The following is a 258952-nucleotide window of genomic DNA, read 5'->3' as shown; positions in this document are numbered from 1 at the left end:
GGGTCCACTAGCGCTGTGGGGTACGCGCAGCTTTTGATGAAGAATTCAATATTTATTGCATTTCACTTCACGGGTAGAAAATCTGCCAATAAATGGGGATTGCGCTGCCGGAGATGCCACGTTTTATCCAATAAATAATGCAAATACAGCCGTGCCGGCTTATGAGCAGACTTGTAGGAGTTTGACGTTGTAGGGAAGATTTCCGATGCACTGCCGGCGCTAACAATGGTTTGGACATATTGGGCTTATTGGGGGATTGGTTGGCATGTTGCTAAGTGATAAGGAAGTTCAGGCGCTGCAGTTGCGATGGGACACGGGATACACAAAGAAGACTCACGACAGTAGCACCTTCGTTGAACCAAATACCAAAACCACTAAGGAAGTCAGAGACGGACCTCTGTTCAAAGATGAGGGCGGTAAGTATGCAGGGGCCAATCCATGATTATTAAGATTACCACGACGAGCAACGAAGCAATACTTTAATTTCATACCCCCCAGAAGGTAAAGGACTACCAAAGCCGGCCTTGCCCGTTTGAACCGCAGCATAGAAGCTTACGTGTATTCCATCCTTGGAGCTCAGGTAAACACCCGATCGAGTATAGTGGGGAATACCGGCGCCGCAGAAGAGACGCGAGCCGAAGCCTTGATCTTATTCGAAGTTCGATCTTGGAGGGCGACATTAGCAAGGGCGTACAAAGCGTTACCAACTAGCCATACAAAATTCTAAGGCCCGACTGGACTACGCAGTAGCCCGCGGGTTGTTGGTTAATGCCTAGTATTTATCTATAAATACTGGTTCTGTAGTAGGATACAACAACAAACTGCAGCGAGCTACTAAGAATGAAGTTTGGGGTGAACGACGTGAACTCTGACACTCTTAGGAACATTCCTCACTTCGTAGAGAAGCCAAAAAAGTCACACGAAACGAAGCTACCCACAGTTAAGAAACCATCAAAGAAGGTCCTACCTGCGATACCTGAGGAATATGACCATAACTTACTAAAGGCCGGCTTAGCAGCTGCAAGCATTGGTCTGAGTTATTATATATGGCGATGAACAACCCTACGTAGCTGGAGTAGATTGTGTTTATACGACTTACACAGGCGAGAAAAAATATACCCAAGCATCTTGGGTTGATGTCACGGGGATGTCCGTGAATTTGAACTACTCAGGAAAGAAGTTAATCCTTTGTAGTATTTGCATTGGTACGAGCAGCCATGCCAACGTCGGCTTTAGGTTCCTGGATGAGAATGGCGTACTGCAGCCCATGCGTACGAAAACGAACAACAGGGAGCCTGTGCATTTCTCCGTAGAGCCCAACCCAGCCAGCGCCGAAAATCTATCGGTTTGGACTTTCCACATGGTCGCCGATTGCCATGGGAAGGTAAAGCTGCAAATGCGCGTAGATGACACCGGGAGCGTTTGCATAAACAGCATAGAAAATCAGAGAGATACGACTTATAATCACGAGACCATTAGCGCTCTTACGGTGCTTAGTCTTTAAATATATGAATAACCCGTACGTAAAGGAAGATTGGTTCCTTCATTATTTAGGGGAGCAGGAGTATAAGAACGATAATAGTTGGCACGACACTGGATTGTGGGTGCAGGTTGAGGGTTTAGGATTAATTATGTGTACTATTTGCATTGCAGCGTGGCGTTCAGCCAATGTTGGGTTTAGAATTGTTGATGAGAATGACCACCCATTACTACCCTACAGAAAAAAAGATAAGAATAGGAACCCAGTTCATTTCTCATATGAACCCTTCGCAAACAGCGCAGAAGATTTAACTCCAGTATCTTTTCATATAATAGCTAATTGTCGATATGCAAAGCTTCAAATGCGTTCCGATGAGGTACGTAGCAACGACAGCCGCGTTCGGATAAACGTTACTTCGATGAGCACCCCTCCACTGGATGAGACTTGGAATCATAAGCCCATTAGCACCATGAGCGTGCTGCCGCTAGTTCCGCATTATCAGGGCGGCGCGAATACTATCTTTACTTATCCCCAGTCGAGAACACCTCGGGCGCCCGACGACGATAAGCCACCAGTAATACACAAGGATAAAATCAACCCTTCATCTTCTTCAGGAGTACCACTCCAATAGCGACAACCAAGATCCAAATGTTATTCCCCACAAACTTTAGCAGTTCTCCACCGGCCCTAAGTGCCAAGGAAACAACCGAACCCAGCAGCCCAGGCAAGCCGGCTGCCATCTTTTTTCCCAAGTCCGTCAGCCCATTGCCTAATTTCTTTACGCCCGCGCCTGTAGCCTTAAGCGCGGATAGGATAACTCCTACTACGCTTGAAATAGCGACCGCAAACGCCAGCGGAACGCCATACTTCAAAAGGGCTCTTTTTACCTTTTCCTTGGTGGTAAGCCCCAGCTCCTTTTCCAGGTTTTCCTTTTGCGCCTGTAATTCCGCAAGGTGTACCTGAAGGGTTTCTGATTCCCTTTGAGCTGCCTCCCTTTCCTCTTCGGGACGAGTCTGGTCGTTGATTATTTCCTGCTTTTCGGATATGTTTTTTTCCAGGTCTTCGATGGCCTGATCTCTTTGCTGGATTTGCTCTTCTTTAATGTTGATTTCAGCAACTAACTGCCGCCGCTCCACCAAAGAACCCTCTATGGTGGTACGTAAGTCCTTGGCTTCTTCCTTGCTTATATCCAGGTCTTGCAGGGCGAGATTGAATGCCCTTTGGGCGCTGTCTTTTTCGCGAAGAGAAATGTCTCTTTGTTCTCTAAGTTCTAATATGCGTTGATTCTTGTCGTCAAGTTCTCTCTTTTGAGCATCAAGGAGTAGTCGGTTTTGCCGTATGTAATCTGCTTCCCTTTCCTCCATCGCTTGCTTTAGCTCTTCTACTTCCCTTATCGCCTCAAGACCTTTTTGTTGCCGCTGCATTATGGTCTTAACTCTTTCGACGGCTTCGTCAATATTCTCACTATTTTCTCTCATTCTTTCGGGTAAGTTGGGTTCTCCTAATGTCTTTCTAAGGGTTGGAGGAATATTTTTATCTGCGTAGTATTTACCATTTATGTCCCTGATGACATATGGATGAGCATTAGACCTATTTAACCTTGCTACTACGACTTCCCTGCCCCATTCGTTATCCGCGTCAAACATTACTTGGACTTTGTTTGGATCCCAGTTTGGGAATTCTTCCTTGATCCTATCAAAGTCGTCCGGGGTTTCTTCCATGGATTCGTCCATTTGTTCCTGAACCCTACTAAGCCATGCAGCGCCGGGGGCTTCGGGGATGTTGCCGTCCGGACCAAAGCTGCTTTCCGCGGTTTTGCTCCTAGGAGGTTTCATCATCGTGTTACTACCAAAGTCGATGTTATCGAGCTTTATGTATTCTGGTATGGGTTTGCCTGGGTTCTTAGTGCGGTATTTGTCTAGGAAAGCCATCCAGCCGGCGCGGACTCTTTTTCCAAACCGACGCACCATGTTACCTCGGAATTCCGTGGGGGTCGTTGGTTTTAGGTAGTAAAGACTCGTATTCTTCGTCGTTAATGTCTACTTGACCTTCTTCGGTGGTGGGGTCAAAATCCGTTCCTTCTACTTCCATTATATATGATAAGCTCAAAGTTAAACCCCAACGTATTACCTAAGCAGGTTGGCGGACTGAAAGCAGAACGCACCTTTCACCGGGTTACCTTTACCCCCAGCAGCGCTAAGCCAGGGGAAACCCTGTACGTAGGCGTGCCCCGCCTAACGGATAACCTAGTGTTGGTTCCTGGTACCCTGGCGCTAAGGTTTAACCTAGCAATACAGCCAGATACCGCAGACGCGCGTTACGTCGTCAATAATGCGGGTAGAAACCTTGTTTCCAAAATACGCGTAAAGTTCGCCGGGGAATCCCTCTTGGACTTAAACAGGTATGATTTGTATACCACGTACAAAGACTTATGGTTGACCGCATTTGACCGCGCGCAAAGGATAGAGCAGGGAATCGCCAGTGCCGCCATACGCAAGGTAAGGAGCGCAACCTCTGGCGCCTCAGGAGAAGACGAAATAAAGACGGCTTATGGTACTAAATATGTCGTTCCATTAGATTTCGAAATTATCACGAACCACGGTGCATACTACCCAAGGCAGCTAAGCGAGCTGCAGTTCGAAGTGACCCTAGCAGACACTACGAACATCCTGCAAGGAAAAGATGTAAGTTCATCAGCCGTGGATCCTTATTTCATCAAGAACTTGGAGCTGCAGTACGAGACGGTATACAGCGAAGAGCTGGCTCGTAGCGCTGGTATGGAATACAGCGCCGGGAAGGCTTTCCTTTACGATCACGTCGTGATGTACAAGACCTTTAGCTTCACGAACAACGTCGAAGAGGTCATCAACCAAAGCATTAACCTTCCCAGGCGCAGCCTTACAGGGATAATGTTGCTGTTCGCAAAGACATACACGGCAGGATTGCGTGACTCCGAGGCGTTCTTTAATCCTAACATTACCAACGTAGGTGTTAGCATTAACGGAGTACCTAATAAGGTTTACTCACAAGGGATAAAGCCTGAGGACATGTACCGGGAAGTCGCGCGTAAGTTTGGCGATCAAATTAGTCCAAAGGAATTCTTTAAGGATAAGTACGCGCTGTGGATCGACATGCGCACGACAAACGACGAAGACCTACATGGTCAGGGATTGCGGCTGGTAAATACCCAGGACGGCATTACGTTGGAGATCAAGCGCACCAAACATGCCAGCGACACTACTAAGATCAACGCGTATATCTTCGTAGTCTCAGACGCGCAACTGAGTGTAGAAATGAATCAGCTAAAGAGCGTCGCATATTAAGAAAAAAAGGTATATATAATGCTCCGCGTATTCGAAAACAACGAAACTAAACTGCAATGCATAGTGCAAGGCGAAACTTTGTACTTCAAAGCAAAGGAGGTGGCTTTGGCGTTGGGCTATGAGCGCCCTAGAGATGCAATTAGAGCACACGTATCTGAGAAATACCAGAAAAAATGGGTTGATCTACAAGGGGCTGCGAATCACCGCTCCTTTACTACGCAACCACATTCCGTGTTTATATCCGAACCTGGTTTGTACGAACTGATATTTAGTTCCAAACTACCCAAAGCTGTGGAGTTTCGCGATTGGGTCTTTGAGGAAGTCCTACCCGCGCTAAGGAAAACGGGTAAGTATGAGCTGGAGAAGCGCTTCGATGGTCCTAATAAGTTGGTATTCAAGATAGAAAATGAGTTCGATTTACATAAAAAGCTCGTAGATTACATGCGCAGATTTCACCCTCAAATGCTATTTGCTCCAGGTCTAGGAGAATTACAGGATTCCAGTCACAAGCGCATCACTTGCTGGCAGAAAGGTTATCAAGCAGGTCAACCTGACCTTTTAATCTTAAATGCTCATAAGGGATACAATGGACTCTGTCTGGAGTTGAAGACGCCCAAGGGCAATGGCGTGTTGTCAGATAAGCAGAAAGATATGATGGATAGATACCAGGATAATGGATATTTAACCATGGTAAGCAACGATTATGACTTACTCTGTAGGGAAATCAATGAATATGCCCTTGGAATACGCATACCTTGTCCTTGGTGTATTAAGGCTTTCAAGTCACAAGATACTTTACGAACGCACCAAAGAATATTTCATAGATATAATGATAATTAAACAAACACACTGGCGTGATCTGCTGCAAGGAGTCTCATACCGAATAAAAAATTATGTCATGTTCGAAGACATCAACCGTTTGAGGTTAGTCTTGGAACGCGACGGTGAGGAGTACACATTATGGGCACCCGACTGTGTAAGGTATGTACTGCAAGGCGAAGAATACACCAACATACGTAGTCATGGTAAGGTCAATGGTCGATGGAAGTTTGACATCGAACGTAGAACTGAAGCTAATCCATTGTGTGATTAGTCATCCTCATGAGCGGTTAAGTATTGGTCTGCTACGTCGGACCTCATTTTTTCCGTCATTTCATACACCGATACGGTAATAGTTACACCTCCCAAGAACGCTGCAATGTAAGGTAACATTATATACTTATTATTTCGTTAAGTTCCATTCCTTTCTTACCAACAGATAATGATCTAAGGGCTTAGGACCGTCGTAAAGACAGCACCAAATATGCTGATCGCTACGTCTACAACCACAATCTTCACAGATTCCTTCCCAATGTTCCCTATTCTCCCACCTTACACCTTCAACGTCGTTGAAACCCACGAAGGTCTCATCTATTTCTTGCTTTAACTTAGTCAAAGCCCTGGATGTTTCTGTGGGACAACAGCGCTCTGCTAGGTCTCCATGGGCTTCACAGACAATGTCTTCGAGATGATAACGACGGCAGCGATATTTATGCCAGTTCTCCTCGAAGAAGGGTTGATCACAGCGAGTACAGCATCCTTTCAAGCAGACCCTATTTTGACGGTGATATTGTAAGGCCTGTATGGTAGACATTTCCTTGTTACAATCACCACATATGGTACTCTTGGTCTTTCGACAGACTTTCTTGGAAACGTGGTATTGTAGTCGCTGCTTGCTACTAAAAGTTCTATCACATTGCAAACACCTCATTATATACATCTTATTTTTTATTGTTATTTTGTTAAGATGAAAAGATAGACCTTAGGTAGGCCTCATTTTTTATTGTTATTTTGTTAAGATGAAAAGATAGATCTCAGGTACATCTTATTTCTTATCGTTAAAAGGAAGGTATATTAATTTCGAAGATAGTCCTCAACCATTTAACAAAATAACAATAAAAAATGAGGCCTACCTGAGAGTCCCTCGAAATTAGTATGCATTCCTTTTAACAAAATAACAATAAAAAATAAGACCTACCTGAGAGCCTCTTGCAATCGATAGGTCTACTTTGAGCCTCATGATTCACTGATATCATCTAAGGTTCTCTTCGCCTTAGTATCCGCAGGACACCAATGCCCAACGAAGTCTTCTTCGGGAAACTCCTTATTACATTGCTTCTTCTTACATGGTGTCGGTTGCGCGGTAAACAAGCAATCCGCCGGTAACTCACTCGTAATGCAATCCATATATATGATCACAGAGGGTATCGCAGGAAGTCTTTGAAGGACTCCCTAGCCCAACTGATCATCGTCCATAGCGCAGCGATTCTTTCTGTGCGCCTCAAACTACGCATTTCATCGTGTAACTCTTGCACCTGCTCTTTTAATCGATCTATCTCTTCCCTTTGCATCTTGATAGTGTCTACCTTATCTTGCATATAGGTTATAGTCCTTTCCAGAGATTCCATTATATATAAATGGATCCAAGTCATATTCCTTGTAATGCTCTTATCGTAGGACCTACCGGCTGTGGAAAGACTCAGTTCGTCGTGGAGCAGCTATTAGGATCCTTTAGATGTCAATTCGACTATATCGTGCTATTATGTCCTACCTATGTGAATAATCGCACCTGGGAAGGCATAGGTGTGAACGATGATGACTTCTTCGTAGACATCTTAGATCCTAATGAGTTATCCAATCATTTGAAGTTCTGGCGCAAGCAATTCCCCAAGAATACGCAAACCCTCCTTATACTGGACGACATCGCCTGCGGGGACGACGTAAAAAAGCGCACCTCCGAATTAGTGAAGCTCGCTTTCAGCGGTAGGCATGACAATATCAGCGTTTGGTTACTCTCGCAGCAGCTTACCAGTGTCTCTAAGCCCTTCAGGGAAAACATAGGATCGCTTGTCGTATTTTATACTCCGAGCAAGTCAGACCTGGAAACCATCTTGAGCGACTACGGTGGTGAGATATCCAAGGAACAGTTGCATGAATACATGCGGCATTTAAAAACGCACCAACATTCCAAGATGATCTTCTCTTTGAGGTTTCCGTATTCCATAAAGATCTGCGATCTTTAATATATATGGACATTGAGCAGCTCATAGATGAAGTCCCCACGCAGTTAGATGAAAGTAACCTTAAGGAACAACTTAACATCCTTGTGTCTTCGGGGAAGTGCAAAGAAATGATAGGCAAGGAACTTACCCATGAGCAGGTTAATAAGTTGTCAGAAGAGGAGGTTAAGAAGTTCCATAAGAGGTACGAGGCTGCCCTTGCAAGTAAGACCACGGACGCCGTAGCAGACTCCGCTATCCGACTTGCGACTAAATTGCTTGGACTTGCACTGCCCATAGACGACGTGGAGCAACTACAGAAGGACATAAGAGATGACTATGTCATCGCCCAAGAACTTAAGATAACCTGTGGGTGGTTGTCTTTGAAGTGCGGTAAGTTAATGGCAGTCGCCTCTGCGGCTTTGCACGTGGCTCAGCACGTCGACTTGAAGGAAGTACTAGGTTCCTTAGGAACATCTTGGAAGGACTTCAAGAAGGACAGAGAAGTCGAAAAGGTCTTCCAGGCAGCACTTGCTGAGGCACCTGATCAAGTCACCTCAAGTACTTAGTCAAGTCGTTGTCAGGTCACCTCAAGTACTTAGTCAAGTCGTTGTCAAGTCACCTCAAGTACTTAGTCAAGTCGTCCTTAAGTCATTCTCAAGTACTTAGTCAAGTCGTTGTCAAGTCATTGCCAAGTCATTGTCAAGTCGTCATCAAGTTACTTGTCAAGTCCTTCAAGTCCCTTAATATAAGATGAGTGACACCGAAGAACAACCAGAAAAGGCTCCCGTAGAAGATACCAAGATTACCAAGGCTAAATCTCCGGGCAGAGTCGCTGCCGGAAAGAAGCTCGCGGAGATGAATAAAAAGAACAAAGCCAAAAAAGAAGAAAAGGTGGAGGAAGAGGAATCCTTTATCAATCCTGGGTACGTCATTGGCGCGTTAGGAGTCGCTATAGCAGCAGGCAGCCTCTACTTACAATGGCGGGCTACGAAGCCAAAAGTAAAGTGGGAGGCCGCAACATATCACGCACCTGTGGAGGTTAGAAAAAGTAAGATCCCTGAAATGGAATAACCTTCTCGCTTTGTAATATAATGTCGACCGCGTTGTTGAAAACTGTTGAAGAAGCAGCTATCATTACTTCTATTGTTGCGGGTATTGGTTGGGTAGGTAAGAAAGTGCTCAAAGAAGACTTTACTGAAGACCCAAGCAAGAGCTTCGCTAACTTTGCTAAGATGACCGCTGCCGTAGGCGGGGCTATCATGGTAAAGGATTATCTACGGAAGGAAAAGTACCTACCTAATGTATAATGGTTAGCTTAGTCGCAGGTGGAGTCATTGCAGCTTTAGCATTTACAGGGGCTAATTATGGTGGTCAATATTTGGATAGATTAGTTAGAGGCGACAAAAGCGGTGCCGCCGAAAGAAAGAGACACGACTTAGCGCTGGAGAAATATCAAAGGGACGTTGCAGCTTGGAATGAAAAAAGACAAGCTTACAGGGATTGGTTGGATAAGAACTACCAAGACAAAATGCAGGCAGACAAGAACTTCGAAAACACAGACTACGCCTTCAAACTTTATGCGCAAGCACACCCCGCGGCATCGACGGGGTCGGTGCCCCTTAGAATGAAAAAGCCTCAGTTCAAGAATTACTACCAGCCTTCTAAGAAACAAAAAGACAATGAATTGGTCTTTGTAGGAGTCGCAGGGCTGGCCGGAGGCGTGGCTTTGGCGTATCTAATATAATGATCGTCTTTTTGGAAAGCGACAAGAATGACTTTACCACTTATTTGAATCCTCCCATCCGCGCGGAAAGGATTAGGCTGGTTAGTTGCTCTTTGTACAATTCTTGGTATAATTTGATTGGCGGCTTTGTCGTTGTGAATTCCCAAAAGCCAAAAATACCAGATTCCCATTACACCCCAATAACACTGGCTAAGGAGCTAGCGAAGCATGGATACACTCTTACCACAGGATTACCCCATGAAATGAAATTCAAGAAAAATAGTGGAAGCGCTAATTTAAAGGACAGTTCATTGGTAGAACTCCTGGGCCTTACTAGTACCACGATAAATAGCGGCAGTACATATGATGTAAAATGGAAAGTCGCATCCTCTTACGAAGTCTATTGCGACTTGGTTCATAGTTACAACAATGGAGAAAAGTCTTCTCTTATGTCCAAGTTTCTGCCCCAAGGTAATCCATTTGACCCAGTGGAATACACTCCCATTTCTTTGAGCTATGACTTGTCTAATTTGGTAGAAAACGTAAACATCACCATTAAAGTGGACGGAAAGACGGTGGATTTCAACGGACGCAAGATCAATCTTGTTTTATCCTTCGCTTGAATCAAGCGAAGCGCGATTCTATTCATATAATGGGCCGCGTAGAGGACAAACTTAAAAGGATTTACTATGGGCCTGAAGGCTATTGGAAAGGAGCGTCAGCTATCAAGAAACTCGCGACCGCGGCCAGGGTATCAGACGAAACGGCTAAGAACTGGTTGAAAAAACAAACCCTCTGGCAGGTTTATCTTCCCGTGCCCAAGTACATTCCCAGGCCCAGCTTTACCGTAAATACCCCTAATGAAGTTCATCAGGCGGATTTGCTCTTCTTACCACATGACAAGGTTAGAAGAAAGACCTATAGGTACGCTTTGACCGTAGTTGATATCGCAAGCAGATACAAGGACGCCGAACCTATAACCAGCAAGGATTCTGGGGAAGTCGCAGAAGCCCTAGGTAGGGTTTATAAGCGCGTCTTGAAATGGCCTAAGCTGCTGCAAGTGGATGCGGGGACGGAGTTTATGGGCGTGGTTACCAAGACCCTGAAAGACCACGACACTAAAATTAGAAGAGCTAAAGCAGAGTACCACAGGGGCCAGAGCATCGTCGAAAGATTTAATAAAACCCTGGCCGAGCGTCTCTTTGGATACCAGTATTGGAAAGAGCTGGAAGATCCCTCCAAACGCAATAGGGAATGGACTCAGAGGCTCCCCCAGGTCGTCGCAGCTTCGAACAACGAGGCGGCCAGGGCTACGGGAATGAAACCCAGGGATGCCATAAAAAAGAAACACGTGGAACACAAGTCCTTCATCAGAAGTTCGAGGGCGGTCTTCCCCCAGGAAAAGAAATTAGGTAATGTCACGGTTCGATATCTCTATGAGTCGGGTGAATTAGAAGGAGGATCCAAAAGAGCTACGGATCCTAATTGGTCTTTGGAAACTTACCAGATCCGAAGTGCGATAGCTAAGAAGGGTCAGCCCATCTTGTATTATCTTCATGATGGTCCCACGCGTGGGTTCGTCAAAGAAGAACTGCTTATCGTGTGATGTCCGAATGCTATCGTATGCACTCCGTCATCACACATCCATCGCTTACCGTCAAATGCAGACAGTGACACCTTCTCCTGCGTGACGTTATGTATCTGATGACCATAGCTGCGCAGGCTGTTCATCTTATGCCGCTGTTCCTTGCGTGTTCGTAATACGTTGAGGTAGGACTCGTGCGTAATGTCCTTCTTAACCACATACTTTTTTACGCCTTTAGCTTTCTTTTCTACGCCGTCTAACTTTAGCACGCTGTACATCTTTGGTTTCAGACCCACGTATTCCACGATGGGTTTTCCTAACATTTCGTCTTTCATCTTCCCAATTACCTTCTTATTCTTCGCAGAGTAAAGGAAGTGCTCCTTCGGGTAACCGCTGGTGTCGTACTCGTCTATGTCGGGGAGGCAGTCTTTGTAAACGTCTTCCGTTTGCACTTCTAGAATTAGGGAGTCGGTGTCTGTGTACAGGAGGCGACAGCGGTCTCCGTACTTTGGCTTAAGCTTATCGTAGTAGAACTCGTACATAAGCAGCTTCGATAGATCCAGCACCGTAAAGCCCGTGTAAACGGGCTTGTTTAGTAAGAGGTTTGCCTTTTTCATGTGAATCACGTAGAAGTTCAGCATTTCTACGTATCTAACGAAGCCTGGCTGTGACACGTATGCTTCTGCTTCCTCTTTGGTGCTGACTATTTTTACGCTTACGCGCTTGCGGATGTTCTCCATTGTCTTTCCGAACACGCTGTTGTTCATCAGTTTGAAGAGATTTTTCTCGAAGTCATTTTTCGCTGCGGTACGCTTTTGCGTGTTAAAGTCAATGTAGGGGCGCATCCAGGGTTCCTGCGTGAATTTTAGGACTCTGTGGATCTTCTCTACGCGCATTCCGTGTCGCACGTAGAACTGCAGGTTGCGGTAATGTACCACATACTTCTTCTTATCCATCAGGTTCATAGTTAGTTTCCTGTACGGTTTGTAACCAGGGCACATTTGCTTTTGCAGCGGACTTAGCTGCTTAAATGGTATCTCTATCGCTTCTGGTGCTAAGGGGAACTCATTGTGTTCGTCGTGCAGGTGCTCTGGGTACTCCAGATCCACTTCTAAGACGTAACCCTTGTCTTCCTCCTTTCCTACCTGCATGTAGAAGTCTATCGGCTTCACTGGATCCCATTCGAAGTCTCTCACAGGTAGGTACTGTGACATTGCCCAACCATAAAGGTTATTCGCATCCAGGTAGTAAATGTATGTGGTTGGTTTCTCTGGGTCGTGCTCTACTAAGGGGTTGTTTGCGCGGGCGTAACGTCGGCTGGGTCCGCATACGCCGCCACGAATACCGTCTTCCATAAACCGATACATGTCGTACTCCGTTAGGAGATCCAACTGCGCATTTGTCTTCTTTAACAAAGCACTCCAGCTGAGCCCAGGAGCCGTGTAGAAATTAGCGGGATCCAATCCGTAATATTCCATAGCCATCTTTCTGAAGCTTTGGAAAACATCTGCGAGCAGCACTACGTCAGACCTTAGGTAGATGTCGTGGTAGTCACCCATGTTCTCACAGGAGTACTTTTCCCACACGTCTAACGCATGCTGGTACTCCTCATCCTTTATACCAGACTCGTTTAGGGTGCTGTAGAAGCGATCTTTAGGTGGTAGGGGTTCTTTGAATCGATCCCAGGAGTCCATGTATTCGTATGGGTAGACTCCTTTCCTTTCCGCGCCGTATTGACTGGAAATGGGAAAGTTGGTGTTATACTTTACGAGGTTTGCTAAGGAGTCCGCCATAAACTGCTGCGAATCTAAGAACTTTAGCTTACCCACAGTTACGGACATGTAGCGCTCTTTGTTGTTGGGTATGCATTTGACGTCGGAGCCGTCTGTTCCTTGTAGTAGCAAATGGGAGTCGTAACCGCGGAGGTTGTGAAAGAACACCGGAATCTCCATGTCTGGATTTACTTTGAAGTTTATATTGCATTTCCAATGAGCCGCTCCTCTGTATTTACCCGTGATGTGGCAGTGATCCCTAACCTTATCCACATAGAAATCCTCAACAAATGCTTTGTGGCAGTGAATGCAGTGCGTGGAGGGCTTTCCCGGCTTCTCACCTTTCTTAGCATACTTCCCGCATTTAAAATGAGCTTCTCCTAGATACTTTCCATCTTCATCCCACGCTTTCTTGGCTCGTCTTCCAAACTGAAGAAGCGTATGTTGGCAAATGTGGCATTTTTTTGCCTTGTTAAAAGCCTCCTGGTTCTCTTTGGTAAATTCCATCTTCTTTGGACGTCTTAATTGTTCTCTAATCTCCCCCTCCTCTTCTCGCAATGCTTCTAGAAACTCATTAGCTGCGTTCTTACCTCGGTAAATCACAGGAGGGTTTGCTTTACCGTCTGATCTGACCACTATGTAACCAAAGGAGCAGATCTCGTGTAATCCTACCTTATTCGTGGCACCACGTTTCTGCTCTTCCTTAGTTATCAACGCTTCGAAGTCTGCATATATCACGTAAGGCACTTGCATCTGCTTTTGATGGTCTGCGTATGAAAGCTCTTTGTTGGTGGGCATCTGGATCCGTTGCGCCACTTCTTCGACTCCGCGGCAGATCTCATCGTGTTTCTTTAGGGTATTTAAGGATGTAAATGACAGCAAGCAGCAGTCACAGAAGTACTTTTTGCCTTTGTGCTTAGTATGTCTGTAGAATAGTCTGCTAATGTGTTTAACCCATGAGTAGTGTCCGCCGTGGTAGAATAAATGTACGCGCTCTCCTTTACTTTTTGACAGAACTAACGGTACTATCGTCTGCTCTCTGACTCCGTAAACGTTAATTGCTAGATCGTTTATTTCCTCAAATATGGGGATGTCTATCAACTGCATGGGAAATTCCACACCATCCCACTCTAAATCGTCTGTGGGATACTTACTTGTCCTACAGGGATCCTTCTCTGCTGGATACAGTGCAGACCTGATTGCCCACATAAAGCATCGATTGTCTTCATTCTTCACGTTTACAATAGCCTTCTTCCTTTCTACCCACGTTGGTAGCGGTACGTAACTCCCCCCTCGTATGGGTACGTATCTGGCTATACTTATCTCTATTCCTTCAACCTCCTCTACTGTCCAACCCGATCCTTCTTTCGTGTAGTTAGACAGCGACTCCATTATCGCTTCTAAGGCTTCACTGAGTGACCTATCCAGATTCGTGGATTCTAATATCACTAACGACTTTGATCGCAACATTGCTGTCGTCATTACCTCGTCTTTTGATAAACTTACTTCTACCATTATGCTCGCTTTCAGGGCTCCTAATTCTTCTATACCTTTTCGGAGAGTCCTTTTAACCTTCCTTTCTGACTGACGCCAAAACTGTCTAACGTCAATCTCACCGTTACCGGGTATTGACACCGTGCTGAAGTTGCTTTGGGATTCCATCTATATAATAGGAAATATTTTATACCTAATACCAAGCACTTTTTAGGTCGTCGTAGTCGTACTCACAGTCCTGACAATGCCAAAACAATTTAACCTTAGTCTCAAACTTCTTACCACATCCACAATCATAACTGCTCATACACTTCGTCTTCATTTTCAAATGCTTTTTCAAATCCGCTTCTTTCTTAAAAGTTCTCTTACATTCTTCGCACTCCATATATAGACTAACATATTTGCGCTGTTGCCCCCAACCACACTTGGAGTGGGTTGTTTCCGTAGGTGGATTTTTGACACGGGTCTTGCCCGTGTTGAGATTGCGCTGGAACCCCCATTCCCTATACTACTTCATTACGATTTCTAGGTAAAAACAAGCGCACAATTCTATTGAAAAGAATAGTAAGAAGTACGATTTTCCTCACCCCTCATCCTTCATTACACCCTACTACCCATATCCTTAGGTAATTACCCTTTTTTTTCCGTTGCATTCTTATAGGTACCGCTGTTTTGCTCTCTTGTGTGTTGTGCGTCATTGCGTGGGTATGTTGACTCTAGTGTGCTTGGTTTTTTTCTTCCGATACTCACATATCTAAGTAACGTTTTTTATTCCCTAAGGTTTGGGGTTTTTTCTTCATCTATGTAAGCACATTTTTTCCTTCTTGATTCCCTGAGAGACTGTATGAAAAGTACCAACATGTTTTGAGCACTTTTTTTTTCGTATCACAGTGAATTTTCCAACAGCTAGAGTGACATTTTTTTATTAATCCAATCAATGTGTTTGATTTTTTTTTACAATAGGATCAACATTCTTTCGTTGGTATGTTAACAACAGCGATTCAATACTTCAATTCACCCCCCCCCCCCCCCCCCCCAACACGCACACACACACACCATCCTTCCACATGGTTTCAGGATCATGTTACATTTACCGCACCCATCAAGAACACGTGACTTCAATCTTATAAGTACGCGTACTCGCTTTCATTGCCCTCACTCCAACGATTTTCACTCCATCTAGTGTTCACGAATTTTTAAAGCTTCTATCTTTACTTATTCATCAACATGGTGTCTTTGGAAAACTACAAATGTTTTTGCCCTGAGTCCTCTGGCTTGGAATTGTTTACAAGCAGGAAAGGAGAGCAATATATAAAATGTAAAAAAGCTGGTTGTGGATTTTTCACACCTGCACGAGACATGAACGACTACCTCACAAACATAGAAGAAAAGCTACTCGATGAATACAAAATATTACAGATAGTAATATGCGATCATCTCATGCCTGCTACCCTTTGGATCTCGAAGAGTCAAAAGAATCCAGGGAAGCCGTTTTTCAAGTGTGGAGAAAGGGAGAACTGTAGCTTTTTCCAATGGGGCGATCAATCTCCAAGTTTTGCTACATTGCAAAACCTAGAGAAGAGGAAGGCGAAGTGGTCCGTTGCTACTGCAGATAAGGCCACCATGACTGATGATGATGTTGAAGTACTTGAGCCACCAAGACCTAAGAAAACCAAAGTCAGTTTGAATAAGGAATATGTGAAGAAGAAGAAGATGAATCACGACAACGAACCATCACAAAAAATGAACAAATGAACTGCATCTCTAAACTTTCTTATTGATAAGTTTGTAAATTGCATGATTTGTTTACGACTTTGATTTTTTTCAATAAAAAATTTTGTAAGTTCAAACATGTTCTGTATGTATTTTTATTATGAGGATGATAAATTCGAGAAAGATTTGAGCCAATAGATAATACGTTTGAGACGTGGGTAAAGAATGAAATGTGGGAGGGGGATAATGACTCATGAATAATAAGAAAGTGTTTGATGTTTCGCAATTGCTAACACATGACTCGAGTGCTTCGAACCAAGTATAGATTTGTGGCTACACCTTGCTACTACTCACATACGACTAAGATGGGGAAGACTAAACACAGTAATAAGAAACGTCCCATCGATCCTATCACATTAAGAAAAACACAGAAAAAGACTGCAAAATTGTTGAAAAGAACAAATCGAGAGTTAGAAAGGACGAATCCTGATCTCCAGAAGGTCATCCGTCTCCAAAAGAAGACAGCAAAACTGTTAAGCTATGTCGCTGATGGAATCGGTTCCGCAGAACGTTTCCATCCCTCACGCTCCTCTGATGAACACGAAGAAAGACAAACGTATCAAGACTTGCATAATGCTTCATCTCCCGAAGATCAAGTCACTGCCCAAGAAAATAATCAAACGAACAATCTGTCTTACGAACTAAAACTAGTTTTGGAAAAACACGTTAAGAAATATGGTGCCCATGCATGTGCGTATTCCTCTAAGGTCAGTAGTGTAACAAACTCAGATAACCTTTTAAAAGATTGCATGAATGCCTTAGATAACTTGTTTGAAGAAGCAATTTCTGAAGTCAAAACAAAATGTAAGCTCGATGATCCAGTTAGAGATCGAATGCGCGTCATGGTCACTTCATCAGGATTTAAGAAACCTTTGAGCACGCGTCTCGTTAGTCTCAAAGAACAATCCCCTTCTTTGATACTTTCGGAAATTGCAAAAGTGTTGCAGTCGGACGAGGGGTTGAGATTGGATGAGAGTTTTACGATTGACATTGTTGCTCTTAAATCACCAACGGGCCGGGGTAAATCTTACAAGGTACTTAACTATCGGAAACACACAAAATTGAAAAAAAGCATAATAACGATTCGTAACAAAGATCATCTTTGTGCAGCTCGTACCATAGTAACTGGTAAAGCAATGGCTCTCGATGATCATAGAGTGCGTCGGATAAAACAGGGGCGTCCAATTCAGAGGAGGTTAGCTGTAGAACTACACGAGAAAGCAGGAGTACCACTTGCACAATGTGGACTCGAAGAAATTCAAAAATTTCAACAAATCATGCCCGACTTTCAAATAAAGGTTATCAGTTTTCCTTCGAATAATTCTATTATTTTTGAGGGTAAAGAGAGCGACAAGCAAATCGTATTGTATTTTAACGATGGTCATTTCGATCTTATTAACCCAAAGAAACTTCCAGCTTTTTTCGGTAAGCGTTTTTACTGTAAAACCTGTAACAAATATTATACTGATGTGCGAGCACACCCATGTAACGATCCCTGCCGTGTCTGCGAGCGTAAAATTTGTGATAAGTCTTCAAGTATTATAGAATGTAAAGATTGTAATAAGCTTTGTCGTTCTCAAAAGTGCTTCGATGTACACAAAAAAGACAGCACTAAGAATGGAAAGAAATATCGATCAAAGTGTGCGAAGAGTTTCCGTTGCAAAAAATGTAATGCGACAGTTGCATCAGAACGAAAATTCCAACATCGTTGTGGTGAAATCCGGTGTTTTGTGTGTAAGGAGATGGTTTTAACGAGTCACAAATGTTTTATGCAGAGACAAGACCCAAAACAACCGTCTGAGAGACTCTTATTTTTTGATTTCGAAACAGACCAGTCGAGTAATGAGCACGTTGTCAACTTTGCAGTTTCTCAAAATTTCCAAGGCGAAACTTTTGTTTTCGAAGGTTATGATGCACTGGACGGATTTTGTAATTTTCTTTTCGAGGAGAATCACAAAGATTACACAGCTATAGCTCATAATGCAAAGTCCTTTGATAGCATCTTCATACTACGATGGTTATTACAGAATCGACCTACTGCTGATTTAAGTATAATTCGTAACGGACAAAAGATCATGCAACTCCTTGTTCGTGATTACAACATCAGGATTATAGATTCTATCAATTGGTTCGGTATGGGGTTAGATAAGCTAGCTAAGACCTTTGGGTTGGACACGAGTGAGTTTTCCAAGGGTACCTTTCCTCATCTTTTCAATAGAGCTGAGAATTTTGAGTATGTAGGACCCATTCCCAACTTAAAATATTATGCACCGGATACCTTACTCCCTGAGAAGCGTGCGAGACTTATTGATTGGCATAATTCGATGCGTGAAAGTGGTTACGTTTTCGATTTCAAACAAGAAATCTTGAAGTACTGTGAACAAGATGTCAATATTCTGAGAGAAAGTTGCCTTCGTTTTCGTTCCATTTTCCTTGAGGAAACTGAAACGGATCCTTTTCAATATGTCACCATTGCCGCCACCGTCATGGGTGTTTATAGGCATAAGTTCTTAAAACCAAACACGATTGCGATAGTACCAAAACATCTTTATCGAGGAATCAATAAGATGTATTCCAAAGATTCGATTCAATGGTTAGAATTCGTAGCATATGTTACCAACACTGAAATTATCCATGCAGAAAACTCAGGCGAACATGTTATTCATGACGAGGAACAAGGAAAAAAATACTTTGTTGATGGATATGATCCCGTCAGTAAGATTGTATACGAATATTATGGGTGTGTTTACCATTCACACAACAAATGTTGTGATCCTACTTCTCCTAATCCGTTTCGATCCAATGTGACCAATCTAGATATCTATGAACAAACGTTGAAAAGAGAACAGCGTCTCCGTCAATTAGGGTACGAAGTTCGCTTTATTTGGGAGTGTGACTTTAAGACATTAATAAGTCATTCCCATGCCTTTCGAAATTTCATAAGTACACACGAGCTCGTAGGTCACCTTTATCCTAAAGACTCATTTTTCGGTGGTCGTACTAACGGATTCAAATTATTTTATTCGTGTGCTCCGGGTGAAAGAATTCGATATGCGGATGTTACTTCACTTTATCCATTTGTTATGAAGACGAAAAAATTTCCGAGATCTCATCCGATCCTTCTTACCAAAGACTTTCAAAACATCGAATCCTACTTTGGTCTTGTCAAGTGTAAAGTACTAGCTCCTGAAGGACTGTTTTTTCCAGTTTTGCCTGTTAGGATAGACGGAAAGCTATATTTTCCCTTGTGTAAGGAATGTGCCATTGCTCATTTAAACAAGTGTTCGCATTCGAGAGAAGAAAGGAGTTTTTGGGGAACTTGGGCAACTCCAGAGATAAACAAGGCTATCGAGAAAGGATACCAAATCCTTGAGATAAAGGAAATTTGGCATTTTCCTGAATCCTCTTCTGAATTGTTCGCTGACTATGTGAATAGTTTTTTAAGGAGCAAACAAGAAAGCTCCAATTTTCCCTCTTGGGCTACGACGCAAGACGATAAAGATCGTTATATACAAAGTTACTTTGAGCACGAGGGCATACATTTAAGACCAGAGAAAATTCAAACTAACCATGGTTTAAGAGCAATTTCTAAATTATGCCTTAATTCTCTTTGGGGTAGGTTTGGGATGAACACAGATCGTGTACAATCGGAATTAATACACGATCCAAAAAGGTTTTACGATATCCTGAATGCTAGTGACCATGAAGTTCATGACATGCATTTAATTAATGATGAAGTTGTAGAATTAGTCTTTCAGAAAAAGAAAGAATACGAACGTGAAAGTCCAGTAACGAATATTTTTTTAGCAATTTTTACCACATGCTGGGCCAGATTAGAGTTGTACGAACTACTAGATAGATACAAAGAACGAATACTTTATTGCGATACAGATTCGATTATCCTAGTTGAACGACATGGTGACCCCGGCATTGAGCTCAGCGACTATCTTGGTGGTCTGACTGACGAGATAGCAAAAGACCACGGGCCAGAACATTTTATACAAGAATTCATTTGCTGTGGCCCTAAGAATTATGCTTATAAAGTATCAGATGGAACATGCGTAGTCAAGGTGAAAGGATTTTATTTGAATTATGAAAACGCTAGAGAACTCAATATGGACAGTATGAGAACCATGGTGCAGAACATGAACCTAAAAACTGTCATCACTATAGTGAACGAAAATAAAATCACGCGTGAACCGATCACGAGAAGAATCGTAAATAAGAGAGAGGAGAAAAAGTACCAGCTCGTTTACGACAAGAGGATTATCATGAACAATGGTGAATATTCATTACCGTTTGGTTACAATTGGACTCCTCGTGACGATAGCTTCCCCGTCAACAGAGGTCAAATCACGCATGACGGCCTTGATTTCTCTGACGTAAAATTGTACTCTGAACACTACACTGTGCCCGAGAATACTCTAGGGGAACTATTTCCTTACAACAATGGAGAGGAGGATAAAGAGGATGAGAATGATGTTGATACTGATTTGATGGTCACATCCGAGTCAGAAGAAAGCGAAGATGAACTTACCCATGAAGACATAGATTTCATTGCAGATGATGACAATCAACACTTCGAGGATCCTTCCTTTTACAGAGCACTACAAAATGAAATGTAAACTTTATGAACATGATATTCCCTCTTATGGATATGTTATTCATTAATATTCAATCAGTTTTCTTTAGCATTAGTCGTAGTTTATTCGTAGCAGTTGCTCGAATTTAGAGTTTTACAACATATGACGATTATTCATAGCTTGATAAGTTTGATTACAATCAACATTTTACAATCCGAGTGATAAGATGGTTTAAGTCAAGATCATATTACTTTACATCATTTGAATAAGGTTTAGCATGAGTAATAGCTCCTAGTAATTTGGTAGAAATGCCTAGTAATTTGAAATCGAGAGATTTTCTCAACACAACGATATTGACAGATTGCTAATGTCGTGCAACATATTGTTACCAAAACCTTATCACAACATATAACTATATTCATAGGTTGATAGGTTTGATTGCTAAATTTTTCAAATGATAATCATGATAGTTTGAATCAAGTACATATTACTCAACATGATGTGAATAAACGTTTAGTATAAATTATTGTTATTTAGTAGTAATTCATATTAATTTTAAATCAAGAGATTTTCTTAACACAACGTTGACAGTTTCCTAAAATATCCTTCAACATCAGCTTCAACGAAAATAATAAATGTTGTTGTTGTTTCAATCAGAGTGTGATTTTGGTATTCCATATATGATAAAGCATTTTGTGTTGATGGTTCTGGTGAACTCGCATCGGTTAGATTTGCCAGTGCAATAATTACGCAAGTTTTAATCACGATGATACTAGGAGACATGCATACGCAATGCTTGCAGGTTAATGGATTATTTCGAAGATCCATGAACATTATTGAGGGAAGGTCATGTTTACGTTGTGTTCACAAAGCTGATGTTGTTCCGACTTAGAGACAACGATCGGTACTTGACGGCATCGGGTACAGAAAATCTCGGGACAGAATTAAGTTTCATCTTAGAGCAATTAATATAGGATATTTCAGGTACGAAAATACACTTCGGAGTTGTGGTAGCAATGACAAAGCAGTAAGTGACAAGGAGTAATTGTTGAGAACCCATGTTTGCTAGCTGACTCAGAACCCCATGCGATTTTCCCACTCCTCACACTCAAACAATAGATGTAGTAAGTTTCATAAGCACAGATTTTCACACATACCTTAATTTTGATCACCTCTTGTTCATAAATCCTCTTGTTCATAAATTCATGCATTGATAAAAACACTTCTCTGCTCCGGACGTTAAGAGTTTGAGCGCTAGCATTCTCCATGATATATTGTGTTTACTCAAGGATCAAAAAGTAAACCGCCAAGTACACTGTCTTCGAATAAATTACTTTTTGAACGGTCTCCTAGCAACGCAAAACTACAAAACTTACCATCCGGTGTGCATCAGTCTTCATTTCCTTGCGAGCATTGCGAAGAAATGGGGTGTTTTTCTTCATTGCCCTCTATTAAAGTGAGACATTTTCTAAAACAAATCAGATGCGTTGTTGGGTGCTGTCGAAGTACTATTGTCATTACTTCTGTGGATGGCGAAAAGAACGCTTCGAAACTTCCTAAAAAAACTGTATTACGATCCAAAATATCCAGCAAGTTTCACAGGCCCCGAAAACTTTTATCGTGCTGTCAAGGAAGAAAGCAAAGGCAAAATCTCAAGGAAGCATGTGTATGACTGGTTAAATTCACAAGACACTTACACTTTACACAGACGAACCCGGAAAAAGTTTAAGAGAAATCGAATCATTGTGGGGCGAGTCGATGAACAGTGGCAAGCTGACCTTATTGATATTCAGAAAATTAAAATATATAATGGTGGGAACAGATACATATTAGTTGCCATTGATGTCCTATCGAAATTTGCATGGGGGGAACCTCTGAAGGCGAAGACAGGCGAATGTATCATTCAAGGGTTTGAAAAAATATTCAAGAAAGGAAGGAAGCCAGAAAAACTACAGACTGACCATGGAAAAGAATTCTTAAACAAACGCTTTCAGAACTTCTTAGAAAAAAATGACATTCACTTTTTTACTACCGGTAACGAGACGAAAAGTGCTATCGCGGAGCGCGTGATCGAAACTGTGAAAGCAAAATTGTACAAGTATTTCACTCATAAGAATACTTTAAAGTACACTGATGTCTTGCAGGACATTTTTCATAGCTACAACAACACTTATCACACTTCCATTAAGACTAAGCCCAGTCTGGTCTCTCAAGAGAACGAAGATCATATCTGGCACATTCTCTATGATAAGGATCTCATTGATGGTCCAATTAAGTTTAAGTTTCATGTCGGTGATAAGGTTCGGCTTTCTAAACTGAAAGGAACCTTTGAAAAAGGGTACACTACCACATTTACGAAAGAAATTTTTGTCATTTCAAAGCGTATCGCGAGAAATCCCCCCGTTTACAAAATCAAAGATTTAAACGGGGAAGAAATCGAAGGTACTGTGTATGGTAATGAACTTCAACTTGTAAAAGATCAATAAAATTATTTGTGTTTCAAACTTGTTGTCATTTTTCTTTACATCGCTAACATGGATGAACCTCAGTTTTTCTTGCTCTTGCCCTCTAATGCTTCCCTTGATCTCTATAGCGATAATACTTTGACTAGCTATACCGTTCATCTTCCAGAACCTATAATCTTGGAAGGTGATTACGAAGTTGGTTTACAAAGTATCATTTGGCCAAGAACGTTCTACAATATTACAGAAAGTTCGCAGCGTTTATATTACCAATTACCAACAGGGATAGCAGACACCGTAATTCTTTCCAAGGGATATTATGAAACAATAACTAGCCTAATTGATCATATCAACAATCAACTACAAGCAGATGTAAAAGATAATATTCACTTGAAATTCGAACCTCGGTCAGAAAAAGTATTCGTGACCCTTAAAAACAGATATAAGTTGTTGCTATCAAGCAATTTATCCCAAATCCTGGGTTTCGGGAATGAAGAAAATTTAATCTCTCATTCTCAATACGGTGATTTTGTTGGAGATCTCAGCGGAGGCATGCAGTGTTTGTACGTCTATTCTGATATCGTGAGCTATCAAATCGTGGGAGATACGAAAGCAAGGTTGCTGAAAGTCCTTCCTGTAGAAGGAAAGTATGGAGACACCATTTACAAATCCTTCGATGTTCCAACTTACTACCCGGTTGGAACTAAAGAATTCCAAGACATCAAGATCGATATAAGGGATGGATCAGGTCGCAAGATTCAGTTTCAGAGAGGACGCGTAGTCGTGAACTTGCATTTTAGGAAAAGGCAACTATCATACCTTGTATAACAAGAAGAAAATGAATCGGAAACACATTTCACCCCCTGAACTCTACAAAAATTACTATTTGAACCAAGCACAACAAAAAGGGCGCGGTGGATCCTTTTTCGCGGGAAAGCTTTTTCAACGCGGGTATGGTCAACGAGGAGGAGGTATTGGAAATTTTTTCGGAAGCCTGTTTCGAAAAGCTTTACCTTTCTTAGCAAGCGCATCCAAACAGGCTGGAAAGGTTGCGCTAAAAACTGGTGCCAATGTCCTAGCGGATGCAGCTGCGGGTCAGCGCTTTCAAGACTCTCTCCGAAATCGATTGAAAGAATCGGGAATGGAATTAAAACGTGACGTCACAACACAAGTAAAAAATGCAATAAATGGCCAAACTGGTACCGGTAAAAAGCGGAAGCAAGGTCATCAAGAAAGGAGTCGAGTCCCACCGAAAAAGCGGAAACAAACGAAAGCCAAACCGAAACGCATAAAACGCAAGACCAAGTCAAAGAGTCTCACAACTTCGAAAGCTACTAAGCCGAGAACATTTCAAGATATCTTTGGATAAGTCACCACAACATGGCCTTGATTCATCCTCGCTCACAAGAATGCATGGTGGAAGAACTCGATTTATTTTCTGTCAGTCCAACTCAAAATAGTGTAGTGAAAAAGACAGATATCGAATATCAACCCATTTCAGCCCTTAGTAGTTCTTCACCTGTTGAATTTAACATCCCTGGTACTGAAGACTATGTTCATCTCCCCTACACTCAACTCTACGTGTCCGCTCGCATCAAACATAAAGATGGTACTGATCTTGATGCGGACGAAAAAATAGGACCCGTGAACAACCTTCTGCACAGTCTTTGGCGGCAGGTAGATGTCTATTTTGGTTCGACACTGGTATCAAGTTCAACCAACACTTACAGTCCCGAAAGCTATAGTAAGACCCTCCTAAACTTTGGAATGGGTGCTAAAAGGTCTCAACTACAAGCTGCCATGTGGTATGGAGATACGTCTGGTGCATTCGAAGATGCTAGGGTTGGCGCTACAGGAAAAAATGCAGGTTTCAAAAGTCGAAATGCACTCGTCAAGGAGTCCACCGAGTTTGAGTTGATTGGACCTCTGTACTGTGACGTATTCATGATTCAAAAGTATCTCTTGAGCTACGTAGACCTAAAGATCAAACTCGTTCCAAATGAACCTGAGTATTTCCTGATGTCTGCAGAAGCAGGAAAAGAATATAAGATAAGTTTTACTTCCATCAAACTCAAGGTCAGAAAAGTCAAGATTGCTAACCATGTAATCATGGCTCACGAATCAGCTTTGAGTAAAGCTCCTGCTGTTTACGGCGTCCCAAGAACCATGTGCAAGTCCTTTACCGTACCAGGAACAACACCCTCCCTCGTGAAAGATAATGTGTTTAACGGACAAATCCCCAAGCGACTCATTGTATTCATGAACAAGTCTGCCGCTACTAACGGAAGTTACACAACAAATCCCTTCAACATGGATTTATTTTCCATATCGTCCATTGGCGTATATGTTGATGGTGAACAAACTCCATCTAAACCGCTGAAATTGAATTTGACAGGGAGTGACGAAAAGTACCTAGAAAGTTTCCAGACGTTGTTCACAGGGACGGGGAAGTACCATGATGATGCAGGGAACCATATCACCCGTGATGATTACCACAAAGGATACGGATTTTTCGTATTCGATCTACGACCTGATGGATGTGATGCGTCCGAATACTTAGGCCTCAAACAAAGAGGCAATCTCTCACTAGAGATCATCTTCAGTCAGGCTTTGGCAGAAGCTATAAATTTGTTTTGCATTGGGGAATTCGATAACATTGTCGAGATCGATCGAGAGCGAAACGTCCTGTACGATCACACATCATGAACTCTTCACAGTTAACACAAGTCATGGAAAAAGATCCCAAAAGTCGCAATAAGTTTTGTGGAGTGTATGCCTCTGACACACTACCTATTACCATTGAACACTTTCCCTGTGGACTTATCGTCAATACTGACCCTCAAGAAGAAAAAGGATCACACTGGTTGGCAATGTACTTTCCATCTAAAGAAAGGGGAGAATTTTTCGACTCCTACGGAAATCCACCAGACTTTTATCGTGAAAATTTTGAAACTTTTCTAGATAAACAGTCCAAAAGTTGGAAATATAATCATCGTTCTTTACAAAGTCTTAATTCAAGTACATGTGGACAATTTTGTCTTTATTTTATCATGAACAGAAACCGTGGAAAATCATTATCTATGATTGTTAACTCGTTTAGTAAAAACACGTCGATTAACGATCATCGTGTAAGTGAATTTACTCGTAGGTATCTTAGTTCCTTAGGAGCAAGATTCAAACAAACAACACATCAGTTAGCGTTGACTCGTATGCAAAATAGAATCAATAAAAAACGATAGACGTATCATTGTGTAACGCGTTTATTCAATCATTTCACTCGCATACAAATATTTATCTCCTAATACGTAATTCAATTATCGGAAAAGCGCTTGGTCTTGCGTTGTCTGAAAACTGGACTCTTGATCCCCCTTGGCGTAGATGGTGGAGTGGGTGGAAATTGATAACCATCATTGGTCGTAGCTGAAACTGGAGTTTGTTTTCCCTGAAGCTGAGCAATATGGCTTCGACGTCTCTCGTTTCGCATCAGATACTTAGGCATGTTTATCTTGTCCAACGATTGTGTAAACAGTTCCCAACCCTTGGGATCAAAATCTTTCCTAGACCTCAGCTGATCGTTCACCAAGTCAATGATATTTGAACCGGGTATCGGATGGTCATTAATAGAAATTTCGCCTTTTTCGTTCCACGATATGTGTTCCCTGTTAGCTTTCAAACGGTTGATCATTGATCGGGCTAAGGTGCGCGAGTTCTTTGGAACAGATTCCAATATGTCGTTGTCTGATAAATGTCTTTCTCCTACGACTCCTGGTTGATGGGATTCGTCCTTGCTTGGTTCATCTTCTTGAGGGGTGGTTCTAGACGTGTTCTCTTGGTGAATCTTAACAGTAGGAATAAACTGCTTTTTTTTCTCTTGTATGTCAAGAAATCGTTGAAGGTCTTGATGATATTGAGCTATTTTATCGCCTGTGGTCTTTTTTCCATCTTCTAGTATACCATCCATTTCTTTGTCTAATCGAATCAAGGATTTTGTCATGGGTGCAGTCTGAATGTTCTCTTTGCGTTCCAACATGTCCATGAATTCTTCAGGTACTAAAACCATTCGTTTAGAGTACTTCATTTCTTTCGAAAAAACAACTCCTTTAGAACTGAAATGACCGGGGGTAAAAGTGACAACAACAATGATCCTCCAGTCTGTACCATGTAGCGCTTCTTATGCTTCAGTGAAACTTGACGATCTGCGATCGTTCTGAGCTGTTTCCTAAATCTCCCCAATTTCGCCTTCTGAGCCGGTGACAGTCTTACGATTCCCTTTAACACGTTGATTGCAATTTCAGAAATCGTCAACAACAAGTCCTTATCGCAATGTTCAAGTAAAGCCTTTCGCTGCTTCTTATTACACTTTGCTAAAACTGTGAGAAAATCTAGGTTACGTCTTACACGATCCGACATTCTAAATGAAATGAGACAATGGTAATATGTTCACCTTTTTTAAGTTCGCCTTACGTAGGATACGTGCCGTTCGTTGGGGAAAATATTAGTGCGAAGCCTAAAGCTACCGGGCGTGGTTGGATGCATGTCAAATAACAAATAGCCATACAGCTTATCGGTTGCATCTTGGAAACTTTCTAATGCATAAAGACGATCCTGCTTCCCATGAAATGCCTGCTGAATCAAGTTAGAAATACCCAAAGAGTCACGACAATTCTTAAAAGCAAAAATGTAATGGCAGTTGAGGGAAATAGTGCGAGAAAACTTGCCGGGTGGAAACAGATTCTGCAGAATGTAAATCACGGTGATGTTTCTGTGGTGAGAATGTTTCGTCATAAGGTCAGCCATACGCTGATCATTAGAACATGAAGCCATCAGGTCGTCCACGATCAAAATACCCGGTTGGTTTTCAAACAGATCAAGCACATTCTCAGGAAATCCTTCCACGAACACAATACCAGGTACTTGCTCCCTAAATTCCGTAAAACTAGGTTGATAAGCTCCGTAACAATATATTATTTTGGACATTTCGCCTACAAAACTTTCATCTAAATTCTTCAACAATTTCAAAGTTAAGACGGTTTTTCCACATTGAGAAGGACCTGAGATCATGATACTAGAGGGGGTCTTAATTCGAATGTCTGTCATGGTTCAAAGCAGTAACGAAATAAAAAGAACACAAGAATTTACAAGACTTTATATCTTTATTTTCCTCATCGTACAATATCAAACATTCATTCTGAATATTCTCTAAGATCGTCTATGAGAATGTCTTCAAGCTCTTCCCTCCTGCTAGATACGATATCTTCCCTGCTATCTTTACACTGATATTTCAAAAGCTCTAGCGCATTAAGTGGAGGATTTAAAGTTTCAATGTTTTTCATAAAAATCTTCATCACCTTGTCGTCATCCACATCTTTCAAGGCTTCAAAAAAATAACGATACACCTTGATTTCTCTCGAAAGCATTAAACAGTCGTGATGGTCTTGTGACGGGTCATCAATTTCGCAGGCTTCACAATTCTTGTTCACAAGGTGGCATATGTCTCTTTGCAGGACATCAGCATAAGCTCTCAGTAGAATATCTTCGATTTGTTGATTCCTCCCCGTCTTTGGGGGAGGATCTTCAGGTACGTAGGGGCACTCAGCAATGTTGAGGTTCAAAGGCAAGACCTCTTCGTGAAAAACGTCTGAGGGATCAACGTTGGCAAGCATGTCATCCAGCTCTCTTTGCCTCACATGGTCATAGAAGGCTGTATAGGCGTCGTGTGAAAAACTTTCAAATCTTTCTCCTGTCTCAACCAACTCGTAGGTCCAAATCCGTGAATTATCTTCCACGATGGTGGTATAAAATTTCTTCACGATCGTAACAGTGTCCATTTTTGGTTTTCGCTACTTCTTTTTTCAACGTCTGCTTAAACTGATTAATGATAATGCAAGGTAACATGCCTTATGCATTTGCGAAAAGGGATCTGGTGCCGTACACGTGACACAAATGTATGCTGATGTCATACACGTACAAAAAACATATACGTATAGCCATCAACTCTCCATCATTCTTACACAAGCCTCCGTATCGTGACCTAAGAAAAGAACCATGAAGCTGAGAAGTGGGCGAGTTCTCAACCCTGTAGCCACCAAACGCAAAACAGATAGGAAGACAATGAATGATCTCAAGAAGATCATAGAAACCTTCAAGTTCCAGTTAAAACTTCGAAGTGAAGAGTGCGAGATCATGAAGGAAGCAAAAGCATTCTTTCGCTTTTTATTTTATAACTCTTGCAAGTACTTTGGTAACAAAGTAAGATTGGAAGATATCGAAAAATCCAAAGGACGAAGACCATATCTTGACGAACTCTTGAATTGGAAACCAGATGAAGCTTTCTGGAGGGAACATTTTCAAAAAGCTTGGATTCGCATGCGTAGCGAACTTGCTTCCTCAACACTCTTACAAGCCTCTTACTACTTCATGATGCATGAGCACCCCCTTCAGCTAAAAGAACCTGGCGTATTCGCGAGAATAAAATCTGAGATGGTGAGATATCTCGAAGAGCTTTATCATCAAAACAACAGTGCAAGAATGGTGGAACTGATGCGCCAACAAGAACAAGTCAAGACCCGCGCGTTTCCTATTCCAGACAAGAAAGTTTACTTCATCGAGCTAACTGACGACTTGGCGTGCCAAATCGTGAATCCTATAGCGAGAGAACCTCATCCCAACTTTATACCTTGGAATCAGCTCTTCGAATATTCCAAGGCCAGATGTTGCTACATACCTGAATTCGATGGGGGTTGTACAGTAGTAAAAATGCCCTACAGCAATTTTTCTATGTTCCCAAGGTACCAGTTCAAGATCCTCGAGACCAAAGAAACATTCAGTAGTCCAGAAAAGGACTTACGCAAGGCACTCTTACTCCACAAGAAGTGTACCGAGAAACAACCACCGTCTTGCAAATTACAGTTTATCCAAGAACTTAGTGGACAATTTGACTTTTAGAAAGATTAAGGGAAAAAAACTCCAGTAACTTCCATATGATGTTGTATTCTCCTATTTTTATAATTAAACATTTTAAAAAACATATCCTGTGTTCTTACTTTTTCTCGTCTACGGGAAGGGATAAACAGGGAATGAAAAATATCGTTCTTGCATGAATAAAAAAGCCAAAATTTTTTTGCGCGCGAAAACAAGAAATATGAATAAATTAACCTTTTCGATAATTTATACAGAAATTAAAAATTCACCACGAAAGTGATAGGGGAGGGGGGTGGGTCCAAAGCTGTGGGTATAGTAGTGGGAAGGTTAGGGATGGTTAGGGATGGTTAGGGATGGTTAGGGATGGTTAGGGATGGTTAGGGATGGCAAGGGATGGTTAGGGATGGTTAGGGATGGTTAGGGATGGTTAGGGATGGTTAGGGATGGTTAGGGATGGTTAGGGATGGCAAGGGATGGTTAGGGATGGTTAGGGATGGTTAGGGATGGTTAGGGATGGTTAGGGATGGTTAGGGATGGTTAGGGATGGTTAGGGATGGTTAGGGATGGTTAGGGATGGTTAGGGATGGTTAGGGATGGTTAGGGATGGTTAGGGATGGTTAGGGATGGTTAGGGATGGTTAGGGATGGTTAGGGATGGTTAGGGATGGTTAGGGATGGTTAGGGATGGTTAGGGATGGTTAGGGATGGTTAGGGATGGTTAGGGATGGTTAGGGATGGTTAGGGATGGTTAGGGATGGTTAGGGATGGTTAGGGATGGTTAGGGATGGTTAGGGATGGTTAGGGATGGTTAGGGATGGTTAGGGATGGTTAGACATGGTTAGGGATGGTTAGGGATGGTTAGGGATGGTTAGGGATGGTTAGGGATGGTTAGGGATGGTTAGGGATGGTTAGGGATGGTTAGGGATGGTTAGGGATGATTAGGGATGGTTAGGGAGGGATGATAAAGTATGTCGAGTATATGAGATTGCAATACATGTCGTCTATATGGCATTCAGCCATGAAGTACATACCGCGGCTTGACCTTTATTCCCTCTTCTTCGCCGCAACTTCATCGCAGTCTTTGGATTCAAATTAACTTTTCCCTATGGATTATTACCCCAAAGTACGCCGTGATGATACAGCCGTAGACGATTATCATGGTACTAAGATTCCTGAGCCATATTGCTGGCTCGAAGACCCCGATTCCGAGGAAACCGCGGAGTTTGTCCGAGCACAAAATGAGATAACAATGGAGTACTTGTCTGAATGTGACATACGAGAACCATTTAAACAACGGTAAAGCTATGTTTATTTTATTAATATATCATTCATTCATTTAGGTAATTCTTATATTGTTTTGTTTTGTTTCAAGGATGACTGAAATGTGGGATTACCCGAAATATGGATGCCCTTTCAAGGAAGGTTCCAGATATTTTTATTTTTATAACTCTGGCCTTCAAAACCAAAGGTACCTGTCAAGTGCACATGAGTAACAAATCGTCTATAGTTTTACTATTCTTATGAGGCAATATAATTTAAATAAGGAGAAAAATCATGTGGCATCTTGGTGGTGGGAGTAAAATGATGCCATCATCAGGGGCCATGGAGCAGCCTAAGAAATGGGGGAGGGTACTAAGATTGGAAAATATACCCGGGGGGTACTCCCCTATATTCGCTATACGGGTACGTGCCGCCAAACAGGGTATGGTTTTCAGCGATTCTACTCTGGAACAGGGTATATAAAATCGCGCTCGCTCTGGAACAGGGTATATGAAATCACGCTCTCTCCTCTCTGGAACAGGGTTTTCAGCGTTCTTGCTCTGGAACAGGGTATGAATTTCACTAATTTTTACTCTGGAACAGGGTCAGGGTTCAGAGGGCTCAGCTGCACATCCATACCCTAAACGAGCAAGAGTACCCCCCCCCCCTGGAAAAAAACACCTCCCTCTGCCCCACCCCTCCATGGCCCCTAGCTGATCATGTCACCCCATTTTCGCTCTCCAATAATAATATTGAATGATCACATATTAGTATAGCACGTTGACATGCATGGAAATATTGAATGTATTAGTGTTCTTAACCTTTATTAGTGTAATGTATGTGCAAGACACGCTTGAAGCAGAAGAGAAAGTGTTTTTAGACCCAAACAAGCTGTCTGAAGATGGTACCATTGCTCTTGTTGGTCGTGCTTTTTCTGATGATGGAGAATTGTTTGCTTATTCACTAAGTTCACATGGGTCAGATTGGGTCACTATCAAGGTATATCTTAATATTATGCTTCTTTTCAACATTGCTCTTATTAAAAAAAACGTCCTTTTTTCACGAGCCGTGGCTAACAAACCTGTGGTCCTCATTCCATGATCGAATTGGAATTTAGGAGTTGATTTTTGCGGAGGGAGGAAAGCCAGAGAACCTGGAAAACCCTCAAAGCACAGGAGAGAACCAACAAACAACTCTACTCATATACAACACCGAGCCCGACGGGACTCAAACTCAGGTTGTATTGATGAGAGGCAAGCACTCACACCGCTACGCCACCCGTGCTTCCCATAATCTTTTTTTTTAGTAAGGGTTGATCTTAATTGTGCACAAAATAACTGTTTGTTTTGGATAAAATTCATAAAATGATACTTACAAATCATCCAAAAATATTTGAGTGCTCTTATGCATATACATGTACTCTGCTTTCACAAACCTTTATGTGTGTTATGGAATATAATTAAAAAATGTCTCAGCTGTAAGAGCAAGATTGACAGGGGAAACCAGAAGTTAGTAATGGCACAAGCAATGCCCATGAGCAATTGCCCTATTTCACTATGACGTCACATCAAAACAATCTATTGTTTAAACGCAAAGGATCTTGGTTATCGGAGGGGGTCAAATCAATGCAAATTCACCAAAAATTGTTCTAAAACCTGTGTCAATCCATGAAGAGAAGTAGAATAGCCAGCAAACACTCAGAATATTTAGTACATATTAACACATTATATCTAAAAACCAGGCCATCTTAGATTAAACTGTTTCGCTAGGAGCAAATTTTGTTGAATTTTCTATTGGATTTGGCGATTCTATCCCCCACATAAACAAGCAGTGACGTCATAGTGAATTAGGGCAATTGTATATTTGGTATTTATGCAATTAAATAAAGCATCTATCTATCTATTCATATCCTTTTTTTAATTAATTTTTTTTTATTTGCATTATTGTTACATCATACAATGTTCAAATTTGGCTGTAAGAAACTGGCTGTAATACTAATTTAATATGCAGGTGTAGACACCACATGAGAACCTAAAAGTATTAATAATGTGTCTGCTTTTTCAGTTCATGAAAGTTGATGGAGCTGTAGATCTTCCAGACAAGCTAGAAAAAGCCAAGTTTACATGTATGTCCTGGACTCATGACAATAAAGGACTGTTCTACAATGTAAGAGCAATGTTAACATCTAAGCTGAACAAATACCAAGATGTTTACAGTAGAAGTGGGCTATTTTATTGGTGGTATTTGAAGTTAGTACCACTCACTCCTAAATCTACCCATTAATAATTGAAGGGTAAAATTGTTTTATGTTATTTGATGTGATGCATCTGGGAGATATCAAGATTCATTCTTTCAATAATAATGCTACAGTAATGATAAAAAGGTAAATTATACGCCGTGAAAAGATGAAAAAATTTACTGACATTTAGGACGCTAGTCGGAGTAAAGAAACATTAGGAACACCGACGCAGCTCACACTAGTTTTTAGCTAGTTATCTCTTCTCAATAATGATGCTAATGAGTGTGACATTATAGGAAGCATAAATTGAGTTTATTTGTCGTAACTTACTAATTGAAACACTGATAAAAGCGAGAAAAATTTGTAATAAACTGAGTTTCTATAAACCCTAAATAAAACCAAGATGGCTTATACAGGATATTTTACTGCCCTAAAAAAGGTTTTGCATATTGACATCACACTTATTAACATATTAGAAGAATTAGTATAGGAAATCGCACGATCTCAAGTACAATTTGGAAATTAATAGACACTCGTAATGTTTTGAAAGTTCTTGTAATTGCACGAGCCTTTAGGCGAGTACAATTAAAGAACTTTCAAAACATTACGAGTGTCTATTAATTCCAAATTATATGAGAAGATCGTGCGATTTTTTGTTTATAGTTCACTCAACAAAATTTCAGTAAAAAATGCGAAGCGACGCTGTTCATCTTTGTCTATTTTGCGGCCGATTTTCAGTCCATCGCGCAACTGAAATGCATAAAAAAGATTAGTTCTTACGGCTTTAAAATTTTATTTATATGTTTTTTAAGTGCAAAATGATAGAAAATAAATGTTTTGACATTGTTTTGGCCGTGTTGCCATAGCGACTTAATTCGGTACTCCTACGGAGTACAATTAGCGCTATAATTTAGATGAGGTCCTTTTAGATGAGGTCCTTTTTGAAAATCATAATTATGAAAAAGTTATCTCAATAAAGATTATTAATTGTACTCCTTACGACCAATCACAGTCAAGTAATTTTGTCGAGCGTACTATAAATCTTGATATCTCACCTTGATGATACATCACTCAAATCATGAAAAGTATTTTACCATTCAACTATTCACTTCATGTAGAATCAATATTTAAAATATTGAGTTGTAGGTGAGGGGCACTTTAACAAAAAATTCTTATAAATTAGCTTCCATTGTTAACTACACCCAGATGACTGCCATGTTTTTGTCTCTTGACTCTCTTAGGAATGATTGCAAACCCATACTTTTGTTACCCATGCCACAATCCATTTACAGTATATTAAGTCAAATTTGATTATTTTAAATATCTCCTTTTTTTAAGAAATATCCAGCCAACTCTGAAAAATCTGATGGAACCGAGACAGATCAGAACTTGAACCAAAAGGTTAGAGTATTCATTTCCATATCTTCATTACAGAGTGACAGCAAACAAACTCAGATGTTCTATAAATTAAGAGAGAATTCTTTTCGTATTCAAGCGGTGAGCGCCAAAAACTATTTTCTTGAAGAAAGGCTGTGGTACAAGGCTAAAATCCTGTTGTTCAGAAAGTTTAACTTGTTTGGAAGTGGATTGATGAGCGATGAAAATGGAATCAATGCATTAACCCAAAAAAATGAGGAAAATGAAAAATGGAAAATGAGGTTTAGGCCTTCATTTGCTTATTTCCCATACATTTTCTGTTAAAAAGCCTGACAAAGCAACATTCTAACGCAAATGCAACAAGACATCTTCGTACAATTGAAAATACCACTTCAAACAGGCATCTTATCATAGTACATCAGTTTCTAACTGTTAAAAAAAGGTGTTGAGTGTTAAACCCAAAACGAAAATTGGGATCAAAACTCATACGAAAGTCTAGTTTTTGGTGATTTTGCCATCATTGCTCTTTATGGAAAAAAATTTCCTCTTAATGTAAACTAATATTATGTCTGTTATTATTTGAACAGTTGTCTAGAATATAGAGTAAAACAAACTTGCTAAGCCTTATGTTAACTTGTATATATTTAATTTCTAAAATTCAGCTTTACTACCATAAACTTGGAACAGACCAAAGTCAGGATGTTCTTTGCTGTGAATTTCCTGAACACCCAAAGTGGCATATGTAAGTGTTACATGATCGACAAACTGAAATTCACTTTTATTATTTTATAGTACACTCAACAAAATTACTCAACTCTGATTGGTCGAGAGAAGTACAATTATAGCATTAATTGTACTTCGTAGGAGTACCAAATTAAGTCGCTATGGCAACACGGCCAAAACATGTCAAAACATTTATTTTCTATCATTTTGTACTTAAAGGACATATAAATAAAATTTCAAAGGCGTAAGAACTAATCTTTTTTATGCATTTCAGTTGCACGATGGACTGAAAATCGGCCACCAAATAGAAAAAGATGAACAGCGTCGCTTCGCATTTTTTACTGAAATTTTGTTGAGTGAACTATAAACAAAAAATCGCACGATCTTCTCATACAATTTGTCCAAATTGTACTCGAGATCATGCAATTTCCTATGCTAATAATTTTTTATTTTAAAGAACATAATGATATACCTAGTAGTATTTAAAAAAACCGTCCTTATTTTCACGAGGGTAGCACTTAATATCCAGTGGCAAACAAACCTGTGGCCCTCATTCCGTGATCGAATTGGAATTTAGGAGCTGATTTTTGCGGAGGGAGGAAAACCGGAGAACCTGGAAAACCCTCAAAACACAGGAGAGAACCAACAAACAACTCTACTCATATATGACACCGAACCTGGCCGGACTCTGGTCTCATTGATGAGAGGCAAGCTCTCTGACCACTACGCCGCCCATGCTTCCCCAGTATAGTACTGTCAGTATATTTAGTTTAGTACAGTTGATGATATCCTCTCAGGACTCAGATGTATTAATCACAAAAGCAACTTGTTTGTCCACTGGGCAGCACAATGAACCAAGAGGCCATTCAGTTTTTACAGGGGAGGAGACGGGGGGGGGGGGGGGGTCTCAGGGAAGACAACACTAAAGAATCTGAGTTGCACACTGCTTTTACAATGAATAATAATAAATAATAATTATGGAAAACGAGGGAGAGGTCATCATTGTAATATAATAACAAATAGGGGTGGTCAGTTTTCTCATACAGGAAGCTAAGCAAATCCCACCGCCCTCCTTGCCCGATAAAAAATAAATGGTCCCCAAGGTTCTAATATCAATATTTATTTGATTCATGACTAGAGGTGGTGAAGTGAGTGACTGTGGTAAATATGTGATCTTAACCCTCCGTGAGGGCTGTAATCCTGTAAACAGGCTGTATTACTGTGATCTGAACAAGGTAGATGCTATCAAAGGTAAGTATTATTCAATGTATAATTTTTATTAGTTTTTCCAAAGATCAGGGCTCTAGACAGCAGCCTGCTAATAGAGTTACCCAAGTGCTATGTCATGAAAAAAATAGTTTTTTCACAATCCAAACACTTCCAAATGTTTTGAGCAGAGCTAAAATACAGTGTAATTTGTATGGAGAAATCACATATTCAAATGGCCTTATCTCAGGTGCATTTTGAGAGATTCTTGTCAAAAATGGTGTGTAAACGCCTCTTGTTCTTCTTTTGAAATTAGGAATCAAAAATATATGATATAGCAAAAATTATTTTTTTGCGGCATCATCACTTGAGTGCATGTACAGTATGAGTTCTAATATACAAATGGCCAAAATGCAGGTCCAATTATTTTACTACTGGTGGGCTAAAGCAAAATGTTTTTTGAACTGCTTTAGAAATCAAAGTGGAATAGCAGCAAAATATTTGCTTCACCAAAATTATTTGTCTTGCCAAAAAACTACCTGGCCATTATTCACTTTATGTTTTGAGGCATGAAAAGGGTAGCTATGATGTATTACAGTACATGTTTTAACTATCCCTCATTTCAATCCTTGGGTAAGATTGATTTATTTATCAGTTGGTTGTCCGTTGAAATGGTTTATGATAGTCCTGTTTCGAATTTCAAAATACCGCTGTGTTTCTTGTTTATAGACTCATTTACTCAGGCTTAGCGTTGCATCAGTGTCTAATTACTTGCAAATACCAACGGTAAAGTAAAGAATGCACAACTTCAACAATATGAACACCTTGAAGCTTGACGGACTTTGATTGGAACATGTGAATATTCTTCACAAAATCGAGGCTTAGCCTGAGTAAATGAGTCTGTAATCAAGAAACTCAGTGGTAATTTGGAACTTGAAAAGAGTCTATTGCAATTATAGAGGATATTAAACTCAAACAATAAAAACCTTATTCTTGAAAGATCAACTTAATTAAGGAAAATCCTGAAGGCACCAAACATTTTAAATTCTGTTCCTGCTATTTAATTTCCCTGGCATTTGAATATAAGGAATATGTAACCTTGTGTTTGTTTGTGTGTTTGAAAAAGAGAGAGAGAAACAGTAAACTATACTGGGAACAAATACAACATAAGTACGACCCCGGGGGGCTGGGGTTCTCTTGCCAGTTTAGGGTAGGGATGTGCCGCTGAGCCCTCTGAACCCTGACCCTGTTCCAGATTAAAATCGCTGAAATGCATATCCTGTTTCAGAGCAAGATCGCTGATAACCATACTCTGTTCTGGTAGTGCGAAAATAGATACCCTGTTCCAGAGAGGAGAGAGCGTGATTTTATATACCCTGTTACAGAGCGAGCGTGATTTTATATACCCTGTTCCAGAGTAGAATCGCTGAAAACCATACCCTGTTTGGCAGCATGTACCAGTATAGCGAATATAGGGGAGTAACCCCCCCCCCCCCCCCCCCGGGAGTACAATGCACACACTGGAAAAAATTCACTGGAAAAACCTTCAGACAAAGTTTGGTAAAATTCCATATCATTTTGTACTTTTGCTGAATAGTTTCACAAATATTGGTATCCAACATGCAAAATAGTTGGGTATCAAAATATGTCTATGTGTTTCTTATCATTGCATTTCATCATTTCCTGCTTCAGATAAGCTTCCTTACACCAAAATAGTTGATAACTTTGATGCTGAGTATGAGGTTAGTTTGCATATCATATTATATCTAGATATGGGATGATAGCAAATCCAAATTATGTATTATTTAACATTTACTCACCGAAGGTGAAGTGAGGGAATATTTAGCGAGACACGAGCCTTCTAGCGGCGAGGTAAATATTCTCCGATATTCACTGAGGCTGAGGCAAATAATTGTCTTAGTATAAACACACAGGTGATTCTTTCCAAAAAAAGAAAAAAAGAAGATAAAAGACACATGTAAGATAAGGGAAGATTTTAATTGAAGTGACAAATGCGGCTTTCAATTACAACACAGGTGAACTCCGACTTTGCGAATCAAAACAGTTTGTTTGAGCTTATTTGATTGTTTTAAGTCCTTTTTAGTGCAAAATTGTTAGCCTCTTTAGTCCTTTTGTGTAACATTATATGATATTGTGTGACAATGCATCTTTGTTTAACTAGTTACGTTATAGTTAATCACATGATTGTAATCGTATATATATACACATGTACGCCAGATATATATCAGTTCGCGTACTGATCAATACATGTAGTATAGAGTCAAGATAAACAAATAAATCGAGACATAACCAACCGAAGACTATCACATGGATGTCAGAACCGGGATCAGTTAACTTACTTCGAAGAACCTATTTGTAAAGCCAAGTCTTCGAGAGATTACACCCGGGGATTACACAACAATAACACCGAGGTCAATTTTCAAGTCGCCGCCACGCATCATCGTATTCATTAGTATATACATCGTATTGTTCAGCAAATCCAGTACGAGAATGGGAGATCTTTCAGGCTTCGAAGCCCCAAAGATGGATTGGTCGTCTGGACCAGATTTATATAACCGTTTCAAGCGTTTTAAACAGAAATGCGAACTCATGTTTGAAGGGCAAAACTAAAGAGCAAAGGATTAACTACCTACTGTTATGGTCAGGAGACTATGGACTAGATCTATACAACACTTGGACATTGGACGAGGAAGAGCACAAGGACATAAATGGATATTGGAAGAGATTTGAGGATCATGTTAAGCCACAAGCAAACCATATCTTGAACAGATTTAATTTACGTAATGTGAGACAAAACGGCAGACCGCTAGACGTCTTTCTGACAGAAGCACAACTCATCGTACAAAGTTGTGGATTTCCCGTCGAACTACGAGATGAAATGCTGAGAGACACTCTAGTTTTTGGCACTGGCTATGAGACTGTTAGAAAGAAATGCATTGCAGAGGGAAATTCATTGACGTTCCAGAGAGCGAGGGAAATCGCACGAACCGAAGAAGCAACACGTGAACAACTTGTCGCGATGAGCAACGCAAGCCATGAAGTAAATGCTCTAAAGGGTCCACAGCGACAAACGCAAAATCAACGCAAGTATGAACAGTACCCTACCAATAAAGAAACTAAATCGACGACCAAATCCACGTGTTACCTTTGCGGGAATGAACAGCACACAGCAAACCGGAAATGCTCCGCCAGCGGTGTCGAATGTCATTACTGCCACAGACGAGGACATTTCAGTAAGATGTGTAACAAGCGCAGACAAGTACACGAAATAAACGAGGAACCAAGTCCTGAACACTGTGAAGAAGATTTTAAAAGATTCTTTATGGGATCGCTTGAAGTCAACGGGTTACAGAGTTCAAGTCGCAACAAAGTGATTACAACCGTTAACGTCACAACAAGGCCATTCCACAAGAAAATGACAAGGTTATCATGTAAACTTGATACGGGCGCAGAGACCAATGTTATGTCTAAAACAGACTTCGACAAGATAATCGCTTTACCGAAAGATAAAGTACTCGGGCCACCACATATTCTGACCGCGTATGGTGGACAGGAAATCCGTTGTATCGGTACATGTGAACTGTACGTACACTACAATGGGAATACTACGAAGGTACCCTTTACTGTAACAGATGTACAAGGGCCTGCCATGCTTGGATGCAACACGTGCGAACAACTTGGACTCGTTACAATCAACTGCAGCATTGAAACATTCAATAAGCAAAAAGGAAAGTTGCAAGACAACCGTCCTCTAACCAAAGAGAGACTCATACATGAATACAAAAACCGTTTTGAAGGTATTGGTACCTTTGAAATGAAGCCATACCACATCACCTTGGACCCAAGAGCAGAGCCGGTCGTTCACCCTCCTAGAGCAGTACCTATACATTTACGCGAACGTTTCAAAGCCGAACTTGACAACATGGAGGAACTTGGAGTTATAGAAGCAGTAAATGAGCCTACAGACTGGGTCAACAGTGTAGTCCTGAACGAGACAGTCAACGACAAGGGTGAGATAACAAAGCTAAGAGTGTGCCTGGACCCCAGGGACCTCAACAAATGGGTAAAGCGAGAGCACTACCACTCTAGGACGATAGACGATGTAGTAAGCCAACTACATAATGCTAAATTCTTTAGTATTGTTGATGCCACGAAGGGCTACTGGCATGTGCCTCTTGACAAAGAGAGCTCGCTGCTCACCACGTTTAACACCCCATTCGGCCGGTATCGATTCACGCGAATGCCATTTGGACTAAACGTATCGCAAGACATTTTCCAAAAGGAACTCGACTCATCCCTAGAAGGCCTGCAAGGTGTTACAGGCATCGCCGACGACAACTTCGTGTATGGCAAAACAGAGAAAGAACATGACGACAACTTAGCCAAATTAATGTGCCGCGCAAGAGAGAAGGGCATAAAGTTCAATAAAGACAAAGTGCAAGTCAAATGCAAAGAAGTGAGTTTTTTTGGACACACATGGACACCTGAAGGGATTAAGCCAGATACAAAGAAAATATCAGCCATATTGAACATGCAACCACCGCAAAGCGTCAAGGATTTACAGAGTTTCTTGGGCCTTGTTAATTACTTGACAAGGTACTCCAGCCGTCTAGCGACAATCACAGCACCACTAAGAGAACTGACCAAAGCTGAAACAGCTTTTGTTTGGGATACAGAACAGGATAAAGCCTTCCAGGATGTCAAGAAAGAAATCGCATCAGCTCCAATACTCCGGTACTTCGACAAGAATGCTGAGACAACTATTCAAACAGATGCGTCGCAGAAGGGACTAGGCGCAGTCCTCCTACAAAATGGCCAACCAGTATGCTACGCATCGAAAGCACTCACAGATACAGAATCAAACTACAGTAACATTGAGAGAGAGACGCTAGGCGTGGTATGGGGCCTAGAAAGATTTCATTATTTTATATATGGGAAGCACTGCAAGATAGAAACTGACCACAAACCTCTTGAGTCAATCTTCAAAAAGAAACTCGCTAGCTGCCCCCCGAGGCTACAACGATTGGTGCTCCGCGCATTGAAGTATGACGTCACAGTTACATACGTTAAAGGAGCTAATGTCCCCATTGCAGACGCCCTCTCGAGAATCACTCCACAAACAGGGCCAACCATTGGAGAACTACCAAGAATAGATGTCCACTGCATCACAAAGACCCTACCTGCCTCGCCTACAAAACTTAAACAGATCAGAGAAGAGACAGCAAGGGATTCTACCATGTCGCTTCTCAGAGAAACCGTGTTTAGAGGATGGCCTGATCAGAGAGGTAATTGTCCAGCAGCTCTACTAGACTATTGGAATTTTCGAGAAGAGCTTACTATCGAAGATGGTATCCTCCTTAAGCAAGACCGAATCATCGTCCCACCCAAGCTACGTGCTGACATCTTACGCGCCCTCCACCAAGGCCACCTAGGCATCGAAAAGTGTCTTCTCAGAGCACGATCATGTGTATTCTGGCCTGGAATAACGAAAGACATAACGCAAATAGTTGAACAATGTGAACCATGTCAGAGATATCAAAAAAAGAACCAAAGAGAACCAATCTTGCAAGCTGATACACCCAGCCGACCATGGGAAACACTCAGTTCTGACATGTTTGAGTACAAAGGTAAGCACTACCTACTAGTGGCTGACCAATACAGCAAGTTCCCAGTCATACGTTACCTCACAGGTACTACCTCAGCAGCCGTCATCAGCCACCTGAAGAGTATATTCGCAGAGCATGGTATTCCATCACGCCTTATAACTGACAACGGACCGCAGTACAACTGCAGAGAATTCAGTTCGTTTACAGCAACATATGGTATAGATCATGTGACAAGCTCACCTTTGTACCCACAGTCAAACGGTTTTGCTGAGAGAATGGTGCAAACCATAAAAAACATCCTGAAGAAGTGTGACGAGCGAGGTGAGGACCCATACTTGGGGATCCTTTCGTACAGGACAACACCAGTCAACAATAACCTCAAGTCACCAGCAGAACTTCTTAACAGTCGAAAGTTCAAGACCACTTTACCAGCTGCACAAAGAGCATTCCAGACTGGAAATGATAGGGACCAGATCAGAGAGAGTCTACTTGACCGACAAGAACAGCAGAGTAAATACTATAACCGTACCACTGGAAGAGTACAACAACCCTTATATGGTGGGCAACCAGTGAGCATGTATGATCACAGATGGAAGACATGGGAGCCAGCAGTAGTACAGCAACAAGCTAGAGAACCAAGGTCGTACCTTGTGAAAAGGCATGATAATGAAACTGTATATCGCAGAACAAGGTCTGACTTGCGACCGGATACAGCAGTACAAAAGCAAGATACACCACCAAAGCCACCAGCAGATGACCAAGTACCACAAAGTACTAGTGGCATGGACACGCCCTCAAACTACACAACTAGATATGGACGGGTTGTCAAACCAACAACAAAGTTTGACTTGTAGTTCGTTGAGAGGAGGATGTAACATTATATGATATTGTGTGACAATGCATCTTTGTTTAACTAGTTACGTTATAGTTAATCACATGATTGTAATCGTATATATATACACATGTACGCCAGATATATATCAGTTCGCGTACTGATCAATACATGTAGTATAGAGTCAAGATAAACAAATAAATCGAGACATAACCAACCGAAGACTATCACATTTTGGGGACAGCATATTCTTTCATTATTTTATTCCTCTCCGGTAACAGCAACAAAGCGGCTGGCTGCCATGTTGGATTATCGCTGGAGGTGATTATCATGTGATATAGTGTGAGTTTCTCGACCAATCAGTGCGCAAGATTTTCAATAATCACCTGTGTATTTTTACTAATATTATATAAGCAATTCCCTTTGATTGGTTGAGAACTTTGCTGCATATTATAAAATGACTGTCATAAAATAATTTAAAAAAACATGCTTTCCATAACACGTTGTGCTTCTCCTAACACTTTGCCTGTGTTCTGCCAATCTCCGTATGCTTTATAACATGCACCCACATTTTCTGTTTCTTCATAAACTAACAGAGTACTGGATGCTGACTCCATACAACCATATGCACATATAGCCTGTTTTGCTTTTTATTATGATCATTAATAATCATATATTGATAGAACAAATAAAACTGTTTTTTTCTGTGCTTCATTCTGTAAGGGATGGACCATTGAGTGATTGCCTGTGAGAGCCTGTGAAAAACCTGTGAAATTTCTAAAATACAGAGATATTTTTCACAGGTTTTTTACACGATTTTCACAGGTTCTCAGCCAGTAGTGGTGGGAGATAAGGGTTGTAGGAATTTATGTTGCACATTTTTTTTGTGTCAATTCACCCCTGCAATCTTTTTTGGTGTTTGCTCTATATTTCTTTTCTGAAAGGAGAGATAGGGTGATATTTTTTTACATAGGTAAAGTGCTTGCTTGATATTTTTAGGGGATTTATGCTAACCCCCTGGTCTGTCTCTAATACTAATTATTTTGTGCTTGTGCTATTTCATTCTTACATGCTGCATATTCCTGAACAGTACATTTTACTTGTTTATAATTCTAATTTCTGTACAGCAATTTACTGTGCTTTTTATTTGTCCTTTGTACAGTATATAACCAACCAAGGAACATTGTTTACATTCAAGACCAATTTGAACTCTCCTAGATACAAGCTCATCAATATTGACTTCTTGCAGCCTGAACAGGTAAAAACATTTACCTTTTTTCTTTCTCAATTTAATTAAAACCTCAATCAAGTGCTGGTTTGTTGTAGGACAAATGGTCAACATTAGTATCACAAGAGAAAGTGGATGTTCTTGAATGGGCTGCTTGTGTAAGACAGGATTTACTTGTGCTTTGCTACCTTCATGATGTTAAGGTAATTTTGGGTTGATATTATTACAGCTTGTAACTCCTCTGTTAAGCTTTCTGTGTCTAATAAGCCCGCTGCTCTTTAGATAAAGAGCCCCCTACCCTCCCCTCCACTCCTATAAAGAAAAATAGCACTACAAGTGCACTGATTAAAGTACTATTTATCATATGACTATAATATATTCATGTCTTGGATTATACAGTAGGGGGAAGTCATATTTGTGTACTAAGACTTAAAGTTTAATTCTGAGTTAACCATATATAAATAAATAAAATAAATTGGGCACACTTTTCGCTCACACAAACTACCACTACATTAAATGTTCTATGCACACAACGCTCAACTCACATGTTGATTTTTATGGAGGGCAGAAACCGGAGAACCCAGAGAAAACCCTCGTACCATAGGAGAGAACAACACATCAAACAAACTCAATTCGCATTTGGCGACCACAGGGCTCGAACCAATGACCCGACCCGTTGGACTCTATGTTTAAAGAAAGTTAATATATATCATATTATATATATCCCAATAGAGTAATCTTACTGTGTTACACTACATATAATTCAAAATTCCCCTTATCTCTGTAATATTATCCACACTCTATAATAATTAAGTCGGCCTTTCCCGCTTCAACATGCCTTTATAAATAAGCCTGTGGCTTAATTAAGAGGTTTTACTATAATTTATATTTATAACATTATCAAACAAGATCATACTTGTATTGACAACCAATGAGAAGATGCACCATATAAAATGAATGATGTTTGTCTTTCAGAGTGTCTTACATCTGCACAGCCTAGCAAGTGGTGATCGAGTCATGACCTTTCCTCTGGACATTGGATCTATTGTTGGCTATTCTGGTCGTAAACGAGATTCAGAAGTTAGTATGCATTTCAGAAATAAGTATTCTAATTTTGATTTTAATTTTTCAGAGTTGGAGAGGAGTGTTCTTCAATTCACTAGATTCCAATTTGAGACTTAGATCCTTCCAGAGGTTGTTTCAGGGTATTAGAGACCTTTAGCATCAGGTTTAATTGCCAACCATTAGGGATCAGGCCCATGCAAATGTGCCCTCAAACACGGAGAAACACTCAGCATAAATGAAATTCAATATGGCGGCTCTTCCAGCACCAACTTGTTATGACACCTTGGTAATTGATGTCGAAAATTCACCTTTTCAGCGCTAGCTTGGATTGTGTTATGGTCACCAAAAATTTCGGACATCATTCTTGGATTCCCATACAAATTCACTGACTTTAAAGAGAAAATTTAGGTAGATTTCTTTAGTTAGCTATCTTAACAGCAGTAAGAAAAGCTTCAATCAAGCTAGAAAAATGATCATTTACTTATATGTAGAGAACTTTACTTAAAGTGCTACTACGACGAAAATCGCTCAAACTTGGATTCAGCTGAAACTTCCTAAAAATACTCTTTAAAGGTCCAATAATCACTGTATGAAATGTTTTCTCGATATTCAGTACGAAAGTATGATATTTTTACGATTATTTTTTGGAGTCTGTGACGTCATACACTTAACATCAAACATTGCTACATATATTTCTTTGTATATAAATCCTTAATTTATTTTATTCCTATGAAGCCCAAAGGGTGGCTAATGTGCTTATTTCACATTACTTGTGACTATAATTTATATTTTGGGGTGTTTGGGTATTTCTTTCTCCCTTTACTACTGATATTTTGATCATAAACTACAAAGAAATATATGGAGCGATGTTCGATGTTGAGTGTATGACGTCACAGACTCCAAAAAATAATCGTAAAAATATCATACTTTCGTACTGAATATCGAGAAAACACTTCATACAGTGATTATTGGACCTTTAAAGAGTATTCTTAGGAAGTTTCAGCTGAATCCAAGTTTGAGTGATTTTCGTCGTAGTAGCACTTTAACATTAACCAAGTAAATAGTTCATTTAGAGTCAGTACATTTGTACGGGAATTCGAGATTAATGTCTGAACTTTTTGGTGACCGTAACACAATCTAAGACAATTTATACCTCTTGACGCGTATGGCTAGCGCCGAAAAGGGGAATTTAAAGGAAAACACCTGGCGTCAAACTGCAACTTGAGGTTTGCGGTAACCTAGCAAGACTGTTGTGCTAAAGGTCTCTATTAATTTATTTGAAATTTAAGTGTTTTAATATTAACTTTGTGAGTCATTTACATCCAAAATAATGGTCATTCTAGATAATTTATTAATATCGATTTCACTTTAGAAAATAAGCTTTCTCTGTTTGCAACGATAAACAAATGGGTATAAAAACTACCAGTAGAACACTGACTCGTAGAAGTGTCAAGAAACACTCAAATATGTATAATTGTGCTTCTCCTGACAGGGCAGAAAAACAGTTTTTGGCCTTTCGCCATAAGGATAGCTTTACATATTTAAGCTCAATATTTTGTAAACACGTCCTTTTGGAGCCAAATAGCAAAATATCAAATGCGACCAAAATTTATGGAATGCGTATTTGAGAATAGCCTTGTACTTTGGGAGAGGTGATATTTTTGATCAGCAGAAAAACTGACATTTTCGTGATTACTAATAAGTAGATTTATTCCAATTCGACAAACTTTCATGACAAGTTTTGAGCAGCAGTGACACAAATGAAACGCTTTAAAATTTAGAGTGATAAACTCAGTTAAATAAAAAATCGTGAAAGTGGCGGGCTTTTCGTTTTTCTGCCCTGTCGCTTCTCCTACTTTTCTCAGGTTCTACCTGTAGCTACAAATCCCCACATGTGGGTTGTCTCTTTGTTTTGAAGAAACAGACAGACCAACATAGTTGACAGTATGATGAACCAATGCTATGTTTTTATTTTCATTAACAGATATTTTATAAATTTGAATCCTTCCTCACACCTGGAGTAATTTATCATTGTGACTTGTCTGAGAAAGAACTGACACCAAAGGTACACATTAATATTATTAATAACATTATTATTACATATTAAGAGAAATATTTTTTTAATAATGAGCAATAATGGCAAAAAGCGCCAAAAACTAGACTTTCGTATGAGTTTTAATCCCGATTTTCGTTTTGGGTTAACACTCAACACCTTTTTTTAACAGTTAGAAACTGATGTACTATGATAAAATACCTGTTTGAAGCGGTATTTTCATACAAAGATGTTTTGTTGCATTTGTGTTAGAATGTTGCTTTGTCAGGCTTTTTTTATTGAAAATATATGAGAAATAAGCAAATGAAGGCCTAAACCTCATTTTCAAGTAAAATTTAAATTGCTTTGCATAAACACATGGATTCCACTTTCATCGGTCATCTTCACTGCCAAACAATTCAAACTTTCTGAATAACGAGATTTTAGCCTTGTACAACAGCCTTTCTTCAAGAAAATTGTTTTTGGCGCTTACTGCTTGAAAAGAATTCTCTCTTAATACAACTATTTTAATTGACATAATAAGCTAGATTATTTATTTGCCTGTATAATTATCATACATAGGCAAATAAACAATCTAGCTTATTACAATTTAAATATTTGTATATAGTAATACTACAGTTATTATTCACCAATAATCACTGAGGCTATTAATTGTTTTAGTATCATTACACACAGCTGATTATTGCAAGAAAAAAGACAACATCGGTGCTATTTCTAGAATTTATATTAATTTTGGATTTTGAAAGAGTATCAGTAGGGTGTTGGTAGGGTATCAGTAGGGTGTTGTCAGGGTATCAGTAGGGTGTTGGTAGGGTATCAGTAGGGTGTTGTCAGGGTATCAGTAGGGTGTTGGTAGGGTATCAGTAGGGTGTTGGTAGGGTATCAGTAGGGTGTTGTCAGGGTATCAGTAGGGTGTTGGTAGGGTATCAGTAGGGTGTTGTCAGGGTATCAGTAGGGTGTTGGTAGGGCATCAGTAGGGTGTTGGTAGGGCATCAGTAGGGTGTTGGTAGGGCATCAGTAGGGTATTGGTAGGGCAGCAGAAGGGTGTTGGTAGAGTATCAGTAGGGTGTTGGTAGAGTATCAGTAGGGTGTTGGTAGGATATCAGTAGGGTGTTAGTAGGATATCAGTAGGGTGTTGGTAGGATATCAGTAGGGTGTTGGTAGAGTATCAGTAGGGTGTTGGTAGAGTATCAGTAGGGTGTTGGTAGGGTATCAGTAGGGTGTTGTAGCTCAACCGTGACATCATAAAAACGAAGACAAAGGCAAAATTCAGACAAACAAACTTACAAGTTTACTTTCAGCAGATACTTTTCACAGCCGATCGCAGTTGATCTTAGTTTACATGGGTTATTATTGTAACTTTAAGTAAAAATAATAAAATCGGTTCGTATAATCCTCGTAGTGGTTAAACGGAATGCAATGTTTGTCCGAATCTTTAAGCTATTTTTAGAATCAGTGAGCTGCGCTATTGGGAATTGTATTCTATACTATTATGTATTTATCTTTTCCACATGAACTCAAATGGTTACTTGGTTTGTCAGGTTTTCCGTGAAACTAAAGTCAATGGATTTGACCCTAGTCTGTATGAAACCAACCAAGTGTTTTACAACAGCAAAGATGGTACACAAATACCTATGTTTATTGTCCACAAAAAGGTAATGCATACGTAAAGAAGTACTTACCGGCGTTTGCATTTCTACGCGGCCACCCCAGACAAAAATCGTGACGTGCAATTTGCAATAGACTGCTGTCAATCAAACATGATGACGCCATTTACACGCGTGTGTGATCCAAAAGGCGCCAAAACTTGTCGATTGTTTACAAGTATTACATGAGCCACACTCACCGGGCCTATTCGGGCCGATTCAAACACCTGTAAATGACGTCAACTTGTTTGATTGACGGCAATCTATTGCAAAGTGCACATCTTGATTTTTTTCTGGGGTGGCAGCATAGCAATGCAAACGGCAGTAAAGGGGCACTTGGATAAAAATGGATAAAAATTGGAAATGACTTTAAACTTAGTTAAACGTATCCATATGGCCCCAATAGTAGCCAGGCAACATATTTTCTTCACAGTAAAATGTGTTGGATAAGAATTATCAATTTTATTTAGCATATAAATTGTGAGTAAATGACGTCATTTACTCAACCCTATTGTTCATTTCTCTTTTAACCCAAAATATCTCAATAGCAAGTGGCTCAGCTCCCAGGCTAAATTTTCACTAATTTGGTTTACATAATCATAATTGGGTCAAATTATCCTCAAATACTTCAATTATTCGGACTTTGAAAAATTGGGGCGTTTTCATCCAAGTGCCCCTTTAAGCAAAAGATACATGCCAAAGGTATGTTATACATTGTCCTGGGGGGGGGGGGGGGGGGTACTCCACTATATTGGCTATATGGGTATGTGCCGCCAAACAGGATATGGTTTTCAGCGATTCTACTCTGGAACAGGGTATATAAAATCGCACTTGCCTCTCTGGAACAGGGTTTTCAGCAATCTTGCTCTGGAACAGGGTATGAATTTCAGCAATTTTTACTCTGGAACAGGGTCAGAGTTCAGAGGGCTTAGCGGCACATCCATACCCTAAATGGGCAAGAGTACCCCCCCGGTACATTATCATGGCAATGTGTCCAAGGGTGATAGGACAGACGGATTGGGTAATAAATATGTGTATTTGTTTAAATACTAAATAAATATAGTTTCGATGTAGTAATGTATTTCAGGCCCTATGGGACGATTTCATTCTTTCCTTGAATAGAAAGACCAAACTGACAGATCCCTCTTAATGATTTTACTTTAAATTGTTTTAACGATACATGTTTTATATTGATTTATAAAAATATTTGAGAAATAACATCCTTGGTCTTGATAATTTACAATATCATGCTATTACCTCATAGACACAAGCACTCATGTTTTATATACTTATTTCAATAAAGTTAGTCATCAAAAACCTAGAAAGCTGTGATCGCTGAGAATCATGGGAAATATTTTATATCCAACAAGTAAAGCTTTTGACACAAACTGCAGCAGTGAGGATGCTCAGAGGAGGTTAACTTGTAACTGGTAGAAGATCTCAAGTCCATCAACAGTTATATAGCAGTTAAAACATGTAAAATATATCTACCCATAATCCTTGTTGGTCTCAGCTTTGTAGCTTTTCAGGTGACTAACTTTATTGAAATAAGTGTATATTCCTTAATGCTTACTTGTGTAAAACTGTTTTTAGGGCATAACAATGGACTCAAATAATGCTGTTTTTCTGTATGGCTATGGGGGATTTAATATCTCCATTACACCTTCATTCAGTGTGACACGAATTATGTTTATCCATCACCTTGGTGGTATTCTCGCCATTGCAAACATCAGAGGAGGAGGGTAAGTAAGAATAATAATAAGAATAATGATAAGAATAATAATGATGATGATGATGATGATGATGATTATAACAATAATAATAATAATAAACAATATTTATTCAGGAATGCTTAAGTCACATACTTGTTTTAAATTAGGATACTGTAAATAACGTAAAAGACTAAAAATAATAAATAAGAACTATAAATACAAAAATATAATATATAATAATACTAAAAATATAATATACACAAAAATACTAAGACAAAACTAAGACAAAGACCTTCCTCTAGCCATCCTGGGACAAAGAATTAAACGTTTCTAATTAGCTTAGAATAGCTATCTACACACATTTTTACATCAAGAAACTACATAGTGAACAGTGAAAGTACATATTACACTGATTCAGAATGCAATATTGGCCACCAATTCATTGTATTTTTATTATCAAACACTACTGACATTACAATATTATAGATTAGGTGAGAATGATAATAACAAAGCTAGAAAAGGTAGAAAATGTATTTAAGGTTAGCGTAGGAATATTACATTCTAAAGAAGTCATGAAAATTAATCATTTGAAAAACACCAGAATAAGGCTAGGCAGTCATCAGTAGTAGTATAGGGAATGGGGGTTCCAGCGCAATCTCAACACGGGCAAGACCCGTGTCAAAAATCCACCTACGGAAACAACCCACTCCAAGTGTGGTTGGGGGCAACAGCGCAAATATGTTAGTCTATATATGGAGTGCGAAGATTGTAAGAGAACTTTTAAGAAAGAAGTGGACTTGAAGAAGCATTTGAAGATGAAGACGAAATGTATGAGCAGCTATGATTGTGGATGTGGTAAGAAGTTTGAGACTAAGGTTAAATTGTTTTGGCATTGTCAGGATTGTGAGTATGACTACGACGATCTGAAAAGGGTCTGGAATTAGGTATAAGATATTTCCTATTATATAGATGGAATCCCAAAGCAATTTCGAAACGGTGTCAATACCCGGTAACGGTGAGATTGACGTTAGGCAGTTTTGGCGTCAGTCAGAAAGGAAGGTCAAGAGAACGCTTCGAAAAGGCATAGAAGAATTAGGAGCCCTGAAAGCGAGTATAATGGTAGAAGTAAGTTTATCAAAAGATGAGGTAACGACGACAGCAATGCTGCGATCAAAGTCGTTAGTGATATTAGAGTCCACGAATCTGGATAGGTCACTCAGCGAAGCCTTAGAAGCAATAATGGAATCGCTGTCTAACTACACGAAAGAAGGATCAGGTTGGACAGTGGAGGAGGGAGAAGGTATGGAGGTTAGCATGGCAAGGTACGTGCCAATACGAGGAGGAAGTTACGTACCCCTGCCGGTGTGGGTAGAAAGGAAGAAGGCAATCGTTAACGTAAAGAATGACGACAACCGCTGCTTTATGTGGGCAATCAGGTCTGCACTGTATCCAGTAGATAAGGATCCATGTAGACCAAGCAAGTACCCAACAGACGATTTGGAGTGGGACGGCGTGGAATTTCCCATGCAGTTGATAGACATCCCCATATTTGAGGAAATAAACGATTTAGCAATTAACGTTTACGGAGTCAGAGACCAAACGATAGTACCACTAGTGTTGTCAAAGAGTAAAGGAGAACGAATACACCTTTTCTACCACGGCGGACATTATTCGTGGGTTAAACATATTAGCAGACTATTTTACAGACACACCAAACACAAAGGTAAGAAATACTTCTGTGATTGCTGCTTATTATCCTTTACCAGCGTTAAAGCTCTAAAGGATCACGACGAAATATGTCGCGGAGTCGAAGAAGTGGCGCAACGGATCCAGATGCCTACAGATAAGAACCTATCCTACTCAGACCATCAAAAGCAGATGCAGGTGCCTTACGTGATATATGCAGACTTTGAAGCGTTGATAACTAAGGAAGAGCAGAAAAGTGGTGCTACGAATAAGGTGGGATTACACGAGATCTGCTCCTTTGGTTACATAGTAGTCAGATCAGACGGTAAGGCCGACCCTCCTGTAATTTACCGAGGTAAGAACGCAGCTAATGAGTTTCTAGAAGCATTGCGAGAAGAGGAGGGAGAGATTAGAGAACAATTAAGATGTCCAAAGAAGATGGAATTTACCAAAGAGAACCAGGAGGCTTTTAACAAGGCAAAAAAATGCCACATTTGTCAACATACGCTTCTTCAGTTTGGAAGACGAGCCAAGAAAGCGTGGGATGAAGATGGAAAGTATCTAGGAGAAGCTCATTTTAAATGCGGGAAGTATGCTAAGAAAGGTGAGAAGCCGGGAAAGCCCTCCACGCACTGCATTCACTGCCACAAAGCATTTGTTGAGGATTTCTATGTGGATAAGGTTAGGGATCACTGCCACATCACGGGTAAATACAGAGGAGCGGCTCATTGGAAATGCAATATAAACTTCAAAGTAAATCCAGATATGGAGATTCCGGTGTTCTTTCACAACCTCCGCGGTTACGACTCCCATTTGCTACTACAAGGAACAGACGGCTCCGACGTCAAATGCATACCCAACAACAAAGAGCGCTACATGTCCGTAACTGTGGGTAAGCTAAAGTTCTTAGATTCGCAGCAGTTTATGGCGGACTCCTTGGCAAACCTCGTAAAGTATAACACCAACTTTCCCATTTCCAGTCAATACGGCGCGGAAAGGAAAGGAGTCTACCCATACGAATACATGGACTCCTGGGATCGATTCAAAGAACCCCTACCACCCAAAGATCGCTTCTACAGCACCCTAAACGAGTCCGGTATAAAGGATGAGGAGTACCAGCATGCGTTAGACGTGTGGGAAAAGTACTCCTGTGAGAACATGGGTGACTACCACGACATCTACCTAAGGTCTGACGTAGTGCTGCTCGCAGATGTTTTCCAAAGCTTCAGAAAGATGGCTATGGAATATTACGGATTGGATCCCGCTAATTTCTACACGGCTCCTGGGCTCAGCTGGAGTGCTTTGTTAAAGAAGACAAATGCGCAGTTGGATCTCCTAACGGAGTACGACATGTATCGGTTTATGGAAGACGGTATTCGTGGCGGCGTATGCGGACCCAGCCGACGTTACGCCCGCGCAAACAATCCCACGGTGGAGTACGACCCGGAGAAGCCAACCACATACATCTTCTACTTAGACGCAAACAACCTCTACGGTTGGGCAATGTCGCAGTACTTACCTGTACGCGACTTCGAATGGGATCCAGTGAAGCCGATAGACTTCTACATGCAGGTAGGAAAGGAGGAAGACAAGGGTTACGTCTTAGAAGTGGATCTGGAGTACCCAGAGCGCCTGCACGACGAACACAATGAGTTCCCCTTAGCACCAGAAGCGATAGAGATACCATTTAAGCAGCTAAGTCCGCTGCAAAAGCAAATGTGCCCTGGTTACAAACCGTACAGGAAACTAACTATGAACCTGATGGACAAGCGAAAGTACGTGGTGCATTACCGCAACCTGCAGTTCTATGTGCGCCACGGCTTACGCGTGAAGAAGATCCACCGCGTTTTGAAGTTCACGCAGGAACCATGGATGCGCCCCTACATTGACTTTAACACGCAAAAGCGTACCGCAGCGAAAAATGACTTCGAGAAAAACCTCTTCAAACTGATGAACAACAGCGTGTTCGGAAAGACAATGGAGAACATCCGCAAGCGCGTAAGCATAAAGATAGCCAGCACCAGAGAGGAAGCAGAAGCATACGTGTCACAGCCTGGATTCGTTAGATACGTAGAAATGTTAAACTTCTACGTGATTCACATGAAGAAAGCGAATCTATTCCTGAATAAACCCGTATACACGGGGTTTACAGTGTTAGACCTATCAAAGCTGCTCATGTATGAGTTTTACTACGACAAGCTAAAACCGAAATACGGTGATAAGTGCCGCCTCTTATACACCGACACCGATTCCTTGATACTAGAGGTGCAGACGGAAGACATTTACGAAGACTGTGTTCCCGACATCGATGAATACGACACCAGCGATTACCCACGCGACCACTTTCTTTACTCCCCTAAAAACAAGAAAGTAATCGGGAAAATGAAGGATGAGATGAAAGGAAAACCCATCGTGGAATACGTGGGCCTGAAACCAAAGATGTACAGCGTGCTAAAGTTAGACGGCGTAGAAAAGAAAGCTAAAGGCGTAAAAAAGTATGTGGTTAAGAAGGACATTACGCACGAGTCCTACCTCAACGTATTACGAACACGCAAGGAACAGCGGCATAAGATGAACAGCCTGCGCAGCTATGGTCATCAGATACATAACGTCACGCAGGAGAAGGTGTCACTGTCTGCATTTGACGGTAAGCGATGGATGTGTGATGACGGAGTGCATACGATAGCATTCGGACATCACACGATAAGCAGTTCTTCTTTGACGAACCCACGCGTGGGACCATCATGAAGATAATACAAGATGGGCTGGCCCTTCTTAGCTATCGCACTTCGGATCTGGTAAGTTTCCAAAGACCAATTAGGATCCGTAGCTCTTTTGGATCCTCCTTCTAATTCACCCGACTCATAGAGATATCGAACCGTGACATTACCTAATTTCTTTTCCTGGGGGAAGACCGCCCTCGAACTTCTGATGAAGGACTTGTGTTCCACGTGTTTCTTTTTTATGGCATCCCTGGGTTTCATTCCCGTAGCCCTGGCCGCCTCGTTGTTCGAAGCTGCGACGACCTGGGGGAGCCTCTGAGTCCATTCCCTATTGCGTTTGGAGGGATCTTCCAGCTCTTTCCAATACTGGTATCCAAAGAGACGCTCGGCCAGGGTTTTATTAAATCTTTCGACGATGCTCTGGCCCCTGTGGTACTCTGCTTTAGCTCTTCTAATTTTAGTGTCGTGGTCTTTCAGGGTCTTGGTAACCACGCCCATAAACTCCGTCCCCGCATCCACTTGCAGCAGCTTAGGCCATTTCAAGACGCGCTTATAAACCCTACCTAGGGCTTCTGCGACTTCCCCAGAATCCTTGCTGGTTATAGGTTCGGCGTCCTTGTATCTGCTTGCGATATCAACTACGGTCAAAGCGTACCTATAGGTCTTTCTTCTCACCTTGTCATGTGGTAAGAAGAGCAAATCCGCCTGATGAACTTCATTAGGGGTATTTACGGTAAAGCTGGGCCTGGGAATGTACTTGGGCACGGGAAGATAAACCTGCCAGAGGGTTTGTTTTTTCAACCAGTTCTTAGCCGTTTCGTCTGATACCCTGGCCGCGGTCGCGAGTTTCTTGATAGCTGACGCTCCTTTCCAATAGCCTTCAGGCCCATAGTAAATCCTTTTGAGTTTGTCCTCTACGCGGCCCATTATATGAATTCCAAAACAAGATTGATCTTACGTCCGTTAAAATCCACCGTCTTTCCGTCCACTTTAATGGTGATGTTTATGCTTTCTACCAAATTAGATAAGTCATAGCTCAAAGAAATGGGAGTGTATTCTACTGGGTCAAATGGATTACCTTTGGGTAGAAACTTGGACATAAGAGAAGACTTTTCTCCATTGTTGTAACTATGGACTAAGTCGCAATAGACTTCGTAAGAGGATGCGACTTTCCATTTCACATCATATGTACTGCCGCTATTTATCGTGGTACTAGTAAGGCCCAGGAGTTCTACCAATGAACTGTCCTTTAAATTAGCGCTTCCACTATTTTTCTTGAATTTCATTTCATGGGGTAATCCTGTGGTAAGAGTATATCCATGCTTTGCTAGCTCCTTAGCCAGTGTTATGGGGGTGTAATGGGAATCTGGTATTTTTGGTTTGGTGCCGGAAGTTCCGATGACAAAGCCATTAATTAAATTATGCCAAGAATTGTACAAAGAGCAACTAACCAACCGAACCTTACAGGCTTTGATGGGAGGATTCAGATAAGTAGTAAAGTCATTCTTGTCGCTTTCCAAAAAGACGATCATATATTACAGGGGACAAGTCCCCTTCGTTAGAGCAGATACGCCAAGGCCGCGCCTCCGGCCAGCCCTGCAACTCCTACGAAGACCAACTCATTGTCTTTTTGTTTCTTAGAAGGCTGGTAGTAATTCTTGAACTGAGGCTTTCTTAACCCCGTTAATGCCGCGGGGTGTGCTTGCGCATAAAGTTTGAAGGCGTAGTCTGTGTTTTCGAAGTTCTTATCCGCCTGCATCTTGTCTTGGTAGTTCTTGTCCAACCAATCCCTGTAAGCTTGTCTTTTTTCATTCCAAGCCGCCACGTCTCGCTGATATTTCTCCAGCGCTAAGTCGTGTCTCTTCCTTTCGGCGGCTAAGTCTCCGCTGCGATCACCTCTAACTAATCTATCCAAATACTGACCACCATAATTAGCCCCTGTAAATGCTAAAGCTGCAATGACTCCACCTGCGACTAAGCTAACCATTATACATTAGGTAGGTACTTTTCCTTCCGTAGGTAATCCTTTACCATGATAGCCCCGCCAACGGCAGCGGTCATCTTAGCAAAATTAGCGAAGCTCTTGCTTGGGTCTTCAGTAAAGTCTTCTTTGAGCACTTTCTTACCTACCCAACCAATACCCGCAACGATGGAAGTAATGATAGCTGCCTCTTCAACAGTTTTCAACAACGCGGTCGACATTATATTACAAAGCGAGAAGGTTATTACTCCATTTCAGGGATCTTACTTTTTCTAACCTCCACAGGTGCGTGCACGGGCGCGTGATATGTTGGTGGTTCTACCTTTTTCGTAGCCCACCATTGTAAGTAAAGGCTGCCTGCTGCTATAACGACTCCTAACGCGCCGATGACGTACCCAGGATTAATGAAGGATTCCTCTTCTTTTTCCTCCACCTTTTCTTCTTTCTTTGCTTTGTTCTTCCTGTTCATCTCCGCGAGCTTCTTACCGGCAGCAACTCTGCCTGGAGATTTAGCCTTGGTGATTCGTCGCTCCTCTACTTGGGGGGTTTCCTCCGCCTTCGATTCAGCTTCACTCATTTATATCTAAGGACTTGAAGGAATTGATAAGTACTTAACTAGGTACTTGAGGCGACCTGGGTAATTCCCGCGAATGACTTGACTAAGTACTTGATAAGTCACTTGCAGGTGCCTCAGCAAGTGCTGCCTGGAAGACCTTTTCGACGTCTCTGTCCTTCTTGAAGTCCTTCCAAGATGTTCCTAAGGAACCTAGTACCTCCTTCAAGTCGACGTGCTGAGCTACGTGAAGTGCCGCAGAGGCGACTGCCATTAACTTACCGCACTTCAAAGACAACCACCCACAGGTTATCTTAAGTTCTTGGGCGATGACATAGTCATCTCTTATGTCCTTCTGTAGTTGCTCCACGTCGTCTATGGGCAGTGCAAGTCCAAGCAATTTAGTCGCAAGTCGGATAGCGGAGTCTGCTACGGCGTCCGTGGTCTTACTTGCAAGGGCGGCCTCATACCTCTTATGGAACTTCTTAACCTCCTCTTCCGACAACTTGTTAACTTGCTCATGGGTAAGTTCCTTGCCTATCATTTCTTTACACTTCCCCGAAGACACAAGGATATTAAGTTGTTCCTTGAGGTTACTTTCATCTAACTGTGTGGGGACTTCATCTAAGAGCTGCTCAATGTCCATATACATTAACGTCATAAGGAAACCTCAAAGAGAAGATCATCTTGGAATGTTGGTGCGTTTTTAGGTGTCGCATGTATTCGTGTAACTGTTCCTTGGATATCTCACCGCCGTAGTCGCTTAAGATGGTTTCCAGGTCAGACTTACTGGGTGTATAAAATACTACGAGAGAGCCTATGTTTTCCCTAAAGGGTTTAGAGACACTGGTAAGCTGCTGGGAAAGCAACCAAACGCTGATATTGTCGTGTCTGCCGCTGAAAGCGAGCTTCACTAATTCGGAGGTGCGCTTTTTTACGTCGTCCCCGCAGGCGATGTCATCCAGTATGAGTAAAGTCTGCGTATCTTTAGGGAATCGCTTATGCCAAAACTTAAGATGGCCGGATAACTCGTTAGGGTCTAAAATATCTACGAAGAAGTCGTCATCTTTCACTCCTATACCCGTCCAGGTGCGGTTATTCACGTAGGTGGGACAAAGCAGCACTATGTAGTCAAAGCGGTATCTAAAGGGTCCTAATAGCTGCTCTACCACGAACTGGGTCTTTCCGCAGCCGGTGGGTCCTACTATCAGAGCATTGCAGGGAATATGATTCGGATCCATTATATATACAATGGACCCAGTGGACGCAGTAAGAAGGATTACCGCCGACGCAAAGGATAAAAGAGACACCATAGAAATGCAAAGGGAAGAGATAGACCGGTTAAAAGAGCGCGTACAGGAATTGTACGATGAAATGTGTGGTCTGAAGCGTGCAGAACGGTTTGGCGCGCTTTTGACAATGGCGGGCTGGGCTAAGGAGTCCATTAAGGACTTCATTCGATATCCCCCATAGATATATGGACTGCATTACGTGCGAACTACCTGCTGACTGCATCATCGTTACCCCTCCAACGCCAAAGCCTCGTAAGAAACACAGCTGCCGTCACTGTAATAAGGTATTCTCTGAAGAAGACTTCGTTGGACATTGGTGTCCCGCGGATACTAAAGCACAAAGGACTTTAGACGACGTTCGAGAAGAGTAAGAGGTCGCAAAGAAGATCTTACTAAGCCCCAGCAAGAGGAATTAGCATAGGTCTTTCTTTTTTATCGTTATTTTGTTAAATGCTGCAAAGAGGTCTCAAGTAAGGGCCTATCTTTTATTGTCATTTTGTTAAATCGTCACGATCGAAGAATGGTTAACATGATTATCTTTTTGCTGGTTTCAACAATGAGAAAGAATGATACCTCATCTTTTAATGGGGGCTTAACAAAATAACAATAAAAAATAAGGTGTATATAATGGAGTGCATGCGATGTAATAAATCTCTCAGCAGTAAGCAGCGACTGCAATACCATCTTTCCAAGAAAGTCTGTCAGAAGACCATAAGTACCCTTTGCGGTGACTGCGGTAAGGAACTGTCCACTGTACAGGCCCTACGATATCACCGCGAGAACAGAGTCTGCCTCAAAGACCGTTGTCTCCGTTGCGATGAACCTCACTTCGAGGAGAACTGGCATAAATACCGCTGTCGTCGTTACCACCTCGAAGATGTCGTCTGTGAAACCCACGGAGACTTAGCCGAACGTTGTTGTCCCCACGAAACCTCCCGGGCGCTCACGCGGCGTAAGAAGGAAATAGACCAGACCTTCGTATGCTTTGACGACGTTGAGGGCGTGAGATGGGAATACAGGGAACACTGGGACGGCATTTGCAACCGATGTGGCTGTATACGTAGCGGTCAACATATTTGGTGTTGCCTGTACGACGGACCCAAGCCCTTAGACCATTACCTTGCTGTAAGAAAAGCATGGAAAAATGAATAATATATGATGTTACCTTACATCGCAGCGTTCGCAGGAGGAGCCTTAATTTACCATACTAATTACATGACAGAAAAAATGAGGTCCGACATAGCAGACCAATACCTAACCGCCCACGAGGATGACTAATCACATAATGGATTAGCGTCGGTGCGGCGTTCGATGTCAAACTTCCATCGACCATTCACTTTACCATAACTTCTTACGTGTGTGTATTCCTCACCTTGAAGGACATACCGCACGCAGTCAGGTGCCCATAAAGTGCACTCTTCATTGTCATGCATCAAGATTAACCTCAATCGGTTGATATCTTCAAACATGACATAATTTTTTATTTTGTAAGTTTGACCAACGGTCAGATTACGCCAGTGTGTCTGTTCAATGATCATTATACCTATGAAATATTCTTTGGTGAGTCCTTAACGCCCCCTGCGTCTTAAAAGCCTTAACACACCAAGGACAAGGTACACGAATGCCTTCCGCGTAATGGTCGATCTCCCTACATATAAGGTCGTAATCGTTGCACACCATGGTTAGGTAACCATTTGCCTCGTATTGTGTGAGTAACGCCTCTTGTTTTGAGGATAATACGCCGTTACCCTTAGGCGTCTTCAACTCCAGGCATAACCCATTATACTTTTTATGTGCATTAAGGACTAAGATGTCGGGTTGCCCCGCCTGATACCCTTTTTGCCAACATACTATCCTTTTGCTGGCTGAGTCCTGTAGTTCTCCAAGACCTGGTGCGAGCAGTAGGATAGGGTGGAATCGACGTATGTAGTTTACGACCTTCTTATGCAGGTCAAATTCATTTTCTATTTTGAATACCAACTTGTTAGGACCGTCAAAGCGCCGCTCTATTTCATACTTACCTGTTTTCCTGAGGGTAGGGAGAACGTCACCTAACACCCATTTTCTGAACTCCTTAGCTACGGACTTTTCAGATCCGAATATTAACTCGTAAAGACCCATTTCAGTGATGTAAACGGAATGTGGTTGCGCATTAAGGGTGTCAGTCAGATTTACACCCTTTATAGACCTCAAAGTTACCTTGTTTTCCTCTGAGACGTGATCAGACGCCGCTTTTCTGGAATTTACGTAGCCCAAGGCATCAGCCACGGACTTTGCTTTGAAATAAAGTTTATCGCCTTTCACTATGCATTGCAGTTTGGTGTTGTTGTTTTCGAATACGCGAAGCATTATATACGTAAGGGATATTTTATCCTTTCTTGGATGAGGGAGCGCAGCGCGCGAATCAATACGCAACGCTCTTTAGCTGATTCATTTCTACGCTCAACTGGGCGTCAGACACCACGAAGATGTATGCGTTGATCTTGTCTGAGTCGCCTGCGCTAGCGTTTAAGTCACGCTTGATTTCCAGGGTAATGCCGTCCTGGGTATTTACCAGACGCAATCCCTGCCCATGTAAATCCTCGTCGTTGGTGGTTCGCATGTCAATCCACAGTGCATACTTATTGGTAAAGAACTCACCGGGTGCAACTTGATCCCCAAACTTTCTTTTTATTTCCCTGTAGATGTCTGAGGGCTTCATTCCCTGCGAATACACCTTATTTGGAACTCCATTGATGCTAATCCCGACGTTGGTGATGCCGGGGTTATGAAAGGCTTCAGAGTCGCGCTTACCGGCTTCATAAGGCTTAATAAATACCAACATCAGCCCCGTAAGACTACGACGTGGTAAATTAATGCTCTGAGTAATTACCGCGTCTGTCTTATCCAGGAAACTAAAGGTTTTGTACATTACCGCGTGGTCGTACAAGAAAGCCTTTCCAGCACTGTATTCCATGCCAGCGCTACGTGCTAGATCTTCGGAGTGTATGGTTTCATACTGCAATTCCAGGTTGGTAATGGCGTATGGATGAATACTTCCCGACAACGCAGTGCTTAACCCGCCAATGATGTTAGCCATGTTGGCTAAGGTCACTTCAAACTGCAACTCACTCAACTGTCTAGGATAATAAACCCCGTGGCTGGTAATAGCCTCAAAGTCCAATGGTATTACGTATTTAGTACCATAGGCTGTCTTGATGGCCTTTGCATCTGCCACGTCAGTTGCGTCGCCAGAATCAGTAGGTTGTGTCTTGGTGGGAGTCCTAACCTTACGTAATATTGCGCTACCGATACCCTGCTCTATTTTTTGTGCCCTTTCGAATGCAGTCAGCCACAGATCTTTGTAGGTGGTGTACAGGTCATAGTTGTTTAAGTCTAAGAGGGATTCCCCGGCGAACTTTACGCGCATCTTAGAAACAATGTTGCGACCAAGGTTGTTAACGATAATCCTTTCATCTGTGGGGCTTGACTGCACCGCTAGGTCGAACCTTAAAGCCAGGGTGCCAGGAACCAATACTAGGTTATCCGTTAGGCGGGGCACGCCTACATACAGCGTCTCACCTGGCTTAGCGCTAGAAGGCGTGAATGTAACCCGGTGAAAGGTGCGTTCTGCTTTCAGTCCGCCAACCTGCTTAGGTAATATGTTGGGGTTTAACTTTGAGCTTATCATATATAATGGAAGTAGAAGGAACGGATTTTGACCCCACCACCGAAGAAGGTCAAGTCGACATTAACGACGATGAATACGAGTCTTTACTACCTAAAACCAACGACCCCACGGAATTCCGAGGTAACATGGTGCGTCGGTTTGGAAAAAGAGCCCGCGCCGGCTGGATGGCTTTCCTAGACAAATACCGCACTAAGAACCCAGGCAAACCCATACCAGAATACATAAAGCTCGATAACATCGACTTTGGTAGTAACACGATGATGAAACCTCCTAGGAGCAAAACCGCGGAAAGCAGCTTTGGTCCGGACGGCAACATCCCCGAAGCCCCCGGCGCTGCATGGCTTAGTAGGGTTCAGGAACAAATGGACGAATCCATGGAAGAAACCCCGGACGATTTTGATAGGATCAAGGAAGAATTCCCAAACTGGGATCCAAACAAAGTCCAAGTAATGTTTGACGCGGATAACGAATGGGGCAGGGAAGTCGTAGTAGCAAGGTTAAATAGGTCTAATGCTCATCCATATGTCATCAGGGACATAAATGGTAAATACTACGCAGATAAAAATATTCCTCCAACCCTTAGAAAGGCATTAGGAGAACCCAACTTACCCGAAAGAATGAGAGAAAATAGTGAGAATATTGACGAAGCCGTCGAAAGAGTTAAGACCATAATGCAGCGGCAACAAAAAGGTCTTGAGGCGATAAGGGAAGTAGAAGAGCTAAAGCAAGCGATGGAGGAAAGGGAAGCAGATTACATACGGCAAAACCGACTACTCCTTGATGCTCAAAAGAGAGAACTTGACGACAAGAATCAACACATATTAGAACTTAGAGAACAAAGAGACATTTCTCTTCGCGAAAAAGACAGCGCCCAAAGGGCATTCAATCTCGCCCTGCAAGACCTGGATATGAGCAAGGAAGAAGCCAAGGACTTACGTACCACCATAGAGGGTTCTTTGGTGGAGCGGCGGCAGTTAGTTGCTGAAATCAACATTAAAGAAGAGCAAATCCAGCAAAGAGATCAGGCCATCGAAGACCTGGAAAAAAACATATCCGAAAAGCAGGAAATAATCAATGACCAGGCGCGCCCCGAAGAAGAAAGGGAGGCAGCCCGAAGGGAAGTAGAAGCCCTTCAGGAGAGGGTTGCGGAATTACAAGCGCAAAAGGACAACCTGGAAAGAGAATTGGGGCTTACCACCAAGGAAAAGGTAAAAAGAGCTCTGGTGAAGTATGGTCTTCCGCTGGCATTCGCGGTCGCTATTTCGAGCGTAGTAGGGGTAATCCTTAACGCGCTTAAGGCTACGGGCGCGGGCGTAAAGAAATTAGGCAATGGACTAACGGACTTGGGAAAAAAGATGGCAGCCGGTCTTCCTGGGCTGCTGGGTTCGGTTGTTTCCTTGGCACTTAGGGCCGGCGGAGAACTGTTGAAGTTTGTAGGGAATAACATCTGGATCTTGGTCGTCGCTATTGGGGTGGTCCTCCTGAAGAAGATGAAGGGTTAATCTTATCCTTGTGTATTACTGGTGGCTTATCGTCGTCGGGCGTCCGAGGCATCCTCGACTGGGGATAAGTAAAGATAGTATTCGCACCGCCTTGATAATTCGGAACTAGTGGTATGGCGGTCATAGTGCTAATGGTCTTATGACTCCAAACTTCATTAAGTGCGGGAAGGCCTATGCTATTCATTCGAACCCCAGACCTAGTGCCCTGGCGCGTATCGCTGGGGTAAATTTGTAGCTTTGCGTATTGACAATTGGCTATCATGTGAAAAGTTGCGGGCGATTGGTCTTCCGGGGTTGTCGTTTCCGGCTCAAAGGAATAGTGGGTTGAAAGCCTGCTATCTACTTTTTTCCTATAAGGTAGTAATGGTTGGTCATTTTCATCAACGACTCTAATTCCAACGTTACAGCTATTCCACGTGTTAATGCTAATAGTACAAACGATCAACCCCAACCCCCCAACCTCCACCCACAAATCCGTGTCCCACCATTTTCGGGCTATATAGCTTGGCCCATCTGCCGTATGATAAGAAAACTTATCGTTTCTTACGTGCGGGTTGTTCATATATTTCAGTAAACATAGTTTGCTTCTAAAGGCTAAGCACCGTAAGGGTGCTAATGGTCATGTGATTATAAACCACGTCTGATTGACCCTCTACGCTATTTACGCAAACGCTTCCAGTATCGTCTACGCGTATTTGCAGCTTTACTTTTCCATGACAATTGGCTGCCATGTGAAAAGTCCAAGTCGACAAATTCTCGGTGCTATTCGTTGGTGGCTCTACGGAGAAATGCGCAGGCTCCCTGTTGTTTGTCTTCGCGCGCATAGGCTGCAGTATGCCGTTGTCATCCAGGAACCTAAAGCCGACGTTGGCGTGACTACTCGCACCAATGCAAATACTACAAAGGATTAACTTCTTTCCTGAGTAGTTCAAATTCACGGACATGCCCGTGACATCAACCCAAGATGCCTGGGTGTATTTTTTCTCGCCTGTGTAAGTCGTATAAACACAATCTACTCCAGCTACGTAGGGGTTGTTCATCGCCATATATAATAACTCAGACCAACGCCTGCGGCGGCTAAGCCGGCTTTTAGTAAGTCATGGTCATATTCCTCAGGTATCGCAGGCAAAACCTTCTTCCTTACGTTCTTTGGTGCGGGCTTTTCTACGTGCTCCTTCTTAGGCTTCTCCACGAAATGGGGGATGCTTCTAAGAGTGTCAGAGTTCACGTCGTTCGCCCCAAACTTCATGTCCTTGGTAGCTCGCTGCAGCTTATTGTTGTAACCCACGACGGAATTGGCGTTGATAACCAAATTACTTGGCATCAACCAACAACCAGGCGACAAAGCGTAATCCAGTCGCACTTTAGACTGCTGCACTGCAAGTTGATATCTCTGCACCGACTTAGAGATCTCATTCTCAATAACAGCGCTTTCGAAGAGGACAAGGAATACTTGTTGCGTTTCCTGTGACGCACCGGAGGCATCTACGATGGGGCTGCGAGTGCTAACCTGTGCTCCTAGAATGCAGTAAACGAAGGCTTCAATGCTGCGGTTAATCCTTGCTAGGTTTTTCAGTCCAATGCCCTTTGCGGCAAAGAAAGGCGCCCAAGGATATTTCTCTTTGCTTTCTATGAAGTAAATCAAGTCACCTTTTGACGCTTTACCCCCTAAGTCGGAGAATTCCCATCTGCTAGGATACCCCATACCCGGAGTTTCTATGCTGGCGCCAACATACGAAGCATAGGTGTAAGTCTCTCCTAAACCATGGGCGGCACCCTCTTTGTTGCGAAAATCAGGGTTGGTAAGCTTAAACTCATTCCTTAATCGCTCCCATGCGACTTTGTCATATTTGTTATCCTTCGGCTTAAAGATAGTGTCACTAGGAAGCGGTGCTCCTAACTCAAACAATATCCTACGAATAGTAAAAGCAACATGAAATCGCAGGAAAGGAATATGGAACATGTCCGCGGCTATACCGCATCCTTTAGTAGCAGCCCAGACAGCAAAGTTTAACTGCTGCGACCAATACCGCATGTTGGGACCTGATAACCATTCTCTGGATTCTTTCCCTGAGGTATGTTTCATGGCAGTTTCTCTAAAGATGTCTCTGACTTTTATTTTGAAAGTCGTAGAACCCACGGGGATTTCTAAGGAGGTAACCATCTTAGCAAAGTCATTTGCGCCGCCTTTGTTATCGTAAAATGGGTAATCCTCCGTTGCCGGTAATAAATTCTCTGGAAAATTAGGCTGCCTTTCTTTATGCTCGGGTTTTGGGTTCTTTGGCTCCAAGTCCGCATTGCTGTACATTCTGGAGCCTTTATAGTAAATCCCATCGGGTCTTCTTTCGAACTTACTAGGGTCTGCATGCGGAAACATCTTCCTAAATGCTCTCCAGTTGGCATAATCCCTGTTGTCGTGATGTGGCTGCTCCTCAATATCATTCCCAAAAGCGTCGTACATTAGTATATATAATGGATGTTATACCATCAGCGCCTCCACTTTATCCTGAACTTCCTAAGGAACCTAACGAATTAAACGCTGAAAACTTTCGTCTGAATAAAGCGAACTTAATCCTGGCTTACTTGGAAGGGCAAACAAAACACTATGAAAAAGTTAGAAAAAAGTACGTTAGAGCCCGGAGTACGCTACATAAGATTGCGATAACTTCAGGATCCATATCCGTTGTGTTAACGGGCTCCGGCGTTGCTACTTCGCTTACTGGGCCGGGAATAATCGTTGGAGTTCCTTTGGCCGGCGTTGGGGCAGCCTGTGGTATTATCTCGGCTGTTGCTACGGGTATTATGAAACAGCTGTCAAGCAAAATATCCAAGCATGACACAACAATAGCTCTGTCAAGGGCTAAAGTAAATACGATCACTGACCTTGTCTCAAAGGCTTTGCGTGACAGAAGGATAGACGACGTAGAATTCTCGCTTATCTTAGCCGAAGAGGAAAAGTACGAGAAATTAAAGTCGGACATAAGGAATAAAAAAACAGTCGTAAAAGATCTTTCCGAGGAATCTCGCAAAAAGATCTACCAGGAGGCAAAAGAAGAGCTTCAAAGAAAGCTTGCTCAGTAAAAATTTGCTTTGAAAAGAGCGTGACGGGATTCTATTTACATATCGAACGCCGGCTGTCTGGGTCATATGCGTAATCAAATGTCTGAAGCTATCATTGACGTCGGCACATTCCTGAGCGCCTTAACAACCAGCGATTTTAAAAGTGAATATCGAGTCTACTTTCAAACTTGCTGGTTGTTAAGGCGAAGGGGCATGATCGGAATGTTGTCTATTGTTTTACACGTGAACAACTCATTGTTCTTCCTAGGCACGCCACTTCCGCCACGTGAAAGTAAAAAACCCACGGTCAAAGCTGTTATCATTATTATGTCGATCGCCTTGGAATCCATCCTAACAGGGGGTGGTTGGGGTCTATTTCATGGAATATTTCGTAGATTACGTCAGGGTAATAAGGAATATCCTTATCCAGCCGACAAAACATCCACTCGGCTTTTGTCATATCAGAAACCTCGGGAATAGACTTACCGGTAATTTCAGATAAAAGATAGGGAATAGCTTTGTAATATTTCCCTAGCTTTAATTTTTTCAACGTTTTCCGTAGACTTTGTGGGGTTGGCTCTTCTAAATGGTCTATGATTTTCTTCTTTACTTCGTTGTCTAAATATACCGGTCGATAACCTTGGATATGACTCATCCAGTCCCTAAAGTATTTTATTCTTTTGTATGGCGTCTTCTTACGACCTCCGTTGGAATAATATTGTTCCCTGGTAGCACAAGGCACGGCATTACGAATATTTTTACCACATTCGTAACACTGTGCTGACGTGTCGTCTTCTATTTGCATTTTCTTGTCACAACAAATATACTTATTTGGTGGTGGGGTAACAAACTTGGGTTTCAAGCACTTTACACAGAAATCATAAACAAACTCTTTACAATCTTCGCACTCCATATATAGACTAACATATTTGCGCTGTTGCCCCCAACCACACTTGGAGTGGGTTGTTTCCGTAGGTGGATTTTTGACACGGGTCTTGCCCGTGTTGAGATTGCGCTGGAACCCCCATTCCCTATACTACTTCAGTAGACTGAACTTATAAACATTTCTTTGATTTTGACTTTAGATACTTCTGGTAGTGGTGCTTATTTTTAAATTGTATTAGTTTTTTCACCTGGAATTCAAGGACCCTGAGGCCATTATGTATTAATGGTCTATATTTTCATCATTCAGGGCCCAGTCGTATGAAGGGTGGTTAGCGCTATCTGAGGGAAAAATCTTATCCAGTGGATAATTTCATTGGATATAACAGCATTGACTTATCCACTGGATAAGGAGTTATCTGCTCTCAGAATAGCGCTATCCAGGCATTGTAAAACCAGGCCCTTAAGAATAGCCAAAATTTTCATGCATATTAAAATTTACGACAATTTAAACCAAAATCACTTACAATTGATTTCATGTCCAAATGCGAAAGCCTTAAAGATGCTATATTTTCGTAACTGTGTTTTTTTTGCAGAGAATATGGTGAAACCTGGCATCGGGGAGGAATGCTTGCCAACAAACAAAATGTCTTTGATGACTTCCAGTGTGCTGCTGAGTACTTGATCAAGAACAAGTACACATCACCAAAGAAGTAAGTTACCAAGCTCTTGTACATTGTTATGCCCTGATCAAGATAATAGTTCCGACAGGGAAATTCAGGGATACACTTGCAATCAGAGTATGTAAAGGTGCTGATTGGGTCCTAAAACAGTACTCTGTGGAACACCTCTATTGATTTCTACAAATGGAGCCTCCTAACCAGCTTGTCACACTCTGCGTTCTTCCAGATAAGAAATTCATTAACCACTTGATGATATAAGGGTTGATGCCAGTCAACTTAACCTTATCACATACAATCTTATGTGATACCATATCAAAGGCTTTGGGAAAGTCAAAGGATAACACCCACAAAGTGGAAGTCTCGATCCAAGCATTTCATCCAAAAGTGTTGATTGTGAATTTAAGCCATGGTATAATTGCAGTCCTCCTTATATACGAACTGATCTTTTTGATTAAATGACTAATAATAAGTTATTTTCTGGCATTATTATTATTATGAAGTTATTCTACCCCTTTTTTGTTTGTAATCTTGTGGCTATAAGTAGCTCTCTTAACTCTTGTGCAAAAACAAGTTTTTCCAATAATCTAATGACTGCCATAATAGAAATAGGTTGTAATGAGTTAACAGAGGTAACCAGCGACTCCTTCAGAATAGGTAGCACATTTGCAGTCTTCCATATACCTGGGACAGAGAGTCTTGTTTTTGCAACAAAGTGTTAAAAAGTGTGTTATATCAGGTACGACTTCTAACACGAAAGAGTTTCCACCAATTAAAAGGCTTTTTTTACAAACGTGTCCAGCATTGACCAGCAAAGGGACCAAAAAAGATATCACCTAGGCAAATTCTTAGCCATTTTTAAAAGTTTTTGTTGCCAAGTGCACAAATTCTTGCAGTCTGATTGGCTTAAAACTAGTAAAGAATAAGGTGGGTGGTCACAATTAAGGATTTAATTGTACTCCTCTTGTCCAATCAGGATGGAGTAATTTTGTTGAGTGTATTATAAGAATAACTATTGTTCTGAACTGACTAGCTTCTCATATATGTCAAAATGCAAATTGTTTCCATGTAAATATGAGGCTTGTTAGTCCAGAACAATACTTATTCTCATAATACACTCAACAAACTACTCAATAATTTTTCATTTATTTTATGCCTACCAATAAACATATTTGGTGATCTATATGCTTGTCCTGGTACCATACATGGAAAACACAAGTAAAACAGCCAATAATATTAGACTGTATTTTTCCTAGGATTACAATCTGTGGTGGATCTAATGGAGGGTTGTTAGTGACAGCATGCATTAATCAGAGACCAGAACTCTTTGGTTGTGCAATTTCCCAAGTACCGTAAGTACCTATATGTTGTACTTGACAAATCCATGTCCCACTAATTTTTTTGTAGCTCGACATAGCAAAGGTTGAAGTGTGTCTCAAGGAAAGTTTTTTATTTTCAAAACGTGAATGTGAATAGTGTAGTAGTATAGTTGCAGTATTTTTGAATGAGATATAAACATTTGAAATATTAATATGCAAATGAGATGACGTAAATTCAAGACTAATTTATTATACAAAAATGCTGCTGTGGGAAGTACTGCTGTTTTTGGTTATTTGCAAACCATCCTCATAAGTAAACTATATGGCTTTGTACCCTTTTAGGTTATTTCACTTCAGAACACTAGTGTAAATTACCCTGCAAAATCTAACACATTCTTGAATTTAGGTCATCTCATTTGCATATTGATATTTCAAACCTATGCCAACAGCTAACATTTAACTTTACATGCCCTGTGCACTGGATTCCATACTTATAGTGAATCAAAACAAGATGGTATATATTGGTACTTTAGACCATCTCAATGACGTTTAAGTCACATTTGTTTAAGGAACATAAAACACTCTTACATGCCTCTGTACCTTAACGTTAACAGGCTGAGAGCTGTAGAGCACGAGATAAGCAACTTTTCCAGTGCTCTATAGCTCCCAGTGGGCTTATATCACAATACAGGGACATGAATAGCTATCTTATATTTCTTTTATACAATATTTTTGCACAAAAATTGTTTTTCCCTTTCTCTGATAGAGTTACAGACATGCTGAAATTCCAAAAGTTTACCATTGGACATGCGTGGTAAGTTAGATACCGGGGGGGTACTGGTTATTATGGTCGTCAAAAAAAACAATACGCGAGCTGACATAATAATAGGTTGCTATCAATAGACGTCACTTCCGGTAATAGCTCTTTTTTGATGGCTTGTAGAATCCTGTAGGTTGTTTTGATCTCTTGTTTTCTGGTTTGATGTCGTGAAAATAGCCATATACAATAGTTTGAGGACTTATTTTGATATGTTTTGACTTAGCATCCGTTAGTTGCCCCCCAGTCAACCGCTTGTTTGCCCCCTAGTCAACCGCTTGTTTGCCCCCCAGTCAACTGCAAAAAGTCACGTGATTGATAGTAAGCAATTGAAACAGGAACCCAGTGCAATAAACTATATCTTTTATCGTAGGGTCCACAAACTTGAGGTTTTTTTGTCATAAACAGGGTACCCCTTTCAGAATCCCAGCGGAACACCCCTACCCAAATTCTGGCGGAGTACCCCCCCCCCCCCCCCCCCCGGGTTAGATATTGCAATTATATCTAAAAAGTCAAAGAAACAAGTTGAATTTGTTTAACGGTTGTCTCAGTTAGAATTGCCCTATATCACTATAACATCAAATAAGAACTTCTATCGTTTTAACGCAAAGCATCATGGTCGAACCCCCCTGGATCCGCCCCTGCATGGGAAGTACGTTAACCTAATTAGATGTATCTAGTGATACGACTCGTGGAATGTTCCTAACATAAAGTATGGAGACTTAAACACATGTTTCATATCGACAGTGTATTCAGAGGAGAATTATGTCATTTCCCAGAACCTGACAAGGCCTTCGTAATTGATTGTATAAGCACTGTTTTACAGATATAGTAATCTTACTCTATCATGTGAAATAGGATCATTAGTGTAATCTTCGGAATGTTAAAGATGACAGCAAAGATCATTCTATCAACAGGACCACAGACTTTGGATGCTCTGACAAAAAAGAAGAATTTGAATGGTTGATCAAGTAAGTTTTTGATTATTCTAAGGACCAAAGAGAGATTGGGAAGTGCAGGCAATCCCTTCCAGTTCAATACTTAGGATATCGACACTAGAGAAAAACGTTCGCGCATGCGTGCACTTTTTTTTTTTTGAGTGAGAAAATCAATGTTTGTTTTCTCCAAGTATACAAAAACGTTCAAGAGTATACTTTTGTCAGACCAAGATACTGTATTAACAAACACAATATCAAAGAATTAGCCTTAAGTTTCAAGCATGGACACTAAGTTTTAACATTTTATGAAGTCCAATTTATCAGGCATGTTTGAAAGTCAAATTTACCTATGTTTTGACTAATTTGCATACGGATTCAGAGCATGCGCAGACGTTTTTCACTCATGTCTAGGATATCTACATAGAAATAGGTACATAAGTCGTACAAAAGTTAAAGATAAAGAAAGTAAAGAACTTGATCGCAAAATACAACTATGATCTCATTAGATTATCAATCCATGGATGATTTCCAGGTACTCTCCACTTCACAATATCAAAGTCCCAGATAATGGTGTCCAGTATCCCGCAGTGTTGTTGTTAACTGCTGACCATGATGACCGTGTTGTTCCTTTACACTCCTTCAAGTACATTGCTGAACTTCAACACACATTGGGTGGAGTCAAGCATCAGGTACGTCGTTTTGTGTACTGAAGAAATAGAAAACGCGCGCATGTGCTGTGTGTAGTGATAAGGGGGGAAATGACAGAACACAAGAGAAGTGTTTTGAAGAAGCACGATGAGTGGCGGAGCAAGCACACTGTTATTTTTTTAATCAAATAAATATTAGATTAGCCGTTATTTTGGATATGAATGCTCTTACCAAGCAGAATGCGAGATAACAGTTATTTATACCTCCACACAGCACGCGAGCGTTTTCTATTTCAATAGTAAAGCTTTCTCCTACATGCTCTCTGTGCTGTGATATAAACACAGAATTTGTGACAGTTATATAAACCTCATATATGCAATATTTTTTGATTGACAGTCGAATCCCTTATTGATCCGGGTCGATACAAAGGCAGGTCATGGATTTGGCAAGCCAACAGCCAAACTGGTAAGACGTAGCCAGTGCAGAAACCTTTGAATATGGCGGGAAACTAGAAAGATGAAACGCGCACGCGTTTTTTGGCGGGAAAATGGTACATTGTATCTCTCCCCCTATGACCGAGACCTCACTACGTTAGTGTTTTTTAAACCGGCTTAGTTTGCTCAAAGGTCTAGCAATGTGTTTTAAGATAACATTATTCCAGCTTTAACAAAAAGACAAGCGTTGTTGCTTAGAGCCCACATTTATTTGACCCTTGAGCATGGTGGTAGTCGAAGCTGCTTTTTCAATCAAAATCACTCCCATATTGTTAGAAATCCTTTATTAATTTACATGAATATATTTTTGTTTTACAGATTGAAGAGTATTCCGATATCTTCTCATTTATTGCACGTAATGTTGGGGCCAAATGGCTTGATTAACGTATTATAACAAGCATCGAGTCAGCTAGTATCTTATTATCTTCCATATTTATTTATAATGTACTGATAATAAAACTGATATATTGCTCTAAAAACAATAAAAACTGCACCATCAAATCCTAGTTATCTATTTAATCTCTAATATAGACTGAAGTCATGCAGAACCTCTGTAAAGCGGCCACTCATTAAACAGACAGCCTCTATTTTGCGGCCGCTTGGCAATTCCTGCGCTTGGCCACTAATAGAGGTTCTCATACTGTACTTAATGTTTTATCATGTTTCATGCAAAGCACGTTTATGGAACACTTCCACATCGTAGCTCGTACTTTACACTGCAACACCATGACCATCATTTCTCTACAATGAGTTTTCATCGTGTAACTCCAAAACTTGCGAGACAGAAGACTGATTATGATAGCAGGAAAGAGTATGTTAAAAATCTTGGATTTTGAAGAAAGTAACTTCAAAAATCACGAAGATATAAATTTTCAAAACTTGAAATTCTGCATGAAAACAGTCTTCTCTTGTGTCAAGCAAAGGTTTTCTTTAAAAAATCATACTTTTCAAAAATCATGACTGATGTTCATGACTGATCTTCGGGGTGCATTGGGTGACTAGTCTGGAGTTGAAAAATAAGAATGAAGGAGAAGGTAAGACCTAAAAAGGCGCTATGTGATGCCTTTCCAGACAACAGATCCCCCCCCCCCCCCTGAAATCATTCCGAATAATATCCACTGTCGTACTTAATGTACACTGCGTTCACCAAGTTCATGAGATGAATTCCTCATTCTAAAACTATCGTGAAACCAGACATTAGCCGTTTGATACGTCTTCTGTTATCTTGAACGGTTGCTGATCTTATGAACAATGTACCTTTAGTGACAACCACAAGCTTTAACAACCATGCTGTTGTACTTTTTCAACACAACGTTATTACTGTCATCAAAGAACAATACAGATATAGGAGACAACTTGGTCGGTGCACAGCAGGGTTTGGGTACTGTCTTGGGATTCATCAGATGGACAAGCGTTTGTACGATAGCGTGGTTTGTTGCATTCATATTGGAGTTCAAAGGAAAAGAGCACTCTCCGTGACAGTAGAATGCGGAGTAACCTTCAGGCGCGATCACCCAATCTTGCCAGCGAAGTTTACGAAAACTGACATGCAGAAGACGAAGTTGACATAATTTACTTCCGCCTTGCTGATAGTTCCCCCCTCCCCCGCCTAATTGAGAGTCGAGAGAACGCGGTACTCTTGCAGCTCGGTGCTGACGTACCTCTTCTGGGTAAAATCGCTTGAAATATTCGCCATTGCCATCTTGGCGAAAAAATGAAACCAGAAACGGTCGTTTTTCTTGAGGCCCATGAAATCCAACAAAACCAGCCCGATATGGACTGACCTCTTCGTCATACAGATTGACGATTGACAACTCGAGACCATAATTTTTGGATGGATTTTCGGACCAAACTTTGCCAGCTTTTGTGATATCAAACGCCTGCCATCCACTCTCCCAATTTCGTAATACTCTAGTCTGCAGTAGATCTAATACCTGGGCTGGGTAAATGATTTGGTACAAGCGAACCACATACGTGGAGTTTCGCCACGACTGTTTGTCTGCTGGCATGATTTCCTTGTACAGACGGAACTCTGTTGCTGTAACTTTTTCACCTTGAGGAGATTCGACTTTGAATTTGAAGATTGCATGATGGTGGGAGATTTTGGGTCGCTTTCCTTTCACTGCAGAACATAAGCAAAATAATTTCATATCAACATCATGGCCAGTGTATTCAGTGCATAAAATAATAAGAATACGTTGTATTTTATTTTGAAGCCGGTTGACTGATGTAACGTATAGGTATAGTGCGCAGACAAAAGTGCGCAGACAATCTTCTCTGGACATACTTTTATTTCATTCCCACGCATCTTTTCGCGTCCGCAAACAAACCATATTCCTGACAAATAAGCGTTTCTGGAAGTTCGTCTTACAGACGTAAGACTAAATAAAAAGCGAAACCTTAAATTGCAATTAAGCCGCTCGTAGCAAGAGCTGCGACGTTCACAGACAATATTTCCCCCCGGAGGTTTCAGTCAGTGGAACAAGAAGGTTAAGCCGAGGGGAGCAAAGCTATATAATGATTCAAAACTTAGGGGCCGCTTTACCGAGATCTTGGCTTCGCCTATTTTCTTTGTAAAAATTCCTTTGCGTTTATATGGGTAAGCGGGCTGGCTCGCTTGCCGAGCTTCTCGGTTGAAAGGTACTGAGATCTCGTTAAGCGGGATGAAAATATTCTAGCCCAGTTACTGGGCTGAATGTTTTTCTACTACGTATGCACACGAGGCTGGATAATCGCTTGATTGATTTGCATCCCGGTAAGCGGGTTGAATTTTCCCATATAAACGCAATCAAAAATTCATCTCGGCAAAGCAGGCTAGCCCACTTACCGGGCTGGCTCGTCTCCATATCAACAAGCCCTAAGAAAAGTTACACAGGTAGTGACATCTATAACATTACATATGCATATTAATGGATTTGTGATGACCGGTTGAAGTAGGTGTCAAATTCACTGCTGTCAACTTGCCCAAGCGATGATTGCTTAACTGCAAAGGTTTTGTTTGTTTTTTGCTTTTTGTATCAAGCCCTGAACGCATTTTTTGTTCCTTGCTCGATATTTGTTTATTAAAAGGAGAGGTTGCGCGATTTTTTTTTTTTTCTTTCGTAGGTAAAATGCTTGCTTGAAATTTTTTGGGGATTTACGCAGACTATGGCCGTGTTTTCACTAGAAATGTTAACTTGCCTAAAATTCCTGGAGGTGTTTTAATCCGACAACCACCTTTCAACAATAACACTGTGATTGGCCCATTTATTTGGTAGGACAACTTAAACCATCTTGCTAGGTAGTTTAACTTTGCCTTATTTCCGGTGTTATATTTAAGCTAGTTTAAATTGTCCTAGTGAAAACACAGCCTATATCTAATAGCGCAGCGCAGCCGTGACGTCATAAAAACGAAGACAAAGACGAAATTCGGACAAACAAACTTACAAGTTTACTTTCAGCAGATAATTTTCACAGCCGATCGCAGTTGATCTTAGTTTACACGGGTTATTATTGTAACTTTAAGTAAAAATAATAAAATCGGTTCGTATAATCCTCGTAGCGGTTAAACAGAATACAATGTTTGTCCGAATCTTTAAGCTGTTTTTAGAATAAGCGCGCTGCGCTATTGTCCGTCCCTAAAAAAGCCTACTGCTGCATCCGGATGTTCATTGACTTTAGCTTTCATTAAACTCATCGAGGAGGAGCTGAATATTATATTCGCAAAGGTCAAGTCCTCCAAACTGCTGTAAGGTGGGTTATTTTTGTTTATTAGCCTTGATCGATACTGTACCTTCCCCTATCATCCCCTACCCCGTCTTTGTCATACCCCATTCCTATCGTAACAGCCATTTACTTATAAATATTTTTTGATAAATCAAAACTGAAATATAAGGAGCGGAAAGTCGAAGACTAAACACATTGATAACGACCTTCAGTTTTATCAGTGTAAACAACATGAACTTGGAAAAGGCGACCGGATTAATAGTAAACACGTGGGAATGTAATCATTAATTATAAGCACAACACGCAGGAAACTTGGGGTCGAAACTGCTATGAAACGAATTACAACTATTCGTTTATCTACCAAACCATATTCATGTCAAAATGATAAACCCCACGCTATTAGATTCCCGCTGAACTACAATACTTCAAGAAGCATCAAAAATTGAATTTAGTATTTTAGGATAACAATATTTATGAGCGAGTAATCGTAATATGTAATTGACAGTACAACATCAAAAGCACACAGGGCGCGTTTAAGTATAAAATACCTTGATTCAAGTAACTCATGATGGTATCTGCTCCTAATGCTCTCCAATCTGCTATAGTTCCATTACAACAGAATCCATCATGATAAGTCTGGTTCTGCGATAGACTGTTATAGAGTTTCATCATGTACAACGGAGCAGAGAATCGTCGGCCGTACAGACGAGTTACCATGTTCGGTCGTGGTCTACGAGGGAGCCCCATTAGATTCAATATCTCTTGTTTAAAAGTGGAAGACATGCCAACATCTTGCGAGGCGACATTTTTCTTTGGTTGTGTTCCTTGACAAAGTACAGCAATCAAAAGGCACAGAAGAAAAAAGATCGTCAAACGCATTTTTCTCAACAACATACTGTAACTCGTTTAGTATCTGTTCAATGCGAGACCCCTTGCATAGATCATACAATATTGGTATTCTTTACAAAACAATGAAAATGCCAATCAAGCTTTCTTCGCTATCGCCCCGAAGGTCATCTGCTCTCTTCCTGCCCAATCACCATCCGTCGTTGTTGTTTGTAGTTCGTCATCACAAATAATTCGACTCCTGCAGTGATATAATTAGCCATTGAATTAAAATTGTCCGTAAATTTCTTTCTTTGGAGCTTGTCAGCCGTTAAGTCACGTAAATACGGCAAAAATAACTCGAGAATATTTTTTTCGAAGTAAAAAACTACTTCTGGAACTTACAACCACTGTAGTCATCACTTCTCGCGAAGAAGTTACAAAACTAACTTGGCCCGACTCTGTATAGTAAAGGAAAAGGACAAGAGACTATACTCGGAAAGTCAAGTTTAGACCAAATATCGTTTGGTTTTAGCCAACACTTATCAATGTAATGTTTTATATTAAAAATGAAAAGAGTTTTTGAAAACCTCATGAAAGTGGGTCTTGGCGCGAATTTTGGCTGTCATTAGTCATTTCCTTTATTCAAGACACTGACCAGTTTCTGCTGAGGACCATCAAAGAGACCGCTTGCTTCTGAATTAGTCACCCGACTAAATCTATCTAACGATTTCATGACTTTTCAGCTTTGGACGTTTTATGGTAATATATGGTAAACAAGCTTAGGAAATCAATTCACTAATTTTTTTTTTTTTTTTTTTTTTTTTTTTGTGTGTGTGTAAGTAATCGTAAAATAAGACAGAAATGCAATTTCAAAAACTGAGCCAAGCTGCTACTTTTAATATTATCTCAGGCTGAAGTCTACAGCGACACGTGTTCATGATCACGTGGTAGACAAAGTAGTCAGGACTTCATGTTTGGAAGGAACCAACAAGCATGCCTTTACAATGTAGATGGAAATATTTACCAGTTTATTTTTTTTTTAATTTTTTTTCAAAACATAAATTCGTAACGGTTTTATGTGTTGCTTGTCAAAAAATTGTGAATTCGATTGCAATCTTCGATAAAACTCTATCTTGGCGGGACTTGACGTCTATTCGCATAATTATTACGTCAAGGGAAATAACATTTCCGGGGTTGCCTTCCTCTAAGTCGCTATTAAAGTGTTTTCGAGTGGAATATCAAATGTCGCTAATTTCCCGGGGGGGGGGGGGGGGGGGGTTGGAGAACTGTACGAGGACGTTCGCAGAATAGAATACGGTTTCTTTGTATTTTGGTGTTAGACAGGCGTACCATTTCCATGATGTTGATCAGGTCTTGATCGGATCATCTTATTGGATAGGTTCATTTCCAAGTCTCACCAGTTGCAGCCAAACGATTTTTAGGGCGCCGGTATCCAGTCTCGTGCCTAGAGCTCCTCGGTCTCATTCCTCGGGGTACGAGCCTGGCGCGTTGGTATCTTCCAACTGAAAGGGTATAATTCCTTTTGATGCTAGCAAGGGTTTATAACTAGGAATAAATTGCAGTGTTGTGTCTTAAATAGGGCATGTTAAGTTTTTAAATATATTTTTGTCTTAGGTAAGGTCAGCCCCTATCCTATCTCCCCCAGTACCCGACACCCCTCTCCCGGCCACCGGGTAATTTTCGCAGAACCGGCTTTCATTCATAAAATTTTACGCTTGGGGAAAAACCTTACCTGTCCATGCTTTCTTGTCATAAAACTGTACTACGAGCAAAGTCTCCCATTAATTCAGTCAATAGCGCAGCGCGCTGATTCTAAAAATAGCTTAAAGATTCAGACAAACATTGCATTCTGTTTAACCTCTACGAGGATTATACGAACCGATTTTATTATTTCTACTTAAAGTTACAATAATAACCCACGTAAACTAAGATCAACTGCGATCGGCTGAGAAAATTATCTGCTGAAAGTAAACTTGTAAGTTTGTTTGTCCGAATTTTGCCTTTGTCTTCGTTTTTATGACGTCACGGTTGCGGCGCGCTATTCAATGTTATTTTTACTGATCACAAATAAAGAAATGTAAATACAATAGATAGATATTCAAACATTTTGAGTAAAAAATAAATAAAAAAAGGATATAATAGATGATCGTGGACGACTCCCAAAGTAGCATGCGTATATACCTACGGATGGTCTATCGCAGATCCTGCGCCCTGATTGGCTGCGCTACTAGTAGCGAAAAGAGCCGGTTTTGAAAAACGAAACAACGCAATTTGTTTTAAATTTCAATTTTTTCGTATCCATTTACTAAAACACTTAGACCTCTCGTCTTCATTCGGCCTGCGGTACTAATCGTTAAATGCACCACTCATCACGCAAGTGTGCCTATCACACATGTGTGCTTATGTGCAGGCTTGTTTTCAATGTTCATTCCTTCCTAGCCGCCTGCAATCTTTATTATACGTGTCACTTGCCGTTGGGAGTGAATCTTTCAGTCAAGAAAACTTGTGATACCGTTGCAGTGACTGCAGTGCGTGACTAGTAGCGTTACTCAGAAAATCTGTAGACATTTCCCTTTATGTCAATCCACCAACAGAGAACTTTATCTTAGAATAGTCAGGTACATCACTTGTTGTTTCGTATCCAAGCTCTGCAAGGACTGGGGCCAGTTTATCAACAGATCGCTTTACCGTCGAGGGCAGAACATATGTCCAGTTGTAAAGAGAACTGTAGTAGATAGGCTGCTTCACTTGACCACTAGATTTTTCAAGCCTGTCAATAAAAAAAAACTTCAGTGTATGAGTGTTGGGCGTGTGGATGATTACAAGCCTGGACCACTGATCGACTGGAATTAACACAGTTATCAAACTAGCGTGCTCTATATGTTGCACAACCCACGTGGATAAATCGTAAATTTGTGAAGAAAAATGAACTGTGGCCTAATATCGGACCAAGTAGACATTTCCTGTATATTAGCTTTAGTGTCTCAAGCGAATTCAGGACTATTGCAATTTATGTAAGATTTTGTTTTGCGAGAAAAGTGGAAAACCGGGCGGAGAACTGGACAAAAACCCTCAAAGCCCAAGCTATAGAGAACCAACAAAGGTAACTCTACTGACATATAACGACGGGGAAAGAGAGTTGAGTAAATAAAACAGGTACCTGGAGACGACAGGTCCCATTGGCTTTCCTATCAGTTGTTCATGATGGAGTACTTGATCATTCCATTCAACACCCACAAACTGCATTACTCTCTTCATAGTCTGGGCTGGAAACAGCACAAGATGTTCATAATGTACCAAAATACACTGTCGAGGAATCAAAGAATAACACTGCTTTGTCATACTTGTCATGGTATCACTCCACGTTCTTAACAGGTGCTCATAGCTATAGTTATGGATTCCACGTATGACAATATTCCTGGACAACAATGAGTGAACAACAGCGCGTCCATCACGAACCATCAGTACAAATCTAGAATTCGGGAAAAGTTTTGCAAGATAAGTCATGTTTCTTAGCGTCAAGGGGTCTTTGTTGCATAAGCGAGCTGCTGATTTACCGTGTCGTTTAATAATTTGTAAAATAAATGAAGCAACTGCTGAGTCTAAAACGTCTTCTGTCACTCCAGCAGCATCTAGTCGAGCCTTTTCTCGCCTCTTGTAGTGACCAACATGAAGTAATAGCTTTGGAATAACATGAGTTTCTTGACCACATCTTATCTGAGGATGACTGTCGAGCAATACTCTCATTAACGTCGTCCCACTCCTGGGAAATCCTCCTACAAATATGATTGATAATAATCTATCATCTGAACGTCCTGAACTGAAAAAAATTGACTGCAACTTTAGGATTCCTATTGCGAAAATAAAACCCAACAAAACTGTGGATATTAAAGCTCGATTCCTTACAAACATTGCCTGCGGTAACGAGGATTTTAAGACCCGCGCGCTGATTTTGAAGCGGGTTCGGCTCTTGTTGGGCTTCCTGTGTACTGATTCCCAGTCCTGTACGAGCACATAGTTGAAGGTTCTTCAACTGGAAGCAAGTTTAAACCAATATTATTCATTAAATATCCAATATTTGGCGACGACTTCTTTGGTTTTAGGTCTTGGATAAGTCAAATGACATCATGGCTTCCTTTATTCATCGTATTTTACCGAAGAAAGGTTCGGATTTGGCAGCATTCGTATTCATGTTTGTGATGTTGTGGGTGATCGCTTTGTTTGAGCTCTTCGTTGTTCTGCCTGAGTTCCACGAGCCTTTCTCGCCATGGTATCTGATCCACGTCGTCTGCGGCTTATTTCTATTCTTAAATGTGTTCTCTAATCTTTATCAAGTAATCATGACGGATATAACCGGTGCTAACTTAGCTTTACCATCAGTACTAAAGCCAGGCTGGACGTACTGTCCTTATTGCCAAATGAACGCCCCACCAAGAGCTCACCATTGCCATGCTTGTAACGTTTGTGTGTTGAGAAGAGATCATCACTGTATCTTCGCTGGTAAATGTGTTGGCCATTCCAACTACCGTTATTATCTGTTCTTAGCCCTGTACTTGTGGCTGGGTGCTTTATACGCGAATATTTTCCACTGGCAATACGTTACTTCTGTTATTGGCACATTTGGCTGGGCCACCATGTTCACTATGTTTATGCCAATGTTATCGTGGATGGTTGGACATACTACAGTCTTTCAGACATTCGTAACCTTTATGGCTGGAATTTCTTTGTTTGCCTTCGTCATGTTCTCCTTTCTTCTTTTCTTCCAAGTCAACATTATTTCACGTGGTCAAACCTCGTATGAGCGGAAGAAGAAAAAGCGTCTCTACGACAAAGGTGTGGTAGATAATTTTGTGGAGATTTTGGGGAAAAAATGGTACATTTCCTGGCTGTGGCCTACTGTGCCGTCTACACTTCCTGGGGATGGTACTAACTATACTCAACTAACTGAGTCCATGAAAGATATGTAAGTAGATGTCAAATAATCTAAAAAAAATGGAAACTTCAAACTTTTCATGAAGCCTCCTCAAGAACTAGGAACAAAAAGTATCAAGAACGTTGTAATGTGCTTAGTTTGCTTCAAGGTTTAGAAAAATTCAATTTAGAAAAATTTATATTTAAAACGAAGAGCTAGGTAGTCACAAGTGCACCAACATGGAGCACTGTAGCTTGCTTGAATAAAATAAATAAATGAAATTGCATTCAACAGTGGCATTTCCACAGCATCCACTGAATTCCATTTTGAATTTAGAAGTCGATCTTTGTGGAGTGAGAAATACCAGAGAACCAACAAACATCCCTATTCACATAGGAAAACAATTCAAGGAATCAAACCCAGGTTGCCTTGGTGAGAGGTGATCACTATGAACATCACACATGCATCTTGTAATAGTCCCCTTCACAGTTCCCTGTGCCATCTTGAAAGGTAACCGTGCCATTGCATCAAAGCGACATGAACAGTGAGCTTGCAATGATAGAGACATGTGAATAATTGTCCAAGATGTTAAAAAAAGGTCTTTATCATTGCAAGCTCACCGTTCGTGTCACTTCGATGCAAAGGCACGGCTACGTTTCAAGATGGCGCAGGGAACTGTGAAGGGGACTATTAGTTGTCATATTTAACAATTAGGTCAGCAGCAAAAGGCTTATTGTTTTCTTATAAACCTACTAATCTGTCAAATACGTTGATGCAAACAATTTTGAACATACACCTGTATGTAGTAAATAGTCACATTGTTTTGGTTTCAAAATTGCCTCGGCACGTACTTTTCACGACTTCGTAGTGGTCTATCACTAATAGATCATTAAAAGCTCAGCCAAACATAGTGCAGGATTTGTGATAGACCCTTAGTAGGTTTACACTTATTTCAATAAAGTTAGTCACCAAAAACCTAGAAAGCTGAGATCACTGAGCATCATGGGAAACTTTTCATATCAAAAAAGCATATATATACAAAGCTTTTTTAATACAAACTGCAGCTCGATGATGCTCAGAAGAGGTGAGACTGTAACCGGTAAAGGATTCGCAAGTCCATGAACAGTTATCAGGCGGTTGAACGTGTAAAATGAATCTACTCATAATCCTTGTCGGCCTCAGCTTTAAAGCTTTTCAGGTGACTAACTTCATTGAAATAAGTGTATACATAAATGTTAAAATGCTAGGGCACCAAGGAGTGTACTCGGGTGGGTAACATGACGGGAGGGGGGGGGGGGTCCGACGCAGCTTCATATTTGAACCCCCCCAAAAAACACTCAAACCTGAAATTATACACCCAAAAAAAAAAATACATGACATCCAAATTTCTGACCTAAAAAAATACAAGACTTAAATACTTCAAAACTGATTTATTGAATTCATTTTGAGGGACTCACTCACGCCTTGCTGGAAAAAAATTTTCTGATACAAAAACTCGGAGATATGACGACCCAAAAAAATACGCATTTCATTTCGAGACCTAAAAAAATATGTGGCTGGTCCCTTGACGCAAAAAAATACCGGGAACAAAAATGGTCAACCCAAAAAAATGTGTTGGACCTCCCCGTCATGTTACCCACCCGAGTACACCCCCTGGGGCTAGGGCAAGGGTTTGCATTGAAATTCAAGATTGAGGGCCGCAATGGAAATCCGGTCACTTGCATTTTAACTGGTTTAAAAAACAACCAAACCCTATTTTTAATGTTTGATGGAGGGTTTGAATTTCGATTAAAAACCAGTCCAAGGTTTTGAATTCAGCCCTGCTCTCCCCTGTTAGTATCAATGCTGAATTCAAAACCCAGGACAGGTTTGCTATCGAAATTCAAACCCGACATCAAACAATAGAAAGAGGGAGTGGTTGATTTTTGATTTTTTTTTTGATTATGGACAGTATCTCTGGTAACTGTTACGATAAAACATGTGTCTTTATAAGTTAGAAAGAGGGATAAAAAGAAACAAAAACAGTTCTTATGCTCTGTAGTTTAGGGTTTCTGTAATTCAAATATGTAGAACTTCTATCTTAATATTTTTTCAATCCATACCTATCTTCTTTAAGAATTACATTCAAATAATTATAAATTAGAATAATATCAACAAAGTTAAAGAGTATTAGGAAGAAATAATAATTTCTTGGGATCCGTAAGAATCAAAAAATTTGAAGAAAAAAGAACAGAATGTGATTAATCATCCCTCATTTTACTGCACAAATCAAATACAATTCTCTTTAATTAGAAATTTTGTTAATGTAGCTTAGAAAAACCTGTTTTGTTTTATTTAAAAAAAAAGTATTTTCAAATGCTTTTTCATTAGTTCTTTGCAAAGTAGGCTGTGTGCATGCATAGCTCATTTCAAACAGCACAGTTCTTGACAACTAGAGTGCATATAGGAAGGCAGGCATCCCAGACCTCCTATATTTCCTATAATTTGTATAGGATCCTATAAAGAGCCTATATTTAAAGAAAACCTCCTATATTTCCTATAAATAGGACGACTGCTGATTGATACATCTATATTTTACACAGTTTAGCATATGACGAAGGAAATAAAATGGCCCTCTTTTTTTTTGGTTCTGTTTTTTTTATGGCTTTTTAGTTCTGCAAATCATTGCCTATGCACCCTCCCAATCCCTGGTTACGCCACCGAAAAGCTATCTTAGCTCCTATAAAGTGCATATATTTTTGGGAAAAAATCCTATATTTTCCTATATTTAGAACTTGCACAGCCTATATTTCCTATCAAATTTGTCTAAAAAGTGGCTGGGATGCCTGGGAAGGGGATTTTTAATAAATAGAAAACGTATGTTTCCTGTATGCAACAAGATGTTGATATGCGGGATGTCTAGGAAGTAGCCGCCATGTTGGTTAACTACATGTATACAAAGCATTTCCCATTAGCTTCTCTTGTTACATCAACCAACATTGAAGCTGTTTCATTGTTATTTATATCTCAAGGGATATTGAGTTATGCATTTCAACTGATCAAGTAATAAACCATTACTGTGTGGATACTTGAACCATGAACAATTCAAGGTTATTTTAACATTTTTTGAACCATCCAATCAGAAGCCAGGTTCTTACCTAGGTTCCAACATTGTTTTTGTGCCATTTCAGAGCCTCTTGTCTTGTATTTGCTGTCAAATTTCATTTTATAATGGCTACTTCCTCAATGAAGGATTTTTTCCCTGTAAATCATTAAAAGTTTGCACTTTGTGCCACAGTTTTGCATACCACCAGGTCCCAATACCTGATCTAGGAGTTCACAAGTTCACACAGAGTGAGCTAAAAATACATACATACATACATACAAACTTTATTGAGGCTCCCTTTGACAGGGCTATTCAGCCACAATGTAACAGAAATAAAGTATAGAATAATTTACAATCCATTAAAACCATATGCATATAATATAATTATCACAACTATATACGAAAACTTAATTATTCGAAATCTATAAGGATAATCTATAAAAACTACAAATACTAATCTAATCTTTTTTAAATATCCTTTTAAAAAGGCCACATTTAAAACTATTAATATTTATACTATTTCTTAGATCAGTAGTAAGTGCATTCCATTGGCTGACTCCCCGATAATAAAAACAGCGTTGTTCCGTTGACAACCTGCACCCAGGAATGTCCATGCTACTTGATCCTCTAGTATTTCTCCCATGAACTGTGGAACGTTTTTTTAAATATTTACATAAGTACTCCGGGCCATACCATTTATACATTTAAAACTTAATAGTAGGTCATTAAATAAAATCTTTTTGGATACATTTAACCATTCAATAACCATTTAACCACATCTAAAGATTTTCTGTCATTTGTTGTGATTGGATGGTGCCTAAAAGTGTTTGATTCCTATTTTTCTACGGAGAGCTGTGATTGGATAGTTATGTAACAAGATATTCATTCCTATTTTTCTACGGAGAGCTGTGATTGGATAGTTATGTAACAAGATGTTGATTCCTATTTTTCTACGGAGAGCTGTGATTGGATAGTTATGTAACAAAATGTTGATTCCTATTTTTCTACGGAGAGCTGTGATTGGATATTTATCAAAAAATGTCAAAAAAAGTGTCGGCACTGTAAACAAGATTTTCTTTTACAGTTTATATAGTAAAAGCATTTAAAATAAAAGGATTTAGAAGATTATATTTATTCTGCCAGTTGTTATTCCTAGGGTTGACAAATGGGACTGTTTTTGGATGGATGGCTTACAACAACAACAACTTTATTCTCATTTCAACAATAATGTTACAATTATAATTGCTTAACCGCAGTTAGCATAAAAAACTATTCGAGGCGGAAGCAATTTGAGAAAAACAAAATTAGCATAGCTTAATGCAGAAAAGAATTGTAAAAAAATGAAACAAAAGAAAAAAAAATGCGAGACAAAGGGACAAACTTTCGAGAGGTATATATATCTTATGTAATTTTTTTTTTTTTTTTTTTTTTTTTTTTTCTAGTTGTGGTAAGTATGAATTTTAGACTAGACTTCACTGGCAAAAAGACAACAATTTTTGCAGAGGCATTCCTTGAAAAAATAAGATTAAAATGATGTTAATTTAAAGCTTAGAACTGTAATTAGTTGCAAGCTCTATGGTACACCATACATAATATATAATAATATATAATAATATGTAATCAGTGATACCACACACTTAATGTCTAGTCAAGAGGGAAATAGTTTTGTTTTCCCGAGAGTTTCAATGTTTCATGATGTTAAGCTGATTGTTATTATAGCAATTGAGAAATATCGAGAAGACAGTTTACATGTACGAAATAAGAACTTTATTTATCAAGCTAAATGCATGAAAACTGACCATGATTTTACAAATACATCCGGGGGGGGGGACTCTGGGTAACAATGGGCAGGGAAGCTTGTTGGAAATTTCCAAAATGAACCCTACAAGATACCGAGGTGCGTGGGTGTGGCAGCATAAGATTTCCCCCCCCCCCCCCCAAAAGATACGACGAGCATCCCCGCCCTTCAACACAACTCACATACGATCTTGTGTTTCTCTACCAAAAAGCGTGGAGAGTAGCAACAGCGTTTTTAGTCGCTTTTATTCGTATTTTCCGAATCCTTTTTCTCAATGAGTCTGTATTTTCTCTGTAGAAACACTGGGAGATCTCTATCGTTTCGCTTCGAGCTCCATTTGTACTTTCCCTGCTAGCAGAGTCTCTCTTCTCTTTCTCTCCCTTCTTTCAGGCGTTTCCTTTGATACACCGCCGTCCACGATTGTGGACGAACAAAACCAGTTTTAAAACCGGTTTTTAACCGGGTACATGTAGTGCGCATGAGCATATGTAAGACACCGTGTGGCGCCAAACATTGTTTGACGAGAGCGGCTGTCAAAATCATGACAGCGTTGCTAAGTTACGCCACGCATGCGCGACAGAAATAACGTCCTACATCGGCAGAGTCTATTTTTCTCTTTCAACCAAAACTTGTATCAAAAACCGAAGCTAAATGTCATACTCGTGACATTTATGAGATGTGAACTCAAATTTTGTATTTTGATCTGCACAGTAATATGGATGGGAATAAAAAAGTTTTGTTAGAGAGATGCAGAATCTGTGGCTGTAGCGTCACAAACGATAACAGGAAATGTCCAGTTGAAATTGAGACCGCATGGTCAATGAACGTGTCCTTGGATTCACCAAACATTCATCCGAGGCTTCTTTGTGTATTAAAAATGTCGCTTGATATCCCTAAAAGAAAAGCATGAGTTTGACATGAAAAAAAGATACAGCACAACAGTTGTTCCAATCGAGTGGAAGCCTCATGCTACTTTTGAAGATTGACAAGATCTTCGAAAAACCGGGACCTACTGTTTGGCTCTATATTAGACAAATACTGGACCTTTTTAAAGAAATTATTAGATTTCCACGAAAATTTGATTAAAAATTGCTCTTACATTCGTTTGCAGCACTTAAATAAACCTTAAGAACCGTAAAAGTACTCGAGATATCGTTCACTTGTACTCGTCCGGTCGTCGAAGCAAGTAAGCTTGGCACGTTCCACCAACGTCTGGTGGCCCCTGTCCCATTTTCTCCGCGGCAATACAACCTGTGATTACGAAACTTGGCAGGGATATAGTCACGTGCCCTGTTAGTCACCCCAACGATTTTGGGTGTATGACGTCACATATCACGTGACTTGCTAAGATAACATTATCGCCAGTTTTTGAAATAAACCTTTTTTGACGTTATTGCACTACCAAAGTCTTTGTATGCCAACGCTGATGGTAAATCAACCCCCCTGGCAGCGTGACGTCACAGATCACGTGACCTATAAGTAGCGTCTTATGGCTAAACCATGACGATAAACCGTCCATAAAACTACTTACAAAGACACAAGATAGAAATTGAACATTTCTCATGCCGTATCATCAGAAAAAATCTGTTAACATTTGGTCAGCTACGATTTCAAGCTCACGCCCCCTCATGTGAGCCCATACAAATTATGTCTCAAAAACACGGTTTTTGGATATTTTCTCAAAATAATGACTATCTAGGCAAAAAACAGAAGTGGATTCAGTTAATTCAACTATTCACGGACTGTATTATATGGTTTAGATTGAATTCTATTGAAAAAAACACCGTACTTTTTGAGTTGAATTTACGCTATTGGACGTGTTTTACAAAAGAAAATGTATGACGCAATCAGGGTCAAGCTAGAAAATCGTCTCTCCTTGATTTAAAACAGAACCTGTCAAAAAAACAAAAAAAAAGTGGATTTGAAAACCCCAGCCTTTCCTGAACATTTTGATATAATTCATAGGAATTTGTTAAAATTTAGAACCGTATTTTTGCTGATTCTATAAACTCATACTATCTGTTGGCCTATACATTCGCCTCTTATGGTTTCTTAGATTTCGTAGCCTCGAAAACACGCTTACAACTAGTTAGCGAAAGAACAGAAGATTTACGGGTCATTTAGGATGTTTTGTCACGCAGTTTACTTGTGCTATATAAATTTACTTTTAATAACAACTTTTTGCTTTGGAAAGAGAGGAAAAAGATCGAAAAGAGCAAATATTCCAAATGTATGGGCAATATTTTCCAATGATTCTGCTATATACTGCTATGGTAACCATGTAATTTCCCATCATGAAACGCGATTTTTTATCCTATGAAAAATCGTGATTTGGTAAACTTTATTTACGGATACTCGATCGTGAAACTGAAATATCAATTTTAGAATCCTACCCCCTTCCCCTTATTACTATTGTTATTATCATCATCATTATTATTATTATTATTATTATTATTATTATTATTATTATTACTATTATCTCGCAATCACCAGATTGTTCATTTTGTCTTTCATCCGAATCTCTTTGACATATAGTAAGTGGATGTCAACACTATCTCGATCGCTTCACCTGGCGCCATAATTCTGTCCTCAACTTTATCGCCTCATCACTCAAAACCATTGACAATTCTACTCTCTATGCTGACCTTGATAATTATCACAGTCCTTCAATTTATAACTGGCGATAACTGGCGCCCTGACTTGTTTTTAAAAACATCTAGTACACTCTATATATTGGAACTTACTGTAGGCTTTGAATCAAACCTTAAGAATAATGCTGATCGTAAGAAGAAAAAATATAAAAAACTTATTAGTGATTTAAATAGTGATTATGGTAAAGTTTGTTAATCTTTCAATTGTTCCCTCGGAGTATTTTCTAATGATCGTGCAACATTTATTGAAATGTTAGAAAACGTAGGTTTCGACAAAAACCAACGTAAATATGTAATAAGGAAAATTATGAACATTGCTATTCGAACAACCTATTATATATTTTGCTGTAGAAGCAAAATCTGGGATAACCCCGACTTGATGAAGTTTTAACTTTGGCGTTACAACTAAATGTGAAAAAAAAAGATTAATGTTTTTTTAGTATCTTTCATGTACTTAAATGTAAAAGATTCAAGTAGCTAATTGTAAATTGCCTATATATAGCGAGATTTACGATGGAATTTGGAAAACATAATAAAGTTCACATTATTATTATTATTACTATTCTTATTCTTCAGATTATTATTATTAATAATATTATTGTTGTTGTTGTTGTTATTATTATTATCATTATTATTATTATTATTATTATTTCGTGGGGTGACTGACAGGACACGTGACTACATCCCTGCCAAGTTTCGTAATCACAGGTTGTATTGCCGCGGAGAAAGTGGGACAGGAGCCACCAGAGGTGCGTGGGGCCAGCAGATGTGGGGCCACCAGCATTTGGCACGATGGGGTCACCACAGGTGTGTAAGAATACGGCATGGGAAATGTTCAATTTCTATCTTGTGTCTTTGTAAGTAGTTTTATGGACGGTTTATCGTCATGGTTTAGCCATAAAACGCTACTAAAATTTTCAAAAATATATATAGATATATATCCCAACTAGTACGAGCTAAAAAACTTCTAAAAAAACTCCACTAGATTGTTTGTTTTGTACCTAAAATTCTTTCTTGACATAAACCCTTTTATTTTGAAGTCAAACTTTTAGTCATCGAGCAAAAGCGGGGATAAAAATAAGCCTTCGTTTGTCATAGCTTTCGAAAGTGAATGAAAGCGAAAGTGCAAGGCATAAGGGAAAACACCGGATACCGTTTACATATTGTGTTATATACTTATATCACTTGATATAAAAATATTTTCTCGAGATAAAACGCAGCTTACAACCAATAAATCCTGCTTCTACAGCTTGTTCGTTTTTAGCGTATAATACAAAAACTTTTTATCAAAGTATGAAGTTCAACAGCTGGATACGTCACCCCAGCAACAGAGTTACATGAGTATAATACCAGATATGCATCACAGTTGAACCTTCATAAACTTTCCGTGAACACAAACTATGGTATTTCTTCATCTGAATATACTCTCTTGCAACCATATGGCAAACTATACCTTGCAGTATCAAAACCATATCCTCATACTATTCATTTTGAACTTGCAGTTACAAATTCACTAATCTATATCAAAATTAATCATTTAATAATTTATTTTTTTCTCATTTACCATAATGAAATTTTCTATATTTATTATATAAAGAACAACTATTCTTAGCTCCAGAGCTCTTATAAATATTTATAACGCTTTGCATTTGAGTCTTCCATCTTACCTATCCAGTGGTCAACTCGAAAGCTTACTCCTTTGACCGCTACACACTTTTTCAATCATAATAATTATTTGCATTCTCGCACAACAAGATATTCCCAATATAATTTAGTATGTCCTTCTTTTAAGCGTAAGATGGAGGGAGGGAGATCTTTTAGTGTAACTACTTGTCATCTATGGAACAGCTTGCCTCTAGCCTTACGTCAAAACGATTCTTTGACTGCATTTTAAAGCTCTTTAAGAAATTATTTCTTAGATAATCAAAAAACTTTAAATCGTTTTATAGTATAATCTAGTGCATTCTATTTATTATTATTATTATTTCTAATCATAATTTATTAACTATTAGTTATAATTTATTTTTTAGTGTAGGGGTTTTTATCTTGTAATTATAATTTTATAGTGTTTTATACACATATATTCATAGTTTATATATTAGAGGGCCACAGTTTTGTTAGCATATTGCTATTTAGTGCTACCCCCAGTAAATAAAGAGTTTATTATTATTATTATTATTATTTGACATCATTATTTAAAACTATCTTTAATTAGTTTTTTTTTATATATCTGTCATTAATCTTTTCTTATTCTGTAACTTCTTTTGTTAAAAGTGTAAACAAACTGAACGTGAACTTTTTACCTTGGCTGATTTCTCAGAATTTGTCACGAGCTGATCACGTGATTTCTCAGAGTTTGGTCCGCCATCCTGGATTTTATATCACGACATGATCACGCGATGTCTGGGGTTGTTTTCAGTTCTTGTGTTGATTTCCAGGAATTTGGTCACGATCTGATCACGTGGACAAGCATAGGAAAAATCGCCAGAACTGGCCATTTCCTACTACTACTACTATGATTATTACTAACTGAAATTCCATATTCCAATTCACAGCCAATCTACAGCATTTACACATACCTTTTCTTTCTTTCTTTCTTTCTTCCTTTTTCTTCGGTTTCATTATCATGTATAGTAACGCAACACTTATACATTGCGTGACAGATGTGACATGAAATCAATATAAATTTTGGGCAGCCGACCTGCTGAATAGCGGTGTACTCGTGGCGTTTTCGAGCAAACATCTGTAAAACAATATTAGAGTTTTACTGAAAATACCAAAATGAATACATCAGATAAGTCTAACAATACTTTTCTTTTCACATCGGAGTCTGTAGGCGAGGGACATCCAGGTAAATTCACATTATTTAAATGATTATCAAAATTGTGCCTCAAATCATTCTGAAATACAAAGCTGTAATATGATAATTTCAATGCATGGTTTAACATTTTGCAGATAAAATGTGTGACCAGATATCAGATGCCATTTTGGATGCACATTTGAAGGAAGATCCCGATGCTAAAGTCGCTTGTGGTATGAATTTTTTCGAAGTGTCTAGATACCAGGCATCCGTAGAGGAACCAATTTCAAAATACTAGATACCCGGAAGTCTTTGATTTTTGAAAAAAAATCGTCAAATAAACACATCTTTGCCCAGTTAAGAGTATTCTTACTTTATTTAGAATAGTCAATCGCTTCTGTTAACGTTAAGAGATCTGTAATTTTGCTTATGCTGTTTTCTCACATGGCATAGAATATGAAGGTCAATTCGAAGACACCAAATTAGAATAACTTCGATCAACATGCTAGCTCCCAGGAACCAAAACTATGTATCTTTTATCGTTAACAGGAGCGCTTGACTATTCTAAATAAAGTAAGAATACTTTCAATGTGCAAAGATGTCTTTATTTGACGATTTGTTTCAAAAATCAAAAACTCCCGGGTATCTAGTATTTTGAAATTGGTTCCCGGGTGCCGGGTATCTAGACACCGCGTTTTTTTGTTTGGTTCTAGACAAAGCTTGACTTTCATAAATGCGAGAATTGAATCCTAATTAAACTCAGAGCTTAAAATTTTCCCCAAGAACATTTAAGTCTTAACTTAATGATCGTACTTTTTTAAATTTTGAAAACGTTGAGGACTATGGTGTTGAATCCTTTTGGGGAGGAGTGCGGGCAAAGAGTGGGGATTTGAACGCATTTGTTGTCCCTCCCTCGGGCATTTGACGGCCATTTGATGGCTTTTTTAGGGCCCGTGGATCGGGCCATTTGATTACGCTGCGAACAGACTGGGGACTAGCGGGAATATTGGTTACCTACCTCATTTGCATATCCACATGTGCGTCGCTTCGGTTTTCTGGATAACAACACATTAGTCTTGTTTCGTCTATTTTTACGGCGTTAAGGCGTTTTCCAAATATCATGCTCACAACTATTTTCGCTCACAGCTGCTTGTTGATTATTCACGCTTGACTTCCGTGTTATTCCTTGTCTTGTGCTGTTAGTTGAGAGCGTACTTATTTTTATTTGACTGCCTTAAAACCCTTCAATGCATATGAAATTAAAGGAAAATATTTGTAAAAGATACATCTTTACGACTTCATTCGACGATTTTTTGAATGCCGCTTGCACCGATATTTTCTATCGCTTTTGACAACAAATGGGGTCATTTAGCTTCATATCAAAAAATCCATAACGTTAGAAAGAAAGCCACAATTTGATTAATACTCAATAAGGACAGTGTCTATATCCGTACCTATATCGTGGCTACTAAACATATTGAATCCACTAAATTAAAGTCCCGATTTTGAGGGTATAAAGTTGACACATTGGTAATAATAGTAAAAGTCCATGAAAATATTCATCGCGTAATATTTGAAAAACGCTCTCATACATTTTTTTCATATTGCAATATGTTGGGTGCCTTGATGAATACTATCGACTGGTGCAAGTCGATTTGAAAGTTTAGGTCTAGTTTTCGAGAAAATAAGCGGTAAACGATTTCTATGATGTCATCATTACGTTATAATGAAAAAATAATTCATCATTTTGGAAACCTTTAATCCGTTTTTTTTTAAACTTTTAATCCGAAGCTGTAGCCGTTTCAATGCGGCAATGCTTGAGATATGAGATTGTCGTATTTATCATTAAGTTGGAAGAAGAATCCGAAAACAGCCTGGTTTGTCATATATTGGATCCATCGATTACTCATTCGGACTCGGTCCATCCAGATCTCGGAAAAGATAGGATTTTAGCCAATCAGAAGCCAATTATTTAATTGATAAAGACAACAGTTTGTTTGCACAAAACATAACTCCGACTATCGCCTTACTCGGGTCACAATACCATCAAGAGTCGCCAAGTATCATATCTTCTTTGGTACTCAAAAAGCTTCACGAGCTCACCATGGGTTACCTTTTTTTGTTAAAGTCACCGACGGTGGGGGCATTTGTGTTCATTTGATCAGTGTTTCTTACCCTACCCTGGGGATTTTGACCAAACTTTCTAGCCCTTGATCAAATCCCCACCCCTTGCCCGCCCTCCCCCTACGGGGTATACTTTGACAGGTGCAAAAATCGAAAAGGTGTGATAAGCTTAGTCTTCCTGATTCTATAGCTGGCTTTTCTTGAAACTTCAACAATGAATATTCGATAACAGCTCAATTCGTTTAAAGTCAAAACAAAATAATTTCAATCTTCTGAGAATTGGAAACCTATTGTTGTCTGCTCCATTTTGAGCTGCATTCCAACCTGCTGCCACAAGCAGTGGTCCATAGTGAATAGTATAGATTACTTTATATGGTAAGCTTGGTTCTCAAATGTATAGGGACGCATGCTAAGAGACGCGACTCTATGCGACTCTACTGTCAGTCTCACTATGCGACTCTTTGTCAGTCTCGCTATGAAAAGAAGCGACGCGAGAGAACGGAAAATTTTTACTTTTATTGCGGGTAGCGAGTAGCGCAGTAACAAGTAACGAGCAAACCGAGTAACCAGAAAACGAGTAACATGATTTTTTTATACATTGAAAAATCTGAAATAAATAATAATGTATAGTGAATAATAATAATTCGTATTCTCTGTTGTGTTTTATAAGTGTTGATTCGTTTAAAATACAGTGCCAATTTAGTTGGGCTCCCTGTTGTAGCAGTCTAGCATTTTTACGCAGATGCCGTCTGCTATTTGTGTCTCGCAACCTTTTACCTTAATTCAAAAAGACTGGAAGCAAGATAAAACGGACGGCTTCCACAAGTGCAAGTTAATATATTTTTGTAGTTGTTTAGAAGGATCGATTACTTTCTTTTGAGTTCTAGTAATTGTAGTGCGATGATGGAGAATGAGTGTTGGCGATTGATTTCTCGACGACCAATCGGAAACTTATACTTACGGTGGCCCATAAGGGACATTCAAATTTTTCTACTTTTTTTGATTTCTTTGTTGGTTTTATTTCAGAAAGTTTCTGAATCATTTTTTTGATTTCACAACTCAAAATTTTCAGTTGTCACAACACGAAATTTCAAGTTATCAAGGCAAAAATTTCGAGATGCCAACACAAAATTTCAATTTTTTCAATCAATTAAAACTTTGCAAGAACTTGTTCAATTATTTTATCCCAACTTTCCGGCATATATTTATGGTAACGCGTTCTCTATTTCTTTTCTCAGAAAGTGCTGCTAAGACGGGGATGATTGTAATATTAGGTGAAATCACATCCAAAGCTCAAATCGATCATCAGAAGATAGTCCGCAACACTATCAAGCAAATAGGATACGATGATTCTAGAAAAGGTATGCATGGTGGCCTCAGAGGGACTCCGGGATAAAAGTATCGGGTGTGCTCGTCGGACATTTTAAAAAATACCCCTAAGAGATACCAAAAGTCTTTTTAAAAGGTTCAAGGATGTTTTTTTTTACCCCTAAGAGATATGACGAGCATACCCGATACTTTCTTGTGTCCTGCAGGTGCCAGTGTAGTGTAGTTTTGTCACATTGCATGCATTATATTCCTTGGGTAATAATATAATCATAGCTTGGCTAATTATAATATACAACTGCATGATTTATTATTTCAGGATTTGACTACAAAACATGCGCAGTCCTTCAAGCAATTGAGCAACAAAGTCCTGACATTGCCCAGGGAGTTCACGTGGGACGAAGCGACGAAGATGTCGGAGCAGGAGACCAGGGATTAATGTTTGGTTATGCCACAGACGAAACTGATGAACTAATGCCTTTAACTTGTGTATTAGCACATGGACTTAACAAGAAACTTGCCGAGTGTAGGCGTGATGGTTCACTTCCCTGGGTGCGCCCTGACTCTAAAACTCAAGTCACTGTTGAGTACAAGTTTGAGAATGGCAGGGCTGTTCCTATTCGGGTCCATACCATTGTCATATCAGTTCAACATGACGCTGACATTGAACTAGACGCCATGAGAAGTCTGTTAATGCAACATATAGTCAAGGTAAATAGTTCCCCTCTAGAGATGCCACTGTTAATTCCTTGTTTTATTTAATTTGTAGTACTGTTTATAATACCTTCGCAATTATTTGCCAAAGGCAAAGTAATTACCAGTGAATATTTACCGAGCCGAGAGTCTTTAAAGGGTGAGGTGAATGTTATTCATGATAATCACTGAGCCTGAGGGGAATAATTGTTTTAGTATAAGTTTATAGACTGGAATATCAGAAAAGAGTCGAAATTCAGGATATAGATACCAATTTCATTAATAGAAAAATACCATAAAGACACCCCCCACCCCCCCCCCCCAGTCTCCACCCCTAATTGTTACCATAGGAAATAATTGCCCCTCCTTTCAAATCCCCATACCCACATATAAATCATGTAATTGAAGGCCACCTTAATGTTTGTGCAGTAGATATAACTGTTTCTTATCATCATCTTTATTTTGAATCCCAGACTGTCGTTCCTGCCAAATACCTGGATGACAAGACCATTTACCATCTGCAGCCTTCAGGGTTGTTTGTGATTGGTGGACCTCAGGGTGATGCTGGTCTGACAGGGAGAAAGATCATTGTAGATACGTATGGTGGTTGGGGAGCTCATGGTGGTGGAGCCTTCTCAGGAAAAGACCCAAGCAAGGTATAATGATAGTAACCTTTTATGATTTGGTATATTTACGGAACCTAGATCAACCCAGATATTGTTTCAGGGTTCAATCTGTGAGTTAGCTATGCCCTGACTTAGATCAGCCCAGAGGTTGTTTCAGGGTTCAATCTGTGAGTTAGCCATGCCCTGACTTTGATCAGCCCAGAGGTTGTTTTAGGGTTCGATATGTGAATTAGCCGTGTCATCCTGAATTTGATTAGCCTAGAGGTTACTTCAAGGTTTGATCTGTGAGGTAGTCTTACCCTTACTTATATAGATCTGCTAAGAGGTCGTTTTAGAGTTTGATAAAACAGGTGTTTGGTTTGTACTGAATGAATTAATCAAAATATCACTTTTTTAAAATGTTTTTAGGTTGATCGTTCAGCAGGATATGCCGCACGTTGGATAGCCAAGTCTTTAGTAGCGGCTAAGCTTTGCCATCGTGTGCTTGTACAGGTCTCTTATGCCATTGGTGTAGCTGAACCATTGTCAATCTCCGTATTTACCTATGGCGGTACTGGTTGTCGAACAGAAAAGGAATTATTAGAGATCATTAAACGTAACTTTGATCTGAGACCTGGTGTGATCATAAAGTAAGTGTCTATGTTTTATTTTTCATATTCTTTCAATCTTTCAAAAGTGAAAAAATTATTGTGAAGTAAAAATTAATTTTGTAACCTTACTCCACAATACCTAATACTTCACTCTACATTACTCCACTTTGCACAATCTTACTCCAGACAACCTGCAGCTTACTGAATAACTGTATGTTACTCAACTCCACACAACCTTAGTAAACTCTACCTCACTCCCACTTTTCCTCACTCCGCTGTTCCTCACTTCACTCCACCTTACTCCACACAACCCTACTCCACACAGCCTTACTCCCCACAACACCTTACTCTTCACAACCTTACTCCACTACTCAACTTCATTCGGTTGTACTTTACATCAATAAGCACAATTTTATACTCAAACATGTTTCATTGGATATTTTGCAGAGATCTTGATCTTAAGAAGCCCATCTACCAGGGCAGCTGTGTTTATGGCCACTTTAAGCCAGGATTCCCATGGGAGGTCCCTAAACCACTCAATTACGAATAAAAACCAGAATGGCATGATCCTAATGTCAAGAAGTATGACTTGTTCGAAACATAGGGCTTAGAGATTATCAGTACTAGGCCTTCGTAGTATATTTTTGTCACTCCCCCCCACCCCCTCCCCCTTCAAGTCTGTCCTCTACCCTTACTCATTCACAGGGACTTTTTTAACAAACTCTTAATATAACTCTGCACCCAGAGCAACAAATTGGACCTCCTTCTTCTAGAAGTGGGGTGAGAGAGGACAAAAATGAATTAGAATGGCTTTTGTGAAAATAAGTTTTAACAAGTTTTATTTTGTAGAAAATATTATAGAAAATATTATAGAAATATTATAGGATATTTGTGAAAATTTGATGACAATTTTGTTTTATAGAAAATATTATAGAAAATAGAGTAACAAAAGTGGAAATTATAGCCATTTTGTTATTAATTGCAATTAGGGATTATTGGAATGGTTTTGCTAAAATAGGTCTCAGACTAAATGTTAAACATTTCCATCTCCATAATTACAATCTCTTGCTTTTCATTCAATAAAATCTGTTTGATTTGATAATATTGGTAAGTCGTTTATTGGTCAGTTTCATACCTAGGTTATACCAGGTCATCAGTGCACGTGTAAAAATCAATGGAATCAAATTTCTTGTCCTGGTTATAGTCTTGATTTGGACCTGTCAGGCCAGAAATCCTTTTGAGTTTGAAGACGTGGACTTTGGCACCAAATATAAAATTTCCAAAAATATATAGTGATATATATCCCAACTAATATTATTAAACTCATGAATGATTAATGAGGAAAACACAATAGAAATCATTGTCCGTGAAGGAGGTTGTTATCTGATACAAAATCGTCCTGATTTGCATAACCCAGGCATAACTAGTCAGATAAAATTATGGAGTCAACTCGGCTTCAATGATTGCTACCCAGAGTTCCTTTCGGTCCAGTCGCGTAGGCTTGAGTTGGTCGACGACAACATTTTTTGAATTGACTGTATCTGATACAACACGGCCACTCATATTGTATATATTACATAAAGAGCGTTTACGCCCTTTGCACATGAATATTAACAGTGATTTTTGCGGAGGGGGTAAAGTAGAGAACCATATCTTTTTTCTTTCTTTCTTCCTTCCTTCCTTCCTTCTTCGTTTCGTTATCATGTATAGTAACGCAACACTTATACATTGCGTGACAGATGTGACATGAAATCAACATGCATCATGGGTAGACCTGCTGGGTAGTGTAACCCTCGTGTATTTTTGGTGTTTTCGAGCAAATATCTCTAAAACAATCTTAGATTTTTACTAAAAATACCAAAATGAATACATCAGATACGTCTAACGATACTTTCCTTTTCACATCGGAGTCTGTAGGCGAGGGACATCCAGGTAAATTCAAATTATTTAAATGATTATCAAAATTGTACCTGTAATATGATAATTTCAGTGCATGGTTTAAAATTTTGCAGATAAAATGTGTGACCAGATATAACAGATGCCATTTTGGATGCGCATTTCAAGGAAGATCCTGATGTTAAAAAAGCCGCTTGTGGTATTAATTTATTTATCTTTAATCTAGACAAAGCTTGACTTACATAAATGCGAGAATTGAACCCTCGACGTTCAGAGCTTGAAATGTTCTCCAAGAACATTTAAGTCTTAACTTACTGATCGAACTTTTTTTTAATGTTTGAAAACGTGGAACACTATGGTGTTGAAACCTTTCGAAAAGGTGTGATAAGCTTAATCTTCCTAATTACAGCGGGCTTTTCTTGAGACGTGTTAACGATGAATATCCATGTGTGCCAAAATAATTAGAGTCTAAAGTCAATACAATTCTCGGTTTTCACCCACTTGACTCGGTGCATGACAACCACCTTTACGGCGCTAGCCGCCACGTGGTATAAATTGTGTGGTATTTTATTGCGGTCACCAAGAAGTTCGGACATTGCTCTCGGATTTCCGTGCAAATGTACTGACTTTCTTAAATGAACTATTTGCTTGGTTTGTTTAGTTAGTTCTCTAAATACAAGTAAAATATCATTTTTCTAACTTGCTTAAAGCTTTTCTTATTGCTGTTAAGAGAGCTAATTAAATAAATCTATCTAAATTTTCTCTTTAAACTCAGTATTTGTGTGGGAATTCAAGAATTATGTCCGAATTTTTTGGTGACCGTAACACAATCCAGCAAAGTGTTTACGATATGACGGTTCTCGCCGGAAACCTATTGTTGTCTGATCCATTTTGAGCTTGCATTCCAACGTGCTTCATGGGGTGGTCCATAGTGAATAGCTATAGACGTCCCTCCCGGGCATACCCCGGGCATTTGACCATAGTCAAGTTCCGTAGAGTGTGTAATTTGACGCTGGAGAATTTGACCAATGTTTTTTCAAATAGTCAAATGCCTGGGGGGTTGCCCGGGGATTGCCCAGGGGAGGGGGGGATGGGAACCTTTGGAATTGACTCATACATAATGATGCATAACAGAATGATGCATTTGTTGTATTCGCAAAGAGAAAAAAATAAGCCATTGAAAATGTTTCAAGAAGGCTTCATATGTCTTCATCTTCTCAATGGCTTACCATATTTTTTCTCTCCACTAATGAATACATAATTCAAGTTATAAATGCATTGAAGCTGCTTGAACCATGACCATATGTCATTCCCTAAAGCATCATTTCTTTGTTAATAATGGTCGTGCATCATGAGAAGATGCATGAATGTGGCTGAAACTCAAACTAAGAATCTTATTCTCTTGATCTAAAACCGGAAAACATTGAGGCCAAGCTGAAAAAGTTTTCACACAGCCTTTTCTCAGGTTGAAAAATCAATTAAATCGTTGCTAGAACTTGTTCAATTATTTTATCCCGACTTTCCGGCATATATTTATGGTAACTCGTTCTCTATTTCTTTTCTTAGAAAGTGTTGCTAAGATAGGGATGATTGCAATATTAGGTGAAATCACATCCAAAGCTTATATTGATTATCTGAAGATAGTCCGCAACACTATCAAGCAAATAGGATACGATGATTCTAGAAAAGGTATGCATGGCGGCCTCAGAGGGACTCCGGGATAAAAGTATCGGGTGTGCTCATCGGACATTTTAAAAGGTAAAATTCAATGCTGTGTTTCTCATACATTTTAAACTTAATTTCCTTAAAACTTTCGTCAATTATAAAGTATCTTTTCTAGTTTAGAAAAATACCAATTATTGTTAGTTTGTTATTTTGTACATGAAATATTCGTGCCTTCAAGTAACCGATGTATCGACTGTTTTAGTAACAAGATAAAATGGTCAAAATGTTTTTTGGTCGTTCGCCAAAAGTATTGCATTTCTAATATAGAGGCTTGCTGGGAAGTTTTCTGAAACATTGAAGTTACCAAATCGTGCAAAATCTCTGCGGGTACAATCATCTTTAGTCCTTGGATAGTCAAATTATAAGGCCTAAAATTCAAAATGTCCTAAATTCAACCATATCAAAGCTTCGAAAATTAGCACCAAAAAGATGCCAATAAGCTAAACAAGCATTAGAGGTTGAAGGGTAATACCTAAATAACAAAATTCTAGCAAAAAATATAATGTTCTAGTCTGTGAACACGGTAAAAGATTTTTTTATTCAAAGTAAACAATGAGTTATTTGCAATTTTCGTCATTTTCAACCTACCTTTATCGTTTCATTGTGACTTTTGTGGCGCTCAACTTTCCAAATTTTCACAAGGAAATGTTTCTTGGAGACTCAATAAGCATTTAGAGAACTAACCTTGGTCGTAAAGAGCTAAAATCCAAGCAATAACAAGGGCGGATCCAGGGTTTTTTTGAAGGGGGGGTCTCAGGGGTAAATTTTGTGGGCAAAGGAATCCCAGTCGCATTTTTACCACAGGAAGCCCATTTGACCTCAGGAATGACAGGGGGGATCGCGACCCCCCCGACCCTCCCCCTGGATCCGCCCTTGCTGGCTGTGACGTCACCCCAGTCTTTATATACAAATTTTGACTGTTTTTAAAAAGAACCGTTGTTATAGATATTAGATTATGTTCAAGTTTGGATAGCTTTAAGAAAAAGCTAAAAACATTTTTATATAAAGAGGCTTATGGTTAGTTTTTAAGATTAGTTATTCATTTTATATATATTTATAATTACTAGATTATTATATTTTTATAGAATGTAGTCATTAAGATAGTTTAGTAGTTAGATTTTTGATTATTTGATATTTCAGTAATTATTTATATTTGTTATATTGTTTGTAAAGCGCTTTGAACATCATAGGTAAAAGCGCTATAGAAATAAAGTTATTATTATTTATTATTATAGTCCAGGTTTCCACAATGTTTATTGTAAATCTGATGTCTCATAAAGGCTAGTGTTTAGTTATAAAAAAATAAAAACAAATATACTCAAAAGCCTGGGGTGACGTCACAGTCAGTAATGTAATGGAAGTATAAACCTTCACAACCGCTTAGGCCTAGGGCAAACGTCGAACTTTCCATGCACCGAACTTAATTACATCAAAGAATGCCGCCTCATTATCACCTGATATCCATTGTCTTTAATGAGTTCGGTGCATGGAAAGTTCGACGTTTGCCCTAGGCCTTAGACTGACAGTATTGTATCGGGGTAAGGCGCTCTTAAAAACACCTTTACTTTGTTGTCTGCGAGTTGAATTTGCTGAAAATTGTATTTTGCAATAGGGGTGATTTACAGCTTTTTGACTCATAGCATGTTGATATAGTCCTACATTATTCCTGGAGATAGAAAGCTCTTGAACGTGTTATGTACTTATTTACGGCGAGGTTGTACTGTGAGTAGGTAGGTAGGTAAAACTTTATTTAAACACGCTTGCCCCGTCAACTAAAGCTGATTTCCACAAGGGGCGTGTGGATAAATATTACAATGAAAAGCTAATACTATTTTATATTCTAATCAATAATAATAATAAATAAATAAATAGTAATAAAGATAAAATAAATATAACTGTTAATAAAGCTACAATAATACATAGTAGATTAAGTAATAATTTATAGATACTAAGAGATAGATAGAGTGTGAGTGGCAATTTCAGATTTGAATTTGGCCAGTGATTTGCAATTTCTTAAATTTTCTGGTAGGGAGTTCCAGACTTTTGCCCCATCATAAGAAAAACTTCTTTTACCAAACTCTGTCTTAGGGAGAGGTAACTGCAATGAGGTACTAGAGTCCCCTTAAGTCGTAATTTGTAACGCCTTGTTTTAATCTAAAGAGATCTACAAGACAGTTAGGGGCCATTCCGTTAAGTGTTGCGATTGTTATTAGGTTGTTCTTTGTTTTATGGTCCAAATTACAGGTGTTCATTCATAGCTTGTTAAACAGATATTCCTGTCCGTTATTTTTTAGTGCTTTCGAACGTATTTATCAATTTCAATAATATAGATGCAAAAATTTCTCACTTCTGATTGGTTGAGAGCACTGCTGTTTTCCTGAAACACCAGTGCAAAAATGTGAAACACTTTTTAGTGATTGGTTGAAAAGACAAAAGAAATTCAAACTAGCCAATCAGATCACAGCAGTTATCATAGCAACAGAACAGCCTTCCCTCTCTGGAAGTTCTCAGAAAATTCAAGATGGCGGAATTTTATCTTAAAAATGGATTCAAAAATGTTAAAAAAGTCAAGCTTCATCAGTTGAAAACCAGCAAAAAAGGTGAGAATGGCAAAAGGAGGACTCGCTGCTTGTTATTTGAGAAATGAGAAGGAAAGAAAACATCAGTTGGGCCATTTTACAGCTGTTCAAGGTCACTTGACGCGAAAATTGAAGCGAGAGACGTTGAAACTTGATGTTGAAACTTCAAGAGTTTTCGCCTACTTTATCCGTAAAGAGGTAAATAATACTTCTGTACAAAGAAAGCAGCTTATTCAACTTTCCTTTGAGTGTTTAGGAATTGAAAAAAGAAGATATTTGATGATTTATGTAAGTTTTGCAGAATTTCTTCGCAATATGCTTATTTGTTTTGTCAAAAAATGTCAAATATTTGAAGTCTTGAAGATGAAAAAAGTGATTTCTAAAAAAACATGTTTTTACTTTTTAAAGATCGATAGTAATCTTTGTTATTCATATTTCTTTCATGTTTGTAAATAAAATATTGTTTTGTAAACCGATTTTTGACAAAAACAAACGAGTTCTTCGCTTCGTGCATTTTTTCCAACACGTCTTTTTTCTATCTAATTTTGGTTCGAAATGTTTGCATCTTTATTATTAACAAGAAATCGCATGGTATTCTCGTGAAGGAATAGAAAACGCGCGCGCGTGCTGTGTGCTGTCATAAAGCACGCGGGGGTTGGCAGAACACGAGAGAAGTGTTAGGAGAACACTGGACACTTCTCGAGTGTTCCGCCAATCCCCAAGTGCTTTATGACTGCACACAGCACAGCAAGCAAGTTTTTTATTTCTTTTATAAAATACAAATTACAATAATAGATAGGGATGACGTAACGGAAAGTGCGCGCGCGTGCAATGTGCTCTCATAAAGCACGCGCTCCAAACCAATCAGAACGCGACATTCATAACAGTTATTTTATAATGCACTTTGGAATAAATTTGCACTCACGGGTTTTCAAATAGCTCAAATAGCAATCGCCATATCGGGCTCGTGCAAATTTGACATTTTTGAAAACCCGCTCGTGCAAATTTATTCCAAAGTGCACTCTACAAAGAAACAAAGAAACGAATTTATAGTTTCCCTTAACTTCTTTTATTAAATTGCGTTCACTACAAAATAAATAATTTTTGACAATGCTTAAAAATACTAGAATGTCAAGGCGGTTCTTCATATCGATTTCTTCCTTCCCTTCACTATTCCCTGCCCTTGCTTTAATTCTTGTTTTACTTAAATTAAATTTATTATAAGCACATATTCTTCTCTAGATGGATCAAACAGATATACCAAAGCTGTTTAAATCAATGATCAAATCCTGGTGCGGTAGGATTATTGCATCCGTCCGACGCAACTATTTTGTAAAATAGTCTTTTTCTACGCATCCACTGGTTGGTCATTAAACACAAGGCGAGGCTGAAAAACAAAGGTCACTTGTTAAAGCCAAACTATAAAATATATACGTCCAAATCGTCATACATATTTAACCTGTCGAAATGTCCATTTCAAAAAACTTTCCTTCGATAGTTTTTTAATATTTCTATAGATTTATGTTAACAAAACTCCAATTTTTTTGAAGTTTTTTTTACTGAATGCAAATTTTATTCAAAAACGTTCTCGTATTTCTCGTTCAGGGGCTCGCAAATTTCTTCAACTTACTTAAGCAGTTACAAAATGATGCTTTTGACAATTTTAAGTGCTCAATTGGTCTTTTTAAGTCCTTTGTACGGCTTTTTAAGTCTTTCTTACGACTTTTAACGGTAAAAGCGTTCTTCAGACAATTTTTATGAGCAGTGGCTCTTTTTTCTTGCAAGTAGCGGCGAGCTCAACACTCAGATGGATTCCTTGATATAATTGGCTAGAAAACGACATATCTCTCTTGTGCTTGGTTCAAATCAGATGATGTGCAAAATCGTGCAATTTAGAGCTCAAAATGGTACAATTTAGGCTGAAATCACTGCTGCAGGGAACCAATCAGATTGCAGGATTTACTTGTGATTTCAAAATGGATGTTATAAACACGATAATCACATTTTTTTTAAATTACGTGTTTAAGTTATAAAGACTTGTACTACCAATTTGTTATATAGTTACCAAATTTTCCGATATGACGAACATTGTCATTGGTTGAAAGATGACCACGTGACACTAGCTAAATGTAAATGTATCTCGGTGGGAAAATAAGTTGCACGTGACAAGAATGATGAAAATAAACAAGTGCACGTGATCAGAACGTGAAAAACGCTGTTGGCGTGATAATTTGAACCAAACACAAACAACAAAGCGGGAGCAGGCATTTAGCTGGAATTTTCGATGTCAATGGAACTCAAAGGAAAAAAGTAAAAGTAAGCGTAATGTACTCACCAGCCCATCAAAAGTAACCTGACAGCTTTCGTCTTCATCATCACTATCCTCTTGCAACATACTGAACCTAATCTCATTGGTCATCAGAGAAGGTAACTGGCCAATCCCACGACACTGACTTGATGGCAACAACGAAGTTTCATCAAAATCAGTCTCGTCTTTTTGTTGTCGTGCAAAGTTGATAAAAACCTATAAAAATTCCAGCTCACTTCAAGTTCTATAGCAATATTTGCTGCAGTTTGAACAAATTGGTAATATTTACTTACATTGTCCAAAGTCGTCTGACTAACTGAATAATCTTCAATATGCAGTTGGTCCTGGGAGGACTCTATGCTACCAAATATCTTGGCCAGGCTCATAACACCCGATGGAATCTGGTATTGCATCATGTTATGATGACGTTCCTGCGATAAAGGTAATCTATTTTAGTGGGGGAAAGAAATGCCGGTACCAGTATTTTGTTTAGAATAGTGAAACATTAAATACCTTAAGAGTGGCAAACGGAAGCTTCTCATTGAAATATTTAACAACTGGCTGCAAATCAGGTATATCTCCTTGGATGCGGACCGTAACGATGTATCCTTCGCCAAATCTAACAAGAAAATATTTACCATATTTAATATGCATAGAAAAGTATTAAAATGCATATCGCTGTCGTGCCATTAGGGAATCAAGTCCATATTACGCCTATCCCGACTGGGCTTGATTGATCACCGAAGATGATAGTCCGACAAGCAAACTCGAAGGTTTTTATAGTTTTTATAGTTGTTATTGAGTTTTTTCTAAATGTATTTTTAGAATGCATTTATTCTAAGACAGCCAATAACAGTTTTCAGCATCCGCTGTTGCAACACATTTTAGCTTGTCCGACGTTGCAATAGTAGCTAGCGAAGTAGAACAATGAATACGGGATCAGTGAATTACGATTAAAGTGCTACTACGACGAAAATCGCTCAAACTTGGATTCAGCTGAAACTTCCTAAGAATACTCTTTGAAGGTCGAGTAATCACTGTATAAAGTGTTTTCTCGATATTCAGGACGAAAGTATGATATTTTTACGATTATTTTTTGGAGTCTGTGACGTCATACACTCAACATCAAACATTGCTACATATATTTCTTTGTATATAAATCCTTAATTTATTTTATTCCTATGAAGCCCAAAGGGTGGCTAATGTGCTTATTTCACGTTACTTGTGACTATAATTTATATTTTGGGGTGTTTGGGTATTTCTTTCTCCCTTTACTACTGATATTTTGATCATAAACTACAAAGAAATGTATGGAGCGATGTTCGATGTTGAGTGTATGACGTCACAGACTCCAAAAAATAATCGTAAAAATATCATACTTTCGTACTGAATATCGAGAAAACACTTCATACAGTGATTACTGGACCTTTAAAGAGTATTCTTAGGAAGTTTCAGCTGAATCCAAGTTTGAGCGATTTTCGTCGTAGTAGCACTTTAACAAAACCATAGTTAGTAGAGCGGAATACAATTAAGTTACTAGATGTGAACAAATAATAACTTAAAACATTTAAGCATAGTTAAAGGCACAAATAGAAAATTGAAAACCTATTCTATGTGTTTGTTTGACGTTATCTTAGTATTAGGAAATATAGACGTTTTCAAACTATTTGTGCCTTTAACTATGCTAAAATGTAACTACTCAGTTGTCGTCACAGAATAGTCTATTTTCTAACGACAAGTCATTTTCTAGCTGAAAACTAACTGACGCTTTTGAGAGATGACAAATTATGAAGCAATTTGACAAATCTTCTGATCTGGCATAATTCTTGTTTCTATGATTGATTATATTCTAAGCTCGTAAAACTATCTTTTCTTCACTCAGTCAACTACAAAAATTAAAATTTCGATCAAAATTACATTTTGCGTAAACAATCCTTACCTGTTCTTCAAGTGTTGGCAACTTCCAAGGCATTTAAATTGTCCATTAACCATGATAGCTAGACGTGAACACAGCGCTTCGCACTCCTCCATACTATAAAAGAAAATTTATGCTGTATATGTTTAGATCTTTTTTTAGCGTATTTAAAGCAGACTTCCGCCACATACCTGTGAGAAGTTAGCACTACAGATCTACCATCTTTTACAACGTTAAGAATGAGGTTCCATAGGAAACGCCTGGCACGTGGATCCATCCCTGTGGTAGGCTCATCCTAAAATACGAAAAGAAACTTATCAGATTAATGAAAAGGTTTCACCACATCAAAGATGATAATGTTCAATGTTGTTGATAATACTACTGAAACATTCCTTCTTGTTTTTGTTTTTGTTGTGTGTGTGTGTGTGCGGGGGGGTATCAAAGACAGTTGCCAATAGTGTAATCCAACATTCATTCTGTTGGTGATCAATTTCATTAATTTCTAGCTTCCATTAATCGCTTACCAGAAATATAACAGGTGGGTTGCCAATAAGTGCTATCGCTGTTGACAGTTTTCTTTTGTTGCCACCGCTGTACGATTTACACGGGTATTTAGCATAAGATGACAAACCCAATTTCTTCACTGCCCATGCAGTTACCTAGTTGAAAAAGCAATTCATTTAAGGTGGAACCAAACTTATTCAGAGCGAGTTTTGGACAATTTTATTCTCGCTCCCTTCGCAAAACTAAAGCGTCAATTTAACTGGATTTTTCATCTAATGTGCTTGGATTATCCTAGATTCTAACAGTGTATTTTATTTTAAGATTTCTTAAGTGTTTAACCTATTATGGCCGAAAATCAAACAGTGTTATTTTTAGTTTTTGGGTTTTTTCTCCTCATCCTCAGGTACGATTTTTCTGAAATTTTCAGAATCTTATAATCCAGTACTATTGCAGGCTTTGTATAAATTTGGATGGAAAGTCTTGGGCAGAAAAAAAGTTATGACGCCGCTTGAAAATTCGATCCAAAATTTGAAGAATATGAAACATCGCGCTGCAGAAACATTACCATTGAATGGATTGCCTTGAAATTTTCACATATCTATTTCCAAGTATTGCGGATGAGCCTTACGAAAACATCAGCATTAAATCTTAAAAACTCATCGAATAAATGCTTTTTCACTAATTGTCGTTGTAAAACTCAAATATGAGAGTTTTGCTAAAAATCACATTTTCGCCGTTTTCTTCAAAACGGCTCCAAGTTTTTTCTTTAAACTTCCTATAACAATAGACCAGATCTTTATCTAGATGGTAATGGTCGTCCTATCCAAATTTTGGAGAAAACGTTTTTTAAAGTGAGGAGTACCTAAAGAGCTCCCTCGTCATACAGTTTGTAAAATACAGTTAAATTGACGTAACAGTTTTGCGAAGGGAGCGAGAATAAAATTGACGCTTACGTCTAACAATATGCTCACTGGACACTGAGTTGGTTTTTTAAAAATAAGATGTCGCTCATTTGATTTCAGCGTACTTTATCGAATTCTGCCGCCGCCATGTTGATAATTTTGATTTCAAGCTGTCAAGTTTCATTAGAACTGTTGAGTTTAGTTGAACGGCTGGTATTTTCGTTGATGGCTAAGGCATTGACATTCACTATTATGTTCGCTGGAATATCGAATATATCACTAGAAATAGTGACTGGTCTGCCGTTTTATCTGGGAGATCTGGAATGGCCTCAGAACTTGGATTGTCAATGCTCGTTCATGTTGTGGTTTGGGTGCTTGTAGTCAGGCTTGTAGTTTTTGATAACTATACATTTATATTAAAATATGGACAGTCGTTCAGAAGGATTTCATTATCATAAGAAAACTAAGTTCTCAATTGTATCCATTTTCAGGTAAAATTTAGTCGAAAAACTGTCTTTCAAATAGAAAATCCAATTCAATTTGCTTTTCTCATGCTTTTCTCATGCTTTACTTTGGCTTCAAAATGGATATAATTAACGGCTTAGTTACATCCATTTTGAAATCACTGGTGATTTCTACAATCTGATTGGCTTCCAGCTGTGCGATTTAATCACGAATCACCGACTTAACTTAAAATACTTGCCAATTACTTCACTAGGCGATACAATTCGCCTACGATTCATTTTTTTTCACAAAAGCTAAGGAAAGAAAATACTCGTGGATAAGCTCACTATAAAGCATAGCGAAATGTCACACAGCCTTTAATTTATAAATTTGGTTGATAATTTTTATCAAGTTACAGGTATATTAAAACTGCTGCTCCTGGAAATGTTTTTTTGAATTGTTTTATTGAACAATTGCTTTAAAAGTTATAAACTATTGATATTTGATCACATCTTCCTTGTATGTTTTTTCATTCCAGTGATGTGTCAAGAGGACTGTTTTTTTATCGATATTTAAGCCATATAAGCTTAAACTCTAGCCTATAATTCTAATTTTTTCCATAATATAGCCCTTTGTAGGTAAAAACGAAGTGCAATAACAAAAAAGATAAATAAATTATTTCCTTTCAATTGTATTGCAATGTCAAGTTTATAGGCCCGTTTACACGATATCGATATTAGGCACGGCACTCCTAAATTTCGATACGCGGGCCGACTTTTTTAGGCACGGCACGCTGAATTCTTGTCGTGTAAACACAAAATGTTTCGGCACCCGTCTTAAGATTTCTGGCACGCGGACTTGTTTTTAGGCGGGCCGAGACTACCTGCATAGGTAGTCTCGGCCCGCTTGAGAACGTGGTCCGCGTACCACAATTGCACAAAAATGGCGGCAAATACTACAAACTCTCCAGAAAAGAGTAAAACCTCAAAAGTATCCTCGCACGTTTACAAGACACTGTTGGTGAGTTGATAGTTTTTTCCAAGAGAACTGACGGATCTCCACGCTTACACTGTATTTAGCTTATGTAACTTAGAATTAACGTAAAGTAACCATTTAAATTGCAGTCCCAATTAGAAGAGAAAGGGTACGCAGGTTTTACGTTGAAAGAGGTCGTGAGCAAGATAAAAAAATAAAAAGGCAGAAATACAAAGCAGAGAATGATAAAAAAAGAAAAAAGTGGAAGTAGTGCCAAGAAACCTTGGAAGTTTTTTGAAAAACTCGACAGGATTCTCTCGTGTAAACATAACGTGGATCCTCCAGTCTTAATTGATAGCTCCAAAGAGTCCACAAAGGATGAAGAAGGTAAACAAAAACATTCGCCTTTGGAGGAATTCTGTCATTTTACTTTTGTGTAACGTTCTAAATTTATAAGGGGAGTTCATCCAGTAACAATCACGTGTCAAGGTATTGCAATAGCATATTAGCTTATTCATATTAGCTCACCAAACTTACAGCGCTTCTCAATCACGCGAAATCGTAGGACTTCAATCAAGGCGTTTTCACAACATTCCATAGACACGTACCCTTGAATGCTTTGTGCTTCCCGGCAATGTCATGGAAACACTTTGGTTGACTTCCACCAAAACCTTATTTTGTCGCGATAGGAATTTTTACGAATTTGCGCGGGTGATTGAGAAGCGCTGTAAGTTTGGTGAGCTAATATGAATACCTGGTTTACGAACCTGTTTGAGTTCATTCTCAGGGACACCTCTGAGTCTTGCGTATAAATAAATTTGCTCCTCCGCTGTCATCTCATCGATAAGAGCATCAAACTGTGGGCAGTAGCCTATACAACGGTACACCTTCGGGATGTCGGTCGAAATTCTGTAGGAGTCACAGAACAACAAATTGTTAACAGTGATATTCTAAACATTTTCTAGGAAAGAAAACCTGTATTATTTAACAAATATTAGCTTTAGGCGAAGTGATTATTGGTGATTAGTATAAATTTAGACTCGAATACAGTTTCACGCCCTGTGATTGGTCGAGCAACCAGTGATTGATAATGGTAATCGAACTGAGAGGATATAAAGTCATACCTTTCTTAGAGTGCAATTTGGAATAAATTTGAATGAGTGGGTTTTCAAAGAGTTCAAAATTTATGTCAAATTACAAATTGCAAATTTTCTAATTTCAAATTGCACTCTAAGCAAGGTATGATTTCCTATACAAATTGCACATGTAGTTCAATAACCACTTAATTTGTCCATTTTGAAATACTCTACACTAATACTTCTCTTCACTGTCTATGTCAATGATTTGCTGTCTGTTCCTATACACAGTACGTCTGCGTGTTATGTTGATGACTGTAAATTGTATCTGTCATATCCCTCAAGTGATTTGGATGATGCAGTCAGCAACCTAAATGAAGACCTTCATAATATATGCCAGTGGTGTTGTCAGAACTCTCTACTAATTAATCCTGAAAAAACCAAAGTCTTTCTTATGTCGAACACCCTCCATCACTATTTCTATGCTGGGAGAAGAAATCGCCCCAATAGCATCTGCTAAAAATCTTGGGCTATATATTGATCAGTCTCTGAACTACAATGAAAACATAAATAAAACTGTCTTCAACTGTTTCTATAAGCTAAAACAAATTTATAGAACCAAACATTTGTTAGATACTAAGACACTTCTTATTTTAATTCAGTCCTTTGTTTTCAGTAGAATGTTTTATTGTTCTACTGTATGGTCCAATACTAGTAATCTTCATAAATTGCAGTTGATACAGGGCTAGAATAATGCTTGGTCTTAGGAAATATGACCAAATATCATCAGGTTTGAAATCTTTGAATTGGTTGTCTGTGAAGGAAAGACTGTATTTAAATCATGGCATTTAAATGTATTCATAACTTAGTTGCTGACTGTTTACATATTTATAGTACACTCAACAAAATTACTCGACTCTGATTGGTCGAGAGGAGTACAATTATAGCGTTAATTGTACTCCGTAGGAGTACCGAATTAAGTCGCTATGGCAACACGGCCAAAACAATGTCAAAACAATTATTTTCTATCATTTTGTACTTAAAAAGCATAAATAAAATTTTAAAGCCGTAAGAACTAATCTTTTTTATGCATTTCAGTTGCACGATGGACTGGAAATCGGCCGCCAAATAGACAAAGATGAACGGCGTCGCTTCGCATTTTTTACTGAAATTTTGTTGAGTGAACTATAAACAAAAAATCGCACGATCTTCTCGTACAATTTGGAATTAATAGACACTCGTAATGTTTTGAAAGTTCTTTAATTGTACTCGCCTAAAGGCTCGTGCAATTACAAGAACTTTCAAAACATTACTCGTGTCTATTAATTTCTAAATTGTACTCGAGATCGTGCGATTTCCTATACTAATAAGTTCGTCTTGCGTTCAAAAATCCATTATTTCCGTCTTGCCACAGGGCCGAAATTCTTCTCTTATACAGGTTGTAAATTATAATTGTTACTAGTTGTAACTAGTAATTAAGTTTAATATTTTGTACATATTTTTATCTATTCTATATTTCTACATTTTAGATGTGTAACTGAAAAACCCATATTGGGAGTTACCAATAAAGTATATATGTTTGTATGTATTGGCTTTCAAAGAAACGTGTAACCTGTGTAGCTTTGACCTGTGTCAAATTATGGGCTTTAAAAAATCACCAACCTCTGATCCCAAAACATGGAGTAAATCTGTGTTGAGGCAGTTCTGATAAGTTAAGTCGTTGGTTTCTCCAAGCTCTCCATTCATTCACAGTACTCAACATGTGATTCGTTAATGGGACAACATGGTCACTGAATTGTTGCTTTCTTTTAAATAAGATGTCGCTCAGATTGCATTAACTGTAATGTCTCTGGCTTCTAAATTGTCTAATTGTCTTTGGCTTCCTTCTGAGATCTGATTGGTCAAATGATTTTTCTTCTGCAATTTCATTGGCTCTTCAAAACAGTGTGATTTAAAACAGAAAAGGGTGTAATTCGTGCTGAAATCGTACTGCTGAGAGTCAATCCAATTGCAGGATTTGCCAGTGTTTTCAAAATGGATATATTTTTGGTGAATTAGGGGTTAGAGACTGATGTGAGTGTTTTGTTTACAAAGACATAAAACATTTTTTTTCTAATTCAAAAGCGTACACCGAATAAATTTGATGTTAGAAAAAATAAGTCAAGTCTTCGGAAGTTCTGAAAGGAAAAATACACCTAAAAAGTTTCCCCTCCTCCCAAAAAGCGGTACATAACAAAGATAAGGTGTTAAAATAAGCTCCAGCATACCAGCACATCGGGCAACCCAGTGCACGCTCCAAGAGCGTCTTTTTAAAAAAACACTCATTATAATGATAACCCAGTGGCGCTTGGATTTTACACAGTGAACGAAGATTCAACATTAATCATCGATACCAACTGTCAAAGTCCATTTTTCTTAAACTCTGATTGGGCGCGAGATGGTATCACGTGAACGTAAACAAGTTACAAAAGCAGCAGCTCTCATCGGGCAACAATATGTTGTTGACTAGTAATAACAATAGAGGAAGTGATTCCCCCGGAAATGTAAGTTATCCTAAGTTTAAAAAAATCAAATAATCAAAAAATGAAATAATTGCTGCGTGTTCTTTGACAGTTTGTATAGAACAAAACACTTATGGAATGGAAACTTGGAACAGCAATGTGTTAGAAATTACCTAAACACACTGTTTCCCTCGGTCTCAGTCAATAAGTGTTAAATGTTTACCTAGCCGTGAGTCTTCGTTCACGGATAATCACTAACCCTAAGGCGAATAATTGTTTTAGTACCATTACACAGGTGTTTATTTAAAAGAACATAAAATCGGTTTGCTTCTGAGATTTCTTTATTCATTTCTATCATATTTTCAAAGTGGTACGCATCAACAAATTTAATGGAGCGCGCGCAATCCTAAGAAGATTTTATATAATCACCTGGTTAATGATACTAATAGTCAATATGTGTGGTTTACCTATAGGAGTTAAGTACAGCATCGCCTGCTGTCATCGATGTGTCACCAGTCAGCATTTTGAACGTACTCGTCTTGCCTGCACCATTGACCCCAAGAAGACCAAAACACTAAAAAAAACAAGCCGCAATTTCAATTTCATTTTTAAAGTGTGACGACAATGAAATTTTTACTATTTAGGGACATGTTAAAGTACTTTACAAAAGATGAATTTCGCATTTTTTGGTCCGAGAGATATTCAAGTTTTAAGTTTATGCTATTTAGGAGGTTGATGAGGTCATCTTTTTATTTCAGTGTCCTTCAACATAGATTTCAGCATATCTCTCAGAGCATTTAATGAATGCCATTCATTTTCAGTATAGTTGTATTCAAAATATGGAACATGAAAACGCAAAAACTGTGGATGCTATGGCATATGAGGAGTCTTTAAAGGCCCGAGCAAACGAGCGCAATATTGTTGGCCAACAACTTCCAACATCGTTGGGCTGAACATGTTGGGAGCGTTTAACACCATGTTGCGTGTTGCCCTGACTTGTTGGATGCTGTTGGGTGAAGTTTGAAACTAGTCAAACTTTCAAGCAACTCTCAACATTTCTTTTGTTTCACGGTCAACGAATCGTAGCCTAACAATGTTGCGTTCGTTTGGACAGCAGATCCAACAAAAAAAATAATGTTTATAAGAGCAATGGGGAAAACAATGAAGCATTTTAAATTTGATTTATATGTGCCAGTAATGTTTTGTATATTTAATAACTACTCCTCACAGCATTAGAATATGACTTGGAAAAATCTTTATGACTTCAAGAAGCCGCACTCAAACTATGAAATGTTTTCGCGTCATTCAAAATTTTACACCAGGCAATAAATAAAATAGAGGTTTATGCTTATGTAGGATCAAACTGAGAATATTGTCAGAAAGGTGATTGGCACTTTCAAGAAGCCTAACCAACTACAATGCTAATGTCCACAAATTCTCAAAATTTTCCTTCCTCTCTTTCCAACGCATGTAGGTTGAATTTTTCGGAGAGATTCTCGTTAAAAAATGATTTTTCGGTCGTCCAACTGTCAGACATCACATCACAACTTTCGAAATCTACCTTTAAATTCGTTGCCAAAATTTATCAAATCTCGCGTATTAAGATAAAGATTTAAGTGACTTATCAGTAACAATTAGACTACGAGGTCGAGTTGTCTGTGAGTCATTAGATAGTCCGCGGCGATGAGGCGTAGCGCCGAATGCGACTATTTGACTCATGGAAAAGGAGAACGAGTAGTCTAATAATTGTTTTAGCATAAACCTACTAGCTAATAATATTGGTAGTATTGAAAACAAAAAATGACACTGAAAATTTTACTGTACAAGGGGACTGATGGTCAACCGGTGACACTTTCATTCATATTTGAGAACTCGTCTCGAAGTATTAACGTAAAGCTTAAACTTGCTCTATTTCTATAGCTTTTTGTCTCTATCATTGCTGTCACCAAAACTCCCTTTCCGATATCTATTGCCTTATCAGTTCTTGGCATATTTTTTTAAATTAATAAGTGATAAACTGAAATACTATATTTACGAAAACTTTGTCGTCAGATCATTCAAAGCCTTGCCATGTTTACAATTTTCTTAAGATTCTTGTTAGTTAACTTGCACTTTCTTTATCGTTTCGTCTGTTCTTCTGTTTAAAATTCTTCTTGAACAAATGGAATCCTTTTTAAATGCCATCATTATCTCAGTAGTCAGTTGTTTGTCTGTTGTATTTAAAATTTGCACATAAAATCTGACGAGAGTTCAGAGATTTTGCAAAGTACGTTTACGAACCTTTTAGGAAATAAGATTTTTCATGTAAATAATGGCTTCTGTTCCGAATCTGTATTGCACACAAGTTTGCTGTCAGTATTCCTCGTTACAAGAGCTTTTAAACCTATATCTACGAGCTTCTCTTTGCTGTGCGAAAAAATTGAACAGACCCGCCATTTTGTTTTCATAATCTTTATTTTAATACTAGTTTATCGATTTGAACCACCTTGAGAGTTGGTTTAAATTTAACCCCCTCTTTAACCCGGGCAGTGCATTTTGGGATGCTAATCGTAGATTAAGTCGCGTAATGGGGGATTAGTTAATCGACCCACTAATCCAGCTTTGAACAACGACATTTAAACCATAGATTAACTAAACTGCGATTTAAAAAAATTAATCTTGGTTTAGGTCTAATCCTAGATTAGTTTAATCGAGCTTTTGAACAACCCGGCCCAGCAGTCAGCATAAAAGAGCATGCGTAGGTATTAATTTACGTCACGTGATCAGCTAGCTCCGCATTCTCTGAATCACTTGGCAACTTAGTGATATTGATTGACAGTTGGAACATGCTAATTAATCGGACTGTATACCGGAACCCTATAGCAAAAGCCCGCAAAGGTCTCTTGGGTAATGTCCTAAAGACCCCTGGGTATTATTGCGCAACTTGTCCATTTTGTGGGGGAGGAATCAGGAGCGGTATTTCAGAAAACTTAACTATAGCTAAATTCATTCAAAGTAAACTAAATCTTCTCTTTCTGAGCGAATCAAACACTACATGCTTAGTGGCACGTACAGGAAGCCCTTCCAATGCAGTTCTCGTTTGACATTCGCTGTACTTCTCGTTGTTTCGCCTCTTTTAAATCTCAATGCCTTGCCATTATTATAATAAATATTTTAATAACCTCGTTTGCTCGGTCCGTACCGTAAGTTATGGATCCTCGTTTTTCCACTTTTTTATGGCCCGCGCGCTAAGCGCTTAATAAGAGCTATATATTTTTACTCGCCGCTCGAAGACGCGCGTCTCGGTAAATATTCCCCGATATTCACTTTGCCTTCGGCGAATAATTGTTAATTATTATAATCTTTGGTTGCTCAAGTATTGAGTATATGATGTATATATCAGAAAAAATGGCCGCCAATTTTTAAACTCCATATAAGGAAAGTGACATTTTACTTCACTATGAAATGTCTTTCGATAAAGACAAAAAAAGGAAGCTACAAATTTCATCGTCGCGAACTTATAAGTAAACAAGCTGGTATTTTCGTTCTCACCTCTCCTTGAGGGATTCCCAAGCAAAGACGATCCACTGCTAAATGCTTCCCTCGTTTACGAGAGTAATATACCTGCGGAAAAAGATAGAAAAGATATTTAACAAAAAGACTTCAAACAAGCAGTTCATGGTTCCGACTCCCTTAGTTACCGTTGCTATGTCCCACAAGCTCAACAAATTAGCTAAAATATCTCAATATAGATTACTCTGTCAAGTACCCTTTAAAAAAAGAGATCCTTTATAGCTTTTCGTTGGACAAGATTTTAAATTCACTGAGAAAACTGCTGCAACGGTGACTGGTTTTCTATTGCCCGAGTCGGAGCCATGAGTTGCACACCAAATAATAGTTCTCGAAGTGAGAAAGAGTGAGAAGACAGGTCAGCATCCTTACTTTGGTTAAATTTTCTATTCGAACCAAGTCGTTGGAAGCATCACCACCTAAAACTCGACAACGTTCATCTGCAACATCTTCGTCTTCAGCTTGGATCGGAATCTTTGATACAGGTATTCTCCTGATAAAAATGGGAGCACATTATAGCATAACAACTAGTCACAGTATAGAATAACATCCCTGATACAAACTAAGGCAAAATAAACAGCATCACACTAGCTATACCAACCATCTAATAAATAGAGGACATGTGCATCCGGAGATACAGATTTTTCTTCGAATGTTGAGGTCATATCTTACGAGTGAGCGCTGCGAACAAGTAAGATATTCTCAACACAAGAAGATAAAATCTGTATCTCCAATCAGCCATGTAGTATTCTGTTTAATATGTTATATTAATACACTCAACAAAATTACTCAATTTTGATTGCACAAAAAACTGTATAATCTTCTCGTACAATTCCGAATTTATAGATTCTCATGTTTTGAAAGTCCTCAAAATAGACACAACAAAAGGCTAGTCCAATTCTGAAAACTTTCAAATCAACACTCGTAGCTATAAATTACGAATTGTACTTGAGATCGTTTGATTTTCTATAATAATAATTATCAATGAAATACAATTTGAGTGGATTTTTTACTATTTAATGCGATTTCTAAGAATTCTTACCAATGGTGTTATTTTCGCATGTGATTAATATAAATGAACCAAGAGAAATTTAAACAGTAATGATAAATGATGGTAATTGAACTGAGTGGAGTGCAATTTGGTCTGAAATCAAACGCGCGATGACGAAATCGCACGACCGCGTAGCGGGTGTGCGTTTTGTAATTGCAAGTTTGATTTCAGAACAAAATTGAACGACACGAAGTTCAATTACCACTTAATCATATCCTTTTTGTAATCATACACAAGAAAAAGACACAATAAAGAGTGCAGATCAGAATAATAAAGTTAATGTAGAAGAAGAAGTAAATCAATCAGGTTTTTCCTGGTATAAAATGCGGCAAAAAAATAATAATTTTAAAACCGTCTTTTTTAAAAAGTTTTAAATTTTGATCTTTTTTTTTTTTTTGCTTCTTGTTTTTTGTTTTTGTTTTTGTTTTGTTTTTGTTTTTTTTGTTTGTTTTTGTTTTGTTGTTTTGTTGTTGCTGTTGTTGTTGTTGTTGTTGTTTTTTTTATTGATGTTTTTTTAGGATGCGATTAAGAGCTCCTAAGGATGCAATTCAGGAATTAATCGCACCCCTTTGAACCAATCAGATTGAAAACTCAGTTATTGTGCCATCGTCACCAACCTCTTATTAGAAACCAGATCAGCTGGTTGTTTTTCTGCACGCGCATACTGCTTTACGCCGTTTGCTTACTTTTTTGAAACACAAAAGAACACATTAGCAAACAGAGTAGAGCGCGTACAGTATATGTATGTTCAGAAAAGCAACCGTTAAATTGAATGATTCTAAAAAATAGCATCAAAGATTCTAAGAATAGCATCAAAGAGTGCTATTGATGGCGCGGGAATTCCTACTTTTAGTTCATATGCCTTTGCATAAACTTTATGCACTTTAATTCCGCCGTTCCAGGATGGCAATAGTGATTAATTCATCAAGCTTGATGGAGAATAGTACCTTGGTTTTAAAAAGAACCTGTATTCCATGAGAATAGTGAGGATAAAAAATATGATTCCTTCAAAAAACATGCAGAAAAGGTTCCGGCTGACAATCATCCACTCAAACGGCGAGCGAATCTTTTCATTTTCTCCTGCAAAAAAGTGGGCGGAAATTAGACTATGAAAATTTTGAACTTAATTCATTAATTCCATACTTGAGGCATGCAATACCTTTTTGAGCGTAACTTACCGATTTGGGTGTAATATTCTGTCATGTACTGATTATAAGCTAAGTCCATTAGCCCACGCCCAAGACAATAGTTCGGAAATCCTAGACTGACATCCTTAAGAATACTGTTGATGTCAGTCAATACCTTTAAGAAAAATCACAAATTAAAATATTCCACGAGACAAACATTTCAATAAGATTGTAAATCCAGGGGTCTGTTTTACTATATACCACCCCCCCCCCTCCCCAACACACACACACACGTGACCCTCGCTACCGAACCAGAGAAGAAATAAGAAAATTATGTGAAATAAACTGGTGTATGGAAGGAAGAAGGAGAGGGAGGCGAGGCCTCAATTAATCAATGACAGGGTAAACTGAAGAAATCCTGTGGGTTACATACAGATGAATGAACAATGCGAATTCATGGATAAAACATGTAACTAACCTCATCATCAGGAAACAGTTGTAAGATAAAGGTAGTTACAGTAGCCGTGATGCCAACAAACAAATTAAGCACTATCATCGCCACATAAGCTGAACTGGCTTCATTGAAACAGAAGGCACTTGGATACATCATTGGTGTTATAGACCAACTGCAAAAACATGTCAGTATATCAAAACATTAGGATTCACAGTTTTAATCAACGAAAGAGTGACTTGTTCATCGACTCACCCATACAACATAAAGAGACTGACAACAGCAGGGTAGTTCGTTGGCGAAGCATAAGCTGGAACACTGAACAGATAAAGCAGGGTAATACAAGCTGCTGCGGGAATCAAGTAGTTACACTGTGTAAATGAAAAAATAAGATAAGATAAAATGTTAAAAATAATAAAGTGCTCAGTACAATGCACCCTGAACAATAGCACCATCCATAACACTGCAGCAGCGAAGTACTGCAGCTTATCTCCCACAATCCAAGAAAAAAACATCTTATACATTAAGCAGTCAGAACATTTTGAAGCAAGGATTTCGCCACCAGGAGCGAAAGAATTAGACTAATAAGACTAATAAGTTAGTTTAAAGCAGTTCTTTGTATACTCGTGCCAATGTTACGAGTACCACTGGCCAAAATTATGCGCTTTGTTGGTATTTTTTCTTAATTCATAGTTAAGGGTTGATGTATATGCGATGTGAGATGTAACATCACCCAAAACACTCGCCAGCAACGTGGCATGCATCATTTGTTGTGCGTATGTCTGGTTGCCCTATACCCATTAGTTAATATTGAGTGCATGGCCAGAATTCACATATCATTAACATATGTCAAAACCTACCATATCCCAGAGATAATTTGCTAGCCAGTAAATAGCAGGATCGACTCCACTAACAAACTGAAGATGTTTAGCTTTGGAAGACCTTTCCGTCACTAAGAACACAACAAAGCTTGCAGGCACGAAGGACATGGCGATGATGACAAAAATAGCGATGACCAAATCTGTTCCTTGTCGTCTGATCCACAGAAGAACCCACGCATTAGTATTGCACGTATTACTACTTCATGAAGAATTTTGTCAGTAAGAAAAAACGAAAGAACATTTACTTACAGGTAGTCTGCAGAAAGATGAATATTCGAAGTACTATTGAATGGGAATGGATGGTTGTACACGCTTATTCCTGTTGTGGGAATAAATTCAATCATTTAAAAAAAGACCTTTTATAAAGTACCCTAGGTGGCCTCAAAGGGCGAATGGCGTAGTCACCTTCCAGTAGTGGAGTACGTACATTTCTTAAGAGGAAGCTAACCAGCCAAAGGTAGCAAAAATACGACACACAATCGACAATTAAATTGCTAAAAAGTGATAAGTCCGCTACTTCAGTAATTAACGAATAACGATTGCCGCAAAACTAAAGAAATGAGGCTAATTCACACCTTGGGCACGCTTAATCCCCTTGGCATGAACGAATGCTTCTCGTTTAATTAGTCTATTGTTACTTTCGATCCTCTTGTTTCCTTTTGTTTTCCCTTATACTTATCTCTCATTGGTTATTTATCATCCACGCTCACTATATAAACACATTTCCACATTCATCTCTCGTTTACTCCGATGAAGGACTAACGTCCGAAACGTCAGTTTCATTTTTACATACCATACGGTGTTACAAATTATCTATCTATCAACTGTTTTACTTCAGTAAAAAACGATCATCCTTTGACTTGAACTAAAAAAGAGCAGCGAAATAAAAAATGGTGATGTTGTTTTTATTTGCAGACCCCAGTAGCATCATTCTAATCTCATATTCAAAAGCATATTCTTGAATGCATGGTATTCTAGCTACAACTAAATTTTTACTCACCGTATATTGACGGATTTCCTTTATTTTTATCAAGTGAAGCTCTCAAGATGGCATTGTTCATAACGTTCAGATATGTCGGAAGTGCATGGTATCCCTTGTTATTATACCAAGACTAAAAATAAACACACATTGACTGATAAATGACTGCCAACTTGATTAAGATGAAGAAATAGAAAACGCGCGCGCGTGCTGTGTGCTGTCATAATGCACGCGGGGGTTGGCAGAACACGAGAGAAGTGTAAGGAGAAGCACGATGCGTAGCGGAGTGCTTTTCGACACTTCTTGAGTGTTCTGCCAACCCCCAAATGCTTTATGACTGCACACAGCACAGCAAGCAAGTTTTTTATTTCTTTTATAAAATACAAATTACAATAATAGATAGGAATGACGCAACGGAAAGTGCGCGCGCGTGCAATGTGCTCTCATAAAGCACGCGCTCCAAACCAATCAGAACGCGACATTCATAACAGTTATTTTATAAAATTAAATAGTAGATTAGCTCTTCTACGAAGAATCAAATCTCTTTTGCCACTATATTGATTGATTATGGGATCGTTGTTTGGAGTAATATCTCGAAAGATCAATCGAAACGCGTAAACCAAGTGCAGAGAAGAGCAGAAAGAGCTATCTTAAATAATCTTAAGCATATTTGAAATCTATAGAAATGTTGGCTTCCTATGGTCGAAAGAGCTAAACATCTTAATAATAATAATTTGACTTCTAAAGCGCGATAACCCAGGGTACCATTGCTATGTGCCATTACTATTCTTTTTAAGGTTATCCGTAGACTGAGGCTAACTGAAATAAGCTCGGCTAGTTAGAGTGGAGCAAGCCCTTTAAGAACTTTAAAAGTAATTTAAATTAATTTATATTCGACACGAAAACAGACAGGTAACTAGTGTAATTCCCGTAACAAAGGGGTGATTTGACAGAATCTAGATACAGAAAAAAACTAAGCGAGCAGGTGCATTCAAAACACGCTGCAATAGGTCCTTTGCAGCTCAGTAATCACGTGCTGATTAATTCACTGAGAGCAAATGAATGAACATCTTGATTCCCATGGGTGAAATATACTGGCGAGCAAACAATCTTTCCACAACCTGTTTCGAGGGATCGCAATGGAACTAAATTTCGTGACATACTGGTTACATATCGTTTCATTCAGTTCTTTACAAGTAGCTAAGAAGAATTACCCATCTAAAATAAAATAAAAAATTTTGCTCACCAGTAGGGACACGCGACTGTAAACTGCAAAGGGCCTATTTGTGAAGTTGGCAATAGCCCACCTCCGACATATGCTCGATTGTCACGCACAAAGGTTGCAGTATAAGGCTACGTGCTATATTAAATTTATCATTACCGCCTGTCACGAATGACTGAGTGTTTATTACGTAGCCTCATACTGAAACCTTTGTGCGTGACAATCGAAGCTTATATCGGAAGTGGGCTATTAGGAAAGCCATAGTACAGACTGTTGCAGTAATCAAATCTCCTAGTAATTAAGGCATGGATTAGGGTTACTGCAGATTCCTTAGTTCCTTGTTTGGATAAATGTTTTCCGTAAATGGGTCACGAATTTTTTTTGTTGAATTTTGCCCCATATATGATTAACGGATAATCGTATGGCCGATAAATTGTATACCTTCATTAAATAAAGTTTATCATCATCATCATCATCATCATCATCATCATCATCATCATCATCATCATCATCAAGATACTGCCTTTTCGATTGGACCTCGAATAGTTTATCGCGTACCTTGACTGCTTCTCTTACTGCCAGCCTTCTAATAGATGCAACAGGTACTTTTTCAAACTTCTCAGGGATGAACTTCACAACATTACCAAAAGACAGTCCACCATACCTGAAACGATTAAAGAAGCACACAATAGCTTACATCAGGTGGTATTGGTGCGTAACGTTTCATTTAGGCACGTTCATGGGCATTGTTCGCGCGCATCCTTTCTACGCATGATTTGATGATGACATCATTCCATCGTTTTTGATAAGCAAAATCTCATAAAAATTTCTTTTATCTCTTGTAGCTCTAAGAAAAAGTCGGGAATCCCATTTTTATTTCGTTTTTAAAAGTACCCGGTAATACCTAACTTTAGAGAAAACTTTTTAAACATATATTGTGTATAATTGGAATATAAATAATTTCACGTAACGTGAAGGCTTCAAGTCCACACTAATAGCACAATATTTCTAATTTTTAACACTGCAAATGCTTACTAGTTATTTCGTTATTTCTAGTGAAAAATGGGGACTTTCTTTTTTTTCAGTGAAATATTTTTGACCGTAAAAAGGTTGAACTCCCACGTATTCTGACGACTAAACGAAGTCGGGGACCCCCTTTTCTATTTGCCTAGTTTACTTCTAGTATGATGTTCTTTCATCGTGCAAAATCTTAAAATATCTGATTACGGGATTTCGTGCCCATGAATGTCCTTAATTTGTCTCAATACAAAGCATTTGTGTCGTAAATGAGATAAAAGCAGCAAGAAAGGATATAATTTGTTCTAGTATGACTTAACTAACCTATGTCTTCTAAATGCCTGAGTGGTATACAGAAGATATTTAGACATGTTTCTCCCAGTAATATTTTGCAAAGTATCAAGAGTTATCGTAATCAATTCATCTGGACGTTTCCCAGCAGCACCTTTACTGCACAAATACCATGTACCATTGGCTGAACATTTGCAACCAGGACCAGTTTCTTGGTGTGTTACAGACTCTGATAAATTCATTGAGCTATTGGAGTAGTAAATGTAAGAGAACTTTTCGTTTGTTGGCTTAAGATAAACACTAGACACATCATCTATAGCTTCTCGGCAGGACTCGTCAAACAGGTTTGCTAACTGGTCTTTAGTTAGTTGAGTGTGGTTTACTAGTGATAATTTGGATGACTGTAAACAGCATGTTGCACCAACTCCTGAAGGTAGAGTCAGTGTTTGTTCCATCCGTTTGGCCAACAGATTCATCCCTTTGGCTTCATTTCCAAACGGAATGAAATTTCGACGTGGAAACATTGATGGGGATAACTGCAGAGGTGGTAGATCGGGGAGCGGAGGTAGAGATAGAGCCATAGTCATAGCAATGCTTATAAACAAAGCTGGCAAAAGAATCTGTGAAATCACGCCTTTAAAATTACGACGAGCATGGTGGAAACGTTTGAGGATCAGAGCATAGAACTGCTGCCACTTTAGGGCTGACCTTGTCAGTGTGTGGCTTCCAACACCACTAGCCCCAGTTTTTTCAACTGAAAGGAAGAAGAAGAAATTTCACAAACTAGAAATCAATTTCACATCTGTTTGCTAACAGTCATGGAAAACATGTGACCCTTGAAAGCCAAGGATATTCCATGTTGTGCTCTTATTTAGTATAATTTCATGATTTCGATTTTTATATAGTGCTCTTCTCCATATGGATATGCTCAAAGCCACAGTGAGTTGGTTAGTATGATAAACCACAAGAGGTGGTTAGTATGAGGTGTAGGCACTGAGGGTGGTCAATGCCAGGATTTCTTTGTCCTTAGTGGTTCTTTTACATCCCTCCAATATAGGCTAGTAATTAGATATATTTTCCATAGCTTGCGTTGCCGTCGGTCTGGGTTTTTGGGGGGGGGGGGGGGGGAGGGGCGGAATGGGGAAAGAAGGAAAGACGGCGTGCCCCAGCCTCCTCCGCAGGCCACCCCATACTCCATGTATTCTCTGTTAGGATCCCTAAATTCTATACGAGAGAAGAACTAGGAATTAGAGAGGAGGAGGAGTGGGGATTCCTGCGGTGGAGGCTACGCCTGCCTGGAAACCCTAGGATTTTGAGTAGCCGATCTCTGACCTGCTTATCGTAGCGTAACGATAATATGTCTACTCGAGTGTAGCGCCAAATCATGCAAAAAATGCAAACCGTCACTCGAACCACAACATACTAAAATTCGCCGATGAACTCGAAAATTATCTTACGTATTGATTATCATCATTCTTTCATGTCCCAGAGTTTGGAGAGCATGGAATTATTTTTTCCGATAGATTTCGAGGTGAATGCGAGTGCAATTGGAGTCCAGACGGCATCTAGTTGCCAGTCTTGTGTAATTGTTTTGCACGAGTAGAGAGTGTCAAAACGCATCGGACGCCAAAATGAAACACATTTTAGACGATTGTAAGTATTAAACTGACAGATTTCATACATATCATTTTGATTGAGAGCGTTTCAGCCAACCACCAATTCCCGTCCTCCAGCGGACGGGCTACTCAAAATCCTAGGGTTTCCGGGCAGGCGCTCTTTCCCTCCCCAACCCCCCTCCACCCCTCCATCCCACCGCGTTAAAAAAAACAACAGCAAAACCTCCGGCAACGCAGGCCATATTTTCCATAATTTTGTATAAACTGACAGGGATATGTCAGGGATATGTCACAATGATCATGTCAATGGTACAATGGTACAACAATTATACAATATTGATTTACATACCATTAGTTGGTCTGCTACGGTTTACGTCTTCTTCAGAATTCGAGACCGTTAAAAGATTTTCTCTATCATCGTTTCTTGAATAGTCATTCAGCTCCAGGCAATCCTCTCTTTCCATGGAAGAAAAGTTCTGGGCCGCAAGTGAGGTAAAAGACTCTTGGCTTGTTGCGATATTATCTGAACAAAAGACACCATAGCAAACGATGTGATTTGAAAATTATTGATCTGTCAGATATTATCATGCATGGTATGTTACAATATTGAATATTTTCGTAATGCTACGGCAACATCCTTTTAACGCTAATACAGAAAATCTTTACAGTCTACTGTTGAGTACCACTTTCGCTTTGTGTATAGTTTTAGTCTGTCAGTAATTGATTTACCTTTCTCTGTTGTTGTTACATCAGTTACTTTTAGGAAAACCTGTTAAATGATAGCAAAAATCAATGGAAAACAGAGGTAAGTCAGGAAAGCAAGCATGAAAGCAAGTTCAAAATCTAACGCAACCAAAAGAAGATAGTATTTATCTAAGCCGATAGAGGGAAAAAGCATACTTCTTCCAGTGATGTGTCCATAATGCCATAACTGTCTATCCCAAGGGCTTCAATATTCGATTCAAGGTCTGTGAACAGTTTTTCAAATGCCCCTTTTTCAACCGAGTTATCAGGTAGAATGTAGGTGAATTCTCGTTGAGTTATGTTCTTTATCTGAGCTGCTGGGATGTGTGACGTGATGAGACTGGTGAGCTTTTCCTCTTGATTCTCAGGTCCAGGAGACAGCACAGCTTTGATAGAATAAAATTGACCAGTTAAATCAGTAGATAAATCAATAAACAAAGTAATTACAAATTTGGACCGTGCAGCATTAGAAAGGATTAAAATATAAAAATATTTATTATATAGACACGAGTGTTTAACTGGGAAATACGCTAATTTCCCTCGTGCTATGTTATTACTTATAATAAAACACTCACTTGTCCTGGATCTTCCACCTGACAATGAACTCGAAGAAGAGCGTGTTTCTGTGGTAGTAAGATCGCTAGAAGATCCTCTAGGAGAACGGTCCTGTTTTCTGACTAGTGTAAGACTGTAGCCTTCACCGAAGCGACTCTTTAAGAACAACGGTGAGCCGACACATCGAAGTTTCCCATTTGAAATAATTGCAATTCTATCACCCAGAATATCAGCTTCCTCCATGAAGTGTGTTGATAAAAGTATAGTACGACCTGCCAATAACAATCGACATGCATGATAAATGTACCGAAAAAATAAAACTGTCAACATTTACTCTTGAGCTTTTTATCTCAAGTTTCATTAGTGTTCCGTTCTGTTGTCATAATGACATGAACGATTGAACCGCACTGTCAACTAAAGGCTCAGACATGTGGTGCATCTGCAATGCTTATAGTTACACACCTTTCGAGGGATTTGTGTCACACATATCCAAAATGTTATTACAAACAAACAAAATTAATCAAGGAATGCTATTCACATACATAACCGCAGAATTCTAGCCAGCCAAATGTCGCACTTCATTTGCTCCTAACATCACACCACTGCAAGCAACATTGCAGTAGTGTCAATGCAGAAGAAGAAGTAGTCTTTGATTTCAATACCTTTCTTGTATCTAATAAGCAAATCCCATATCGCTCTCCTCGCATACGGATCAACACCTGCTGTAGGCTCATCTAAGATCACTGTACGAGAACCACCCACGAATGCCATGGCAACAGACAGTTTACGCTTCATACCACCGCTCAGAGTTTCAACGGCACAATGCCGTTTGTTAGGTAAGCCTACATCTTGCACAAGCCTGAAACGAGTTCAAACATTAATAGGACTATTATACCCACGATACACCAAGATGATAAACCTTCTGGGTCCAGCGAAAGGGGGGTTTAGTGATATATTCTTATCTGGCTCAATAATCCAAAATGTTCAAACCACAAGTGTTAAACCCCTAAAAGCCTTTTTAGCGAAGATCCAGTGAAAGTGGTGAAAAAGTGGTATCCCATCAAGATTATTTTCGACATTATTTTTTTACATGGCATTTCCTTAATGGAATCCTTTATTATACACAGGAAATACTTATTAAATTATAGTTCTTTGAATAGAATAGACCAAAGAACTCTTGCTGACGACGTACTAGGGAAAATGGAGCAGGGTAATGGACCACAAGATCTTATTGTCAAAATTAAAATCTGTTGGTCTCTCATAGGATGCGCCTTGTTGGTTCAAGTCTTATCTTGGCAACAGAACGCAACGCACATCATGCGGAAGTGAACTGTCAGATGCCCTGCCTACAAGTCATGGGGTACCACAAGGAAGTATTTTGGGCCCTATGTGGTTTGTCATCTATAACAATGATTTGTCGAGTGTACCTGAACACTGCAAGATGTCAATTTATGCCCATGATACTGTGCTGTACTGTTTTTCTTCGAACGTTAGCGATATACTGAACAGCCTTAATACACTCAATTCTCGCCTTGGCTTAATTGCAACGAATTATCGCTAAATCTAGATAAGAGTAAATCTATGCTTATTGGTGGTAGTAAGAAAACTAACAATTTAGCGCATGATATATCCATTACAGTACATAATAATGTTATTTTAAGAAACGATACTCTTAAGTATCTAGGCGTAACTTTATCATCTGGTTTTACGTGGAAAGATCATGCAGAGGTTATGTCTTTCTAGATAAATCAACGTCTAAGTCATTTACGTAAGATAAAGATAAGATAAAATTATTTTAGACAGGCCTTTACACTCGTCAGCGACTGATAAGCGACTCTTAAGGCACTGGGTTGGGTTCCTGGAGGAACGTCGAACACTACATAGTATATATTTACAAGCGTATTAACAATCTAGCCTCGCATAGTTTTACATTCACTAACAATGCTGATATCTATGATAATAATATTAGGAGTAAAGATAACTCGAGCTCAGGCTGTTAAAGAATGGAATGATCTAAGTCAATAATTATGGAGCTCTAGTAGCGTTCAAGTCTTCAAACGCAAATTTTTTTAGTTAGCTTTACAATTCGTACATTTTTTGTACAATATATTTTCCATATTTTAGTTTTTTACATTAGCCTAATTTATAATTTATTATTTCTACTTAAAGTTACAATAATAACCCATGTATACTAAGATCAACTGCGATCGGCTTTGAAAATTATCTGCTGAAAGTAAACTTGTAAGTTTGTTCGTCCGAATTTCGCCTTTGTCTTCGTTTTTTATGACGTCACGGTTGCGCTGCGCTATTGTCGTCGTAAACCTCAAATATTAGCCTGCGTCACATCCGGAGTATTTACGAAGAAAATTCCGGATGTGACGCAGGCTACTCAAATATAAGAAATTAGCTAAAAATCACATTTTCGCCGTTGTTCTTCAAAACGGCTTCACGTTTTTTCTTCAAACTTCCTACATCAATAGACCAGAGCTTTATCTAGATGGTAGTGAAATTCCTACACCTCGTCCTAGCCATATCATGAATAGGTTGCTATCAATAGACGTCGATTCCGGTAATAGCTCTTTTTGATGGCTTGTAGAATCCTGGAGGTTGTTATGATCTCTTGTTTTCTGGTTTGATGTCGTGAAAATAGTCAAATACAATAGTTTGAGGACTTATTTTGATATGTCTTGACTTAACATCCGCTAGTTGCCCCCCAGTCAACCGCTTGTTTGCCCCCCAGTCAACTCCAAAAAGTCACGTGATTGATAGTAAGCAATACGCTAGCTCGAGATCCAGGCCTCCTAGCTGTAGAATCGTACCCAGTCGTTACTCGATCGTATTCTTTTATTTCCGCTTCCCTTCGAATTGAAATTTTCGGTTATTCGAATATCTAACACGACATGAAACTCAAATGGTGCAATAATTTGGAATTTTGTAGTTATAGTTGTTGACTATTAGTAGCTTTTTAGAATGGAGAAAGTGAATTGAAGATCAACTGGTGTAATTTTGGTAAATTTTGTAAGCAAAATTGAAGCAAATTGTAAATAAAGATAATAATAATAATAATAATATGTTCTTAGAACCTATTACAGAATAAGATAAGATTGTAAACTTAACTAAAACCTGTAATAGTCATAATTCGTAGGCTTTGCGAAAAAGAAGAGTCTTTAATTCAGAATTAAATACTTCATTATTAGTGGCTTGTTTGAAATAAGATGGACGATTGTTCCATAGCTTTGGAGCAGCAGCACTGAATGCTCTGTCACCATACGTGGAAAGTCTAGTTTTGGGAATTATTCAGTTGTTACCAGAAGCAGAATTATTACCGAGTCTATTATTTTACATCCCTCTCGATCCATATAACAACCTACGAATACTGTAATCAAAATGGAAAATATGCATAACTTACTTGTCCATCTCTTTCTTGACTTTAGTCGTTGACAAACCCTTCATGCGAGCATAGAACCACAAGTGCTCATCTACGGTTAACCTGTGAGTGACAATGGCAAACAAATAGGTTGAGCATAATATATTTATTATCAAGAACATGGGCGTGTTATCTGCCGAAGCTGTGGCCCGAGGCAGTAAAACGGCCGAGGCCTCGATATCATGCGATACAGTGAAGTCACTTAACCTGTGAAATAGACATTATATTAACAACCAATCACTCCCTCTTTCTATTGTTTGATGTCGGGTTTGAATTTCGATGGCAAACCTGTCCCGGGTTTCGAATTCAGCATTGATACTAATAGGGGAGAGCGGGGCTGAATTCAAAACCCAGGACAGATTTTCAATCGAAATTCAAACCCTCCATCAAACATTAAAAATAGGGTTTGGTTGTTTTTTAAACCAGTTAAAATGCGAGTGACCGGATTTGCATTGCGGCCCTCGGTCTTGAATTTCAATGCAAACCCTTGCCCTTGCGTTTTAACCTTTATCTAATACACATTAGTAGTCCCCAATTCCATCGTTTTTGTGTGTTTGTGTGTGTCTATTTGACTATTACAGTTTGACTAGATTTTTTTAATTTTTAATTTGACGGGTTATAAGCCTTCACTCTATCACACGAACTAAAATCAAATTCATCTAAATTTTGTAACCTAACAATTGAAATAGTACATATCCTTTGGGTTATGTTACGTCATAGGAGCCATGTCGGTTGACGATAACAAAGCGACCAGATTGACCAACATGGTGAATTTCAAGCTCTGTCCATTTGTGACCATGAAATGAACTTGACATGATAAATGATGTAATATCTGCAGGAAAACCTACAGATAATACATTTATCTTGTCTAGTTGATACGATCCCTTGCCTACTGGTGCAGTAGGGAATAACATGGCAACATTTCGAGAGGAATCATAGGTATACCTATCAAACAGTACATTGTGCTGTGGACACATGCCAAGATTGCGGCGTATAATATCCATGTCGAAACGAATATCATAACCATAGATAAATGCAGTGCCTTTGGTTGGTGGAAAAAGACCAGTTAAAATCGACATTGTGGTGGTCTTGCCAGCACCGTTGTGTCCCAAGAAGGATGTGATCTGGCCCTCGTAAAGGTTAAGAGCCAAGCCATCAACCGCTTTGATTCCTGATTTATAGACCTTTTCAAGATGGTCAATAGTCACCCCCAGGGGGAGGTGGATGGGTTCGTTCTCGTAAGCTAACAGTCCAGGTGTTCGTGGTGCTTCCTCTAGTTCATCATTTGTCATCCTACTGTAGTTCTTTCGACTAAATTGTGAACACGCTTTGGTATTGTGACCAAACCAGTAGGTCAACTGAAAGGGGAAATACCAAGGGCGTGGCAGGCCATAAGACCCGGGGTGAACAGCCTCGATGTACCAAACCAAGATAACGTAAAGAAACGTGTCGAACACTAAAAAATATAACACCTTCAACAGAGTGAACTCGTCTCCCTTTACCTGAAACAAAAAGACATAACCCAAAATATCATCAGTGAATTAGAATGTAGTGGTAGTGCGTATTATCGAAACCTTACGGTAGAGCCCCTTACGGGGAGTGATAATTGTAAAATATAAGACGGCAGACTGAAGACGATCCTTACCGGGCTTTGTCCAATGTTTGACCACTGAACCCCTTCACCCTGTTCTTCATACAATGCGAAATAACGAGCACCAAGACCAAATGCAGATGTAGACAACAGACTGGCGGCCATTTTCTCGGGGATGTTGATGGACACGTGACCAGCTCCTTCCCTAATGGATATGAAGACATAAGGCATGTAGGTTAAGAAGTAGATGATACCACCACAGGCTGCAGCTAACTTTGCTTTGGAGAAAAACGCACTGATTAAGAAACAGAAGACGATGGTGACGATGGCGAAGAGCATTAGAGACAGCCAAATAATCAACGGATCACTGTAGGCCAGAACCTTGCCATACTGAAAGAAACAAAAAGATTTGTCATTCAGTTGCAGGTCTGGCACGGCAAGTCCATACCAAGGGTTTGAACAGAAACTTTATCGTAGTGTATACCTTTAATATAATAGTTAGCAGTAATACAGTAACAGACATGACTGACATGCTTGTGATGAACCACGCCACCCAGTGAACCACATTGCTCAGTCCCATCATCTTCATGACTTCTTTTAGTCGTTGTTCTTTTTCGTACACAATAGAACGAACCACAATTGCTACAGTGTAAATCCAAGATACTGTCATGCACAATGGCATCATGTGCTGAATGACGAACATGAACCTAAAAAGACACAATGCAGAGCATTCACCCAATAAACTTCACTAAAATATAGATAATAAGCAGGAGGGAGGTTTATCTATATTGTTTCCGGCCTCAAATTTGAATAGGTCAGTGTTGTTTCCAAACGTGACGTCACATAGCAACCGATGGATTGCTTGGGGAATATCGTTCTGGTTGATATAAGTTACAGAGTATCGTATCGGTAACACTTGAACATAAAATCCGTATCGCTGAAAAATCAAAGGACCCCTAAAGGGCTTCGCCAAAAATTCAATCGTATATTTAAGGACGTTCACGAGCAAAAGTTCCCATCGCTAGATTTTTAAAGAATTTTGTATGATGAAGCTACGTACATCATACTAGAAGTTAAATAACCAAATAAACATGGGGGTCTCCGACTTCGTTTAGTCATCAGAATGCGTGCAAGTTCACCCTTTTTAAGTCATAATAGTTTACATGAAAAATTTACTCAATTCTGATTGGCTGACAACAGTGCGGTTCAAATGAAATACCAGTGCAAAAACTCTGTAATACCAGTGCAGATTACATTTTTTCAGAATTCTGATTGGCTAAAAAACAATAGAAATTGAATTAGCCAATCAGATTATAACAGTTGCAATATCAACAGAACAGCCTTCCTTCTCTGGAAGTTATCAGAAAATGGTGGATTTTTATCTTAAAAATGGATTCAAAATGCTAAAAAAGTCAAGCTTTATCAGTAGGAGGACTCAATGCTTGTTATATTTGGGAATTAAGAAGGAAAGAAACATCAGTTGGGCGATTTTACAGCTGTTAAAGTCACTTGACACGAAAGTTGAAGCGAGAGCTGCTCCGTATACTCCATATGACATGGAAAAACCTTCATAACTTCAAGAAGCCGCACTCTATATAATTTTTTCGGGTTATTCAACATCTTACCCCATGTAGAATCAATACTGAGAATATTGTCAGAAGGGTGATAGGCACTTTAAGCTAGCTAAGCAAGTATGTACGCCCTACGAACGTTCTGAATTCTCACCCTTCAACTGCTATATTTAAATCATAATATTAGAAAACTTAGTCCATAATCTTTCCTTTATAATATTTCGATATATCACCTAACACCTATCTTATTAAAAATCTCAAATAAAAAATGGGGATCACCATTTTCGAATTTTCGAATTATCATTTGTTTTTCAATCGCAAATCAAAATCAAAATATTTGGAAAAAAAAAAAGCTAGCGGGAACGTGACGTGAGCGCGAATGGAAACAACGCTGTTCCAGCGAGAGACGCTCCTTCTCTCCAGGATGAACCCATACAATGTCATTTCTATTGCTTTAATCCCAATCTATTTGTGAGTTAATGTTGTTTACATTGAATGAATGTTACCAGTCCCTCTTTTTTCTCCAGAATGGAAGAGTGGATTTTATGATCTTAGCATTTCTGACGACCAGACTTGATGAGCATTGCCTGGTAGCAGGCAACCGCCTGGTTAACCTCGTGCAAATTCAAACTCACAAAAGGTCACTTGCATTATAGCGTCATTTACTTCCACAACCAGACTCCCTTACACACTTTCTTTTGCTCAATTAATTGGCACCAATCGTCTTACTATTCTCATGTGGAAATATAAATGTGAATAAAAAAGAAAACTCGCGAAGCATTTTGGTAGTGGTAGTAAAATGACGCCATCATACATACGGCATTAACTTTTCGGAACAACAAAATGTAATGTAATGAGACATAATGAGTGTGTATGGTATGACAAACCTGTCTTTAGCATAACAAGGGTATGGCATCTCGTGTAAATATACAGCTGGTTTAATGACTTCACGGCCTGAATGAAGGTTTACAATAGCACGTTCTATTTGATCCTGCAGCCAAACGAATCCAAGATCATAGTAACTCTGTCCCCAAGACTGTGGCCCAGGTCTCCAATAGTTATCCCGGATACTATCAGTTGGTGGCGTGAAGTACGTGGCGTTCATACGTATCTTATAGTTCACGTGTGGAGGTAGACTTTGATTGGCTTTTATGTTTGTAAACACAATCCCTAGTATGAAAAAAAGGACAAACACGTCAAAAGAAAAAAAAAAAAAAAAAAGAAAAAAAGACAAACACGAGTCAATACGTTTACATGATCGATTATACAGAAATTTGCTCGGCGAGTTGCTATTATGGACGCCATTTTAATGGTGTAGCCGCATAATCATTAAACATTATTTGTTTGGTTTCACTTGCTTTAATCGAAATAAATAAGTTCGATGTTTGACTCAATCAGTAGAACTTAATTTTATGAGTCAATCCTAATTCCTACTAGAGCCCAACTAACCCAAATCCTACTAGAACCTAGCACGTTTTTTTCCTCCGGATTCACCAATTTTCCACGGGTAAAAACAACACGTGCGTTGAGATTTGTGTGTCGTAAGGAATATATTTAGTGGTATACTGTGCTTGGAACGAAATTCAAGGAAAATACCCTCACGGGAAGTAATTGTTACAAAACATGCGCATTTTAACCCCATCGATGTCCCACAGATGCCCCACAATAACTAGAAAACTCATACTGTATAAACCATTTTTAAAAAGCATTACCTGCTACTACCTTAGAGTCTTGTGACCGTGCGCCAGTATTGTTAAAGGCATAGCTGACCAAAGATTCCTCATCCGTGAATCCAACAAAAATATTGAGTCGCAGATTTGATGTTTGCCTTAACCATATTTTGACGACAGCGTCAATCCTGTCCAACTGCTCAACAATGGGACTGGCGACACCCTGTTTACCTGTGAGCAGTTCATGAATGTCTCGATAGTAACTGGATGAACTCGAGGGATCTCGGTTAGAGATATTCGATTTTTCTTCAAAGAAGATATCAGGGTAATCTTTAACAGCGTCTGCCAGCTTGTGCAGGTAATATTGAGTGTTGTTATTAAGGAGAACACTTCGTAATTGTGCTGATTGGTTCAGCCATTCTTTGACAATATTCTGCAAAGCTTCAATGTCTGAGAAGGTACGATTTGCCTAAAAAGGTAAAAATATAAGAATGATAGATGTAATGATGCGAGCAAGAAACCAAACAAAATAAGCTTACTAAATCATTTTCTTAGTTTGGCATTTAACTTAAACCGGGAAACCCTATATAATAGATACACATTTACAAATAACATTGCCATTAGTTATGGCGGGGAAAACATCATTTCAGAATAGTTACAAAACGTTCGTGGTGTTTTGTCAGCTTTGTGATCGATGCGATATTAGCCATGACACGGGTATACTTACTAAAGTATGTATGTTGGTAGGCACATATAAAAGCTAAAACTCACTTGTCAGAGTGGCTCCAAATCGCGTACAGAGACAATTGCAAAGAACAGCAGCAACATGCAAACATTCTTCCACATACATTTCATTTCAATAAGGTACTAGAGTACCTTGCTTGGGCTCCCTGTGCCCCATAAGATAAAAATATCTTTAATGAATTATATTTTGTATACCTCTATGATGACATCATCGGCAGCAGTATTGTTGGGTGCGTAAAGGATTTTGGGATTGTGAGTTAGCAGGTAAAACATCAATCTTAAAGCTCTGGTCTTGCATGACTTGGTCAGACAGCGGAAGTCAAACATATGTTCAACCACTTTGTCAGGTTGTTCTTCAGGCCCAGAGCCACACAGGATTGGTCCCAGGTTTTTCCACATTCCCTGTATATATGCCCTATTGCGTTCTTTATCTGATTTATTTTGCATTCCTTCTGCAAAACTCATATTCAGCTGTAATATCGACGCCATGTGCCGTCCTTTTTCGACCAGCTCCACGAATGTTGACAAATTTTGGATCTAAGATTATCAACAACAGCCATGAAAACATAAGAATTGTTTAAAAAGCCATTATTGATAAATGTACACTGTAAAAACTGACTGGGGGTGATTGAAACAACCAAGTAAATTGGTTAACCAATCTTATTTGGTCCTTTCGACACAAAAAGAAATTAGGTATTTTTCTTAAAGTGCTACTACGACGAAAATTGCTCAAACTTGGATTCAGCTGAAACTTCCTAAGAATACTCTTTAAAGGTCCAATAATCACTGTATGAAGTGTTTTCTCGATATTCAGGACGAAAGTATGATATTTTTACGATTACTTTTTGGAGTCTGTGACGTCATACACTCAACATCAAACATTGCTACATATATTTCTTTGTATATAAATCCTTAATTTATTTTATTCCTATGAAGCCCAAAGGGTGGCTAATGTGCTTATTTCACATTACTTGTGACTATAATTTATATTTTGGGGTGTTTGGGTATTTCTTTCTCCCTTTACTACTGATATTTTGATCATAAACTACAAAGAAATGTATGGAGCGATGTTCGATGTTGAGTGTATGACGTCACAGACTCCAAAAAATAATCGTAAAAATATCATACTTTCGTACTGAATATCGAGAAAACACTTCATACAGTGATTATTGGACCTTTAAAGAGTATTTTTGGGAAGTTTCAGCTGAATCCAAGTTTGAGCGATTTTCGTCGTAGTAGCACTTTAACCAAATCGCAACGGTTGTTTCAACCTAGAATAAATGGTTAGCCACGTAACCAAATACAATGGTGATTGCGTACAATCGCTGAGATTAGTTTCAACCTAGAATATATGGTCAACACTGTTACCAAATGGAATAGGCTATTACTATCAATATCGTAGAGGGTTGGTTTAACCTAGATTATATGGTTAACACTGTTGCCAATTGGAATACGTTATTACTGTCAATATCGCAGAGGGTTGGTTTAACCTATAATAAATGGTTAACACAGTTACCAAATGGAATACGTTATTACTAACAATATCTCAGAGGGTAGTTTTAACCTAGAATATATGGTTAAAGCGGGTACAAAATGGAATTGGTCGTTACTACAAATTTTATCGAGGGTTGTTTCAGTGAGTGAGTACAAAACACGGACACGTTGTCCATAAACCACCTTCGTGGACCCAGTCCATGGACCACCTTTCGTGGACCATGTTCGTGAACCACCAAAAAAACAACATTGACAACAGCGATAAAGACATTACCGATGTTAAAGAAAGGAAAATAATTGACTAGCTTAGGCACACACCAAATATATATGTAAACTGCTAATATACAAAATGGCGGCACTGAAGCAAGTCGCATTTTCAGCTATCAATTTTTTATTGGATAAGAGCAAATTTGGTGTACTTGCAGAAAATGTTGAAAGGACGAAAATTTGGTATATTAGCAGGAAATATAATTTAGAGAAATCGTAAGTCTGAAATTATAAACTATGTGGACCGTTTTCGATGGGTTTTCAATAAAGTGTAAGCGTAAGCAAGTCAAATATTTTCCTTTATTTATAATCGGTAATTTCTTTATCTGTTTTCAATGTTGTTTTTACAGTGGCCGTTCCACGAACGTGCATAGTTCACGAAAGGCGGTCCATGGACCGGGTCCAGGAAGTTGGTCCACGAAGGTTTTGCCTTCCCTGTTTCAACCTAGAATAGATGGTCAACATGCACTGTTACCAAATGAAATAGGTTGTCACTACCAATATCGGTTCTTATCGAACCGTTCAGCCCACATAATGTGTCCTTGAATTCTCATGAGACTTGATAGCTCAGTGGTTTAGAACATTGAACGGGAATCGCAGTGGCATGGGTTCAAATCCAGTTCAAGACTTAGCTTCTTAAAGCCTCAAAAATATGCCGCTGCATAAGTTGCTTGATATACTATGAGGATCAGCTCAATCAGATACATTTCAACTGTAGTACGAAATATATGGATAATATTTAACAATTATTCGCCGAAGGCGAAGTGAATATCGGGGAATAATAAACGAAACGAAGTTGAAGTTATTATTCCCGATATTCATTGAGCCTGAGGTGAACAATTGTTTTAGTATAAATATACAGATAAATCTTTCAAGAAAAGATAAAAGGCACATTTAAAATTAGGTAACAGCAACAAAGCAGCTGGCCGCCATTTTGGATTACCGCTGGAGGTGATTATCGTGTGATAATCTGAGTTTCTTGACCAATCAGCGCGCGAGATTTTCAATAATCACCTATGTATTTATACTAAATTCTCATATGCATTGAAGGTGATTGCCTAATTTTGAACGGTCGATTCAAGCCCACGATGTGCACGCGCTCAAAACCCAATGAAGCGCCATAGATGTTTTGAGCTTCAAGAGGACAAAACACTCAAATTTTTACTTTTTATTAACTTATTCGAAAAACTCTTAAAAATGAAGGTTACATCAAGTTTTTAGAAAAGTTATTTTTTCTAGCACATGAAAAAATAGATGAATGAGAGTGTTTGAGAGTAAAAGGACGAAATATGACAAATCAATGTATTTCTTTGCCTTTTTGTCGAAAATCATGTATTCTCTACTTGCGTCTTTGGGGGCTAACTAATCAAAAAACTGTCCCAAACTGAAAGGTTTCTTAATTGAATTTATACTTTACCTGCTTTTATCTGTACAATACTGATTATCCGTTTATTCCAAGTTACTTTTGCGTGTACAGATCATTAAGAGTTTTGGTCTTACAAAAAATGTATTGACTCAAGAAAAAATGTTTAAAATTTACCTTAAACGTCTTCTAGCTTCTATCTTTTTCTGTTTTTTACTTCTTCGTTTTATTTTTGGATACCAAACATGGCATTTTCAACATTGTCTGATCAGCCTTCAGCAAAATAAGTGGGTTCTTACCCTCTGGTTACCCCCCAAAGACGCAAAGTATTATGGGGATGTGAAAGTAGAGAATTATTGTAGAATGGTTCACTAGCCGTCATTCGTGTATAATAAGGACTCTCGCCTGGCGTCAATTGGATGGTCTACAGTTCTGATTGTATTCATTGATGGTATAAAAGTTGCTGATGACTGTATCACTGGCTCTGAGTATGTACGCAACATAGGAATTGTTTTTGACAAAAACATCAACCTAGAGAAACATGTCAGAAACACCTGCAAATCAGCCTTCTACCACTCACGAAACATCGCCAAGATTAGGAACTGTCTTTCCCAAGATGATGCCGAAACACTCGTGCATGCATTCATTTCCTCGAAGTTAGATTTTTGTAACGCAATTCTATATGGCCTTCCGAAGTACGTTCTTGATAGATTGCAGTATGCACAAAACTGTGCTGCACGTCTGGTATCACAAACTCACAGATCAGAACACATAACTCCAATTCTTTACAAACTACATTGGCTTCCAATCAAACAAAGAATTATCTATAAGATATTGCTTCTCACATATAAGGCATTAAATGGAATGACACCAAAATATCTAACTGAACTTGTTCAACTTTATAAACCATCTAGGCAATTACGGTCATCAACCAAGAATTTTCTGAAGGTAACAAAAAGCAATCCTAAGTCTTATGGAGATAGGTCCTTTCAAACAGCAGCACCAAAACTATGGAATGCGCTGCCCGATGGCATAAAACATTGTAATCAAACACTTAATGAATTTAAAACAAAGATAAAGACATTACTTTTTAGAGAAGCTTTTAAATAAAGACAATTTTAGAGTGTATTATTATTATTTATAGAGGGCCACAGGTTTGTCAGTTTTTAGTACTGTTACGTGTTTACCCTCTTTAAATAAAGTTTATTGATTGATTGATTGATTGAGACTTACTTCAGTTTTCGAGTTCTAATATTTATTTATTAAGTAAGCATTCAATATCTTTAATGTATACTTTTATGATAGAATTTTATTCTATTATTAGTTTATGCTTGAATTTTTATAAATTTTATCGCGATTTTGAAAAGCGCCATTGAGCTACTTGAAATGGCTCTATATAAATTTTAATAGTAATAAATAATAATAATAATAATTATTATTATTATTATTATTATCATTATTATTACTACAATACAGTATGGAAAAAACTATTATCTTATGAATATTAATATTTTTTGATCACTCCCGGTGGCGCAATTTTTGCTCCAAAAACTCGCACGTATGCATCCATTGAATGATGATTATCTCAAAAACAACCTCGGGAAACCCCACTTTCCTTTTCATATTTGAAATCAGCATTAAAATTCACTTTTTAAAAATGCAGTTTAAGAAATAGTTAAAGAAACAGTTACAAACTAAAGTATATTGGTCGTACTGACCATTCTTTTTTTTCCCTTTTTTTTTTGGTTAAACTTGGTTCGTCCAGATTGGTTCTACTCAGCGCTTCAGCATTATTATTATTATTGGTTGTTACAACAATTTAAAATCATGGCTATTTAAACCAATATCTTTGGTAGTTACACAGTGGGGAGATAAAAAGAGAAGAGAGACGAAGGACACGAATGAATAATTAAGGGATGAGAAGAGGATATAAGGAAAAATGTACTTACGTCAAGGCTGAGGCGACGGAAAGTTTCGTTGAAATTGTTCAAATCGTGTCGAGTTACGTTCAGCTATAAAAGAGACAAAATCCCAGAAAATAGTAATAAGACAAAAAATAACCTTCATTTAGCAATAGCACTGTACTGAATAAGTACATCGAAAGGTGATTCGATAAGAACAAAACAAATTTCATTACCTGAACCATCAGTTTGTTGGTGTTGAGGTGGGAGACTAGAACTTTCCGAATTTGCGAAGCTTGATTTGGCGAAAGGTTGCACAGCGAGTAAAGTACACTTTCCTGTGGCAGAAAACACACTTTAAGGATGTGACATTGTAAACATAACCATAGTTAATAACTATGTCTATTAACTATAATATAATTTACTAAGTCAAATGTCATGAAACACACCTTACTGGGATCTGACAGCAAAAATTCTTTTGTCAATTCGTCTGAATTACAATTTTGTTGACTGAGGTTGAATTTGTCGTTCTAATAAAAAAATGCAAGCAGACAAAAAGTATGGTATTAGTTATGAAAAACAACGTAAAGTTAGTTATATTTCCAAAGCTCTGAAACGACACTAATTCGTGTCCACAGCGATATCAATTTATTTATTTGAGATTTCCCGCTGGCAGCCTGCTTTGCAGACAGGATTTTTAACACTCGGTGATCTCACCAAAAAATGGAGTCTGCTGAACCGAGCTGCTAATTGATTTGATGCACGAGCTATTTTCTGAACCAGCCAACCAAAGCGAACTTCATATTCCGGGAAATAGCTTCTGATTGGTTAGTCGCAGTTGAAATTCCAAAAGGCGTTCGACGAAGGTTTAAAGCCATAAAAAATGTATAAGAGCTGTGGCTGTGGTTGAATTGAAGCTCATGTTTCCAGGCATTGGTAAGTGTAAACACTGTTAAAACTATTTAAATTGCCCACAGGCTCTAACGACAACTAAAACGCTAATGTAATATGCATAAAGTCAAATGTGTTCAAATATGTTCAGCAAAGTAAATTGATTTGTATCTTAAAGTTCACATAGTTATTTAATATATAGATTACTTCATGAGGAGGGCGCGCGTACGGTATTTTCGCAGAAGTAGAGTTGGTGACGTATTAGAAATCGAACGAGTGAGATTTCTGATACAAACCAACGAGTGGGAAAATGCCGTAAAAGTGCCCTCCCCATGAAGTTATTAGCAAGAATTGAAGTTGTTAGCAAAAATTTGTTTTGCTGTGAAAGAACTATTTCTGATACAAACCAACGAGTGCGAAAATGCCCTACAAGTGCCCTCCCCATGAAGTTATTTATTTCATACAAGCTGAGATTTTCTAGTTGTTTTTGTATTTGTTTTCGTTTTTTTTGCTACTTAATTGAGTACAGTTTTATAAACTTAAAAGCACCACCAATCAAAATTTTCAATTATGAGCAAAGTTTTGCTTCTAGAGAGTAAAATTTAACAACCACGTCACTGTAGCGGTGAGCTGTCATTATCGCCGGACGACTTGAAAACTCGCTTAATGTGTTCGTAGTTATGTGCTGTAGAAACGAAACCATCTGTAGTGTTTGGCGACTTGTTTACAGTATTTATCGTTACATTAAATTGTAAAATTCTTCGCTGCCCTTTCTCCCAACAGCAATAATGAATTCGCTGATAACGTCATTTAATTCTTCTGGTGTAATTTCTAGGAATTTTCTTGCTTCGTTCTTCTCATAGGAACTCAGTCAATAAACCAACATCTTTTCGTGTTTTGGATAGAGTATTAATTCTTGGTTCTTTTGCTGCTCAATGAATCTCTCTATAGGTTTATCCAGAGCAGCAAATCTTCTAGATTTTTCAGCCAACTTAATTATATATTTTGAGGTGAAAATAAAGGAAAACCTGAACCTAAGTAAGCCAGCAAGCAAGAATTTGTTTTGCCGTGAAAGAACGACAAAGCTCGACAAAACTGCCGAAAAAAACGATACTTCTTGACAAGCTACTTTGTGACGTGACAGTCGTTTCGCCATTCTGATTGGCTAAGAAAATACGCGAAATGGGTTTACAAACCGGAAGATGCAAATATAAATCTCAGTATGGGCGCGCGGAGATACGAAATTTATCTTCGAGTGTTGAAAAGATCTCTCACGCGAGCGCAGCGAACGAGTGAGAGATTTTCAACACAAGAAGATAAATTTCGTATCTCCGCGCGCCCATGTAATTGAACATGTTCCTCATTTAGTTTCCGAAAGAAAAATGTCTAAACCTTGATAGGTCTTGATAGTTCCATGCTTTTAGTTGCATGCGAAGAAAAAATGCAAAATAAGGGAATTACCTTAACAACACTGCTATAAGCCAATCATAATTGAGTAGTTTTTTTCATGTATGTTATTAAACATCAAAGTGATAAACGTTAAAGTCTGAATCAAGCACTCCGAAACCAAACAAACACAAGAAGACAATCAAATCATCCCAGATTTTCTTTTCCAAGAGAGGAAAAAGATCTTCATCCCACTTCCATTTTGTAGTAAAAACAAAAAACTCAGGTAGGAGTCACATAGCCGTCCAAATTTTGTGGACCCGCGAGGCGTAGTTTTTAACCACAAAAAAATTTTCACTACTAAGACAAGGCGAAAAAATTTTAAAAGCGGGGTTTCATGCGAGCGCGTAATTTGCTTACGTAATTTATCGGTATGTCCTCCTAATTCCCCCGCTTCTTGACCAATCAGAAAGGGAGAAAATTCACAATAGTGGTAAAAATACGTTTTCGTCGTATTGTAGTGTGGTAAACCAGGAAAATCAGAAGTCTATTTAACCTTAGGGACAAAATAACACTCCCATCCAATTATGTCTACCAAGGCACCTGCTCATGTGGAGAAAAAATACACTAGCGAGACGCTAATAGTGGAGGTACGCATCGATCAGCATTCTAATTCTCTTCTGAACCAGCACGTCACTCGACTAAACACCCAACGCATAAATTTCACTGGGAAAATATGGCGGATATTGTGCCCCCCCCCCCCCCCCCCCCCCCTTCAGAACGCGATGCGGACAGTTTTCAAAATAGTTCAGAAAATACTCCGTTTTACAGTTCCGTTCAGTGACCACGAATGATACCTCCAAGCCGAGGTTGGAGTTACTACGCATGATAAAAAGTATAGTTTTGCTAACTGCATCCTCGACTTCAAAATATTATTTTTGGTCACTGAAGGGAACTGTAAAATGGAGTATTGTTCCAACCTCTACAATTTTTTAAAATTCCCGATGTTGCTAAAACATTATACCAAAAGAAAGTATTCCAAGGCCGTACCTGAACAGTGGAGTTTAAGCTGTGACTTGGCGATTTAAACATACTTTGCATCATTAGCAAAGATGCAAGTAATGGTAGGATTCCAGTGTTTTTATTAAAAGTAGATTGAACACTACCAGCTCGGCTTGCGTGAAGTAGTTTACTTATCTGCAATTAAAATGGAAACAATTTAGAGAAATCAACCTATTCCTTCCATGCTATCGGATGCAAAACTGATAAAATGCCAATTAAAGAAAAAGTTCTAGTTTATCAAAACAGGTCTTTAAGGCTACTACCCATTAAAACAAGTATCTACAAACTAAAAAGATGGACGAATCCAGAACATTTTAACCGCAGCCTTGTAATTTGGCTAAAGTCTCCTTAAGAAACATTTCCCAGCAACCAAAAGTGCAGATTAGTGATCTTAATTACCAAGACTTTAGGGCAATTCTTGAACTTCCTTCGAGGTTTTAACCTAATGTATTAGGTCATGCCACACATTTCAATTCCTTGACTTCTGTTTAGTTAGTTATATCCTACTCTTCATTCAGTTGCTATGATAAGAAAAATCATTACCTCACTTCCACTGACAGTGCTGTTTAGTATTGCATCTGATACTGACAGAGGTATGGACAGATTCTTAAAGAGCTTCAGAACCTCAGTTGAATTGGAAATAATGTCTACTAATGTAAAGTCTGGGAAGAAAAAAATATATGTTAGAATAATGGTTTTCACTGAGGAAAAAAATGGCACTGTATCTATGCTTGAGAGTGTTCTTCTCTCTGCAAAAAACATGCACAACTCATTCTTGTATGCATTCATTTTCAAATTTAGTTCCCCCCCCCCCCCCCCCCCCACACACAACTTTAGAGGCAAGAGTTCTGCACAGTTCTTTCCTTGGTTAATGGTATGAGTGACAATTACCAAGTGTTATATAGTGCTGTCTCACTGCCATTTAGCTCAAGCCTGGGGTTGGGGTTTTGGCTCCTTGACCACACCCTTTACTACACACAGAAAAGAGAACTGGGAGGCTTTAGAATCCCCACTTCATGCTAATATCCACTAAATGAACAATCTCAATTCAATTTCTCGTTTTATACATATATCATCATACAGTACTTTTTAAAAATCTTTCAAAAACTCATGCATAATTCATAAGCCTATAAACCAATAGTCCACTTTACAATTCCCCGCGCCATCTTGTGGGAGCCTATTTTGGACTCACTGAGCATGACCCTCACATTTAAAAGACCTTTTATTAATAGGGATGGTTGTTGGCGGAATTCACTTGGTAACCCAAAAATACAAGAAATCTGGTATTTTGAAAACAATACAATTCTCTCCTGCAAACATATAATTTAAATTTCTAAAGACTCTTACTTTTTATGCCTTTTAGGTTATTCTGAAAGGAATTATAGTCTCTCTTTAATTTTTGGTAGTGTTGTGGAATATTCTTTAAATTATCTATGACTGACAGAGATGGTGAATTCATGATGTCTGATATGTCTGCCAATATTGACCCAATGCTGAAAGAAAATTGAAGATCAATGTCATCATTAAAAATAATTATAATTCTGTGCTGCCCTGAACTTTTAAGCCATTAATTTGGTGTAAAACGTCATACATTAAACCTATTCAAAAATAATGTTATAAATTTAAAAAATCATTTGTTAATTGCTATTTAACATTAGTGCTAATTGCTTTATTTCACTATGACGTCACATCAAAACAATCTATTGTTTAAACGCAAAGGATCATGGTCGTCGGAGGGGGTCAAATCAACGCAAATTCACCGAAAATTGTTCTAAAACCCGTATCAATCCACGAAGAGAAGTAAAATAGCCAGCAAACTCTCAGAATATTTTTTAGTACATATTAACACGTATTATATCTAAAAACCAGGCCATCTTAGATTAAACTGTTTCACTAGGAGCAAATTTTGTTGAATTTTCTATTGGATTTGGCAATTCTATCCCCCACATAAACAAGCAGTGACGTCATAGTGAAATAGTGCAATTGCTAATTACTATTTACCATTTAGTGATTGTTACTAGGGCATCTTACATACAGGTAATCTTATACTGTCTCCACCCAAAATATATATTACTTAATATCCAAGTGAATGTGCAGCAACAGCAGCAGTAGTAGTAGGACTAGTAGTGGGCATATTTACATAATACAATAATAATAATAATAATAATAACAATAATAACAATAATAACAATAATAATAATGATAATAATGATAATAATAATAATAATAATAATAATAATAACAATAATAATAATAAGCTAGGAAATATGCCACTCATTTTCCATACAGGACAGGACATCAGTGACATAATTATTTTCCCTGTTCTCACTAGTGCAGATAATAATAATTAATAATAATAATGAAGACCATGGTAGTTCTGATAGTCATTGGATTGCTAGGAACAATATCAAAACAATTTTAGGATCAGAGACTATCTTCACTAGTGAGGATATGGAAAAATGTCATAGTTATTCTTAAGGTTACTGGAGACCTTCAGGGGTATGTTTTGTTTAAGACTCTCTCTTCGCAACACTTTCAATAAAACCCTATAAAACTATATATCCTTTTGGAGGTCACATAATAAAGATTCAGAAAATAATATTATTTGAAAGAGAATTTTTAATTTGAAACAATGCCGGAGCCTTAAACACAAATCGAGCACGTTCAGTAGAGTTGAATTAATGGACATGGATTTAGCGTGTATAGCCAAAAGAATTTGACTATGTGAATAAGCGAAGGATAAACTACAAAAGCATACGAGCGATTTTTAATATTTTGCTTCTTTAAAAAATTATTGAATTTTAAATTTGGAACGTCAAAATCTTTCAATGCCAGATATTGTTTTACCTCATAAAAGACAAAATACTCAATATATCAAAAATTGCTCACATTTCAAAATCTTTATCACATATGACCTTTAAAACAATATAGTATTGGGGGGTTTTGTTGAACGTGTTGTGTAAAGAAAGTTTAAGAGAAACATACCCCTGAAGGTCGCCAGTAACCTTGAGTGTTTATTTTCCCCGGGGGGGGGGGGGGGGGGGAACAACAACCCCAATTGGGTAGGGGTGTGCCACCAGGACCTCAAAACCCTGACCCTATCCCAGACCTAAAGTTTTGATTTTATATACCCTACCCCAGACTAAAAGACGGAAAATACGGTTTTACAATCGATTGCAATCAATATTTACTAACATTTTTATTGTTTTTGTACGCAGAAAGCGTAGCTTATTAATTGCCAGACAAAAACAACCAAATCGTTAACCCTATCCCAGACTAAAATGATACCCTATTTCAGAAAAAATGTCAAAAAATGGTACCCTACCCCAGACCCAAACGCAGAAAAACCATACCCTATAGGGCGGCACATACCCGTATAGCAAATATAGGGGAGTATTCTCCCCCCCCCCCCCCCCCCCCGGGTTATTTTCATGTAGGTCTGTCTAATTTTCATCTAAAAGCAAAGAGTACCTTGAATTTGGATGCAGTGGGAAACCATGCTCATCTGTAACTTTATTTGGACAAAACTGTTGCAGCAGAGGAATTATCCCTGATGATGGCAGAGCACGGACTGGAAAAATTTCTGAAATTTTTGTTAAAAAATGATCATGATTGACAATAACACATTAAGAGTGGATGTCAGTAAAACTCAAACATTTCGTGGCAAGTGTGAAAAATTCGATTTGTCTCATATTTTGAAGGGAGGTAGGCTATGATGTAATACAAGCCCCTACACACTTAGTTTTTGAAAATATTGTTTTATTCCCAAGAAATTAAAATATTTCTTTCGAGGCGTCATATGCTAATTAGAGAGGTCTAAAAATGAGCAGAATTACAGACCTCCTTTGCTAAAACTATACAAGATTAAACCTTTAAAATATAAAAAACTTCAAGTATTCTATCTGTTTAGTTAGTAGAGAGATTTTTTCGCGTGTAACTTGAATAAAGAATTTTTAGTAGATTTTTTTACAGGACACACTTTCAGCACTCTCAAAAGTAGCTTCAAAACAAGTGGCAATTTTACTATGGCCGAAACATTGGAATCGTTTTATATCCAAGCTATTTAAAGAAGAGGAGTTTTTCTTCAGCTGTACAAAAAATTAGCTTGGGTAAATCAGTTTTCGCATTTTTACGTTCGGTCAAAGTTGCCGTAATGAGCCGTTTTTTCGGTCCCGGCTTAGCTTTTGAAACGAACAACAAAGCCAGCCTTCTCACTCACTAACCAATACTTGAAGTTTCACCAATGCTTCTACACTTAACTATATGCTTCTAACCATGCCAACCTTGTCAATGTAGAAGTTTAAATCCTTTTTTAGAGATTTTAAACGAAGATCCGGTGTTGTTTTGTCATATTATAAACGTTATCTGTATCAACAATGGCTTTCAAAACAACGATTGAATTCGTCTGCACTATTTCGCAAATTTCAGCCTTTTAAATGAAGATCGCTTAGATTTCCATATTTTTCAAGTGCTTAAGATCCCACTTGATTTCTGAAGCTGAACAGCGAAAACTATATATCGATATTTTTGGGAAATATAAAGAACCGCATTTATTGAACATCCTTCGACTGATGAACGGCGACACCAAGTGATAATATTTGATTGACGGGTCGTAATCAGGAATCGCGCTTTTACGCCTTTATACACTTGAGAACTATTTACTTTTTCCGACCTTTGAGTAAAAACCTTTCGTTTCGAAGATTCTGAATAGTTATTGGTAGCCCAAAGAATGCATATTACATGATTATTTTCGAGTATTTTCGATAAAGTCGATTATTTGCGTTTGCTTGAATTATTAAATCTTACGATTCTATATTTCGTAAGGGAGCTTGCTTCCCGTGTGATTCCTCCGCCCCCCCCCCCCCCCCCCTCTCCCCTAAAAAATGAATGCTCCCTAAACAAGAATTTTTACAAAGTAAATGTCAATCAAAGGATACTGGATATGCTGTTACGAAGTTATACATATATACCGTAAAATTCCGGCTGTAAAAGTCCTGTTACACGAAATATGCAGTTTTTCTTGCAAGATGTATTGCAATGCTGTTGAAAGCAGAACATTGCAAGTCGTAGGTGAGATGTTAGACGCGCGCAACTCTTCGCAACTTGCGCTTTTTTTGGTCTGCGATAAAACCGGATATATCAGCGGGGCCTATGGAAGAGCTGCGCTTGTATTGGTAATTTGCAACACAAATTGCACTGCATTGTGCGAGATAGGTGTGACGTGACAAAAAGTAGAAGCTCATTCAATATTTTTGCAGATTGCAACGTTGCATTGCAAGTTTCAGAAAGGGTGGTGTTACATGTGCAATATTTTTTCCGACATGTAATGCAACGGCGTTTCATTGCAATTTGCGAGAAAAATTGCCTCGTGTAACAGGGCTTTTATGAGTTTCCACGTCTATGAGCCCACAAGAGCCCTCTAACCTGCAACAAAAATATTCCTGTTTTACGGTAATTTAAAAATTAAATTCACCAGAATTTCTTTTAACGAAATTTTAGGCGGTAAAAGGTCTGCTGTGCTATATTGTCGTCAGCTATCTTAAGAAAGTCAAGATTGCATACAGCTGCAGCTGTTCATTACCAAACTAACAATGAGATCGATGTATGGCTTTTTCCGCTTCACTTGAATACCAGACGTGTCCAGGTCACAGGAAGCGCAGATCTCTTGCAGCATGGATATTGAAAACTTAGATAATCGTGATTGGGATTTCGCAAGTTCACAGATGTTAAAAGTGTCATATATGATTGGATGTTGAATTGCCAGAACACTTAATACCTCTCTTCCAAGATCATTTAAGGCCTTTTCTCTTGAAGCTTCGTTGACATTCTCTTCAATGTTTTCGTCTTCATCGATTTCATCAGGAATGACTTGTTTTGCTTTGACTCTTGAAAAGAAGCTCGCAATTTGCTTAGAATTGAGAAACTCTTCGGGACCAAACATGCGGACACCAACTGCGTTTTTTGCTTTTCTTATTGATTTGGACGCTGTAACAGGATCTACCTTATGTCCAGTTTGTTCGCCAATCTTGAATAAGCCCATTAGATATTTTTTCTGAGCTTCAGAAAACCGCTTTCTCTGCTGTCCAGTAGATTTCAACGCCCATCCCATATCAAGTATAGGTAGCTCTTGTTCCAGCTCTAGAGATGGAATATCGGATACAATTTCAGGTATGGCACTGGTAGCACCCTGCTCTAGCTTGGTTGCGTAGAGTATTATTGCTTTATCAAAAAATGTTTCGTGTTCAAGAGCATATGAATGCGCACCACAGTCAAGGTGATTTTGAAGATATGAAAACTTTTGGAAAGACTTAACACATCCCTCTTCTGGGCAGATGAATAGTTCTGAAGCTTGTTCTTCAAGGCTGCTACTACAGTCTGTGTCGTCATCATCACTTTTTTCAACATTTGAGGAAGGTTGGACTGCCTGGGTATCAAATGCACTTGACGTGGATTGCAAACGGCGTCTGGCGGTAACTGCAACAAACGAAGCTTTAGGACTGGGCATATCGGTGTTGGTACTTAATTCTGTCGAGGCATGCTTGGGGGGTACGTTGAGATCTTTCCACTCGAAAAATTTTCCAGGTCCTATGCCGTACGCTCTCCAGACTCTCAAACCCTTGTCGCTATAGTTAAAGTTGCTCAGGAAACTAATACCTTTCCATTTGATATCCGGAAACTTTGAAGCAGGTTGATTGCCACATACAGTCACCCTCACGCCAGGAATACCTCCTGATGAATCTATGGCTTCCATCATTTGCTTTGGAGATTCAACGTCGTGACCTGAATTAAGGTATACTCTCATCTTGTTCTTAATTGTTGCCGCCTTTCTATCACAAGATCCTTTTCCTCCTTGCGGTTCGGAAAAGTCTAGCTGGGACAAAGTGATCTGATACTTTGAGGCAATTTGTTGCAAGAACAGCAAGGTCGAAGCGGCATGATAACATCCTGCATTGTCTGCTCTTAGGTAAATGGTTATAATTTCAGGCGCTATTGTTTTGAGCTGCTGAAATACATCATCAACTATTGCCAAAACACTGCTGCTTTCTTGGCTGCAGCTTTCAAAAGGATGCACAAATGTTAGCATCTGCATCTCGCCGTCTTTGTCTCTCCTGATGGCCACGGTTATGTGCCACGATATTCCTCGCTTACCGTACCAATCGCTCTGACTCTCTATATTTTCGTGGCAGAAATTTCATTGCCCAATCAAGAATGAGAAGGGAAGACTGTGCATTCAGGTTTTTCAAGATGTCAAGTCTTGATTGATCTTGATTCACAGAACGAAGAAGATGCGCCTTCCATGCCAGAATGTTTTTTGAAGCTTGTTTGAAAATATAGGTGAGCTCTTCCGTTTCACAGCTATCGAAACTCTCCAGGGTGGTATGTATTTCGTGCAAAATCGCAGTAAGTGCATCACATCTGTCACATCTCAAGTTATGTTGGTGGTTACATGAAGAAATGAAGCAATCGTCATCCGGAAAACTCAGTGCGTAGGCCCTGCAGTGGTCGGGAACCTGCGAACTCGGTGACACGTGCACCTAAAAAAGAACATCATTTATTAGAAGTTATAATACTATGATCATGGGGTATCGCGTGAAAATGTCCAGCTATGAGTGCATACCTTGTAGTCACTCTTTAAGTATCGCTTGGCACTTTTAAGTTTCTCGGTAATGTCCTTTACCCAGGAAAGACCTTTGTACTCATCGCCAAGCTTTTCCACCACTTCTTCTAAATCGTCAAATGCCTTGGCTCCTTCCGCAGACACATAGTCTAGGCCTTGAAGTGACTTTCTCACAGTTGCGGCGCAAACGTTTAACACCCTACACAGTGTGCTGCGACTCATTGGTTCAAAGTCCGATTCCTTGCAGTAACTCTGGTATTGCTTCACTATTTGCTCGGGGATAAGCATCCGAATGACATTTGGCACTTTGATATCGACATTTGTAGACAATGTAAGTTTCCTTTCTCCAAAGGGCAGGTCCTGGACTACGTGGGTGCTCGTTATAAAGGATAAAAAATGATCTAGTTTATCTGATGAAATGCATATCCTCGTTCTCCTATCATTAGGAACAAGTGCACCTCTGCCGTGGAGAAGACGATGGTGTCTGGCTATGTTGAACCGATATATTGTTACGTCAGGTAGCCATCTCTTTAACTGCTTGAAAGTGACCGTATCCGCTATTATTGATAGGATCTGCCGTCGAGTACTCCAGTGAGAGGCGCTGTTGTAACATTCTGTTAGAGCATTCATCAGAGCAGAGTCAAAGTTGCTGTCGGTTTGAGATACATGGAACACGGAAGCAAAAAGCATTTCAGTATCATTTGGCGCAATCTCTTCCAAACACGCACTTACAACTTGCTTCGCTTTCCTTTCATAACTGCGTTTTGTTCGACTCGAGGCTTCATCCCAAGGCTTTGTCAATGAATTTCTGATAGGACTAATGTCTCTTGGTGCAAGGTACGTATTGAGGAGATCTCTTGATGACTTGTGGTTGCCATATGCCGAGAGTTTTGAGGTTTCTGAAGGCTGGTAGGTACTGAAAGATGTGTCGTCGTAAGCCGAGAAACCAGGTGATACAGCAACAGGAGTTGAGTGCTTAATATTGAAAAATACCTCTTCTTCTTCGTCCTACACATACAAAGGTTAACGATAAGCGTTTCTTCTCTTTTCTTTTCATTTTCAATTATGTTTCATTACATTCTATTATTATTCTTTGTCTTTGTCAGCCCGTCAGATCTTCTGTCGATTCGTACATTCGTCCGTCCGTCGCCGTCCTTCCTGTTCCTAAATCCTAACACTTCATCCATCCACCCATCCATGAATCCATCCCTCCATGAATCCATCCCTCCATAATGTTTTTTAGTTTCTCTCAATCGCTCTTTCTTCCTTCCTTCCCTCCTTCCCTCCCTCCTTCCCTTCTTCCTTCCTTCATTCATTCATTCCTTCCTTCCTTCCTTCCTTCCTTCCTTCCTTCCTTCCTTCCTTCCTTTCATCTCCTCATTCATTATTTATTATCTATATTATATATATATAGGGCATTGCCATCCTGACTCACCAAAGTTACTTCAGCAAACTCCTGCGTAAGACTTGAAGTACTATCATCTTCCACTTTTTCTTTCATTTTTTTCCGGCAGTTTATACAGACTCCTGGTAATAAGAAATGTTAGCATAATTGTTGTTTAATATCAATGCATAACGTAATAAAAAAGGTGCATGATTGTTGTATACTAAGGGACAGGTCATTATTCATCCTATGAGTGTGTGTTTGTGTGGAGGGAGGGGGGGTGGAGATTTAGTGTTGGTCGCAATTTTTACAGAACTGGTGGGGGCTCAGGTATATATTGACTGGAGGATCACACGAAGATCAGGGCGTGGCAACCACTATTAAAAAAACGTCGACAATTTAGCGATATGTATACATATATATGTATCCCCCTTTTCCCTATTGTACATTTTTTTACATCACTTTTTTACCTGAACCAACTTGAATGAACATGCCAGTCTCTTTTAGGATAAACCTAGACGATTCACTGCTTAGACCCCGGTCAGCTTTTGGCACACGTTTTCCGCTTTTTCCATGGCCAGAGATCGTTTGAGGAATTCTACACCTGCTGCTTGCCCCTCGGCTCCATCCTACACCGAGGATGGAACGGTGGTTTGGACATATCGTCATTGAAGTTGCATTGGAAGGAATTCTAAACATAGATACTCGGCACAAAATCAACTCAACTTCTGTTTGTGGTCCCGTGAACTTTAAACTTGCTTTATGGCTGGAAATATCTTTACAACAAGCTAGTAGAGGAATAATTTGCGTTTCGTCTTTAGGATGTTTTCGATCGATGCTGCAATTTCCGCCAGCAAGGGCTTTAAACGAACAATAACTTTCCATATTTTAATTTTTAAATGACTTAAATATTTCGAAGTCGTGATCACCAGCAATGTCGTTTTAGGGAACACCGCACGAGTAAAAGCGCGATTCCTGATTACGACCCGTCAATCAAATATTACACTTGGTGTCGCCGTTTATCAGTCGAAGGATGTTCAATAAATGCGGTTCTTTATATTTCCCAAAAATATCGATATATAGTTTTCGCTGTTCAGCTTCAGAAATCAAGTGGGATCTTAAGCACTTGAAAAATATGGAAATCTAAGCGATCTTCATTTAAAAGGCTGAAATTTGCGAAATAGTGCAGACGAATTCAATCGTTGTTTTGAAAGCCATTGTTGATACAGATAACGTTTATAATATGACAAAACAACACCGGATCTTCGTTTAAAATCTCTAAAAAAGGATTTAAACTTCTACATTGACAAGGTTGGCATGGTTAGAAGCATATAGTTAAGTGTAGAAGCATTGGTGAAACTTCAAGTATTTGGTTAGTGAGTGAGAAGGCTGGCTTTGTTGTTCGTTTCAAAAGCTAAGCCGGGACCGAAAAAACGGCTCATTACGGCAACTTTGACCGAACGTAAAAATGCGAAAACTGATTTACCCAAGCTAATTTTTTGTACAGCTGAAGAAAAACTCCTCTTCTTTAAATAGCTTGGATATAAAACGATTCCAATGTTTCGGCCATAGTAAAATTGCCACTTGTTTTGAAGCTACTTTTGAGAGTGCTGAAAGTGTGTCCTGTAAAAAAATCTACTAAAAATTCTTTATTCAAGTTACACGCGAAAAAATCACTCTACTAACTAAACAGATAGAATACTTGAAGTTTTTTATATTTTAAAGGTTTAATCTTGTATAGTTTTAGCAAAGGAGGTCTGTAATTCTGCTCATTTTTAGACCTCTCTAATTAGCATATGACGCCTCGAAAGAAATATTTTAATTTCTTGGGAATAAAACAATATTTTCAAAAACTAAGTGTGTAGGGGCTTGTATTACATCATAGCCTACCTCCCTTCAAAATATGAGACAAATCGAATTTTTCACACTTGCCACGAAATGTTTGAGTTTTACTGACATCCACTCTTAATTATACTATGTCATGCATATTTTTTTGCTAAATGTTCTATTCAATATTCTCAACTTCATTAATAATTCATGACATGAAAAACCAATTGGATGCTTCTTTTAGGGTCACATGACTGTATGAACTTGGATACCACGATCCAACACTAATTTAATTAGATCCATTTGGATATCCAACCTCATAGGTTTGGATCTTATTAGAATAAAAGTAATTCTCCTTCACTTCATTACACTTCACACCGCTTTCTCCTTTTTACCTGTCTTGCCTGTTTATTTACCTCCCAGGGGGGGGGGTACTCCCATATATGGACTATACGGGGATGATCCACTGAACAGGGTATGGTTTTTCAAGCTTCTTGTCATAAACAGGGTATGCAATTTCACTCAAGTTCCAATTTTTTTCCTGAGTTTCCTTTCATATTCAGGGTTTCTCCTTTTGTATTGACCGAAACTGGTTACTATGGTCTTCAAAAAGCAATACGCGAGCTGGCATGATAATTGAAACAGAAACTCAGTGCAATTAATTATATCTTCTGTCATAAACAAGGTCTACGAATTTGATTTTTTTTGTCATAAACAGGGTACCCTTTTCAGAATCCCAGCGGAACACCCCTACCCAAATCCTGGTGGAGTACCCCCCCCCCCCCCCGGATTTACCTACTTACCTAACTATTTTTCTAACATCTTAATTTTATTTTTCATTCTATCTTGGACATCCTGTGACTCTAACCAGGAACCTCTGGCGTGAAATTCTAGTGCATTACTAACTAAGCTAATAATGAATTCGTTGACAGTATTGGGTTGATTTTATATTCTTTATGCTTTCCTCATAGGTTGATCACTAATTATTTGTTAAAAAGTTCAAAATCTAAACATTGCTAAATCAGCTTCTACTCTTATAATTATTTAAACTAATCTTGTAGTAATCTTGAAATATCAGATATTGGGGGTACGCTCCACTGTCCCCAAGCAACTGCCTCAGGCCTAGACACATCGACGGCTATCATTTTCTATTATTCAACTACAATTGAATCCAGTCAACTAGACAATCAATTGTATGAGTGTCCGATAAATGATTTATTTTTGTGGCTGCTGCCTTGGAACCAATCAAGGCTCTATGTCATGGAGTTTGTGTAAGTAAGTCTGTAACAAAAGATAAACTTCAGAACCAATGCGCAAGCTGATTGGCTGGCTACCATGTTTATACAGTCAATTCAAAAAACGTTGTTGTCGACCGGCTCAAGCCTACACGACTGGACCGAAAGGAATATGGGTAAAAATCATTGAAGCGGTTAAATATTTGTTCTGAATTCATTGTTCCCGCAAGTAATAAGATAATAATGGCTGGAAACAATCCATCAAATGCAGGTCTTTGGGTTTAGGGAAAGAAAAACAAAATAGTTATGATTCAGTTCACAATTTCGAAAATATGAAGGCATTAAAAACAAGTCTCCTTCGACACTTCCCGCTCGCCTACGAAGGTTCATGCCATAAACCAGGCATAACTAGTCAGATAAAATTATGGAGTCAACTCGGCTTCAATGGTTGCTACCCAGAGTTCCTTTCGATCCAGTCGCGTAGGCTTGAGCTGGTCGACGACAACATTTTTTGAATTGACTGTATATCAGAGGGCAGACACATGCTCGCGCACAATCATTCAAAAATATTTTATAAAAGCGATATAAAACGTCTGCTTGTGTCTATATACTGTGATATAAACACTCTGGGAGCTGTAAAGCACTCAAGAAATCAAAGAAGCACTCGGCTAAGCTTCGTGTTTTTCTACGACTTCTCTCTTGCTCTACAGCTCCCATCATGCTTATATCACAGTATATAGACAGGCGCGTCATTTTATATTCCTTAATAATAATACAATAAACTTGCGCTGCGCAGCCATACTTGAGCCTCTAATAAACAAGGTCAGTTAACATAGACTAGTCCCAGACCTCTTGGCGAGTTAAATACAAGATGGTGGCTATTTTCGATTCGTGTCGTTTCATGTGAACTTTTACCTTGTTTATTGACAAAATGATGCAACTTTTATTATTTCAAAAGTACTCTAAATCTTTTAAAATTAGCAGAAAGTATTCTTTGGATAATTCATGCGCCCTTGGGGGCGCATAGAGTTGAATTTGTGCGCCATTTCTGTTTTTCAATTCTTGCAATGGCGCGGCCTGGTAAGAACACTGTTTTAGTGCCTACTACAAAGTAGTAGACACTATTGTCATCGGGTTGTGAAATTAACTCTGTCACGCGTATAAACTTTATCGAGTAAATAAACAAAGCATATTTAATTTAATTTAATTTAATTTAATCAAATTTCCAAATACATTACATTACAGTGATTACAATGATACAACTTATACCTGTTAATCGCCAAAACAGAATCACATATGAAGTAGAAGAGACCTAACTTACATACACTTACACACACACCAACATACTCCAAAAATCAACAAAAATCAACTCCTAAAATTCCAATTGGAATGAAAGTGGATGGATAGCTACTCTGTAGAAATGCCACTGCTAGATCCCATTTATTTATTTATTTATTTTATTTAACATACAAACACACACTTACACACAAACGCATACATGCACACACTCACAAACACTTATCATCTTTAGTCAGATTGGCAATAATAAATATTCATTTGTCAAATAAACCATCAAACAATTACTGGTAATCAATGAAAACTATTTTGCCTCTAAACTGACTTGGAAGTTTAAAGGAAATTCATCATCAGATTATGGAGTTTGACCATCTTTAGTAAAGACAAGTAAAATCTTTGGCAAGATATCAGAAGGCACAACAACTTTACTAACTAGGCTTGAAATCATATTTCTCATTTCATTCCATTTCTCAGAAGGGCTAGTGGAATAGTAACACAACATTATGACCCAAAAAACAGCTTTTCCCAAGTCCAGTAAGAAAATGTTTCGGTCACATGAACTAATTGCTTTGGATTGTTTACATTTTTGTTGCCCAAAAGTTCCGCTGACAATTATTTCGAAACGCTTCCATACAAATCTTCGACACTTCGTTAACTTGAAGATAAACATATGAACTTTAAGAACTTTTAAACAATTTGCAAAACAAACATCTGATTTCGCCAAAAATGGAATGTATAAAAAATGACATGACGTCACTGTATTGCTATGGTAACTCCAATCGCGATAAATTGTATATCATGTAAAACTTGAATCTATCTCTAGACATGTCATAATAATTTATTTGAAATTAACTTAATGGCAGCGATGCATTTCCCCTTCAAACTTCGAAGGTACACCACAAACAAAACCCAGTCAAGCCACCTTAAGATGATGGTCAAAAAATAAAATCAATAAAATCTTAGTAAAAAAATGACTCCTTTGTAAAATACAGAAAAAAATGCAAGGCATTAAACAGGCAATTCACTTATGACCCTATCGTGAAACGATTGAGTAACATAATAGGCGTTTTAAACTTAGATGACTTAGATGAGGCTATTTATAGACCAAGACATCCTTGCACTTTGTGCTGACTACGTGTACATTCAACGTCTACATAATAAAAAATATGTATGCGCATTGGAAATGATTATTTCAGCTATTTGCATAACGAAATCTTTTTTTACTATCCTCATTTACTTCACCAACATAATTAAATCATTCACAATAAATAACAGCACACATAGCCAGTTCCTATAGTGTAATTCAACGGTGTATATTCTATTTACCGTAACAATTAATATTCATAAAAAACAAAATATTGTCAGTAGATAGAAAATTTAATATTCTTTAATTCAGACAATATTTTATAAACTTACTGACCTTCGGGTTTCGGTTCGGGCTGTCTTCTTAATCTTATTCCCATTAATATAAGAAACAAGACGAGTGGAATAAGAACTTCGAACAAGACAGCAAGCTGAAATAGAAGGGGATAAACGAAATTTAGCCCTGCATCTAACCTTGTAAGAGTGAATTAAACACGGAATTAAACTCACCGGAGATCTTTTCTTTAGTGTAAAATTTTTCCACAGCAAAAGTCGCAACTGAAGGCCAAATCCCATACTTTTGTTGATGTTGACCCGGCTTCGCTTCGTTGATTTAACGAAAAACAACCGATAGATGGGAAAATTTCGTTGATCTAAGGTTATATTCTCAAAGGTCTTCTCAAAGCAACAATAAAGCAATAAAATGTATCGTCTTAAAGGTTAAATAGATAAGCATCGCATTGGTATCTTATCCGAATACTAATTCACGCAAACTGTTCATGAAGAAGAACCGAAAGATAAAAACAAAGAGCTACAGATCAAAAAACATATTTTTCTTGGGTCACGTGTCCAAACTTCCACATTCATCGACACTAGTTCTCAGGCTTTCTCATTCTCTTCTCGAGTCTCCATCGTAGCTCATCGTAGGCTGATCGGATCCGGATCGGATTGGAACGAGCTTGGATCCGGAGTTCCTCTTTTATGATTGGCCAGGTGATCTCAGGGAACGCGCGCAAAGGATTATTGTAGTTGATCAGGTGCTTTATTACCATTTTAGGTAAATACTCCATGTATCCCTGATTATTATGTCCTGACGGTATGCTTTGTGTTATCGTGCATGATTTCGCTGGACTCCCACTGTATCCTAGTGCATCCACTGTTACCACTGTATCCTATAGTATCCAGTGTATCCCAGTGTATCCAGTGTATCCTAGTGTATCTACTGTATCCAGTGTATCTTAGTGTATCCACTGTTTCCAGTGTATCCTGGTGTATCCACTGTATTCACTGTATCCACTCTGTATCTTAGTGTTTCCTAGTGTATCCTAGTGTATCCACTGTTTCCACTGTATCCACTGTATCCTAGTGTATCCACTGTATCCAGTATCCTAGTGTATCCTAGTGTATCCGCTGTATCCACTGTATCCTAGTGTATCTACTGTATCCTAGTGTATTCTAGTGTATCCACTATATCCTAGTGTATCCACTGTATCCAGTGTATGCTAGTGTATCCACTGTATCCACTGTATCCAGTGTATCCAGTGTATCCAGTGTATCCTAGTGTATCCTAGTGTATCCACTGTATCCAGTGTATGCTAGTGTATCCACTGTATCCAGTGTATCCTAGTGTATCCTAGTGTTTCCTAGTGTACCTTAGTGTATCCACTGTATCTACTGTATCGACTGTATCCACTGTATCCTAGTGTATCCTAGTGTATCCACTGTATCCACTGTATCCACTGTATCCTAGTGTATCCACTGTATCCTAGTGTATCCACTGTATCTTAGTGTATCCTAGTGTATCCACTGTATCCAGTGTATCCAGCGTATCCTAGTGTATCCAGTGTATCCAGTGTATCCAGTGTATCCTAGTGTATCCTAGTGTATCCTAGTGTATCCTAGTGTATCCTAGTGTATCCTAGTGTATCCTAGTGTATCCTAGTGTATCCTAGTGTATCCACTGTATCCTAGTGTATCCACTGTATCCTAGTGTATCCACTGTATCCTAATGTTACCTAGTGTATCCACTGTATCCACTGTTTTCAGTTTATCCAGTGTATCCAGTGTATCCAATGTTTCCAGTGTATCCTTGCGTATCCAGTGTATCCATTGTATCTAGTTTCCTAGTGTATCCACTGTATGCAGTGTATCCTAGTGTATCCACTGTATCCACTGCTTCCTAGTGTATCCTAGTGTATCCACTGTATCCTAGTGTATCCATTGTATCCACTATATCCTAGTGTATCCACTGTATCCAGTGTATGGTAGTGTATCCACTGTATCCACTGTATCCAGTGTACCCTAGTGTATCCACTTTATCCACTGTATCCACTGTATCCACTGTATCCACTGTATCCACTGTATCCACTGTATCCAGTGTACCCTAGTGTATCCACTTTATCCACTGTATCCACTGTATCCACTGTATCCACTGTATCCACTGTATCCACTGTATCCACTGTATCCTAGTGTATCCATTGTATCCAGTGTACCCTAGTGTATCCACTGTATCCTCTGTATCCACTGTATCCTAGTGTATCTACTGTATCCAGTGTATCTTAGTGTATCCACTGTTTCCAGTGTATCCTGGTGTATCCACTGTATCCTAGTGTTTCCTAGTGTATCCTAGTGTATCCACTGTTTCCATTGTATCCAGTGTACCCTAGTGTATCCACTGTATCCTCTGTATCCACTGTATCCACTGTATCCACTGTATCCACTGTATCCACTGTATCCACTGTATCCACTGTATCCACTGTATCCACTGTATCCTAGTGTATCCATTGTATCCAGTGTACCCTAGTGTATCCACTGTATCTACTGTATCCACTGTATCCACTGTATCCTAGTGTATCCATTGTATCCAGTGTATCCTAGTGTATCGACTGTATCCTAGTGTATCCATTGTATCCAGTGTACCCTAGTGTATCCACTGTATCCATTGTATCCACTGTATCCACTGTATCCACTGTATCCACTGTATCCAGTGTACCCTAGTGTATCCACTGTATCTACTGTATCCACTGTATCCTAGTGTATCCTAGTGTATCCAGTGTATCCACCGTATCCTAGTGTATCCACTGTATCCTAGTATATCCACTGTATCCAGTGTACCCTAGTGTATCCACTGTATCCACTGTATCCTAGTGTATCCTAGTGTATCCTAGTGTACCCACTGTATCCACTGTATCCTAGGGTATCCACTGTAAAGATGCTACCGAAGTTCTGATTGTCAGTAATAAAACAAGGACTCTCGTACTGGTTGCTCAGTCATTTCGACCGGCATGGCTACAAGGTCGTGTTGACTTTCGTTAGAGATGGTATAGTTCTGAATAGAACAGTTTGAACCCAGTGGGGTATTCCGCCAGAATTTAGGTAAGGGTGTTCCGCTGGGATTCTGAAACGGGTACCCTGTTTATGACAAAAAAATCAAATTTGTAGACCCTGTTTATGACAAAAGATATAATTAATTGCACTGAGTTCCTGTTTCGATTATCATGTCATCTCTCGTATCGCTTTTTTACGACCATGATAACCAGTTTCGGTCAATATGAAAGTAGAAACCCTGAATATGACAAGAAACTCGGGAAGAACTTGGAACTTGAGTGAAATTGCATACCCTGTTAATGACAAGAAGCTCGAGAAACCATACCCTGTTCAGCGGATCATCCCTGTATAGTCCATATATGGGAGTACCCCCCCCCCCCGGGAGTTTGAATAGCAAGACCGGTTTCGATAACTGTGATAGCTACCTTCGTCAGCAGTTGCTTTGATTTTTAAAATCAAAAAAATGTGCCTGCGTAAGCAAGTCCCTTTGGACATCTACGTTTCAGGCTGAGCTGAAGGATTATTCTACAAGTCCACAAGCAACTCACAAACATTACCATCTTTATTGCTAAACCAACAACTTAATTCAAGTAATTGATCAATTACACGCGGCTCTGTTGACGCTTCATTGCTACCAAAGTGTTCTGCAAACGGATACTAGTGTAAACAATACATTGAATAGGAAGAAAAAAATTTTTTTTTACAAATGATAGTATTTGTCAACACATTGAACGTAGTAGCTGGGCAGTGGCAATATTTATGAACCAGGATTATGAATAGAATACAGTGGATACACTGAATACACTGGATTCGGTGGATACACTAGATAACGCTTAATACAGTGGATATACTAGGTAACACTAGGATACTGTGGATAGTCTAGAATGCACTAGGATACACTGGAAACAGTGGATACAGTGGATACACTAGGATACAGTGGATACACTAGGATATAGTGGATACACTAGGATACAGTGGATACACTAGGATACAGTGGATACACTAGTATACACTAGGATACAGTGGATACAGTGGAAACAGTGGATACACTAGGAAACACTAGGATACAGTGAATACAGTCGATGCCAAGGGCGGATCCAGGGGGGAGCAAGGGGGGCTGAACCTCCTGCCCCCATCCCCCCCCCCTTCAGCAGAAAAAACGATGCTTTGTTATGTTGTTTTCCGTTGTTTTGACGGAAGAAACTCAATTTCATAAAATAATTAAACCACAACGCACTATTTGACCCATAGGTATTCGTTATAAGAATAGGTAGAATTCTAAATGAATTGCTAGCACATAACGCAGCTAGGGAAACAAAGATTTAAAGTAATTTTGAACTTTGACCGCCATGTTTTTTTTCGATGGGTCGCCGATAGTCGCCTGATGTATTTCTTCCTGCGTAATGATTGGCTGGTTTTTGATGGACTGTCAAAACGCGATCACCTGGTTCGAAAGAGCACAGTGAAGGTTATTAGTATAAATACACAGGTGATTATTGAAAATCTCGCGCGCTGATTGGTCGATAAACTCAGATTATTATTGATATATATTATTTTTATTTTAATATTTTAAATAATTTTCTATGTATTAAGAGCTTTTTATCGGTATATAATATATTACAATAAGTAATTACAATTACTAATTTCTAACGTTTACCGAGTCACACTCAACCTTACGGACGGACGGACGGACGGACGGACGGACACAACTCGATGACATAGTGGCTTCGCCTCTTCGAGGAAGTAGCCACAAAAACCGGTTCTCGTCCGATCACCGAAGTGAAACTCGGTAGGGCCAGCGTAGTACTTGGATGGGTGATCACCTGGGAATAACTGGTGCTGTAGACTTTTTTTCATTTTATTCCCATTGAGTTTTCAATTGCTTCATTTCACTTTATTCGTTCGACTTTTATTTTTTTCACTCTATTCATTTCTTTTCTTGTTTTCTGTTTTGGTTTTTTTTTTGTTTTTTTTTTTGTAGTGTTATTTTCTACCTTTCTAGAAAATTTTGCAGGCGCTGAAACCGTGATGCAGCATAAAATAGCTTAAGTAGTGCAATTTCTTCTGTCTACGGCCATACCACCGAGAAAAAACCGGTTCTCGTCCGATCACCGAAGTGAAACTCGGTAGGGCCAGCGTAGTACTTGGATGGGTGACTACCTGAGAATAACTGGTGCAGTAGACTTTTTCTATCATTTAATAATAATAATAATAATAATAATAATAATAATAATAGTAATAATAATAATAATGTCTTTATTAAAGAAATGATAAAATACATATCATTAACGTGATTACAATCATAAAACTAAAAAACTGATTAAAAGATACTAATTACTAAAGATTATTCTATTTACAAATGAGTTTTTAAAACCTTGAGAATTAACTCTAGGTCTTATAAAATATGATTTCCTTAAATTATATTTGGACGTTTGTATTTTAGGCGCTATGCTATGCAAAGAATGGTCACTACTAACCGATTTCTTATATAGCCTGTGTCAAATTTATTTAAAAGATCCTGGATATTATAATGGTATGTTGTATAATTTCGTTTGTAATAGCGATCTAAAAAGTTTTGTACGGTGGTAAGCTCCGGAGGTGATGCTCCATAAACACTAAGACCATAAATGAGTTTTGATATAACAATTGTTGAAAATAAATGGTCAACTTCTTTTTGTGTATATCCTTCCTTTCTAAGGGATCTTATAACAAATAAAGATTTGTTTATAGCTGTAATGGTATCTTTTACATGAATCTACTATCACTCTGGAAAGTAATACCTAAGATTTTAAGAATGCTACACTGAGGAATATTAGAAATAGGCTGAAAACTAAATTGGTCCATTCCTTTCTTAGTAAAAATTATTTCTTTGCACTTAGTAGGATTGCATGACATACTATTATTTGAGGACCATAACATGAAAGAATTAACATGACTGACTGAATTATCAGTTAGATTTCCATTAACACGGAAAACAGGAGATACAATAGTACTATCGTCTGCATATTTGATTAACACTTCCTCATCAGGACTGGAGGAATCAAATATCATATGACCCTTACGGCCCTGCTCGCGCGCTCTAATAAAACCATTGGAAAAAGTCACGTGATGGGGGCCGGACGGGTTGACGTAAGCTGGCCGGAAAAACCCGTCCGGCCCTGCTCAAAATCCGTCCGGCCCTCTTCGGATGTAACTATTAAATTTCATTTAAAAAGAAGCTAAAATGACTGACAATTTAAGTGAACAGGACGAAAGCGAATTCTACTATCCAGACGAGATATCTGACACTGAACTGGCTCAGCAAGCGACATATTTTGAGTCAAATCTGCTCAATGACGGTGAAATACAGAAACACATCCGAGCACAACAGAAAACAAGTACAATCAACAAAACTAAGTATGACATGAACGTACTGAAGCGCTTTTTACAAGAATGTGGTGAAGAAAGAGAAATTGAGAATATCCCTCCACCTCAACTTGACAGTCTTTTTTCCAACTTTTACATAAAGGCAAAAAAGAAAGACAATACTTTGTACGAACCTGATACAATGTCGTCCTTCTCAAGAAGAATCCAGCGATACCTCGACGATAAAAATGCAAAAGTAAACATCTTAAAAGATGAAGAGTTTAAGCTTTCCAGACAAGCCTTGATGTCCAGACGACGAGAATTAAGAAAAGAGGGCAAAGGAAACAAGCCAAATGTTACTGCTCCTCTGACAAGCAAAGATATTGATGCTATTTTTAATGAAAACGAGTTTGGAGTCCATGATCCAGAGATCCTTTCCCGTACTATGTGGTTCTTGATTACTTTGCACTTTGGTCATAGAGCACGACACGAAGCGAGACAGCTGAAGTTTGGAGACGTACTTTTGAAGAAAGATGAAATAAACAGGGGCGGCGGAAGCGGGGGGCCGGGGGGTGCACTGGCCCCCCCACTAGATTTTTTGGGGGGTCTGGCCCCCCCAGAATATAATGCCTCACACACACAAAAAAAAAACGCATGAGATTTGGTTATGATTACCATTATTTATTATTTTGATATTACATAATTGTCTGTATCTAAAAAAGATACGATATATCTAGCGACGACTTGCATCATTTTTGTATCTCAGCACAATTGCAAGTGGTTTAATGCGCGCAAAATGTTACTGATTGAAATATCACACATACACGTTTGTAATCAAGCCAAACAGGGAGGGGAGGGGGGTCATTTCAAGGTACCGTGAAATATTGGAGTGCCCCCCCAAAATTTTTCAGCTTCCGCCGCCCCTGATAAATGGCGAAGAGTATGTAGAGTGGTTCCAAGAAAGAGAAACTAAAACCAGACACGGCGATGAAAATGAACATCAGAGAGCTTTCCGACCAAGAGCTTATGAGAGCGGCGACAAGAAATGTCCTGTGGCCTGCTATGAGCAGTTTGTTTACAGGCGTCCCGAATAAGCCAAAAGTCCAGAAAGTCCGTTTTTTCTTGCTATAAATCATAGAAGGATGCCAAATGATCAAGTTTGGTTCCTAAACAGACCGATGGCAAAGAACAAGATTGGCGAATTCCTGTCTCAAGCAACAAAAGATTTGAAGTTCACGAAGTCAAAAGCTGGTAAAATTACCAACCATTCCGTACGTAAAACTGGTATCACAACACTCCTGGATGCTGGTGTTCCACACAACATTGTCGCTCAACTGAGTGGCCATAAGAGCCTTAAAAGCCTCGACAGTTATGCGGTTGCTTCTGAGAGCCAACAACGAAACATGTCGAAGATACTGAGTGGTGTTGAAAACGTCAAGCACGAAGCCAGCAGCAAGCAATCATGTCTCTCAGCGCAACCGACTACAAGTTCAACTGCCGCTGCAGGTTCTTTTTTGGGGGGAGCAAACATTGGAGTATTGAACATTCAGAATCTTGTTCTTTCAGGCCATTGAAGAAAGCTCTAGTTCGTGTCTGGTCAAACCCAAGAAACGTCGTTTTATGATCGAGTCAGATTAAGAAGACTAACTAAGTCTAAAAACGTTGAAATTTGTCCATGAAAATACTTAGAGTTGACATAGACATTCTTGAGTTCCCAAGCTGCTATTTTCCCCCGACTTTTGACCAAATAGCTATTTGTGAAGTGTATTAAGACAACTTAAAACTTTCAATGTATTAAAAACAATTTTACTTCTTGAAATGTGCCTCGTGTTTACAGTGACTGTTAAATGGCGATAACAATTTGGTCATATGATAAAATGCTTATTGACTGAGTTGGGTCGGGCCGGACCGAAAAATATTTGGCTCTTGGTCATTTGTACGGACCTCGCTGCGCTCGGTCCGTACGACATGACCTCGAGCCAAATATTTTCCCGTCCGGCCCTCCCACTCAGTCAATAAGTACATAATCATTAATAAAAATTCTGAATAGATATGGTCCACTAACTGTTCCTTGTAATGTCCCTCTATTTATGTTTTTCCAAACTGTTAAATGATTGTTACATATAGTTCGCTGTTTCCGATTATATAAGAAATTTATAAAGCAGTTGATTAAGTATGGGTTCAGCGGCATTTGTTTGAGTTTTTCAGAAAGTTTATGATGATTAACGTAATCAAAGGCTTTGGCTTTGACTCTCACAGCTTTACATGTTGTATCATCTAAGGCAGCTAAGACACGATGTTGTAATTTAATCAAAGCGTTAATACAATTTCCTCCTCTCCTGTAAGCAAATTGGTTATTATTTTATGGCAAAATTTTCTGTAAACCGCTTTTTCAAACTGTCTTGCAATGATAGGGGTAATGTTTATTGCACTTCACTTGTCAATTGTTTCATTTCATTTTATTCGTTCAATTTTTAATTTTTCTAGTCTATTCATTGCTTTTTTTGTTTTCTGTTTATTTTTTTCTACCTTTCTAGAAAAGTTTGCAGGCGCTGAAACCGTGATACTGCATAAAGTAGCTTAGGTAGTGCAATCTCCTCTGTCTACGGCCATACCAGCGAGAAAAAGCCAGTTCTCGTCCGATCACCAAAGTGAAACTCGGTAGGGCCAGCGTAGTACTTGGATGGGTGACCACCTGAGAATAACTGGTGCAGTAGACTTTTTTTCATTTTATTCCCATTGAGTTTGCAATTGCTTCATTGTCCCAAAAACTCAGAACTTTAAAACTTTAGCAAGAATTTATTTTGTTTAAATAATAATAATAATAATAATAATGTAATAATAATAATAATAATGTCTTTATTAAAGAAATGATAAAATACATATCATTAACGTGATTACAATCATAAAACTAAAAACTGATAAAAAGATACTAATTACTAAAGATTATTCTATTTACAAATGAGTTTTTAAAACCTTGAGAATTAACTCTAGGTCTAATAAAATATGATTTCCTTAAATTATATTTGGACGTTTGTATTGTAGGCGCTATGCTATGCAAAGGATGGTCACTACTAACCGATTTCTTATATAACCTTGTGTCAAATTTATTTAAAAGATCCTGGATATTATAATGGTATGTTGTATAATTTCGTTTGTAACAGCGATCTAAAAAGTTTTGTACGGTGGTAAGCTCCGGAGGTGATGCTCCATAAACACTAAGACCATAAATGAGTTTTGATATAACAATTGTTGAAAATAAATGGTCAACTTCTTTTTGTATATATCCTTCCTTCCTAAGGGATCTTATAACAAATAAAGATTTGTTTATAGCTATAATAGTATCTTTTACATGAAGGTCAAATCTACTATCACTCTGGAAAGTAATACCTAAGATTTTAAGAATGCTACACTGAGGAATATTAGAAATAGGCTGAAAACTAAATTGGTCCATTCCTTTCTTAGTAAAAATTATTTCTTTGCACTTAGTAGGATTGCATGACATACTATTATTTGAGGACCATAACATGAAAGAATTAACATAACTGACTGAATTATCAGTTAGATTGCCATTAACACGGAAAACAGGAGATACAATAGTACTATCGTCTGCATATTTGATTAACACTTCCTCATCAGGACTGGAGGAATCAAATATCTCTAAATCATTAATAAAAATACTGAATAGATATGGTCCACTAACTGTTCCTTGTAATGTCCCTCTATTTATGTTTTTCCAAACTGTTAAATGATTGTTACATATAGTTCGCTGTTTCCGATTATATAAGAAATTTATAAAGCAGTTGATTAAGTATGGGTTCAGCGGCATTTGTTTGAGTTTTTCAGAAAGTTTATGATGATTAACGTAATCAAAGGCTTTGGAAAAGTCCATACTAAAGACTCTCACAGCTTTACATGTTGTATCATCTAAGGCAGCTAAGATTAAAATGATTTACCTTCTCATGAAAATAAAACAAAAGTGTCTTACAATCGTTGTAGTGCGTTTGGAAAAAGTTATTTTGGAGTTGTTTGTCGGAAATATCTTATTTTCGCTCCGAAAAATGTTACAAAGTCACTCTAAACCATGAATCAATCCCCTCCCCTCCCCCGTGGTGTTGGTTTGAGTTGACATGTAAACGAGGCAGTCACGTGGTATCAGAGGAGCAGTCGACGAGAAAAGTTGTTGTGTGAATATCTTCTGACTAAAAATCCTTCTATAATCCTCAAATATGCATCTTTACGGACTCATACTGCATCCTAAAGGTAAATAACGTATTATATTAGCCATTTATTGTTTAATTTATTTATTTAGAGCGATATTTTAGAGTGGAATTGACCGTAAAGAGTTCGGTTGCTTGTAGCCATGTTTTGGCGGGATTCATTCTCAACAATTTAGCTTCAAGTTGAACGATTTATTGCTTGAAAAAACTGAAATATCCCAAATATATTATTCTTTAATGCTTCTTTGGGAACTTAGCAATGTTTTATGGTAAATTATCTATATTCTGTGCTATTTTGTTGGATTTTACGGCCTCATCAAACAGACTATTGAAGTCAGTTTTCGTTCGGCGTTTGATTTTTGTTTGCGCTTGGAATCTTGAATGAACTTGGAGTCAGACTAAAATACGAAATAAATACAAGTCATTATGAGAATAAGAGACATCAGCTATGGCAAGCCGTTACTGCCAAAAGGGATCGAGATTTTTTTAAGGGGGGTTGAAATTTTTTTCTTTGTCCAGATTAACTTTTTAGCGATCGAAATATATATATACACTGTTCAATTTTTTTATTCCAGCCTCAGTTGCTGCTAGCGAGTTTTTCTGCTTATTCTCGCTAGCGAGTTTTATCGAGGTGGAAATTCTCGCTAGCGAGTTTTTGAACCGAATTCTCGCTAGCGAGTTTTATCGAGGTGGAAATTCTCGCTAGCGAGTTTTATCGAGAAGATTTGCTACACAGGAAGCCCAATAATAAGTTCACTGATGACATCATAGATTACCCATGATTCATTTCGTTAAGCACATGGTTCTGTAATTCAAAAAAATCCTTCTTTGCTTTCTTCGCCTATTTCTTACGTGTTTTACCCTGCTGTTTTTGTTGGCTATGAATCCAACTGTGCGTAAATTGCTGGAAAATATTGCGAAACTAAGCGAGGAGCTACAAAAACCAACTTCGGGTTCACAAGCTGTTCAAGAACGGGAGGTTTCTCAAGCGTTCGGGAGGTCATCTTCACAATCTACTTCATCGCCATCATCGCAAACTAGCAATGCCGCGGCTTCGAGTTCTTTGGCTCAGGGATCCACTTTATTGGCGAGTTCCAGTCAAACCCAGAGATTTAGGCTTGGCTATAACTTTATGAGAAATAAAGGCGGTTCAAAATCAAGACAAAAACATAAAGTCCAAGCAAAGAAGGTGTTTTTGAAAGATGTTGTGTTACTTGGGGGGCCAAAAGATAGTGTAGTACCACGGCAAGGCACCAAAGTTCTCTTGATGGAAAACAAACACATAGTTTCAAGTGTGGAGTTTGACAAGAACTGGGATCATTCGACTGTTGTGGATAAGGTTAAAGGCTTGTTTCCCGACAAGCTTGGTGAATTTGATGAGGTAGAGTTATTGATGCCTGTTCATCACAAGCTTATGGTGCCTCAACTTTCTCCTGGTCAAACTTTAAGTGCCCAGCTAATTCAAAAAGTTTTTAAAGACAAGCCCATCTATGTAAGACCTCCGAAGGAATTACTGGAGATTTACGAAGAACCCCCAAGTAAGAAGAAGTACGAGGAAATTGAGGTAAAGTTAAGCTTAATTTAAAGCCATGAAAAGTCATAGAAAAAGGAATTTGTATTTCTGCTTTATTCTTGAGTTCAACATGGCCATCGATGTGAAAAAGCATCTTTATATTAGTAATGGAGAAAAATTCAGCGTTCTAACGCAAATAAAAAGGAGTGGATTTAGCAAAAGCCATGCACAAATATTTTTAGCTGAAAATATTGGTGTATAATACCTAACTTTCTTGATAGGGGGAGGGGTGGGCTCACATAAACTCTGCCCTTGCCAAAATGATTTTTTTCACTTCCCTCTGCACTTAATTACAATTATCTAATGTTTTTTGCCATTTTTGATTACCAGATTCACAGTAGTGGCGATGAAAAAAATGATGATAAAAAAAGTGATGATGAATTTAAGTACTCTGCATTTCAAGGTGTCCTTAATAATTACTGTATTCCATTAGCCATTGTTACTCCTCATAATTGCAATGCATACAAATTTCCCTCTGCAGCTCATGTAGAAAACGAAAATATTTATTATACTTCAACCTTAGCGGTTGCAATCGGTGTGTTTTTAATAAACCTACCTATCTATATATCCATCCATCTATCTATCTATCAATTTATCAAAACCAATTGCAAAGTAATGTTTCTTTCTTCAGATCAAGCTGAATCAGCAAGGCCTATAAGTGAATCTATTGCAGCAAGTGGTACTGTAATTATTTCAAATTTTACTCAAATATCATTCCAGAACCCTTTGAAATAAGTTTAAGTGCAATCCGTTATTTACTTCAGTTGAGATATCCTTGACCAATATTAGGGTTAGTTTATATTTTCCTCAGAACAATCTGGATTGGCTGTTGAGGAATTAAGAAATGTAACTGGTAATGTAACCATTCATGTTAATCCATTTAAATTCATAATGTTAACGCCAGGAATGGTTTCTAATCAGGTTAGACCCTTAGCTAAATAAGTATGAAATGTAATGATCAGTGCTTGCATTGAGAATTTTTGTTAATATTTCACAATTAAAACTTGGGGTTACTTTGTGTTTAAAATAACTTAGCCCAGTACAAGAAATTTACTTTTTGTTCCTTTTCCCAGATCAAGCTACACTGCATAATGATGAAACCGCTGATAAAAATGGTACTGTATGCACTCATTGCAGAAGTATAAAATTTTTAGTCTATTTAACTAACTGGAGCCAGTCGTACAAAGGCTGAATAAAGTTATCCACCAGATAACTTTATCCAAATGTATAGTATTTGTATAGATTTCATCCACTGGAAAAGGATTTTCAAAGAACGAGCAAAGAGCTATAGGTACTACTAAGTTTGGCAGATTTTGGTCCAAGTCCATTAAGTTTCCAGAATAATTTGTCCTTCTTAACAAAGTAAAAACCTAACTGCAGCCTTTTCATATGAAGAAAAGATTTTAGTCAAAACGAGAGAGTATATCTATTTACAATCAAAGTTCTTTCATTCCAGGCAAAAAAAAAACTCATGTACTATATAATATTTTTTTTTAAATGACAAGAATGTTTTTTATTCCTCAGATCAAAGTGAACTGCCCAGCAACCAACACACAAATCACTACCATCATGACTCAGAGACCCCTACCCCATTACCTACTGATGTCAGTTTCTATGATGCAATAATTGAGGAAATCAATAAAAAGGAACTCACTGATCCTGTAGAAATCTTAAGACTTCTACAAACACATCTTGTTAAGGGAAGAGATCTAGATGTTGTTGATGTAAGCAATAGCTCAGAAGGTGCCACAAATTACATTTGTGTAGACCGTGAGAACATTCTGAAGACAACCTTTTCAGAACTAGAATCCATTGAGAATTTTTTGCTAACATTTGAAGTAGACTTCATGGGAGAGTTGGCCAAAGATTTTGGTGGGCCCAGAAAAGAGTGGATCCGTCTTGTAAATGCTGCAATGAAAGACAAGTACTTTGACAAGGGTCTGAGAGAGTACCTTTCTGATGAATATTACTATGTAGGGATTATGCTGGGAGTGGCACTCCTGCAAAATGGCCAATTGCCAACTATTATTCCTGAAGACATGATTAACCAGCTGATATACCCAAGCATCAACAAGTGCATTGTCAACCTACAAAAAGGGCTTAACAAGTTTGGATTGGTTAGAATTTTCCAAAGAAAGCCTGTGTTACTTTATCTCCTCAAACCAAGGAGTGAAACGTTGAATGCAAAAATGTTGATTAAGTTGCTATCTCCAGTTTTTGCCCCAGACGGTTCTACTGCACATTCCAAAGAAAAGGAGGTCTATGCAATTTTTGTGAAGTACATCAGGCAAGTTGCAAGTGGTAGACGGGCACCAGTGATGTTGACTTCCATATTGGCCTTCGTCACTGGAGCAGAAGAGGAGCCAGTTCTTGGTTTTGCCAAGCATCCAAGTATCACATTTGCCCATGGATGGACAAACGACCTGGTAATCTGGCCTTTGTTATTTGCTTCTATTATTTGGAGTTCTTAAACACTATTCATACTTTGAAGTGATGAATGGTGCTTGATGACAATTAAGGTGTCCAAAAATTGGAAAAAGAAAGAAATGGGTTGTATTTTTGATGCGTTGATCCCAATAATTCAGCCAAATAATGTTTCCTAAAAATCTTAGCATATGTTGGGGGGATAGGGCAATTTGGTTAGCATAAGGAAATGCATGTCTACTTGAAATCTTTGGGATGATGATGATAAGACAGTGATATCTAATACCATACATTTTTATTATACTTCAGGCATCAGAAAAGTCTGTCTGTTATATACCAACAGCTCACACCTGTACCAACAACTTAGTCCTTCCCAGAGGACCACTTCTCAAAGTTTTACCTTCTGAAGAGAAGCTGTTTGAACTGTATGATCTAGCCTTTGCCAACAACCATTTTGGTGTCATGTGATTATAAAGATATTTATTCATACAAGAGACTTTTTGCTATTCATGCCATAGTTAATACTTTGCTTTTAAGCATTTATCATTATATATTAATGTTGTGTTCAAGTTAATGGAAATATTCCCATGCCTTGGCTAAGTGGCTAAATTGCTTAATGCACTGAGTGTCAATACCTATTAATAGGCTAGAATTGTTTCCCTAATTACATTGTTTTGTTTACATTGAATTTTCGGATCAAGCAGTTCACTTTATTGATTATTACTGTATGTCTAGAAACAAAAACTGTTTTTAAACAGTTCAAAACAACAAGCATTACATTTATAATATCATATAACACTTTGGGGTTTCAGATTAAATTTTATCATTTTGTTGCTGACATATGTTTTGCTGTTTCACCATGTAGCACTAGATTTAAAAAGATTATTTGTTAAGGAAAAGATAGTTGGCAGTACTTAATAATAGTAAGTAATCATTTTGTGGGAATAAATTTTTATATCTATTTAGAGTATCAATCCTTATTTTACAAGCATCAGAAGGCACATGGTTATGAACACAGCCTAAACAAAGAATCATATTCTTTAGGGAATGACACATGGCCTGAATCTTGAAAAACAGTGTAACGCAATGAATAGGGTTTATCCAGATATTCACTTAAGGTTGGACGTGCGTGTGGAGGGAGGAGGAAGGGGAATAAGATCGATAATCATGGTGTTGATAACGTGAATCAAGAATATTATGCTTTGAAGAATTCCAAACCTTGACAAATCATTATTTCTACTAGCCTTCATACTTGTTTTGCACAACGGCATTCTATTCTAAGGTATCAATGAAAGAACGTGTAGCACAAAAATGATTAATTCCAGAGTCACCATCATCAGTTAATGGATTTACAGTTCTTTCTAATTGTGCCATTTCAATCTCTCCAAGACTAAAGAGACACTCAGGGACAGCAACGTTGTTGACATCAGAAATGTCAAGAGGCATTACAGTGTCATAATCAATTCCATAGCTGTCAATATCAAAGTCCAGCACACTGTCACTAGGGTTTGCTATCATTCCAGAATTCCAGAGAGCAAGTGGTGAACAGTGACTTGCTGTTCGCATGCCATGATAATTCCACTGTTCATTAAATTCGTAAAGTGACCTTGAAATACGGGGGAGATAAACATAGTGGAGAGCAAAGATGTCGATTTCATCATTGGAGTTGAGTATTCTGTGTTGTTCCATGTGTCTGAAAATGGCCATATAGTAATGGTTGACAACACGATTGACCTCCCTCCATAGCCTTTCAATCCTTGTATTGTGCACACTCCTGCCAGTAATAAAACTGCCTCTCCCTGTACCGCGACATGCAACCATGAACCTTGCTACATCCCAGTTCTCCACACCACAGTCACCTCTAACTCGACTAGGAATACCATAATTGTCTACACCTTGTTGAAAAAAATGGAGTGCAGTTTCAGCTAAGTTGTTATTTGCACATTTCAGGAAGATGATTGTTCTACTGTAGCCATCTACACAGCCATGAATTACAAAACGCCAACTGATCAATTTATGATTAGTGTCAATGTGCCATAAACAGTTGGGTGCTGGGACATTGTAAACACGACGTTGTATTGAATTGTTCCTCCTGAACGCCCTACCAACAGGATCAAGGTGGTACAATCGCTCTCTAATCTTCCAACGTTGAACGTACACTCCCCTACTCTTTAGACTTCCACGGATATAGCTTTCTCCTGCTCCTGGAGTGAGTGATGCTACTTCTTTAAGGACCTCATCCAACTCTGAGTTTGTAATCTGTGAGAACGTCCGGTTTAAATTAAATTGCTGTACTCGTCGGTACAGTGTTCGTTCACTAATATTCAAGCAACAAGCTATTTGGGACCATGTCATCCCGGTTTCTCTCAGACTCTCCAGCTGTTGCTTTGTTACTACAAATTTTGGGCGCCCCATGGTCTCCTCGGTGGGAAGCTGGTAGGTCGATTCATGGATTCATGGCTTTCCTCTTCTTTCTCGGCTGAGGATAGCCATTTATGGTAAGAAAAGTCATATAGCTCTTTTACCAGCCGGAGATTTTCACTGTCGGTAGTATTGCTATCTTGGTTGTCGTTATTGTTCTTAAACTCCAAATCATAAATAATTCCTGCCAGGATGCCTAAATAGTATTCCAATTCCCTACGGCGATATTCAAGTAGTAGCAGGTCAGTACAACCTTCCAGTTGCTGCAAAACTTTATCAATACCAACGAAAAACTCCTTTAGTTCTTCTTTGTGTGAGAGCGCCGCCATCTTTGATATATCACTCTGACCCAAGCCCTCCATACGCGCCAGTATCACGTGTCATTGAAGCATGAAGAAAACTCGCTAGCGAGAATTTCCACCTCGATAAAACTCGCTAGCGAGAATTCGGTTCAAAAACTCGCTAGCGAGAATTTCCACCTCGATAAAACTCGCTAGCGAGAATAAGCAGAAAAACTCGCTAGCAGCAACTGAGGCTGGAATAAAAAAATTGAACAGTGTATATATATATTTCGATCGCTAAAAAGTTAATCTGGACAAAGAAAAAAATTTCAACCCCCCTTAAAAAAATCTCGATCCCTTTTGGCAGTAACGGCTTGCCATAATCAGCTTTCTTCAAACCCAAAGATTACTGCAAGTCCTTTGAGATCGTAGGGTGAGACCTTGCCTAAAGTTCGTTTTGGAAGAATAGATAAATAAACTTTTGTCGATCAAAGTTAGAAAGAACTGTTGCCCATGACTCTTCAGCTTCACCTTCAGAGTCTTGGGAGTGAAGGGTTAAATAAATTATATTTTTGGAGATAAAAACCGATTTTTTTTTGCAAGGATTTGGGCAAGCAAGCAATGAATCATCTCAAAATCCTGGTATTTTGGTTTCATTGAGGAGATATAACAATCTCGTTGTCACACAACAGTTTTCTTCGATGCTAAAGCTTTTGACTCATTCGCAATGTTTCTCTTACTAAACTTGTAATCTTACATTTGATTTCTCTTACTTCATTTGCTATGAGATTAAAATTTATAAAAACTATGTTTTGTTGAAATACATGTATTTTATTCGGATACCAACAGACTTCAGTACTTGATAAGTGAAAACACCCAGCAGTGTTGGTAACGTTACCTTGCATATAGGGGCGCCTTGCATATAGGGGCACTTTCCATAAAAGGCCATCGGTTGAATGATATATGATATGAATTGTATACTGCTGCAAACGGAGCGATTATAGAATACAGGGCCCACTTCAAAGTAGTCTGGCGAGCCATTGGCTCGCCGGCTCTGCAGTCAGGGCCCCAATTTGAGCGTTGTTATATCGAGGTGGCTTGGCGGCTTGGCAGTCTGAGATTAATGGCGGGCTTCCTGTGCTTTTTCCAGAGACTAGCTGGCGTGGCTCGGCGGCTCGTTGGCTTGGCAGTCAGTGTTTGAAAGAACGAGAAAATATATTGATAAGTCCGTAGTAGTATGTTTTAGTGGCTCGTTGGCTCGGCAGTCAGTGTTTGAAAGAACGAGAAAATATATTCATAAGTCCGAAATAGTATATTTTAGTGGCTCGTTGGCTCGGCAGTCAGTTTTTGAAAGAACGAGAAAATAAATAAATAATAAAATAATTCAGTTGCCCAATAAGTAATAACCAATATGATTTAATAGAATAACTAAGAACAAATACTGAACCACTTTTTACAATCAATCATCTAAAATATCATTTTAAAGATCAATAAACCTCAGTGCACTATATTTTACAAAACGTTGTGAATTATAAATCTTCCTGAATTATTACAATGTAAATGCGGGTAATAAAAATGCAAGTTAATAAACTAACATAAAGAGAAATGTTTTTGATTTAAAAGTCATAAAGTCCTGAATCGGACAGTGCGTTTTGAATATTTGCTGTTATTAGTCTATTTAAGGGTTCCTGGTACTTGGTTGTGTACTCCTCTCTTGTGCACAATGCGTCTACTGGCCATACAATAATATCTGATGGCTTACTCTTGACGTATACGTCAGTCTTGTTTGCACATCTAGGAATTCTTACTCCTACTAGCTGACCAAAGTCCTTCATACTCTCAGCATGTTGCTTGAATTCCTGCTTTTGTAATGAGGGACGTAGATGTCTAGGGCCGTACTTCTTAAACCATATCAAAATCATTGCATACATTTGATGACATTTGATATTGGTGACCGGGACATGATTGGATCACTATTGCGCTTGTGCAGTTTACTAGATTTCAAAGATGGCGGACTGAGGAAAAAGAATATCATGTCCTCCAAACCGTTTCATGGACGAACTCCGTGAATATAGTGAAGAGAAACCTGTGAGAATATATCGAAAGCCAAAGGTTGACAGAAATTTGTATGAAGTAGAAGTGAAGGAAGTAGACAAGGACAGAAAACGGCTAAAAATTCATTTTGTTGGATATGGTGACGAGTTCGACGAGTGGCGTGATTATGACGTTGAGGAATATTACTTTCCTTTTATTCGCCTTGAAAATAATTTTGTTCCCAGCCAAGTATCTTTGGAAGACAGAAAAAATATATTTCACAGTCAACTGTATCGTGCTATCAAGAGAAAGCTGTGGTCTGGTTGTAGGGACGATCCTGAGATACGAATCGAAATCAATGTTGATCCCGATGTATTTTCTACAGGACTTGGTCAATTAAGCAACAGTACTTTACAAAGAGGGAAAGAAGTTTATACTGTTCAGGACAACCGAATTTTAGATGGATTTCTAGGAACAAAGTGGGACGAAAGGATCTTAAATTGTAATGGTGATTTTGCTTATGTCGAAAACAACACTGCTCGATACTGGATCTCAAAGAAACACCCAATAGAGGAGTATAAATATATTGGTGATAAATATGTTAAATCTGAGATCGAGGACTCCTTTTTTGCTGTGTTTGCATTTGTTAGAGGTGATGGCAACAAAAGACAATACATGCAAAGGAACTTAAAATAACGTGTATTTATTTATGCCCTAAATGGATATTCGAGTGAACACTCAAACTCAAAACACTGATATATATTGTTTGCAACTGAACTTGTTTATAAAGTGCATTTCTGTATCCACTTATTGTCTACCTTCTCAAGGTGTCCACAGCAGACTGAATAGTCACATAGTTTACATTGCTTTGTGCAGGTCTTAATATTATGCCCATGATCTTGACAGTTGGAACATCTTCCAGGATTTTTTGTTCTTTCACAGCCAGCTGCCTCCAAGAATTGAACTCTATTTTTCTTTAAAAATAGCTGTTTTATAGCAGAAAGTCCTCTGTGGTTTGAAAAGCGAAAGTAGTCCTTTGAAGCAATGTCATTGTACTTTTCCATGCCTTGTTGATTGAAATATGCAATGTTTTGATACAGTTTTAAAAATTCTGGCACATGATGATAAAATGCATGCATGTATGGTGTTACATCTTTTGCTTGGTAAAGGAAAAGGAATTGTTCGAACCATGATTGTATTTTTTCTTGAAGTTGCTTAATTGATTCATGTGTAAGGAAATCAAGTTTTAAATCACCAATGATTTCAATAAAATCACTCCAGAGTTTCTCTATTCTGTCAACATTGTTATAGTTTAATAATAGAGAGTGGAAATTGATGTGCTGGAAAACACGTAGCTTTTCAGGTCCAGTTAGATCTCGGTACTCTAGCTTTTTGGTATTAGGCTCCACTCTCCATTCAAAAGAAATTCCTAGCTATTTAATAAAATTTTCATATGCAGCCATATGTTTGAACTTTTCCCTATTGAATCCATTGGGAAATGTTTTTGTTTTATCAATAGCATCTTGTTTTCTCAGTTCTCTAATAAGTAGTTCAATTAGGTTGTCGGATATTCTCAAAAATAAGTGCAGAGTATCAATAATCACGTCATCCATAGGAATAAAATCAAAGAGAGGAGTGTGCTGACAATCGAACTTCCTTTTTTTTGAATCTTGGGATATATCTTCACAGGTCCTAGCTCCATGTTTCTTATCAGTCATAGACCAAATTTTGCTAGTGTAATATCTTTTATCCCTTGGGCACTTACACCACAAACAAGCATATTCTTGGTTTGCTGGCCCCAACCCACAAATACAAGCTAGAAATTTCCAATCTCCACCTAAGAAATATTCAATACTATAGTTCAAGTTGTCTACCTGAATTTCCTTTAACTGAGCCATTTCAGACTGCAAGTCTGAAAGACTTTCTCTTAGATTGTCATATGTTTCTGTGGTTTTTATAATTGCCAATATGTAATTCCCCTTTTCACTCATTGCATTTTCTTTTTCATTTAGAATAGTGTAAGTAAAATTGACAATCTTGAGTCTCTTTCCAATATTAGTTCCATCCCCACTTAACTTGATCTTTATGGTAGTCTGATCTTTCAGGTCTCCTCTATCTTTCAGTCTTTTAATTTGCTTCTTTATACTATCTTTGAAGGTGGTCTGTATTCCATCTGTCTCTCCTGGAGTAGGAGTCAACTTCCACTGTGCATTAATCTCTGCAATCTTTTTCTTAATTTTATATGTATTTGGTATATCAGAAGATTTTATTGATAGCTCATTCCAGGCTTGATTTGAAATATTGAATTTATCTTTTATATAAATCCATAAATTAATATCATCAATATCTTCATTGGTAAGGGTTTTGGCATTGGTTTCCGTGAAAGGAAGTTTGTTGTCTTCATCAATGAGATGGATTGTGTCATATTCTTGGGTCTCAGTATTGAATACTTCTACCTTTGTTGCTATAAAATCATACTGTCCAAGAAATGAAAGTGTTGAAATACTTTGTTCTTTTATTTGGGTTTTAATTCTAGCCTGGTGCCTATATGTGTATTCGTGGAAGCTTTTATTTTTTTGTGGACCTCTCTTTTGCTTGTTAAGTTTAGCAACCTTTTTAACTATATTCTTAAATCTTTTCTTGTAGTAATTTGCAGATTTTTCTGATTTTGCAAGAGCTTTTTGGAGTTTCTCTTGAACTTTCATCCTTTTTGCCACTTCATTCACAAAATCTTCCTCTAAGGCTCTTTTCTGTCCCCTAAGTTCCTGGTTTTCTAATTGAAGGGCACATTTGTCCACCTCATTATAGTAAACAGTGAAATCATATGTAGTTTTCTTCCATTGATTTAGAAGCCTCTGTACACATGTGCCTCCCTTCTTCCTTGCAGCTTTTACTTTCCCAATTAAAATACAAATTTTCTTTCGAAATAAGTTGACTATGCGGCTGTTAATAATTACCCCTCGAATTCCAGATTTGTTTAAAATTTTCTCTATAAGTTCAGCAATAGCAGTTTGCCCTTCATCTTTCCTATCATCTTTTGTAATGCTATATATCAAATAACTACAAGAATAAAAAGAAATCACTGCATTAAAGAAAGTAAGCTGCACATTTATTGCAAGCACTAACAGAATATTCAGGCTTAAAATTCCGATTTTACATGAGAGAGAGAAATTTCAGTAATAAGAAATTTAAGGACTTACGTATTGATTCTGTAAGTAAATGAAGCAGAATTCTGTCCGAATTCAGAGTTTGCATTGCTATTTGTATCGTTAAAATCTTCTCCAACTGCAGCTACAGTCATACAGACAGCCAACAGAATTAAACAGACGAGATATGGATATTTAGAAGCCATTTGCCCCACGCAAAACTCAATAAATATAGCCGATCTTGGTATCAAAATGCGGGAAATTTATTCAAAATTTATATTCTGGCGGTAAAATCGAATTTGGGACATGCGTATTCAAGTTATACCCAGTTTTTCGCGACTTGGTTGACTTAAATGTAGGAACGCCTAGTTAAAAATGTCTCCAGTCAGCATCCGAAAATTAAAATTTGCCCCACTGAAATCAGATCACAATGACTTCAAACCGTTAACAGTAAATGGTAAGATATCACTTAACTCATTTGTGGAGGTAAATTGAGGTTATAATCTATTATCATTGTAAAATAGTCAAAAGAGCCTCCAAAATGGTCGTGTTTTTGACTAAAATACCAGATGTCACGCCACCGGAAATCGATACGTAAGCTTTTGTCCGCAGTGATTTTGATATGGCTTGGAAGGTGACAAGTGGTCCAGAAAATTTCAATATGGCACTTTGAATTTCACTGGCAGTGGGTTGGGGCTTCGTTGATTCTTTTGCGTTGTTTAAAATAGAGTGGATAAATTCCGTGAACATTGCCTTCTGAGAATGGAGGTAATCGACGTATGCCATGGACTTTCTGTAAATATCCTCGTTGATTTCCTCACTGCAGGTCATTTGGTCATTTTGTTGGAGCAGTGAAGTTACACAGGCAGTAATAACATGGATTGGAATGGCCAGTCTAGCCACTAAGTCATACGACTTCGATTTCGGTGGTATGTCCCCATTCTTGATTGCTTCATTAACTTCATGGACATGTTGCGTTTTCAAGGCCTTATATATGTCCATCGCTGCATTACTAAGTGTGTAGGTGCGTGTGATGTTATGATGCATTTGCTCGATTTCAGTAAATAATCGATCAAAGTCTTTGAATGTTTGATTGTTCAAGTATTCGATGCTTTGCTCTTCTTCTTGTGGAGTAGGTTTTAAGGCAAATGGCACTGTAAAAAGGAAGCGATCTATCAGACCGTGTCCCTTGTCCATACGGTAAAGGACAGTTGCCGCATTCTGGATCTGAGTTGCACCAAGGATCGAAAAGGTGGTATTGGAGTTGATCTCTCTAGTGGATTCTGTGGCAAAATGGTAGGACGATCCCTCGCCGCTCCAGAGCTTACACAATAGTTGGACGTTGCCAGACGCATTGTCTTCATCGTTTTTCAGTAGCTTGTTCAGTACATCGAACAGTTCAGGCGAGGCAAGTAATGCTCTTCCTTGTTTAGATAGAGTTTTAACCAATCCAGACGAAGTGGTTGTGCTTATCAATGTTTCAGCATTGATACAGTCCATGTTTTTAAGTCCTTTCAGGACAGATTCGACGGCTGGCGATTTTCCTGTCCCCGGATAACCAACAAACATCATGAAGAGATTAATTGGTTGTAGATGGTTGGATATCATCAGGCTGGCATCTTTATTGGCAAGTAGATAGGCTGTTGACGTTAACAACGAAGGCACCAGGTAACCAAGAGAACTTCCCATCGAGTAAGCTTTATGTTTTAGAAAGTTGAATACAGGTTCTGGAAATAACTTGAAGTAATCATAAGGAATACTCGATACTCGCTGATGAAAAGAAGCCCAAGTTGCTTCACTTTGACAAGACAGACGTAAGATAGGATTTGACATGGTGATTCAGACTGACTATAGCTTTGTTATTACTGCCGATAGAAGTAGAAAGATCTGGTGGTAGTCACATATTTTATAGTGCATTTCAGTTATTGTTAATTTGTCAGGCCACTGCTTGCATCCGAAACTATTGTTTGACCAATAATAATTTCAAAATGGCTTTTGTTTAATGGCTTTATTCTAATTATTAAATTAGCTAAATAAACTATCACCTTCAGATTTCTTCTTTGACATTTAGGGATACCGTCCCAGCACCTATTGTTATGCAACAATACATTTGAAAAGCTTTGTTGGTTTGCTATGGGCCGGTGCACCTTGTAACAGCTAAAAAGACAAAAAACTGATAAAATAAAGATGTCAGCCGCAAAATACTTATTTGTAGGAATCCCAAGAGACACGGGAACGAGCGAAATAACAGGTGCAAGGCCATATTGGTTAATAAGAGTTTAGTCACTACTAAGACGCGCGTTGTAATGAATGATGTAGTATTTATATTTCAGATATTTGATTGAATGCAATATTAAAATTATGAAGAACACAGCGAGAAGTAACACAATAACATACAATCATTTGTGTAAAAAGGATAGAACTTTAACACGACATGTCTATTAAATGGCAATTATTGAAGTACTTTACATGTTATCAAAAAAGTGTGTAGTAGTAAAGCTTTTAATTGTAAAATATAAAGAATTAATGTCTTAATTATTGCAAGTAGCAAGAACATTAATACAGAAATATGTCATGACATGACTGTAGTGTAAATAACAACAGAGATTTACATGAGTCGTTTACTTCTGCATTCGTTTGACGACTTGTAAAGAAGTATTTTCATTTTGATGGTTTGTAAGTGCCGTTTAAGTAAATGTACATTCAGTGATGTAGATCAAAGTAGAACCAACGATGTTGATGCTTTTCAACGTTTTTATATAACCAAACCAAAGTCTCCCTTGGAGAAATATATTGATAACCTAAAAGAAAACTTGCGAGATGCTAAAGAAAGAGAATGAAGAGTCTCCGAGTGGCTGCAAGAACGCTCTGAAAAGAATAAACAAAGTCAAATTCAACGTGAGGGACTGATGTGTAGAAATTTTCACCACAGGGAAGGACATAATCGCCTGAATTGCCCATACCATAAGTGTGATACTTTCTTTCATTGTAGAGAACTGACTAAACACCCTGAAGTAAAATCAGAAGTAAAAGAGGTAGAGCGACAGCAGTGAGACCTGGTCAAGGAGATTTCATTCATTGAAAATGATTTGAAAGTAAAACAGGCAGCTTCTGCTTCGATCAAAGAACAGTATGTTTACAAAGTCAGGGCTTCTCTCATTGAGAGCGATCCTACCAAATACTTAAACATCGGTGCCGATGGAACACAAGTGGAGAATTGGTTTCAGTTGAACAAAGATTCCAAAAAACTTGAAAACATTCTTAAAGGCAAAATTCCACCTCCTGGGTTTGACATACAAAAGGCGCTGAATGAAACTGACCAAAATTTGAGTCAGTCTGTCCCTAAAAGCGGTAAAGCAAGCGTACGAAATCCATATCGAAGGCTTTGGGAGGATCGAGGTGTTAACTGGCCGACTGCTACTAGTACAAGTACTAATACTGCTGCGGTATCTGATGATTACCAGCTGGCCCTCGGGATTCAAAGAAGTTTAAATGAATGAACTTTTTGGCATATACTGATGTTGACTATGTTATATGCTGTTGGCTGATGATGACTGTAAAATTATACTTACTTTAAATGTTATGTTGGTCATAATGAGTTAATACCGTTGACTTTCACTATGGTATATACATACCGAATTCTAGTTGAATTATTTGCTATGTCATGATATTTTCACGAATCGTTTTGCAAGAAATCTACTATACTGCAACGAACAAAATGCCACGTCGCGCCATAGTTAATTACAAGCCAAAGTGACCAAGGGTAATTTTGTCCTTTTTAGGGATATTTTGAATTCACCAGCATGCCTGTGACTTTCTCAAACATTGCGTCAAGAAAGTTGTCATGTAAATAAAATGCAATGATAAAAAACTATGTGCATTTAATCTCCATTCACACATGTTCACACGCATATTTCGAGCAAAGAGTCGACGAGATAAGACAAAAACTGAAAAATGTAATAAAGTACAATTCAAAGTCATTTATTTGCTATTATCTATTAATCAAAATAAGAATATATTTTGATAACAAAGCTCTCACAAGTTTAGAAATCACGCGAAAGCTGAGTGAATAAATTCGTACATGAGACGGGAAATTTGTTTGCATCATAGTTCACATCGCAATGTAGTCAGTGTGTCTATAAAAATTAACACAGTCATTTACACTTACGTATTCTAGCGATTCGTAAATCCCTTCATGAACATTTCTACAAAAATTTTCTTTTATATCGTCCCTTTTAGCTATACATTTCAGTTTATTAAAAAGAAGTTCGTACGGGTTATCAGTCACGCAAGAACCAATACTATATTACAGTTACAATGTAAATAATTCACTCAACACATACTCTAATAAAGGATCCGCTAGGATTCCTTTGTTAGCTCTTTTAGTTGTCAAAGTGAAGACCTTTTCATTTCCTCTTTGTTCTTTGTGATTTCATCCAATACTGCATACAACTCTAATCCTTTGGCAATCTGATCTAGCATGGGAATTTTTGGCTTTAAATACACTTTGATATACACCATAGTTGATAGAGGGGAATGGTTAGGAAACCCTTTTGTTTTGGGTTATGATAACATGGCGATTTAAATAGAATAAATCAAATTTTGGCAAGATTGTTGTCAGAGCTTGTCAGTTCATGACCAAAATGGCCCATTACATTGTAATGCAACTTCCCATTAAAAAAAAATAAATAAAAATTAGATGAGATTTAAAGAGCTTACTCATGGTGATCTCAATTACTTACCACTGTCATTTTCATCCTCACAGATTGACGATTTCACCATTATATAATCTAGTCGTCCTGTGCGCACTTTTTAAGGCCACATTATCATAAAAGTCATATCCAGTTTTATTGAAAGGTAAGTTTCTTAAAAGCATGAGTCGCGGTCCTAACTCACTAACCTCCAACATTTTTAGTGAACCTGCAGCAGAAGTCTCTGGAAGGAGATCATGTACGGTTGACTGCCTTGATCTTGAGGGGTTTCTGATGGTGTATCTACGCTGATGTTATTGGCGCCATTTTTCCCGCCATGTTATCATTACAAACGAAAGAGTTTATATGGGTTTTGAGCTATAAAAAATCATTTGATTTTATAAAACTGTTCTTTTTAAGTTTTGATCGAAGGCTTGTCGCAAGCATACCAAATGAGGTAGCAACTACCACTACGTCTTTCTTCTTTTAACCAAATATATGAAAGGGAGCCTTTTTCACTTCTTTAGTCTCCAAGATCTCACCAGGAAAAACTTGGCAATGTAGCTGTTTAAAATTTTGTTTTCTACCATTTGGCATCAAGCTGTTTGGAATAGCGTACCAAATTTTCAAGAAACCCAGTGAAGGACCGAAACACACAAGTCATCTTAAATTGGTGCTCTGCCTTGTTTTGAAGATTACATTTCAATTTCCTACAAATTAAAATAAGCTTTTATTGGGATTTAATTCCAAAATTATTCCATTCATTATAGCTCACTTTCCTCACTCACACTTTCATCTGGTCTATTATATTCTTCTCCTGAAGCAATTTCGGGCTCAAATTGATAAGGAAAAGCCATAATAGCTCTTATCGTAGATGAGCATGACACCCCAACAAAACAGTGGTATCGTGATGAACGTAGCATCAAAACGAGACTATCGGGTCGAGCTCCAGATAATTTGCTAAGAAATTTACTACAAATCTTCGAGAGATCACTGCATTTTGATAGATATTTTTGATATATGAAGAATTTTGTAGTCTTTCTAACTATGGTCAAACACTATATAGCTTTTGATGTATGGACAGAGTTTTGAAGGCAGAAGGCAAGGAATTATCGTGGCTTTGCTACCATTGATAACTGTAAAAAGTGTATGGCTCATCAGTCAAAATACGTAGAGATAACTGAGTTACCAAAAAGTCTTACATTTATAGTTGGCATTTCGAACATGAATGCTTTATTAAGCCACTGGGATGACAGATAATTGATTTAAAGCCGAGATCTTTGCAGTCCAAAATTTTTTTATACTGTCCACACTATGCGAGGAGGCTCTCAGTAAAACACTGCATACGAGGGCTCTAATAGTCTATTAGTACAACAGTCAATTTCGTTCTGTAGTTCTCAAGTATGTTAAGAAGAGTTGTTTGAATCTTAACTATCCTATCTTCGTTCAGAAATAGAAAGCCAATAGCTTTTATACACTTATAAACTTACAGCTATGAAGTTTTTTTCTCTAGGTTGCCCCAGCTTTGTTGGTCAAAATGCAATTCATCTTGGAGACTGTCAACTCCGTGTTGTTTATTGAAGCCAACCATCTAGAATAAGCTTGCTTTCACGGCTCAATGATAAGTGTAAGTTCCTTATCTTTAAAGACTTAGTCATTAATGTAATATATATGTTTTTAGTTTAATATATATCGTAATTGGTGATGACCTTTCACTGTCTTGACGATGTCCTGATTGAGTGTTGTCATCACGGACCCATTTTTTGATGTTAGTTTGTGTGTCTCGTGAGCCAGACTTGTGGCCTGTGTTTCATCACTGAAGACAAAGTTTCTATGAGTAGCAGAGGCAATTTCCTTGCATCTTTTCCGCTCTGGCTGTGAATTGAGCCTTGCGTTCTTTTTATTTTTTAATTCTTTCAGTTTCTTGCTTCCTGGCTTCTGTTGTTTTCTTTGTTATTTTGTTTTGGTTTTGGTGACCTTTATTTTCTTCATCTTTCTCCAGAGCAATTCTTGATGTTTTTCGTGGTCGCTTTTTGGCCGTGACTTCATTCTCCATTTGCTCAGCAACCTGTAACACACTGCAGTTCCTCCTCGTTATCTGAAATAAATATTTTGTGATTTTGTATATCACTCAAGTCTCCTGCTACAAGCTCTAATTGTTGCGCTTTTAATCATCAAATCCATCATACTAGAAAGTCTATTATTTCCCTGTATTCCAAACAATAAATCAAGGTATATAATCAAGGTATAATAAAAAAAACAAGGTATAAATCAAAATTTTGACTGTTTAAACCTAAAAGCTGCATAGTCAACATTTCAAGTTTTTGTGGCTAATTTTAATTTCTAGATATTTGCCGCGCCAAATGAGTTTGATTTAGCTAATTGTTCTTTTTTTTTTTACCAAGTACAGGTAGTTAATTTTGCTTAATATTCTCTTCTATAGATTCCTATATAGTAATTTTGTCAGGTAATGCGTACTTTCGCGCAAGTCAGCTATGCTTTGAAGTACGCAACCCTGAGGATAAATTGATAGGAATTCACATACCAGGTCGGTATTTTTTACGGAAAACTACGTTATTACACAAGAAAAATGGCTGAACTCACAGGACTCGTAAGCCCTCGCAACCATTAATAGCTCTCAACAAAGTTTTCAAAGATGTCGGTTTTGATAATTATATATTATGTTTGTGAGGGCTTACGAGTCCTGTGAGTTCAGCCATTTTTCTTGTGTAATAACGTAGTTTTCCGTAAAAAATACCGACCTGGTATGTGTAACGGTTGTTTTCCTACATCCCACTTCTGACACCAATGAATAAGTTAACTTGTAAAGAGTTTTATTCAGACCATAGTAATCTAAACTAAATACAAAGATGGCGGACTGCACGAGGACTGGCGTACGAACTACGCATGCGCGAAGATGAATAACGTTTACCGGAAGTGAAAGGTTCCGGAAGTAAAACTATAACAGACGACTACCCCAAATTGGACATAATCTTCAACTCAACATGCCGCCAAATACTTTCCTTCTGGCCAACGGTGGCTACCCTTCAAGATATCCTCTCATCACACCTTTCCGTAGGATAAGGGGGCGTTACAACGCTTTGCAAGCACAAGCAAGCCATGACCACAGACGCATCAGAGTACATGTAGAGCACCGTATAGGAGATGTCCGCATCTACCGAAGTGTACCTGGACGTCACGGGCGATTTCGTCAGAGGAGATACCTCAGTCCTTTGGTCACTGATGTCGTTATCGCATTTACAAATAGAAGAAGGCACCTTATTGCACGCATGAGAGAAATGCTCATAGACTCACTGTAAGGACACGTCATATGCATGACCGGAGATGACTATCATTAAACGGCCCGTGAAAAAAAAGTATGAGTCTAGTTGAAGTGTAATAATTACATGCGCATGCACTAAATCCGTGATACAAATAGTAATAAACGAGTAATAAACGAGGCTTATTTGCATGCTATTCAATTCTCATTTTATTTCATGGTTTATTCCATTCTTTGTACAAATTGGATGTTTTACTTTATACGTGAATTAAATGAGCAATCTAAGAGTCATATTCAAGTTTGAATCAGAATTTTTCTCAGTTGTCTAATTGAATGAATCAAGATGGAAATGAAACACATTTCACTGGTTGATGAAACCACCCTATCATATAATTCTCTATGGACGCACCTATCTCTTTCCCTCAACAATAGACTAACTAAAATGATGATAACAATTGTTTATTAACAAAAACTATTTAATTGACACAAAGTAAGCTTGCTTTTAGTACTAGATTTTTGTATGACATGTTTGATTACAAGGTATCAAACCAACAAAAACCAAAAACATAGTATTATTGACCCATTTGTCTCTGAATTTAATTGGCACTTGACTCCGAGCTGCTGGAACTCATGTCCATCCCTTGCGCCTGTGCGCTCTTTAGGAGGTATTTCATATGAAGCTTTGCGGCCTTCAAACCTACGTACATAAGTTCATCGGCTTTCTTGGTTAAGGTTTTGACCTTTTCACCTTTCTTCAATCTTTTAGCTGGTTTTTGCCCTTCTTCTTTTTCTTTTCGTCTGCTTTCTTAGTCATTATATGCATCTCGGCATCATCTAGTGTGTCGGTACTTTCTGCTCTATCTCCTGATTCTGATGATTGACCAAATATTTCATCGTCACACGAGAGAGTATTGTAACTTGTTCCTGGTTGATGCAGCTGATCTGCCGCATCGCTATCAGACCTCGATGAGTTACATAGAGGGTCGTCTTTGTCCTGTGCTTGAACATTATTCATTCTCACGATTATATCTTTGGCAGTCATGTTGTTTATGCTTTTGGCGTTTCGTTCCTCTCGTTCGCGTATTTCTGGTGCATCTCTTACTTTTCTACCAATGTTTGACAGACGGTTTCTGATGGACTTGACAGCATCTTTGTTGTCGATGTTTTTAAACGCAGTTGCGTACTTCTGTTTGACATCTTCAGATAACAATTCCTTGTGCTTTACAAAGAAGCCTAAAATCTTTCTCCAATCATTCCCAATTGCCACAACAGCCTGTCGATATAAGATTCTTTCCGCATCTGATATGGCGTCTTTTCTAGCATGTGCTCCATTTCCAAAAAGAAAATTCGCGGTAAATCATTTAATTTTTTTTTACTAGAAACGTTATCATAACTAACAATTTACTCAAATATTTAGGTGACTTACCATCTATGGTAGATTTTTCCACATTCATTTTACACTTGAGTAGAGCAAACGACTATTGCCTGAACGTTTTGAACTTGGCGCGTGTCTAGTCTGTACTGAACATGCCAAATACCGTCAGCTCTGGTTCGCACGGGGAAATGTACTCATAATTAACGTAACTATAGGAACATATCATTAGCATATAAAAAACAGACCCATATGTTTTAAGCTGTGATATACAGAAGATTTAGAAAAACTCTAATATATCAATTTTATCATGTAATAACAATGCAGCAGTGCTACAGCCCCTTAGAAGTGAAGCAAGGAATATTCTACATTTCTTCAAACTAATAAGTTTACAAAATCATAATTCTGAACAAATGGAGTAATAATCAGTGTAATGTGTCTCAAAATTGTGCTTGGTAATGCTGTTATTTATTTTGATAATTATAGCTGTCAGACAAATGCTTAAACTATTTTTGGATATAAATACCCACCAGTTCTAAAATATGATCAGCCAGCAATTCCTGAAATGAGTGTAGTGCCCCAGGATACTTCCCAGGAGTGGAAGTAATTTTGCAGCTTCTTGTCCGCATTGCTTAAACAAGCATGATTTTGGGAGTCCATCAACAACCATAGAAAGCTTGTGTGTAAACTCATCACCAACACCAAACTTGTCAAGCAAGAAGAGAATACTCTCCACAGTGACCTTATCATTCTCACTTAATGTAGAATAGTGTCTGCGTGGCTTCGTAGGTGCTTCAGGTGTATTGTTTTCCAGAGACCCATTATCAGCAGGAGTTTTTTGATCAGATGGAGTGATCACCTCAGTATTGCTACTTGTACTGTTAGATGGAGTATGATCATGACCAGTTGGTGTCTGGGGAGTTGGTGTCTGAGGAGGACTGTCTGTGGCAAAATTGACGGTATACGTTTTGGGACCACCTTTGCTCCTAAGCTTCAAACAGTCAAGCTCGAGCCCAAACAATTCAACAAAATATAAAGCTTTCTGTGCTCGTTTTGATTTCTTTCACGTTTCTATTCGGGCACTCTTCTACAGTTATTATGTCAGTTTTTAAAACAGCAATTTTTGTATTCGCTTCTGAAAACTCTTTCCTTTTTTGTACAGAACCCAGTCTATTCAGCTTTTTTCTCTTTGTTTCTGTGCTTTATTTCATGCCGTAGCATTTCCATTGGGTTAAGGTCAGGGCTTTCAGCAGGAGTGCACCAATGATTTATATTGTTATCCGCTATGAATTGCATCGTTAATTTGCCTAAAATCAAAAAATTAGAGAAACCCAATTAGATAAATTTATTATTAAAATCCAAGATTAAGGATCAGTGTATACCACAATCGACATTTTCTTACTTTTATGTTTGAGTTCATTATCCTGTTGAAATCGATGACCGTCAGGAAATCGCTCTTTAATAAATGGCAGTAGGCTGTCACGGAGAATGTTCTCTGTAAAGAAGACCTTTTCCATTATGTGCCTGTGCCAGTGGTAGCATTCCTGTTAAAATGTCTGGCAATGCTAGCCACAAACTCTGCTTTTATCCTGGATTCGGTGGGCCTGTTTGCAGGGATTGGTATATTGCTCTCCAGGCAACTCATTCTAACAGTGTCACAGAGTTAAAACAATTGAGAAATTAAACAATAATCCTGTTTATTTAAATGACAATCAACTAAATGATAATTTTTCTTTTTCACCTTAAAATGTTTAAATGAGTCTAACCACAAGTTAAAGACAGGATATCAAAGTCAAGAACAGGGGAACTTCAATTAACGTGCTGCGATTTTGTTTGTTTTTGTTGATCATATGTACTATCATGAGCTTATCTGGGTGTGCCTCTAAGTCTCTTATTATAAACTTGGATGCAGCTTGATGTTACATTAAGTCATTCTCATTATGTGAAGTACTAAATACAGTTTAAGGATTAAATATAATTCAGGACTAATTAAAAATGTTTAAAAATTCTTTAAATAAAGAGTATTAATGAATTAAAATATACTTATACAAATGACATGTATAGTCCTATATCCCACATGGGATGACCTGTCTGAAGAACATAAAACTTAAAACATCTGCAATCTTTCGTTAAGATTGGCCAGTGCGTATTGGTAGTGCTTGCTAAAGGTTCTGGGTTCCAATGCCACCCCAGATTCCACTGCTTTTGGTATTATGGCATTAATTGATGTACCCATTGGAAGTCGGCCCTTATGAGTTTTAAAAATCTATTAAAATAAGACATGAGTCCTCACCATTGTCAAGAAATAGATTACTTCAGCATAATTAATAGCTTCTCATATTTTGGTACCCCCAATGGCGTTGAGAACCCATTCTGCAAGGTCGCGGTACATGTAGTCCTTGTGGTCCAAGTACATCAATCCTAAGCGGATGATCACACCAACACTTTTTGTTGCTCCTGACTGGGCAGCAGATAGTGCCTTCTCTTTTAGCATTCTGTTTCTGCCCTTGAGTGGGGACACAGGTACTTTAAAAGGCATAAATGCAAGCCTTGGGGAAATTCTATCTATCTATAAAAATTCCAAATTATTCATGTCTTTCACTTGTAATACTTTGGACACATTATGATAGTGATACAAAACAGATGACACGACCTTCCTAATATATAATATTAAAATTCTGTCAGCAAAGATAAAACACAATAATGAATTGTAGTTTAGAAAGTTGGACTCAAAGAATGAAAGACTTTTGCTTACAGATTTCCAATAAAGAGAGTAAGTGGCCCCAAAAGCTGAACTCCTAAAACTCCAATAAGTAAGGAAATAATAATAATAAAAAAAAATGGTTCACTTGATCTGCGAAATAGTTCAAAACCCTCCAATAAAGTTTTTGGACTTAAACAATTAAATCTTCCAATCAAGACATGTTATATTGCCTATTGGGCAGCCTTGTGAATGGATTTCAAGTTTGAACACAGCTTGACAAAGCCAGGCTTTCTTTTCACGGATCTCGTTTTGACTAATAATAAACTTTATTTAACACAGAATCCATAAAGTTAAAACTTGTTTACAATGGAGCTGTGTAAAATACACACACACACACACACACAAAATAGATTAAAAATATGTAACTATATAAATATTAGAATAAATAAATATGAATATATATACACTTACCCGCAAGAACGCTGCCACAGGAAAAGAAACAGCAATTCAGCGAGAAAGGAATAAACCACAAGACAAAGAAGATCTCTGAAGCCGAACTCCAAGAGACAAAGGAAAGAGTTCAGCCTCAGCGACCCTCCCCCGCCATGCTGATTCACTCACCCCCCACCAAACCACACTAGATGAAGAGCATCGCGACTCTCAACCCAGGGTTGGTCATCGAATTGAAATGCATATTCGGCTCCACTATGGTGTTGGTATCAGAGCAAAACTGCTTGTCTGTCTGGTTGAAATGACTGAATTCACTGATCTAGAGAGCTTCCATCCTCTACAAGTCCCACTGTTTATGAAATTGTATCAAGATGGACTACCTCATCACTTCAAACCAGTATTGACAATATCTCTGAAGGGACTCACTGCAACAACATGCGATTGAATGTCAAAAAAACGAAGAAGCTCCGTATATCTTTCTCCAAGAGCCCTTTAACATTATAACATCTTTCTTCGTCAAGCCTATGATTTTTCACGCAGTCTCATAAGATATGGCACAATTCATGGTCATTCTTAAAAGAGAGCAAGACAGGATTAATCTTATTTAGTGCATTACACAGACAAAATAAAACGAGCAGCCTGTTTTACCTACCTGCAAAACAGTAGTGTCGGTATCATTTCTTTTTTGTTTTGTAGTTCTGGAATTTAAGCATCACTGTGCCATCCTCACTCAATTCTAAGAGGTTCGTGTCTGAAATTTCTGGACTGGCTATGGTCAGTACTTCTGACAAGAGTTCTAAAGTTCTTATTTCTAGGCCTCGACTTGGCGGAATGAGAACATAAAGTGAAAAAATTAAAAGGTCTGCACTCTCCCTGGCTTTGGTAGCAGCTGTCTGAGCCATCTCGACTCTCCTTTTGCAGAGCAACTGTTGCCATTATCTCGTTCCAGTCCAGCCTTCCGTTTAGGAATTCGAGATCTTCTTTGGAAGAAGGGGTTTCTTTTTGACCAACCCTCTGCAGGTTTGCTACCTGTCCACGAAGATGTTTGATGATGGGAACATCAGGAAATTTGGTGACTGTTCTGGGTGCATAAATTTTGCTGAATATATTACAGCAGTTGTGTGATTAGCCATTGTGTTTGAAGATAATCGCCTGACTTCCTGAAAGAAGAAAACCGTAACCGTAAATTAGTTCTTTCGATTATGACATGTGAATGGAAACAAAAGTGCATTAAGCTCTGACCGAAGACAGATTAAAGTTGGGTCAAAATATTGTCTAACTTAATTTCTAAATGATATTTTCTATCTTTAAATGACAACATTCTTGTAAGTGGGTGTGGTCAGTAGATTTAAAAAAGTTTGACTACAAGAAATTAAAATTACGAAAGTCCTTTCTTACCTTCAAATAGGTCAAGTATTGTTCGATGACATGCAGTCTTAAAAACAGTTCGGGTGTGAATTCGGGTTTGAACGCAAGAAAGCCTGTGGAAAAATAAAAAGTGAAAAAAAAAAGTGAAAAAAAAATCCCTGTGTAAATAGATGCGTAAATACAACACACTGCATGACTTTACCCCTGTAACTTGTCTGCATGTGGAGTTATAGAATATCCACTCAGTGAATAAAAACAATTAAAGAAATAAAATCCATAAAAGCTTAGCTAGCTATACTTACAGAGAAGTCTTTTTTTGGTTTTTTCAAAGGTACTGTGAGTGACTGGAGGTTTTTGTTCGGCTTTGTGAAATAGGATTACAGTTGTTTTAAAAAAACCTTCCATTATTATTGGCAGCTCCATGAAGCTAAAAAGGGTATTTCCTGCTCCTGCTGGTGGAGGTAGTAGATGCTGTTTGGTCATCAGGGCTGGTGATTGGCTTGCGAGAAGGGCTGCAGTGGTCTGCGTGGGCATTGAAGGTTGTTTTGTTGTAGTGGTAGAGCTGTTTGGTTGTCATCGCCGGAAAAAGAAATTTTCTAATGCTGTGGCATGATGAGGCTGGTAGCTGGCCGGCGAGAATGGCAGCAAGAATGGTTCCAGTGGTCTGCGTGGGCATTACAGGTGTGTTCTGTTGTACTAGAGGGAGATGTTGGACTAGAGGAAGATGTTGGACCAGAGAAGCTAAGCGGCTTATTGTTACTGTCGCTGTCGCAGGAAGGGTAGTTTTCAAGGAGGTTTAGAGGTTTCTGTGGTCGTTTTCTCAAAAATAAAATATTTATTCCATGTTTGCTAAGCACACCAAACGCCCACATGTCCTACGTCGTCTTGTTGTTGGAGGTGTGAAAGGTTGATATTCCTTACTGAGAGCTTCTTCTGAATCCCCAATAACAGATTGAACTGATGAAGGTCCTGTTTGATGAGATGATTAAAGCGGTAAAATCTGTAAAATCCATACTTCCAGTAGATGATGATACTAATACCTCTCTGGATACGGTTTCCATAACCTAACCTCAACCATTGTATTTGTTACTCTCTTTCTCTTGCCTTTAGATATGATGGTATGGTTTGTGAAAAATCTCTTGACTTGAGCAGGTCTCAGTTCTTTGTCACTGCTTGCACGCCTTACAAATACACCTGTTGTCAATGAAGCTCTTAATACTCTGATTCCATTCCAATCTTGTAAATGACTCTGAAATGCGATAACAGTATGTGCAGCATGGCCAGGATAGGTCTTAGGATATTTTGTATATAGCATTTATACTTGGGTCTGTCATGTACCTTTCCATATCTGGGAGTTTTTTCCATTAAGGGGGATTGGGACTTGAGGGAGGGGAAGAAGGGGCAGACAGTGGAGGGTCATATGACATGCAGGTACACAAAAGCTAATTCTAACTTAGATTATTTTGAAAACCTGGACCGGTGTTTCTGAATCAATTCCTGTTTATTCGGTGCAGGCAAAATAGCAATGTTTGCTGGGAAGTCTACTTCTTCAATTTCCTTGAGGTCAACTTCTGAGCTATCACACAATCGCAGCACTTTCTTTTGAAGCTCAGGAAGGAAAGAATGACTTTTCTTTTCCAACACAGGCTTAATTACCTAACATGGGAAACATGGGCGGTATCTTGCCTCTCCCATCCTTGTCCCGGGCTTTTGAATCACAGCTTGGTTCCTTCCTGTGTTGTGGTTGTTGTCAATGGCTGCCAGTTGTGTTCTAGCAACTATACCCTTGTAGGAGAAGTGCTCTCTCTTGGGGCAGCACTTCAGGATCATTGAGTGTTATACTTCAAGCCCACCTGTGTGACAGAAGTCATTGAGCTTAGCCAAGTCCTTCAGCAGTTTTGGTTGAAGGACCACTTCTTCAAGGGCTACATAAGCTGCTGATCCTGGTTTTAGCCAGCACTTTCTACGAGCTTCTCTCCGGGTTAGTCGAGGATGGTCACATTTTTTGAAGATCTCTGCATCTCTCCAAGAATGCTTGTTTGTCACATGGTGCAAGATAGAGACCCACTTCTCTCTCAACAGCTGCACCCTACCATTGCATGATGCTGCACACCACCATAGATGGTTTGAGACTGACTGAATCCAATGCAAAAGGTCAGCACTTTTTTTCGACTTGGCCTTCTTGTTGAGTTTCTTCACAACAGATTTTGACAAATGCCATACGTCATATTGGTGTTTGATGTGACTGTAATCTTTTCCCATGGTGCTAGTGATTGAGGTATGTATGTCAGTAGTTATCCGCTTGATGTTAATATCGTCCTCATCGTACATGAAGTGTACGTTTGGTTTCTGTTGATGGCTGGTGATGAACATACGTTACCTATGATGATCCAGCCGAATTTGTATTCCTCCGCCCATGGTTCTTCTCCGTAGATAACATTCAGTTGGAATGCCGTAGGAACGTTGCGGCCAATGAACCACCAATCTTTACATCCAGGTAGTTTGTGATCTTGTCTGCAATTGGCTTAAGGTGATTCCATTCCTTAGCAACGATAAGTGTGGCAATGTCACGATGGTTTGCTGGTATATCTTATCTTGTATAGGCGTAAGGAATCTTGATGGGTGCATGGTTGCGATTTACGTCTTGTATCTCAAGGCTTAACAGCTTCTGAGTGCGCATAGTGTTTGTTCCTACGATAGTGTTCACTTGCACACATTGACTACTTTTCCATTGACATTTAGCTCATAGAGTGGGTCTTCAGTCACAAAGACATTAGTAGATCGGCCATGGAATACTGCGTAACTCAACGTCTCGTGGCTAGGTGTCAACTGATGTGCTACCTCTACCAGGACAATCCTTGCACAAGAAGGAGACATCTTGGTCGAACCGCAAATCTTTGTGCATGCATTTGACGACGGGTTTGAATCATTGTTGTCTTGCGGCTTGCGAAGAATAGGCTCTTTGCAGGACTTGGTCATGTGCCTGGATACCACATAGCAACGCATTGCTGGCGCGCAAGCAAACCAGGATCACGCTTTGTAACAGTAGATCGAGTGAAACAGAGTGACCTTTGTCTTAATTTACGCGTTATTTTAAATGAAAAGTGACCTTTAATTGAAAATTATTGGCTTTGTTTGACAAGAAAGAAACCTCTTGTTGGATTCCCTTCAATATCTGGCTGTATGTGGGAGTTCTGAAGGGAAGACATGTTGGGTACATCAGGAACGAGCAAAGGTTAGTTTACTTTCTTAGTAGATACATTTTATTGTATTTTGACTTATTTTAAGTCTAAATCCATGAACTTTCCGAGTAAAGGGCCCGTACTGAGCGGTTTATACTACTTTCATGATATTTTTTATCTCCTTTGGTCTACTAGTCGTTTTTGCTTCGTCGATGCTGGGAAGAGTTTTTCTCTATTCCACTCGAATATTTCGGGACAGTTTGCCTTGACACCGTCACGAAAATAGCAGCTGCACACTCTTACGGTGTCATTTGCCTCCCCATCTTTCATCCTAAAAAGAACGATGATTTATTTATACGTTTTGTGGACTAATCTTGTTGTGTTTTAAGGCAATAAAATTGCTTTAAAATCTGTTCTATTGTGCCCTTGTCGAATTGTTCGATGCAATTTTATTGCAGCTGCAATCTTGGCCTGTCTTTTTCGGAAATGAATTTACCTAAAGAAATATAAAAGTGGTAGAATTCCAGGCGATTGCTGCCCTGTGTACAAAAGAACTACGGCCAAGTTCAGTGAGGTTTATCAACGAAAATGTTCAAAGATTTTCTAAAATTGTAGCTCTTGGTGCTCTTAACAACTTACTCCAGTGCAATATTTCACTAGCATGTAATATATTTTTCAGTATTATAGTAACAGCCTGTGGTAATGGCGTGAGGATTGTATACAAATCAACAATAATTTGCTCTAAATTTGCACGAATGTCTTCGAAACTAGAGTATTTAGAAGTGCTTTAACACAAATACCCGAATTATGTTCAAAGTAATAATAACTTACGAATGACAATGAGGAAGTCATTAAAATGTCGTGGAACATTCAATTTTCTGACAATCGTCAGGATAGTGTTGTCTTCCAAATTGAAATCCTCCCTGCAGGCGGCGCCCAGGATCCCTCTCGTTGCATCCAGTTTAGGCCTGTTAATGGCAACTTTAGAGCTTACAGTTTTCTTGATGGCCATAAATACGATGCTCTACAGCTCACAGCAAAGGCAGCTCCTTCTTCTCTTAGCTATTGATGGCCAAATCAAAGCGAAATATCCAAGGGAACGAAAACCGCGTAGGTTTTGGGTAAGGAAGAATGGAAGGAGAATTTCCGGATGTGTAAAGAAAGTTTCAATAAACTTTCCAACCAGACATTAGTTTTCCAAATAATTCGCTGACATAATCTGAAGAAAGAAGATTGATAATAACATGACAGCAATGTGGAATATCATATATTATGATTACAGTAACTGAATACATTTTCATTGTTGTACATTTTAATTTGAAAATTACTACAATGCAATTTAATACTAACCATAATTGGGTATCACCTTCACTTCTCTGACGACAGAATGAAATCCTTCAAGGCAACTGGTTTGAGCCATAGGGGAGGTATTGATTCCTTTGACTAAAGTTGGCTTTTCCAAAGCCTCTGATGGTTTGTCATAGGCATCTGAACCTAAAAAGTTACAGTAAAAATAAAATTTTAATTTTAAAATTTAAAAATTGTTGTATTCTTAATAATTGCACTTGTTAAACAGGTTATTTGGCTTGGCTGCAACAACTGCTCCCAATTTTGCTTGAGTTGAAGTTACTGACCAGTAAAAATGTTTTACACATGCTTTTTCCATTTGGTTATAATTTCACAGTCTTTATCTTTTCCCAGCTTTGTCAATACTTTCTGGAATTCTGTGAACAATAAACAAGATTTACTTTGAGCAAACAAAGTTATATACCGGTAAAGGATGTTACACAGAGGTGCAAAGATTTGAAGTTTATCTTTGAATGGCGAATATACTTATATGGCAAAATATTTTTAAAAACATGCAGAATTTAAGGTAACACGTATAGGAGTCCAGATTTCCTCCTCCTACCTTAATTGGTGGCTTTCTCAATGAATATATTCTAACCAATAAACTAACCTCTCCTCTTATGTCATGTACTTTCAAAATAGAGGTTTTGCTTTACATTTTATTGAACTGCATGACCCCTGTGCCTTACGTCTGATTGCCTTGCTCTGGGATGTGTCATATTTTCAGAATGAACGATTGAATAGCTCAGTACAGATTTAAATGGTGCAAATGTGGTATGGTAATAAATGAAAAGAAAACAAAAACTGACAAATTCCACCTATCAGAAAGCAACAAAAATTGACAACTCTGACTTCCAAGTCGGCACTGAATATTAATGAACTGCTTCCCTCTTCCATATGAAATAAATAGCATCCCAAAGAACAGCTGGATATCATTTGGATACTTTTGGTTCGCTAGGGTAACAAATCCAGATATGGCATGTCCTGTATATCTTAATTTGAACTCATCTGAATTAAAAGCAAAGCCTAATGCTAAATCTAATAACTTAAACTGTAGAATAAACCCTAGTACTAGCTAGCACATAACCACTGCATTTACTGTGAGGACTTAGCTTTAGTATAATACAACAAGCAATTATTGCAATATTTCAACTTTATAATCTGCAACGATATCTACATTGGGAAATTCTTCCCTGGGCATAGTTCAAGCTGATGGTTCAGTTCTTATTGCAATGCATCAGTCCCAGCAATCATCAAAAATGGTCAAGTCAGTATTATCAAGCTCGTGAAATCACCTATAAAGGACTCATATTAAGGTGTTTTGATACAGTTTCGTGATCACCAAACAGAACTTTTTCAATCGTCGCGTTGACAATGTTCTGTTTGCTGGATCATTTTGGAATTTATACCAGTTGTTGCTCTTGGTTTGGAGTTTGTACTAATGTATATTTTATTAAAATGAAAGTCTTCAACGCAAGAAAATCGAGAAAAATCGAAAATTGAAAAAAATAAAAGTGCGCGCGATTCAGAGGTGCTGTAGAAAAACTGTTAACTCCTAAGAATCCCCAATTCATGACAAACAAAATATCAAGGATTTAAGGAAAAGCTTATGTTAGATTTGGAGAAAATCGCACGAACATTTCATACTCTCAGTTTTGTTTATCGCTTTTGCGTACTCGGTTTAAAAAATTACTATTGAATGAAATTATTCAAAAACATCCTAAAACGTTGCTGTTGCTCTTGTTTTTAAACTGTGTGAGTTTGGTCAACTAGTTCCTTGCTGGTCTTGAGAACGAATTTTTTTTGGAAGAGCGTTTTTAAGTAAAGATTTAGCAAATCTTCGAAGTTTTGCGTTTTCCACGATTTCTCATAAACGGCTCGAACGATTTTCTAAATTAAGCTCATGAAATGATAAGTTCAATTCTTCTGTACCGTCCGCCATTTTAAATTTTACATGTTCTCAAATATGCTGTTAAAAAATACCGACCATAAATCCAAAGCAACACGATTACTCGTTAGAGTAACAGTGAATTCCCAGAAAATAACAAACTAGTAAAAAATATGTAAAAAATATATTTTGCAAGATATTAAATTTGCAAGGGATCTCATATAATCTGACAGTCGCTTCGCTTTTCTCTTCTCTCCTTCCTATGATTCCCTGCATTAGTGCTCTACTCCCATAACGCATTTTGCGCTAGTTTCCTATGAGCATAAGAAGCGACTGGGTACGAGTCTGGACTTTCCTTAAAAGGGAAAGAAAACGCCTATCGTTTTGCCTGTGGCATTGTATTGTTTCACTCCAGACAGGAGATTTAATGCGAAAAACCTCTTTGGTGGGGCTTAAAAAGGAACTTAAGGGTGGCAGCTGAAAACGTATCCGGCTACCACCAGCTGAATTCCACCAAAAGGAACACCTAAGTTATTGTGGACATTTCTCCCAATGCAGTCCAGTTTTTCAAGCAGTGACCTGCTGACCATGGATATTTAATCGATTACAAGACTCCGGCATGTCCTCCACCTCTCCACTGCAGCCCGGTTTTTCATTACTCTTTCCAAACACTGCAGAGGAGTTCCATGGCCCAAACCAATTCCTGAAATTAAATATAATGAGAAAGTAATTAATACCAGTATAAATATGAAATCATAGAAATCATAGACTGACTTCAATTGAGACTAGCTATATACACCGTTATTTTTTAAGATTTGAAACTTTTAAAAATGCTTTGTAAGGTTCTTTAATTAATAATTATATTATGGGCGTAAATATGTCAACCTCAAGGTTGGCGCCTTCTTACCAAACTGAGGTTTTACAGGAATGCCTTGTAAACATTATTTAAATTGTTTGATAAATCAGTAACAAATGTGTTAACAAAAGGACTATTCAGTACTTAACACTGTAATCCATTTCATCCTATATCTCAAATATTTTTTGATCTGTTTGATCTGTTTTCATACCATCAACAACTGGCATGGTTGGTTATAGTGGCTAGCTCGCTGACCTTTCACCACTGTGGTTGGCATGCCATGAGGGTTTCGGGCCAAATATCCAATGTAGAAGTAGCGTAACACAAGAATGCTGAAACCTTATACGTGTGAATGAGTCCCTTAATATTGAAAAAAAAAAAAAAAAAAAAAACAAAGAGAGAAGTTTCTTTGAGTAACAAATGACGCATGAGAGTTGGGATTTTAGTGTGTGTGGTAATAGCGTGTTGTTGTTGAATGATGGCACTTAGACCCTAAGGCACTTGAAAACTTCTGATGGAAAAATGCTCTGTTGCTTTCACTGCCAGAAATGGAACACAGCATTGCCAGAAGTCCATGGTCCAGTGCTTGACAAAGGGATTTAAACTTTGAGTCAACATCTGAGGGAAATTTCTTAGTGTTCTTAAGACCCCTGTTATAAATTTCTTTGCGCACAATGAGACCAAATTCGGAAATGACATTATGGACAGTCAACAAGGATAGTTTTGGTCGACTCTCTGGCAAAGTTGATTGACTATCGGGACATGCACCCTGAACTGCACTTTTGCTTCCTTCCAGAAGAACCATTTCTCCACTCTAAAGAAACTTCAGGACAACCTCACTTTGATTTACATTTTGTACGATGTACACTCCTCCAGGCAAGAGGCTGGAAGGGATGAGATTTTGAAAACAAGCCATCTTTTTGTTGTTTTCTGAATAAGCCTTTATCGCCGACCCTGAACTCTCTTTCTTTAGCCTTTTGGAAGGACCGCTTGTGGTTTTTATGGATTGCATGTTTAGTGGCTCCCAGAACATCCAGCAACTTAAATCTGAAGGCTTCGTTGACATGACCCAGCATTTTCTTGAGATCTTCTGCTTGACTAGTAAAATCCTGGATCACATGACTGGATACTGGAGGAGAAGAATGTGAGTAGCTGTCATGTCATAAATGGGAAAGGTCTTTCATGGCCAAGTCACAGGTTGTACCAAGACAAGAAGACAAGACAGTTTCAGCAGAAACTGAAACAACACGCTGGTAGGTGGACTGTCCTCGTGGCAGAGATGGACGCCCAGGGAGACGGCAAGCTGGTGGTCTTCAGGTGAGATGGGCCGCCCATGAAAGAAGTGCTCCAGCGCCAGCTCGCACTGATACGCCTGCCACAGGGCATCGTAACCACCTACCTTGCGGTTGCCGTTGAAGATGGTTTTAAGGTCGTCCAGAAGGTGTCCCAGTATGGCGGAGAGGATTTAAGTGAACATCAGGGTACATGTCGAATCAATTTGGTGTATGGGTAGCAGCATGGGCGTGGATGTGAGGCGATTGATCAGTGCTTTGTGATTAAAGAAGGAAGTGGGAAACAGGACAGCGGGCAGGTGATCTGTGATGAGGACGATGTGTTCCATTCTCACACGCAAGATACGATTAGTCTTGGTGGAGAGATCAGTGTAGTGGTCGACGTACCTCATGCCACGATGGATCATCCCCCAGGTGGTGTTGGGATGCATCAGACCGCAGGTGGTGACACTGCCACTTACTGGATGCTTGAACAGTGAACTCATGTGGAGGTGAGGGGAGTTTGAATAAAGCTGCAGGAAGTTGCAGTGGTCCCTGTCAGGCAGGATGCGTATCAGGGACTCTATTGTAAGTAACTGCAAATGGCCATTGAATTTGAAGTTTGGCCGTGCTAGATTTTCCCATTCAAAGTAATAAAATATTCGAAGTTAGACATATTAATAGTATTACATATTATAATCTATATTAGATTTTAAGGTAGTACCGGATCTTCAAAATTCTTCTATGATTTTTTTTTTTTTAAATTCTGTCATTTGAAGTTTATTGTTAGGGTATTCAAATAATGAAAAAAAAGAAGGGGGTAACCGTATTGGTTATCGAGATGTAAGGTTTCAAAAAGGAGAGACTTTTCAGTTTTCCGCAGGTTTTTTCCGAAAATCTGCCTCCTCTAATAAATTCGAATTACTCGAATCGATTTAACAAAGAAGAACAGAAAACTGTTTTAAACTATAGGTGTTAAGCCTAGAAAACATATCTAGATAAAAAATCCATCCAATCTTTTGCAAGTAGTGTGAAAAGTTAATTCTAGAAGCGAAATTGCTTGTAAGTTGGCGCAGTTATATGCGTGTGTATACATGTGAAATTCATTTTTTGTTACTTCATTTTTATAAAGTTATGAATCAAAAGAGTGACCAAGTCAGGCAATGAAAATCTAAGCATCTTTTGAAAACATTTCATTTTTGCCTCAAAAGTTCCATGAATTAGCGAAATACTTTGTTAAGTTATAGAAAAGGATTCAACTTCTGACATTATTTCAATCAATTTTCAAAACAGCGCAAATAAAGGGTAAAAAGGAAATGCGCGAAATGGATGCGCCATAGCAAGGGTCCGGAACTACCTTAACATAAATTTATTTCATTGGAATTCTTCAGATGTAGTTATTAGTACTTGAAAAATAAAGTTCTTCATGTTTAAAAGGTATTCGTGGACGAGGAGACACCTGTTTCAAAGAGCTGGTGTAGAGGTGCGCTAAGACTAAGGATAAAAACTTTAGTCAATGATGAAATGTTGTGATACGAAGGATAAATATCTTCTTTTACTTTGGAAATCATTTTTATTTGTCTCTGATCCTCGACCTACCCAAGTTCAAGTCATTAGTTAAAGGGTATTTACCGAAAACTTGGCGAAAACATTGGAAGATTGTCTTTAAGTTTGTGCTGCACATTTTTGTACAAAATATCAAAACTGACTTTTTTGTTCTGGTGTTTTTAAAAATCTAAATCAACGGGATTAATGAACGCTTTATTTTCAACTAACCTTTTCTTTTGTCTTTTGATTGTTTGTTTTTGTTTCCTTGCCTACCTTGCTCTCATTGGTTTCTTTTGTCTTATTCTATCATATATACACTCCTTTCTACCACTTCTTTCTCTTTTACTCCGACGAAGGACTAGCGTCCGAAACGTCAGTAAGTTTTTTCATCTTTTCACGGTGTATAATTTACCTTTTCATCATTACTAAATCTAAAGTTTGTTTATTGAATTATTTTTGAGTGACATACTAGATCTGAAATGGCATGAATACCGCTGGGCCAGGAGGGTCAAATTCTTTACATCTCCAGACCTGTGTGGGTTTGCCATAGACTTCGGCTTCCTCGTCTTTCATGTACCAAGAAATGCATGCTAAAGCCAACTGCCTGGTTTTACCATCAACGGTTAATCTGTGAAGGATGTAGAATAGACGACTTGCACTAAGAGGTCACGTGATCAAATCCGCCATTGTGGCTGGCATTCTACAGGATTTTAGCTATGCGAGAATGTAAAAAAAGATGGCGGATTCTGGTTGTTTTTTGGTGACAAAAGGTACGTTAGCGCACTAAATAACTATAAAAATCCCCTTTTCTTGCAGGAAATATATTCTTAGTAGATATCTAAAGTAGATTTCTGCTATAAACTAGCCAAGAAGAGAAAACAAAAGGTATTTTTTGCGATAGGATGTGAAAACCTATGAAGTGTTTAGTCTTGTTTTGCCGGCTTCATGACCTTAAAACAACGACTTCTTGTCAAAACTTTTCAAGTATATTTCAACTTCATTCTTGAAAACGGCATTTTCTTGCAAGAAATATACTTTTAATTGATATTTTAAGTAGGGTTTTGCTATTCATTCGCCAGGAAGAGGAAAAATATTGCATGTTTTGAGGTCATGAAGCCAGCAAAACGAGACTAAACACTTCGTAGGTCTTCACATCCTATCGCAAAAATACCATATTTTTTTCTCTTCTAGGCTAGTTAATAGCAAAAATCTACTTCAGATATGTACTAAAAATATATTTCTTGCGAGAAAAGGGGATTTTTATAGTTATTTAGTGCGCTAACTTACCTTTCGTCACCAAAAAACTACCCGAATCCGCCATCTTTTTTTACATTCTCGCATAGCTAAAATCCTGTAGAATGCCAGCCACAATGGCCAATTTGATCACGCGATCTCTTAGTGCCAGTCGTCTATTTAACTTGGCCTGGTCTTGCTAAAGAGGATGTGTTTATTGTACCGTCAGCATTGGCCCAGGAACCAATAACCCTTGAGCATCGTAGAATTGTGCTATCTTTTTTTGAACCAAATTTTTTCACTTCCAAGGTAAACATGTGCATATACCCTTGCAATACTTGACAAAGAGTTAATGCTTATATTGTCAACATTAGCAAGTAGCTTCTTGTAACAACACAACAGACCTAGATCATCAGCATTTAAAGTCATGTGTTGATAGGACTTCGGAAGGCTAACCAGTGTTAAGTCATTCCAGTTCACATTTTTCTGATTATGACATGAAGCACATTCAGAAAAATACATAGCATTAATTGCACTGAATCCAGAGTTATCATCACTGTCAATAATAATCAAGAACCTGAATAACTGCTCCCAAACACTCATAATTCCAGTGATTCAGCTTTGAAACTCCTGTAGGATTCTGATCTAGAATAATTCTTCGCCAATAAAACATAAACTATCCAAGATTTTGAAACAGTAATGATAAAAGGATAAATACTGACGTTTCGGACACTAGTACTTCGTCGGACACTCTGAGTAAGGACTTTAAGGTGGAACGAAGTATGACAACTGAATTCCTTGTTATCTGGAAAGGAGACTCTCCAAAAGACTTTACACTGGAACCAGAGAATCATATCCCATCCACTTTGATATATAATTTTGAAAATCCAGCGCCAGAAGAATGTATGATCGACGCAGCAAAAGAGCAGCTGTAACTGATGTTTGAACACAGCCTGAAAGTTCCATTGATGACCACACAGACCATAGAGATACGGCATGACGTAATACGTAAACTTTTTCCATCGTTACCTTCCACCTTTAGTCGAGATTACCACCACCTAAACGAAGCTGCTCTGGAATGAACCGCACTTTCAAAGTATACAGAAAGAGTTATTTCCTTAACACAAAAGCGACGCAGGATTGTATTCCTGGTCCTTATCAAGGTAAGTTTGGGGAAGGCGCCCTATTTCTACGAGTGTCAAGGCCACAAGACGAAGACAAGATACATTGAAAGAGTTTCTTTTCGGTTTAGAAAAGAAAGCTTTTAATTGAACTGAATAAAAAAGTGAAGGCTATATGAAACACTTTTACAAAAACGGCTCTTTTAGGAGCCACTATATGCCAAAAAGTCATGGCCATGTGCTCTGAGTGGTGAGCTTTACTAGCCTGAAAATGTCATAGCCTAGCATGACACCATACATATATAAATAAAATAATCAATCATTCTTTTGACTTTGAAGTCTTCGTGGGAAAATGGTGTTGGGAGTTGAAAGTTTATAAACTCCATAGCTCTCTGCAGCATTTCCTTCCTTTAAAAATTAAAATCGCTTATCAGTTTATACAAAGCTTTTGGTTGGGTCCTTTAGGTGTTAAGATTTTTGAAACTTTCTGAAATTACACTTACGTTCTTTTGTCACTTTGAAGACTATTTGGATGCTTCTTAAAGTAAATAATAATAAAAAGTTTAAGACAAGATACACGTATGACATTTATTGTGGTTTCTCTTCTGACAATGTTAATATTCATGACGTTATGCCTGGTCCCACTTCAGAAGAAGTCCATAGAGGAAGGGCGATGGCTCCTCGAGGAAGGGCCCTAAATTAGGGTCACTAACCATCAATCTACAATACGGAATTTACATGATTTTAACTTGACTTGAACAAGAAAGTAAGCAATAGGCCCTTTGCAGGATTAGGTCACGTGCTTGGTTACCGCGTAGCAACGCCATGTTGGGACGCAAGCGTCCCAAGCGCCATATTGAAATTATAGCGTGACGAAGCCATACTTGAAGTTTTATATTCAATTTATTTGCGATCTGTTCGAATCTGTTTTAGTATTAGTCAATTTTCTTAAAGTTATTAGTCTCTTGGATTGTTTTCTTCGAGTTTTTTGTTTATATTTCAAACATCAAGACGATTTTTTGACGTTTAAACCCGAAGTGAGCAGTGGACCGCATGGCGAACAATGGTCAAGGTAAGCAACCTTATTATTCATTCTTTATTTAGCGCTTTCTGTGTTCTGAAACCTTTGTTTATCTTGACTTATATCATTTGAGCGTTCGGTGAGAAACAAGTATGCTGTTTGTCTATGAATAACGATAAAGTTCGATGTTCCATATTAATTTTTTTCAGATGTCTAATGTACTCTACTTTCATGTCTTTTATATACACGTATGCTGGAATTAATTTTGGTTATTTGTGTTATTATCAGCTTCCACGGACACTCCAACTCAAGATCTGAGAAATTTTCCTGATTTTTCCTTTGCTGAGGTTGAGAGATATGCGAAAACCATGTCTGGGTGCACAAGCACCACAAGAGCTTACAAATTTTTTGCTGAGCCCGGATATCTACACAACATCCAAGGTATGTAAAATCAAAGTTTGATCTAGTTATATGTACCATCAAAGAAGTGATCTTAAAAGATACCATGATATAATACTAATTTTTTAATATAGTTATTATTGGCACTAACCTGGGATATATGATTATTAAATCTAAAACTTTTTTTCTTCTATTTCAGTCACCTATTCAGTGAATAGAGTCAAGGTGACAGCAAAGTGCTTTCGCTCGATGAGAAAAAGCGAGCCACCACACATTCTGGAGTGTTTCATGAGACTGGAAAACGCCATTCATGGAAAATGTTCCTGTGTTGCAGGTGCTAGTGGCTTCTGCCACCACCTAATAGGCCTACTGTTCTATATTGCTCATTGTAAAACCCTTGGAATGGTCTCCCTGCCAGATGATCTGACATGCACAAGTATGACTCAGCGTTGGAGTATCCCAAGAGAAAGGCAGATCCAGTCTAAAGAAGTACAGTCCTTACTGGTTAAAAAGCCAAAAATGGGAGCCAATTACAAAAAGTTCATCAAAAGCAATTTGTATTCACCTTCAACATTCTATGGTATTCTTTGTAAGAGTGACTTTGTTGGTCTGGAACCGCAACCCCTGGCAGTTGATATTGCTCCCACAGAAGAGCTAAGACCAAATTTACCTCAAGTTCCAACAAGGTATGGAAATGTCTTCAAAGGTAGTGTGCTGTCTTACCAGCAGAAGCTTTCTCAAGAGTATGTGATAAATGACTTTCTTGCCAGTGACTTTCCCAGGTTACCAATGGAGAATGCAGGAGAAAACTTCGATAATAATGTCCAGTTTTGCTTAACTCAAGACAAACAGGCAGCACTAGAGGCATTATCAGTCACTCAATCAGTTGCCATTGACATTGAGCAAAAAACTGTGACACAGAGTGCTTGTAATCTATGGCAGATGTTGCGCTCCAAGCGAATTACTGCAAGTAAATTTGGTCTTTGCGCAAAGCGTATCTCAAACTTTGAGAATTTGGTGAAGCAATTGAATCCATCAAGACATGTAGTCACTGCACCTATGCGAAGGGGTATTGAATTGGAACCGCATGCAGCTATGATTTATGCAAATCAGGCCAAATCAGGGATGGTCAACCTCTACCCCAGTGGATTGGTCATCTGTCCAAAGAGCCCATGGCTTGGGTGTAGTCCTGATCGCAAGGTCTACGATATCACTGCTGCAGCTGAAGGATCACAACCATTTGGGCTCTTGGAAATAAAAGTAGTCAAAGAGGGAGAAACAGATTTCAAAAATGTTAGATACGTTGACATTGACCCACTTACAAGTGAGAAAACACTGAAGAAGAACCATGACTATTATTTTCAAGTGCAATGTCAGTTAGCAATTACTGGCATTGAATGGTGCGATTTCTTTAGTTACATGAATGACAATACTTTTTTTTGTCAGAGAATCCTGTTTGACAAGGACTTTTTCCGGGAAAGCAAAAATAAAGTTGATAAGTTTTTTTTTCAATATTTTTTACAGGCAACATAGTATGACTAAGGGCAATAACCAAGAATTAATCACACCAATGTTATTCCATTTTAGACCATTTTTATTCAATTTTTGGATTTGTAAAGAGTTGAAAATCTGAATATCAGAACTAGCTTTTAGTCATCTATGCATAGAATCGTAATGTAAAGTTACTAAGCTATATTTTCAAATTATGTCACCTTTGCATTTGAAACTCTATGAGGATTTTGAAAACCCCATGGAATACAGTTAGATTAGAACTGGCTTCAAATGTTCATTAACTATTTCATGCATGGTTGGTGCAGTGAGCTAGTTTCAAAGTACTGCACGTGGTATAAATACATTGTAGTTTCCATTTTTCCTCATGCGTAATTAACAAATATTAGAAGTACATGTTGAAGGTTGTTTTTATTTGTCTCCATTTAATATCAAGGGCCCCTGAAAATTTGTTAATAAGCAGGTAATTGTATATATTTGATTAACTGAGCCCATCATAGACAATGGGACATCCGAGTCAAAGATATGGTATTCTTTGATCCTTCTGATTGCCCTTTCAACATGTATTCGCAATTTAGCAATTGTTTTTGTATTTAGCACTTCTGCTTCAGAAAATTGCCTTCTATCTTGTAAAAAGGGAGGGAGGTTCAGATGAGCACCCCTGTCCCTCAGCAAATCTTTGATATCAAATCCTTTATCTGCCATTACAGAATCACCATCCTCAAGCAAATCTAATACACCTGAACACCTTGTGATCTCTTTATCAGAAATTGCCCCTGTATAAAGAGAAGAAACGAATGTAACTGCACCATGTGGTGCAATACCTATTAGACCCTTAAGTGTTGTGTTACTCTTATACGTAGAATAAAGCTGGGACTGCAAAAGGAGAGATGATGGTGTCTCAACAAATATTTCTGTGCAATCAAGGATTACACGTGTTGTAGGATAAAGCCTTTTAAACTCCTCTGGCATCTTGAGATTCACATCAGCTCTTGATGGCCAAATCATTTGATTACCAAGCAGAAAATACAAATAGTTAGCCCAGGTTGTTAATTTCCTACTCACAGTTGACATATGTAGATTAAAACGATGTGCAAGATCTTGTTGAAATAGCCCTAATTTAATTCTAACTAGAAACATGAATAACTCATCTATGAGTTGCATCGCCCTCATATGCGGACGATTTTGTAATATACCTGTAGCATAACAGTATGTCATTGTTTCTGCAGAAGGCCTAGCAAAATTATAAAAAAATATCAAATGCTTGTATGTGCAAAACCCAGTGTAGAACTTAATAGCATCGTTGTCTGTGGAGAATCTTTCTAACCCGAACTTGTAGATGGCAAGTTCTGCTGCAACTTGTTCTTTTTGTTGCTTTACTTCTTCTTGGGCAGCATTGGCATCTCTTCTTGCTGCTGCTAGTTCAGCTTGTAAGGCTAGTAGCTGTGCTTTTGTCTCTCTGAGCTCATCAAAAATATTTGGGGCTTGGGTTGTGTTTTCTTCATAAGGTTGGTTTGAATCATCATCTTCTAAAGCTTCCACATCACTCTCATCTGTTTGTGTGCCACTGTAAACCAAAGAAGGATTTCGGTTTTTTCAGCAAACAATATCAACTATGTCAGAATACCACTGATCTGCTGGATGGGCCAATGCAGATTAAATATTTAGATTTACATTTAAATAAACAACTTGCATGATAACATACCTTTCAACTTGTCTTATAATCTTTCGTCTGCTTATTGTTACTGCCCAGTTAAATACAGTAGGGACTATTCCTTCTTTAAGACGCCGTCTTCCTGAATTATCAATAGGGAGGAAGTCTTCTTCTTTAAAATGTCTGCCACAAACTCTGGTCTTAGATGTTATCTACATACAAACCATAAGCGTAAGTTAAGTTACATTGAAAACATAGTAAAGAAAATGTTAGTTAATAAAGAGCATTTCCATTTCAGTAAAGATAGGCCTTAACTTACCTTGAAATATGGGCCAACGTCCCTTCTTATTTTGATAATCCATTGCTTTTGCATTTCCTTGTTTTTAGGTATTCGGTGAAATGACAACGAACTTTCGTAGCGACTATCACCTGTACACATCGGGACACAACAGTGATAATTTCCACCTCTGGACTTCTTTTTAGGTACTGGGGAACTTGGACCAGAATCATCTGCTAAACAGGGTTAAAAAAATACACGTATAAGACAAATAATACTGATTAAATGACAACAGCAACCGCAAGAAAAAATGTCAAAACAACAACAACAACCTTACAAGAAGAACAGGCATGTACTCCAGCTCATTGTGAAATGTGTTGAGCTGAATTAGCTTACTAGCAATGCTTGAGTAAGAACACAGAAAGCGCTAAATAAAGAATGAATAATAAGGTTGCTTACCTTGACCATTGTTCGCCATGCGGTCCACTGCTCACTTCGGGTTTAAACGTCAAAAAATCGTCTTGATGTTTGAAATATAAACAAAAAACTCGAAGAAAACAATCCAAGAGACTAATAACTTTAAGAAAATTGACTAATACTAAAACAGATTCGAACAGATCGCAAATAAATTGAATATAAAACTTCAAGTATGGCTTTGTCACGCTACAATTTCAATATGGCGCTTGGGACGCTTGCGTCCCAACATGGCGTTGCTACGCGGTAACCAAGCACGTGACCTAATCCTGCAAAGGGCCTATTATACCTTCTATACAAAAATCCATTTTCTATAACTTACCGTCATTTCAGTCATTTTGTGGCAGACACTGGAAAGGTCTTTGAGGGTGGTGCTAATGTGTTGGACCTCTGGCCATTTTGCGCAAGGGATACATCGAAAAGACCTTATATATATCATCATGGTCGGTCTTTCAGAAACTGAACTAAATGTTCGTATTAATTACGAGGTAACTTTTGTATTTTATCAGCTATTAGGTTGCCTTATATCTTCTTTGCAAAGTTGTCTTTATGATGTAATGAGTTTTTATGGTTTTATTTGTTTTAATTTTACTTCAAATAGTCAGCATTTTGATTATGACTTTTTTTGCATGTGTTGGCTCTTAGAAGAAACGTTTTTGTTTTTGGTGGCTCTTAAAAGAACCTTTTTTTTATTTTTTGTTTTGTTTTTTTTCTTTTCATATTTTCTCAGCGAATGTCTACTGGATGGGGGCTGGTGAGGAAGAGGTGGTGAGTATTCTTTTATACTTTCTTGCGACCTCTTCTTTGCCGCCTTCAAACCAAAACCTGGTTTCCCTCTTTTGGTACGCTCGCTTTCGTGGGGCATAGTTTTCAAGGACTTCTTGTCTTTTCTCTACAAAGTATAGACCTGCATACCTCCCATCTATTGGACTTTCGATGGAAGAATCGTCTCACGTTATCATTCTTCTTTTCAACTCCTGAAAAAAGGTATGATAAGGACCTCTCAAGTATTACGGTAATCGTGTGTCGATTTTCTAAAACACGTCTCGTTTTTGTAATCGTATACGTTTACTATGTCGTGCGTCCGTCGATCATCTGGTATGTATATGTTGTCTAAATCGGGCGTCGATTCTCGATTACCATGTTCTGTATGGAGTTAGACAGGTTTGTAAGCACACCATTCTATAAAATAAAAGCTACTTCAAAAAATGTGAATAGAGTATATATTTATCTTAGTGCAACTAAAGTTTTACGAATGTAAAAGACAACTAGTCCACAGATCAGATCAATAACAACCATTGTACATCCATGAAAGTCACAAATTTGTCGTGTACTGCCTTCAATGCCATGTGGATATGCTGGTAAGATAACTTTTCTTGTCTTAAGTATACAAAGAAAAAGATTTGCGTTTGTATCAGAAGGTAATCCCTTAGGTTTCGTACCAATGAGGATAGTTATAATTTTGCGATCAGATAGAGTGTTTCAGAATCTAAGCACTATCCTTAAATTCGATAGGCTTTGTTTTTACTTAAGGTGGCTGGACCCCCTCACGCTTGACCGCTACCTTCCACTTTTGGAACGCTGGTGCATAAACGTGTTTTATCCGATTGCAAATCTTTTTTGCACATAAGTCACATAAAGATTGAATTAATGTTTGATGCAGTTTTTAGTGAGATCGGACGTCATAACACGTGATTATGATGAAATATTTGTTTTCGTTTAGAAAATAATTTTAGCCTTGCAGAGCGTTCAACACTTAAATGCTTCGTACCACATAATTATATACTGGATGCCTCCATTTGTGGGGATTTTTGAAAAAATCTCTCTTGTGAATATTAGCTCTGAAATATTAATTTCGGCCGTATGAAATCCATTGTTTAGTTTTGAAGTAGATTATGCACTATATTCAAATGATCTCAAATATCTCATAATTAGCTAAAGTCATTGCTCATTTAGTTTTACTCTGTATCTAGTTTTAAAAGGAACATTTTGAAAGTAATCGACTTATGCGATTTTGTGAAAATGTATAGTGCAGAAGACGGGGTAAACATTTGATGCGCACTTTTCATCGCAGTTTTCTAGTCAATCTTACTAGATCTTCCATTATTCTAAAATCCGCTGATCATTTCTCTCAAAACTACGTCAGTATACAAATTAGAACTTAAACTAATATTACACAAAATTGCAAGACTATTGAACTCATTTAAAGCGGTCTAAAGTGAACGAGAAATACAGAAAACATTGATCGTTTCCCAACGATTTGATGCTCTGGGAATTCTATTGTTTGCTATTGACAATAACACCAAATTCTTTCGCACCATGCACGGTCTGATCTCGCTTGGCCGCTTTCCGATTTACTCCCGAAGCATGGTAATACAGAGTTGTGACAAACGTCCCACGTTTGAATAAAAAAAACTGTGTATTACCATGTGTTACCACCGTGTCGTTATTAATGCTCAATGAACAAGCTACAGTTGGCAGAGGGTTGGCGAGTCTGACCAGGGTACCAAGTTTCTTTCGGGGATCAGCAACATTGTACAGGGGGAGGGGGGAGTGCGACAGAGGAAAGCAATCGTGCCAAGTATTTTGGCAATGATTGTATCTTGGAAAGCTTTCGACATCTTGTGAGGAAAGAACTTTTTCATTTTATAAATATTTTCATAAAACTCATATGCAATTCTCTGAGCCTTTCATCTTGAATTAATTTCTCTCTCACTAAACGTGCTTCTTTCTTGTCCTTGGCTTCCCTGTACAGGTTCAACGGAAACCGTTGTTTTTGAAAAGCTGAAAAGCTATGGGAAAAAATATCAATCAACGTCAAATACCATGAACAAATTAATGTTTTACATGACAAAGCCTTAAGCTATAATCGTAGGAAAATTGAATTCAGCATCATGACATTAATAAGGAAAAATATGAAAAACAAAAATACTTACGATGAGCTACAAGTCTAACACCTATTTTGCACGACTAATCAAAGAATCCATCGAAATTACAATACGGCCCAACAAATTTAGCCGTGAAGACTCCTACAAGCTCAGTACTACCTGGAAACGACTACTAAGAGATACCCTTATCCGACAATAGCCTCTGGTCACCATGGTTATGCAACAGTAAAAAACTATAAAAAGTCTGTAAAAGTCTGTGTACCTAATTCTGATGAAGACTACCACAGCGTAGACGAAACGTAGATGAAACATAATGACCTCAAAACATAACATATTTTTTCCTCTCCCTGGCAAATGAATAGTAAAAATCTATTTAAGGTATCTAAGTTTATTTCTAGTAAGAAAAAAGCATTTTTGAAGAATGAATTTTTTTCCACAAAAAGTCGTTTTGAGGTCATGAAGTCGGCAAAACAAGACTAAACAATTCGTAGGTCTTCATATCGTAGCGTAAAAAATACCATATTTTTCTCTTCTTGACGAGTTAATATCAAAAATCTACTTTAGAAATCTACTATGAATATATGTCTTGCACTAAAAGGGGATATTTATTGTTATTTAGTGCGCTGACTTACCTTTTATCACCAAAAAAAACTACCTGACTTTGCCATCTCCTTTTACGTTCTCGCATAGCTAAAATCCTGTAGAATGCCAGCCACAACGGCGGATTGATTTGATTGCGTGACCTCTTAGTGCAAGTCGCCTATTAAGATGAGATTAATCAATTAACAGACACAAATATATAACTTTAATTGCTGTTTTCAAATACCATGTATAAAGTCAACTGAAACGCATAAAATGTCAACATACTTTAAAAAACTGGAATTAAAATGAACTTTAGTATTTTTCGAGAACATTTATCATTAAAGTTTTAAGCTTGTAGGATGGTTGTAGTTCATTTCAACGTTGTTGTATTATCTTAGATACGCGTGAATTTACAGAACTGTATGTAATGCAAATTTTATTAAGAGACAGAAGTTTATCACCTAAGACTTGGTCTGGCATCATGACAACGTTTTCTTCCAGAACACTATTTCAGATTTCTGCATTAAGGTGGCTCGACTGGGTTTTGTTTGTGGCATACCTTCGAAGTTTGAAGGGGAAATGCGTCGCTGCCAATAAGTTAATTTCAAATAAAATATTATGACATGTCTAGAGATAGATTCAAGTTTTAAATGATATGAAACTTTACCGGATCAATCGAAAGCTTAAAAGGTCATATTAAAATTAGTTATAAAGGAAAAAAATCGATTTGTCTTATCTAATATATACATATATAATCATGGACTGCGCGCCACTGCATAGAATAATGGATTTCCTGCACCGCAAATGTGAAGCAAATTTAAAGTAAATACCACATTTGTTCCAATTTGCTTATATTTGCTTCAGTACAAATCTGTGATTTGCCATCGGTTTTGCACATGAAGCAAAGCCGGTAAATGCCGTCTTTGATTTAGATTTGGCGATCAGAGTAAAATGTTAGTGCTGTTGTATATTTGCGTTAAAATTGCATGCGTGCAAACCTGTTAGTAATCTCAATATTTACTACAAAATTGACTATCTGCAAATGTGAATAATCTTTAATAGTTGAAAACGAAGCAAATGTGTAGAAAACTGGTTTTTTGATTGTTTTTTGCTTCAGGAGCAAATGTGAGTAAAGTTAAGTATACAGAAATTGCTTTGCTTTGTTGGTAAATGACCAAATTTGCTCGCGTTTGTTAGTTAAACAAATCTGTGTCAACCGCCATATATTTTCAAGGCTGCCTATGCATCGCAAAACTCGTATTTGAACATTTTTGCTTCAGGAGCAAAAGTGAGTAAAATCATGTTTCTTTTCGAGATAAATAACGAAATTTGCTCGCATTTCCAGTAAATAATAATAATAATAATAATAACTTTATTTCTATAGCGCTTTTACCTATGATGTTCAAAGCGCTTTACAAACAATATAACAAATATAAATAATTACTGAAATATCAAATAATCAAAAATCTAACTACTAAACTATCTTAATGACTACATTCTATAAAAATATAATAATCTAGTAATTATAAATATATATAAAATGAATAACTAATCTTAAAAACTAACCATAAGCCTCTTTATATAAAAATGTTTTTAGCTTTTTCTTAAAGCTATCCAAACTTGAACATAATCTAATATCTTGGGGAAGAGTATTCCATAACACAGGCCCACAAATGGAGAATGCCCTAGCGCCATAGGTCTTAAGCTTAAACTTGGGTACCAGTGAACATATGTGTACCACCTATACTCGCTATATGCATGATGTATACAATATTTATATTGTAAATTAATGTATTAACCAAACATTGCATTGATAGTCAGGTTAGATCAAGAAAAAAATTTATTGCTCTTTGACAATAATGACAGAAATAGTATTATTACAATTTCATTTTGACATTTGTTTTGTCCTGTCTCCCTGAACTGCAACAAATTGATACTTCATTTTGACGGACGTTTTTGGGGTTGTCAACAAGAGTTTGTTTCCTTGAGGACATTCAGACAACATGTAGATTTATATTTCAACAAAAAGGAGAATAAGTGGGAAATATGCGGTGAATCTTCCGAAGAAGAACATACCGATAGTGATACAAGCTTGAGTATAAATGGGGACAACAGTATAGATTTTGAAGCGACTTCGAGTTGTGAAGATCGAAATCCTCAAGGTATTTTAAGTTTTAACTGTAAAAAAAAGTTGTTTAAGTTTTTTCATGGGTTTTATTTTATTTCTCCTATTACAATAAATAACAGTTTGTTATGAAACTATGCTTAATAAAAATATATTTGCTTTGGTAGGTGTCAACATTGCAGAATTAGAAACGGAAGATCGAAACTTTGTTGGTCTTTCTGAGGGAGAGAGTGATGATGAATTTATATATCACGAAAGGAGACCAGAGCTACAGGAAGTATGGGACCTGAACGACATAGACGTTGACTGTGATTTCAGGGTCAATAAAAACCTGTATTCAGTGGATGTTAATGTTTTGGGTACATTGGATAAAATAAAAGGTCTTGTTCATTGGCTGCTACTTTTCGTATGTCTATGGTCTTCATTTTGTAGTCTCTCAGATAATGCAATTGATATTCTATTGAGTTTCTTGAAAACTTTCTTTGAAGCACTGGGATCAACGGTGCCCATGGTTCCCATGGTAACAGGCTTGGCTATGCTGATTCCAAAGTCATTGCATTTGCTCAAGAACAAATTGGGACTAAATCAAGATAAATTCATAAAGTTTGTAGTTTGTCCAAAATGTGAGAATCTGTATAATTTTGATGATTGTTACACTCTGCAATTTGGAAAGCATGTCACAAAGAAATGCACATTTGTTGAATTTCCACACCATCGCCAGCAATTCCGTCGAACACAATGCAATGAATCACTTTTGAGAGAGGTACATTTGAAAGGTGGAAAAACTAGATTATATCCCTACAAAGTGTACTGTTACAATAGCATAGTGTCTACTCTGGAACAGTTTTTACAACGACCAAATTTCATGACAAAGTTAGAGAGCTGGCGTGATAGAAATGTACCAAAATCATTTCTTGCTGATGTATTTGATGGTAGACTATGGAAAGAATAGCAGTATGTAGATGGAAAACCTTTTTTAGCTGCAGCAAAAAATTATGCTTTTATGCTTAATGTTGACTGGTTCCAGCCATTTAAGCATTCAATATATAGTGTTGGAGCCATCTACATGGTTTTAATGAACCTTCCAAGAGCAGAAAGGTTCAAACCTGAAAATGTTTTCTTGATTGGAATCATCCCTGGACCAAAAGAGCCAAAAAGAAATATAAATACATATCTACAGCCTCTAGTTGCAGAGCTTAATCAGCTATGGACAGGTGTCAAACTGAAAGTTGCTGGGTCAGAGGTGTTAGTTCGTAGTGTTTTGCTATGCATTGGTTGCGACATCCCTGCTACCAGAAAAGTTTGTGGATTCACAGGACATGGCTCAAATCTTGGTTGTTCTAAATGTAAGACATTTTCCCCAGGAAACGTTGCAACAAGAATTGATTTTTCTGGATTTGCTCCTTGTGAACCCAGAACAAACAAAGAACATAGACAGCAAGCACAAGATACAGCAACAGACTTCTGCAGCTGATCGAACTGCCAAGGAATCACAATATGGTACCCTATTCAGCGAGCTGACGTTTTTACCTTATTTTGACTGTGTGCGTTTTCATATAGTGGACCCAATGCATAACTTGTTTACTGGAACTGCTAAACACGTGATGAAAAATATTTGGATTGACTCCGAAAAGCAAACCCCCCTAATCAATAAAAACCACCTAGGTAAAATACAAGACAAGATTGATAAAGTCAAAGCTCCATCAAGTATTGGTAGGATGCCGAAGAAAATTGAAAACAGCTATGGGGGATTTACAGCTGATCAGTGGAAGAATTTTACACTCATCTACTCAGTGTTTGCTCTTTGGGACATTTTGCCAAAACCTGATTTGCAAATATGGCAAGACTTTGTAATGGCATGCTTTTTATTTTGTACTCCAGTTATAACAGAAAACAAAGCAATGCTTGCTCACACATACATATTAAAATTCTGCAAGGCAGTTGAAAACATGTACGGTACTGCAAAGATCACCCCTAATATGCATCTTCATACACATATTTTGGACTGCATTTTGGATTATGGTCCAGTATACTCTTTCTGGCTCTTCAGCTTTGAAAGGTATAATGGTATCCTGGGGGAGTATGGTACCAATCAGAAATCAGTAGAAATTCAACTGATGAGGAGGTTTACTTCTGATCAATTCTTAAGGGATATTCCATTCCCCAGTGCATTTCAAGAGAACTTTAAACCAATTTTTGAAAGACTATTGAGAAAACAAGCTGGAACTCTAATGGAAAATGCATGTGACACATCAACAGCAGAAAGTGAACATGTAGGTGCTATAGCCACGAGTCTTCTTTCCATTGGACCACTCAAAAAAGGAGTTTGGGCCTGTGATGGTAACTTATTTAACTGTACGATGGCCTATTCTAGAGATTGCCTGGACCCTGAATTTTTACCCTTTTTAAAGGAGGTTTATAACAATTTGTTTGATGAAGTTGATGAATCATCTGTGACAAGCCAGTTTGAAAGATACTCTTCATGTTCATTTAATGCTGAGAAGTTAGGATCAAGTGACTCAATTGGCCAAAGATCATCATTTATATTGGCAAGATGGTGTAAGCTTGGTGGCAAAATTGACAGAAGTGGTGTTCACTTAAGGCCAGGAATAATCAGATACTTTCTCAAGCAAAATGTCAAAATAGGAGGACAGTATGTATCTTGTGTTTTTGCTGTAGTCCACTGGTTTCAGGAACACCCTGCGAAAAGGGATCTTGGGCCACCTGTTGAAGTTTGGTGCAGAGATTTGTTTGAGATGGATGGTCCAGCAAATTTCATTCCTGTCCAAAGAATCCATCAAAAGTTTGTGCCAGCAGTTGATACTTTGAAGGGTGAAAAGGTCATGGTTGTCTGTCCTTTGGCTCAGAAAATCCAAGTGTAGTAGGTAATTGATTCGTTAGTCGTTCACGTTTTACTTCATCTAAGAACTAAGAACTTAGTCATCTTTAACTATTTAGCATATTATTATATTATAATATAATACATATGTATTTGAAATAGCTGTATATTTTCTTTGTACATACTGCACTCAATAAGGCCTAGTGAGTACAAAAACAAAATTACAAAATTGACTGTTGTATGGGATATTCCATGGATGGTATACCACTTGAAGCCATAGAAATTGATACAATAAACACATGGGATATTCCATGGTATACCACTTGAAACCAAGTAATTAATTCAACAATATTTGTTGAAGTATTTGTTATAGGGATAAAATATGTGTCAAATTTAATGCAAATACCAACGATGCTGCACTTTTACTCACATTTGATTGGGACACAAATATTTAAATTTGGACCAAATTTGCTTTTGTGGCAAATGTTTTGTAAAACCCAGCATTTGTCATAGGGATAAAATATTTGTCAAATCTGATGCAAATACCAAGGATGCTACACTTTTACTCACATTTGATTGGGATAAAAAAATTACATTTGGACCAAATTTGGCTTGGAAACAAATTTGTGTCAATTTTAGTATAATAGATTTGCACAACATTTGCTCAGGTACGCAAATCCATTTTTCTATGCAGTGCGCCGCAATTCCGAATCTTGGTTCAGTGTTTTCGGTACTGAGAATGCTAAAACATGGTTTCGTACATACATGCATACTTTGTTATAGCTCCCAAAGGGGGTCTTCCGCTATAAATACTAAAATATACTAAAAATGAGCTAAAAATAAAAAATAAAACAAATAAATAAATATAAAATACTATTATAAGAATAAAAAATTATATAGTATATATTATAACGGTAATTAATAAAAGGGGAAATCTCTACAAGTTCAATAAATAGTAAATAATTTCTTCTTAAAATGTTTTATGTCACTAATTTGCTTAATATCATTTGGGAGATCATTATACGACTTAGCACCTCAAAAGTCAAATCAGGGTTCCCAGGGGTCAGGGAAAAGTCAGGGAAAAACAGTCAGGGGAAAACACAGTCAGGGAATTTTTTAGTTAGTCAGGGAAATTGTGATTTTGCTGTTCCAAGCAAAAAGTTATGCATTGGATCGATCAATGTAAATCGGACAGCATCATAATAAGGCAACTCATAAAAAAACAGTATATCTGATCCCAGTTTTGCTGGCACAAGCCTTGGCCTTTGTAGCACTATGGAAATCAGCTTGCTGGTAGCGTTCTGCATGTTGTTTACATTATTCATGGGTTCTTTTCTCCCACTCATCTCTATTAAATCCAGAGAAATCAGGCTTTTCACCAAAAGATGGCCTAGGAAATTGCTTGTAACACTTATTACAACCTGTTCACATAATAAAAAGAAAATAAAGGAAATTAATAGCTAATAATTATTATGCTGATAAGAATAGAGTATAGTCATTATACCCGTGAAATATGCATAAGTAAAAATAAATACAGATAATTACATGGTGTAAAAGACCTTGAATTAAATAGCAGCTCCCCTTCTAAATTATAAGCCCACAGTCTGTGCTGCCCAGCCTCCATCAAGCACAATCATTTATGATTTTTAATTTTAGAAATATCATTTAAATTGAGTTTCTTTTCCTTGGTACCTCAAGAGGTAACATGGTAATTTACATTGACAAAAAGTCAATATTGGTAGTAAAATAATGCATCTCCACATCATGAAAATCTTACCTCTATTTGCCGCATGACCCATGAAGCCTCCACATTTCCTAATGGCAGGTATGTCACATGTCTATATTTCTCGTAAATACCATTACCACTGTCAAGCAGAACACCATCCCAAAGGTCCGCCAATTCATCAATCAATGGTTGAAGGAAAGTGTTTATATGTAATTTTGGTTCCTTTGGTCCAGGAATTATACCATGGACAATTACATTTTCCATTTTAAACCTTTGCTGTCTTGGTAGATCCATGACTACCATATATATCACCCCAATGCTATGTATCCCATGTTTAGTTGGTTGGAACCAATCCACATTAAGCATTAGTCCAAAATTATTGGGGGCTGATAAAAAGGAGCAGCAGTAAGGGGGACTCGCGGCCACCCCCCGGAATTACATGGGTATTCCCCGCGCTCACGTAAAGGCGTCGGCCGCGGGTATTACCCGTAAGGTCGTTCTGGGTATTACCTGCGTAATTCGATTCGAAAAGCTCTCTACGGGTTTTACTGGTGCCCCACATTACTAAGTTAAAATATTCGTTCCAATAAAAAGAGTTGTAAAGTACCATGCGGCCGCCGCGGGTTTTATGAAAAAATATCGTTAAGTATAAGATGACTGGCAAGTTTGTTTGTCCGAGGTGTAATGGGAGTTTTATAAAGTGTGGCCTGATTTCCCATCTACGCAGGAAGGATCCCTGTGAAATTGTGACAACTTGTACGACAACGCGTGAGGAATACGTAAAGGAGTTGACAAGAAAGCCCGCAGTTCCCAAACCTGCTTTTAGACGTCGTCCTATGGATGATCCGCAGTTCTCCGTGGATCGTATAAATAATAAGCGCGGGCATTACAGAGGCAACGTAAGGCTGACATGCCTAGAGTGTAATCGGGCGCGTGGAGCAGCATTACTCTGAGTCTTTGGGGACTATGAGCAGCTCTTCCTTGACGAATCCGCGACTTGGGCCATTTAGGTAATACAACACGGGTTGCCCTTCCTTGGTGACGGACTTCGAAATCTCATACGTTTCCAGAGACCAGTTAGGATCCGTGGCTCTCTTACTGCCGCCTTCGAGTTCCCCCGGCTGATAGAGGTATCTGACCACTATGTCGCGGGGAAGCTTTTTTTCCTTCAGTCCTACCGCCCTTGAACTTCTGACGTAGGACTTGTGTTCCACGTGTTTCTTTTTCATAGCATCCTTGGGTCTTATTCCCGTAGCCCTGGCTGCCTCGTTGTTCAAAGCCGCGACGACCTGGGGAGCCTCTGAGTCCATTCCCTGTTGCGTTTCGATGGATCTTCCAGCTCTTTCCAATACTGGTACCCAAAGAGACGCTCGGCCAAGGTCTTATTGAATCTTTCAACAATGCTCTGACCCCTGTGGTACTCTGCTTCGGCTCTCCGTGGTCTTTCAGGGTCTTAGTAACCACGCCCATGAACTCTGTCCCCGCATCCACTTGCAGCAGCTTAGGCCATTTCAAGACGCGCTTATAAATCCTACCTAGGGCTTCTGCGACTTCCCCAGAATCCTTACTGGTTATGGGTTCGGCGTCCTTGTATCTGCTTGCGATATCGACTACGGTCAAAGCGTACCTATAGGTCTTTCTTCTCACCTTGTCGTGCGGTAAGAAAAGCAAATCCGCCTGAATAAGCCTTTTGGGGAGCCTGAGGGGTGACCATCGCTGGGGCGAACTTGAAGCTTCGCATATTGGCAATTGGCTATCATGTGAAAAGTCACCGACGTTAGGTTTTCTATGCTCGTAATCGAGGGCTCAAACGTAAAATGAGCCGGAGCCCTGTTATTTGTCTTTTTCCCGTAAGGTAATAATGGGGTGTTGGTCTCATCAACAATCCTAAACCCAATATTACAGTTATTCCACGCGCTAACGCTAATGGTGCACATAATCAATCCCAAACCCCCAACCTTTACCCACAACCCAGTGTCGCGCCAACTGTCGCCCCATCCATACGATTTCTCCTCTAAATAATAAAGAAGCCAGTTCTCTTTTGTGTGTGGGTTCATATATTTCAGGGAATAAATTCCCTTCTAAAGACTAAGCACCGTAAGAGTGCTGATGGTCTTGTGATTATAAACGTAGTCTCTTTGGTCATCCATGCTATTTACGCAAACGCTCCCAGAATCGTCTACGCGTATTTGCAGCTTTACCTTTCCATGGCAATCGGCCACCATGTGGAAAGTCCAAACCGATAGATTCTCGGCGCTCTTGGGGTTGGGTTCTACGGAAAAATGCGTAGGCTCCCTGTTGTTCGTTTTCGTACGCATAGGCTGCAGTATGCCATTGTCATCCAGGAACCTGAAGCCGACGTTAGCATGGCCGCTCGTGCCAATGCAAATACTACAAAGAATTAACTTCTTTCCCGAGTAGTTTAAATCCACGGACATCCCGGTGACGTCCACCCAAGATGCCTGGGCGTATTTTTTCTCGCCTGCGTAAGTCGTGTAAACGCAATCCACTCCAGCTACGTAGGGGTTGTTCATCGCCATATATAATAACTCAGACCAATGCTTGCAGCTGTTAAGCCGGCTTTTAGTAGGTTATGGTCATATTCCTCGGGTATGGTTGGTAACGCGGGAATATGCTTTGATGGTTTCTTAACTACGGGTAGCTTCGTTTCGTGTGACTTTTTTGGCTCCTCTACGAAGTGAGGAATGCCCTTGGTAGTATCAGAGTTCACGTCATTCACCCCAAACTTCATATCCTTAGTAGCTCGCTGAAGTTTGTTGTTATAACCCACAACGGAATTGGTGTTAATGACCAAATTACTTGGCATCAACCAACAACCAGGACTCAAGGCGTAATCCAGCCGCACTTTAGATTGCTACACCGCTAATTGATATCTTTGAACTGACTTGGATATGTCATTTTCTATTATTGCGGACTCAAACAGGGTTAGGAATTCTTGTTGCGTTTCCCGCGAAGCACCTTGGGAACCAACAATGGGGCTGCGGGTATTTACCTGCGCTCCCAGGGTGCAGTAGACGAATGCTTCAATGCTGCGGTTAATTCGAGCTAGGTTTCTTAGGCCTTTTCCTTTTAATAATACAAACGGATCCCAAGGACTGGGGTAAATTGTCTCAATCCTATCGATCAGCGTAACGTCATTCTTGCGACCGCCCAAGTCGTAAAACTTTAGGACCCCGGGGTATTTTTGATGATACATGTCTGCAGGACGCACGCCGTCAACATGCCAAGCATAGATAATGCCCAAGCCATGCGTGGCGCCTTCCCGATAACGAAAGTCTTTTTGCTGCGGCTTAAACTCATTCATTAGTCTTTCTAGGGCAGCGGAATCGTAGTGGTTATTCATTCTATTGAATGGCTTTCCCCCCGGTAATGGTACATTAAGCTCCTTCAATATGCGCCGCATAGTAAAGGCAACGTGGAACCTTAGAAAGGCAATGTCGAACATATCCGCGGCAACCCCGCAGCCCTTCGTAGCCGCCCAGACGGCAAAGTTTAACTGCTGTGGCCAGTACTTAAAGTTAGGTCCCCTTAACCATTCGTGGGCTTCTTTTCCTGAAGTGTGCTTAAGGTTAAAATCCTTAAAGATATCCCTTATTACTACGTTAAAGGTTTGCTTACCCACTGGAATCTTTAAATGCGTCACTATTTTATCAAAGTCGTTTATGCCACCTTCCGCATCGTAAAATGGGTAATCCTGGTTGGTTATTAATAGATTCTTTGGGAAATTAGGTGGCGCGGGCTTTGGTTTAGGGGTAGGTTTCGGATCGTTATGCACAGGCTTTGGCTCCTTCCTTACAGGTTTTGGTTCTGGCCGATGCTCAAACATCTTTCCAAGATCTTTCCGACTTAAGTAATTTCCATAAATATCATTCCCAAAAGCGTCGTACATTAGTACATATAATGGATGTTATACCATCAGCACCTCCACTTTATCCTGAACTTCCTAAGGAACCTAACGAACTAAACGCAGAAAACTTTAGGCTTAACAAAGCAAACTTAATCCTGGCTTACTTGGAAGGGCAGGCAAAACACTACGAAAAAGTTAGGAAGAAATACGTCAGAGCCCGGAGTACGCTACATAAAATTGCGATAACTTCAGGATCCATATCTGTTGTGTTAACGGGCTCCGGCGTTGCTACTTCACTTACTGGGCCGGGAATAATTGTTGGAGTTCCTTTGGCCGGCGTTGGGGCAGCCTGTGGTATTATTTCAGCCGTTGCTACGGGCATTATGAAACAGTTGTCAAGCAAAATATCCAAGCATGACACGACAATAGCTCTGTCAAGGGCTAAAGTAAATACAATTACCGATCTTGTCTCAAAGGCTTTGCGTGACAGAAAGATAGACGACGTAGAATTCTCGCTTATTCTGGCCGAAGAGGAAAAGTCCGAGAAATTAAAGTCGGACATAAGGAACAAAAAAACAGTCGTAAAAGAAGAGCTTCAAAGAAAACTCGCTCAGTAAACATCTGCTTTGAAAAGAGCGTGACAGGATTCTATTTACATATTGAACGACAGTCTAGAAAATATGCAAATTAGAGTGTAAGACATAAATATAATAATTTTCACATACGTAAGCTTCCTGTGTGTCTGGCGTTCGCTTGTGATCGTGGACTTTGGATCTGGGGAGGCCCAGAGTCCCGAGTTCAAGCCTCGCTGCAGACACATTTGGACCGGTTGCTGTGAGTGAAAAAAAAAGCCTCCCCCACTTACAGCAACCGTAAAAAAAAGATAAAAAATGCAATTCAAGAAAAATATATGTGTGTACTAGAGGGCCTCTGGCGCGGGATGAAATAAGCCTCGTAAGCCCAAAATGCAAAAAACCCCACTGGGGATAGCTTGGTGTTCTGCGCGATGCATTCCCCAGTGGGGTTTCTGGCAACGCCAGTTTTGCATTTTTATCTTCTCGGAATCCATCCTAATAGGGGGTGGTTGGGGTCTATTTTGTAAAATATTTCATAAATTACGTCAGGGTAATAATGAATATTCTTATCCAACCGACAAAACATCCACTTGGCTTTTGTCATATCAGAAACCTCGGGAATAGACTTACCGGTAATTTCAGACAAAAGATAGGGAATAGCTTTGTAATATTTCCCTAGCTTTAATTTTTTCAACGTTTTCCGTAGACTTTGCGGGGTTTGCTCTTCTAAGTGGTCTATGATTTTCTTCTTTACTTCGTTGTCTAAATATACCGGTCGATAACCTTGGATATGACTCATCCAGTCCCTAAAGTATTTTATTCTCTTATAAGGTGTTTTCTTACGACCTCCATTGGCGTAATACTGCTCTCTGGTAGCATTTGGTACGGCATTACGAATATTCTTACCACACTCGTAACACTGTGCTGACGTGTCACCTTCTATTTGCATTTTCTTACCACAACAAACTAACTTCCTTGGTGGCGGGGTAACAAACTTAGGTTTCAAACACTTTACACAGAAGTCATAAACGAACTCTTTACATTCATGCATCGTATATAAGACAAATATTTTAACTTAGTAATGTGGGGCACCAGTAAAACCCGTAGAGAGCTTTTCGAATCGAATTACGCAGGTAATACCCAGAACGACCTTACGGGTAATACCCGCGGCCGACGCCTTTACGTGAGCGTGGGGAATACCCATGTAATTCCGGGGGGGTGGCCGCGAGTCCCCCTTACTGCTGCTAAAGTACTCACCATTGACTGTTTGGAAATCTTTCCAGACCTGACCTTCATAAAGATCTCCTAATGTACCATTTGGTAAGTTGCTATCTCTCCATTTTTCACAATCACTCATAAAGTTCTTTTTGTAGATTAAGTCTTGAATAGATTCAATAACGTTTTTATAACAGTACATCTGCTTTGGATATAGATAGACAGATCCATTAGATGATCGCTTCGTTTTCAAAAGCGTAGTTCCACATGGTTGTCTCCAGGTCCTATGTGGGTGTAGTGGGTATCTTACATGGCTGCATTTTAAAGATGTAGTATCTCCATTAGGTTTCTTGATTACACAGTCCTTGAGGGGGTACAATGACTTACACTTTGGACAAAAAGCATATTTTTCAAAGTCATCCTTTTTAAACCAGTGCTTTGTAGACCATGTACATTGTTTCTGGAATACATTTTGCAAATTCTTTAAGAGCTTCATATTCACAGAGTTCAGCAATATACAGTAACATTCCCCTTAAGAATTTGAGTAGTAACAAGATGCCTTTATCTGAAACCTTGTAAAGAGATTGTCACAGAAGAAAAAACATCAAGAAGGATCTTAACTCTGTTGAAGTATGAGGACCTGTAGCTTGTTGACCATCTCCTCTACCTGAACTACTCTTCATTTTCAGAAATCACTTCGTTTAGGTATTTCATCCACCTGCAAATACATGCAATACAGCATTTAAAAAATTGAAGGTCTTATATATGACTAACGCAAAAAAATCTCTACCTGACAATGAGACATATTTGGTTCTATTTCTTCGTTTGCTTCACTGAAGTTTGTTTCTTCGTCGCTGCTGCTGCCTTCTTCAGAAAAGAAAATCTGATCCTCGTCCTCAAGTTCAATTTCGTTCTCTGAAGACGCCTGGTCGGATGTTTCCATTCCGGGGGAGATATTGACATCCAAATCATCAGCGTTAGTTAAGCTGCTATGGAGGATTTGATGTTCATAGTAAGTTGTCTTCGAAACGAGTTGTTTGCAATGTTCACAATAAAAAGATTGGTCCTTTTTGGTCCCTACGGAGAGAATTTTACCAAAAAATTAGTTGACGTCGTGCATGGCTATTATATGATACACAATTCACTTACAGTAAAATGCCTCCTCCCCCCCCCCCCCCCTCCCGCTCATATTTATTTACTCGGCACGTGTCTTCCAGCTTTAGTTTAGTTTCAGTGAGAAATATTCACGTACGCTAATATAAAAGAAAACTTACCACTAATATTGCCATTACAAGGGAGGTGATCATAGTATTGAGCTTTTGCCATGAAGGAGCAGCATCCCTCACAAAATTTTCGTTTTGAAGGTAGTAATCCGTTCGCTTGACTCGCCATCGCAAACAACGCCATAAGACAGATAAATAAAGGCCCAGGCGTTCCACAACGTTTAAAGTCGTTGAGATGACGTCAGATTTATCGTCATACCACGTGGGGTACTACATGAAAAGTTGCTCTCTTATTGGACCAGAGAGGTGTGAGAGTAAAAGAGCGGGCTTTTCAGTCATGCAATATTGGAATTCGTGCCCCCGTCGACCTCTTTTCTTTCTGCTTTCAAAGGATCACTTAGAGAGACAAAGCTTCAATAGTTTTTTACTTAAGAGCGGCTGTCCGTAAAAACCAGACCAATTCGAAATTTCGTGGCAACAGTCAAAAAATCGATTTTGTTCATGCTTTGAAGTTAGATACCCTATCACATAACATTAATCCCTGTGCACTTAGTTTTGCAAAATTCTTTTTTGTTCGGGAGAAATTTGAATTTTTATGCAGATAGGCAAATGTGCTAATTTGACGACTCTGAAATTGAGATAAATCACCGATCTCGTGTACGAAATACAATCAATACTTGACCTTTCTAACCTAATAAACTTCAAATATGGTATCTCTATATGCCTCACAATGATTTTCAGACATGTAGCTGTAACGAAGAATTTCTGGAAGAATTATTTGCAAGACACAGTTTTCTTGAGCTTAAAAGTACCCTCAAAACAAGTGAGAATTTTACCATGGCCGATACAACGGAAAAGCGAGATTTTCACTGTATGTGATGTCACGATGATATTGTTCAAGACTGTGAAAAAAAATTCTCAGGTAAATGTGTTTTTAGGGTTCTACGATCGATCAAATATGCCTAAATACGTTGTTTCAGAAAGAATCGTTTTTGCATAATTTAGCAATTAAATGACTGCCAAAATTAAAATAATATTTTTCAAACTCTCTATAAGCCGTTTGAGACATCAATACTTAGCAAATGTGAGGGATTTTTCTGAAGAAAGAGCAGCATTTACTCCCTACCGCTTCACAAATCATGAATTCTAGGTGTAGTGATGGTCATCAACCCAAAACAGCGAAAGCGTTGTGTGACCACCCCGGTGGCGGGATAAAAAATAATGTGTGTGCATGTGAGTTTTTTTTTTAATGTATCCAAATAAACACCGAAAATACTACTTTTATTTCCCGTTATTAACTACATTTGTGCGTCTTCCTCCTTATGTCTTAGTATCTAAAAGTATAACGTTCGTGTTAGCAGCTCCTGGCCGTTCAAATCCATTCAAGGCTCTGATGACGTATTCCAGAGTTAATAGAGGGGACTCCCCTCTATTAACTCTGCGTATTCCTATGAAAAATGGAGGGTCCTGAAGGGGGTTCCTAATCCCATTTCCAAGCCCAACATTTACTCAAATCCCAGTTCAAATCCCTTTATTCTTAGCCCGAGCCCATTTTTGATGGCTTTTTGTTTATGAATCCCAGTGCATGATATCCTATTTCCTAAGCAACAAAGAAGGATAATACCAGCACTCATTTTACCCCTTCAGAACCCTCTAAGTACTAGCTCGGTTCGATCACAAAATGGGTTAGGGAATGAAATCAAACGAAGGTCGAAAACGTCTTAAAGAAATGCAGAAAGACTATCTAATGGCCCAAGTTAACATTGGTGAGCAGACCTGGCATAAAGTTGATCCTGCAAAGACATCCAAAAAAAAAAAAAAAACTCTCATCGCTTAACACCTCTGCAAGTACAGGAGTGGCGCAGCTCAACGGGGTCGAACTGAAAGCATTTTTTTACCTTCCTCAAAGTCCTTTGATTTACAATAACAAGCAAGGAGTTAATTCTACCAATGACCTCATGTTAATTATGGATATTGGAAATCAGTTGCATTCAAGTTCATCTCAATTAGCCAGACAGTCCTTTTTAAAATAAATAATAATAAAAAAGAGAGAAAGAGAGAAGGAAAGAAAGAAAGAAAGGAAAGGGAAGGAAGGGAAGGAAGAGAAGGAAGGGAAGGAAGGGAAGGAGGGGAAGGAGGGGAAGGAAGGGAAGGAAGGAAGGAAGGAAGGAAATAAATAAATAAATAACAGGGTTCTTATATACTCTCGTTTTACATGGTTTCAATTCGCACAATCATTACCAGTGGAGTACTTTACGGGCCGCGTATTTAGGCGCTAGTAGCAGCCGTGCAGCTTACAATCATGAGTGATTTGTTAGTAAGTTAGTATTAATGCCTCCAGATTGGGATAGGCTGTTGAATCAGAAGACAATCCCCTACTCTTATACGAATAATTCAACAGGTTCTTTTATGCCCCCCAGGGTTGGGAGACAGGGCCTACGGTTTTAAGTCCTTGTCCGAGAAGACTTGAAGGTCTAACCATTTGCAGATGTAATTACAAAGGTCGCACCTTCTCAGCTATACCAGCAAGAGAGCGTGTTGTAATTGCTTTGTATCGACTCGCTGACACGATATCGTACCGCTCAATTTCCAATCTATTTGGGATTGGGAAGTCAACGGCGTGTATAATTACCATGCAAGTGTGTAAGTGCATCATGGAAGTAATGTTCAAGAGTAATGTTCGAAATAGAAGATGAGATTGCTGGATTTTACGGCTTTGCAGGATTTCCCCAGGTCGTTGGGGTAGTCGATGGCTGTCATGTGCCCATAATGGCTCCCCACGAGAATAAAGAGGACTATATAAACAGAAAAAAGTTTTACTCGATTATTGTACAGGGCCTGGTCGACAGTGGTTACTTTTTCAGGGATGTCTGCATTGGTTGGCCGGGAAAGGTCCATGATGCAAGAGTTTTTAAGAACTCTTTTTTGTATGATGCATGTTCTGCCAGATCTTTCCTCCCAGTTGCCCTAAGCAAAAGAATTAATGGAGTAGTCCATTTATCATTGGTGATTCTGTATATGGTCTCACGAATTGGCTGATGCGGCCATATTATGATCGAGGCAACATAACACCATCTGAAGTTAAGTTCAACAATGCCCTGAGCAAGACAAGGGTGGTGGTAGAGAATTCTTTTGGTCGACTGAAGGGTCGCTTTAGGTGCCTAGCCAAACGTCTCGACTTGTCTGTAACCAATTCTTGTATCGCGATTAGTGCATGCTGTGTGGTCCACAATTTTTGTGAAACAATGAAAGAGGAGTTGAATGACGACTGGTTGACAGGAGTACAGATCTATGCTGACATCCCACAATGTGATAGAAATGCAAGACAAGTTCGGCAAGCTGAAATTATCAGAAATGCGATACAAGACTTCATTGCCTAGAATAACTGAGCTATAGTACAAACATTAAAAGCATTGCAACATAAATTGTACTAAATACTGCTAAATGACATATATTGACCCTATATGCTGGGGGGGGGGACTCTCCTGAAAAGTGGGTAGGGGTATATGCTCAAAAACAAGTTATCCCTTTAAAACTCTAGCAAGCTTTAGAAAAAAATCTTTGTCCTCCTGCCTTTTTCTTTCCTCCCTCTCTTCTTCTTTCCTCTCTCTCTCTCTCCCTTTCCATCTCAAAAAACACTTAAACAGTATTTTCCTGATATTCAATGAATCGGCCAAGGGATTCTTCAATCTTTAACATAACATCCTGTGTGCATGTCCTTTTCTTCTTCTTGGCCTTGTTCTCATCAGATGTCTATCATGAAAGGACAAATGAAAACATGCAATATTAATTGTTTACATTTGAAATAAAGGATTTTTACAAGCAAAATATTTTATTAAACTTCCATCTGATCACAGTTAAAATTACGGTACACGTTTCTGCGAATAAGAGACTCCACAGTTAATAAGTATTTATAATAGTCTAATGTTATCAAAAGAAGAAATGTCCATGTATTGTCTACAACCTTTTCTGTGGCTATTATGCTTATTGCAAAACAACATGAGCTTTTAAGCACCGAGTGACGACAACATTATTTACAACAATCGACACATTCAAACTTTATATCTAAATTTTAAGCATACGGTTTCGATGTAATTTACTATCATTTTACAAAACAAATGTTGTCATTTCAAACTTTTTAATATTATTAAAAGCTTCAGACATTACCTTGAACTTACCTTGCAGCTCTGAGCAGCTGTACTCTCTCTGTACTCTCGAAGGCATATTAAATTTTTCGAAAGCATTCTCGTAAAATAGCTTTTAAAAGAACTCAAAACCAAGCACGGAAAAACCTACATAATTTACCTTTCTCGTTAGCTATTTATACACTTTCTTTGAGTATTTGAATGCTATTTTAGCGAAGTTTTTTAGTTTGCATGCCTCGTATGAAAACAAATATGGTGCCGATCTATGTCACATGACATAATGTCATGTGTGCTTGTCATGTGATAATATAAAAAGAAAGAAAGAAAGGTATACAGTACAAACACTTATCACTGACTCGCTTTGCACCTTTCTTGAGCTCTAGATATTCTGCGTCAGATTGTTCTGTGCCTTCTTCATCTGCTCATTCAGCTTCACTATCGCCGTGATCGTCTTCAGCAACATCTTTAACAACTTTAGTTGAATTTAGAACCATCAACGGTCGTGTGGCTGGCTTGTCCGAGAGAACACTGTCTAGTTCCTCGAAGTAAGGAGGTTTTTTGGGGTTGCTGTGCCAGATTTCCCCTCCTGGTCTTTGTATGCTCTGTACACGGACACCAGTGTGTGTATTCGGTTTTTGCAAGCCTCAAACTCCCTATCTTCATATCCTGACGCTTTTATGTAGTTACTTATCTCTACCCATATCGACTTTTTCCTTGTACATTCTTTCAGCCTTTCCTGAATGTTCTCTCCTCCCCCACTTCTCCAACAACAAAATCGTCTCTTCCTTTTCCCACGTCCTTCCTCTCTTCCTCTCGCTCGTTGCCATCTTTGTTAGACACCTTTTAAACTTACGTCACTGAGGTAGTTTAGTTAAACGCGATTTAACCTTGTTTAACGCATACGCGCGCACAATGTGAACGAGTCAAAATTAGACCAGTTTTATCAAACAATTTTTTAAAACGTTTAAGGTTCTGGTGTGAACGGGGTATATTTAAAGACGAGGAGGTATTGGCAAAAGCAGTTCCTTTGTCAACTCGTTACAAGAATAAAATGGCGCTTAATGTATTTGAAGCATGGCGAGCTGCAAGAGAAAATAAAATTGAGGATTTGGAGAGCACGGCTTTTCAAATAAAATTGGAACATGACAATCATGACGTCATCGTATTCGAAAACTTCCGGATACGAAATGTTCTCCGTCAGTCCACACTAATACAGCTAGCCGGCGTTTTCAAATTGCTCCACTCTGGAGACCGTATTGGAAAAGTTCCGTTTTCGGTGAAGAATTGTTCCGGATTCGCCCGGACTAGTGTGGACGGAAGGCATAACCGGATAAATAAAGTTGCGGATTCAAATTTATCCGCCAACCAAGAAGACCAAAAAAGATGGTAAGTAAAGAAATTACTTATATAACGTAAATCCTCTAGATATAGTTATAGAAATTCAGACTCGCTTACTTTTAATTATTTCTTTATTATTTTAAGAGCAAAAAGCATCAGAGAAGGAACAGAAAACAGCTTTGTCCCAAAGTTCCACTACTAAGCGCAAAGGCAGAAAAGAAAGAGAAACAAAAACAAAAAAACAAAATATAGTGCACGAGCTTCAAGAAAAGCATGAAGACAAATGGTCAATTGAAGAGTACAGATTATGGGCTGAAGCCCTCGTAAGATAATACGATGTGCTGAGCTTGATAATTTTGAAATTCATATTCATTATTTCTGTTACATATATAGACTTTTTTGGTTGTTTTTGATTTACCACCAGATGACTGGAAGACAAGAAAAAGGCACTTTCAGCCAACCCAACTATCCTGTTTTTTAGAGGACAAATATCATCAAAAGAAAGAAAATCGGAATTAAGTATTGCCTTAACCGAGGCAGCCAAAATTTTCCCTCAAGGCTCCTCTAACATAGAGCAATTGCAAGTAAGTGAATTTCTCTCTCTCCCTTTTATTTATTTATTAGTTGTTTTTGTCTTATTGTTTTTACAGAAACAAAGTAAAAGAACAGAACCTTTGCAGCAAAAGAAATGCTTGGCAGATCTAAAGGAATTAAATTAAGAATTTAAGAGTGTGTCCATGATAGGACCAGGCAAAAGCAGGCAGGGGGTGCTACATGGGGGTTCGCCGATTTTGCTGAAACTTGGCACAGTTGTAGGTCTTGGCGAGTTATTTACTATCCTAGAGTATTAGTGGGATCCGTCATTTTGTTGGTGAGTTAGGGTACCCCCCCTAAAATACCCATTTTGACCCAAAAACCAATATAAATCTGCCTCATTTTTACTGAAGCAGAAAAACTTTATTATTGATTGCAGAGATGTAAAACTTTTTTCTATAAAATAGAGAGGTCAGTTAGTGTCACCAGGCAAGGAGGTGTATTTTTCTGTTAAGCCGTTGCCATGGCAACAGTATCTGTGAGACCAAAAATTGCCAAAATTGAATTTACTGTAATATCTTGTGATTCAGAGGTCAATATCTCCAATGTTCACACTGAAAACATCAAAAATGGCTGTTAGGCAATTCAACCTATGTCTTAAATTACTAAAACAAGAAAAAAATTTGCGGGCACTTGTTAACCTTAAAATATATGACGGATTTGCTCAACCCTATTTGAACAATATCACAAAATTCAATGAGATTCAAGCCAACAGGAAAACTGGTAAACATCCTCCAAAAAGCCTTAAATTGGCTTCTAATAAACAATTATAGTTTATATTTTTCTGCAATGTAAGTTATTTTCAAGGATCATCAAAATTAACTTCAAGCGGAGACTTTTGTGTAGACGTGTACTAGCACTTTTTCCTTACCCTTTATTATGATTGTGAATTGTGTTACATTTTGGATTATTCCCCGGAACAACTTACTAAACACCAGAATAGAACGTATTTTCCATGTACATGAAGGAAAAAGCGCCTGTATTTGGGGTTTAGAGCTTGAAGACTTTCTTCGTTTATAGGCAGCAGGATATTCATTATAATTATTCAGTCGAAGGGGATATTAACCGTCCAGCTTTTTAAAATAACTTGTTATAGCTTTGTTCCTTCGTTTTCAGGAATATAAGGCACAAAATTAAATTTATTTGCTCGCTTATTTTGGGAAAAAAACTTGACCATTCTAATCTAAGGGGCTGTTTATATGGAACGAGGCAGCCCGGTAAGCAGGCTAGCCCGCTTGGCCGAGATGAATTTTGGATTGCGTTTATATGGGAAAATTCAGCCCGCTTACTGGGATGAAATCAGTCATGTGATCATCCAGCCTCGTTAGCATACGAACTCGTCCCGCGAAAATCCAAAAAAAACATGGCGGCATGTGCAGTAGGATCAAATCCAGCCCGCTTACTGGGCTGGCTCGTTTATATGGGAATTTTTCCATCCCGCTTGCCGAGATCTCGGCACCGCCCAACCGATTTGATTTGGGTGCAGGGTGCTGCCATTAAAAAAAAATGAAATTCAATACCATTGACCAATCTGCCAATTAAAACTAAGGCAGAGCTTACTATTATTTGTATTTGTAATACAAATCATACAATCAGTAAAAGTACTTGCATGAAATAAACTTGAAAGGTGACTCTCCAAACGCGTACCAGGTACCTCCTATCTTTAGCGAGAAACTGCATTAAACCCTCTCATCTGTAGTCGCTCATTGTTAGAACAAATGCCTTGGTAAAATGAATAGTGCGAGCACGTAATCACGCATTTATGTCCATTGGTGGTAGCACGACTTAAGCGTTAAAATTTTAAGAGTTACGTAACTCTTTTCACGAAAAATACTTCTTTTATTCTATTCTTTGTTGGATTTCATTGTAATGTCAGCATACTTATAGTCGGGCACTAAACCTGAAATATCACAAACAGGCTTGGGCGTATAGAAAGGAGCAACTACTAGTACTCAAAAGGAAAATCCACTGTTTTGCAATGTCGAAAGTTTGGAGGCCGTGGGATGAGCCAGGAACTTCACAAACTACTTCGAAGAAAACAGAAAGGCGTAAGTTTCTAATGTAACTTATTGAATTACTAATGAAATCTCACGGTCTTGAAAATAAATGCAAATTTGTTCCACTTTCAGTCAAGAAAACACCGGGAACGTCCGAGACGTCAGTTATTAAAGAAGCATGGATCAATGAAAGAACTAGAGGTTGGGAAGCAGTAGCATTATGCGCCAAAGAGTTGTTTTTAAGCTCCCACCAAGTGCCACCAGAGGTTAAGACCTACTACAAGAAGTCTAAGTTAACCGCCATTGCGTCCAGGTGGCAGAGGTGCGTTAAAAGTAATGTCCATGTTGTGAATGCGGCTAAGCAAAGTAATACACGCGAAAGAGCAAGTGACGAACAAAAGAGCAAGAACGAATGTTCTATCCAGAAGAAAGACAAGGAGCCCCAAAAGCTTTCGCAGAAACCGCAGACATCGTTTTTGGATGATAGCTCATGTGACGAGAGAAATGCCGATATGCAATATGCTGACATTCAAGAATCAGAAAAAAGAAGAGATAGGGAAAGACGAAACAAGCGAAAAAGGAAAGAAAAAAAAAGCATGACGAAAAAATTGATAGCGATAGAAGTGACATCCACGAGCCACGTACCGAGAAAGCCAAACACAAGTCCACGTTGCAGAGAGAGGCTCTTGAAAAGCATTCTTTAATGTGTAATGCGGCTTTAAGTACAATGAAGAAAATGCAAGGGCTTTTCGATAAAATTGAAAATAAAATTTGAAAAGTTACAGTTGTAAAAGGAGAGAGAGCGAGAGATAAAGGAAAAAAAGTCTTGTCTAGCTACCGTTAGCATTCCTAGGAATTTTCGGAATAGTGAAAGACTGGTGTGTGTTTTAGTGTAAATGAAAATATGTCGCTTTCCAAGAGTTGTGCATTTCATATGTTTTATGAAATTCTTGTATTGACAATAAAGAATTGATCTGTGTAAAAATGGACTGGTTTTTTTTCTTAGACCATTACAATGACTTCCCCAGCTGTCTTAGTCATGCAAATATACGGTTTTCACGAGTTCACACCCGCGTAAAACGTAGGGTAAAATAATCGAACTTATGAGAAATCTCTAATAACGCCATGTGCCAGGTGTGGAGCTCTAGACTGATATGTAACATATATACTACATAGTGCTCTCTTACAACAAGTGATTGATAATTGAAAAATTAAACGAGCCTTACCTGTAAGGTGAAGTTTGATTGTGATTCTACCAAATCCAAGGTGACGCGCTGAGGGTTAACATGAGATGCACACGTGCTGCCGTGGATGCTCAGAGTTTTAAATGTTGTGGACACGATATAGAGAAAAAACGGGAGAAAAAACGGGTAAAAAGCACGGGTGGGAAAACAGAATAACTGTAAGGGAGGGCATGTTAACCCTCAGCGCGTCACCTTGGATTTGGTAGAATCACAATCAAACTTCACCTTACAGGTAAGGCTCGTTTAATTTTTCAATTCTACCAAATCACGGTGACGTCACTTCCGGTTAACATGAGACTTTAAAGCAATTATTGTGGACACAACCACTATTGACAAACAAAACAAAACTTTATTATGACAATAACAATTTATCTTAATACCGCTGCAGCAAAATCAGTAAGCACAGGTTTATTATAGAATGTCTGGAAAGTTGAAACTTGAGACCATCCTATGTGCTTCAATATTTCATCAGTCGGAATCATCTGGCTTGCTTTGGATGTAGCAGCTGCTCTGGTGCTGTGAGCCTTGAACTTTGTTGTATCAACACCACTTGCTTGGAGGACAGTTTTAATCCATCGACCTATAGTACTAGTACTAACCGGTCGATAAGGCTTCACGTAGGATATGAGCAGTCGTGAATTGCCTTCATTACGTACACTCTTTGTCACTTCAAGATAGTGTCGAAGAGTGGAATAAACACAGAGTTCCTGTTTGATGTACTTCTTAACAATAAACGATGCAGAAATCAATATCGAGAAATGATAATGTCTGACATCTTTGTCCAGATGTGAGTGCTCGCAAAATAACTAATTTGAATGTTAGTTCCTTTAATGAAAGTTTCTCCAACGGCGACAATAGCTCTATGTATTTCAGTACTGGGTTGACATCCCAAGTCTCCTGATAACGAGGAGTAGGTTTGACAAAATTAAACACTCCCTTCAAATAGCGTACAACAAAGGGGTGATCAGTAATTGTGTAGTGAGTACCAGGAAATTCAAATCCCATTAAATAGTTCGACAAAGCCGAACGTGCTGTATTAATTGTGGAATAGGATAGCTCTTTGATGTGCAAACTGTGCAGAAACTCTAACACGTCATTGATATTTGGGCGCAATGAATCAACTTTCCTCTGTAGACAAAATTCACCCCACCTCCTGATGTGAACATCATATTGCTTCTGTGTACTTGGCCTCCATGAGGACATGAGGACATTGGTAATGTCCTCAGAAATGCTGCATTCAATGAACTGTTGCCTGATACCTTGCATGCCATGAGTTGTAGTTTGCGGCTCAGCGGATGAACATCTTCGTGAACTGGATGGCAAAGCAGTTTCCTGGTGACAAGGAACATTCTGGGCCGATGGATCAGGAGACTTAGAAGCCTTGTAAACCAAGCTTGTGTGGTCCACAGAGGTACTATGATGGTCACTGTTGCTTGTTCCAAATATATTTTTTGGAGACATCTACTGATTAAACAGAATGGTGGAAACATATAACTGTTAGTGAACTGGGACCAATTCACAGTGAAAGCATCTACATAGGTTGCACAGGGATCTTGTTTCCAAGAAACATAGGTATTCGTTTGATGGTTGATTCGACTGGCAAACAGATCAATCTCAGGGAACCCATACATTCTATCCCATCTATCCCATTCTATCCCATCCTCAAAATGGCGCGACAGTAAGTCTGCAATGGCATTCAGCTGCCCCGGCTGATGAGCCACTGAGAGCCAGAGGTGCCGACTGATGGCCCATAACCAAATGTCCTTAGCAATCTGAGTGCATTCCTTACTCTTACAACCTCCCATAGCATTAATATAGGACACTGTGGTAGTATTGTCAGATAAGATCCTAATGTGTTGGTTGGATACTGATTCAAAAAGGGACATGAGCTCCAGTTTAACTGCGAGCATCTCCAGGACATTGATATGATATTTCCTCTCCACTTGGGACCATAGACCTTGGGTTTGACTTTGGGAAGTCCAAGCACCCCAACCCACAGAAGATGCGTCAGACGTAAGAATCATGGTTGGGATACCATGCACAATGTTTCTCCTTGCAGCAGGGAGGGAACTGACTCACCATTCTCATTCTTGGAGACTTTCCCTGGAAAGGGACATTTTCTCATCAATATCCCCTTGGGTAGCTTTTAGGGACACATCTTTGTCTCATTCTAAATTTCTATAATACAGCGGGCCAAACTCCACCCCAGAAAATGTTGATACCAAAGTTCCTATCAAAGATGCAACTTCCCGAATGGTATATGCCTGTCCACATAAATACTTTTGACACATAAGGACAATTTTCTCAATCTTCCTTGGGGTAAAACAAACTGTCATGGTGTCAGAATTTAACACGAAACCCAAAAACTCTAATGACTGTGTAGGATTGAATATAGACATGCTTAGGTGAATGACAAAACCTAGACGAGTAAACAGCTGAGCTGCATGTATGGTAGCCTCACGACAGGCATCTTCAGTATCGTCCGTGAAGAAAGAGTCATCAAGATATCCCAGGCAATTATGTTCATATTGAGTTCGTAAGGTGAAAAAACAGGTTTGAGGACTTTCGTAAAAATACGTGGACTACTTGTCAACCCCATTGGTAGGGCCCGAAATTGAAACAGGTATCCCCTCCATGCAAACTTGAGAAACATTCTATAGGCAGGAGATATTGGTATGGAGTAATAAGCATCTCGCAGGTCGATTGAAGACATAAAACACCCAGGCCTCATTAATTTGATTGCAGACTCAAGCGTATCCATTTTAAACTTATGGTAAGTCACTGATTGGTTAAGGGACTTTAAATTTAAAATCATTCTGTAGACCCCAGGTTCCTTCTTAGGTATTAGAAATATAGGTGAAATAATCTCCCCACGTTCTGACTGACATCGTTCAATAATTTGCTTTTCCAAAAAGGTGTCAATCTCTCTATCAACAGCTTGTTGTTCTGTCAATGTGAATTTGAATTCTGGGTGTAAGGAACTTGAAGAGCCATTTGATGGCATAGGAATGCAATCAAACTCAAGTTCACAATTAGACACACATTGTAAGACAAAGGGGTCCAAGGTAATTGTTTTCCATTCCTCTAAGCAGTGTTGTAATTGGCTAGTTCTAATTGGTGTCTCTGACCCAATAATAGCATGAATTTGAGTCATGTAACTAACCTGAGCTCTGGAAATTATTGACGAGACTCTTTGTCGGTCTGAGTGCATTGTCTGGCTCCTCCCCTCCTGCGGTAGGAGCCTCTCTCTCCTAAAAAAGACCTTGAGCCATAAGCTCTGCCATCTCTTGAAGATGAAGAGGATCTTTGCCGGCTTTGGCTGTTGTAGGGGTGATAACCTTTACGACTGCCTCTCTTGGATGACATTTTCTTTGAAAGCCTGTTTGCCTTATTTACCTCGTCAATTTCTTTTCCAATGTCATCCCCAAACAGTTGATCTGTAATCGGCGTAGTAGGGTTGCAAAGCGAAGCAAACTGCGAATTCAATTCAGGCCTTAAGGACTCCCACCGGCGAAGGTTCAGTTCTCGATTACCTGCCAAGGCAAGAACTAAAGAGTGTGCAAGAACAGACTTCATCTCTCCTGTTGCCTTCTCGCAGGCAGACATCATGGCATACATGGCAGTAATAAAATACTGTTGAGACTTTTGAAAAGCCCTATCTGTGGCTTTGGTATTCTGGCTTAACTGATTCCAAACAGCTCTATTGACCAGCAATTTGCAATTTTCTGGTCGAAGATATTTTGACATCAAATCGTCGAGTTTTGACTTGGGTAGCTTTTCTTTAACCAGTTCCTCCACCATGGTGGCTAATTTAGAATCAACGGCTGGCCCAGTCTTATCTGATGTAGAGAATTCATCTGCAAGATAAAGTAAAAATATCCCAAATTAAACTTCTTACCTAATGAATGAAGTGAAAAATATTATCGATAAAGTCTCCAGAACTTCGAAGGATTCGAAGAGATCCGAACTCCATGGCTAAGCTTTGTGTACTGAGCATCCACGGCAGCACGTGTGCATCTCATGTTAACCGGAAGTGACGTCACCGTGATTTGGTAGAATACTATATTGCCAATACAGTATGACTAGAAATAAGCATGTAGTGACAAAAGCATTCTCAATTCTATAAAAAAAATCAATTTCTCATTTTAATTTCGGTTTCAGGGTGTGATCTGTCAAAGGAATTAGAAGACTGAAAGTTGTTTATGCATTAAGAATTTACAAAATTGGGAAGGCCACCAGTGTACGACCCAGAGGAATTCGAGTTGTTGTGCCACAGAGACGGGGCAAAATCTATTTTCAAAACAATCGCAGATGCCATGACAACTAAAAGACAGTCAAAAGAAAGGGAAATCGCTAATCGGAAGATGGCAGCGTATATTATCTACAAGCTTTGTTATGGTCTCAGTCAAGTTTGCAACTGGCTGAAGACAGACCACGCCTTTTTTTAAAGCAATCAAATATCAATAAGGAAGGGATGGAGACAGCAAATGTTCTGGGGGACACAGTGTGCATATCTAAGGCTGATAAATTGGTAACGCAATTGAGCGAGGAGCCTGCACAGTCAATTGATCAAGTTGTCAATGAAGCAATCAAACACGGGTGGCAGCTTGTGCTGGTTGTTGATGACTATACAGCCAAACATACAATACGACGACCACTAACAACTACACTCACCCACTACACTCAACTCATACATCACAGTCAACCCAGCCATCACAGTCAACCCAGCCATCACAGTCAACCCAGCCATCAGTCAGCCCAACTATCACAGTCAGCCCAATATCACAGTCAGCCCAATATCACAGTCAGCCCAATATCACAGTCAGCCCAACTATCACAGCCAACTCCTTATCACAGTCAGCCCAACCATCATATATGTTTCCGACACAACAGCAACTAATCCTACATCCATATGTACACTACAGTCATGTAATTTAATGATTTCTGCCACAACAACTATGTTAGTCCCTGATGTTTGGAATACCAATAGGCAGTAATGCTTGTACTATCATCGCTCTCATTGGGGCTATGAAGTTTCTGTCTGGCACAGTTCCTGTCCCTTCTCTTCACAATATTTTATCAACTGTGGCAGAATTTGCTAACTCAATGAGAGAAGGAAGCATTCTTTACAACAATCTGAATCTACCAGTAAACCAGCCAAATTTAAATGTCCGGGAGGCCCTAGCATTCTCATTCTCATGGTAACCAAGAAGGATTGCTGGCCGTAGCAAGCTATGAACAAATAGACTTATATGCCGGTTTTTACTGTAGCTGTGAATAACTATATATGTCTTTGTCTTATGTCTTTATAATGCTAATTCAGTATGACAGGATGATAATAGCATTAGTGAGGCTCAGCATGATAGAAATACTTATGTGGTACTCTTCCTAGATTTTTCACAATAATATATTAATACATATTCATTAGCTAAGAAATTCTAGGCTTAATTTAGCAGGCAATATTCCCAAAAATATGCCGCCGATTATTTTGAAGTCTAAAATAAGGTTTCACACATAATATCATAAAATGTTTGAGCTGAATCTCTCTGAAAGAGAACCACCGATATACATTCTTATATGTTATGAACAAACTAGAGAACTGTAGGAACCTGGAACTAGTGATGGATCACGTGACGACGCCTCGTGCTCGTTCTTCGTTGTTGTATGTTGAGAGCTGGATAAAATCCGTGAAAACCTCCAATTATTGACCATTTATCATATTGGCGACGAGGAAAAAGCGAAGATCATCGACCAAACGCCAAGAGAAGTCAACTCCTGAGCTTGTGAGTGCAAAAGCCATGACAACGTTTGGAAAAATCGAGGAATATGACGAGACCGAAGATTGGAGTAATTATGTCGAACGACTACACCATTATTTTGAAGCCAACGAAATCGCACATGCAGACAAACAGAAAGCAATTTTTCTGGCAACCATTGGAACAAAAACGTATAAGTTCATCCGTAATTTAGTCGCCCCGAATCATCCGAAAGACAAGAGTTTCGACGACCTGACGAAGTTAGTACAGGAGTACTACAAGCCCAAACCTTCTGTTATTGTTCAGCGATTTAAGCTTAACAAGAGACACCAGGAGAGCGGTGAGTCTATCTCAGCATTCTTAGCTGAACTAAGAAACCTTTCGCAGTATTGTGAATTTGGCCAGACATTAGACGAAACGTTGCGTGATCGTTTAGTATGTGGTACTTCCAATGAAAAAATTCAGAAACGCCTTCTCGTTGAGCCCAAATTAACCCTTAAGCGAGCCCTAGAACTGGCATTGGCCATAGAAACGGCAGAAAAGGATGCAGTAGATTTAAGTAAAGCATCTAAAAGCGAAGAAAATGCGAATCAAGCATTTCATGTTTCATGATGGCGCCAAACCGAGAAACCACAGGAAGTCCGCGCCCAATAGTGAAAAGCAATGCTACCATTGCAATGGGCCTCACGAATCTTTCCACCTAAAATGTTTTCGACTGATGGGAGCGAAAGGGATCCAGTGGCAGTCTACAAAACCTTTGCTATGAAAAGACCTGAAAAGATGAGAAGTCCAGATGCTCCATTTTACATCGCTGTCAACAATATAAAATCAAAGTCCCTTGATAAATTCTGGTTCAAGAACAATGCAGTCGGCGTCAATAAACTTGGAAGTCTCATGAAAGAAATGACAAGAAAAGCAGGATTGAATAATGATAAGCTTTGCAACCATAGTGCTAGGAAAACAATGATTCAAACTCTAAGCGAAAACAACGTGCCGCCAACTCAAATTGCTCAACTGTCTGGGCATAAAAACCTAAAAAGTATTAAGAATTACAGTCATCTAAGTACAAGAAAGCAGATTAGTACTATTAGTACTACGTATACTAGTGTCACTCCATTCACCCAAACTACAAACACATCAACTTCAAATGTTCAAGAAGTTTCTCCTGTCATGAACTCTGGACAACGAGCTGCAATGGCTTTGTTTTCAAACGCCGTAATTCATGAAGGACAATTTCAGTTACAATAAACGCTGTAAATCAGTCACCACCACTTACTCCGCTCAACGAAAACCCTCCAAAGCAGCGGAAAAGAATAAGAATTCAAAGTGATTCAGCAGCAGTAAGGGGGACTCGCGAAATCCGAATCACCAAGCATCGAATTTCGCGGGTATTACCCACGTTTCAGGCCCCTCTAAATGCATGCGTCGGCAGCGGGTATTACCCACGCGATGATTCCCTTACTGCTGCTGTGTTTGCGAAATCTATGATATATATATGCATGAATGTAAAGAGTTTGTTTATGACTTCTGTGTAAAGTGCTTGAAACCCAAGTTTATGCCCACTAAACCAAATAAGTATATTTGTTGTGGCAAGAAAATGCAAATAGAAGATGACACGTCAGCGCAGTGTTACAAGTGTGGTAAGAACATTCGTAATGCCGTACCAAATGCTACCAGAGAGCAATATTACGCTAATGGAGGTCGTAAGAAAACACCTTATAAGAGAATAAAATACTTTAGGGACTGGATGAGTCATATCCAAGGTTATCGACCGGTATATTTAAACAACGAAGTAAGGAAGAAAATCATAGACCACTTAGAAGAGCCAACCCCGCAAAGTCTACGGAAGACATTGAAAAAATTAAAGCTAGGGAAATATTACAAAGCTATTCCCTATCTTTTGTCTGAAATTACCGGTAAGTCTATTCCCGAGGTTTCTGATATGACGAAAGCCGAGTGGATGTTTTCTCGGCTGGATAAGGATATTCCTTATTACCCTAACGTAATTTACGAAATATTTTACGAAATAGGCCCCAACCACCCCCTATTAGGATGGATTCCGAGAAGATAAAAATGCAAAACTGGCGTTGCCAGAAACCCCACTGGGGAATGCATCGCGCAGAACGCCAAGCTATCCCCAGTGGGGTTTTTTGCATTTTGGGCTTACGAGGCTTATTTCATCCCGCGCCAGAGGCCCTCTAGTACATACACATATATCTTTCTTACGACCCACCAGAGGGTGAACTCCGGACAGCGTCCCGAGACACCCCCTGACTTTTCCAACTTTTCCTTGCGAAACCCCCCATCGCGGGGTTGAATCGCACTTTCTATCTTCCCTTTTCCACCCCTCCCCCCATGGTTGCTGTGAGTGGGGGAGGCTTTTTTTTCACTCACAGCAACCGGTCCAAATGCGTCTACAGCGAGGCTTGAACTCGGGACTTTAGGCCTCCCCAGCTCCAAAGTCCACGATCACAAGCGAACGCCAGACACATCTGGACGCTTATGTATGTGAAAATTATTATATTTATGTCTTACACTCTAATTTGCATATTTTCTAGACTGACGTTCGATATGTAAATAGAATCCCGTTACGCTCTTTTCGAAGCAGATGTTCAATGAGCGAGCTTTCTTTGAAGCTCTTCTTTTGCCTCCTGGTAGATCTTTTTGCGAGATTCCTCGGAAAGATCTTTTACGACTGTTTTTTATTCCTTATGTCCGTCTTTAGTTTCTCGTATTTGTCTTCTTCGGCCAGAATAAGCGAAAATACTACATCATCTATTTTACGGTCACGCAAAGCCTTTGAGACAAGGTCAGTGATCGTATTTACTTTAGCCCTTGACAGAGCTATTGTCGTGTCGTGTTTTGATATTTTGCTTGACAACTGTTTCATAATGCCCGTAGCAGCAGCCGAAATGATACCACAGGCTGCCCCAACGCCGGCCAAAGGAACTCCAACAATTATTCCCGGTCCAGTAAGCGAAGTAGCAACGCCAGAGCCCGTTAACACAACGGATATGGACCCTGAAGTTATCGCAATCTTATGTAGCGTACTCCGGGCTCTGACGTATTTCTTCCTAACTTTTTCGTAGTGTTTTGCTTGCCCTTCCAGGTAAGCCAGGATTAAATTTGCTTTATTGAGCCTGAAGTTTTCGGCATTCATTTCGTTAGGTTCCGTTATTGGTGCCGTAGTGTGATAATTGGGAACATCTGGGTACAACTGAGGTGCTGATGGTATAACATCCATTATATATACTAATGTACGACGCTTTTGGGAATGATATTGAGGAGCAGCCACATCACGACAACCGGGATTACTGGAACTGGAGGGCCTTTAGGAAGATGTTTCCGCATGCAGACCCCAGTAAGTTCGAAAGAAGACCCGATGGGATTTACTATAACGGCTCTAGGATGTACAGCAATGAGGATTTGAAACCAAAAATAATGAAAGAGGTACAGCATTTGTCAATAACAAAGGAGGTACAGCCTAATTTTCCAAAGAATCTATTAATAACCAACCAGGATTACCCATTTTACGATGCTGAAGGTGGCGTAAACAACTTTGATAAGATAGTGACGCATTTGAAGATCCCAGTGGGTAACCAAACCTTTGACGTAGTAATAAGGGATATCTTTAAGGATTTTAACCTTACGCACACTTCAGGAAAAGAAGCCCACGAATGGTTAAGGGGACCTAACTTTAAGTACTGGCCGCAGCAGTTAAACTTTGCCGTCTGGGCGGCTACAAAAGGCTGCGGGGTTGCCACGGATATGTTTGACATTGCCTTCCTAAGGTTTCACGTTGCCTTTACTATGCGGCGCATATTGAAGGAGCTGAGAGTGCCCCTGCCGGGGGAAAAGCCATTCAATCGAATGAATAACCACTACGATTCCGCTGCCCTAGAAAGACTAATGAATGAGTTTAAGCCGCAGCAAAAAGACTTTCGTTATCGGGAGGGCGCCACGCATGGCTTGGGTATCATTTATGCTTGGCATGTTGACGGCGTGCGTCCAGCAGACATGTATCATCAAAAATACCCCGGGGTCCTAAAGTTTTATGACTTGGGTGGTCGCAAGAATGACGTTACGCTGATCGATAGGATTGAGACAATTTACCCCAGTCTATGGGATCCATTCGTATTATTAAAAGGAAAAGGCCTAAGAAACCTAGCCAGGATCAACCGCAGCATTGAAGCATTCGTCTACTGCACCCTGGGAGCTCAGGTAAATACCCGCAGCCCCATTGCTGGATCCCAAGGTGCTTCACGGGAAACGCAACAAAAATTCCTAACCCTGTTTGAGTCCGCAATAATAGAAAATGACATATCCAAGTCAGTTCAAAGATATCAATTGGCGGTGCAGCAATCTAAAGTGCGGCTAGATTATGCCTTGAGTCCTGGTTGTTGGTTGATGCCAAGTAATTTGGTTATCAACGCCAATTCCGTCGTGGGTTATAACAACAAACTTCAATGAGCAACCAAAGACATGAAGTTTGGAGCAAATGACGTGAACTCTGACATGACCAAGGGCATTCCTCACTTCGTAGAGAAGCCAAAAAAGTCACACCAAACAAAGCCGCCCGTAGTTAAGGTATCAAAGAAGGCCCTGCCTACGATACCCGAGGAATATGACCATAACTTATTAAAAGCCGGCTTAGCAGCTGCAAGCATTGGTCTGAGCTATTATATATGGCGATGAACAACCCCTACGTAGCTGGAGTAGATTGTGTCTATACGACTTACACAGGCGAGAAAAAATACACCCAGGCATCTTGGGTTGATGTCACAGGGATGTCCGTGGATTTGAACTACTCCGGAAAGAAGTTGATATTATGTAGCATTTCTTTGGGAGCCGTTAGCAGTGCGAATGTAGGATTTCGTTTCTGCGACGACAATGGCATACTGCAGCCCATGCGCGCAAAGACGAACAACAGAGAGCCTACGCATTTCTCAGTAGAGCCGCCAACGAATAGCTCTGAGAATCTTTCCGTTTGGACTTTTCATCTAGTTGCCGACTGCCATGGGAAAGTGAAGCTGCAAATGCGCATAGATGACTCCGGGAGCGTTTGCATAAATAGCATAGAAAATCAAACGGATACTGTCTATAACCACATGACCATCAGCGCTTTGACGGTGATGAGCCTTTAAATATATGAATCCATACGTGAGGGAAACGCGCTATACCCACCGCTTAGATGAAGAGGGATATGACAACGGCGCTTGGTATGACGTTGGAATGTGGGTTGAGGTTGGGGGGACTGCATTGGTCATTTGCACTATTAGCATTAATGCAAATACGCATGCAAATGTGGGGTTTAGGCTTATCGATGAAAATAATAAGCCCCTGCTTCCTTATCGAACTTCAACGAACACCAGGAAAGTTACCCATTTTTCGATGGAGCCCTACACTAGGTCCACTGAAGACCTAACGCCAGTGACTTTTCATATGCTAGCCAATTGTAAATATGCTAAGTTGCAAGTCACTTCTGATGACGGCAAGTTTGGAATAAATCGCATAGGTCGCAGGCCCGCTAATGCAGCCTGGAGTCATAAGCCCATTTCTACCATGAGCGTGTTGCCGTTGGTTCCAGATTACCAGGGCGGCGCTAATACTGTCTTTCATTATCCTCAAAGCAGGACACCGTCCGATGATAAGGCTAAGCCTTCATCTTCTTCAGGAGGACCACCCCAATAGCTACTACTAGTATCCAAATGTTATTCCCCACAAACTTCAACAGTTCTCCGCCGGCCCTAAGTGCCAAGGAAACAACTGAACCAAGCAGCCCAGGCAAGCCGGCTTGCCATCTTTTTTCCTAAGTCCGTCAGCCCATTGCCTAATTTCTTTACGCCTGCGCCCGTAGCCTTAAGTGCGGATAGGATAACCCCTACTACGCTCGAAATAGCGACCGCAAATGCCAGCGGAACGCCATACTTCACCAGAGCTCTTTTTACCTTTTCCTTGGTGGTAAGCCCCAACTCCTTTTCCAGGTTTTCCTTTTGCACCTGTAATTCCGCAAGGCGTACCTGAAGGGTTTCTACTTCCTTTTGGGCTGCCACCCTTTCCTCTTCGGGACGAGTTTGGTCGTTGATTACCTCCTGCTGCCGCTCTATTTGCCCCTCCAGGTCTTCAGTGGCCTGATCTCTTTGCCTGATTTGCTCTTCTTTGGTGTTAATTTCGGCAACCAACTGCCGCCGTTCCTCCAAAGAGCCGGCTATGGTGATATGCAAGTTTTTAGCTTCCTCCTTGCTCATATCCAGGTCTTGCAGGGCAAGATCGAAGGCCTTTTGGGCTTGGTCCCTATCGCGCAGGGCATTGTCTCTTTGTTCTCTCATTTTTATCATTTGCTGATTTTTGTCGTCAAGTTCTCTCTTTTTAGCATCGAGGAGCAGTTTGCTCTGTCTCATGTAATCTGCCTCCCTTTCCTCCAACGTTTCTTGTAGCCCCTCGACGCGTTTTTCTAACGCAACCTTTTCATTCAGGGTTGCCAACCTTTCTAACGCACTTCGGGTAGCTAGTTGAAAGCCTTTTAATCTTGAGACGTCACCCCTAACGTCACCATTCTCATCAAAGAGGGGTTGCGGTTTCGTCCAGCGGTCTTTGTCAGGAAATCTCAGGTCTTGGACACTTATGAGGACTTTGTTTCTGCGTTCTGTGAGCCTTACGTCGTCAGCCTCGAAGCGGGAATAGCGCTGCCTTAGCTCTTGCGTTGTCCACTCTACGGTTTCCCGAGTGGTTGCTTCGTCTATGTTTTGAAGTTCCAAGTACTCAGGGACGGGGCCGCGGTTCTTTGATTGCCACATGCGATTCAAGGCTGCCTTGAAGCTTCTCCACCTACTACCATACTTGCTGAAGAGCTGAAGACTCCGAAAGGCAACGGGGTATTGTCTGAGGATCAGCGCCGCCTCTTAAACGGCTACGAGGAAAATGAATTTAAGGTGCTGATAAGCAACGACTACGACAGCATTTGCAGAGCCATCGTGGAGTATGCGCGTGGAATTCGTCTACCTTGTAGGTGGTGCTGTAAGCGCTTTAGGAACACAGACACTTTAAAGACGCACTTAAAGATATTTCATAGAATATATGATCCAGCAAGTGCATTGGCGTGATTTGATTGAGGGTATCGCATATGAAATAAAAAATTACGTTGTCTTTGAGGATTTAAACCGAATGCGGTTACTCCTCAAATACGACAATGTAGAATACTCCCTGTGGGCGCCTGACAGGGTTCGGTATGTAATACAAGGTGAGGAATTTACCCACCTGCGTTCACATGGTAAGCAGGATGGGCGGTGGGTGTTTGACATCGAAAGAAGGGTTGCCCCGTCTCCTCTATGTGGTTAGGCGCGTGGCTTAAGTGGGGTTCGTCGACAATGAGGGTCGGCGACTCTTTTTTAACGATACAGTCAGCAGGGGGTTCGCACATAATACAGTCCATATATTGAAAGGGTTATTAGTACTGCTGCGTAGGCTATCATATATCCATCCCAGAATGTTAAGATGCGGTTAAATTATTGTTAAGGAAGGACGGAAACCCTCCTAGAAACCCTCCCAGAATGTTAAGATGCGGTTAAATTATTGTTAAGGAAGGTCGGAAACTTTTTCAAAACATGCCTCAGAATGTTAAGCTGAGGTTAAGTTTTCGTTAAGAGACAGTCGAATATGTGCTCCTCTTCTCTTACGCATCCACATCTATTGCATTGCTGCCTCCAATATTCCCTGTTAGTCCATGGAACACCTTCTAACATGTCAAAGTGTGGAAGGGTATGACTTATCTTCCTAAAATAGTCTATCCTATCTCTTAGGTAATCATCCTTATGCGTGCAACGACTCATAAGATCCCCGCACTGGTAACAATCCACCCCTTCCAAGTCGTATCCCTTTGAAAGGTATTGATACGATCTTTCATGCTTTTCCTCGTGAGTTTGAAGCCGCTGACGACTACTCAAAACCTTTCCACAGTAACTACACTCCGTCGTTTTACGACAAATACTCTTATTTACGTGTTGTCGCATCTTTTGAACGGTGCTGAACTCCTTATTACAATCCTTGCAAGCCTTGCTGACTAACTTCTTTGTACAAACCCCATGGTAAACGTGGTATCTTAACCTTTGCTTTGTACTGAAAACCTTCTTACAGACTAAGCAGTCCATATATACTTAACAATATCTTAACCTATATTTAACATTTTAAGGCACCTTTCTTAGGAGTTTCCGACCCCATTTAACAATATCTTAACCTATATTTAACATTTTATGGTGGATATCTCATAAAGTCCTTAACGGACTCCTTAGCCCATGAGGCCACCGTTAACAGCGCACCAAACCTTTCCGCGCGCTTCAGACCACACATTTCATCGTACAACTCCTGTATGCGCTCTTTAAGACGATCGATCTCCTCCCTTTGCATTTCAATGGTGTCTCTCTTATCTTTGACGTCGTTAACGATTCTCTGCACTGCTTCCGTAGGCTCCATATATACCAGCAAATAAATTTGCTTCGAGAAGCAAGCTTTGCTTGCTGGGTCAGGGAACAAGTTCCCTTCGAAAGAAGGGATATAAATGAACCCAGATCACATGCCTTGTAACACTCTGATAGTAGGACCCACCGGCTGCGGAAAGACCCAATTCGTAGTAGAGCAGCTATTAGGACCCTTTAGATACCGATTTGACTATATCGTGCTACTTTGCCCCAGCTACGTGAATAACCGCACCTGGACGGGCGTGGGCGCGAAAGATGACGACTTCTTCGTAGATATCTTAGACCCTAACGAGTTATCTGGACATCTTAAGTTCTGGCACAAACAATTCCCTAAAGATACAGACACTCCTCGTACTGGATGACATTGCCTGTGGGGACGACGTAAAAAGACGCACTTCCGAATTAGTGAAGCTCGCCTTTAGCGGCAGGCATGACAATATCAGCGTTTGGTTGCTCTCGCAGCAGCTTACCAGTGTCTCTAAGCCTTTTAGGGAAAACATAGGATCTCTCGTAGTATTTTATACTCCAAGTAAGTCAGACCTGGAAACCATCTTAAGCGACTACGGCGGCGAAATATCCAAGGAACAGTTACACGAATACATGCGGCATTTAAAGACGCACCAACATTCCAAGATGATCTTCTCTTTGAGGTTTCCGTACACGGTTGGAATCTATGATTCCTAATGTATATGGAGATTGAGCAGTTGATAGAAGTTCCCACGCAGTTAGACGAAAGTAACCTTAAGGAACAACTTAACATCCTTGTGTCTTCTGGGAAGTGCAAGGAAATGATAGGCAAGGAACTTACCCATGAGCAGGTCAATAAGTTGTCAGAAGAGGAAGTCAAGAAGTTTCATATGAGGTACGAGGCCGCCCTTGCAAGTAAAACCACGGATGCCGTAGCAGACTCCGCTATCCGACTTGCGACTAAGTTGCTTGGACTTGCGCTGCCCATAGACGACGTGGAGCAACTACAGAAGGACATAAGAGATGACTATGTCATCGCTCAAGAACTTAAGATAACCTGCGGGTGGTTGTCTTTGAAGTGCGGTAAGTTAATGGCAGTCGCCTCTGCGGCACTTCACGTAGCTCAGCATGTCGACTTGAAGGAACTTACGACGTCTTGGAAGGACTTCAAGAAGGACATGGACGTTGAAAAGGTCTCTCAGGCGGCACTTGCTGAGGTACCTGATCAAGTCGCCTCAAGTACTTAGTCAAGTCGTCCTCAGGAATTACCCAGGTCGCCTCAAGTACTTAGTCAAGTCGTCCTTAAGTACTTAGTCAAGTCCTATTAAGTTACTTATCAAGTCCTTCAAGTCCTTAGATATAAATGGAAGCGGAGGAACCCGAGGAACCCGAGCAGAAGATTACCAAGGCTAAATCTCCAGGCAGAGTCGCTGCCGGAAAGAAGCTCGCGGAGATGAATAGAAAGAACAAAGCAAAGAAAGAGGAAAAGGTGGAAGAGAAAGAAGAGGAATCCTCCATCAATCCGGGATACATCATTGGCGCGTTAGGAGTCATCATAGCAGCAGGTAGCCTTTACTTACAATGGAAGGCAGCAAAGCCAAAGGTAGAATTAGAGGCCGTGCATGTGGCGCAGGAGCCCCCTAAGAGAAGCAAAATACCAGTAATGGAATAACCTTCTCACTCTGTAATATAATGTCAACCGCGTTATTGAAAACTGTTGAAGAAGCAGCTATTATTACTTCCATCGTTGCGGGTATTGGTTGGGTAGGTAAGAAAGTGCTCAAAGAAGACTTTACTGAAGACCCAAGCAAGAGCTTCGCTAACTTTGCTAAGATGACCGCTGCCGTTGGCGGGGCTATCATGGTAAAGAATTACCTACAGAAGGAAAAGTACATTCCTAATGTATAAATGGCTACCTTGCTTGCAGGCGGAGTTATCGCAGCTTTAGCATTCACTGGAGCTAATTATGGTGGTCAGTATTTGGATAGATTAGTCAGAGGCGACAAAAGCGGAGAATTAGCCGCTGAGAGGAAAAGGCATGATTTAGCGCTGGAGAAATATCAGCGAGACGTGGCAGCTTGGAATGAAAAAAGACAAGCTTACTGGGATTGGTTGGATAAGAACTACCAAGACAAAATGCAGGCGGATAAGAACTTCGAAAACACAGACTACGCCTTTAAACTTTATGCGCAAGCACACCCCGACTTTAGAATGAGAAAGCCTCAGTTCAAGAATTACTACCAGCCTTCTAAGAAACAAAAAGATAGTGAGTTGATCTTCGTAGGAGTCGCAGGGCTGGCGGGAGGCGTAGCTTTGGCGTATCTAATATAATGATCGTCTTTTTGGAAAGCGACAAGAATGACTTTACCACTTACTTGAATCCCCCCATCAAAGCCTGTAAGGTTCGGTTGGTTAGTTGCTCTTTGTACAATTCTTGGCATAACCTGATTAGGGGCATAGTCACTGAGCATACAGGAGGATCTAACTATCAAGCCGTATTGCTGCCCGATGGACATTACACACCAATCACACTGGCCAAGGAATTAGCAAAACACGGTTATACTCTCACCACGGGGTTGCCGCACGAAATGACCCTCAAACACAATATGCCAAACTATTCAATGACTTTTGGAAAGTCTGACCCATTGGGATCTTTATTATGTGCCTCAGGCAAGACGATTACCAACACAGCCATACCTGTGAAATGGAAAGTCGCATCCTCTTACGAAGTCTATTGCGACTTGGTCCATAGTTACAACAATGGAGAAAAGTCTTCTCTTATGTCCAAGTTTCTGCCCAAAGGTAATCCATTTGACCCAGTAGAATACACTCCCATTTCTTTAAGCTATGACTTGTCTAATTTGGTAGAAAACATAAACATCACCATTAAAGTGGACGGAGAGACGGTAGATTTCAACGGACGCAAGATCAATCTCGTTTTGGAATTCATATAATGGGTCGAACTGAGGACAAACTCAAGAGGATTTACTATGGGCCCGAAGGCTATTGGAGAGGAGCGTCGGCCATCAAGAAACTCGCGACCGCGGCCAGGGTATCAGACGAAACGGCTAAGAACTGGCTAAGAAAACAAACCCTCTGGCAGGTTTATCTTCCCGTGCCTAAGTACGTTCCCAGACCCAGCTTTACCGTAAATGCCCCCAATGAAGTTCATCAGGCGGATTTGCTTTTCTTACCGCACGACAAGGTGAGAAGAAAGACCTATAGATACGCTTTGACCGTAGTCGATATCGCAAGCAGATACGAGGACGCCGAACCCATAACCAGCAAGGATTCTGGGGAAGTCGCAGAAGCCCTAGGTAGGATTTATAAGCGC

General features: G+C 38.9%; 17 protein-coding genes, 2 long non-coding RNA genes, 1 other non-coding gene and 5 pseudogenes across 23 annotated transcripts; 15 read left to right on the top strand and 10 right to left on the bottom strand.

Moving 5' to 3' along the window:
* The first annotated feature begins 4476 nt into the window (after positions 1-4476).
* Positions 4477-6182, top strand: LOC148907549 (uncharacterized). Its single transcript, XM_089034754.1, has 2 exons — positions 4477-5149; positions 5282-6182. Exons 1-2 carry the CDS (start codon positions 4822-4824, stop codon positions 5641-5643), a joined length of 690 nt encoding a protein of 229 aa, XP_088890880.1. The 5' UTR covers positions 4477-4821; the 3' UTR covers positions 5644-6182.
* A 10314-nt stretch (positions 6183-16496) lies between these two features.
* Positions 16497-20816, top strand: LOC148907548 (uncharacterized). The gene has a single exon (XM_089035665.1). It carries the CDS (start codon positions 16497-16499, stop codon positions 20814-20816), a length of 4320 nt encoding a protein of 1439 aa, XP_088891791.1.
* Positions 20817-24616: 3800 nt separating this feature from the next.
* Positions 24617-25942, top strand: LOC148907547 (uncharacterized protein F54H12.2-like). The gene has a single exon (XM_089035308.1). The coding sequence runs from the start codon at positions 24617-24619 to the stop codon at positions 25940-25942; it is 1326 nt and encodes a 441-aa protein (XP_088891434.1).
* A 5236-nt stretch (positions 25943-31178) lies between these two features.
* Positions 31179-73870, top strand: LOC116291014 (prolyl endopeptidase). The gene is made up of 21 exons (XM_089035085.1): positions 31179-31452; positions 31529-31624; positions 32247-32415; positions 33481-33582; positions 34994-35056; positions 35695-35774; positions 36894-37006; positions 38654-38703; positions 44583-44678; positions 44747-44851; positions 45624-45728; positions 47698-47778; positions 49308-49421; positions 51006-51154; positions 69070-69186; positions 70410-70505; positions 71239-71286; positions 72207-72260; positions 72760-72916; positions 73272-73340; positions 73688-73870. The coding sequence occupies exons 1-21, from the start codon at positions 31262-31264 to the stop codon at positions 73751-73753; spliced, it is 2121 nt and encodes a 706-aa protein (XP_088891211.1). The 5' UTR covers positions 31179-31261; the 3' UTR covers positions 73754-73870.
* On the bottom strand, positions 73639-78033 carry LOC116307151 (bone morphogenetic protein 7). Its single transcript, XM_031717303.2, has 2 exons — positions 77623-78033; positions 73639-75491 (listed from the first exon to the last, which is right to left on the bottom strand). The coding sequence occupies exons 1-2, from the start codon at positions 77966-77968 to the stop codon at positions 74629-74631; spliced, it is 1209 nt and encodes a 402-aa protein (XP_031573163.2). The 5' UTR covers positions 77969-78033; the 3' UTR covers positions 73639-74628.
* A 1747-nt stretch (positions 78034-79780) lies between these two features.
* On the bottom strand, positions 79781-81916 carry LOC116307155 (protein-tyrosine sulfotransferase 2-like). The gene is made up of 2 exons (XM_031717306.2): positions 81084-81916; positions 79781-80693 (listed from the first exon to the last, which is right to left on the bottom strand). The coding sequence occupies exons 1-2, from the start codon at positions 81833-81835 to the stop codon at positions 80498-80500; spliced, it is 948 nt and encodes a 315-aa protein (XP_031573166.2). The 5' UTR covers positions 81836-81916; the 3' UTR covers positions 79781-80497.
* LOC116307156 (putative palmitoyltransferase ZDHHC24) lies at positions 81875-85461 on the top strand. Its single transcript, XM_031717307.2, has one exon. It carries the CDS (start codon positions 82051-82053, stop codon positions 82888-82890), a length of 840 nt encoding a protein of 279 aa, XP_031573167.1. The 5' UTR covers positions 81875-82050; the 3' UTR covers positions 82891-85461.
* Positions 85462-93055: 7594 nt separating this feature from the next.
* On the top strand, positions 93056-99630 carry LOC116307150 (S-adenosylmethionine synthase-like). Its single transcript, XM_089035432.1, has 7 exons — positions 93056-93220; positions 93325-93402; positions 96532-96654; positions 96939-97330; positions 97786-97968; positions 98347-98567; positions 98976-99630. The coding sequence occupies exons 1-7, from the start codon at positions 93151-93153 to the stop codon at positions 99076-99078; spliced, it is 1170 nt and encodes a 389-aa protein (XP_088891558.1). The 5' UTR covers positions 93056-93150; the 3' UTR covers positions 99079-99630.
* A 675-nt stretch (positions 99631-100305) lies between these two features.
* On the top strand, positions 100306-103351 carry LOC116307154 (uncharacterized). Its single transcript, XR_004198371.2, has 3 exons — positions 100306-100460; positions 100541-100623; positions 101991-103351. It is a non-coding gene; the product is annotated as an uncharacterized LOC116307154 (long non-coding RNA).
* A 2423-nt stretch (positions 103352-105774) lies between these two features.
* Positions 105775-161471, bottom strand: LOC116307153 (ATP-binding cassette sub-family A member 2). 2 transcript variants are annotated; one of them, XM_089034801.1, is made up of 41 exons: positions 161157-161471; positions 160984-161077; positions 149675-149786; positions 147551-147696; positions 146747-146865; positions 146192-146338; positions 143314-143394; positions 143101-143202; positions 142913-142975; positions 138035-138376; positions 137138-137564; positions 136313-136595; positions 134339-134561; positions 133909-134244; positions 133209-133765; positions 132246-132326; positions 129499-129695; positions 128857-129108; positions 128438-128667; positions 128267-128306; positions 127887-128060; positions 125955-126675; positions 125055-125277; positions 123413-123524; positions 122662-122731; positions 122392-122566; positions 121787-121902; positions 121559-121706; positions 121132-121255; positions 120901-121033; positions 119275-119395; positions 118885-118956; positions 115821-115927; positions 112544-112685; positions 109476-109610; positions 109143-109246; positions 108976-109068; positions 107550-107655; positions 107330-107467; positions 107064-107252; positions 105775-106115 (listed from the first exon to the last, which is right to left on the bottom strand). In XM_089034801.1, the coding sequence occupies exons 1-41, from the start codon at positions 161220-161222 to the stop codon at positions 106077-106079; spliced, it is 7140 nt and encodes a 2379-aa protein (XP_088890927.1). In that variant the 5' UTR covers positions 161223-161471; the 3' UTR covers positions 105775-106076. The 2 variants fall into 2 exon arrangements, with proteins under 2 accessions (XP_088890927.1, XP_088890928.1); XM_089034802.1 differs by having other exon boundaries at positions 125172-125277; positions 161157-161470.
* On the bottom strand, positions 151098-156090 carry LOC148907546 (uncharacterized; annotated as a pseudogene).
* A 4568-nt stretch (positions 161472-166039) lies between the features above and the next one.
* LOC148907545 (5S ribosomal RNA) lies at positions 166040-166158 on the top strand. Its single transcript, XR_016120945.1, has one exon. It is a non-coding gene; the product is annotated as a 5S ribosomal RNA (ribosomal RNA).
* A 1038-nt stretch (positions 166159-167196) lies between these two features.
* Positions 167197-168412, top strand: LOC148907544 (uncharacterized). The gene is made up of 2 exons (XM_089035307.1): positions 167197-167835; positions 168230-168412. The coding sequence occupies exons 1-2, from the start codon at positions 167197-167199 to the stop codon at positions 168410-168412; spliced, it is 822 nt and encodes a 273-aa protein (XP_088891433.1).
* Positions 168413-169919: 1507 nt separating this feature from the next.
* On the top strand, positions 169920-170038 carry LOC116291731 (5S ribosomal RNA; annotated as a pseudogene).
* A 1449-nt stretch (positions 170039-171487) lies between these two features.
* LOC116308119 (uncharacterized) lies at positions 171488-190352 on the top strand. Its single transcript, XR_016120867.1, has 4 exons — positions 171488-171581; positions 188183-188274; positions 189622-189735; positions 190111-190352. It is a non-coding gene; the product is annotated as an uncharacterized LOC116308119 (long non-coding RNA).
* On the top strand, positions 171994-176496 carry LOC148907543 (uncharacterized). Of its 2 annotated transcripts, XM_089035059.1 has the most exons (6): positions 171994-173102; positions 173442-173514; positions 173743-173790; positions 174185-174226; positions 174636-175537; positions 175845-176496. In XM_089035059.1, exons 1-6 carry the CDS (start codon positions 172419-172421, stop codon positions 176001-176003), a joined length of 1908 nt encoding a protein of 635 aa, XP_088891185.1. In that variant the 5' UTR covers positions 171994-172418; the 3' UTR covers positions 176004-176496. The 2 variants fall into 2 exon arrangements, with proteins under 2 accessions (XP_088891185.1, XP_088891184.1); XM_089035058.1 differs by having other exon boundaries at positions 173442-173790.
* On the bottom strand, positions 175999-177970 carry LOC148907542 (uncharacterized). Its single transcript, XM_089035060.1, has one exon. The coding sequence runs from the start codon at positions 177948-177950 to the stop codon at positions 176808-176810; it is 1143 nt and encodes a 380-aa protein (XP_088891186.1). The 5' UTR covers positions 177951-177970; the 3' UTR covers positions 175999-176807.
* Positions 190353-210506: 20154 nt separating the features above from the next.
* On the top strand, positions 210507-213060 carry LOC148907541 (uncharacterized). The gene is made up of 3 exons (XM_089035503.1): positions 210507-210800; positions 211038-211190; positions 211348-213060. Exons 1-3 carry the CDS (start codon positions 210782-210784, stop codon positions 212679-212681), a joined length of 1506 nt encoding a protein of 501 aa, XP_088891629.1. The 5' UTR covers positions 210507-210781; the 3' UTR covers positions 212682-213060.
* Positions 213061-213068: 8 nt separating this feature from the next.
* Positions 213069-215258, bottom strand: LOC148907540 (uncharacterized). Of its 2 annotated transcripts, none has more exons than XM_089035501.1 (4): positions 215048-215258; positions 214631-214824; positions 214363-214523; positions 213069-214224 (listed from the first exon to the last, which is right to left on the bottom strand). In XM_089035501.1, exons 1-4 carry the CDS (start codon positions 215064-215066, stop codon positions 213069-213071), a joined length of 1530 nt encoding a protein of 509 aa, XP_088891627.1. In that variant the 5' UTR covers positions 215067-215258. The 2 variants fall into 2 exon arrangements, with proteins under 2 accessions (XP_088891627.1, XP_088891628.1); XM_089035502.1 differs by having other exon boundaries at positions 214631-214821.
* A 6930-nt stretch (positions 215259-222188) lies between these two features.
* LOC148907539 (uncharacterized) lies at positions 222189-223539 on the top strand. Its single transcript, XM_089035306.1, has one exon. The coding sequence runs from the start codon at positions 222226-222228 to the stop codon at positions 223537-223539; it is 1314 nt and encodes a 437-aa protein (XP_088891432.1). The 5' UTR covers positions 222189-222225.
* Positions 223540-224620: 1081 nt separating this feature from the next.
* On the bottom strand, positions 224621-236327 carry LOC148907537 (uncharacterized; annotated as a pseudogene).
* On the bottom strand, positions 227183-229069 carry LOC148907538 (uncharacterized; annotated as a pseudogene).
* Positions 236328-236603: 276 nt separating the features above from the next.
* Positions 236604-237130, bottom strand: LOC148907536 (uncharacterized; annotated as a pseudogene).
* A 4659-nt stretch (positions 237131-241789) lies between these two features.
* Positions 241790-243445, bottom strand: LOC148907535 (uncharacterized). The gene is made up of 2 exons (XM_089035305.1): positions 242567-243445; positions 241790-242143 (listed from the first exon to the last, which is right to left on the bottom strand). Exons 1-2 carry the CDS (start codon positions 243443-243445, stop codon positions 241790-241792), a joined length of 1233 nt encoding a protein of 410 aa, XP_088891431.1.
* A 3774-nt stretch (positions 243446-247219) lies between these two features.
* Positions 247220-247789, top strand: LOC148907534 (uncharacterized). Its single transcript, XM_089035304.1, has one exon. It carries the CDS (start codon positions 247220-247222, stop codon positions 247787-247789), a length of 570 nt encoding a protein of 189 aa, XP_088891430.1.
* Positions 247790-258952: the final 11163 nt, after the last annotated feature.

The sequence above is a fragment of the Actinia tenebrosa genome, unplaced genomic scaffold (genome assembly GCF_029948245.1).
Source record: "Actinia tenebrosa isolate PJP-AT-01 unplaced genomic scaffold, QUT_ActTen_1.0 PGA_scaffold3__52_contigs__length_22856419, whole genome shotgun sequence".
Taxonomy (NCBI): domain Eukaryota; kingdom Metazoa; phylum Cnidaria; class Anthozoa; order Actiniaria; family Actiniidae; genus Actinia; species Actinia tenebrosa.
Note: the sequence above shows the minus strand (reverse complement) of the source record. Positions and strands in the feature narration are given on the sequence as shown.

What these genes read in the sequence shown, in the direction of transcription:
- LOC148907534 (XM_089035304.1), top strand. Translation starts at nt 247,220, where the DNA reads ATGACAACGTTTGGAAAAATCGAGGAATATGACGAGACCGAAGATTGG.
- LOC148907544 (XM_089035307.1), top strand. Translation starts at nt 167,197, where the DNA reads ATGACTGACAATTTAAGTGAACAGGACGAAAGCGAATTCTACTATCCA. An exon ending in GACAGCTGAAGTTTGGAGAC is followed by an intron (nt 167,836 to 168,229) that starts GTACTTTTGAAG and finishes AAAATTTTTCAG; the next exon opens with CTTCCGCCGCCCCTGATAAA.
- LOC116307155 (XM_031717306.2), bottom strand. Translation starts at nt 81,835, where the DNA reads ATGTTTGTAAGGAATCGAGCTTTAATATCCACAGTTTTGTTGGGTTTT. An exon ending in ATGGGACCTGTCGTCTCCAG is followed by an intron (nt 80,694 to 81,083) that starts GTACCTGTTTTA and finishes TTTTATTGACAG; the next exon opens with GCTTGAAAAATCTAGTGGTC.
- LOC148907539 (XM_089035306.1), top strand. Translation starts at nt 222,226, where the DNA reads ATGCATAACTTGTTTACTGGAACTGCTAAACACGTGATGAAAAATATT.
- LOC148907540 (XM_089035501.1), bottom strand. An exon ending in ACGTTGGCCCATATTTCAAG is followed by an intron (nt 214,524 to 214,630) that starts GTAAGTTAAGGC and finishes GTTTGTATGTAG; the next exon opens with ATAACATCTAAGACCAGAGT. An exon ending in ATTATAAGACAAGTTGAAAG is followed by an intron (nt 214,225 to 214,362) that starts GTATGTTATCAT and finishes TTTGGTTTACAG; the next exon opens with TGGCACACAAACAGATGAGA.
- LOC148907543 (XM_089035058.1), top strand. Translation starts at nt 172,419, where the DNA reads ATGAATCCAACTGTGCGTAAATTGCTGGAAAATATTGCGAAACTAAGC. An exon ending in TGAATCTATTGCAGCAAGTG is followed by an intron (nt 173,791 to 174,184) that starts GTACTGTAATTA and finishes TCCTTTTCCCAG; the next exon opens with ATCAAGCTACACTGCATAAT. An exon ending in TGAAACCGCTGATAAAAATG is followed by an intron (nt 174,227 to 174,635) that starts GTACTGTATGCA and finishes TTTATTCCTCAG; the next exon opens with ATCAAAGTGAACTGCCCAGC.
- LOC148907541 (XM_089035503.1), top strand. An exon ending in ATATCTACACAACATCCAAG is followed by an intron (nt 211,191 to 211,347) that starts GTATGTAAAATC and finishes CTTCTATTTCAG; the next exon opens with TCACCTATTCAGTGAATAGA.
- LOC116307150 (XM_089035432.1), top strand. Translation starts at nt 93,151, where the DNA reads ATGAATACATCAGATAAGTCTAACAATACTTTTCTTTTCACATCGGAG. An exon ending in CAGGAAAAGACCCAAGCAAG is followed by an intron (nt 97,969 to 98,346) that starts GTATAATGATAG and finishes AAATGTTTTTAG; the next exon opens with GTTGATCGTTCAGCAGGATA. An exon ending in AGACCTGGTGTGATCATAAA is followed by an intron (nt 98,568 to 98,975) that starts GTAAGTGTCTAT and finishes GATATTTTGCAG; the next exon opens with AGATCTTGATCTTAAGAAGC.
- LOC148907547 (XM_089035308.1), top strand. Translation starts at nt 24,617, where the DNA reads ATGGCCTTGATTCATCCTCGCTCACAAGAATGCATGGTGGAAGAACTC.
- LOC116307151 (XM_031717303.2), bottom strand. Translation starts at nt 77,968, where the DNA reads ATGTTGTTGAGAAAAATGCGTTTGACGATCTTTTTTCTTCTGTGCCTT. An exon ending in CATGAGTTACTTGAATCAAG is followed by an intron (nt 75,492 to 77,622) that starts GTATTTTATACT and finishes TATGTTCTGCAG; the next exon opens with TGAAAGGAAAGCGACCCAAA.
- LOC116307156 (XM_031717307.2), top strand. Translation starts at nt 82,051, where the DNA reads ATGGCTTCCTTTATTCATCGTATTTTACCGAAGAAAGGTTCGGATTTG.
- LOC116291014 (XM_089035085.1), top strand. Translation starts at nt 31,262, where the DNA reads ATGGATTATTACCCCAAAGTACGCCGTGATGATACAGCCGTAGACGAT. An exon ending in TGTTTATTGTCCACAAAAAG is followed by an intron (nt 49,422 to 51,005) that starts GTAATGCATACG and finishes AACTGTTTTTAG; the next exon opens with GGCATAACAATGGACTCAAA. An exon ending in TGGGTGGAGTCAAGCATCAG is followed by an intron (nt 72,917 to 73,271) that starts GTACGTCGTTTT and finishes TTTGATTGACAG; the next exon opens with TCGAATCCCTTATTGATCCG.
- LOC148907535 (XM_089035305.1), bottom strand. Translation starts at nt 243,445, where the DNA reads ATGATTCTTACGTCTGACGCATCTTCTGTGGGTTGGGGTGCTTGGACT. An exon ending in TGTTCACATCAGGAGGTGGG is followed by an intron (nt 242,144 to 242,566) that starts GTGAATTTTGTC and finishes TTTATTGTTAAG; the next exon opens with AAGTACATCAAACAGGAACT.
- LOC148907542 (XM_089035060.1), bottom strand. Translation starts at nt 177,950, where the DNA reads ATGGGGCGCCCAAAATTTGTAGTAACAAAGCAACAGCTGGAGAGTCTG.
- LOC148907548 (XM_089035665.1), top strand. Translation starts at nt 16,497, where the DNA reads ATGGGGAAGACTAAACACAGTAATAAGAAACGTCCCATCGATCCTATC.
- LOC148907549 (XM_089034754.1), top strand. Translation starts at nt 4,822, where the DNA reads ATGCTCCGCGTATTCGAAAACAACGAAACTAAACTGCAATGCATAGTG. An exon ending in ACCCGCGCTAAGGAAAACGG is followed by an intron (nt 5,150 to 5,281) that starts GTAAGTATGAGC and finishes TATTTGCTCCAG; the next exon opens with GTCTAGGAGAATTACAGGAT.
- LOC116307153 (XM_089034801.1), bottom strand. Translation starts at nt 161,222, where the DNA reads ATGGGATTTGGCCTTCAGTTGCGACTTTTGCTGTGGAAAAATTTTACA. An exon ending in CACTAAAGAAAAGATCTCCG is followed by an intron (nt 161,078 to 161,156) that starts GTGAGTTTAATT and finishes CTTCTATTTCAG; the next exon opens with CTTGCTGTCTTGTTCGAAGT. An exon ending in CAAACATTGGACAAAGCCCG is followed by an intron (nt 133,766 to 133,908) that starts GTAAGGATCGTC and finishes TTTTTGTTTCAG; the next exon opens with GTAAAGGGAGACGAGTTCAC.